We start from the raw sequence: 288,358 nt of genomic DNA on the forward strand, positions 1-288,358 counted from the left end.
TGTTCTGGATAGTTGAAGTTGGCTTTCATTGAAGCGCGAACACATTTTAAGCCATGTAGAAGTGAAGTGAAGGAAGGAGCTCATTCTGGGTCTGTGACAGCCGTAGGATGACAGTAGGGATATGTTTGTGGTGAGACCTCTGTCAGAGGGAAGTAGACCCAGTCTGCTGGTGGATGAGGGGTACATGGTGGCCTGAGGCCCATGCTGCCTGCTCTGCAGCTTTTTGAGTGGAAGTTTGCTGTCGTAGTAAGTTGTTAAATACAGTGGTACTGACTTTGGAAGTCTTTCTAGAAATGGCTGTCTGAAGGACAATCTTGGGACTGTGTTTTCTTTGTTTATTCTGACAAGCTCCCTCAGGTGTTAGTATATAGAGTCATGTGCTCTTGTCATACCTTTGCAGATTTAGTCACATAAATTTCAAATACTTATAGATTATTCTTATAACTCTACAATAACCCTTCCTTGGTCAGACAGTACTGAATGCCCACAAAGTAAAACCATATATACATCTTTTGTTCTTAGCATTAGTGATTGTCCCATCCTTTAGGTGAAGGGACTGTAAGCATATACTTAAATCAGTGGTCCAACGACAGGCATCAGACCACCATTAGGCCACCCATGAACATGGGGAAACATTGTGAAGATGGCTGCATTTGTCTTTTTAAGATAAGGCAGTATACTCTCACTAGATTCTCAAAGGACCTTGTGTCTAATGAACGGAATGGTTCAGACTGAGAAAGTTACAATTTTTTCCTTTTGCCTTTAACAAGACATTGAGTACAAACTTCAGGAACAAATTGTTTTGGAATCATAATGAGCTGTTTTTTAATCTATCGGGCATAAACTGAGAAGCAGCTTTGTAGAAACTTAATATAGAAACATAAAATATAATTGCTAAGCAACCTTTGCATGAGGCATTTGTTTTTATGAATTTAGTCATTGCTATTAAAGTTAATCTTTTAACCCTCATTTTTGGGGCTATGTAAATTATGGCGTATATATTTTTTCAAGGAATTTTCTGTTTTTCAAAATCTAAAACACTGTATCATCTGGATGGGCTTTTATAGTATTGAAAATAATATCTAAACTCCGATGAAAAAGCAAGAGTACATTATCAAAAGAAAAATAATTCTCAAACTCAGTATTAGTTACCTAGTAAATTTCAACTGGATCTCAATGTTTAAATCAATGTTAAGTGTCCCTGATGTACAGTAAGATGCTAATAGTTCTCTTGAATTGCAATAGTAAAAATACTCAGGTCTTATGAAATTGTAATTGGGGCTTGCTTTACAGTTTCAGAGGTTTAGTCCACTATCATCCTGATGGGAAGCATGGCTGTGTGTAGGCAGACATAGTGCTGGAGAAGGAGCTGAGGGTCCTACATCTTGCTCCACAGGTATCAAAAGGGGACTGTCTTCCACAGGCATCCAGGAGAAGGCTTTGATTCCACACTACGCAAAGCTTGAGCACCAGAAGACCTCAAAGCCCACCCTCATAGCAGCACACTTTCTCCAACAAGGCCACACCCACTGCAACAAGGGCACACCTCCTAATAGTGCCACTCCCTATAGGCCAAGCATTCAAACTCATGAGCCTATGGAGGCCATACCTGTTCAAAAATACCACAGAAGAGGCATGTCACTTGGGGTGGGCTTTGAGATTTCAAAAATTGGTTGCCATTCTGAGTTAGATTTTTTTGGTTTGTTTGTTTGTTTGTTTATGTTTTTTGTGTTATAGTAGTGGATCAGACTTAAGCTCTCAGTAATTGCAATGCCTGCCTGTTTGCTGTTGCCCTCCTTGCTGGGCTGGTCATGGATTCTCACCCTCAGTAACCACAAGCCTCCAAATTAAATCGCCTTGGTCATGGTGTTTTGTCATGGCAATAGAAAAAGAAGCAAGACAGAAATTATTACTAACCATACTTTAGTAGGTAATGTAGATTTCGAACCTTGCAAATCTAGACCACATTAGGGATGTAGGAGTGGGAGCCTCATTCATTTTTATTAGGAGAAAACTTTCCTAAAATGGATGCAAGGAAAATTCTGAAAGAAGAGAGCATCTTAGAAATAAAAATGGGACTTAATCATTCCTATCACTGCAATTGATTTTTGTGTATTTGAGGGGGGGTTATATAGTTTTATATTAGGTCTGCAATAAAGTCAATTTCAAAGATGTATTCTTAACCTTTATCAAGAAGAAAAAGCTGGTTGCTTAGAGAGTTCATTCTCTGCAAGATCCTAAATCTATACTCCGAATTTTTAGTGAGCCACCAATATTACAAGTCAACACTGATACAAAGGAGGAGAAGGCTCTCTGTTTGCCCGGCATGGTCAAGAGGTTTGAAGCGCAGTCTGGACAATCAGGAGAGAGCCTGGGAGCACTGAGGGGAAGTAACAACAGAGGAAATGAACTGAGGACAAGAAGTGTTTAGTCCAATAGCTACTCTGAGAATGTGGCTCACTGTAACCCCCACTCCAGGGCAGTATGGAGAGATGGAGTTACTTTTCTCTTCTCTCATTATCACTTTATTTTCTTAGTATAGAGGAATAGATTTTAATTACAGGAATTTTGATGATACATAAAGAAAATTCTCCCATAACTATCTTGGTTTTGTATGTTTATGTTGCTATAACAAAACACTTGAATGTTGTTTCTTTATAAAGAATAAATTTTTCATAGTCCCAGAGTCTGGGAAGCCCACTATCAAGGTGACAGAAGGTTAGGAAGGTCTCCAAATGACATCTTGTTGATAGCACTAAACCAGTTGGAAAGGGACTCTGAGGTCTTACCTGGCAGAAGAGTTGAAGGTCAAAAGCAAGACAGTCAGTCCTTTCAGACTACACGACATGAGTCATATCCATGCAGCCTGTCCATCTTCTCCCATGGTCTAAACACCTCTCAAAACTATCACATTGAAGATTAAGCTTCCTTGTGAATTTTGGAGAGGACATAAATCTATCAACCGCAGAGTGTTCCAACTAGTAAGAAGAACGGCTGGCACGTGATATTCCGTTCCACGTTTTGTGGGACCGTAAAAGGCACCCTGGTTCTCTGTTGAGGAGGTTTGAGACCCCGGTGACCCTGAAAGGGACTGTAGGTGGTTCACCTGACTCTCAGGAAACCAGGCCAGTCACTGACCCACAGCCCTACATAGACTTGTGGCCCTCAGACACGTAAGGACAACGCCCCAAGCCCCTCCACAAGTCACCTGTAGGCTCAAGACAGGTTTCCATTGTACTGAGGTACCTAAAGGCCTGGATGGTTAGCCAATTACCTTTTCTTCCCAGACACTCCTCCCTGCAAAAGCTATTTAATCTCAGATCCACTCTGAGAAGTGGGGGCAGTTTTATTCATCCACTTTCTTCTATGACAATAAATGTCTCGAAATCATGGATTGCCTCTTTTCATGGGATCCGCTGTGGGGAGCCACAGAGAAGGCCTTTGGTAATCTCCCTGCACTCCCAGCCACCTCCACTACCAAGCTCAAGGTTACCTTCCTCAAGCCAAGGACTCTCTTCCCCTGGGACTAGCTGGAGGGCACCCCCCCTTTCCCCCTTGGCCCCAGGCTGGATCTAGCCCCGTGGACTCCCACTCTATTCTGAGCTCTTCATGGCATCCCAGCGGCGCCTGGATGCCCAAGAGCCTGAGAACCCGATGGCCCTGGCCTCCTTGCAGGCCCAGGGACCCCTGAGCCAGCTGGGTCCGGTGCCTCACCTCAGGCAGTGGCGTGGGGTAAGTGTAGTCAAACTTCCTGCATCCTGCCTCGGCTGGAGTGAACACAGGACCGCATTAATCCTACAGTGTTTGTCTTACAAAAACAGAACTGGGAAGATAGTACCCGTTCGGAAGGTAATCTGAAGGACGGAAGTCTCCTCTCAAGAGAGGGAAAGGAAGAGATTGAAGAAGAGAGATAGAGAGAAGCTTGAGACAGAAAGGACAAATTTGAAGCCTCTGAAGCTGCCTCTTCAGTCAAGCAGAACTACGTTGATGCTCTCCACAGAGATGTTTCCTTAGAGAGTGGTGCAAGCATCACCCCAGCTTGTCTGCTGATAGGGGTGTCCCTCAGCCAAGAGCAGGGGACGAGAAGAGCTGTTGTAGACTGCAGAGAACTGGGTCTGTGTTGGGGAATAAGAGTTCTCCAGCCTAAGACAGCACTTAGATAAAATTATGAATATAAATGATTTGGGGGAGATAAAGACATGGGGAATGGACAGCCCAGAGAGTCAACAGGATTTGGAATGCCTTTGAATCATTTGGTAACTGGCATCTGGCAATAGGCAGGCCCTTGGCAACTTTTGGCAGTAGGAATAAATGAACAAACAGCTTAAAACCCCCTTCTCTTGATGTGTGGGGGTGTGTTTTTGGTGTTTATGTGTGTGCTTGCGCGCGCGCGCGCGTGTGTGTGTGTGTGTGTATGTGTGTGATTGTCAGTGTTCCCCAAACAATATCAAATAGATTAGGTTTCCTGACTTTCCATTTGAACACAGGGAGCTCAAGAGGAAAATAAACAAATGTCAGACAAAGACTAAACAAATGTCAAAATAAGGACTTGGAAACTCAGCGTCTCCCCCAAGTGACCTGTCAGAACAGTCTAGAAAGGCAATCCTGTTAGGAATACAAGAGGGCTTAGTAAGGCTAGACGGTAAAACATAATAGGTTGTTTTGCAGTCAGCCACAGAAGTTTCCAGGAAAGAAAATGATTTGATTAAAAACGGTGTGGCTGATTTATGTAGGAAAGGGAGGGGAATCAACTCAAGTCAAGGAACTACATTAATGAGGAAGGGTATTAAGGCTTTATGAGTAAAGGCCCATTAAAATGATTTCAGCAGTTTCCCTTATTGTTTTATTAAAACACAAGTATGAGTCACACATTGGTTGAATGTTTATATCTTCTCCCCAAGTCATGTTGAAGTTTAATCCCCATACGTTGGTCTTGGGTGGTTGAGCCTAGTGGGTAGTGTTTAGATCGGCAGGTTTTGTGCTCAGGAACAGATTAACGCTTTTATAAAGGTTTTGGTGGAGAAGTTTGTATTTTCTCCCTGGTTCCCTTCACATAGCAGTGTGGTAGAATGTCCCTTGCCAGAAGCTGGTGCCCTGATCTCAAACTTTGTAGCCTCCATAATTATGATTAAACTTCTGCTCATAGAAGAAGTTGCTCAGTTTCATTGTGTGAATCAAATCCAGGTTTGAACCATGACAAGGAAAATGGCTGACGTCATTTTAATGGGCACTTGTTCACAAAGTCGTAGCAGAACAAAATTGACAACGATGACTTTAAACTTTAGGGCTCTGAATCATCTGCATCTTGTGAGGTTGTGTACGGTAGATAAAAGCAAAGCCCAGATCTAAGTGACCACCAATCCTCATAGTCATGATTATGACTTTTGACCAGTCGGGTCTCCAGAGACCCACTGGAGTGGTTGGTATACTAAACATCCCCCACAGTCTCAAACATTAGAACACTTGGTCCCCAGGTCTGAGTGCTGCTTGGAGAGGTGATGGGGAGGCGCAACCTTGACAGAAGTATATCACTAGAGGCTTTGAGAGTTTAATGCCTTGTCTACTCCCAGTTTTCTCTCTGCTTTTCAAAAGTAACATTTTTGATTTCTGAACTTTGATTATTTCCTACCCTAGGGAATGCTGAACCTAAAGCATTATAATGCTCTATTACAGAGCTATAGCTCAAGTCTTTTTTAAAAATAGAAAGCTCTCACTAGATTACCCAGGCTTGTCTTCAACTTATTCTATAGCCAAGCAGGCCTTGGGCTTAGAATCTTCCTGTTTAGCCCTCCTCATAGCTGAGATCATGGACCCAGGCGACCAGACCCTGCCTATCAGTTTTGAACAATAAGTTTCAAGGAAGTTGTTTGTCCAGCCACCATTGCCTCATGTTTTGTGGTCCAAAAGCAGAGTGCGCATGCTGCAGCGAATCGGGCCATCTCCCTTTTCATCTTTGAAAACCTCAGCTAGAAAAGCCAGTGGTCTACTTTGCAGCTGCCTTTCCTTTCTGCTTCACCTTAACTGCCTGAGACAGAGGATCTAGTGATTGAGGAAGAAGAAGCAGAGTGATATGGACCAGAGAAGCACAGTTTTTGGAAATATTCAATGCACTTATATAACCATCAATAACACAGAGGAGCCAGCCCCGACTTGGCTCTGGTTTTTTCTCTGTTAGGGAAGATTGCCAGTCCCAGAGAGGAACACCTAACATCAAGGCACATATGAGTTTTCCTATTTCCATAGTTTTGAAATGAATTTCCAGAAATAAAATTCTAATTTCCATCTTCGCAATTACATAGGAAATAAAGGCTCAACTCTAAATGACATCGCTTGGGTTTATTTGCCTTACCGCACACTGAGGCCTCAGCTGAGATTTCCTGTGCTCTTTTTAACTTAATGGCTTATCTTTTGACATATGGTTTTAAACAGTTTCCCAGGCTACCTTCAAATTCATGGGCTCAAGCAATTCTATTGCCTCGACCTCTAGAGCAGTTGGCACAACTATCATACACCACTGCATCTAATCTGCCCTTTCCTTCATTTATATTTTTGTAATCCTTTGATTTGTTAGAAAAATTATATCTGCTGTCTTAAGTGCCTTTTAATTATTTATATGCCAGCTAGGTCAAAAATGCCTTTTGGGAGAGAAAGGGAAAAAAAGGAATAGTTGGAAGATGCATTCTAGAGAGGTCACACTAACTGGCCTAAAAACCCCACAGTCATGAAGCCAGCACGTTCACAGCACAGGCTGTCAACTCTCTTGGACACCTGTTCTCTTTAATAGTAAGCCATTCCAGAGTCACAATCCTCTAGGAATTGAACTGCTAAGAACTGGAGGATTACCTTCAGAGACTCTGGCCTCCCCAAGAATCCTTCCGACTCATGTGATCTCTAGTACTACACTGTGCACTCCAGAGTTGATCAGGTGAAGGTCCCGAGAGTTATGTGTTACCAAGCATGAAGAAATATCTGCTATTGACATCTGGTGCTAAGCATGAAAGAATCTACAATTCTTCCTGGACACAATATTAGGAAATACCATGTTGTTAAAAAAGTGCTAAATCCACCAGAGAGTGAAAGAAACCCTACATGAGGCCCAGGGATCCATCCATCCAAGAGACAAGAGACAAGAGCATGTGGCAGGCAGAGGAGCAGTGTGAGTCAGAGGGGCAAGAAAATAAAAAGAGCAAGGTCAAAAATGTATGAGAAGAAGCAGAAGAATCCCACCCCAGAAACATTTACAGAAACATCTCAAGGGAGGCATGGGACAGCATGACCCAGTGGATACGTGAAGAGAACTCAATGATTTATGTCTACTAAAACCCAACTGCGTCTTCTCCATCCTGAAGCACTGTTTATCTATTATGTTTTGTCTTCTATAGGCTTCCTGAAGTAACTCTAGTTTTCTTTGTTTTTCTTCCTTACCTCTCCTCCCCTCCCCCTCCTTTCCTTTCTTTTTCCTTTTTTCTCATTTTCTCTTCTTTCCCCTCCCCTCCCTACACTTTCCCTCGATTCCCCTCCATACTCTCCTCTCCCCATAGATAAAATTGCATTATTTACCTATTTAAATTCTCCATTCATTTCTCACCATGATTATAATGGACACCCTTTCATTGGCTCAGCCTGGCTGCTCCTCTAATCGATCCCAATCATGCCCAGTTCATCTCTGCAACGAATTCCTTCCATGCTATGCCATGCCACCATGGGTCCAATAGACAAGGACTGAGACCTCAGAAATTGTGAGTAAAAATATTCCCCATCTTGAGGCAGTTTGTCACCACAGTGGGAAGCTACCAAATGCTATCTGTGGGAGCTATTTATGACAAGAATACAGTGGTTTACTACAATTCAAGAGCGTATGTCAGATGACCTTCACAGGTCTGAGAAGACCTGCCCCATGCATTTGCCACTCCTTAGATGTCTTCCTGCAGATGTTTGCTGGACCCTGCCTTATTCCATCCACAGCCTGGCTTTTGTATTACCCCTCACTCCAAGGTCATTCCTTGCCTAACCCATTATCCAACTGTCTTTTACTTCACAGCACCTATCACTTGCAGATGTTGTATTATATAAGCACTCACCTCTGAGGTCTGGGCCAGAAGAGCAGAGGTGATTGGCCTGGAACCTAGCAGCACAAATACATGAAATGTTGGATAAGGGAACAAAGAGCTATTGTAACAGGCTATGTTTTTTTTCTGGTTTTCCCACAGATGCTTTGGCAAACCTCACCAACAGAATATTAGAGGTGGAAAAGAAACTCTCCAGCAATGAATACACTATAGAAGTGGATACCTTTGTTGAAGAAAAGTGTTAGATCTAACAAAATCCTGGCACAAACCATAGACAAAATCTGGGACTCTATAAAAAGACCAAATCTAAGAATAATAGAGGAAAATAAATCCAGGTCAAAGGCCCAGAAAATATTTTCACAAAATCATAGAAGAAAAATTTCTAAACTTTAAGAAAGAGGTGCCTTTCAAGGTACAAGAAGCATACAGAACAACAAATAAATAAAGTGGACCAGAAAAGAAATTCCCTTTACACAAAAGAATCAAAACACTAAATTTACAGACCAAAGAATGATTATTAAAAGCTACAAGAGGAAAAGACAAAATAACAAATAAAGGCAGGCTATTAGAATAACACCTGAATTCTCGGTGGAGACTCTAAAAGCAAGAAGGACTAAACAAATGTTCTACAGACTCTAATAGTCCACAGATTCCAGCTCAGACTGCTACACCCAGCAAATTTTCTGTCACAAAAGATGAAGAAAATAAGATATTCCACAATTAAACCAAAATTTAGGAGTATTTATCTACAAACCTACAGAAGGCCATAGAAGGAAAACATGAGGTATATGTGTACTCACACACACACACACACACACACACACACACACACACACACACACACATCACCCCCACCCCCACCCCCACCACCACCACAACAACAATGACAACAACAAAACAGGAACTAACAAACACTGTTCATTGATAGTCCCCAAGATCAACAGTCTCAATTTCCTAATAAAAAACAAAATGGGTGTTAAAAAAAACCAGGAGCCATCCTTGCTGCTTCTAAGAAATACACCACCTTAACATCATCACCACAGGGTAAAAGAATGGATAAAGACACTCCAAGCGAATAAACATAAGAAGCAAGCTGGTATACCAATTTTAATATCTGACAAAAAAAGACTTCAAACCAAACTAAATCAGAAGAGATAGGTAAGGGCACTATCAAAGGAAAAATCCACCAGGAGAACATTATAATTCTTAACACACATGCCACAAACACAAGAACACAAATAATAGTTCATAAAAACAAAATACTACTACCACTTAAATCACATATTGACCCTTACACATTATAATGCAAGATCTCAATACCCTATTCTCACCAATAAAAAGGTCATCCAGACAAAAACTAAACAAAGGAATGATGGAACTAACTGACTTTATGAGCCAAATGGACCTAACAGATATTAACAGAACATTTCAACCAAACACGAAAGAATGTATCTTCTCAGCAGGTCATGGAACTTTCTCCAAAATACACATATGCAGACACAAAAAAATCTAAATAGATACCAGAAAATTGAAACAAAATGTTATTATATCCTGTCTGACCACCACAGATAGATATCAACAACAAAAACAAAAGACAAATTATAAATTCATGGAAACTGAACAACTCTTTTCTGAATGAAAACTGGTTCAAGAGAGAAATTAAGAAAGAAATTAAAGATCTCAAGAATTGAATGAAAATTAATACATAGTATTCCTAAGCTTATGGGACACAAAGAATTGGTTCTGAGAGGCAAGTTCAAAGTTCTAACTGCCTATATTAAAACAAAACAAAACCTGGAGAGATCCCATATTAGTAATGTAACAGCACATCTAGAAGATCTAGAATAAAAACAAGAAATAACACACAAAAGTAGTAGCAGAAATAGTCACACTCGAGATTGAAATCAATAAAATAAAATAAATACAAAAAATAAATGAAACAAAAAGCTGGTTCTTTGAGAAAATCAATGATTGGCAAACCCTTACCAAGTTAGATAAGAGTAAGAATGCAAGATTCAGATTACAAAATTATAGATGAACGGTTGGGCATAATTACCACAGGAACCCAGAGAATCATAAGAACATACTTTAAAAATTCCTCCCCCAAATTGGAAAATTGCAAAGAAATTGATAGTTTCTCAATAATGCACTTAGCAACATTAAGTCAAAAATCAGATTTAAACAGAACTCTAATCCTAAGTGAATAGAAAACCAGACGGTTTTAACATGAATTCTATCAGACTTTCAAAGAAGAGTTAACGCCAATACTTCTCAAATTATTCCACAAAATAGAAACAGAAAGAATATTATCCAATTTTATAATGCCACAGTTACCCTGACAGACAAACCACATAAAAACCCAACAAATAAAGAGAATTACAGACCAATTTTTCATATGAACACATATGCCAAAATTTTCATAAAACACTTGCAAACCAAATCCAAGAACCCATCAAAAAAATCATCCACTACAACCAAGTACGCTTCATTGCAGAGATGTTCAACGTGCAAAAATCAAAAATGTAACCCATCATATAAACAGACTGAAAGAGAAAGCTATATAATCATCTCATTAGATGCAGAAAAGCCTTTGAAAAAGTCCAGCAGCCCTTTGTGAGAAGTCCTGAAGAGAATGGTGATACAAGGAACATACCTCAACACTATGAAGGCAGTTTTAAGCAAGCCCATAGCCCACATAAACTTAAATGGAAAGAAACTCAAAGCAATTCCACTAAAGTCAGGAACAAGAAATGATTGTCCACTCCCTCCATACTTATATAGTACTTGAAGTCTTAGACATAAGACGTAAGACAACTGAAGGAGATCCAAAAAAATGGGAATGTGGAAGTCAAAGTATCTTAATTTGCAGATGGTATGGTAGTATTCATAAGTGAATACTTTCAGCAAAGTATCTGGATATAGAATTAAGTCACAAAGTTCAGTGGTCCTCCTATATACAAATGACAAGTGGACTAAGAGAGAAACAGGAGAGCAGCACTTTTTACAATAGATACAAGTAATATAAAACTATTTTGTGCTAACTCTAATTGAGCAAGTGAAAAACTAGTGTGATAAAAACTTTAAGACACTGAAGAAAGAAATTGAAGAAGATATCAGAAGATGGAAAGATTTCCTATGCTCTTGGATCAGCTGGATTAATATAATAAAAATGGACATCCTACTAGAAACAATCTACAGATTCCATGTAATCCTCATCAAAATCCCAACACAATCCACAAATTTTGAAAGGACGACTTTCAGCTTTATAGAGGAACAAAACATTGAGTTAGCCCAAACAGTTCTAAATAATAAAAGAACTGCTGGAGATACCATTATCCCCAATTTCAAGTCATATTACACAACTATAGTAATAAAACCAGCATGGTACTGGAATGAAAAACAGACATGTTGAACAATGGAATTTAATCGAAAACATAAATGTACACACCTACAGAAATCTGTTTCTTTGTAAAGAAGTCAGAAATACACATTGGAAGAAAGTCAGCATTATCAAAAGTGCATTTGGCCAAACTGGATATCTATATGTAGAAGAATCCAATAGATCCAAACTTGTGACCTGCACAAACCTCAACACCAAACAGATCTAAGAACTCAAAATAAAACGAGATACATTGAACGTGACTGAGTAGAAAGTGTGTAATGCTCATTAACTCTTTAACTCATCGGCATAGGAAAAAACTTTCTGAACGTACCACTGAACATTCTGAACTTTCTGAACATAGCACAAGCATTAAGGTAACAAAATTAATAAATAGGACCTCATGAAACCCAGAAGTTTCTGAAGAAGAAAAAAAAACAAAAAAAAAAAAAACCAAACCAAAAACTCCATCATTCATATAAAGCAGCAGCCTACAGAATGGAAAAGGACTTTTTAGCAACAACTCATCTGATAAGGGACTAATGTCCAAAATACATAAAGAACTAAAAAGAGAAATAGATATCAAGTAAACAACCCAATTTAAAAATTGGGTGCAGATTTCAACAGAGAATTCTCAAAAGATGAAACTCAAATAGCTGAGAAACATTTAAAGCAATGTCCAATATCTTCCGGCATCAGGGACATGCAAATTAAAATTACTTTGAGTTTTCATCTTACAACTGTCAGACTGGCTAAGATCAATATTATCTTGGCAAGGATGTGGATTAAGGAGAACACTCATCCATTGCTGGTGGGGTGCAAATTTGTACAACCAGTGTGAACATCACTGTGGTGGTTCCTCAGGAAGGTAGGAATTAATCTACATGAAAATCCAGCTATATCACTTTGGGACATATACCCAAAGATATGTCATCTTATCACAGAGATGCTTGTTCAACCATGTTCATTGCCGCTCTATAGATTTATTGCTGCCAGAAATTGGAAACAACCTAGATCCCACTCAACTGATAAATGGACATAAAGAAAATGTATGTTTATAGAATGGAATGTTACTTAGCCATCAAAAATAAAGATTGGAAATTCACAAGTAAATGAATGAAACTAGGGGGTGGGAATCATCCTGAGTGAGGTAACCCAGACCTACAAAGACAAATAGGGTATGTATTCTCTTATTTGCAGATATTAGCTATTAAGTCAATGATAATCAAGCTACAATCTGTTGAAGCACAGAGGGTAGGTGTAGAGTAAGTGACAAGGGGGTAGAGGACAGATAGATCTCCCTAGGAAAGGGAGCTCTGGGTAGGAAGGGAAATTGGAAAAGGAGAATCAAGTGAAGAGAATGGAGAAGGAAAGAGAGGACAAGGGAGCAAATGGAGGAGAGATAGCTAACATTAAAGAACATATACATATATGAAAACAATCTAAACAAAATTGCCAAATAATGATGGAGACAGAATCCCCATTGACCATCCATCACTAAATGACGTTTCCAAGACCAGAAATAAGTTGTTGTCCAAAGGGGTCCCATGGGAACCCCCAAGCAACCCAGACTGTCGCTCCCCACAAGCTCACAGTAAGATCCTGTTGCTGAAGACAACACCTACACAACCCACTGAAAGCTGAGAATTCAAGCTGGTGCCTACACAGAGTCTTCACCCCCACATTCTAGCATCTCTGTCACAGTAAGGCCCTCTGCATGCTAGCGAAGGAAAAATGTAAACACTAACCAAGGTACAGGCCCTGTGATCGGCAATGTTGTCCTGCCTGTAAGATGTGCAAGAGCAATGGTGGCACAAAGGTTGTGGCAGTAACCAACTAATGCCTGATTTGAGTTAAGGCTCGCTCCATGATGTGTAACCCATACCTGACACTAATTGGGTGATCAAGATCCTGAGACTACATGACCCAGGGACCTAGGGTAAAACAAAATGCTACTGCTCTACTAAAAGATGTAGCAATAAAATGACTCCTAATGACATTCTGCTACGCTCATATGTCAGGGTCATGTTCAGCAATCATCAAAGAAGCTTCCTCCTGGAGCAAATGGGAACAAGTACAGGGACTCGCAGCCAGACATTATGCAGAGAGTGAGAGATCTTGGAATCTCAACGTTAAATGGGAGGTCTCCATCAAATCCCTCCTCTCAGGCTCAGGGAATCCTGTGGGAAAAGAGGCAGAGAGAGCGTTAGAGCCAGAGGAGATGGAGGCTCTCTAGACAGGATCAATGCTCATATGAACTCACACAGACTGAGGAGCACATAGCCCTGTGTGTGGGTCCTTTTGGTATATATTTTGGGTTCCAGCTTACTGTTCTATCATGGCTTTTCATGGGTTTCTGTCTCTCTCTGTTTCTTGTGGCTTTTCTGGGCTCTTTTCCCTCTGTTTTTTCCTACTTCAATATTTATTATAATATCAGATTGTATTATAGTATAATATTTTTTATTATACTTTAGAAGCCTGTTTGTTTTCTAGTGAGAGACAAAGGGGGGAGGGTGGAGACAGACGGGAAGGGAGATCAGGAGAATCTGACAGGAGTAGAGGAAGAGGAGCCCACGATCAGGATATAGTATATGAAAAACAATCTATTTTCAGTCAAGGCAGGAAACGAAACAAGGAAACAAGGAAACTGTCAATTATTAGCATTTTTCCAGAAATTTTTTTAAAAGACGTTCATATGTAGAAATGGGAGAAATTTTAGGAAGGCTTCAATTTAACCTACAGATCTCAGCAAGAATTCAATTTTCTCTCTTAGTTGATGAATCATAGGTGAACTTGTACATTCACGCCAGGCTTGCAAAGTGTTCTGAAAGATTGGAAGTAAGCTTCTGGTTTCGTTCCTGTTTGAGTTTGAGACAGGGTCTCACTAAGCAGGTTAAGCCAGATGAGGAGGATTGGATTGTGTTAAAGTTTTCCCGGCATCCATAGCCAAGAGTCATGTGCTGTGCTCTGCTTCTGTAAGTCACCTTTCTTCTTGTTTCTGCTAAAAACCTCTTCTTATTTTCACAGCCATTCTAAATGTATCTGCTCCACGTCTGTCAATAGGCTATGCTCGCTACTGAAATTTTCTTTGCATGGTCCTAGTTTCATAGGCTAAAGTTCAAACCCACAAAATAACACAGACAATGGGAGAGATAACCTCCAGACTACATTAGAAACTATGGGTCTGAGAGCAGCTTCACAGATCATGTGTTTGCACAAGTCTATAGCTACAATGAACCCCCATTGTCCGTGGCCATAATGAACCTCATTCTCCAATTCTGAGTGCTGCTTAATTTCCCAAAGGCCAGATTTCTGCAATCAACTCAGACTGGCACTGAACTCATTGTAATCCCCCTGCCTCTGCAGCTCAAGTGCTAAAATAACAGGCATAGCTGCTATGCCTAGCTTAGAGGTCAACATTTAAAACTCACCATTTATTACTAAACCCATTCCATTTGCTGCACTGTTGACAGGAGAAAGAAGACTCATGCTGGTCATTACTTTTAGTTGTTAATTATAAAAGTAATTGAATGTCAGTATAAAACTGGTAAGAAAAACGTGTGAAATAAAAGCTAGGAACTGAGGTGATAACTCAGTCAGTAAAATGCTTTTATGCAAGACAAGAGACTGAGTTTCATCCTCAGATTCCACATCAAAAAGTATGAGGGAAGCAGACATAGACTCACTAGGGCTGCCACTAGCTGGCCAGCCTACCCTAATGGATAAGGCTCATACAGGGAGACCCTGCCTCAAAACACAAGGTAGGTGCAGTAAAAGAATGACACTTGACGTTGTCCTCTGCCCTCCACTGCACACATATGTGCACCTTCACATCCCACACACATGAACACACACAGAGAAGAATCTCCCTACCCTCCAATTTATTTCCTGATCATAGCCTCCTGTGATCATTTTATGTTTCTTGATGTACCTTACATACATACATACATACATACACACACACACACACACACACACACACACACACACACACGGACGTGCACACATGCATACACATACACAAATGCATGCATGTACTTAAAAAGATGGAGTCACACCATACAAAATGGTCTATAACATTTTTCCATTAAGTTTTCTTCTTTGATACCTTTCCATTAGAAATTTACTATGGTATTTTTGTTAATGCAGCCAACACTAAAATCCATTGTTTTGTATGTATGTATCTAAGCTTTTTGCTCCTAAATGGATGAGCATTTATGAAAACACAAAATGAAACTTCGGGTGAGAATAGGCTAATGAACACGCTCTCTTTTCCGCCCTCCATCTCATTTCTCCTTGTCCTTCTTTGCTCCATCCATTCCTTCCTTTGTTCCTCCTTCCTTCCTTCCTTCCTCCCTTCCTTCCTTCCTTCCTTCCTCTTTCAATGCTGGATATCAAACCTAGGATCTTCATCCTGCTAGGCAACTCTATCCCAGATCATTCTTCAGGTCCATTTAGCAGATGTGGAATGATTGAGGAAGCAGTTCATTTGTCTGTCCATCAAACACCAGTGCTGGAAACTCTAGACAAAAATATAGCTCTCTACACGGCAATGTGTCAGTCAGTGACTTACTGCATGTGAGATAGCACCCCATGGGATTATAACACAGCTGAAAATCCCTAGCTCCCTAGTGATCCCATAGATGAAGGACAGACAAGAGGGAAGGGACTGTAGACCAAGGGAGAATGCACTAAGAAAATGCACAGTCAAAGGCCTAGCAGAAGCTTATATGGGATGCACCAGTTCTTTTAAAAATCTGACTACATCTGGGCTGTCAACATGGACTGACAGAGTAAAGGTTGAAAGGAGACAACCAACTCCTTCAAGTTGTCTTCTGACACACACACACACACACACACACACAGCCATACACACATGTCAACGAGGGTGCAGAGGGTACCTGGAAGAGAATGGGGGACAAGAGAAATGCGAAGAAGGACACCAAGACAAGAGTCTGATCAAGGCAACAATTTTATTTTTCCCAAGGCTGAATTTATACCATAACAGGGGTAACAGAGAGTGGGGGAAGTGGGAAACATTTACGCAGGACACAGTACTCGTGAGGTCAGCTGATGTCAACAGGATGCTGGTTTCTCAGAAAGGTTACAGGTCATATCATTGGGCATCCTGATGTCAGATGTATTTCTCAGCAAGGTCACAACTTTGTCATATGATTATTCATCCTGACCACCAGATTTGTATTAGTCTTCTGCAGCCGTCTGGGGATTTTCCATGAACCCAGTAGTACTTAACTCTAACTATACCACTAACATCAATAATGGAGGGTTTTAAGGGCATTGTTCCCAACATGTACACACATTCACACTATGGGGGAGGAGGAAGGGAAGGAGTGGGAGGGAGAGAGAAACCTATACACAGAGGTACACTAACAATCACAAATTAAAAGGAGTCACTTTGAACCTCAATGTTGGAAGAGTTTTATTAATGAATACCTGCTTGCAGGAAAATTGGTAATGAAGAAAAACAAACACAACAACATGAGACAGTTCTGAAAAGAGAGATACTTCGAGGAGAGCCCTGGGCAGGTCCCGCAGGAGGAATCAGAGGAATCAGAGGAATCAGAGCTAAGCAGGTGATAGCTCCATGTGGGATGACTGCTCCTGAAGTCTTTCAGTGAGACAGGCTGTGGGGATGAAGGACAGCAATAGGATCCTTAGACACATGGAAGCCTGGGCCACAAGTATGTCTGCCTTGGTTCTTAGCCCAGCCAGTTCAAAACTAAAATTAAAAAAATTTAAAACTGGCATGAGTGGAAGACCTAAGGAGGACATTTTTTATTACTTCTGCAGTGCACCTGTATTTCAAGCTGTTCCAAAGGAGCCCAGAAGTTGGAAATGGTAATTTTATGGAAAAACTGCCGTAAGTTACCATTCGTGTACTAGTCAAAGAAGAACTTCTATTGATGAAGTCAGTGTAGTCTGGGTGTGTGTTGACAGCAGCTACAATGCCCATTCAGCCCTACATCTTCACCTATGTCCTGTCGAGGGGCTGATTTATCCAGAGCCACTCTTCTCCTGAAAATGCACTCATGTTAGGTGCTCTAGAACAAGAGAGTCATCAGATACCTTTTGTGCTGTACTCTTAGCATGCTTTTCCTATGTTTACATAGGTTTAGGTGCACAAGTGTTTTATCACTGCTTTATAATGGTCTAGGGTCTGCAGGATAGTGGCATTTCTGTAGAGGCAGGCAGTCTAGGGAGAACAGGTGTGCCCACATATCGTAGGTGTGTGCTGTCAGCTAGACCATATGAGTTTGTTTAAAGGCACTTAGTAATGATCACACAACAGCACTGCCTATACAATGCCCCTTTGAAGAGCACATGCTCCTTGGTAAGCATTGCCTGACTCTCCTCATTTTCTATGTCTATCCTTTGTACATGCCACTGTATTTCCCCCCAAGTGATTCATTTTACTGCAATTAAAAGTTTTAAAATTAAAATATAATCACATCATTTCCTCTTATTCTCCCTCCATCTGTTCCCATATCCCTATAGCCCTTATATCCCCCCTCACTCTTTCTTAAACTTATAATATTTTAAAATTATTATCGCTACAAATACATAAGTGGATACATATATAAATACAACCTGTTGAGTCTATATAATATGGTTTGTGTATATATGATTCCAGGACAGATCACTTTGTATTAGATAACTAATTAGGGAATTCATCTCTAGAAGAGAATAATTCTTTCTTTATCAACAGTCATTGGTTGCTTACAGTTCTTGAGAGTGAAAATCTGTAACATTTCCCCCTTCCACATTAGCATATCTATTAATTTTACCATCTTTTTGTCTTATTTAGTATTTCAGGTCTTATATATTATTGAGGAACATGGATGAAGTGCCCCTTCCATTTCTAGGAGACACAATATCACAGCTGACTTCCTGGTCCTGTGACTCTTAGAATCTTTCTGCCCCCTCTCCAAAATGTTACCTGAGGTGCAGGATCTGTGTTGTACATACACCCAGTTGGCCTCCAAGTGGCCCATGTGTATCCAATGGGTTGGCTGCATTATGACTTGCTGTGGTTTTTTCTATTGTTTTAAATTTGCTGTGAAGAAAAGCCTCTTTGACCAGTGGTGAGAGTTACAATTATTTTCAGGTATGAGGATTAACTTTTATAATTCAGTTAGGAACCATGTGGTTTTAGTAAAGAGACAGTAGTCGATTCTCTTCTGAGATAGGTGACCTTTCTAGCCCCTGATAGTTAGCTAGGTTTCTAGTACAAGACAGATGCACTCCTGTTGTGTGGGCCTTAAGTCCAATTGGAAAGCTGTTGGTTACTGCCAAGACAGGAGTGCCACTATTGTACCTTTAGGACTATCTTTCTATTCTGGCCATCGTTATAGCTCATTAAAATCAAATAAACCTATTGCTTGCTTCCCTCTCTTGGTAGATTGCATATTACTTTTTGGTACTATGAAAGCTAGGCCACAGGAAGTAGACTTTTGGATTAATCCATATTACTCGTTAGGCTTTTTAAAAAAGTTATACAAAATCTTCTTTATATAAATTAAGTATAAAAATCTTGGAAAATTTCCTAAGGTCATCTCTAAGTAAACATAGATAGATAGCAGTTACTTGACCAACCATATAGTCATTTAGTGGGTTTGAAAATACTGGATTGTACAAACTCAGGATTTGGTTGAAGTAGCCTATCATGGAAAAGTACATTTTGCTTAGTTTAAATAGCAACTCTCTGCATCCCACTTTCATCTTTGTTAACACACACACACACACACACACACACACACACACTTTTTAAAATACAATTAAAATATGACACTTCCAGCACTCCTAGATGGGTGATGGTGGTGTGTGCCTTTAATCCCAGCACTTGGGAGGCAGAGGCAGGCAGATCTCTGTGAGTCCAAGGTCAACCTGGTCTATAGAGAAAGTTCCAGGATAGCCAGAGCTACACAGAGAAACCCTGTCTCAAAAGAAACACAAACACAAACCAAACCAACCCAAAAGCTCCATGACACGTCTTTCCTTAACTTTTCTTCACCAAAGAGATTTTACTAGATGAGATCATGACTTCAGGCAAAAGATAAATCCTACATGTAACTTTTAGCTATGGCCGAAATAGACCTGGTGATTACCTCCCAATAGAAAACAATGGAAGGCAACTCCTCAAAGTCAGTTGGATGTGACAGCATCATACACACATAAACCCGACAATGGAAAGGTATCAAGTTCTTCAAAGGCAGTGATGAGCATCTTGGAAGGTGGCCAGCACTGAGACTTGGACGAGTAAAGAACGTCGAGCTTGGAAACCTTCAATTACAAGTTTTATACCACCAATTACACATGATCCATTTTAACACAAAGATAACAATTGTAACACACACACTGCCTGCGAAACTCCTGTACAGAAAGCTTCATGGTTTGGAATGATTCTTCTGACATTATGTAGCATTGGTTAAGGAATAGTAAAAATTAATAATAATTCAAGATATTAATGTAAAACATGGATTCCAGCCCATTTTCCCTACTTAGTGAATACTTACTTTTCCTCATCTGTACCTTCTCTCTCTATTCCTGTCTTCAAATCCCTAAGTTGAGTTGCCATCTTCCTTTAGAAGAATGCAAGATTTCTTCTGCTTCTGAGGTCTTTGCCCTTCCATCCTTCCTCTCCATTGCTATGGAAGTTCATTGTGATGGTTCCTGATTCCTCCATAAACCCTCCCACTCCTCAGCCTGGAAGACAAGGCTCTCTGTGGGCAAGTTCCCACCTGCCTTCCTACTCTCCCTTTTGTACAATCACTCCTGGCTTGAATTCTCCCTCTTCAGCCATTGCCATCAGCCCTTTGAACATGCCCCCACTGGTTTTTCCTCCGGGTTGCCTGCACACTTTTTTATACCTCCTTATATTCAAAGTCAGTCTTGTATCTTTATGTCTTTGGAACTGGAATTCCTCAGTGTTAGCCCTTTCTTTTGCCATTGTAACCCAATACCAGGCCAGAAGTAACTTTAGGGGAGCCTAATTTGGATCATGGTTTAAGGCTATCTCAGGAAGCCACAGTGGCAGGAGAATGAGGCCACTGGTTACCTGACTTGTTACATTCATAGTCAGAAAGCTGAGAGAAGAGATGGGAATGCTGGCACTTAGCAAACATCTTCCTTCCTTTTTATTCAGTTTAGGTCACAAGCCCCTGAGACAGTGCTACATCTACAGTGGATGTTTTTATTCCTTCATTAAGCCTCTCTAGAAGCTAAATCACTCACACACCAGAAGTGTTTTTTATTAATTATTAATCCAATAAAATAGACACCGAAGATTCCAGTGCCCCTTACCTTATATCACCATTATGTGTACTTCTTGAGTCAGACTTCACAATGTAATGACTTGTTTATGGAGAGATCCAACTCGTACAACATACATGGGGAAATGTTGGGAGCAATGCCCTTGAAGCCCTCCATTATTGATGTTATTATTATGGTTAGAATTAAGTATGACTGGGTTCATGGAAAATCCCCAGCCAGCTGCAAAGACTAATACAAATCTGTTGGTCAGGATGAATAATGATATGATAAAGTTCTGACCTTGCTGAGAAATACATCTGACGTCAAGATACCCAATGTGATGACCTGTAACCTTTCTGAAAAATCAACATCCTGCTGACCAATAGACATGACAAACCTGTGATCTTTCTGACATCCTGTCAACATCAGCCAATTCCCTGACCACACAAATACTGTGTCCTTGGCCTACATAAATGTTTTATACTTCCCCCTCCCTCTGTTACCCCTGTTATGGCATAAACTCAGCCTTGGGAAAAATAAAATTGTTGCCTTGATCAGACTCTTGTCTTGGTGTCCTTCGTCGCGTCTCTTGTCCCCCGTTCTCTCCCAGGTACCCTCAGCGCCCTCGTTGGCAGGAAAAATCCAGATATTTCATATAAATGCTCTCCGATTAATGGATGAATAACGTAGAACCGAAACTCTACATTCCTTTATAAGCGTGTTTCCTTTGGAGGAGAGGTTAGACTGGAGGAATGCTTAGCCTTTTGTATATTCACATTTTTTTTTGCTATCTGGGCTTTAAAGAAATTGACACTCTGAGTGTCGAATAATCTCTGAACACTGAAGAAGGAGACTTGGGTTCCAGCCAGGGCCCAGCATTGTTATGTGATGTTGAATTGGGAATTTGCTTGATTCATAAAAAAAAAAATCACTTGAAGGGACAAGACAGAGCTCACATAGATATTCTACAAGTATTTGCCAGTAGCCTTAAAGTTCAAATAGTGCCCAAAATAATATCTGGCTTACTCAAGTTCACATTAACTCTAGTTTTCATCCCAAAAATAATTGTCCCCAGACTACTGGTTATACAGTGATGAGTGACTTCCAATAACAAAGGGCATGAAATGGCTATATTGTAATGGAGCATATCATTGAGTTTAAAGTTTGTTTTGAAAATGGGTGTGTCAATATTTCCTCATGTTTCCAGAGAGATGTGTAAAGGGGTATTCCTAGAGATTTTTAATGGTGTGACTTAAACTGGCACTCTATTTTACCAACATTGTGGCCTAATTAGTGTAACTGGTTGCTCATTTACAAAGTCAGCAGTATGTGTGTACCGATTTCTGTTAGCTGCAGAATTAAGACAGCCAGATATGTATAAGCCTTTGTGAATTCAAACCACCAAGTCATCTTTATCATCATTTTATTTAATAAAACAGACCTAATGTAATTATCACCAATGATCTCATCTTTCTTATTCTAAATCATAAGTACATGTGGAAAAAAACCCCAGTGGAATAAAAATCGGATAGGACTTAAAGTTTAGTTGTATAAACTAATTGGAAATGACTGTATTTGACTGAGTAGAAATTGAAGCCTGAATTGTTTTCACAGTAAATTTTCACCTTGCCTGTGTATCTTACTGTAAGCTTGTCCTACCTCCATTCAGGAGATGGTGCTCACATGTGACCAAGAGATTTGTTGCACGTCTGGTACACGGAAGACTGAGAGATCTAAAACTGCTATAAGTTATCAAAGTCGGGTGACAAAAACTTACAATGACTATTAGAACTTTATGGATGAGGCTAAAAATACTCAGGATAGTCAGTACAAGTTGGGATCGCAACCTAGTTGTTTGACACAAGATGGATGAACTGTGTCCTAATGCAGAACTTCCAAATTACAAAGGGCACACCAAACTAAAACTACTGAGAATTACTGCCTTGCAAAATGTGGTTCGAGAGGGTTGTGCTAGGCATCATAGGATCTCAGCTATTCTCTATCCAATGATGTCAAGGATAGATAGATCACACTAAGCAGCCAGGCACCAACCATCAAGGCCTGGTTCAGGACCAAGGACAGCAGAACAAGTGGCTCATCATTGCTGCTGTGTTACCCACTTTTGTGTCAGTTCTCTATTTTATGAGAACAGAATCTAATCACAACACACATTATGAGTGTGTGTGTGTGTGTGTGTGTGTGTGTGTGTGTACAACTATGTGTGTTGTTGCTGACCATGTGGCAGTTGTCCAGTTCACAAGTACATATCTGTCTAGAGAACAGAACTGGGACCTAATAAAGGAAAATGTGTCCCCTTAGAAATCTTGTGTCCCTCAGACATAAAAATCTGATCAGCTTGTTTCTATCACAGAACTAATGCTGAACTTACAATGTGCCTAACTACGAGCTTGGTGTTGCATCTACCTGAGGAGAGTAGCACCCTTGATTGCATGCTTGTTTACATCTGCTGCTGCTGTTGCTGCTGCTGCTGCTGCCGCCGCCGCCGCTGCCGCTGCCACCTCCTCCACCAAATCCTCTAAAGAGTGATAGTCAGTGTGGCATGGTGAAACAACCTGAGGAAATGCTGTTTGGAATCAAGTGAGTATAGTCTGTTAAGATCCATATGCCCCCTCCCCTGCCCCCCACTTCCCTTGCATTTCTTCTGTTTACATCTGTATTTCAAGGATAAAGTCAGAAAGGGCATTTTCTCATTTGACTTTTTCTTAGCCCCTGCTTTGAAGTGTAACAGGGCTGCCAGAGATGTAGCACGGGGGCTTTCAGATTATCCATTTCACAGCATAGTCAAAGTAATTCAGGCCAAAGATTAGCAGGGAATCTCCTCTTCATTTCTGCTTTCATGTTCATGCTAGGGTCTTTCTTCTGAGGTCTGAGGACAGTATAGTCTGTATTTGTGACAGAAGTGGGTTAATGTCACCCAAACTGTCTAACAGTTTCTATCATATCCTTATACCTGAACTGCTTAAAAATATCCATGAAGGGCTGGGGAGATTGTTAAGAGCACTTGGCGCTTTTCCAGGAGACTCAAGTTCAGTTTCCAGTACTTCTGTTGGGCATCTTATAACTATATGCAATTCTAGCTTCTGCAACCTGGCCTCCTCTTCCTGCTTCCATGAACACCTGTACACAAATGACTCAGGCTCACAACATCCATAAATTATTTTTAATTTTAAAATCCCAATTATCATACTTTCTCGTTCCAATGTATGTTCGCTTAACCCATTAAAATTCCTCATCACTCATCAGGCTTTGAATATTTGTATTTATATCCTAGTTATATTCTATTTATATCATATTTATGCCATACTGAGTGAAATGTTGACCTTCATGGAAATATTTTCTCATTACTTCTTTATATCTTTTATTCCCATAGCGTTAAGCAAGTGTGGTGAGTGGATATGTGCTCAATTAAATGTCCTGAATATATATAGCAAACCAGAAGAATCTCATATATATTATTTTAACTTTTAATGACATTAGGTATTTTTTCTGCTTAAGAAGCAAGAGAATTTATACTCAAAAATCAGGCTTCAATTAGAGAGAAGAGTGCTTTCTCTTTACTCTGTACTCATGTAATCCTTTAGAATGGACTTGTTCTAATGGAAACTTTACACATCTCAAAACAACACACTCACAAAATAATTATGTGTGAAACATGGGTAGCTTTTCCCCCAAAACATAGGGAATATTTGATTCCCATTCATTATATCAAAGTGGATATGAAGCTGCTAATTTCAAAATCCATTACTGACATGAGACACTCACTGGGCTCTTTGCAGATGGAAAATATTGGCCATTAGCAAAGATTAAATAATTTACCTGAGCTTGCCTGGGGCACTAAGAGCCAGAGGGGATCTGGTGAATAGGTTCTTGGGAGTTGCTTAGACTACAGAATGGCAGACAACCCTCGATTTACAAGGCTGTTTACTACTGATTTTTTTCTGACTACTAGTTATTATTTTAAAAACAAAAATACCCACCATCCTCCTTCATCTTCTGAATACAATTTCAGATTGGTAATTATAATCAATGGTGATAAGAATGAGTCTAGATCTTTTTCCACAGTCGTTCCTCATCAGCCTCTCTTTAAGAAGGACTGCCTGGCCATTTGATGCCTAGAATGTCTGAATTGCCACTATACATGTTTCCTTATACATTTTGATAGTGTACTACATTAAAAGTGCTGGAGAGGAGGAACCCGTTACTCATCCCTTGACAAGTGAGGAAGGCTTACTGGGAAGTGTCTACTCTTGGGAGCTTTGAAGAGAAAGAAAGATTCAGGGCATTCTTTTACAATGAGTAAAACCTTAGTAGGATCACGGGCTTAATAGGGTTCCTTGACAAATGTGTTAGAAAACCTAAGAGAACTGAGGAAATGGCGTTGGGCCAAGAGAACTAACCACATGAGGTGAAAGAAAAAGAAAAGCGCAGATGGTTTACAAGGTGACTCATTTCTCCTACCCGCATTTCATCTCCTTTAATTTTTCTTAAGGCATTTGGTCATGGAATTTCACAAAAAGTATTTAACCTCCATATTGAAGCAAGGTTTTGTTTGTTTGTTTGTTTTGTTTTGTTTTGTTTTGTTTTTTTTAAACCTCGAACGCCCATTTTTTACAGCCTTTCCTTGTGGCCACAGTGTCATCTTAATGACCTCTCCGGCCTCTACAAGCTGCCTTAAATTCTTTGAGTCTAGATTTTTTTTTTCCTTTGCATAGAATCCAGTAGCTGACACATTGAGCTAGATACATACCACAACAGAATATTTGTCTCTTGCCTATGAGTTAAAAACAAACAAAAAAACATTCCAAGGAACTCGCGGATTTGTAAAACCATAGCTCAGCTAGGGTTGCTGGGCACTGTATGCTCCAATGCAGTAATTTGCATACGAAACTTTATTTACTGACTTGATCTTCAGCCAGAGTCCGCACTTGGTTTCTAGCAGAATTGCAGGTAACTATTATTTCCTTGTATGGACAGGACACGGTTTTGACTCACTGATATTTTTGGTAACTTGAAGCCTTCATTGAATTTGATAGCTGGAGCTGAGTCTCAGACTGATCATTAGAAGTCTTAGGATGCAATTAGCCCCGTCACCCACAACCCAATGCCCAGAACCCTCCCCAACCCGTCTGCTCTACCGGAGCTAACTTCCCAGGACCCTAAAGCAGCTTAACCCTCTCAGGGCTCAGGGCGTGCAGTATCTCTTGGGGGTTCAGGTCTGACTCTGTTAGCACAGCATCCGTGCAGCCGCCAGGGGGACCCCGACCCACCCAGGCTGCATCTGATAAGAAAGCAGCCGAGGGGCGTGGAACCGAGGGGCCTATGTCTCCTGCTTCCAGAAAACAGAGTCCGCCGGGGACCCCCAGTTCTTATTAGGACAGGAGGGGCAGGGATCTCCCGTTCTGGAACCCGGGTCCAGCCGTGATGAGAAGCGAGTGGGTGTGTCCGCTTCCGCCCGCTGGCCTTCAGACGAAGCAGAGCGCCTGGAAGCGGTACTTTGTTCCCGAAATGGGTTTTGTATGCGCGCCATCCCGGCGCTAGAAGTACAACTTTGCAGCCAGGGCGCCGGGCAGCTGGGTTGGGGTCCGGGGGGAAGGGCGGGTCCTGCCCGCAGCTCTCCGCAAAGCTAGGCGGCGGGGCCGGCGGAGTTCCCACGGGTCGTGGGCGGCGGTGAGATTAGCACCGTCTGGGTCCCCGGCTGGCGGCGACGCTCCGGGAAGCCCGTCCCGCCCTCGCTCCCGATCCTCCTCTTGGCGGCTTCGGGGGCTAGAATTCGTCAGGAACCAAGCCCAAAACTTTCCCTCGAGCCCCGTGTTCCTTTTGTCTTCCTTGGCGGCGGCGGAGACGCCTTAGCTGCGATCCCTTGTCCTGGCCTCGCTCACCGAGTCTCACCGGTACCCTAGAAGCACAGGGGTGCTGGGGTTCCGCGCGTCCGATGGCGGCGGCCGCGTCCCCCAGATGTGCGAGTCAGAGCGCCTGCACCCCGGCCTGACTCATCCTCCCGCGGTGACCCCACCGCGTCCTCAGCCGGAGCCCCACGGGGATGGGGAGTGAGACCGCGGCTGCCGGCGGCTGCCCAGATTCCTCCTGACGCCCCCGACCCCGCCGCCTCTCCCGCTGGTCCCCGGAGACGTACGCCTTCGCGACAGCTAGGAGAGCGAAGAGCCCCGAGAGGCCACCGGAACCCCGAGACCCGGCGCTCAGGACAGGTGAGGGGACCACCGGGGCGCTGCGGGGTGGGTGCAGAGGTGGGTGGGCGAGCCCTGCAGCCGTACCCCGGGTTTCTGCAACCCCCTCTCCTCCCCTCCGCTTGAGCTCGCAGAGTTAGGGGAAACACTGACTCCTAAAGTTTGGGGGAAATGAACCAAGTCCTCCATCAGTTCCAGACTTCTTGGTCTCCAGAGTACAGGAGAGGTGGTGCAGGGCAGCCAGTGAGCAGTCGGCTTCGGCTTCTCAGCTTCGGTGAGCGCCTGGCTTCGCATCTTGGAGCTACACCCTCCTTTGTCTAGGTTCCAGAGTCAGCAATCTTTGTGAGGGTCGACAGTGTCAATCTATGGTAGACCGAAGTGTGAACAGGGGTTCCTAGAACAGCATTTCGGTGTGAACCTCCCTACATAAGCAAAACGAAGTAGGGGGATAATTATCTGTAGGTTTCAGCATGACTCTCCTCCCTACACTCTGCCTTAAGTGAAAGGACTCGTAAGATTTGCTTATTAATTGTTTCGCAATAACTGACTGTTCACGCCAACACTGTGTGTTATGAAGACTTCGGCATTCCACGTTTGCTGCTTCTTATTATTTTGAACTGTGTGTGTGTGTGCATGTGTATGTTTGTGTGCGTGTGTGCGTGTGTGCGTGTGTGTGTGTGTGTGTGTGTGTGTGTGTGTGTGTGTGTGTGTGTAATCGAAACAATTCATTGTTCACCCTAGGCATCGATAACGTCAGAAGAGAAAGCACATACGTAGATATTAGAAGGAACTAGAATCGTTCCCTATTTGTTAACTGAAATGCAGATATAATTGAGTTAAAGGGTTCAGTCTGGTGGTTTTCAAAACTAAGTAACCTGGCTTACCTGGTCTTTTCTTCTGAAAACCTTCAATGGTGGATGGCAGAAATCATTTCAGGAATCCATAAATGTAAGTTACATTAACTGTTTCCTTTTTGAGGTCAAACCAAGTTTGAGAGCGTTTTATGTATAGATGGTACCAGTGGGTGCAAATGCTCTTTCCTTTATCCGGGTCCCATTCGCTGCATGATAAAAACATGAAATGGCCTTTGGTTTCTTATTTGACTCTTGGTACCAGGACATCTTACTTTGGCTATAGGCTGCATCTTGAAACTTTTAAAGACTCACTTTATTTCTATGCTGCTGTTTCCCCACGCCGAAGCATCTGCTGGTAGTTTTCTGCCTTTCTTGGCTCTTCTAAAAGGAAAACAGTGCTTCTGTGAAGTGGAAACTGACCCTTAATGCTTTGTGCAATTTAATGTTGCATTTAAAATTTGAATTTAAAAAAATATGCTGAGGTGTTAATAACTTTTCTTTAACATTTCTACTAGATACCTCATAATTATGAGATACTTTGTAACCAGGGCTATAATTATCTTTGTATCCAGGCTGGGAAAGCCTTAAGGAAGGAGAGAGCTGCTGTGTAGGAAGGTTCTGGATGTTAGTTCCAGGGGATTGGCACAGAGTGACTTAACCTGTTGCTTCCTAGGCTGGTCTAGGTAAAAACAAAGTGTCCATATGACATTTGGAATCAAGAAGAGTTGAACCCTCAGGACTGTCACTGTGAGGATGGTTGCCCTTGTCATTTTAAGGCAGTAGAATTTTCAGAGATGCTTTTGAATGTGCCAAGAGCTGGATTGCTACATTTGGACTTTTATAGTTTCCAGACTTTGACAGTCGCTTCTTGGATATAAAGAGAACTTCTGACACCTGGAGCAGCAAACCTGAACTGAAGCGTTAACCTCATTCTCACCAGGACCCAATAAAGAATGCATAAAGAAATCCATGTGTTACCTATGGAAATAAGAACAAGGACAAGCACATGTCACCTGTTACATTTCCTAAGAAAATGGGATTTAAAGATGTATTCACAGGCAGCCAAATGTCCTTACCTTGTTTATCAAACAGAATGTAGAATTTAAAAGATGAGGCAGTTTAAAAATAAAGTTTATGAAGTGTTTCTCTCTCTAAATAGGAGACAGCACGGACAGTGGTTATGAAGCGGAGAATATTTAGAAAAAGAACTTGTGTAAGGGGCAGAAAAACGAATCTGAGAGGAGATGAATTCTTCAAGTTTTCCAGGACTATGAGAGCGTAGTTTTATCAAGTATATCTGTTTGTCTCTGCACTGATGGTGGGCTTCGTCTGCTAGTGTCTGATACATGCCAAAACACTCAGAACATGATGATGAACACTCGCTGAGATGTCCCGAGATAGTGGACATCCTGTAGGAGCTAGACTGGTGAGGAGGAGTCTGGTAAACACAGACCAGACTGTGAAGTCTGTGGAGTGTCTGTGAACACCAGGAAACAGGTGCAGACTCGACACCAGTAACAGCAGATCCCAACTGGGCACTGCTTCGAGGGTTGTCACCTTGACTTAGCTATGGATTATGTAGCCTTGGATAAAGTCAGTTGACCTTTCTGGTGCCTGATGTCCTCGTCTGAAGAGCAACTTTGGATGGAAGACCTTTATGGTCTCTTAAAATGCTATGTCAGGAGTTCTGGTGACATTAAGGAGAAGGAAAAAATCTGAATGTAGGCTGTGTGTGGCTTGGGAGCATTAGGGCTGGAGGGAGGCAGGATGTAAGATTGCTGGCTGTGGAGAAAGGATAACACCTGAGAGCTAGAAAGGAAAACAATCTAGCCTGGGGCATGTGGTCCGTCTAGGTGATCCCACTTGACAGGAAAATCAAATAACAAATACCAACTTTCACTCGGTGCCTGGTGATTTTTCCATGGGTTTTCACAAATAATAGCGATTGATTTTCCTCACAATCTCCAGAGGTAATTAGAGCGGAAAGGTGCTGAAAGCCAGGCTGGTGCTACAAAACTCCTTAGCAGAGTCTACTCCATTGCCTCGCTACAGCACTGATGGAGATAGAAAAGAGGCTAAGCATGCCTTGGAAACCCTGCATGGGAAGACAGGACAGGAGAGGAGGAAAGGCGAGGGGAGAAGGGGTGAGGGGAGAGGAGGGGAGGAGAGTGGAGAAAGGGGGAGGAGAGTGGAGGAAGGGGGAGGGGAGGGGAGGACAGGAGAGGAAAGGAGAGGACAAAGAAGGAAGCTTGATGTCTGATTTTAGTGGAGGGTTGAATTTTTTTAGTGAAAACTGTATACATTCTAGAAGACAAAAAGGTATAAATACGCAGTTGAGAACCTCTGAGATGGCTTGGATTCGGACCATTGGGTGGAGTCTGTTGGCTCCTGTTTCAGGCTTTCTCTTCAACTTAACACCCTTTCTCTTTCAGGAGTGGGAATTTACATATCACTGAGTCCTTGACAAGACTACTCTAAAAACCTGGAATGCCCCGGCCCTTTAAAAAAAAAAAAAAAAAGAATGGCCACAAACTACAGAGAGGAGAGGATCTTTGGGCCAAGGCACCGTTGGTAGGAAATATAGGAGCAAGTTATTCTTTGGGAACTTTGTAACCAGAGGGGAAAGTACGAAGAAAAGCCAGGAGCGTAGCAGAATAGAAAGTGAGGGAGCTTAAATACCTTCCTACAGTACCACAGCTACCCCTGTTCTGAACGTCACGTGTGCAGAGGATGCCCCATCCCTCTGCCTTCATTTCCCTTAGGGTCCTTGTCCATTGGTCAAGGATGCACTTAATTATGTGTACTTGCAACCGGATCAGGCAATGAAGGACTTGCTGGCTGACGTGACTGGAAGGTCTTTAGGTCCACCCTTAGGTTGATCTACTTCAGTTGCTGGAGGAAGCAACTTTTTATCTTTTTCTCTCCTGCTTTCTCAGCTCCATTTCTCTCTGGATCAGATTTATCCTGAGGTCCTTCTATGTGAAGGGAATGATCGCTGTCAATAGGTCCAAACCTAATATGGGATCCATAAGAAAAAGAGATCCTATTCTTTCCAGGTCCCATTTATACTTTTTTTTTTTTTTGGGTGAAAGATTCTGTGGTTGCTGGGCTTTAACGGCCACAGCATCAGTTCCTATGTGTGGTAGTGCTCTGTGGCAGCCTGGGATAGGATCTGTGCCCAACTTTTCCTTGTGAGGTTTTTGGTAGCAGTCTGATGGGGAGGAGGTTGGCTCAGGATGGACAGACAGGTCTAGGAAGATCACCGAGAAATGGTACAAGTAAGTCAATGGTGCTACAAGTAAGAACAATGCACTTGTTACTGTGTATCATGGCTTTCGCCTACACAGAGATGTGTACTTTGCATTTAGGCAAATCTGGTGCCCAAAGCCATGGGAATTCTAGAAGGCAGAACCTTCTACTAAGGGGAAGCCCAGTGGTAAAAAGTTTTCCTGTCTAGACTTTATTAAAAGGAATGAGATTTCCAGAGTATTACTGAATGGGGAACCTATCATTTGTATACTTGAAGCCATGCACTTTAGACAAATATCTGCATGCCTTGTTTCCAACAGACGGATTTCATTTTCAGAAATCCATCCAGACGTACTGAGATTAGAAGAAACTGTCTTTGGAAATGGTAGAGCCAGTGAAGTTTGGACAGAGAAGTGAGAGCCACTATTTACACAACATTAGGATGGTTCCTGGAAATGGGCCGGGACAAGCAGTAGACTCGGGTTCTAAATTAGAATTTGGGGGTGAGTGGAGCTGCAGAAGTCTGAGTTTGTGTGTCAGGAATAAAGCATATTTGTACTCTGTCTTAGTCAGGGCTTCTATTCCTGCACAAACATTATGGCCAAGAAGCAAGTTGGGGAGGAAAGGGTTTATTCAGCTTACACTTCCACATTGCTGCTCATCACCAAAGGAAGTCAGGACTGGAACTCAGGCAGGTCAGGAAGCAGGAGCTGATGCAGAGGCCATGGAGGGATGTTTCTTACTGGCTTGCTTCTCCTGGCTTGCTCAGCTTGTTTTCTTATAGAACCCAAGACCACCAGCCCAGGGACAGCATCAACCGCAATGGTCTGGGTCCCCCCCACCTTGACCACTAGTTGAGAAAAATGCCTTACAGCTGGGTCTCATGAAGGCATTTCCACAACTGAGGCTCCTTTTCTGTGAGAACTCCAGCTTGTGTCAAGTTGACACACAAAGCTAGCCAGTACACACTCCTAGATATGTTTATGGAATTGAATGAATCTGGAAGGCTCACACATGGAAGGGAGGTGGTACATGGTCAGGGAGAGGTTAATGCCAACTGACTTGCATAAAAATAGAGCCTGTGGTCATCAAGCACCCTAGAGGTGTGTCAATGTGCGTGTGTGCATGTGTGTGTGTGTGTGTGTGTGTGTGTGTGTGTGTGTGTGTGTGTGGTGTAAGTGTGTGGAAGCCAGTGGTGGGTCTTGGGCTTTCTTCCTCGGTTACCTTCTCCAGCTTAATACTTTAGACCCAGTGTCTCTCTGTATCTGGGTTTTGCAAATTGCCTAGATTTGCTAGCCTGGGAGTTTCAAGAATCTGCCTCTTTCTGCTCCCTCTCCTGACCCCAATGCTAGACTTATAGCTCCATGCTGCTACAATCCAGCTTTGTACAGGGGTGCTGGAGTTCCAAACTCTAGTCCTTATAAATGCACAGCAAGTGCTTTCCTAATGAAGCCATCTCCCTAGCCTCTAAACTGAGGTCTGTTGGTCAACTCTTGCTCTGACAGGTCCCATGAGCAGGCTGTAAGTCATTATAAGTGCTCAAACTTCTCAAGAGCTTTCTAACGTGAGAAAAAAAACAAAAGTTGGAGGAGATAAATAAGTTAAGATTTTGTGAACAGTAAGTGGTAAAGCTGGGATTCCAACTCTCAACCCAATCACCATAGCCTGTGAAGAAAGCAAGGTGCAATATTACTTATCAAGGCCAATGTCAGAATATATTGTATCAGGCCAAACTGGATGGCAGGCTCAGTAGACCTTCTAATATGCAACCTGAGTGCCAGGCATCAGTGTCATTCAGAGGGCAACATGGCAGAGATTATTCATACACAGCTGTCAAACATGCATGCTCGCAGACTCGTCAGACAAGGTGCCAAGGTGAGGCTCCAGCAAAGGGTGCACATGCACAGATTCTTGGTATGGAACTTGGCAGAAGAGCGAGAGCCAGGGCTGGAGGCCAGACAGGAAAGATGAACAGGTGGGCGGATCAATAGAACAGCTACAGTTTGATTGTTGCTCTGAAAACAGGAACTTGACCATATGGCTCCACTTGATGCATCTTCCTGAGGTAAATCAATAGAATATGGAATGGGCTTGTCCCCAGAGGGAGAGGGGATTCTATTAGTAGCAGGCACTATGTACTAAGAGGAGCTCATGTCCGCAGTGTATTTTCCATGCACCTTAGACGTATATAAGATCTCCCTACATCTTCATTACAGTCCTGGAAGATTAGTATAGTATACATCCCCTGTTGAGCTAAGGGAGGCGGTCCAGAGAGGTTAATACTGTTCGCCAGAACTCCGGGGGTCAGACAAGACTATGCAGGAGCTGGCACTGACTCCTAGATCTGTCAGAATCTGGAACTCATCCTGGATTTTTAGGGAGTCACCCTGGTCCTAGCAGGGCAAGGTCACCTGCAAGTCTGAGTGAGAAGGAGGGAGCGCTACAGGTCTCTGGTTATGAAAGAAGACAGTGAGCTGACTTTTAAGGCTCGTGAGTATGAGTTCAGAGTAGACCATGGAAAGAGTTGTACGGCGAGATTATGCTTGGCTTTGTCAAAGTGCAATTACCTAATAGGGCCCTTCCCTCTGGAGAGTTCCTATCACCAGGCAGAGTGAATACACTGGCAAGTCGGACATTTGAAAGGTTAACTTTAGTGACTGCTTTTACAGGGAAGGAAACCTCTGCCAACGGCCACCAAAGAGAAGCTAAGTGTAGAAGAAATACGGAACATTCTGGTTATATAGTATCATCCTAAGGTCCTACTTGAAGTGCTATTCTATGAATATGAATGATATAGTGCCATTCTGTAGCAAACGCAAAAGAAAAGTATCTAGAGATAAATAGCTAGATGTGTGTGCTATTTCTCTCTCTCTCTCTCTCTCTCTCTCTCTCTCTTTCTGTGTGTGTGTGTGTGTCTGTGTCTGTGTGTACCTGTGTGTAAGGTGTGTAAGAAGAGTAATGAGATGTATTACTCTTATTTGTAAAAGTCTCGTAGTCTGTTTCAGAAAGTAAGGCTCAAGGAATGTTTCAGAGTAATGGAGAGCACACAGCTAGTTAGTGTTATGAAAGGCAGCCGCAACGGCAGAGCATAAAAGGTGTGGTGACAGGAAAGAATGGGACATCAGAAATGCAGGTCACCCTCCAGAGGCTTCCAGCGGAAGGGAAATGCAATGAGTATGGGCAGAGAAGAGAAAAGATCAGCAGGAGAGGAACGAGGGAGCACATTCGGTGCCCTCCAGCCCCAAATCACCAGGAACTTCCCTGGGGTTCAACAAATTATTCATTGCTCATTAAACGGAAGGAGAATGTACACAGGGGAATGGTGGTGTCTCATACGAGAGAGCTGGGCATTACTAATAGGATTTGGGCTGGTAGTCAGCGACAGGGGACTGGGGATGCAGTGGGGTAAAGCCATGCCTCTGCATCATCATAAAGCGTATCTAGACAGCCGTGGGGCTAGAGAAGGGAACACTGTAGCTGATAGAGAATCAGCGGTTGGTGCTTGGAGAGGTAGCTCAGTCAGTGCAGTGTGATTCACAAGTCTGGGGACTTTAGCTTGTATCCCCAACATTCATGTAAAACGGCGTGTCTCAGAGACTGTTCCTACGGTCTCAGCCCAAGGACAGAAGGGTCCTCAAGGATTGCTGTTGCCAGCCAGTGGGACCCAGTTGACCAGTTCTGGGTTTGTGAGAGACCCTGCTTCAAAACATAGGTGGAAGACAATTGAGGACAATTCACACACACACACACACACACACACACACACACACACACACACACACACACTAACAATCACTCAATCAGATTCTGGGAATATTTTGTCATTATTTGGGGAAGAGCTCCTTGAGGCAAGGGATTGAGTCTCACAACTTAGTGAGAGAGCCACATGTAAACAAACAATTGCAGCACATTGAACTAAAGCTGGGAGTGAGACGAATATTGAAATTTTTATAAAACCAAGATAATACAAGCTTTATGTTTTTTTTGAAGAGTGAACTAATTCCAGAGGTGTTGAGAAGAAAATATTTTCTCTTTCAAAAATCAGCATCTTTAGGCTGAGATGTGGAGTGAATTAAAAAGTCCTCAGTATTCTGTCTGTGCAGATGTTTGTGTCAGAGAAACACATTTTTGCCTTTCTTGGTAATGGGAGTCAGATGGGCCCAGAAAACACATACATGTGCACACATTTATAACTCAATGATTACACAGTACTTCTGAAGAATTGTTTTTGCTTCTAATTGCAAAGCAAACCATACTCTCAATTAAAACGTTGGAAAATACATTAAGAATTAAAAATCTTGGGAGAGATTTTATAATCTGATGACCCAAAGGCACCCATAACATTTGGCATTTTCTTCTCCTCATTTTTAATGAGTTTCTCTTTTTTTCCATACTTAATATTACAACCTGTTCTGTTTGCTTAACCTTATGTGTTAAATACTTTCCAAATTCTAGGCAACTTTAATAATGTCTGTGTAATATTGGGTTACACGGTATGTCATAGTTTAATACCCTTACACTTGGACCTCAAGGCTATTTCCAAACATTCAGTTTTATAAATAGTACTTTGATGAAACCTTTGTGCAAATAGGAGAATGTTTTTTCTTTTTGAGACAGGGTCTAAACTGTATAGCCCTGGCTGGCCTGGAACTCACTACATAGACGAAATGTCTACCTGCCTCTGCCCTCAAGTTCTGGAATTGAAGGTGTGTGTCATCAGACTTGGCTATTTCTTTTGTTTTAAAGAAATTTTATACATTAATTTGCATTCCATTGGGTGGGTGTGTGTGTGTGTGTGTGTGTGTGTGTGTATCCTCAAACTTAAGCACAAGTACTTCTATTCACTAAGCCACCTTCTTGGCACACAAACAAACATGCAGACACACAGTCACAAAATTAATAAATCTAAAAGATATTTTAGCAGATTATTTTTAAGTAAAAAAATGCAGTGGGATAGTTTCAAATTTTCAAAAAGGCTATAAATGTGTAAGACACTTCATATTTAATACTTAGCTGATTATCACAGAATGTGAAGATGTAATTAATGACAAAGCTTTTCCTCATGTTCTCTCTACAGTGATTTCTTTGAGTTTTATACATATATGCATACACATGCATGTGCGTGCACATACACACACATATATATGTATATATATATGTACATATATATATATTTGCCTGCTTGTTGCTTGTATGTTTATGTACCACATGTATGCAGTGCCTGAGGAGGACAGAAGAGGGCATGGGATTGGATCCCCTGGAACTGGAGTTACCATGTGGGTACCATACACTGAACCTGAGTCCTCTGAAAGAGCAACAATTACTCATAACCACTGAGCCTTTTATCAAGCCACTTGTTTGTTGTTTTTAACAAAAATGATTACCAAATACTCTCTTCTAGAATATAGATTAATAAAATACTATAGTAAGAGATACTCATTGCCCATAAAATGTTGCAAGTGTTCCCGATCAAGAAGATAGGAACCCACTACTGAGAGAAAACTAGGGAGGAGGCATGGACTTTTGAAAGTGAATAATGTCACTTTCTTAGTGATAAGGGAATGGAGTGTGAGAGCCACTTCCCAGGACCCACACTCTGTAGATTTGATGGTGTGTCCAGGGCAATGGGCTGTTCGGACCATGCATTGTGTGCTACTTTCCTCTCTGTTGCTGTGATAAAACACCCTGACTAAAGGCAGCTTAAAGGAGGAAAGGGTCTATTTCAGCTTCTAGACTACATAGAATCCATCACTGAGGGACAGGACATCAGGGTAGGAATGCAAGCAGGAACTTGGAACCAAACCTGTTTCCTATTCTACCCAGCATTACCTCTGGCCAATGAATTTACAGCTGAAAAGGCACATCAGAAACCATGATAGATGTTGCTTGCTAACTGGTTTGCCTGGGCTTGTGCTTAGCTGGTTTTCTTATATAGCCCAGGACCACCTGCCTAAGGAATGATGGTGCCCACAGTGAGGTTGACTCATTGTTGATGGCTACAGTGAGCTTTGCCCTTACACCTCAATTTCCAATCAAAGTAAACTCCCAAAGACATGCCCACAGACCAGTCTGACTCTAGATAATTCATCAATTGAAGCTCTCAGATAACTCCAGGCTGTGTCAAGTTGACACGATTAAAGCTAATCAGGCAACTTTGCATTGTGATCATGACCACACACAGTTTCACAAATCTGTAACCAAGAATGGGCAGGCCCAAGTTTTTTATTCTTGCCTGAATCCCCTGTAAATGGCTGGGGCAAGCAGAGTGTTAGAAACACCCAAGATTTCCTTGATGACTGCCTATTTCTATTTGCTGATTTCCCCCCACCCAGAAAAAACAAACAGTGAATCTGAGTTTTGGAGGTACTGATTTGCTGCCCATGCCCTGGACCACTCACTGTCCAACCCCACTTGCCCTTGGGGGTTGGAGGTGAGGGGGTGTGGAATCAGCGGCACAGACTCCAGGAGCAGGTGAGAACATAGCATCAAGTCCATCTGAACGCTGCTGCAAGCTCCTTTAATACCTTCCACCTGTGCTCCATTGGTCTCAAGAAAGCGTCTCTTCTAAACAGGAGTTCCCATTTGGCTGTCATTGTCTACATCAGCAATCCTTAGTCTCTCAGTCAGTCCTTAATTAAGTCCTCCTGCAGGGGTTGCCTTTGCAGCTGCATACCCTGGGCATTTATGCAAAGAAGGTCACCACATTCCTCCTACATCTCCACCCTTTTGCTTTTAGATTTTTGACAGCCTAGTGGGAGCAGGGCGCCATTGCCTTGACATTGTTGACCCTAGCTCAGAGAATTTCCTGTATACTAGACTGTGCCTGTCTTAGGTTGCCCTGTCTTCCAGGATCTTACCTGTCATTGACTACCAGCTCTCAAAGAAACATTACTCTGGAGTCATGTTACACTAGAGGGAAATGAGGAACAGCCTATATGGTGGTCTCAAGATCTCTGCCATCCAGGCTTTGATGACTTCCTTAGTTGGGGCCACAATCAGGATTTTCAAGAGCCATCAGCACCTGGAGTGTCGCCTTATTCATGGAACACTCCGGAGATATGCTGTGTAAGACACTTAAACAAAATATTAGTATGACAATTCCTCCCATTATAGCATAAATGGCTATCCACAGGGGGTCAAACAGCCTCTTAATATTGTTCCACACTTTTCCCAAGAATCCGGCATCTAGGGAGAGCGCAGATACCCTGGTGACATTGAGGTTGGCTATGTTCTCCCTTAACAGCACAGAATAGTTAAGGAATTTGTCTGTCCAGGTACCTTCAAGATATTGAGCCAACTGTTATCACGCTCAGTGGCGTTACGTACTGGGTTAGGCAGATTGAGTGAAACCTGGGGTTGCCTACCCATAGAGACATATCCCTAACAAGGGCCAACTCTTCTGCCAGTAAGTCAATCTGTTGTTGTAAAATGTGGATGACTTGACAAAGATGTTGATTTAGTACCTCCTGTACCTGCAGCATTTCTGATTTAGAGATTACAACATTGACAGTCTTCATTGTAGTGGCTATCTGGGTCAAGGCAACCACAGCTGTTGACACCCCAGCAATGCCTGCAATGATGGCAGCCATAATACCAAAATCCCTCTTTACCCAGTGTAGGGGTTGTACATGAATCTGGGTCATCATAGTGATGGCATGAAAGTGAGCGTTATTTACCACAGGCATCCAAATGGTAGCTGGTTCTCTCATCAGGATAGCTGTTGTTGAATATCCCATCCAGCAGACATTTTTCATTAAAGCAGTTAAGGCTATCTTAATGTCACAATGTAAGTATTGGTGACCAGAAAGAAAAGGGTGATCATACACAGACTGGGGTGGCTTTCCAGCCAACCTACCTGCCAACAGTCACATTTACGGGGTTGCCCCAGTTCACATTTTCATCAACTGGTTTATATGGAAATAAAAGTTCCATTAAAGAGTTGACCACCTTTTAGGACAGTAAGTGGGTCTAAATCAAAGCAATTAGAGGGTCCACATAAATCCCAATTGCTCAGAGTGGACTCATGTAGGAATTGAATGGGATCCCTGTTATCATAGGGAGTAATATTGGACAAATCATGTGAGGTAAACCTCCACATACCAAGTGTGAGGTTAGATGACACTATTGGGTGGTCTCCAGGGAATCTTACACGTAGTGCAGGCTGGCAGTGCTCCCAAGGGAAAAGAAGTCCCATAAAAGTGCGCACTTGAGGGACCCTTGGACAGCAAGGCAGGGGTAGATGTGATATGCTTGGGGGATACTTAAGGGATTTGTAATCAGTACGGGGAACATAAAGTTCCATGCTTAACATGCTACCATAGGTTAGATTACCATTAAAGTCCCCCATGGTCATATTTTGTTGTTAGCTACAAGGGTCAATAGATGAGACATTGCTGGTAAAGCAGAGAATGTCCTCTGTGGCCCAAGTGCCTTTTAATTGTCATGTAGTATTGACTAAGTCCATGAAGGGCCAGTCCAAACACAAAATGGAAGAGAAAAGAACAGGGTAGGCTGGGGAGTTAACTGCCACAGGCAAAAGAAAGTGGGGCAGGAGCACCAAAGCCCAGAGCTCATCAGTCCTTCCAGACTGAAGAAAAATTAATAAACACAGTATGTACATTATGTTTCCTAGTCCTGGTCCTTTCCAGGTTCCTTCATTGTCCCCTGGTCTGTGCCTGAGCAAACATCTCTCCAGGGCACCCCTATTGGTGCAGTTGCATCCTGGGAGAAAACACAAACATAACTTTGCTCTCATGTCAGAAGTGGAGCAGGTGGTTGCCACTGAGAGGTTATTGGGTCTCTCCAACTAACCAATGGAAGGGGAGTGTCCCTCAGCAAAAACGTCCAATGTTTGTAAACATTCATTGAAGGAGAAAAAGTTCACATGAAGTAGGACTTCTACCAGTCTTAGGTGTGGATCTCTTTAGGATTCTAGGAAGGTGACCTGAGCAAGGGCTTCCTTCAAGGAGCAACCGCTCTTTCTATGTTTGCTTGGCCTTGAGGATTATAGGGTATCCCAAAGGAGTGACTGATCCTCCATGAGGGGAAGAAGGTGCTGAACTGCTGAGATGAGTATGCAGGCCCATTGTCAGTCTTAAGTGCACAAGGGACTCTCGTTCTCAGCATTGCTGATTTCATGACCTTAATAGCTTGAGAGGCCTTTTCACCTGCCATGGTCACTGCAAAGGCTGAGCAAGTATCTACCACAAATGTACGTATCTAAGATTACCAAAGGCTGGAATGGGTGACAGCCATTTGCCAAATTGCACTGGGGAGTAGACCTTTAGGGTTAATTCCTGATCTGCCAAAGGACCCTGATGGTGCAAGAGGTGTGCACATTTTACAGGATCTTGCAAGATGTTTACATTGTGATGTTTACATAGGCAATTTAGGCAAGAGCTTCTGTAAGTTCCAAGTGGAAAGGTGAAGTTGCTAGTGTGACATTCTGGCTTTTTCTGGCAACCCTGTGCCTACAGTCATAATCAGGGCATCAGTTCTCTCATTTCCTTCTGCTAGTATGCCAGGCAGTTTAGGATCTTATGTGTGAGATGAACCAGGGATGTGCCCCATTCTCAAGAGCCTTTTGGATGAATCCCATGCAGACATGTTTTGGGCTGTTTTGTTCTTTAGTATAGGAGAAGGACAGGGTACAGACAGCCTGTACTGCATATTGGCTGTCTGAGAAAATATTGATTGGCTCCTGTTGGCAACACTCACAAATTTTCAGGAGGCCAAATAATTCACCCAGTTGCACTGAGTCAGAATTCGAGTTAGGGAGAATGCGAGTTGTGTCCTCCCCTCCCCCACTTTGGATAAGAACCCCACACCTGGCTTTATTAGCATCAGAAAGGGCCATAGTTGCCCTGGGAATGGGACTAGAGCTAGATATTCTATGGTGTTTAACTGTAATTGGCAGCTGGGACAAAGCAATAAGATACTCCGATTATCACAAGCCTGTGATCCCTGCCACCATTCCATGAAAGCTGATGGAATCTGTTCGTAATGGTTGAGAATATCATAGGAAAAATGGTAGAATTATTTTGTCTGGTTCCCTGTTATAAGTTCTCCTTGCTAAGCCTTTCACCTTAAGGGCAAGGCAGAAGGCAATCTCAAACTTTGAGGTAACCTTTACTAAATAAGAGTTGGCTTGGTGCAACCACATGAGGGGCCTATTCTGCCACAACACTCCTAGGATCCCTTCAAGTGACCACAGAATTATGGCCAGAAAGGGTTTCCCTAGATCATGCCATTCAAGAGTTGATATAGACAGGAGGACTATAACTTTCTGTATTACCCTCAGATTTTAGTTTAACCCTGGTGGAGGGGCTGTTAGGCCCCTCCAAGAGAGGAAAGAGGTGCCTCATCTCCTAGTCTGGAATAGACAGGAAAGGTTTGAGCCAGTTAACAGTTCCGCAGAATTGTTGTAGTCATGAGGGAGTAGGACTTTTGCCATGATGGAGAAAGCCCGGGGTTTAATCTTGTCAGAAATAGAAAAGCCCAGGAAGGCATATAAGGGAACTCTTTAAATCTTTTTGGGAGCAACCTTCAAGTTGAGCTTTTCTAAGTTAACCAGTGATTGAGAGGGACTCTCTTTCAAGATCTGGCAGGCTAGGGTGTACAAACATATGTAATGGCCTACAAGGACGTTCCTGGGGACTTCCTGTATGGCTTCTGTAACATATAACTGACAAATGGTCAGGCTATTTTTCATGCCCTGAGGCAGGACTGTCTACTAATATCTTTCAGCTGGTTTATTCGTATTAGGCTCCCATACTGTGAGGGCAAAATGGCATCTATCCTGAGGAGTCAAAGGGTTCTGGAAAAAGCAATTCTTAGTACCTAGGATCATCCATTGCATGGTACTTGGGCAGGATAGCACTAGGATGAGGCAGTCCTGCTTGAGTGGTCCTCATTTTTATCATGTGTTCATTAATGGCTCTGATATCCTGTAGAAGACTGTATTTCCCTGACTTCTTAATGACAAAAATGGGAATGTTATATCTGCTGGTCAAAGGTTCCAAAGCTAATTTTTCCAAGACCAGTTCCTTGAGAATAGAAAACTTAGGTTCCAAAATGGGCCACTGGTCCACCCAGATATCAACTTCAGACAGCCAGGCCAAAGGTATAGGGTCAGGTACCTTGATGCCAATTGGTGCTGGGTGGGCAGTGGCCATTAGAATTGGGAAGTAATATTTGTCTTTGTGACCTGTGCACTCCAGTTGGTCATGTTGCATTATGTCATCAAAAAAAGTGCCATTGTCCATAGTAAGGATGGAACCCATTTCTTCCAGAATATCTGTACCCTAAAGACTGTGGGGAAACATCAGCCACAACAGATGTAAAAGATCCCAATCACCATCCAAGTCCTGCCAATGGATAGATCAGGTCGTCATTTTGGTGGCCTTTTGGCCTCCAACTCCCATAATGGAGAGACCAGACCAGACTCTCCAATGGGGGAACCTCAATGATTCATTTTTTTGTGATTATAGTGATATCTGCCCCTGTTGTCAACCAACTCTTTAATGAGTATACCATCTAAATGTACTGTCATCATTGGGGAATGAGGAAATAGGCAGTTACAAAAGACTTCCTGACCGAGCAGGGGTTTTGAGGGGTGCCTCTTTTGGAGTTTAAATTGTCATCCTGCTTTTGAAAACAACATCTTTATTCCAGTGGAAACCTTTGTTACACCAAGGATATCTGGTTTTGGGCCTATCTGAAGGACAGTTCTGTCTGAGAAGACCAGGTTTGCTGCAGTCCCAATGGGTTCAATCAGGGGGCTCTTCAGGAGGACCAATGTGTCAATGGAGGCACTAGGGCCCAAATCATGAGTGGCAACAAACCATTTATGGATATTATCATTCCTTACGGCGGTCATAGCATTGCCATCCAAGCTGTTAATGAGCATGTCACTGGTTAGGCTAGCATCAACCTGCCTCTCCACAGCCTCAGTTACATGGGAGATGAAGTTCATGAAGGACTCCCAGACTGCTAGACAAAATTATGAAAGTAAGAAGAGGGATCATGAGGAGTTGCAGGCCTTAAGGACCTTATAGGCAAGATTAACCACCAGGTTAAAGTAAGCATGCAGTCTGATACTGGCCTGAGTGACAGGGTTAATGTTGCCCTGTGGCCAGTTAGCATATCAAAGGCAATGTTAAGGTTATATTCCAGGTTAATCCTATCCTGATTCTCACCTAAGTCATGATTTGCAGACCTCCAATTAAGAACCACAGAGGGATCGAGTACCACCTTAAGATTATACCAATTGTAATAGGTCTAAAGGGACACGGCCCATTGCTTCAGTACTTGTTCAAAGTGAGGGGAATCTGGGCCAGAATTGTTGGCAGATTTTCTGATTAGTGCCAAATCTGCCAAAGGAGTAAGAATCCAAGGCCTACTCACAGCATCAGGGCCAAGATTGACAGGAAAAGCCTCATGATATGCCCCTGGGGAAGAGGCGGTCTAGCACAAGGGACAGGGATCACAAGAGTGACCACTGCAAGACTGACCGCCAAAAAGCAAAGTCCCCTTAAATTACGCCAGGGCTAAGCTGGGGGTACCTCCAATGGGGCAGGAGCAGAAGGGCTTGTGAGTGAAAGACCTGGGACAGCAGGGCTAGAGAATGGTTTAGAGCCTGATGGCTGGAGGCTAGAGCAAAGGCTCCCACATCTTCATTGCTGAGATTGTCCTGTTTGCCCAGAGGAAGTGTGCCAGGGTCAGTAATGGAAAGGTATTAGCCTGATCCTGGCAGTATTTGTTATGAGCGGCCATCACTTCCTCTGGGGAAGAATTCTTAAGACTGGCCATGATTGCAAGGAGGATGGGGACAAAGAACAAGGGAGATGTGATCCCAGACTATACCTTGAGTTTTCGGGCAAGGAAGAGAACATGCATCCAGAGGTCAGGGTCCCACATGTTCTCTGGTAATATCCAGGGATCCAGAATAGTGACCTCCTCCCAAAATTGGTCCAGGTTGTGAGTTTTAACCTTGATACCACAAGTAACAGAAGGGTTTTCAGTGCCCTCATCTGGGATTCCCTGATGGTAGAGGGGAGGGAACCCATGATGATGAGCACAAAGGAAACAAACAATGAACAGACAGATATGACAGAGGAAGTGTCGAAAGTTTCTTAATAAGCAGGGAACTCCCTTGAGTGTAGCTCAAAGGCAAAGCCATATGCCTGCATGTTCTTCCCAGGATGGAAAAGGCGGGAGCTGATCCCAGGTACAAGCCCCTGTGTGAGGGGATGAATCCAAACTGAAAGTGAAAGTGAGTAGCTTGTAGAGACTAGCAGACAAAGACAAAGAGAAAAAACAACCACACACTCACCCTTGAACTGAAACTGAAAGTGAAACTATGTTGGTTGCCAGACAGACAAAGAAGAACAGAGAGCTCTCACCCTGGAACCAAAACCAAAAAATATGTCCATCACTGGGATGAACTGACAAACATAAAAGACAAAGAAGACAGAAATGAGGTCCCCATGCTCACATTCTCAGGACCCACAACATAAAACACTAAGGGGCCAACTTACAAACAAGCAACTGAAGGGAGCACTACAGCAGCGTGCCTGTGCAGATCAGGTCAACCCTTGAGCACAGTCCTTACGACAGGCCAAAGGGGGAAAAAAAGCCTCCAGAAAAGATGGTTCACAAGCAGCCGCAAAAAGAGGATAATGTAGCCTGTAGACCCTCATTGGGCGCCAGATGCTGCTTGTGCCCTGGACCTCCTGCTGCATGACCCTACTTGCCCTTGGGAGTTGGAGGTAAGGTGGTGCAGAGTCAATGGCACTGACTCTGGATAGGTGAGAACACAGCTGCAAGCTCCTTTAATACCTTCCACCTGTTCCCCATTAGTCCCAAGAAAGCATCTCTTTCAAACAGCAGTTCCTGGTTGGCTGGCATTGTCTGCATCAGCAATCCTCGGTCTCTCAGGCAGTCCTCAATTAGCTTCCTCTGCAGCAGTTGCCTTTGTGGGTGGGTGTGCCATTCCTCCAACACTGATTCTATAGGATTCTAAAGAAAAACTAAACAGTGTAGTATTGAGCTTTCAGACATGAACTTTGGTTTCTATCATAAGAAGGTGTGATACGTAATATTCTCACATCTTTACAGACATTTTTATTCTCTTGATGCACTGAGATTATACATAGTAACTATTAAACTTTCTGTACCCATCACTACGGGGTGGGTTTTAAATGCCAACTTCATCTTGTCAACAGCTACTATTTCTCCATAAAAATAATCTGCAACTGAAATAAAAATTATTTTGATTTTCTTACAAAGGAAAATATCATAACTGTCAATCAACTTTAGACAAAATCATTTGTTGACTTGGGAGAAACAATTATCTAAAAATAATTCAGCACCTGCCATTTTGTCCAATGCGAATCCTATCACTGTGCTTTTATGTGTCCATACGTTCACATGGTCTATAACATACCTGTGGAAGCCAGAAATCAATGTTAGGTGTCTTCCTCAGTCATTATCCATCTTCTATTTTGAGACAAGGTCTCTCACTGAATCTACTGGTATAGCTAGGCTTCATGGCCAGTCAGGAAGAGGATCTACCTGCATCCACCTCTCTAGCAATGACATTATAAGCAAGCACCACTGTGCCAAGTTTTGGGTGTTTTGTTTTGTTTTGTTTTGTTTTGTTTTGTTTTGTTTTGTTTTATGTGGGTTCTGGGAATGGATCTCATACCTTCCTTGGATAGCAAGTTCTTTACCAAGTAACCCATCTCCTAGCTTGAGATTCTTTTTATGGAGTGTTGATGTAGAAAAGCCTGTCCTACATATTTATTATTCTCTTAATGATGAGACGCAAAGGGTTCTGATAGCATACATAGAACGGTAAATTTGAACTCAACAGGAAGTTCATCAATTAATAAGCGAGTCAATAAATAGTGTATGCTAGCAACTGGAGATGGGTAAGAGAGCAAAACAAAGCAGTGACTGAACTCTATAGACACGGAGAAAGCAGTGGTCATAAATAAGCAGAGCAATTTCAGGTAGAGGAAGGATCTAAAGTCATAGACTGGCAGCCAGGGCAGACTGCTGGAGCACCTGAGCTAAGAACTGTGAGACAAGAAAGGGCTGGCCTCTTGCATCTAAGAAGGGAGTAGGGTGGCTTTTAGAAAGGAGCACGGGGAAACCAGTGTAAGGTTGTGCTTCGGGTCTAGACGGTGGAGCAATTAGAAACAGGAATTGAAGGGAAGAGGAGTACAAAATGATACCTCATTGTGATCATGAATATCAGGATAGGAACAAAAGCAACACCCATTTAGGAGATTTTTTTTAATAATCGTTAGTTATGCTTAAGATGAGCCATGTGTCACTGGCTGGCTGCAGACATTACATATGCAGTGTTCACCTTCTAAGTTAAATAAGAACAGAATGTGTTGATTAGCATAAGTGAATAGATATACATATTTAATATGTATGCAAGTAAAGTTTCAGGAGAATGTACACAGTATTGAAGTCTACCACAAAGCTTCTAATAATGGGAAACATATTTTTTAACCTTGCTTAGCATAATGTCTGCTTGTTATAACCATTCTGTAAATGTTTTATATTGAAAAAAGTCATAATGGCATATAAAATCACATTTAAGATACAGTGTTTCACTCCTTTGAAAATTTTATATCCATTGTACTCTGAATTCAATAGTAACACAAAAGCATAATTGAAATGTTAAAAATTAAAATATTTAAAATAAAAACCTAACACACTGATACAATCACCTTTCCACATACCTTTCTTCCTCTCTATATGACTAGGGATCCTGGGGAATTCTACACTTATTAAGAGGTTTTAGGGGCCAGTGTAGTGGTATATGTCTTTAATTCCAACACTAGAGAGGGAGAAACAAGTGAATCTCTGGGAATTCAGGCCCAGCCTGTTCTACACAATGAGCTTTGGAACAGCCTTGCCTGCACACAGAAAACCTGTTTCAAAAAAGACAACTAAATAAAAATAAAACATAAAAAATGGTTTCATTGCCATCATGTGGTCCTGCCACTTGACATGTGGAAATTATTTATTTTCTAAGTGTCCCAATCCTAGAATTGAGCTTTCATTTAAATGTCTCTTCTCACACCTGCAAGCCCAAATATGAAATGATGGTACAGCATAATCAGTGATATTTGCTAATGAATATTTAGTTCACTGTCTTTCAGAAGATCTGTTTTTAAAATAGACTTATGTAGTGCCCGCTACTTATTGAGAGACTGCCAAGTATCTCCCACTGTGCTTTGTGCTAGAAGATTAAGCTTGTATCAAAGGAACTCAGGGTTTATAGTGCCATCAGCCGAGACTGTGTTAAGACTCCACCTAGCACTCCTTGAGTGTAAGTTTAAAAGGGAGGCACAGTAAGGAGAACATGTGACTTCATTCACAGCTGCTTCAATTTGAAATTCAGTTAAATGAATTAAGCAGAATCTCACAGAAGTCAGGTGTAAAGGGTCATGCATGGCAACCATCCCCATGTGACGCACGACACCACCTGAGTCCTGCAGATCCTCAGTTCTACAGGTAACACCCTGGGGATCTCCAGCTCACCTGCTCCAGCTGCCAGAGGCTGATCTGCTCATCTGATAGGAGAGTCAGCAGCTGGCATGCTCGGCAAGCCCAGAGGCTCATGCCACCCACAAGCCTGCAAGCCTAGCACTTCAGCTTCTTGCTTCAGTCTGTTCCCTTGACTTCCTGTGTTTAGGGACAGGAAGCTAGCACATCCTTGAAGCACTCAAAGCACACTTGTAACTTTGAATCCAGGTTTCAACACTGCTTGGTTGTCCATTTCTCTCAGAGGACCACTCACTCATTCCTTTACCTGCTTATTCTGAAGACTTACCCATCTATTCTCCTCAGCCCTGGAAATGCTATAGGAAACAAAGTTGGCCGTTCTAATCTAACTGGAAGAAACAGCACATATATAATTTCATATAATTAGAGAAGTGAGATAAGGTAGAGTCTAGGGACAGAAAGCACTGGAATGGGTATAGAGTCTGGAGACCATTCTGAGGTTTGACACACAACAGAGACCTGAATGGACAGAGGAAAAAAACATTAGGATATGTTGTGGAGGAATATTCCAGACCTAACAGTGAGGCAGGGAGTTCAGAGGCCTCAAGGACATAGTGTGATGGGAAGTTGGCTCAGAATGTTGCAGTCCCAGGAGGCTGTTGCAGCAGAGTAATGTGGGAGCTCACAGGGGCCACGGTGGCCAGACGGGAACCACAGGCTTTATCCTGAGGAGCGAAGTTGGAATCTTCACCTAGAGCAGAAACTCCTCTGTGCTTCATCCTCAGAGCTGGTACTTCAGAAGGATCCAAACAGTGTGAGAAGTCCTTGTCTGCCTGTAGCTTTTTGTCTGTCCTGCCAGATGATTTGATCTCTAACCCAAGGTTCTTAGACAAAATGTCAGGGTAAGACAGAATGATAAAGATTGTGAAACAGGGAGAGCTCAGAGAAGTTGAATTGAAGACTTTTTTGTGTGAGCCAAGTTTTGTTCTGGGTTGTTAAGAGTACCTTCACAGGCTGAGAGTCGGAGAGCTGTGCAGCATATAAAAGCTAAAGTCAGGGGCTGCCGTTGACTTTTCCAAAGGTTATATCCCAAGCTAAGTGCAGAAACATGCTACCAGGCCTCTCTCCTCCTAATCATAGTCTTTCGGCAAAGTGGGTGACAAGCATGAATTAAGAGAGGAAAATACTGTGACGTTTGGACTGAAGTTAATGACCCTTCAGAACTGAGAGACTGAAACCCTAGGGAAGGCCCAGAAAACTCACCTTAGATCGGTATTCATCTGACAACGGAGACTCATACAGAGCTCCTGAGTTTCAGACATGACCGTGAGAGATACTTGATAAATCTGGTGTGCAGGGAACACAGAGCCCAGTAGTAAGAGCAAGAAACACAACCATCGATAATGATGCGCTAAGTATGATTCCTGCTATGAGAAACTGGGGACCTTGTCTAGCGAAGTTCAGAGCCAGGGTGGTTAGAGTGGCGATCTGTACAGGAAGGCTGAGAAAGAAGGGTGGTGTTTTATGAGCAAAGCCCTGGGTCAGAATGAACAGAAGAGGGACATGTAAAGAAGACAAGGAAGGTCCCATCTGGAGTCCTGTGAGGGCAGTGGTGACATCTGATACGTGGTCCTAAGACCAGCACAAGGCTTTTATAAGCAGAAATGGCATGCCTTGATGAAAAGTGCATGTAATGTTGAATCTTGATTAATGGCTTGAGAGTATCAAAAAAAATCACCTTGCTCCAGGACAGCCAGGGCTACAAAGAAAAATGCTGTCATGAAAACCAACCAACTAACCAACCAACCAACCAACCAACCAACCAATCACCCAACCAATCAACCAACCAACCAACCAATCAACCAACCAACCAACCAACCAATCAACCAACCAACCAACCAGCCAGCCAACCAACCAACCAACCAATCAACCAACCAACCAACCAATCAACCAACCAACCAACCAACCAACCAACCAACCAATCAACCAAGAAAAATCCCCTTGCAAACAAACCTCCAGGACTATCTGTGAGAGAGTTTCTGAGATAGGACAACTTACCCTAAATGCAGATCACACCATTCTGTGAGCAGAGTTCCTGGACTTTATAAAAGGAGAAATTCACCTATACCCACACTACCAGGGTTAGCTCTCCAATGCTGCCCTGGCTAGCTCACTTAGTGCTGCAGTTGGCAAAAAACAGGATCAACTCTCCTGCTCTCATGCCCTCAAGGCCAGCTCATCCACTCCATCCTTCACCACCAGGGTCAGCGCTACTGTGTTGCCCAGCTGAGGTTCAGAGCCTGCTCTCCCAAGTGCATGAGCCAGTGAAGGGCAGGGCCAGCATCCCTCTCTCATGACCCATCAGCTACAGATGGAGAAGGGCGGAGGTGGGAGAAGCTCTCCCTTACCTACACCACCATCCCACTGCAAATGAGGCACAGGCCAGCTCTCCCAAGCTCATGCCCTCACCTCAAGCCAACTCACCCACACCCCAGCCACCAGGGTTAGCTCTGCTATGCTGAGACTCAGCTAACTCTCAGGCTCAGATCTAGGACATTGAGTTGGCTCACCCTAATGATCTTCTGGAGCTCATGAAAGGGTTGGTTCTCTAGATGCAGTGCTGTAGGATTTCCATGACACAGGACAGCAAGAAGATATCTGAGAGGATATCTCCCTGAGGAACCAGTATAGACAGTGTAGCAGAAGTCAGGGACCCTGAAACATTGGTCAATGAGTCATTGCAATGAGCATTTGCAACATGTGTGGACAAAAAGCTATGACACACTACAGCTTCTACAACAAGTTTGTGTGTGTGTGTGTGTGTGTGTGTGTGTGTGTGTGTGTGTGTGTGTGTCTTCTTTTCTTTTCTTTTTGAGAGGAGGTTGCAAGGGCAGAGGATAGATAGGAAGGGATGGGGAGATGAGTGGAGTTGGGGTGCATGATGTGAAATTCATGAAATTCAATAAAGTGGGATTTTGTTTTGTTTTGTTTTGTTTTGTTTTAAGAAGGAGCTCCCAGGAACTAAGCCACCAACCAAAGAACATACATGGGCCAGGTCCTGGTCTCCAGTACATATGTAGCAGAGGACTGGGCTCGGTGGAAGGGGATGAGCTTGGTCCTGTGGAAACTAGATGCCCCAGAGAAAGGGGAAGTTAGAGAGTTGAGGTGGGAGTGGGTGTATAGGTGGGGGAGAACCCTCTTAGAGGCGAAGGGAAGGGGAGATGGGATAGGAGGGCTTGTGGGGGGGTACCAGGAAGGGGGATAACATTTGAAATATAAATAAGTAATATAATTAATAAAAATAAATAAAAAGAAATTAATTGTTCTCTGCTTCCTGATTGCAAATACAGTATTAGCAGCATCCAGTACCAACCTGCTGCTATGGCTTCCCTGCCTTTATCCACTGTCTTCAAACTGTGAGCTAAAGCTCTCCCAGAAGTTGCTTTGGTTAAGTATTGTCAAGGAAATGAGAAAGTAATTCCTACACACATTCTGGAAGGAACAGAAGGAAAAGAATGCACAGGGTGGGTGCAGCTCCTCCCATGGGTGGGTGTCGGCAGTGGCATTGGAGAGAAGTGGGTAGAAGGAATGGGCTTTGGAGGCATTGCCAGCAAGGAACAACACAGTCCAGGAGACTCCATGCTTGGTACACGTAGATATACATGAAGATGATACATGCCAAAGATGAGGAAGATGGAGCTTCTTAATTCCATACATGGGTTCATTTTGGGATGTACTATATTAAAGATGCCAATGAAACAGCACTGAGGAGGAGGAGATAGATGTTTGGACAGATGAGTCTGGAGCACAGATGAGAAGTTCATCATGGAGACATAAAATTGAGTCATCAGTAGGCTACTGATTTTAGGTTAATTAGTATTCTAATGCTATAAATCTTGGAAAAATGAAAGGACTGTATTAGACTACTAGAGCAAATGTAGAATAGATATAGTTAATCAGTAGTTATCAATAAAGCCACAGAATAAGGCTAAGCCTGAGAGTATGCTTTGGAGTACATCTTAGGGTGCATAAGTAAAAGAAAAGCTGGGTGCAATGTCATCAGGAAACGAGCCATGACAGCTGCAATAAAACTTTGTTTATATGTGGTCTTTTGTAATGATGAGGGTCCATTTCCATCTCCAATTAAATCTACTACTATAAGTCATAGTATAACCTTCAATGGTTTGAATAAAATGTGAGTGGAAATTACTGAAAAAATTTTTTGGGTTTTTGTTTGTTTCGGTTTGGTTCAGGTGATAGTTATGACACTGAGCAGACTAGGCCACAATGACAAAATAGCACATCTGAAGGTCAATTTCACACTTGTGCTGATGATTGATTCACTCCTACTGTCAACTCTCTCACTTCTTTCCAATGTGGTGGACTGTACTTTCTAAAGCATTTGAATACTTACTAGTAGCTCCCGCATTGTTTTCATAACATGTGGGGTCTTTTTTAACCCAATAGTATCTTAAGCTTTTCTAAGTAGAATATTGATTTTTCTGGGACACTCCAAAGAGTATATGGTTTCAATGAGAAAGCATATACTGCGTAGCTAGCAGAAAACATATTATGAATGCATTTGAGCTCATTGAAATGGAGAAAGAACCTGTCATTGAAGTTTGGGCTTAGCATCTCCATTTGGGAGCTTGGCTTTGTCTACTGTATGGATGGTGGACCCTAAGGGAGCATGACATCCATGTTCTCACTGCAGAAAAAGGCACAGTGAGGAAGAACATAGACCTAGTGTACAGCCAGTATAAGCACATAGAACTAACACGCTTAAATTGAACATCAGCCACGTGTGAGCACTGCCAATTAGAGGTGATTAACTGCATTTATTTTACATTTGCTCTAATAATCAAAGATAGTCTTTTCATTTTTTTCAAAAATTTATAGCATTAAAACATTGAGATTCATAAATTAACCTAATTTATACAATGAAGTTATCAAAGCACCTAATAGGGCTTACTTATTCTGTTCCTAGTGCACTCGGAAGTTCTGATTTAAAAGCATGACGTGAAGCTGGGGAGATAGCTCCATCCGTGAGGTCTGCTGCTGCAAACATGGGGACTGAATTTGGATCCCTATATACACTGAACTTGGCTCTTTGTGTTTGCTCCCTGGGCTCCGGGAGGTTGGATCCCTGAAGCTTACTGGCTGACCCACCTAGCTGATTCTATGAGCTCCAGGTTCAGTGAGAGACTGCCTCAAAAAGAAGGAAAGCTGTCAAGGAAGTCAGTCAATGACAACCTGTGGTCAAAACACAAACTTTCTTGTGAGAGAGTACACAGAGAGGTGAGGGAGGCAGGTAAGGAGGGAGGGGGAGAAAAAGTAAGTGTGTCAAAGCCTCTCTTGCACCTTGAGCCTGTGGAAATTAACTGTTCTAGGTCTCCTATTGCTATATTAGTCTTCAATGGAACTATTAGTACTTTTCTTGTCTTACTTGGGTACTTGGAAGTGAAGCTGACCAGTGGTCTTGACTGTCCTGCACAAGTGCCCACCAGTTATGGAAAGACTCACATCAGAAGTACTTTAAGTATCAATAGACATGCATGCTGCATGGCCAATCCCTCTTTCGTTTGACCCCAACCTCTCCAAATTACTGCTTTCCCTGGGAACACAGTCCTTGTATGTTAACTACCCCTGAAGATGAATCTTGAAGCAAGGAACAGAGCTCTTTCCCAGAAGAGAGAGGACTTGTGTGTCTGTAGAAGCTAGTTTTCTTTTAGAAATGTATCCCCACTGCTACAGATAGGTTTAGATAGCCATCAGTCAGCCTTGGGCTGCTGTCAAGAGATGACTAACTTTCTCCAAACACAGTGGTCACGAGGATATGAGAACTATCTTCTGTGTCAACATCCAGGGACAGTCCTTGAATTGCCCTGCTTTGTGCCAGACAATCACAAGGACTTGATATTATACCTGGAAAGTGGAAACCAATCTTTCCTTGCTTTCTGTTGAGATGCACAAATAAAGTTTATGGTAAAAAAATATCATTTTAAAGTTTTGAAGTAGAAGGACCAGGAAGGCTCCTTTGTGTTTCATCACTGAACTCTAGACTCTGATGGTAATAGAATTTGAGGAATGGCTAATTGCAGCTCAATATAGTGAGGCTACTTAGCCAATCTCTGATTGTGTCAGAATGGGAGGCCATCTCTTGTCTTTCCTCTTTCAGAATTGACTGCTACCTGGTTGCACTAAGGCACTCCTTCAAAGATAATTTTTAAAAATACAGAGTCCACTCTTGCCTTACCTCATTTGAACTAAGAGAGTCCATTGCCAGGGATAATCTGAAAGTCACCAAGGAATTTTGAGCATGATCACCAAAGAAGCAAATGACTTTGGAAGGACTGTCAAGGTAGAGTTATAAAGGGTCATGTAAACAAAGGGTTCCTTCTGGCTCTAATTTATGAATCCTTTTCCTTTAATGATATCAGGAGCCACTAGTGTTACTAAGTAGAAACCACCTCCACTCTTCTCAAATTGAAATGAGTGATTGAGTTTTGGAACAAGTGATGGTCCCCACCCCAAACCTTCAGGAACTTCTCTGTCTTCTTAGGGAAATGGTAAGATAGCTGGCCCTAGAAAGAGCTTTGGTAGCATCATTAAGTCATACCTTTATGACCAGATTTCCCTAGACCTCTACCCTGCCCACCTAGTGACTAGATCAGGAGGCAAGTCACTAGAGGAAATATTGTGCTCCTCAAAGCTAGGTGTGGCACATAGTTGTGCACATGACCCTTGTGGCCCCCAGACACTGCCTCAGGGGATATTGAATTTGTCAGATTATATTTCATTAGCAGGATTCATTAGGTACCTGTAGCTACAGAGAAGGCCATGTCATTTCAAGATGCAGGTCCTGTCAATCAAGAACACTAAGAGTACAGAGGAAGACCACAGAAGGTTGAGCGATTTGTGATTGGTCAGAAGTCAGCAGTACCAGCCCACCTGGATAAGAGAGGAGGTCTGTGGGAAGTAAGCCCAAGGATATTAGCAAGAGGAGGGCTGGTAACAGTAGACAGCCAGCCCCTTAGGAGAGCCAGCCACAATGGATAGCCCAGCTCTCTTTTTGACTTGTGGGATTTTGCAAGAGTCTTGCCTCGTGACAGCAGAGGATCTGGCTAGCTGAGCTCCAACACAGCTGAGGGCCCGACTCTCCTTCCTAAGTCCCTTTGAAAATACAGCTCAATAAACTGTGATCTGCCATACTTGCGGTCGTAGGCTTCTTTCTTCTGTATTTCTATTTTTTTGTATTTTTAGCGGTGGTTATCACAGACCAGAGTGAAGTGAATCAGGAAGTGCTGAGTACCATCTACACTGCAAAAAGAGGAGGTTATTTTTTTCTGTACTTTTAAAAAATAAGTCTCAAAAAGAGATCCATGGGAATGATTTACTCAAATAATGTGAGTAAAGAAGAAATGCTTAAGCACTTTTTCTACATATAAATTGGCTTGGATCAGCTTTTATAAGAAATTTATCCTTTGTGAATACTATTTTTAGTAGATTGTAAGCATTTGCCACGTTAGAAAGATTTTTTTTTTAACATTGTGGGAGTTTTTAAAGTAAGCTTCTCTAAAGATTAGATAATATTATCCCACCTGCTGTTTTAGTTAATAAAAAGAAACATTAATTCTTGTGACAATTAAAATTTGCATCATAATTTTTTTATTCGGGCAGGAGCAGCATGCTTCCTAGATGCAGGGATAAATGTGTGTGCTCTCTGTAAAATCAAGTATAACCTTTGACGTGAGGGTCAGCCTGTATTTCTGTGAGTTTGGCGTTAACACGGAACTGTTCTTCACCGTTTCCTGATGGAATATCTAACATAGTTTTTCTTGTTGTTTGCTTGTTTCTTTTCAAAAGCTTCAAAGTGTTGCATTACTGTTTTCTGAAAGCCTTTTTATCTCTACCACGCCATCTTGTCTACTTGTAAGAACTCAAGAAGACAACTCAGGGATATTGGATATATGTGTGGAAGACAGTGTGAAAGCACAGCCAGGGCACCTCTAGAGAGAGGCTCACTTTTTTAACATCATGCTTCCTGCCTGTGCATGTGGAAGACTCACAAGACCACATAATAAACACTCTCAGTAGGTCAGCCTGAGAGACACTGTAGCCTCTGTGTTGGAAGCAAAGGTGTCAGGGGTTATTTATTGCACACCGTGATCCAGAGCTGAGTGACAGGGCCCCCAGAGACTCCGAAATAACCAGATGGTGGCTTTTTATAACCATTTTTGAAAATCTTAACCATTTCTCTCTTTTCTCTTAATTCCTATTGCTGCATGTATACATACATACAACTGTATTTATATAATAGACAAATGTAACCTGCTGAGGTCATTCAGTGTTGCTCCTATGTATGCTTTTAGGGCTGACCATCTGGGGTTTGGACCACTGGGACTAGTTTAGGGGTCACCCCTGAGGAGGACTGACTCTCCCTCTCATGAGCAATCATTAATCACCTGTGGTTCTTCATCTAGGGGTGGAGCCTTGTGAGATCCCTCCCACCCACACTGGAATGTCAACTGGTGTCAGTGTTCAGGTCTGTTTTAGGCAGCCATATTGTTGCAATTTCATGGAGGCAGCTTTCCTCTTCTGTATAGAAGACACAATCTGACACCTGGTTCCCTGGCTCTTAATGATCTTACTGCTCTCTTTATAAGGTTTATTCTGTTGCTGATGTGTCAGAGTTCATTTGAATTCTAAGTGGAGTTTATTGTTGGTAATTTACAAGAGGCTTCTTTCATAAATTGGGTAAATGAAAAAGTTGTCTGGATTTGCCATTCGGAGTGGAGTTCCTTGCAAGGAACACTGTTAACCTGAAGTCAAGCCTGGTAACCTGTGCTATAGAATGGACACTGTAAGTCACCTTGGCAGGTCTCTGTACCCAAAGGATGCCAACATGATTGAGCACTGCATCTCTAGTCCGCCTCCTCTATCTACAGCCCCAAGGACAAGACCCTTATGGAAAAGCTCACAGTCTAAAGGAAAAAACAATTTTCCTTGCTATTCTAACTCAAACTGTCTGAAATACAAGGAAGTTTTTGACCTTGTAATCTGGGATCCCTCATTGCACTTTCCCTTTTATAAACCTGTTCTAAGAGTCTCAGCCCTGACCAACACAGAATGCTGTGTCGTTTCTCACATCACACCATTATAAGTGAGCTGGAAGGATTTCCAGGAGAGGTTTTTGAATCTGCCAGTGGGCTTTTTTGCTATGCTTTGAAATGCAAAATAGGCAGTTGAGACATTATCCCTTGTTGAGATAGAAAAATCCCATTTTTCTGAAACCGTGTTGTTATTCTGAAGACAATTATTTTTGCACTTGAAGTGTCTAGATTTTTGTTCTTTATTTCTTCTGTGGCATGTATTAAGTTAGAAGACAACCGACATTTCTTTCAAGACAGAAAAAAAGCTATCTATGGTATTGAAAAAGATTTGTGGACCTTGAATTCAGAGGGAGACACAGCCCTCTGTGTGAAAGATAAATGATTTCTCAACCAGACTATCTCAGGGACTAGTGTCATTGCTGTCAACCGAGAGAGAGGATGGGGCCACCAGGAAAGCCATTAGGCAACACCTGCCTGCTTTGATGTCCTCTTTGATAAAAGGGGTTGCTTAGGTTGTCTTGAAGGAGACTAAAACCTGCCTAGGTTCAAGATTCTGCAGTCCTAGTAAGAGACAATTGCCCTGAAGGAGTACCTTTTATAAGCTAATGGTACAGTTGCTAAAGACATCTATTTTATTGTCAGACATAACAGTGAGAATTAGGAGCTCTCTAGATCAGTAGTAAACATCAAGGAGTCCTTCAATCAGTTCACCTTCTGTTTTCCTTGAAGGAATGAAAAGTTACCCCATTGTTTATCTTATGCCTTCCAAATACCATACTCACTGTAGATAAGAACCAGAGGTCTTGAAGAATGAATATTCATGTGTGTTTAAGGGTGCGTGTGATATTAGCATTACATTTTTTTCATTCTAAACAAAAAGAAAAATCCTTATGAGCCACATAAAATTAGATAATAGATGTGAATTTGAAAACTCTTCAAGAATCAAAATTTCTTTTAATAATAAATGGGTTTCATTTTGTTGTATTTTTAATTTGCTCAAAGGCCGTAGTCCCTGTTCTTCACCAGTAGCTTCTGCAAGCCAGGTCCTCTAGGTCTCCAGTCCTGTCCCCAGCCACCCAGTCCTAGAGAACTTTGCTAACTCTGAAGCTTTTTGGCGGTAGGGGAATTTGCTCATTGGCCAATGTCCATTAGCACTTTTGGAGAGAGGAGAGAGAAAATGGCCATTTCCTCTGTTAACAGTTCCAAGGGAGCTGACCTCTAAAATTCCTTCCAACTCTTACCACTGTGTGACGACACGCCTTTCTTACAACAAGAAGGTGGATCAAGACACTAAGAAAGAGTAGCGAGCTGCCTGCCAGCTCTCTGGGTTTATGGGGAAAAGTATAAGAACATTATAAGCCTTTATAAAAAGCCATATAATTCTTTTGGAGCAGAATAGACAAAGTCCCCAAACCCAGCATCTGTCTTTTCAGTTTGATCATTGTACTTGGCCACATGACTTCTCAAGCATCTGCAGATATTAGATGAGCCCTCAGGACTCCAATCTTCAGAAAATTTCTAGACCAAAAATGTGTGTGACACAGTTTCCATCCAGGTGTGTGTTTCCTGCAAGCTGAGTCAATCATGGAACTCTATGGGAGCTGTAATTGGGAACACTTAAGTTTCAGCTCCCTGTCTAGAGCAGTTTAGATCTCTGTCAGGTTCTGGAAGTGAGGGGTTCCCCTTGGGAAGATTTTGGAATTCTGTTGGCTTTTGTGGAGGTAGGAAAGAACACAGGAATGTCTTAGGGAATTGAAAATGTACAGGTAAATTTCTGATTCTTATAGTTTTCCTTTCCTAGGTGAAAAATTTCAGATTATATATGAGAGCTGAGCAGAGAGTGGCGCTTACTACTTACAAAGAGGGAGATAACATGTTAGAATTCACTGCTTTTTGATGAATTGTGTACTAGTGGAGATCCACTGAGCATTATAATCCTTTGGACCCAGTTCAATAATCTAAAACAAATCAAAACAAAAATAAAATATCCCCCAAATGAAAAACAGAATATCAACAAAACCCCGAGTGAAATAGTTGAGGGCTTTGGCCATGCAGTAGGTCTGATACATGCTACAGGTTGAATATGAAGTGCACGCTGTCAGCTTACATTTAAAATTTTTCCTCTGCAGTCAGTGGCGCTATTTTAGAAGGCTATAGAAGCAAGGAGGTGAAGCTTTCCTAGAAGAATTAGGTCACTTGAGGATGCATACTTGAGAGTCCATGGTCACTTCCTGTCTTGTCCTTCACTTTCTGGTTAGCCATGAAGTAGACAACTGTCTTCTGTCATATGCCTCTGTTGACATCATAATGTCTTTGATGTCCTGTCCGAATTCCTGGGGGCAAGTGAGAATATTCTTGAACCTCTGAAACTGTAAGCCAAAATTACTCCTGACCTAAGTCATTTTGTAATTCATTTTGGTCACAGCAGTATAATAACTACTTAGTACTAAAGTACTAAGTACAAGAAACTGGCAGATGGGAAAGTAGTTGGTATTATTTCCAGAACAGGGACATCTATTATTTGTTTTCAAACATGGGACCCAAAATCTCCCTCCTTAGGAGAAAAAATCAACTGAAAAGGTAATAGGCTTTAACTACAAATCCAGGGCAATGACTGCATAAATGTTTTCTAAATTGATAGGCTCAGAATGAATCCCATAGTATGATGTTATTCCTGTCTTTAGTTCAAGACCATGAGGCCTGTCTTCATTATATGACAGTTTTGTTGCTTATTCACTTTATTTCTACTGATCGCTATGTGTTCTACTGCTCATGTGTGTTTTTATTCATACATAGCTTATGTCATATGTTCCTTTTTTCTTTTTCTGACAAAATGATTATTTTGATGAGGGGTATAGTTTGATGATCATGCTTTCTTAATCTTGTAACTAAAGATACTGACTGTAAACTACATTTATAATATGTTTGTAACCCTATGAGTTAAACAACTCTTGAATCATTCAGTTGTAAACAAGCACTCAAATTAGAAAGACTGAAAACGGACAGCTTTAAGATTCTCTTATAGAAATGTGTGATTCCTGCAATTCATGGGAATCACATAAGCCAATGTAAAGTGCGAGCTTACAATACCATGTGATTTGTGATGTCTGCTACACCACTACATAGCAGTAATTTAAGCACCAGCTGTAACTAACTAAGGAAGAAAGTAAACAGACTCAGAGAAGTTTTTCTTACTATTTCTGGAATAATTCTTTCATAAATAAAAGATAAAAAGATACATAAAATACAAAATAAGTGGAACACGAGGATACAGCCTGTCCCATAGTAACCCCGGTGCTACTGTCTTTAAATTACTTTGGTTCCACTGGATTCAATAACCCTGAAGCTCTTTTTTTTTCATATATAAAGTATACAATATTTAATATATATTTGCAAAAATATACATTTGTAGGGTTGAATCTTCTTTTTTTTTTTACTTTTTTTTCTATATTTTTTTTTTATTAACTTGAGTATTATATACATTTCGAGTGTTATTCCCTTTCCCGGTTTCCGGGCAAACATCCCCCTCCCCCCTCCCCTTCCTTATGGGTGTTCCCCTCCCAACCCTCCCCCCATTGCCGCCCTCCCCCCACCAGTCTAGTTCACTGGAACCCTGAAGCTCTTGTAATAGAGGCCCCCCAATTTTATAAAAGGAAAGAAAGATTTAGAATTCATACTCAGTCACACAGCAAGGTGTCCATGGGGCAGATGCAGATGATGGAGGCAGACTTTAGCCCAGGGCATGTTCTTCTGTAACACCTTACCAGAGTCCCCTGTGTGGATTTTGGTCATGTCCTGGTGAATGCTGTGAAGACAAGGGTAGGGATTAATGACGAGATACTTCACACTGCTTGCTCCATTAGGTAAGGAGAAGAAGCTGCCCACAGCACTTCCGAGAAATACAGAGGAGAGGACACACGCTGTCGTTCAGCAAGCCAGTTATACTATATGCTAATAGCCACTTTGAGCTGTGTATAGTAAGTATTATTTTAGAACTCAGGTTGTCTTTCTCAGTAAAAGAAGATGGCTGACACTGGGCAATGTACAGTCTTCGTGCTTTGCTATGGACTTATGTGACTCCATGCCATTTTCAGTGTACTACATGAAGTAACACTTCCTGTAAGTATTCTGTAAACATGAGGTTGCTTCCCATGTAATGTGTATGTATACCCCCCCCTCCCGAGCTTTTGCTCCATGGACACTGTAGCCCCTTCCCTCAACCCATGACTGTATCACCACCACATTATAAGAAACAATTTAAGAGTACAAGGTGTTGTAAACTCAAAAGTTTTATAAAGTTAAGGTGAATTCAGGATATACCATCCCTCCCCCCAAAAATGGCTAAGAGATTAAAATAAAAGTGAATAGAACACTTTATAATTTTTTAGAAATTATTACTTTTAAATGCAGAAATTCAGTGCCTAGCTTTTTAAACACACCAGCAGTTGAATCTGAGAGATTCGTTCAGTTAACAACTTTCTCAGAGTTCTGAGCAGCTCTTGGAACTTGAGATTATTTTTCAGAAATGTCAATATGCTTTGGTGACATTTCCAGGTGACTTAGGTTAAGTGGAGGGCTTGGTTTACAATTTTATGAGCTCGTTTCACAAAATGAATGTTCAGAATTATATCATCCTAGAACTTTGTATAGTTCTTAGGTAAAGTTAAGAAGATGCTGGTGACTTAGGGCCACCCGTTTCAAAGTGTTACCTCATACATGATGACCTGACATTCCCAGGGCCCATGATTTTTAGAAAGCTGAACTTTCTGCATGTTTTTGACTCCAGTGCTGGGGAGGCAGAGACAGGAGATCCAGGGATCTCAGCCAGCCAACCACACTCATACTATAGACCAATAATGAACACTACCACAAAATTAAATGATAGAGAGATGGAATATATATAATATATATATATATATAGTATATATATCCCCATAGGTAGATGATAGATGGTAGATGATAGATGGTAGATGATAGATAGATAGATAGATAGATAGATAGATAGATAGATAGATAGATAGATAGATAGATAGAACGAACCTAAGGAATGACACCCAAACACCCAAGGTTATCCTGTGGCTTTAATATACATGAACACATATATGCACAAAAACAACACATTCACAAAGACATATTTAAGAAGATTGAGCCATCTGTAACTGCTGTCTTGATACCAAGAATTGTAATAAAATTATAAAACTATTATACAAATATGTTATATAAGTAAAATTGTATAAAATTAACAGACGTTCTTTTTGCCTATGTGCCGATGAAATGTAAGAACGGTTAGATGTGTGTCTCTGTTTCTGGGGTGTTCTGGTGCAGTGAAGACTACCATCAGTGCTTTCCTTATGAGCTTCCACAAAGGCATAGAAAGTGAAATGGGCCATCCTGAGGCTGGCTGCAATGGGAACGTCCCTCGATATAAACCCCAAGGCCTGACAGAAGTATTCGTCATATGTGTTTGTTTCTCTGTGTTGTTTGGATCCTGCACACATCCAATCTCATCCTCCCCTCCCAGCTGCTGAGTTTCAGCCAAGCCTTCTGTAAGTTATAACTCTACTTACACAAAATTTAAATGTGTCACACTTTGACCAAAGGGTCATTGCCTTCTCCTGTTTCAGATATAGATAGATATACATAGATACATAGATATAGATACATAGACAGATACATAAATACATACACAGATACATAGATATAGATACATAGACACATAGGTACATGCATAGATACATAGATATAGATACATACACAGATACATAGATACATACATAGATAAATATAGATACATACACAGATATATAGATACATACACAGATACATAGATATAGATACATACACAGATACACAGATACATACATAGATAAATATAGATACATACACAGATACATAGATACATACACAGATACATAGATATAGATACATACATAGACACATAGATACATACACAGATACATAGATATAGATACATACATAGACACATAGATATAGATACATACACAGATACACAGATACATACACAGATAGATACATAATTCTGTGACTGGCATGGTGTAGGATGCTGTTATGCACAGAGCAGAAGTGATAGAGTGACATGGATTCAGAGTCACACCATGTGGTCTGAAAAACCAAATGCCACATAATCTCAAGGGAGATTTCTGAATTTACAAAGCACAACCCATGCACTCGCACCTCCTAGAAGGGCTGGAGTCTAACAAAGTAGGTGTAAAGGCTTGGCCAGCACTGCTGTTCTTGATATTCCTAGAGGGGCAAGCTCTGTCCTTTTCACAAAGATTTCTCTTCTGTAGCAAAGAGGGATTTGTTTTGCGTACAGTGGTATTTATGTTTAATAAACACCGATAATAGATTTGGACTATAAAAAATACTGTCCTTAATAGGAGCAGATGTCCCTTAAAACCAGATATCCACCCATTAGCCTGGCAAATTGCTTCCTGTAGAGTCTGCTCTATTGTTTGTGAGCCTGTTCTGATCTCCCTAGGTGACGTTTTATTCCCTCCTTTTTTGTTCTCTGTCAGCTTACCCTCATTAAAGGTCTCTCTGAGCCACCACACTATTGATGGTTTGTACCCAGTAAGTCTTTGTTGTAGGGACCTGTTCTCTGTATCACAAGGCTAAGATCACTGCTTGCTGCCGGCAGTCACTGCTTCGTGATGTGAAAATCTGGGTTTGCCTAGTTCCCCTTCCTACCGAACGGCCAGACATCAGAGTAGCATTGGGTCTTTCTGGAGTCACAGCCACTGCTCCTGAATAGCACAAATGCAAAGAATATGGAAAGAGAAAGCCAGGCATAGTGGGCCATAACTATTGAATTCAAGGCTAGCCGGGGTTACATGGTGAGACTGACATGTTGGGACAGGGAGGTAACTGAGCTGCTAAAGTGCTCTCACTGCAAGCAGAAGACCTGTATTTGATTCTTAGAACCCAAATTGAAGGACAAGTGGAAGAGGAAGAAAGGAAGAAAGAGCGAGCCAGGCATGGTGGTGTCCACTTGTAATCCAGAGACAGGCAGATCCCTGGAGCTCCTGGGCTGTCCACCTTTGCTTAATAGGGATCTCCAGGCCAACGAGGGACTCTGTCTCACCAGAACAAGATGAGCACCTCCTGAGCAACAAATCCCAAATTTGATTTTTGGCCTCTACATGTATACAACCATGCATGCATCCTCATGTGCATAAAAATGCATTCAGGCACAACACACACACACACACACACACACACAGGGAAAGGATGAGTACTTCAGGAATGAATTGGCTATGGAAATTATACTGGTTCATTCTATGCATTCTTGTTTTCTTCAGAGCCAGGTATTAATCATAAGCTCAGGTGTCCACCCTGAAGCCATGACTGCTACCATCTTCTCCGATCAGATTCTCTCACCCCCTTGTCCCATTAGTGAACGGTTATACCCTGCATCCTCTTAAAGTCGAAGGTAATCTGAGTCCAAATGCCTGAGATGTTAGCCTTCAAGGCTGAGATTATTAGTTTAAGCTACTTTCCACTCAGGGGTTACAGCAGCCACCTAGAACCACAGCGTCCTCTGATATACATCCCCAGCTTAGATGTTCGTGTTACTGCCAGAATTATTTCTTGTCTGTTAGAGAGCTCTTCAGAACTTCATATGCCCAATGCACATAAATAAACCACCGTCTTCTTCAGGGTTCTTTCTGGCTGGGGATGGTGTGGGATGCTTCTTTGCCACTCGTGATAACCCCACAACTCAGCCACTCTTTTGCTTCGTTTTCCTTATCAGACAAGTGGATACTGATCTGCCTGGACTGTTGTGAAGATTAAATCAGGCAAAACAAGTTACAAATATGAGGTAATGTATGTATGTGACTCACTTAGAAGACTGTCTGGCCTGCATCTTAAGTGGTGGACACAATTATTATCTAAACTTATGCTTTAATAACTTACCCAAGAGCCATTTCTTAACCCCACCCTCACGGTCTTCCTTTATATTTTTAAAATAAAGAATCCCTGTAGTTCTGAACACATTATCTGTGATTTTTACACAAAATAGCCAACCCTTAATCATCTCAGCTGCCACGGCTTTATGTTGTCCATGCCATGGCCAACGTTATCACAGTAGCTGATTAGCCTGTCTTTTGTCTCTTGGAACCCATTCTACCCATCTTTCATCTTGGCTGCCTTGAGGTATTTTTTCAGTATCTCCCAATGGTTTCTAGTGATGCTGAATGCAGCCTTCCTTCCTTACCTGTGTCCTGCTCACCTTTTGGTCGCACGGTTATTAATATCCCAGCATGCCTTAATGACTCAAAATCTCAGCATGCTCCATCCCCTCCCTTATATCACTCATCCCGTCCTACTCATTCTTCTTCCCTACATTGGCTCACATCTGCCCATCTTTGAGGCAGAGCGCCACCATCTCCTCATCCTAGAAGCAACACCCACCCACATCGCGCTAATCTCATCATTCCAGGGTGCGTCAGACCCCCTCACGATGCCAACCCATCAACAAGTGTTTTCTAACACTCCCCCGGACAGAACTCATCTTTCTTGACTGGGCTTGTCTAACTAAGCTCTGGGTTATGGACACCCCATTCAGTTTGGTCCCCACAGCTGGTGTTGCATAACTAATTACAGTTGAATGAAGCTTGGATTCTGTAGGACGGAACTAGGCTATATGACCAAGAAGTAGGAAGGAAAGAAGATTAGAACAAGCAGATGGAACTAGTCAGCAGAAGTACACCTTGCAATGGCAAGGCAAACATTTGTCTTGGAGACAACCGGGGAATCCACAGATTTATAGACAGATGTGTGGGGCTAAGATCCAGTGAGATCAGATATAGTAAGAAGTGAAGGGCAGTCAAGGTAAGGGTTACCTAATAAGTCCTCTTATTCTCTTTTATTGTATCTTGGTTTAAAAAAAAAACTTGAAGAGAGAAACATCCAAAGGGGGGGAATCAATTCCAGCGATGGAGTGCTATTTTGAAAGGTGTGTACCTAGTGTCAGTGGAATTGAGAGTAAATAGTTTTCCAACAGTGGATGCCGTGGTTTGTAGTTAGAAATGACCAGTAAGTAGAGAAGCAGTGTGTGCTGGGCAGGGGGGGGGGGTTTCATACCAGTCTTTGGGCCTCCAGTGCCAGTGCACCTGGATGGAAGGACCCAGGGATCAGGTTCGGCAGATGGCACTGCCTCGCATCACATGGCCTCAGAAGGCCGTTCTTTGTCATTTTCTAAACACACACAGTGTTTAGACAGGGCTGCTGCTCAGAACAATGGCCTTGATGCTCTCAAAGAACAACAGTTCTTTCCTCAGGTGGGTTATTTTTCAGACTTGTCACGTAAAGCGGGGAAACAGTTGCCAGCTTTAAAAACAAAAAACAAAAACAAAAACAAAACAAAACAAAACAAAAAGGAAAACAACCTGAAATGACTAGAACATCTCTAGATGAAACTCTAGCTTTTTTATTTATTTAATTTTTTTTATGACTTCTTCCAAGAGCTATGTGGGTTTCGGACCAGGGGAATGTGTTTCACTTTGTCCAAATGTGCGAATACATTTTTAAAATTATACTTGAGAGCCCTGGGTTGTCCTCACTTGCTTAGAGCTTGCCTAACAAGCTTGTCTTGTCTGGCGTGCATGAAGTCTAGTGCTCCATCCACAACATCCACGCACCTGTAATCCCAGCACTCTGGTGGGGAAAGTTCAAGAAGGTCACCTTTGCCTCACATGTGGAAGCCATCCTGGGCTATTTGAAACACACTCTCTCTCTCTCTCTCTCTCTCTCTCTCTCTCTCTCTCTCTCTCTCTCTCTCTCTCTCTGTCCCCCTCCCTTCCTTCCTCCTTCCCTCCCTCCCTCCCCCTCCTCCTCTCCCTCTCCCTCTCTCTTTCTCTATCCCTCTCTCTTTCTCCCTCTCCCCTCCCTCTCCCCCTCCCCTTCCTCCTCTCTTCCTCCCCCCTCTTCCTCCCCCTCTCTCCTCCCCCTTACCCCCCTCTCCACTAACATCTCCATGCACCAATTATCTATGAGATTCCCATCTGTCCTTCTGAGTGAGGACTTTTCTCCCTGTGTTGATCTGACAGGCTAGTACTGCACATAGATCTTCATTAGATTAGAATAGCAGGCGGGTTTCAATCCCCAGTGTTTATACACTGCTTTGCTATTGGTGTAAAATAGCAGCCATGCAGAGCACCATTTATAATTAGTGATTCAATTAACTGTACTTGAATCTGTGTTCTGCTAACCACCATTAAGGTTTAAAACGGATGTTCGTTCACTTCTCTGAAGTCTTTTAACAGCCTAAAAGATTCAGATTCTGCCACCCCTAACCGGTATCCTGCCACTGACGCCGAAAGCTGGAGACCATAGGAACCTTGCTCAAGGACTGATCAGAGCTGGGAGTTTCACAACTGTCATATTGAAATCCCCTTCTGCTCCCACAGAAGGCAACACTAACTAACTTCTGCCAGCAGGATCCTGCCTGCCGGGAACTGGAAGGCAGCCTTGGATATGCTCCGCACATCAAGGATGAGGAGCTTTCTCCTCTTTACTTCTGCTCTGGCAGAGGCTTGGGTAATGGCAGGGGCACCCGCCTCCACACAGGCTGCTCCAGGAGGTGGGGGGGGGGATTCCTCCTCTACCTTCCAATTACCAGCCCTTTCCTATGTGGGAGGATGTTTTTTGGCCAAGGATTCTCCTCTGGTCTTCATGCCTGGCTGACAGTGCCCTTGCTAATTTACTTTTTTGGCAGCCGGCTTGTGTTTGTTAAGATGTGCAAAGGTGCATGCAAAGCTCTGACATGAAGATTGGCTTCTGGGATTTAGGAACAGAGGTTACTGTAGAAGGGGAAGAAGGGGTGGTGCCTAGGCTGCACCTGCCTTCTCCCAGGCCCTGCACTGAACCATAGCATACTAAACTGCAATGAGGATAAACTTTCAGAGGTCATGTGACGCACTGCCTTTGTTTCCCAGCTGTGGGAATTGAGGAGAAAAGCTTGAATGATTTGCCCAAGACCACAGAGCCGGCCGAGGCCAGAATTCTGGTCTACTCTGTGTAACATTCATATCTCTAAACACTTTGAAAGTAGTAGATACTTGAGTATGTGTATGTGTGTTATATATAATATATATATTCACACACATATATGCTACATATCATATATCACTTTTATTTGACATATATGATCTATATCATACACACATATATGTATTATATATAGTGTATATGTATATATGGTATATTCACTATCTTTCTTCCTGCATATAGGATGCAGAAACTCTCCTTTCATGTACAATAAAAGAAATACAGATTAAACTATAGAGCCAAGCTGGCTGGACTTGTTCCGAATATTGCAGCTAGGTTGAGTTGCCCAGAAAAGGGTCATTTGAGAAGCTTCCACCTTTCCCTAGTGAATAGAACCCTTAGTTGAAATGTCAGCCAGCTAAAGCATGTCAAAATCAGTCTGTAATTTCGAAGGCTGTGGAAAAGCAGTTCTAATCGCCTGCCGCGGACAGCCTGTTCCGTTATACAATCTGAAACATTAATAGCAGATCTGCAAAGGCTCAGGAAGAACAGATCTCACTATGGTTTCTTCAGAGAGAAAGATAATACAAACGATCGATTTGAATGTAAGAGGCGCTAAAACTATGCCATGTCCTGCTTGAGAATATTCCGTACTCAAGTCGTTTTTAAAAATTCTTATTAAGCCTACTATTAGAATGTGTTTGTTTTTTTAAAAAAAAATAAATGAAATGTAAAAAAAAATGAAATTTCTACTGATAGCAATTGCTTTTGGTTGGCTGGTTAGATTGCAGAGGTGAAGAGGGTAGGATAGGTTCTGCCCATCTCCCTCTCTTGATTGCACCCAGGAAGGTAACAAGAGCAGGATGGAACCCTGATCTAATCAAAGGCAGATATTACATTTAATGACAGTTTGAAGCACTGAGACAGTAGCACTTGGCTTCCTTAAGACAATCATGGCATGACAGTGGTTCGAAAGAGGACAGAGACAGACATCCACCTTGTCAGGAAGACGTTAATGGCTAAGGCTCAGCACTCACATTGCCAGCTTTAAGTCTTGAGTAAATACGAAGATAATGAGAAAGCACGTTTGATGTTGAAATCATTTTAAAGAAAGGTTAGTTGTGAACCTCTCTCTCTCTCTCTCTCTCTCTCTCTCTCTCTCTCTCTCTCTCCCTCCCTCTCTCCCTCCCTCCCTACCTCCCTCCCTCCCTTTTTCCATCCCTCCCTACACCCCCCTTGCTTAGAAGTATCAACTAAAACTTAAACATTTTCTTTCTGACTCTTCATTTATTAAATTGATACTCCCTACTTTTATGGATATGAGTTGAGTTGTACCCTGCAGGTAGTGGAGTTTCTGAAATGTTGGTAATGGTTCAAGAAATAAGATGATTTCAAAAACCCCTATGGCAGCAATGTATAGACTTTTGTTTGCTGATATTTTAGTAGAGCTTTAAGAATCTTATGCTTATTTTGGATTCCAACCAAGTTCTCAAGCTAAGAATATTCCAAATTGATGAGATAGAGTCAAGTGAAAAAACTTATGAAAATAATATCCGTTCTTTAAAAATTGCATCAACTAATCTAGAGACATAGATAGACTGGAAGTCAGTGGTCCTCTCTAGATGCCAGCTCTTCATACAGTGAGCACAGCTTCATTTTTCCTTGGATTAATTACTTAGCACTAACAGAGAATGAACACAGGACTTCCTGGAGGCCGGTTAAGTGTTTTTCCACTGAGCTATATCCTCCAGTGGTTGTATATCTTTCCTGTTATTAAATACACAAAACTAGCTATATAAAGTCGTATATATGCATGTAATATTTACAAATTCAGGATTATTGTAGTCTGATGAGACACAGTTCCTTTTGTAACATTTAACAAGAGTGGGATTTCTATATGTTTTCCAATCTATTAACATCTACTTGGATAGTGGAAACTTCCAGTTGGACAAAAATAAGTCGATTTGGAAGCACTCAGATTTAATATTTTCATATCTTCTTTAAATAAAAACATACTATTCTAGGTCCTTCCTCTCACACTGTGATTCACCTTCCCTCCTCAGACATAACTGGTACGTTTTTCTTGATATGTCTGCAGATAATGTTATTATGAGAATTGTTCTGCATAATTTAAAATTTACATGAATATATTTCTATTCCATATTCTCCTGTCTTGCTTTTTCACAAAATGTTATTTCTTGTAAATTAATGAGACAGACTCCTGCATCCCTGGGTGACTAGACTGCTGAATGGGATTAGGCAATTACATCACTCAACCTGATTATCTTGGATAGTGTCAACTGTCAACTTGACTTACAGCTAATAGTTACCTACAAGGGGAGTCTCAGTTGAAGTTGGTCCATGGGCGTCACCATTGGGGGATCGTCTTAGTTTGCATTGATGTAGGCGAGCACAGCCCACCATAGGCAGCCATGTCTATAGGCAAGTGGTCATGAGTTGTATAAAAAAGTCAAGAGTGAGCCTGAGTGAGCCAGCAAGCAGCATCCAGTTTCTACTTCAGTCCCTGCTTAAGTTCCTATCCTGACCTTCTTCAGTGACCGTCCTTGGCCTGGAAGTGTAAGCCAAACAAACCCTCTTCTTCCCTAGGATAATTTCAGCCTGAGTGCTTTATCACAACAGAAACACAACGAGAACACTAATAACTTTAAATTCTCTGCACCAAAATTGTAGTGCAATAGACCATGTCTTCTCACACGCACATAGAAACTTCCTGTCGTTTCCATCTCCAAGTAGAGTGGTGATTACGCCACACTTACTAATTATTGCAAATATGGAACTTACACTCCCGGGAGAAAGGATCAAACTTTGTTCTACAGCTCGTTGCTGCTTTCTGCATTGTGAGCCTCTTGTATTGGTTGAACACAGGTTTTTTTTCCCTGTGTTATACTACAGTGTTAAATTGTCGCTGTTTTATAATTACCCTTTCAACCTTAATAATGTCTTCATTCCTTAAGTTTATTTTGTATAAAGCTAATACAAAACTTTAGATTTTTTCCCATTTCTCGTTTTATATTAATCATGTTTTAAGTTTGTGCTTTTGGAAACTCTGACTAAATGCAACCTCTTTGGCTAGTAAGGATTACTGATACATTGATTTGTTTCTACCATCATTTTTCTTTTCTTTTTTCTTTTTACTGGCCCTTTTGTATGCTGACACCACTTTGGCAACTTCTTGGTTTTTAAGCTTTTCCTTCTAATGCTTTGAAAATTACATATTTTCATTATGATATAACTTAAAACATTATTGTGTTTCTATTTGAGTGGTTATCTTTAAACATATATCATAAACTAAGCATCCTAACAGTAAGAGCATTTGATGGTGCCATTAACTAATATTTTATTTAAATAATACAAAAGGATCTTATAGAAATTTAATTCCACAGCAAACACAGAGGCGTATGCCAGCAGCAAACCACTGAATTGAGAATAGGACCCCCGTTGAAGGAATCAGAGAAAGAACTGGAAGAGCTTGAAGGGGCTCGAAACCCCCTATGTACAACAATGCCAAGCAACCAGAGCTTCCAGGGACTAAGCCACTACCTAAAGACTATACATGGACTGACCCTGGACTCTGACCTCATAGGTAGCAATGAATATCCTAGTAAGAGCACCAGTGGAAGGGGAAGCCCTGGGTCCTGCTAAGACTGAACCCCCAGTGAACTAGACTGTTGGGGGGAGGGCGGCAATGGGGGGAGGGTTGGGAGGGGAACACCCATAAGGAAGGGGAGGGGAAGGGGTATGTTTGCCCGGAAACCGGGAAAGGGAATAACACTCGAAATATATATAAGAAATACTCAAGTTAATAAAAAAAAAGAAATTTAATTCCATTTATCCCACTCTTTTCTTTCATTATTATTGCCTAGCATGTTCCTGCCCTCTTTCATTTTCTTTAGAACTTCACCATCAATCACATCTCCTACTTTAATAAACCATTTCTATTGCTAGTGACTTGTTATCATGTCAGCTTCTTCTTGCTTCATATAGCTCTCTCTTTTCTTTCCTGACTCAGTTTCCTTCTTAGTGCCTTATATTCTTTTGTAGTTGTCTTATTGAGGAGGTGTGAGGCAAATGCCATTTCCCTTGCCCCCAACCCTCAAATGAGTAGGCTATACTTAATTATTTAGTATTTCCTACCCTTTCATGGAGACCTTGCTCCCTTTACTTCTGTCTTTGTTTATTTTAAGAAGTCTATTCTCAAACTTGTTTGCTGGGCAGTGGTTGCATACACATTCACTTGGGAGGCAGAGGCAGGTGGATCTTAGAGTAAAGGCCAGAGAAACCCTGCTTGAATCACAAACAAAGCCCACCACCACCACCACCACCAACAACAACAACAACAACAACAACAACAATAAACGTGTCCCCTGGTCTTTAGCTTTCCTATTCCTGCCTATTCTCCTTGTGCTTTTGGCTTCACTATATGGTGTGAAAGAATAGTTCTTCTATTCTTTCCCCTTTCTCTCTGTCATCTTCCTCAGTCCCCTCCCATTTCCTCTTCCCTCTCTTTCTTATCTGTACTTGGGACATAGTTTACCTTACCGACTTGATTGATTCTTTTTCACCAGCTGTGGAAGTTCCAGGCACAATTCCTCTGAATTCACTCTCTCCAAATTTGTCAATAGTTTCTTCTAGAAGGAGGCTATCTAGAGAGGTCATTTGGGTCCTTTAGCCCTATGCAACATGCCCTTTCTCATTGCCAATGCTTGGCTCTTCATATGTCACTCAGAAATATCTTCCAGTCACACTTATCTCCAGCAGTGAAGACTCTGAAGTTCCACCAAGCCACACACATTACAGTCTACTGCTCTCATTTCCTTCTGCAAGGTCTCTTTCAATAGCCCCCTTCTTTTTGCAAGCATCCCATCGTATGTTTTCTTCTTCTTCTTCTTCTTCTTCTTCTTCTTCTTCTTCTTCTTCTTCTTCTTCTTCTTCTTCTTCTTCTTCTTCTTTCTTCCTCCTCCTCTTCCTCTTCCTCCTCCTCCTCCTTCTCTTCTTCTTCCTCCTCCTCTTCTTCCTCCTCCTCTTCTTCTTCTTCCTCCTCCTCCTCCTTCCTCCTCCTCCTCTTCTTCCTCTTCATCATCATCATCATCATCAATGCATTTACTTGCTTTACACCCTGACTGATGACTCCCCCCAATCATTTTTCCCTCACCTACCCTCCCCACCCTACCCCTACCCATTCCTCCTCCCTTACTCTTCAGAAAAGGGGAGGCCGTCCACGTGTATCATATCATCCTTGGCATATCAAGTTGTAATAAAATTAGGTACATCTCCTATTGAGAGTAGATGAGGCACCCCAGTTAGAGGAAAGGATATCAAAGCCAGGCATTTGAGTCAGAGACAGCCCCTGCTCCCAATGTTAAGAGTCTTAGAAGAAAACCAAACTGCACAACTGTTACATTCCTGGAGAGGTCATAGGTCAGTCCCACACATGCTCTCTGGTTGGTGGTTTGTCTATGTGGGCCCCTATAAACCCAGGTTAGTTGATCCTTTGGGTTTCCTTGTGGTATCCTTGACCTCTCTGATTCTTACAGTCCTTCCTCTCTCTCTTCAGCAGGATTCCCTAAGCTCTTCCTAATGTTTGGTCTCTGTATCTGTTTCCATCCATTGCTGGGTGAAACCTTTCCGATGATGGTTGTGCTAGGCTCCTGTCTGCAAGTACAGCAGACTATCATTAATAGTGAGGGGCAGCCTCCCTCACACAGCAGTTCTTCTTGAACTTCTTTGTTAATTCATCATTTGTTTTCAAAGTTACCTTCCTACTGGTTTTTCCTCAGTCCTTGGGTTGTGAGTCCTACTATTTGGGGATTCTTCTGACTGTCATAGTGACTATTTAGTGATGATGCTTCTTTTTCTTACTAACCAGGAGCTCCTCTTTGGCAGATCTTGTCTTCTGTAAACCCTGAGTTACATCAGTTTCTACAGGTATTTGTGGGTGCCCTGTGTTTCTACAGATTTCATTAGATAAGGAGACATATTTTTATTTTACTTTCCTATGACATTTAGACTTATAGAACATTTAATGTGGCTTTTCTCTGCACAAGATCTTCAAACTCCTCACAAAGATCAGCTTCTTTGTCATGGTACTGAGACAATGACCAAAGCTTTCTTGCTACCTCTTGGCAAGATTAGCCTTCTCCTTTATATCAGGTTGGGGATTGAACCCAAGGTCTCACACATACTAAGCAAGCCCTCTTCCACTGATCTGGTTCCTAGCTGGCTATATGGCTAATCTCTTGGAGCCTAAACTCTATATAAAGTTCCAACCCCAGGTCTCTGCCCTGTGTATTTGTATGGTTTTCCCATCACCCATCTCCACACAGATACCACAGAACACAAAGCAAATCATAATAATCAGTTGGATATGGTTGGTAGCTTATGCATGTATTCTTAGCAAGAGACTGAGACAGGAGGATCACTCTGGGTTTCAGGCCATACTCAGCTACATAGGCAATTAAAAATATAGGTACCTAGTCCAATTCAAATTACGAAAGCATTAAGGTGAAAGAAACAACAACTTTCACGGAGCAAAAGTTGAACCACCGTGCATCGGAGGGAGAGACTTCAGGATCGTGCTGGAAGTGGAGCCTCAGTTGAGAATGAAACGGACAGGTAAACCTTCTTTAGATAAACCTACATGGGAACTTTTTAAAGATCATCATTATAAGACATCCATGGGTGGGTGCTCTTTCCAACCTTACTGAGTCTTAATTGTTGAGTTCACTGTTCAGTGAGAGTGCTGTGATTATTTGCTGTGTTTCTAACCCATAGATGATGATTTTTGACCTATTAGATCTATCCATGTGAAATATCTGCTGTCTGACCACTTTCCATATGAAGTATCGGCAATTTAACCTACTGCAGACTATGAACAGCGTAGCTAATTCCTTCTCTCTGCTTCTGTGCACACCAGCTAAGCTTTCAGGAGAGCCCAAGGCTCATTGGTGGACCTTGACATTCTATAATTGGAAATAATGATTTATATAATCACAGTATCACCCAAGGAAGCAAGATATCTGTTTAAAACTACAGAATTGGGATAAAATATCATCCTTGAGAGCATGTATTTTAAAGCAGAAAGGCAGCGATGTATGTGTGGGATTTTATTGGATCATTACTTCAGAAGTGTGCAGGGACTGCTCTTCTTATGTCTCCTAAAACAGCTCTGCTTTGCCCTCTCCTTGAGTTCATTTTTACAAGAAGTATTCGAAGAGAGGATGGGAAATCCCACGTATTCACGTGTTTGGTCTTAGTCACTTAGCTCTCCAGATGAACCTGGGCTACTTGGGCTGCAGAAGAAAACAGTGGGACGTCATGGACTCCTGCCATAATACACAGTTGGGAGCCAGTGTGTGCTTTCTGTTGTAGCCTCCACCGTGACCTGGGTCCAATGTTGTCCCTAGGTGCCCTAGCTCACTACCATGCTCAGCCCAGATGACAGATGCCCTTATGCACCATTTACCCCTCACTGGGTGGTGGCTTCTCCATGCATTCCATTCACAATAAGCATTGTTCTAGGCTGGTTTTGCTTAGAGCAAAACATTTGCTTAGAGCCTCCAGAAACATTATTTACATTAAACCAACATGAACTCTTCTTTATCTTTGCTCATTCAGTAACTTCTAGGAAAACATGGTCATTTTTTCAAAGTAAGTTTATACTGGAGGAGGCCATTAATAGTCCCAGGACAGGCTCCATCAGAACCACATGCTTTCAAATCTTCTGTGTCTAACATTTCCCTTTGGCACCTTTCCATGGCATAGCATAGCCAAGGCTGTCTGTCTTGTTTAGATTTGATTTTTTAAAAAAAAATACACAGATTGTACTATAAATATACAGAAGGAATGTAAACTGTATTGAAGTCTATGTTGATCACTAATCCACTGAAAACCAGACCCTCGCCATGATTTTGAAGCCTTTGTGTGTATCTCCTCTCTGCTTTCAGTCCTGATCCTTGCTTGTGTGTGCAGTGTAACACACACGTCGAGAAGCATTTGCTGGTCTCACATGGGTTTCCAGTGTATGTGCTAAATGCAGCCTTGGAAAGTCATTTATTACCCATAGGTCATTGAAACAACAAACAGTGCAAGCTCACTGACCAGCGAACTCAGCCGTTAGGATTCCTTAGGGTTGAAAAGATCATTCAAGCATCTCTTATACATATAATCTTTAAAAAGTTCCTGTAGGTTTAAGTACTTAAGAATTCTGAGAGATGTTTAGATAGACTAATGGATTGTAGGTTTTATATACCATTTTTATTTAGATATGCTGAATAAGAGAATACTTTTATCACTATATGTCGTCACTGTTATTTATTTATTTATTTATTTATTTATTTATTTATTTATTTATTTATTTCTGAACTGGAGATTAAATCCCGAACCATGAACACTCTGGGCAAGCAGTCTACTGCTAAGCTAGCCCTAAGTTTTACTTTTAATTTGAGGCCTTAAACTTGAGATTATCCTTTCTATGTCACCAATTCTACCTTAGTCTCTGTCTTGTTCCTTTTCCAGGCTCAAAGTTGTAATCTCTACAACTGTGTATAATGTCTTTAATTACGAACAAAACTTTGCATTCATTTGATTTTACTTTTCCGGCTTTATTGCTTAAACCTAAATTTTTGCTTAAACATACAAACTCCTCTTTTTCAGCGAGTATTTAGCTCAACTAACGATCTTTCTTCTTACCCTTAAGATTAAAATCTTAGAAAGAATACTTCGCCATGACTATCCCTGTGTCTTAGCTCATGAAAGGCTATTTTTCATATTTGGCTCTCTATTAAGTGTTAAAATAAGCCATAAAGAGTTTGGAGCCTGGTACTCAGTCTTGAGCACAGCATCCTTGATTTTGATAAAGCATCTGTCTCCCCCCCTTCCCTTTTATCTTACAGAGAGAGTGAAAACTTCATTGCATAGTGGGATGGCCTTTAGAATTATTGTGGTCTACAAGTCTCAAAGTTCCGTATAAATCAGTGTGGATGATCTCATGGGGGTGGGGGGCTACTTGACTTTGGATCTGAAAACACCTAAATCTGTTTGTAGTAGTTTCTGAAACATAGCAGTAGAAGCAACACCAGGAGGAAGAAGTCCAACCCTCTGACTCCGTCCATCCAGAACTATGGTTCACATTGTAGTCAAGAAGCTAGATTGTGAAACGTCACACTTGCTGGCCAGTAGGGCTAGTAAACAGCTTGTGCTTTGGACAAGGATCTTGCTACAGCAAGATGGTTGATGGTTGGGGGCTGTATTTCGTCTACATTGTGCAAGTTTAAAAGAGGGAATTAAGATGATAACCAGCGTGATTCAAAGAGTTTGTTGTCTCAATAAACTCTCTTGGGAGTAATTATCTTAGTACTTTAGCACCCCTTACTCAAGTCCCTTCACATCTGTGCTCATGCAAAGACACTTGATTGTCAGAGCCATAAACCTCCTGCACTTAAATCACAGACAGGTGCCACAATACATTCACAGATGAACAGTAGGATGTGGCCTTCAAGTTGTCCCCAATCTAAAGGGAGATCAACCAAGTAGAAAACTAATTTGTCTCCCAAGCAAGATGACAAGTAACATGTGAGAAACAGATAGGGCACAGGAAGGGTCACATGTGGGGAGCTCAACTCAGCAGCCTGGAAATCTATTCTCTGAAACAGATTTAAGAGGCTGCATCTGGCCTTACTGCTCCTGGTTTCCCACCCTCAGCCCTGTTTGCTTTTGTAGAACTAAGTTGTTAGCTCATCTCTGTGTTAACTCTTTTGCTGGAGACCCAACTCAAAACATTCTATGGGACCTGCTGGTCGTCAGCCTGTAGGTACCACATCATGTGATCCACCAGCATGTTCTCATGGGCCACATTGTCCCTGAAATGCTTCCAGATAGTGACAGTGCATGGTGTGGCCTGACAGTTGTCCCTCGGGCTGACTTTTCTAGTTGGCCAGCTGACCACTGGTGTTTCCCTCCATAATAATAATCCTCCATTTCTAATTCTGTCTTGACATCTGCTCCCCATAAGCCATAAACTGACACCCTCAAAGTTTATTTTTGAATTTTAGTACTTAGGTTTAAGTGGTTGTTTGCATTTCACTCTCTGAACTAGCAGGCTCCCTTGGCACATGAGAATGTTCAATGTTTGGTTTTTGTTCTTATGAAGGCAGACATGTTTTCACAATGTGATTTCAGAATAGATTAGAGAACTCGGCCCTGCCCAACTTTGCAAAGGCTTACCTGGGATCAGACTGGCTTCTGGGGGGTCCAGTATAGGGGTGCTGTCTTCTCTCAGTTCTCTTTAGTAATATATTTCCCTCTTCTCCATGGCAGAGTTGGCTGAAGTTCAAAGACTTAATGAACAAGTTCTTCAGACAGATTGGATTTTTTTCCCCCCTGTCATTCCTTTAATACAAAGTATTTTTATAGCTCTTGACTAGCAGGTGGCTTGACTTAAAAAAAAACTAAGCCGGTGGTCTAGCATTTAAGAAGCCAGAATTAATTTCAGAGAATGTGTGTGATCTATGAGACCGTTTTCTTTATGGTAAGTTCCCCTCCTCCCTCCTCCTTTCCCTCTCTCTTTCCTCTCCATAACAGCTATAGGAATAATTCAGTCTTGAAGAGAAAACAGCACCTCATGTTCTAAAAGTTGGTTGTAACTTCCAAAGACCAGGAATGTATAGAATTCATTTTTAATTGTTAGAGATTCTCTTCCACTGGTTGCAGTGTAGACAATAACTGTAATAGCAGAATTTGCACATTGCATTTTCTTAAAATGCTAGCTTGAAAATCATGTATTTTAAAACAAAACTAATTATGTTCTGGTGAAGTTGTGAGGTTGAACTTCATCTTATCTCCTGGGAGGACACTTCTGTGTTTTTGTCTTCAGAGTCTCGGTGATCTCCATGAGAGTGGGAATCCAGACAATAGAGAGAGGGATGGGGAGAGAGGGGCAGGAGGCTCGGTACAGGCTTCACTGCTTTGTTCTCACCTTACAGATGTGAAACTTTGCAGGAAGACTGTGCTAAAAGGCCATCAGAAGCTCCAACAGATTTTGAAAATCTGGGGAACAATATGCCATTAACTTTTCCATTTTATGTGTGTGCATATATGCATACATTTGCATGTGGTATATGCATATATATGTGTGTGTGTTCGTGTGTATACATGCATATGTGCACAAGTATACAGAGGTTCATATGTGTGTATGATGTACACATATGTGTGGAAGGTGGAGGTCATATCAGGTGCTTTTAAACACTATCTTAATTGTTCGTTTATTGTGTGTGCATATATACCTGTGTATGTGCATGTGTGCATGTGTATCTGTGCATGCATGTGTGCACGTTTGTGTGCCTGTGTTTGTGTTTGTGTGTGTGTGTGTGTGTGTGTGTGTGTGTGTGTGTGTGTTGGCACTCATAGCAACCAGAAGAAGAAATTATGGAGCTGGAGTTAGAAGTGATTGCCAGCTACCCAAACTGGGTGCTGAGAACCAAACTGGCATCTTCCGGAAGAGCGTCAAGCATTCTTAACTGCTGAGCCATTTCTCCAGCCCTAGGAATACTTTGCTCTTTGTAAGATGAATTTCATTTCTATGTACTAGTGACTGAACACAGGTCCTCATGCAGAACAAGCAAGGACTCTACCGCCAAGCTATCCCACCCTCACCCCCATGTTATCCTTTAAGACTGGATTTCTCACTAATACTGGAGCCTGCTGATTCAGATAGGCCAAGCTGTTTCAGAGATATTCTGTCTGCATTTCCAGTGCTGGGGTTATAGAGAATCAAGATGGCATCTGACACTGGGAGTTTGTTCAGAATCAGTAGTTGCCACATAGGGATGAATAGATGGGTGTAATTCTTGGCATTTATCTAAACTGGTATTTTTAAGTCATACTTCCACACACTTTGCAAATATGGTGAAAAGATGTTTTCCTAAACAAGAGCTTTCTCTTGAAACTTGAAAGCAGCTTGCCCTTGTAGAGAAAGGTTTCCTGCAGAGAAATTTTCTACTGAACTAAAATATAACCGTCAGATTTAAAACACTCACATTGGGGCTTTGGTATCATGTAATCCTCGATTCGACTTGAGTTTTACTGGTTGTCCCACTAAAAAGTCATTTGTAATGAAAATATCCAGCCTAGGGCCATTTAATGGTCACTTCACTGTCCCTTCACTGTCACTTCAATGTCTGAAACATTTTGTCCACCTTGACCTCTCAAACTCAAATGACTTCTTTATAGAATGTATCTTGGGGTGAGCATTTCTGATGTCAGGTTAATCTCAGATTCACGCTGGCCAAACCTTCACCAGTGGGGTGCTGTGTCCTCAGGTTGTTCTGTGAATAATTAATTTACCAGGACACTCTCTATGACCTTGGCTAAAAAGAGCCTGTCCCTGTAAAAGTTCCTACCGCTTTGAATTTACATTGCATTTACATTGAAGTCATGTAAATGCTTCCTTCCTCCCTTTCCTTTTCCTTTTATTATTGCATGTGTGGGAGACAGTGCATATAGCACAGTGTACATTTCAGAAATAATGGACCATCTTGTGAAGCCAGGGTTCTCCTTCCACATTCACATCAGGTCAGAGACTCAAGCTCCAGTTACTGGACTTGTATAGCAAGCACATTTACCTGCTAAGCTATCCTGCAAGCCCTTGTCTCCTTGTCTTTCTCCTCTTCCTCTTCTCGTTTTTCTTCTTGTTATCATGGGCCTCCCTACTTTATACATGAAATATATACTTGTGATCTGGAATGTATATTCTTGTCCGAATCTTGGCCCTGGAATTGTCTTTAAGTTACTCATTTAGTATTGGTTACCCCTTTGTCTCAATTGTGTTAAAAAAAAATATATGTGTATAACTATCAAGAAGCCTGAGTGAGAGCCTTTAGACTACAGAAGCCAAGTGGTGCCCTCTGGGCTTCGTGCTTTGCATCCAGTGTCCACATGACTTTTTTGAGTTGACATCTAATTAGCATCTCAAATTCAGCAAGGTCGCACCTAAATTTCCCTAGCACCATGTCTTCTTATTGTCCTCCCCAACACAAATAGGCTTGTTTTGGCATCCCTTGTTTTGGCATCCCTGATTAATGTCATGACTGCTCCTAACCAAGGCTGTGTGTGTGTGTGCATGTGTGTGTGTGTATGTGTATTTGCACATACAGAGTCACATCTGTGTGTGCACATGCATGTGAACATGCATAAGCCTGATGTTGAGATCAAGAACCATTCTCATCGCTTGTTCCCGAGTCTCCTTTTGTGTCCATCCGTAGACTATTTCACTGCTTCATGTAGCTCATTTGTTCTTTTCACCATCCTCTCTCACAGTCCTATATAAATCATTATCTCTCACTATTTTTATTTTATTTTATATAGTTTTGATATATATTTTTTTTCCTGGAGGTGAGTGTAAATATCTGTGTGTGCAGGTGTGTGTGTGTGTGTGTGTGTGTGTGTGTGTGTGTGTACCAACTGTAGACATAGTGAATGTCTTCTCAATGGCTCTCCAGGTCCACCCACTGAATCTCAGGTTCACAAACTGGCTGGAGTAGAAGGCCAATGAGCTACAAACCCCTGTGCCTCACATTCCTCAGTACTGATGTTACAGGCAGATGCTTTGGTACCTGGCCTTTACATGGGTGCTGGCATCCAAACTAGGCTTCTCAGGCTTCTACTTTACCAATGAAGCATCTCCCCAGCCTATGTACTGAACTTCTAAAGAAACCACTACACATGAGCTATAAAAGATTCAGAGATTAGTAAATTCAGTCATTAATTGAAGTCATAAGGAAAGACTATTATTTCGTAGACAATCTGATAGAACTGAGAGCTCATCTGCTCTACACATTCCAAATATATTTCAAAGGAGCCAAGTGTCAGCAAGTTAGCACTAGATGGGTGGGAGGAACAGAGCCAGGGAGTTAGGCACCAGGGCGGAGGGTAGAAAGAGGAGAGCTCTGCCCTGAAGGGACAAGACTGTTCTGCTGCTAAGGCTAAGGCTGTAATGAAGTGCGAAGGCTGGAGGTGTTGAGATGAGTGGAGGGAACATGGCCACTTTTCTTTGTGCCTTGTCAAGACAAAAAGATCTAGTTTAACCTGAAGGGATGAACCATCTGACAAGTTCTCCTCCGCCTTGTGTGCTTGACCTGCCAGCAGATAGATTCTTTCTTCATGAACATCATTCGTTGGTGGAGAATGTTCTCTAGGGTGAAATAAGACTGTGTATCAGTAGAGAGGTTTTGGGTGGGGAGAGCCAGAGTCTCTGTAACAAGACAGCTCTTAAGTTTTGAAAGACTATGGGGGCCCATAGTCTTAATTTTTACACTTTATGAGAAAATTTCCCACCTCTTCTCTGCTCATGACTAACCTTTCCTTTATCTAGGTGTCACAAATCCCTTTCTTGTTTTTCTGCTACCCATAACATAAATCCCGGAGGATTTCTGAGGTTGTGCCCATATTTAGGAGTATTTTGATCTAGATACGGTGGGCCAGTACGCTGTGTGTGTATATATATGGAAATAGGAATCATTATTGAACCTTCCTCATTGTCACAGGGGCGAGTCACTTGAAAACTAAACTTAAAAGAATTGGTAACACTGAGGGGTGAGAATTTTGGTTTTTTGGTTTTTGGTTTTTTTGTTTTGTTTTGTTTTGTTTTGTTTTGTTTTGTTTTTGACACAAGATCTTGTCATCTAGCCCAGGCTAGCTTCCAAATTGAGATCTTCATGTCCAGACACCCCAGGGCTAGGATAACAAGTATGAATCAACAAGCCTGGTCAGAATAATTCTTCTCCTTTTGCATATAAGCTCTTTTCTTCCTTTTGCATTTTTAATGTTATTCATGATCACGGTGATATTTACCTAAGACTTTTGTTTTGGAAGCAGTCTTTTTCATTGTTGCTTTGCTTTGCTTTTCTTTGCTTGAGACAGGGTCTCATTGTGTTCTCTTGATTGGCCTACAGCTTGGCCAGTCTGGCCTTGAATTCATAGTTCATAGAGAACCTCCTCCTGCCTCTCCTGAGATCAAAGGAATATGCTACCATACCCAGCTAGAAACAGTCTTTTTGTTACTGATATTGTCTTAATAGAGTAACAATTATTACATGTTAGGCAACGCATCCAATCCCAGTTCAAGTGAAGCTACAAGTAAATGACCACAAGTTTGAGACTAGCAAGCCAGGCCAGCTACATAGTGAGATCCTGTCAGAAAAATCTAAGCCAGCAAGGATTCCATACCAATTATCACCACAGTGCTCCTTCAAGTTACAAAACAAAGGGTGCCATAAGGCAACATGCATTATTTCCCAAGTCATATTCATCAGTCCAGTGTATAGAATCAATCTGTAAAGACTGTATTTTATGGAGAAAATCATCTTTATTTTGGTTCTCAATCAAGGAACACATTTTCTTACCAGTACATTACATGTTTATCTTTAAATAGTTTGCTCCAAGTGTCTATGCATATAGTCAATTAACAGAAAATCTCCAATAATATGAAGACCAATAGCTCTCACAACTAAGTTTCTCCAGTTGCTTATTTTTGTTCATATTTCAATTACCAGGCCCTTACCCATCCAGTTACTAAAGCCTTGGCATTATCTTGACCACTTCCCCTATCTGAGCACTTGTATTTAATGTCAAGGTCTTATTTTGTCTTCTAAATAGCTCTGTGTTCTTTCCATTCTCTTTCCCTCATGACTACCTACCTGACTCATCCCTCATGCCTGGATTACTGGAGGCGCTTAGGAATTTTCCTTTTAAGAGTCCATCCTGAAAAAAGGGCTTCTGTCGTGAGTGGCACACGCAGGGCAACTCGATTGCTCTGCGTGCGGAATCGACATCAAGAGATTTCGGAAGCATAATTTTTTGATACTTGGGCAGCTGGTGATCATTGGTCCCGGCGCCTGCAAAAAAAAAAAAAAAAAAAAAAAAAAAAAAAAAAAGAGTCCATCCTGTTGCCTCTCCATCCCATACAGAATTCTCCTCCTCCTCCTCCTCCTCCTCCTCCTCCTCCTCCTCCTCCTCCTCCTCCTCCTCCTCCTCCATTCTTTTCTTCCTGCCCCCCTCCTCTTCCTCTTCCTCTTCCTCTCCCTCCCCCTCTTCTTACTTCTCCTCTTCTGTTTGGTTTTTCAAGACAGGGTTTCTCAGTGTAGCCTTGGCTGACCTGAGACTTACTCTGTGAACGAGGCTACTCTCAAACACAGAGATCTGCTTGCCTCTGTTTCCTGAGTGCTGGAATTAGAGTGTACCACATACACATTCTCCCTCCCTCTCTCCCCTTCTCAAATAGAAATATTTCCAAAGCTGTCAACTCTACCTTGCTTGCTCTAAGTTGCCACATGGGATTGTAGTAGTTTCTTTACCTGTTTCAGTGATTAAAATATTCTGACAGAAGCAACTTAAGGAGCAAAGGTTTGCTCTGACTCACAGTTCAAGGATATATCAGTCTATCATGGCAAGGAGTGAAGGCAGCAAGAGCTTGAAGTAGGTGGTTAAATTCCATCTACAGTGAGAAACAGAGAGAGGTGAATGGAACTCGACTGTTCGGATCCTTTTCTCTGCTTACACAGACCAGGGTCCCAGCCAGAGAATAAGTGCACTCATTTAGGCAGATCTTCCGGTCTTAGCTATTGGAATTATGATAGATTTTAAGGAAAATCTAGATCCAGCAATTAATACTAACAATGGTAGCATCATTATTTGGTTATTACATGTCCAGAGCACAGTGTATCAGCACCCCCAAGTGAGAACTTACCAGTGAAAGGCAGCTGCAGCCAGCACCAGGGGTACTGTTGATCTGATGAACTCAGTCTCTCTTTCTCTTGACACCTGTGACATTTATTTGCATGGATAAATAGACCACCTTGGTGCAGCCCTGCCTACTGGGGTGTGTGTGTGTGTGTGTGTGTGTGTGTGTGTGTGTGTGTGTGTGTGTCTTTCTGTTTGTTTTTCTCTGTCTCTCTCATTGTCTGTGTGTCTGTGTCTGTATGTGTGTGTGTGTGTGTGTGTGTGTGTATGTGTATGTGTGTGTGTGTAGATGAGTGCACATGTGCTGGGGCTGAAGACTGAACCCAGAGTCTCACTCATGCTTAACCCATTCTCTATTTCTAAGCTACCAGTTCCTCTTTCCAGATACAAACTCATTCTGGAATCTTGGCTTTTCACCCACTTCTTAGGGTACAGCAGACATCCATGTCATAGCTGATATACAGATCAAAACAGAGCAAAACAGCTCTGAGTCATGAAGAGAAAATTAAATTATTGTTTAGTACTGTTTAAGGAGCCTAGAACAATGAATTCCATTGCAAATATCATATTTAGAAACCTTTCCATCTATCCCAGATAACCAAAGGAAAGAGGTTCTTTCCTAAGAAAAGGGTGAATATAAATTTATTATAATCCACACCTCCACACCCACCACCCTAGCTGAAGTTACTGATTCTACGAATGGCTTATTGCAGATCCTTTATGATCAGCACAACTCTGAGAAACCTGTGAGGAAGAGAGGGCCAAGATCCACACTTTACAAATCAATTCCTGAAGCCATAGGCCAGTTATCTCCCCAGAAAGTCACAACTTCTGAGAGTTAGGACTAGAACCTCTAGTCAATTAAGTGTTAATGGTGGTGTGAGAAATCACAGGCATGGGCAGGATTCAGGCTCATGCTCTACTTTTGGTCATATATTGAGCCACAATGGGTTTAGACTCTTTAAATGAGGACAATCTCTAATCAGGTGATTTTTATTACACACCAGTGTGGAAAGTATAGAGTAAGCCACAGAAGGCAATCTTTGTGGGTTCATGAACTGAATTTCCTTTATTTCTTTAAGCCGCAGGATCAAACATTAATCCCAGTGACACCACTTGTCTTCGTCAAATCTTGCTGCTATAACAAAATACACAAACTAAGTAACTTATAAACAATGGGACTGTATTTCTCACATTCCAGAGGCTAGCCAGGATCAAGATGAAGGTGATGGGAGTTTTGTGCCTGGCAAGGCTGTTCTGAATTGTCAAGGTACTCACACGTCAGAGAACAAAAGACAGAAGGGACAAGTGCTATATGATATGTCTTTTGTTAGAATACCAATCCTACCGAAGAGCATGGTGCCCTGCTGACAGTCATGTCCCAAAAGTCCCATTCTTAAAGTGATCACATTGACGGTTAAGTTTTAACAAACATTTTGGGGACGAATATTCGGACTGTAGCCCTACCTCCCTATTTTACCAACGTTTTAAATTTTCTGTTTCATTTCTTTATAAATGATACTAAAATAATACTATCCTCACTTGTATCAGAATTGCAGTAACAAAGAACCCCCAACTCTCAGTGATCTTAAATAGCCCAAATGTTCTCACTTATCCATGACCATTTTGGTTTGGCCAGTAGCCTCTCTGTGCTGTCCTAACACAAGAACCAGGGATGGGTGGCGTTTGGCGGTGTAGTGTTCTTAGTCACCATGGCAGCAGGAAAGGGATGGTGAGAAACCACTTCTTTATTCTTAGAAGTGTTTTCCAAGAAAGGTGGAGTCTCTTCCATGAGCTTACTGCCTACAGCAAGCCAACCCTCTCTGCCTGATTTCTAGGAGACTATAATCAAATGAATGACCCATGGGCTAGAATAGACATAGCCAAAACAAGACCGCTGACTGACTAATAATTGATTGGTTACATTTCCCCACAAGAATTTTCCCACACACACATAACATACACACACACACACACACACACACACACACACACACACACACACACACACACACACGGGGACATGGCAAGAAGTCCCCTTAACTATTGAGCCTATCTTATTAGCTTTTTTTCAAATTTTAAATTCATTATTTTCTTTCCTTTAGGGAGAGGGAGCTCCCAGGCTCTCTCAATGCCTTCATCTTGACTCATATTTTGGGAAGTGTTATTTATTTCCACTTTTCTCTGATCCCTTCCTCTTCTGTCTCAAGGTTTCCTGTTAATTTTTCTCAGGTCCCGGTTTTGCTTAGCTTTTTGGTTTTCTAATTGAAATTGTGTGTATAGCCATGTGCCAAGTGATGACATTTTAGCCCCACAATAGGACTGCACATGTGACAGTGCTTTCCTACTGTTACAGAGGAGTGAAATCTCCTGTTAGTGGTGGCATTTTAGTGCCACGTCAAGTCATGGTGCAACAGAACACTTGTACGTTTGTGGCAATGTCGGTGTAAAGAAGGCGAAAACACTGCAGTAGTACAAAAGGGCATGCACGTGTGCACTGTGAACAAAGCTTGATAGCAATGACTGAGTATGTTGCCAGTTCATTATGCTATACCCTTATCATTTCAGAGTGTATACGATCTTCTTGTAGATAAAGGAAGTGCATGGTTTGTTGTGTTGCGATGACACTTGTCTCCCACAGCATGGTAATCTTCTCCTACTGCTCATCATGAAGCCAGGAGCTGCAGAATCCTATATAATATATAACATGTATATACTATATGCATGACTTTAGACATTCTGCATGTATCAGGTACACGTATACTATATTTCGGGTATGCCGGTAGGTTGTGCCATCCCCATATTGAAAACTATCCTCTTTGACTCTCATCTCCCATTTCTCCACCACCATTCTACTTTCTGCAATAAATTCAATTCTTTTAGCCTAGATATATGTGAGATTATGCAGTTTCTTCTTTCTATGTCCTTTCACCCAACATAAAGTTCCTCAGGCTCACCCATTTGTTCATGAATGAAGGTCTTGCCTTCTGGACTGGGGTGTGTGTGTGTGTGTGTGTGTGTGTGTGTGTGTGTGTGTGTGTGTGTTGAATTTTCTTCATTCTTCACTGGTACTTTAGGAGGTATTTAAATGGATTCCATACCTTGATTATTGTGGATGATGGTGCAAGGAACGTGGGTGTGATGACCTGCCAACTTCATTTTCTTTGCATGCATTTTCAAGAGTTACAGCTGGATCATGTGCTGCTGTTGCTGTTGCTGTTGCTGCTGCTGCTTTTTTCTCCTCCTCCTCCTCTTCTTCCTCCTCCTCCTCTTCCTACTCCTCCTTCTCTTCCTCCTCCTCATCCTCTTCCTCTTCCTGCTCTTCCTTCTCTTCCTCTTTCTCCTCCTCCTCATCCGCCTCCTCTTCCTCCTCCTCTCCCTCTTCCTCCTCTTCCTCCTCCCTTCTCCTCGTCTCCCTCCTCCTCCTCCTCCTCTTCCTCTTCCTCCTATTTCTCCTTCTCCTTCTCATTCCAGACTTTCTATATGACATCATCGGTGGCTATAGCAATTTATATTTTTGCCAACAGAGTACAAAGCTTCCCTTCCCTTCACATCCTTGCCAATGCTTGTCTTTTTAATCTCTGGCAGCTGTGATGTGAAATCTCAGTGCATTTTCAGTTTTCAGTATTTTGGATGGTTAGAATGACCTGAGTTTCTCCATGTGGTGTGGTAAGGCCATTGTTTTGCATCTGAGTGAATGTTGTGCTGGTTCTTGAGGAAAGAGAATTCCTGAGAGTAGAATCACCTTACTCTAGAAGGAGAGACAGAAAGGAAGCCAAGGGGGTCACATCTTTAAGGTCTGTGCTTGGACAAAATAGTGAAGAATTGTCTCCTTTGAAGCAAAGGCATCTGCATTCATTCAGCCAGCTATTTGGAAACATGCACATGACTGTGTTTTTTACACTCCTGGTTTCTAAGTAGTCAGTTTGCTTTTTTGGAAATTGCTGAAGAAGAGTTGCTTAAGTCGTAAAGTATCTAATTTATACAAGGAACTATGTCATTTGGCTGCTTGGTTCAAGCTGAAAACTCATTTTACATTTAGGCTGTAGCTCTTAAATTGATTTTTATCTAACAACAGAGTAATTTGACTCTGAGGGGAAAGCTACACATAAACTAGAAAGGTTATGTTCCAAGTGATCTATTTGGGACTTTAAAAAAGAGATCATCAAGATTAAAATCATATTTCATTAGCTTTTAAAAAGAACACATTTCCAATGGACTTATCTGGATATTTTTTCCATAACAATACCCCTGGTTGTCAGTAGTTACATAGGGACATTTGTGTGGCTGAATCAATGTTAGGACTTAAACACCTGGGCACATTCTAGTTTGTGTTCTTTCAGATGTATGTGTGCATGTTTGTGTGTCTGAAAACTTCAAATAAACAAGAAAGCTCACCACAGTCTTCACTATGCAATCAATGTATTTCTTGGACACTTCTTCCTGTCTTCTAACTTCCTACTTTTAAAAAAATTGCTTATGTAATATTCCTTTATCTGGATGTGCCTTAGTTGACAAATTATTGTATTGAAATAATCAAAGGGAGTGTATTACTAAATTAGAAAAAAAGAAAACTTTTCTGTAAGCAGTTCTAACAAGTGACACTGTGTATTCTTATGCTGGACTTGTCATATGAGAGCGAATAATAAAAATATTGATAATAAAGTCTTGGTAAGGCACTTGTTGCCAGGCCTGGCTCTGGGACTTCAATCTCCAGGGCCACATGGTAGAAAAAGCAAAAGGATTTCTTGCAAGTTCTCCTCTATGTATTTGCCCTGGTATGGGGACACTAAATAAATAAGATATTTTTTTCTTAAATTACAATCTCTATGTTGTTTGGGTGTGAACATAACTGGGCTTTAGGCAATAGGAGCTTCAATATCCTCAGCTTTAGAGACAGATGTCCAAAGTAAAGCCGTAAGGAGATCAGCTCTTAGAAACTGTGCCCCCTGTGCCTCAACATGCCAAGATGCATAAGAGGTCCATGGAGTCACCACCACATGGTTCTCTATGGTATCATCCTCCAGCCTCACACTGATCATCTGTGCATTTGCTTTTGGAAGATGTTTTATAATCTATCACACGCCGATCTGATAATTTTATAGACATGAAATAAGGGTCAGAAGCTGAACTTATCCTGTCCTCTTCAGCAGCTGTTGCAACTCTGAGGGCATGGCACTGAGCGGAGCAATGCAGAGACATTTAGAGCTGCTTTCTTTAAGTGATGCTTACTTCTCTCCTTAAATACCCGACTTCTCCTTACTGAATTCTACACTCATAGCCGTAAGCCCCTCTTTTGTGTTGGCCCACTCATTTGTGGTTTTTCAATGTTTGCTTTCAACTTTGTGTCGTTTCCCAACCCTGTCCCTGCTAATGTACTATACAATGAAAAAGAAATTGCAGCACACCTTTTAAGAAAATGGATCTGGATTTGGAACCTCACTCTTCCATTACATGTCTCTGTGACATTGAGTAAGTCATGGAGCACCTCCGAGTTAATCAAAGGGGGCAGGTTTTCCTTCCTTTTCCCAAAGCCTCTAGACCAGCATTTCTCAACCTGTGGATTAGGACCCCATTGTGGGGAGGACTGTTGAATAGGGGTCACCTAAGACCATCTGCAAGCCCTAGTTAAATTCTTTCTTTGGTAAGAGTTGCTATGGTCACAGTGTCGCTTCATAGCAATAGAACAGTGACTAAGACTGTTGTTCTTCATGGAATCAACCCATAAGACCACATCTAACCCAATCAACTCCTCAGATGCTCACCATTAACATTGGCCCTTGGGGAGCAAGTTCCCAATGTCAGAGCTGTGAGGGGACATACTCAAACCACAGCATCATATAAAAGAGACCCTGAGGACGCACACATTCTGCCGTGTGAACGTCTAATGGGATAGTTTATGAACTAGACAGTGGTAGGTCCTTGTTAGCTACTCAGTCTGCCTGTGCTTCCATATTGGACTTCCCACATTCTGTAACCATGAGGAGAACTTCTGCTGTGTGTCAGTCACCTCCTCTATAACACTGCAGTTACAAAGGCCCCAGTGAACCAAGGCGTTGTCATGGTAATTAAAAGCCTAGCAGTGTAGTGAAGACACTGTCTTCCTGTTCTTTGCTTTCCTGGTGTTCCTGATTGCTCTAACTCCTTCAGGGGAAAGAGGAAAGGTGTCCTCATGGACTTTTAAATGGATTTATGCAACTCTGTGTGCATTGAGGAATCTGGCTCTCTACTGGTGACCTGTCTAATAAATGTTATCTGTACATTTTAAAATGATAGCCTCTACCATACAGGAAGTTTTAGTTATCTGTAAAAGATTTCAGTCTACTTTTGTTTATTGGAGGCTGTGTGCAGACATCGGGAAGAACTTCACTCTAAGATTACAGATGCACACTTCTCCAGGGTTGCCTTTGATGATGTTATGGCCTGATGTTTTCCCTTTCTTTCTTTCCTTCTTTCTTTCTTTCTTTCTCTCTTTTTTTTGTCTAAGATTCAAAATAGATGGGTTAGGAAAATGGATTAGTGTTGTTGTAAAAATAAAAAATAAAAAAAGTAAGGTTGTCTTTTACCTCACTAGGTCCACACCGCAGTGCCCCAAGATATCTACTAGATATCTTGGAGGAAACCCATCCCAACTCGACGGCGGCCCAGTGTCTCCTGCAACTGCACATTTTTCTACACTCAAACCGTCACATAAAAGAATACACAACACAATAACCTCAGATCCAATTGTAAGATATAATTGCCCACCTAAACATACAAAGCCCGGTACCATCCATCCCTTAAGAACATTAATAACAACCTGTAAATACACAGAGCAGAATCTTAACATCACCTGTCATGGCTTCTCTCCCTCTCCCTCCTGTCTCTTCTCCCTCTTCTGTTCCAGTCTCCTCCTCTTCCCTCAAACTTCTCTCCCTCCCACCTTCCTTCTCCTCCAGTGACAGGCCTCCTTCTATCCTGTACCTGCCCCTCACCTGTATTTTACAAATTCAATGCGGAGAAGGTTCTGGTGAAGTCACCTGAGTCCTGAGTAAGTGACCAGGCAGCTGTCCTTGGGGCAGTGGAATTAGCATCAAAATACAGATAACTCCAGGGCAAACCACAGCAGATTAGTGGTTAGAGCACTGGCTTCTCTTGAAGAGGACTCTGGTTCAATTCTAAGAACCTACATAGTGGCACAAATCATCTGCAACCCCAGTCCAAGGATATCTAATTTCTTCTCCTGATCTCTAAGGGCACCAGGTATGCACATACAAGGTACACATGAATACATGTAAGCAAAACATCCATACATATAACAACTAAAATACATCTAAAATTTTTAAAGACTCAAAATAGAGTATAACTTTTGTTTTTAAGAAATCAACTATACTTCTGTTGGTTTGGAATTACATGGTAATTTTATGTACTTGTCCTATATAGCAAACCCCACGTGCATGGGTCAGGATTAAGATTCAGTATTCTGCTCTATTAAATTTCTTTTTGTCTGACACAATTGACACAATTTCCAGTATCATAACATATATCTGATTTTTTAAAAAAAAAGTCTATGCTTATTTTTCTTTGCCAAAAGTGTTTACCTGTTCTTACTCTTTATGTGTCAAATGGGCTTTATTGATTGGATTACTAATTTTTATTGACCCATACCAAATCTATACATAAATGTAGGGAGATGAGACTTTAGTATGTTGCTGTAACATTTCATCTAAAAGAAAACATTTTATATCATAGTTTTGAAACAGAAACCTTTCTTTTCTCTTGCCTTTCAGGTCCTGTCTTCTGTAGTAGAGTGTTCTCTTTACTGTCAGTCTATGGTCAAGGCGTTTATATGCAGAAGTCTACTGACTTTATATGTTAATTTTGAACTAAGTCACTTCACTCAACTTCCTTAATGTTTTAAAATTTTTTAGTTGTTTTCTTAGCTGTTCTAGAAATGCTCGATGTTTTTGCCTCCCTTTCCCAGTTTCAAACCTATGGCTGCAATTTCCAAGCATCCCACTTAATGCATCCCCCAGAAAGGGAAACGGGGTGGGAAGGGAGGGGGGTTGACCAGAAGTGTCCTGGCTCACCCGTACAATGATGCCAAACTCACTGCCTCATTTTCTAAAGAGGTGTCAGTTGGTACTTGTTTGGGGAAGAGTTTCTAGGGTTGGGGAGATGACACTGTGGGCAAAGGATTTGTGGCAAGAGCACTGAGTACCTGAGTTTAGATCCTGAGTGCTCACATTTGGGAAACGAAACAAGCAAATAAAAAGTCTGGCTTGGCAGGGACACTTGAAATCCTAGTGCCTAAATACAGAGACAGGAGGATTACAGGAGTTTAACTCTCCAGCAAGATCCAGGTTCAGTAAGAAACCCTGTCAAAAGAGTAAGGTGGAGAGGGACGGGGGGGGGGGGGGGGGATGGGCGTGACCATTAGCAAGTACACACATAGACACAGCACAGAGTAAAAGGGAGGGAGGGAGAGAAGGAGGGAGAGAGGGAAGGAAGGAAGGACACAATTGATGGACTTAGAGTTGCCCCTGGAGAAATAAAAAGAGGGAGTGGAAGGAGGTAGGAAGGCCTTTGAGAGAAGAGCAGCCAGCCAAGAGCCAGGTCGAGAAGAAAGCCTAGGAAGCAGAGAAAGTTGTGGACCTTTGGTAATCCATGGCAACAATAACTATCTGAAAGTATTTTAAGGTCCATTGCTGGAACGCACAAGGTGCAAGGCAAGAACTGACTATTGCAAATTGTCCACTGATGTCACCTTCTAATGTGCCCTGTGGCATGTGTGCACCCCACGCTGACACATAATCACATAAAATAAATACACATAAGAAAGACTTAAACATGTATATACAAAAGCACATGTGAGGACATCCGCAGTGGTTCTGTAGTAATGACAATCTAGGATAAAGAAAGGACCGAGCAGCAGAAGAGTGGTCAAATCAGTCATGCTATTCCTGAGTGGTAGCCTATTATATATTAAAAGGAGAGATGTGGACTAATGAGAAAAAGACTCATATCCTAGTGCTTGAGATATGAAAACAGATAGGAAGGGTAAGATCCTGTGCTGAGAACTATATAGAATGTGTAGGTAATATGTTGACGTGATTTGGAAGGCAGCACCACTGTGTTAATGGTGCTTATGTTTCAGGTGGGACTGCCAATTAGGTGAACACATTTTCCAGTGTACAACTGTGTCATCAACATATTCGCAAGGGACATGGATGGCTTTTATTTCTTTCCATTTGAGAATTACAGTTACATAAGGAAGAAAGGGAACGCTGAAACCTGAACAATATCAGTAAGATTAATCAACCTTGTCTCCCCTTGCAGAATTAGGTATGTCTGCTAATTTAAGAACAAGTACCGTCCAGGGTTGAGGCCAAGATCTAAGACCAGAGGAAACATTAAAAGGGCTAAAAATCACTAAGCAAACAAGGTTTAAGTAGAGGTGCACAGAAACAATTCTACCCACGTGAACGATGCCTGCATTTGTGGTAGTAAAGAAACACAGGATGCCTTAGAGACATTTCTGGCATGCTTGACCCTTACTATAGATACAGGTCTATAATCCCAGATACTAGGGAGGCTGAGACAGGAGGATCATGAGATTGAGGCCTGCTGTAACAGTTCAAGGCTGTACTAGGCAACTTATACCCTGTCTTAGAAATAAAGAAGAACTGGGTGTGGCTCAGTGGTAGAGCACTGACCTGCAGTGCAGGAGGCCAGGGGTTCAGTTTCCAGTGGGTTGGTTTCTTCCATGAAGAAGATGATACTAGGGAGTGTGTCTGAGCCTAAGAGTATTTGTTGTAAGCATGTAAGAGGAAGCCACCCTTGAAGGAGGCCAGTTGGCCTCCTCGGCTTTCTGTCATTAGACTCGTGGGCTCTCTGTCATTCTCCAAAGGCCATGAAGCTTCCCCAGCTCACCCCTCAGTATCATGTCCACCTTTCAGCCAGTCCATCTGTCCCACTGCATTCATTTGACACTTGCTCTGTAGACCCAGCTGGTGTTGAACTTAGAGATCTATCAGCCTCTGCCAACCAAGTGCTAGGATCTAATGTGTGCTTGCTATGTCCAATTTTAAACAACTTTTTGAAAAATTACCAAGAGTTTAGATAATTTGACTAGGGTCATGCAAAGCTTATACTTTCATGCACTGGGGACCAGCCTTCCAGATTTACTTTCGTGTGAAAATATTTTCCCCTATTTTTTTCCTTACCCTGATTTTGGATTTCAGGTTTTAAAGGATGTTGTTTTCTCATAACTATGACTGCGGAGCAAATCACTATGCTTCTCAAATTACAGCCTGAGAGAAGCTCTAGAGATTGCATAAGACTGGTGGTGTGGCTGTGGATATGCATCAGTCCCTTGCGCTCATCTAGATTCCCTTCAGAATCTAGACATAGCCTCAACAGACCACTCCCTCTTTCCCTTTTTATTCTAATCCTTGATTGTCAGAGCCACTCTGGGACTCATTTCCTCCATGATGATTAGTATTGTCAGAGTATCAAGATCTATTCCAGAATCACCTAGGAGGCTAAACTCTGGCCATGTTTCTGAGACAGTTAGCTGAGGTAGAAGGACCTATCCAAATGGTGTGTAGTGCTGTTTCATGGGCTGGATCCAAGAACTGAATAAAGAGGAGAGAGCCAGCTGAGAGCAGCATTCACTGGCCTCTGCTTCTGGGCAACGGCTGTGTTGGGAACAGCTGTCTCCTCTCCTGCCACCAGGACGGACTTTGCCCTTGACTCTGAGTCAAAATAAACCTTCTTGATCCTACCTTTTCTTGGGTATTTTGTCAAAGTGACAAGACAAAAACAACAACAAAACAAACAACAGCAACAACAAAAACATCATCAAAGATCCAAATAGAGACTATTTCCTGTCAATTCTTTGGCCTTAGAGTGTAGCTTCCAAAACTTAGTTGTTCTTTCTAGTTTATATACACTTGCAAATATTGTAAATGGAACTACCAAAGGCTGGAACACAGGGAAGCAGAAGGCTGTATAGAGCAAAGCCTTGTGCTATTCTACTGGGGAGCTCCTGGTCTAGCTATTCCTGACACGCTCCACAGAAATGCATGCCCTGGCACTGAGGTTGTAAATGCATTCAAAAGAGAGAGGTTGCCTGGAAATATTGTATGCATGGATTATTCTGGTGATAACCAGAATTTACAAAGTAGCATAGACCAGGTTATGGTTACCTATGGGTCATTCATTTCTCCCTTCCTAGTGCTCATAAACTAGTCACAATGTTTTTAGCAACAGGCATCAATATAATCAAGGTGAGCCTTACAAAATGTACTCCCATCTCACTATGCAGCTCGGACAATAATGGGCCATCTCCACGGCTTCACCACCTTACAAGAGACTGGCATTCACTACAGATATCAGACCATACCACTGAAACACAATCTAATTTGCTCCTTTTCTTACCAGGGAGACAGATGGACTCCTGCTCTTATTCAAGCCCTTGTATTTTCTGATCTCTTATCTTGGTCTTGCTTTCCCCTGAGCCTGGTTCATTCTTCTGTTCCCAGGCAGAAGCTCATTCTGCCTCCGTTGAGATTTCTGTGTTATGTTCCATGGGCAACCGCAAAGAAGCCACCTAATCTTTGTGCATATCTTCTGCTCTTGTCTAACATTTTAAAAGCCTTGTTGTTATTCTTCACTCCCTTTCCCGGCCTTTTTTACAGGCCGAGCACGTTCTGGAATATGCTTTCAGAGCGCTAATCCACACCAGTGTTCAGAATTCTCATGCCGCTGGACATCTGTTTCTTCCTATTGTGGTTCTTTCCTGATTGATCTACCATCCCGAGCAGACCTCACATGAATTTATACCTCACATGTGCTTCTGCAAGCATGAACACACATTAGACTCAGTCACGACCGACCAGACTTCCAGAATTGAGAGACTTTAGACGTTTATCAAACCAAATATTCTTTTTAATGAGCCTGGTGGTGCAGCGTTTTATTTCTTGCCTTTCTTTCTTGTGGTTTCCCATGCTAGCAGAGGGCCTCGGAGAGAGGAGGGAACTGATCCAGTGACTCACATGAATGAAATACGGGTAACAACAGGAGCACAAAGTTAGTACAGTGCAGCCCCCCATGGAGAGATAGAAGTCTGGGAAAGGAGTCAAATTAAATGTTTAAACTGAAGTGTTCTAAGATGGCAACATTGTAGAGTGCTCTTCCCCAGCCTCTGAAGAAATCAGGGAAGGCTTTTAGGGTGTGGCGGCAGTTAACGGAGGATTGACACATCAGCAAGAGCTTTCTATGTGCACAGAATCTGATTCATCCTTCCCTGCAGCCCTTACCATAAGGCTTTCTCATCTTCTCACTTGAAGTATGCCTATTATTTCGATATAATTGACACTGTTCTATTCATATATTTGGATTTTTATCCTTGTTTAGGGCTTAAAAACTGTCAGATTGCAAGATTATCTGCCCAAGGGAAGTAAAAATTAATCTATGCCTTCAGGACCAAACAAAGCATTACATAAAACCCCATGTGGTATTCACAAATGTGACAGATGGAAATATTTTCTGTTCAAGCTACAACAGTTTTAGGACTTTCTTCCCAGTAGAGACATTTAAAACTTTGAGGTTTTTTATTTTTATTTTTAAATTTATATCATTATCAGATCAAAAGAGAAAGTTCCTAGGGGTACCTAGCAGTTCAGTCAAACTAAGTAGAAAACATAAGAGAACAGAATGGAAGGCCTCTTTCCACGTGTGTTAGTGGGTTTGCATGTGGATGTTGGAGGAAGAGACTGAGTGGCTCGTGTCCTTCCTGTATCACTTGATAGCCACGAGCATCCTCAGCACCTACATGCTAGAACTTACTCCTGCAAGTCACCTTCTGATATGTACATACACACTGTAATATTATGTGCACACACATGCACACACACACACACACACACGCATGCATGCACCTATGTATGCATGCAGCCATGCACGCATGTACACATACACTATAAGTAAATCAATATATAGTTTGGTTAATTGTTCAAGTGTGATTATTGGTGGTCTGTAAGGAGTCAAGAAGCCTGGGGTCATCTGCCTCAAGAAATATGAACCCACTTGTTGCAAGGAAGAGATGAGTTTGTATGAGAGCTCGCTTCTCTTTTTAACTCTGTTTCTTCAGATTTAGAGAATTATATTAAATCTATAATGTGAGGAATGATAAGGTGGGAAAGCCCAGCGTGTTGACATGGTAGATGCAGTTGGACAGTTCTGTAGGCACCGCCATGCTGCCACTGGAATACTAGGGTGAAAACAGACAGGGATGAGGACAAAGGAGCTGGAGGACACTAGACTTAACGATGATATAATATGAAAATCTGCAAAATGTTAATTCTGCACCAACAGGTTTTCATATTCTGGAGACCTCTGCTGGTCTTATTACTCGATATAGGGTAACGCTCTATAGTCAAATGAAACAGTGAACCACGAACAGAGCAGTCTTTAATGAATTGCCAGACCGACTCTCAAGTCACTAGATGTAAAATGTAACCCATTGTGACCAGGCACACCTTGGGCTCACAGACAATGCAGCATAGAGAGAATGTGCTGGAAAAATCTATACAGGTTGTGTGTCAGCAATGTTTCTACAAACCCACTAGCCTGACAAACGACCATGCAGGCCTGAGCTGTGGAACAATGGCCTGGAACAAATACTCTCCAAGGACTAAACGCCATGATGCCCTGGAACACAGAAATCTCCAGAAGGCCTCGTAGCAGATCCATAATGAGCTCAGAAAACACCCTGCCGGGACCCAGTGGGAGACATATTCTTCAGGAACAGAAGGCATTAGAAGCCTGTCTTCCCCAAAGTAGAAATATGTTCCCACCACACATCCCAGCTCTTCAAATCTGGATGTTCTCAACAATAACGGTCACACTCTCCACTTGCTATGTCTCCTGACAGGAAGGTGACTTCAACTGTTAAAACAAAGCCATTGCTACCGAAGTCACTAATTTCCCAGCATGCAGGTTGTCAGCAGAGATGTCCCCCCTTCAGAGTTGAACTACTTATGACCACAGACTGCTTTCCACCCCTCACCACAGAACACTTACTGAGGCTCCCCTGAGCAGCATGGCTACCATGGTTTGTGGAGCAACATTGGAAAGAGAGACGCTTGTGACAATCAGGATCATTTTCACTGGTATTAGGCCTGGGAAATCCAGAACGTATTGGTGACAGTCCCGAAGGTCTGGAAGAAAGGCCAGAGAGCAATGGTCCTTTGAATTCAAATATCTTCAGTTACCGTCACGAAGCTTGGAGAAGACTCAAATCCACAAGCCCCACAGGTGCATCCATCCTGCCAAGGCCATCGAGGGCTCCACAGTCACCTATCTACTGAAATAAGCCATCTTTCCTAGAGTGAATTCACCATCCGCATTAGCACCAAAATGTGCCACGCTACAGTTGCCTATTAAGCCTCTTGTGAAATTCCCTAACCTATGGCATTTTTAGAGCATCATTTTGGCTGGTGAATTTTACTCTCCCAAGCCATGAGTAAAAAAGGTCAATCAGGATTTCTCTGAGAAATGAAATGGTAAGGTATGGAGAAGGGCTTTGTCGAGGAATGACAAGACAGGACTCCCTACCACTCATAAAAAGAGTCTCCGATCTTGAAAACACAAACTCCTTTAGCACTGAGGGACACAGTTCAGGAGTCTGTTAGAGGAACTGCGCAGGCAATGTCTACATGGTAAGCATACTAAAAGCCAGGATGGGGAAGCTATGGTGACATAGGAGACTAGTTCTGATTTCTTCATGCCCTCTGTCCTTTTCTAATAAGGAGTTAGTGACAGCAACTCCACGAATTGAGAGAACATAGACTTTTAATTCCCAGTTTTCACAATGAATCTCAATCAGTTTTTCTCATCTGAATTCTCCGTCTATGAACTACTTAACTGAAGATTCGTTTGACTGTCAAAATCATATATTAATCAAATATTCATCCCAAGGAAGGAGAACCTTAGGGAGGACATTAAATCATCAGGATGGATCGACCACTCTTAGCTGGAATTCGTGCCCTTCTGTCTAAGCCTCTTTGGTATTATTCCAGTAACGAGTCTGGATAATTTATAGAGAGAATGAGTTGCTTACATTTCTAGAGCTGAGACGTTCAAGGTAAAGGGCTGTGTCTGTTAAAGCCATGTGGGGGAAAAGCAAGATGGTACCGGCGTAGTCTTTGGCAGCTGCTTTGAATAGGAATAGCTCCCATTGGCTGAAATATTTGAATGCTCAGTCATTACTGAGTGGCACTATTTGAGATTAGGAGGTGTGGCTTTGTTGGAGTGGGTGTGGCCTTGATGGAGATAAAGTGGGATTTCAGAAACCCAAGTCAGGTCAAGTGGCTTTTCTCTTCCTGCTGCTTGCAGATCTGAACTGGGCTACTTACCTTGCACTATGTCTGCCTTCCTGCTGCTCTGTTTCCCACCAAGATGATAATGGGCTAAATCTCTGAGTCGCTAAATCTTAAGCACGGCACTAGGAAGGTGGAGAAAGTAAAGGCCATGCTCCTGTTCTGCTGGCTTCCTCTCCACCTCTTCTGAAGTGATGTTAACCTGATTTCTCGCTATGATAAATGTGAAAAAAAAATGCTGTCTCTTGTATGCACCCCGGAGCAAGGCTCTTCCTGATTGAAACTTCTGGAATGACCTCCAGCTGGTTCCTGCTTGGGCTATTAGCTCTTCCATTAGGTTTCAAGCTCCAGGAAGCAGTGACTGAATTTACTTTTTTGCTTTTCCCTTGGGCTCTAGTTTGGATCTCGGAGTGGTGATACAGAGTCGGACAGTGTGGGATTGCTTTGAATCAAGTTAAGGGGGAAAACTGTCACCAAACCTTGCTTTGCTGGTTCTAGGGCTTGGCAGGTTGACTTTGGATTGACTTTGGTTTTCATAAAATCCCTACCACAATCAACAAGTCTCTGTCTCTCTGTCTCTGTCCCTCTCTGTCTGTCTCTGTCTCTGTCTCTCTCTCTCCCTCTCCCTCTTCTCTCTGAACTTGGCTTTCTATGCAATGGCTCCTCTCTCTACCTCCGAGCCTAGCATGCTTAACTTGCTTGCTCACATGGAAGCCCAGTTCTTCCTCCTCCCCCACAGTTTTCTGTGGTCATATCTCTTTCTTAAATACTTTTCTCTCTTCCAGTGCCATTTCCCAGCCAACCTCAGGAAGTAAAAAAAAAAAAAAAAAATACTTTAACACGTCGTAAAGGCCCCGACATCTGTTTGAAACGTGGCTCACTATGGTTGCTTTAAAATCAAAGGAAAACCGCAGGCCCTTGTTTCTGTTTCATTCTCAAATCCACCTATTCCAAAAGATTTCTGTCTCTTTCCTTAGCTTACCCTATGGGAAGAGCTAGGCTAGACACCTGCGGGGTAAACTGTTTCCTTCGAACATTTGGAACTACGCTTCATTTTACCCAAGGTTTGAGACAGGTTCTAAGCTGAGTAATATACTTTGATGACTCTCGTGATTAGTCTCTCAATATTAAGCTACCTTTACGCTAGTCTAGAATTCCATAGCAAGAAGGGTCTCCTTGCCAGCTCACTAAAATGGTCCACACAGTCCTCAACCCTGTTATTTTAAGATCAATTCAGAAGTCATAAGCAGGAATTCAAAAGGAGATCTATCTCTCTCCCTCCCCCCACCCCCAGGATGGAATTGGCAACCTTTCAGAAACTTCTCAAAGACCCTAGAGAATCTTAAAATATCCGTTGTTTCTCTACCAACTAAAGTTGACCATTTGAGTGTTGTTCATTATAAAATGAGGCAGAAATGTTCCCAACTTACAGTGTTACTTTTGGCTTCCATGTACTTTTTTTTTTTTTTTTTTGCTTACGTGTTTAACATGAAAATTGGTGTAGTAGTCATAAACCAGTTAGTGAATCCTGGGGAAAGGCTCACTCTTTAGTCATCATTTCAGTGTGCAAGGTACTACGGTGAATAAGGAAAGTGTTGATTAAAATTTGACCATGAGGCATGACTCTCTCTCTCTCTCTCTCTCTCTCTCTCTCTCTCTCTCTCTCTCTCTCTGTGTGTGTGTGTGTGTGTGTGTATGTGTGTGTGTGTGTGTGTGTGTGTGTGTGTCCAGTGCCCTAGAAAGTTTGTTCAAATGTTCTGAAGAATGAGGCTTCTGTGAATGTGAGAGCTGAGTCAGTTAGAGAAGGACTTTATAAACTATGTGGAACAAGAACTTTGATGATTAGCCAGAAGTCAGCATGAGAAGGCAGGTGCTGACAAGAGTTAGGAGAACTGGACAGTGCAGCTGAAACATTATTATGCTGTTATTTTTCAAGACAGGGTCTCTGTGTCTAGTCCGATCTGTCCTGGAACTCATTCTATAGACCAGTTTGGCCATGAACACAGAGTTTTGCCTACCTCTGTCTCCTGAGCAATCAGGTCAAAAGTGTGCACCACCACCATCGCTTCTCGGCCTTTTGGCTAAGATCAAGTGTAAAAGTGTGCACCACCACCCACCTAGCTGAAACATTTCTAATGCTCTCAGAAACAGCATGGCATAGGCTATAAATGAGAAATGGGAAATTTTGGGCACCTTAAAGGGATCAGAGAGATTAAAGCCATAGGATCCGAAATTCCAGATTAATCTGCAGGCATTGAGGTCTGTTTTATCTGCTATTATGCTCCTTCAGAGGTATGTCACAGAATCATCTGACATCTCCATGTATACTGGTTGGTACAGAAAGAGGACCCCAAATGCTGGAGAGAAGTTGGAAGGTCACTCAGCAGTAGTTCCTAAGTGCTGCACATATCTGGGAAGAATAGGGCTGTAATAGGTGGAACTGAGACCCCATGTGTCATGACATTTCTATGATTTAGAACATTGTCGAAAGGGAGTGTAGACCTCGGGCAGTGGGAGCGTGGGGTGGTGGCAGGTGGATCACTACATAGGCCCAAGCCTGAGGGACTGGCTCTACTAAAAAGCCAGGTGTGACCCTGAGAACAGTAGTGCCTGGAGATGGGGACCAACTTTGCCAGCTGTGTGCTGTTGTGTGTGGGCTCCCTGTGAGGCAGTGTGTGAAACTCAGGGTGTGATCAAATGCAGCCTGAGGACTCATCAGCCAAAAAGGCCACTGTGGAAGATGTGGGAATAGATATGGATGCCAAGGGAGAGTCAAGACAAGCATCCAAGGAAGGGACGCTAGGGACCAACAATTTACTTTGAGCTGAAGGAAGAAGAGCCAAAATTGAAAATAGGGAGGTCATGTAGAAGCAGGAAGAATTAAAAAGGGAAGCAGCCGGTGGTGTCCAGAGAACCAGACAAGTAAGGAGGAAAACTTAGAGAGCAACTTAATGTGACAAGAATTGTTCCTACCCGGGAACCTAAGGTAACTTTCACCATGGACGCTGGAATACATTCTTTTGGTAAGTCTGCAGAGTTTCTTTGGCCTGTTTAGTATTCTGTGTTTTGTGTGTGTGTGTGTGTGTGTGTGTGTGTGTGTGTGTGTGTGTGTGTGTGTGTGTGTGTGTGTCTATGTATGGTGTGTGTGTGTCTCTGTGTGTGTCTGTCTATGTGTGTGGTGTGTATGTGTGTGTCTCTGTGTCTGTCTATGTGTGTGGTGTGTGTGTGTGTGTGTCTCTGTGTGTGTCTGTCTATGTGTGTGGTGTGTGTGTGTATGTGTGTGTGTTTGTGTATGTGTATGTGTATGTGTGTATGTGTGGCCAGAGGTCAAAATCTAGTGTTGTTTCTTAGGATGCCATCCTTGTTCTTCAGGATCCCATCCACCTTGCTTTTGTCTATCGCTAGCCTGGAACTGGTAGGTTCCACTAGGCTGGGAGTTCTGGGAGCCCAACAAATCCATCCTCCTGTCTCTGCCTTCCCAGTGCCCACCACACACACAGATCTAAAGGAATATTGAACTTAGCTCTTCACACTTGTGAGGGAGACACTACCAACTGACCACCTTTCTCCCTACCCAAGTCCCCATTTCTTTAAAATAACATTAACAATGATGAAAATTGTATGTCTAGGGAGTGAGTGGGGTGGGTGCTTGTGACCAAGGGACAGCTTAATATCTAGGTGTCAAGATTATTTAACCAAAAATCGCATTTCATTAATACTGAGAGACAGAGACGAGAGAGAGAGAGAGAGAGAGAGAGAGAGAGAGAGAGAGAGAGAGAGAGAGAACACTCCAGAAATTCACATTAGTCAATGAACATAACCTCTTCCCAAACAGTAAGAGTTTAAAGTTATTCTTCTGCTTACGTGGAACAATAGCAGCCAAACCCCTGTGTGAGGCAGTCCTCAGACTGAATTGCTCAGTCTCCTTGGGCTCACCTGTGGACCATCTGTTTCCTTTCTTTTCAGAGCCCAAGAGGAAGCTATGATAGCCACTGGTGGGGTCATCACCGGCCTGGCGGCCCTGAAGCGGCAGGACTCTGCCAGGTCCCAGCAACACATCAACCTCAGCCCGCTGCCTGCTACCCAGGACCAGAAACCTGTCAGACGGCGCCCGCGAGCTGACGTCGTGGTGGTCCGTGGGAAAATCCGACTTTATTCTCCATCTGGATTTTTCCTCATTCTGGGAGTACTGGTGTCCATCGTAGGAATCGCCATGGCAGTCCTTGGATATTGGCCCCAGAAGGAGCATTTCATCGACGCAGAGACCACTCTGTCCACCAATGAGACTCAGGTGGTTCGGAACCAGGGCGGTGTGGTGGTGCGATTCTTCGAGCAGCATCTACACTCCGATAAAATGAAGATGCTTGGCCCGTTCACCATGGGTATCGGCATCTTTATTTTCATCTGTGCCAATGCCATTCTTCATGAGAACCGCGACAAAGAAACCAAAATCATCCACATGAGGGATATCTATTCCACAGTCATCGACATCCACACGCTGAGACTCAAGGAGCAGAAGCAAGCGAACGGCCTGTACGCAGGTTTGCTGGGAGATGCCGAGGTGAAGCAGAACGGAAGCCCCTGCGCATCCAGGCTGGCTGCCACCACCCTGGCCTCCTTCTCAGGGATGCGGAACAGCTTTCGTGTGGACAGCTCTGTGGAGGAGGATGAGCTGATGTTGACTGAAAGTAAGAGCCCGAGGCACCTCATGCCCCCATTGCTTTCTGACAGTGCAGTCTCTGTCTTTGGCCTTTATCCACCTCCAGCCAAGACCACCGATGACAAGACCAGCAGCTCCAAGAAGTGTGACACCAAATCGATCGTGTCGTCATCCATCAGTGCTTTTACGCTCCCTGTGATCAAGCTTAACAACTGTGTCATTGATGAGCCCAGTATAGACAGCATCACCGAGGTCGCAGACAACCTCAAAAGTAGGTCCAGGAATCTTTCAATGGATTCCCTTGTGGTCCCACTGCCAAGCTCTGGCGAGCCCGCCAGCACATTACTCCCAAGGAACAATTCCGTTGGAGAGTCCCTATCGAGTCAGTACAAGTCCTCTGTACCCGGGACTGGACAGCTCTTGTCTCCTGGGGCTGCGAGAAGACAGTTTGGATCCAACACATCCTTACATTTGCTCTCTTCTCATTCCAAATCCCTAGACTTAGACCGAGGTCCTTCCACACTCACGGTGCAGGCAGAACAAAGGAAGCACCCGAGTTGGCCCCGATTGGATCGGAGTAACAGCAAAGGCTATATGAGACTAGAGAACAAAGAGGACCCAATGGATCGACTGCTCGTTCCTCAAACAGCAATCAAAAAAGACTTTACGAATAAAGAGAAACTCCTTATGATCTCAAGATCCCATAACAACTTGAGTTTTGAACATGATGAGTTTTTGAGTAACAACTTGAAGCGAGGAACTTCAGAGACAAGGTTTTAGTGTTTAAAAAAATAGACCGTGTTCCGTGGAGGTATATGCTACTTTAGCCAGTGTGCTCCTCCCTTTTAAAGCATTGGTCGGAAGCCTTTCAAAATCAAATTTCGGTGTGTTAGAAATAGCTGGTTAATTCTGTAATGAAGATGGCTGTATGTGTGGGTTCTTTTTCCCTACAAAACTGTAGATTATCACGTGAGATTTTTTTGTTTTCTCACTCTCTGAGAGCATGGTTTCTTTTGTTAACGTAGATGCAAAATACCTGCATTCATATTAAGAACTTGGCTTTACTTTCAAATTCTATCACCGATTATCATCTTCATAGAGTGACCAGTGGCCAGTACAGAAAGCGCAGAGTACCAAAGTGGGCAAGGAACGTTAAATTCAGGTCCAATACTCAATAGACATATTTATAAACGACGGTGAGTGCAGTCTTAAGATGCGATTTTCTCAATCGTTTTATACAGGATTGCTCACATTACTTAACAGGAGAACTCATTGCTGTTCTATCTGTCATGACTCATACTCTGAACTCTTTATGGGCAGTACATATATATGTATATTACACATCAGTTCTGCTAGGGTGATATTTTAATGAAAAAAAAAAAACCTGGTGGAGAAGTCCATGTTTTAGAGATAAATAGCAAAAGCTACTAGTTGTAACTTTAGAGCCTCAGAGCCAAACATTTTCTCTGCAACGTGGTGTGAAAAATTAGTGGGCCAACGTAGTTTGTAGGATTTCTGTCCTGACACGAGCAGAGAGAACACCGCCTAAGGAGAAAAGATAGTGTTATTTACATCTTACATCTAGCTACCTGCAGTTGTCCAGAATTCACTCACCCCATGTCCTTATTTTCTTCCAAAAATTTTTATTGTTATTACCTGGAAAATAATCAGCTAACCTCAGCACTTCTTCATATTTCCACAAACCACCAGCTTGGTGGTGAAAGAGAGTTTAGCACCTGACAAGCTGCCTTGTGATTTACCCCGTGCTGGAAAGCCTTCTGCTAACTCCAAAGACTCTCTCCTGCTTGGACAAGTTTTGAGGGTTGTGGTTCTCAAAAAAATTAAGTTGTCGAAGATATTAAATACTAAAGTGAATGTTTCCATTAGACATCTCTCTCATTTCCGTGAAGGTAGCATGGTTTTAAGAACCATTTAATGGGGTCCTAGAAGAGTGTCCCCACAGTGAAGAGCATTTGTGCTCTTGGAGTGAACCCTGATTTTGTTCTAGCACCCACATGGTGGCTCACACCATGTGACTGTAACTCCAGTTTCAGAGGCTCTAACACTCTATCTGGCCTCTGAGCACCAGGCATGCAGATGGTGCATTATAGGAACTTATACACATAAAATAAAATCTTTATTTACAAAAGTCTAATGGAATACTCAGGAAATTTTGCTGGTTTTTTCCCAAAGCCTAAATAATTGTGAACATTCCTATTGCGGTCACTAGAAAGAGCAGAAAAGACACACTGGTAAGAGAAAGCATCCCCGAATCCCAAACCTGTGTTTACACAGACATCTTCCTTCTGGAGAGGCACCCTGCCTCCTAGAAGCTTAAGCCCGTGTGTTATAATAGACTGAGCTCAATATTTTACTATAAAAAACATTTAGTAAATGTCTGTTACTCATAGAAATGTGTGTTCTTCATACCTTTGCTATCATTTTTTAAAATAAAATATACATTTCTGTTTAAAATACTGATTTGCCAACTTTCTGCCATACCCTACTCTACTGATGGCATTTAATACCATGGTGCCCTGGCTTTTTAGTATTGCTTTTGTGGGTTTAAAGAGACACCCAGCCACTCTTCTTAGTAGGTCATTTCCATACTTCGTTATCTTGAGATGGTTTTCTTTGACTTCCAAGGAAAACAATCAACCCCCACGTACAGCACAGAAAATTTAACAGCACTCCAGTTCTCAACATACCTGGAATGACACACAACTTACAAGTCTCCTCCCACAAAGTGGTCCAGAAATATGTAGAGGATTGAGCAGTGTGGCTCTCAGAAGATCTAAATAAAACAACTGGGAGCTAAAAGCAGCAGTTTGTACCCAACTATTTCTTCATTACCAAACTAATCAACTTTATTAAGTGATAAATAGTCTTCACATTTAAATTAATCAGACTCATATGTCACTATCAGTGTGAGAAAGCTTGCCTACCATATTAATTTGGCATCATTCTAACCTGGAAGACTACTCACTTCATATTTTGAATGTGAAGTTTATGTGTGTGAAGCTCTTATGAATGCTGAAAATTATTTAGAGCTGTAATCTGTCCCTAGGAGAAACCCCAGGAATGTGGACCATGCTTAGCTGCTTCCAGCCTAGGTAGTTTCTAATGCCTGTAGCTTAACTGTCTAGTTGAAACAATAGAAATTTATTTTCTTGACATTTCAGAAGTTAGTAGGCCAAGAACAAGGTTAGGTTAGAATAAGTTCTGTCCACTTGTGTTATTGGGCTATTTTCATATTTTCTCAACTCAAGATCATTTTTCATGTTGAATTTCATTGACTCTTCAGGATTGGTTTCTCCTGGGACCTGTCAGCCAAGGCTTGTGAATGGTGACCTTACCACCATGTCCTTATATGTCCTTTTCTCTGCATATACGTATCCCTGTTGACTCTTTTTTATAGGACACCAGCTAAGTTGGCTGAGAGCTCTACCCCACAGGCCTCATTTAACTTCAATTCTTTCTTTAAATAGTCTCTCTGCAAATATAGTTATCTGAGCTGCAAGGTATTGGAGATGCAGTTCAGCCATAACATGCTGTGTAGAATGTTAACTGAATGGCCTTAGCCTAAAGTAGATGAGAAACACAGGATATGCCCTCAGTAGCTTTGGTACCCTGGATGGATAGCCTTGACAGTGATACTTCTCACAATGTCAGTTGATGTAAGGTGAGTCAGAACATAAACTATCAGGTTCTTTCTAATTTAAAGGTTTCGGGCGCTCTTGGACGAGGATCAAATTGTGTTTATGTATGTAGCACTTTGCTCATCAAATCAGGAAGGACAGATGGACACTGTGGTAGAGCTAAGTAGCCACAGGTTGCAGCCAGGCTTCGAGAGCATAACCTTGGCAAGGTCATGTTCTTACTGGGAATGGGGAGTGGTCTGTCAGACACGCTGATGTGAACTCATCAGTCTGGGCCAGATGCTAGTCCTGTTCCCAGGATTCTGTAATTTATGTGAGATGACCTTTCTAGAGAGTCCAGAGTGGTGTCGTGACAAACACATAGTAAGAATTAATATCTAAATGTTGTCACCACACAGAAGTGTTATTGGAAAGCATTTCCATCCTTCATTCCCTTCCTGTCTATCATCCACTCTCGGATGAATAAGCATGCCCCAGGCAAGTCCGTGCCCCAACCCTAGAACAGATCAATGTTAACTTACTTGGCAAAATGGGCAGGCGGTATTGATGAGATTAGAGATCTTGCAATGGGGAGATCATCTTGGATCACTCAGGGAAATAACAAAGGTTCTTGTAAGAGAGAAACTGTAAGAAAATCACAAAGAAGGTAGTGATGTGGGCAAAGCCATTAAGGCTCCCGCTTTGAGGGTGGAAAGGGAGGCCATGTGCTAAGAACTGCAAGCTTTGGAGGCCATTAAGCTCAGGAAATAAGGACCTCAAAGGTTGCAGGAAGTCTCTGAAACTGACCGGACATATTAGGCTCCTCCCTTCCCCAAGCAAATATAAACTGTAAGGTCTGTGCAGAGACTCTCAGACCAGCTGAGCTACCTCCAAATGAAAGATTAGCCCTGTTGTTTTGAAAAGGCAGAGACTAGCAAACTCCCTAGAAGGAACAGAGACCCGCTGAGCTGCCTGACAGGGGCTCGGGCCAACTGAGCTACCTGTAGTGGACAGCCTGTGGAGCTGCCTGCGGATTGTGTAGTATGCTCTGCTTTTCCGGTTTTGTGAGCCATCACCCATGGTCTGGTGGGCTGTGGTGATGCAGGTGTCTTTGAATCATTTCTGCTCCTGTAAGTAGCCCTCCCCTGTATTCTTCAAAGCAGCCCGAGTGAAACTCATCGGTTCACCAAACTGGATTTTGGTGGTGTCCTTATTTCGGTCTGTGTCTCTTCCCTATATGAGATAAATAGACATTTATTTACTCATCAAACAAAACAAAACAAAACAAAATAAAAATGGATTCTGCCCTTAGTTGCTAGAGGAAGAAACTCGGTTGGTGTTTAACCTGATGAAAATGGTGTGGAGTTTGGATTTCTAGTGTTGAACAAGATCATGACTTTCAAATTTATTGTAGTTTGTTACAGCAGCCAGATAGATACAATAAATCCCCAACCAGAGGGGTTTCTTCAGCAGCTTTCAAAATCACCTATAATGAGATCTGTTCTATGACACTGCTTCTGGGGAGAAGTAAAAAAAAAAAAATACAGTTTGGTAAACCAATGAGTTTCACTCCAATTCCTTTTGAGAGTATGGGTGAGGGCTTACTCACAGGAGCAGAAATTGTTCAAAGACAGCTGCATCACCACAGCCTGCCTCAGCATGGGTGACAGCTCACAAAACAACCCGCAGGCAGCTCAACAGGTTGGAGGCTGTCCATTGCAGGTAGCCCTTCATCAAATAAGAATGTAAGGTCTGCTCAGAAACTCTCAAACCAGCCCCTTCCAGGCAGCTCGGCAGGTCTTTGTTTCTTCTATGCAGTTTGGCTGGTCTCTGCTTTTTGAAGATAGCTTGGAGGACCTCTCACTTTGAGGCAGCTCAGCTGGTCCAAGAATCTCTGGGTAGACCTTACAGTTTATGTATGCTTGGCCAGAGAGGAGCCCAATATGTCTGGTCAGTTTCAGGGACTTCCTGCAACCTTTGAGGTCATTTTTTCCCTGGGTTTAATGAGCTTCCCTGCAGAACGAAGTATTTCATCTTCCCTTAGTGAATTCTGTTGTCTAACCTTTCTAGCATCCCATGTCCTAAAGAGTATCCTTCCAAGATGGATGATTTAATCTTGGAGGAAATTGCTATAGAACAAGGTCTCAAATAGAATATCTGACCAAAATTTATTTTCATACTGATAATCTCTTTTTATATATTTAGCACTATAGTTTTAATGTAACTATGATTATTTCTAGAAAGAAGCAGAGCTTCTCTAAGACATGTAGTTTTGCTTTTTTGAGATAACAAATCATATAATCCAGTACAACCATGAGTTTGAAAAGCTTTCAAGCTCAAATATATGAAATATATCAAATTTTAAGTGTTTGGAGAAACAAAGCTAATTTTATCCGAAAAGAAAATTTTCATACAAATTGACTTAACACAAACCTAAGTTACTTGCTTTAGCAATTCAAATTTAACATTTATATACACCACAGAAACATGCCATGGATGGCTAAGAAAAAATACATTTGAAAAAGAAAAACACCTACCTGCCTACTAATACTTTGCTACAATACATTAAATGCTAGTGACTTTGCCAGCCCAGAGCTACATGTCAACTGACTACAATATCCAATTGCTGTAAGAAATAAGTCTCTTATCCTCTAGGGACTGGGTATAAAATGTAAGGTTACCCTGACTCTTACAGTGAGCCACTCTGCCATCGCTCCCTTCCCCTCACTCTAACACCATATTTCATACCTCTTAGCAAGGTTTCTGAGCACATAAGTGTGATATTGAATTATTAAAGAACCTTGCCTCTAATCTTCCATTAGATTAAAGCTCTTTGTTATTTGCATTCAAACTAAAATAAGTCATTGATTTCCCTCTCTCTACTATCTCTCCCAACAAGAAGCACAGGACAGAAACTTTACCTCCCGAGAGGGCCTGCAATTATTATGGTCTTAAGAGACTGTATGAGTTTCTAGACCTGCTATAACAAAATAGACCTCTATCAGAGACCAAGAGGCCTGTATACTCACAGCTTTGGAGGGCAGAAGCCTGAGGCCACATGTCAATCACTCTGTTTCTCTTCTTTTTTTTTTAATATACATTATTTTATTACAAATTTAAAAAAAAAACAAAAATGCAACATCCTAAAAAAAAATTCTTTTACTGGTAATACAAATTCCTATGAAGTTTTTTTTTTTTTTGCTATCATAAGAAATTAAAGAAACCATTAAATATTTAGAAACATTCAACATCAAAAGCTTTAAATCTAACTGTACGTTGTAGCCCCTGAAAAAGCTACAAACTCTTTTTAAAAAGTATTTTCTCTACAAAGAATCTCATCAGCTATACAAAAATCTGTACAGTTTTTATACTGAAGCTAATGTTGAGCTGCACTTGAATTTCACATTCTTAGCAAAATAATTGCCTGAGCACATATACTCCACACTTTAGGAGAGATACTTATTCTTCATCCTCATCTTCCTCCTCTTCATCTTCATCATCTTCTTCCTCCTCCTCTTCCTCATCTTCTGGTTCATTCTTCTTCTTTGAGCCTGTTGGCCTACCAGGACCCTTCTTTCCTACTTCACTTTTGCCCTTGGCACGGTACGCAGCAATATCCTTTTCATACTCCTCCTTTAGTTTAGCTGCTTTCTGCTCATACGGTTGTTTATCTTTGGCAGATTGCTCAGACCACATCTCCCCCAGTTTCTTTGCAGTATCTCCAATAGACAGGCCGGGGTGTTCACTTTTGATCTTTGGGCGATGTTCAGAGCAAAACAGGAAGAAGGCAGACGGTGGTCTCTTGGGAGCATTTGGATCTTTTTTCTTTCCTTTCTTATCACCTTTGGGAGGAACATAGTTCTTCATCTCCCTGTCATAACGAGCTTTGTCGCTCTTGGCCAAATCCTCAAACTTCGACTTTTCCTTGGCAGACATGGTCTTCCATCTCTCCGAACATTTCTTCGAGAACTCGGCGAAGTTGACCGACGAGTCGGGATGCTTATTCTTGTGCTCCTCCCGGCAGGTCTGCACGAAGAAGGCATACGAGGACATCTTGCCCCGCGGCTTGTTGGGGTCCCCCTTGCCCATGATGACGGCGCAGCGTCTACCTGGTGCGAGCTCTTCCCTCAGACCTCCACAGAGAGACTTCCTTCCCCAAGCTCCGGCGAGAACTGGCTTCTCTGTTTCTCTTCTTAAAGCATCTCTTCCTGGCTTTCAGACGGCTGCCTTCTAGTGAGAATTCACGTTGTCCTCACAGGTCTTGTACATTCTTAGTGTCACTGTATACATCCAAATTTTCTTTTTCTAAGAACAACAGTCAGGGATGCATTAGGGCCCACCTCCCAAGATCCTCGTCCCAATGCAACCAAGTCATTAACTAACAGAACTCTCTCTAAATACAGCTGTATTCTTTGGTGGGAGGGGGTGAGTGGGTGGAGGGAACTGAGGTCTCAGCCCAGGAACTGGAGGTCAAAGCATGATTCAGTCCATAATGCTGTGTTCGAGAACAGCCCTTAAAATGACAGAACTAGGTCAACCCACCTTTAAATGGCAGGAGGGCAGATGCTCCTCATGCTTCAAACCAGGTAAGCTAATTTGCATTTGTCTATAAGCATTTACTCACTGTGTAAGGTGATAAAATAAAGAGATGACTGTAGGAAGTCTCTATAGACAGGAGCTTATTGTTCTTATACCTCTAACGTGCTTTACAGAAAGCTGCAAACTGCTGCACCATCTTTAGCTTGGAATATTTTTTTCTCTTCTCATTGGTCCACTGCAGAATTGTTTTACTGCAGAATTGGCTGGTTCTTTTTTTTTTTTTTAATCTTACCTTAATTGTGTTTAATAGTTTTGAAATGTATAATCTTTTAGGGCTTTCTCATTACCAGTACATATTTTATCCCTAGGTTCATGATGCATGTATAAAATACTAATTCATCAAACTTGTTTGCAGAACACTTGTCCATTTTACTTAACTGTAGTCAAAGCTATAGCATTTCTAGTACAATATACAGAATAATTTGCTACTGAAAGCATCTGAAATTCAGAAGCAATAAGATGCTTGAGTCAACACTCAGGGGAATATATAAGTTTATAGAAATATCAGGACCTATATCCATGACTTCTTATTCTTAATAGTAAAGGTTTATTTGATTTTTGCAGAACTCAGGACAGAGAAAAACATCTAAAATATTGGGAGGAAAGTAACATATCTTAGATAATAAGGGGTGCAGTAGAGACTGATCTTAGAGAAAGCACATAACTTGCAATTGAAAATTCTAGTATTTGTATTATCCTTTGATTTTCTGTATCTTAACATATTAGCTCCCTAACACTGCCATGAGGGTTATGCCCATAAGCTCTCTAAGACCATGACACTCTTTCAATGTGAAAGTTTTACAGAACTAAAAAACATTTCTATCCACATTAAACAAACCTCACGTGTAAAAGGAGGCAGGGTAAGGACTGTGCAGTCTGGAGATGGGAGAGAAGGAGAGAACACCATATGTTCTCCTTGCTTACTGAAAACCTATGTGAGACAAAAAGGCATTCCAACTATACTTTATTTTGGAATAAAACCAAGATCATAATTTTTTAATTATTGAGGTGTGAAAAAATATTTTTAGTTGGTTTAAAAGCACATTTTATCAGTGTTTCTTAGCCAGCTCACTGAGTCAGTCCTCCTAAGGGCTAAAGACTTGATCATTCATTTGAAATCGTCCAGGAACAAACCATCAATAACTGAATGCTGTTTGGAAAATTTTATAACAATAATAAAATCACTTCTTTTTATGAACTTAGATATTTTCTGTGGTGATTAGGAGTATTTTCCCTAAAGCTTTTTCAAATTCTAAAATATGTTTCCTTATGATATCATTTACTCTGTTAATAATCTGGAAAGCCAAATTAACTTTTCTCTCAATTCTTGACAAGTCAAGGGAATCTTTTAAAAATATGCTTGCATTTTATTTTTAGTTTGTTAGAGAAAATCAAGAATGTTGAATAAAACATATATGAGCAAAAAATATGGAGGACATTGAAATCTAAGATCAGGTTCAGCTTAAGTTATAGTTAATCCAAGATCATATTCAATATAGTCTATAGTTTTCCCTTTTTGTATAGTATGTCCATTATCATCTTAAAAACATGACCACATTCTCTTATGAATTATATGCTCTTTGGCATATAAATACTGCATGTTGTTTTATGTTTCCCAGAAAGATGTTTAGCAACTTACAAAGCAAATTTAATATAAGCCACATTCTTTTTCTTACTGTACACTTCTACTGGAAAAGATATACACTCAGAAATTATGATACAAGATGCTTAAAAAAACAGTCAAAATGGTCTGGTCCAGTTCTAAAAATACTGCCTGGTCTCAAACACGTCATGGTTAGTGCTTCATCTATGAGTCATCAGAAATCTTCTCTTATTTATAGATTTGCTTCTATGAAGCCAGTTTAATGTCAATGCTTGCTTACTAGCAAGTAGAGAGAGAGATAAAATTCTGTATTGGTCATTTTACAATAAAATAGTGACACATGAAATTACAAGGAAGGCAAGAGAAGACACCTGAAAGAAAATAGGCGAATCTTTTCCATCCTTGATATGTGCTACCTTTGGTCTCTCCTACCAAAAGTTGACTCAATGGTCGGAATGAGAGTCATTGTCAATCCCTCCGTGTCACTGAATTATTTATATACTGAGAAATCACAAAAAAAAATTCTGAATTGGTTCTAGTGTATCAGGGTCTTACACAGTGCTGATAATACTGTTTCAGTGAATAGTGATGGAACCTTAGTCTATGGTGAGAAACACTAGCTAAATTTAATTACCACACACTTATGAGTCAGTTTAGCACAGACCATCTGACAAATAAAACAAAAAGCATGGGTGGCCGGTTATAAAATCTCTGTTAGGGCTGGGCTAACAGTCTTTCACTAGAGTGAGAATCAGTTACAGGGATTTATAGGAGAGACCAACCCAACCCAGTGGCCTTCCTGTTCACTCCAGTCTGTAACCAAAGAGGGAACGAATGTCAGAAGCTGTAAATATCATTTTCAAAACAAGATATAAAAAATCTTTCTGGAATGAAAAGGAATTTTATTATGTAAAGAATGGACAAGAGTTGTTGAAATTTTATATTACCTTATATAGCCCCATATAGTTTTACTTTAATCTTCGGGCCTCCTCTCTCTGAGATAAGAAGAGAGGTTTTCCTTTCATTGGTTGGTGTTTACAGAGCTTCAGGTTATCTTCCCTTTCCAAGGCCCTGAGATTGGTAGGACACAGTTCCTCATTATCTAGTCTCACGGGAATTCTAGTATTACCTGTTCATGCAAATTACCTAAAATAAAAATTTGGTCTTAATTAAACTTTTACACATTGAAGCGAACCTCAGATACCATAAAAGTAAGAAAAATGAAATTTCAAAGGCAAACACTTACTCTCGTCAATAGAGTAGGAAAAAGTATCTGACTTTATTAAACTTAGTCTAAACAAATAATTTATAAAAAGACTCTGAGCTCCTTGTGCGCAGTCATGCGATTTTGGTTTATTATACTCAAACTGACCGTGAGATCTGCATTACCCTTGACACCCTGAAGGAATATTAAAAAGGAAGAATGCTCTCTGGTGGAACAACTTGAGGTAGCCCTTGAGGACTTAAGGGAATTAAGGAAATGATTCAAAGACAATCTCATACAGAGAAAATGCAGCCAAGATCTAGACGTAGTCTAGAAGCACACATCTCAGGCTAGATATGTGACCAGAACTTCAAGTCTGAACTGGACAAGAACAGAAGATGAGATGGTATGTAGACCAGTAATGACTCAAAGCTGGGCCAAGGAAAGTACGTGCACACGCGCGCGCGCACACACACACACACACACATACACACACACACACATACACATACACACACACACACACACACACACACACACACACACACACACACACTAGCCCAGAGGAAGAGTTCTTGCTTTGCTGAGGTCTCCCTAACCTACAAGACACCATCTTGTTGCTCTTGTTGTTGTTCTTGTTATTTTTGTAGCTGTTATTCGTTTTCTGTTTTGTTTTTTGGGGTTTGTTTGTTTGTTTGTTTTTTCCTTTTCTCCACTACCACTTAACATTGGACTGGTCTAGAGCTCGGTCCTTTGGTTTTGCTTCTCAAGTTACCAGTTGTAACTGTAATATGTTAGCTTTAACAAATATCTTATGCCCAGGACTTTCAAACTCTGTCCACCCTTTTCTTGGTACTGGGAATAGAATCCAGAGCCTTCGATGAGCTAGACAAGGTTTTCCCACATCTCACCCTATTCTCTGCTTTATCAAGACTCTTGTCTTTCCCACTTAGATGTCTGATTGAAATAAAAACTTTAACATTGAACTCTAGAAGATCCCCTGTAAATTTGGCCCCCTGTGTATTCTGGATCTTCTCATTCTTGGCAGCTCTGCTGTTTAAACTCTGACTATTTATTGTCAGGGGTCAATCTTTTCATTGAGTGTGCTGACTCTTTCAACTCTGTCTCAAGTTCCCTTTTATATCATAAGCTATATTACTTTAGCGTTACTTTCAAGATTTTCTTTAGTTTTTTCTTTTTTCTTTTTCTTTCTTTTTTTTTTTTCAGAGCTGGGGACCAAACCCAGGGCTTTGCACTTGCTAGGCAAGCGCTCTACCACTGAGCTAAATCCCCAACCCCTTTTCTTTAGTTTTTATAGATACCGTTAAAGGTACACCTGGATATGGTAATGAACACTTCCCAGCACCCAGGAGAAGTGGAGACAAAAGCATCCCTATTCTTGGCTATATTACAATATTCTGGCTTACCAAAAATTATATATGTACATAGACATATTACACAATGTATATGTGTATATACATATATAATATGTATTCCTAATAAATGTGTATATTATATACGTAAGTGATTTACATACAATATAATACATACTATATTATATATGCAAGTGATAAACAGTCTGAAAAAGAAGTTAGGTAAATGGTATTCTTTACAATAGCCACAAATAGCATAAAATACCTTGCTGTAAGTCTAATCAAGCAAGTGAAAGACCTATATGATAAGAACTTCAAGTTCCTGGAGAAAGGAACCAAGAAAGAAATCAGAAGATGGAAAGATCTCCCTTGCTCACGGATCCGTAGGATTAACATAGTGAAATGGCCATCTTACCAAAAGTAATCTACAGACTCAATGCAATCCCCATTAAAGTTCCAACACAATTCTTCACGGATCCTGAAATAGCCAAAAAAGAAAGAAAGAAAAAAAGAAAGAAAGGAAGGAAGGAAGGAAGGAAGGAAGGAAGGAAGGAGAAAAGAAAAAGAAAATCCTAAACAGTAAGAGAACTTCTGGAGACCTAAAGCTGTACTACAGAGCAATAATAGTAAAAACTGCCTGGGATTGTTATAGATGGACCATGGTGGATCAATGGAATCGAATCAAAGACCCAGAGATACACCCACACACCTACAGATACTTGATTTTTCACAAAGAAGCCATACAATGGAACAGGGAGAGCATCTTCAACAATTGGTGCTGGTCTAACTGGATGTCTGTCTGGAGAAGAATGCAAACAGATCCATATTTATCACCCCACACAAAACTTGAGTCCAAATCAAAGATCTCGATGTAAAACCAGACAGACAATCTAATAGAAGAGAAAGTGGGAAACAGGCTTGGATGCATTGGTACATCAGACAATTTCCTGAACAGAACACCAATGGTTCAGACACTAAGGTCAAAAATTAATAAATGGGACCTTGTGAAACTGCAATGCTTCTGTAAGGCAAAGGACACTGTCAATAGGACAAAATGATAGCCTACAGATTGGGAAAAGATCTTCACTAATACTTCATCCGACAGAGGACTAATATCCAAAATATATAAAGAACTCAAGAAGTTCGACTCCAAAAAACCAAATAACTGAATCAAAAAATGGGGTACAGAACTAAACTGAGAGTTCCAAACAGAAGAATCTCAGATGGCTGAGAAGCACTTAAAGAAATGTTCAACATCCTTAGTCACCAAGGAAATGCAAATCAAATTGACACTGAGATTCCAGCTTATACCGATCAGAAAGGCTAAGATCAAAACCTCAAGCAACAGCACATGCTGACAAGGATGTAAAGAAAGAGGAACATTCCTCTATCGCTGGTGGGATTGCAAACTAGTACATCCTCTCTGGAAATAATCTGATAGTTTCTCAGAAAATTGGAAATAGTTCTACCTGAAGACCCAGCTATACTACTCCTGGGCATATACTCAAAAGACGCTCCAACATATAACAAGGACACATGCTCCACTATGTTCATAGCAGTCTATTCCTAATAGCCAGAAACTGGAAACAACCCAGATGTCCCTCAACTGAAGAATGGATACAGAAAATGTGGTGCATTTACACAATGGAATACTATGCAGTTATTTTAAAAAAAAAAAAAAGGACATCATGAATTTTTCAGGCAAATGGACAGAACTAGAAAATATCCTGAGTGAAGTAACCAAGACCCCAAAGGATATGCATGGTATATACTCACTGATAAGTGAATATTGGCCAACATTTCAGAATACCTATTATAGACCTCACAGACTCAGAGAAGTTAAACAAGAAAGCCCAAGTAAGGATGCTTCAATCCCAATTCCACTTAGACGGGAGAACAAAATAGTCATGGAGGCAAAGGGAGGGAGGAACCTGGGACCTGGGTAGGTGAGGGGAGAGACAGGGGAATGGGGGACAGGATCAGGCATAGGGAGAGACAAGAGAGAGGCCCAGAGGACTAGGAGAATGAATAGAAATATGTAAGCAGCTGCCAGGGGTCAGGGATGGGGGATTCTCTAAGAAGTCCCAGAGGTCTGGGATACGGTAGGCTCTCAGGAGTCAATGCAGGTGACCTTAACAGGAATGCCCAACAGTTGGGATATGGAACCTGAAAAGACCACCTCTAGTAGCCAAACAGGACCTCCAGTAGCAGTATGCAGACACTAACCCACTTACAAAACCTTTGGCCAAAAACTGTTCCTGTCTAAAAGAAATACAAGAGCCAAGATGGAGCAGAGACAGAAGTAATGGCTGGACAGTGACTGGCCCATTTTGAGACCAAGCCCAGGGGCAGGCATCAATCCCTCATACTATCAATGATGCTATGCTGTGCTTGCCTAGCATAGCCGTCCTCGGTTGGGAAGCTCTAAACAACAGCTTCCTGACAAAGTTCCAGATACCCACAGACAAACATTGGACGGAGGTTGGGGACCCCATTGGAAGAGTTAGGGTAAGGATTGAAGACCAGCAAGGAGATAGTAACTGCACAGGAAGACCAACGGTGACAACTACCTGTACACCTGCATGCTCCCAGATACCGAGCCACCAACCAAAGAGCATACATGGTCTGGTCTTAGTAAGAGAGGATGTGCTTATCCTGCAGAGACTTGATGCACCATGGTGGGGGATACCAAGGCGGATATGGGGCTGCCCTCTCAGAGGCAAAAGGGAGGGGAGGAACTGCACAAGGAGGGACCAAGGGTAGCAACATTTGGGATATAAATAAGTAAATAATTAAAAATAAATAAAATGCACACGTTAAATATACATATATATTACACAATGTATATAATATGTATATATAATTTATATCATCTTACTAGTTACAGAAACATAATATGTAGCTTTTTATAAAATTCACTAAAATTTAATTTTATTTTAATACATTAAAAATAAGTTTAACAAATTAAAAATGAATTAAAATAGAAAATGGACACCCACACTCATTAAAGAAACTTTAGTAAAGCTGATAGCATACATTGTACCACACACAGTAATAGTGGGAGACTTCAACACCCCACTTTGGGCAATAAGCAAATCATGGAAACAGAAACTAAACAGAGACACCGAGAAACTAACAGAAGTTATGAACCAAATGGATTTAACAGAAAACTATAGAACATTTCATCCTAAAAGAAAAGAATATACCTTCTTCTCAGCACCTCATGATACCTTCTCCAAAACTGACCATATAATAGGTCACAAAACAGGCCTCAACAGATTCAAGATCAAAATAATCCCATGCATCCTATCAGATCACCATGAACTGAGGCTGGTCTTCAATAACAATAAAACCAACAAAAAGCCCACATACACATGGAAACTGAACAACACTCTACTCGTAGATAACTTGGTCAAGGAAGACAAAAAGACATTAAAGACTTTTTAGAATTTAATGAAAATGAAGGCACAACATACCCAAACTTATGAGACACAATGAAAGCAGTGCTAAGAGGAAAACTCATACCTCAAAAAAACAAACAAACAAACAAACAAAAAACCTGAGAGAGCATATATCAGCAGCTTGACAGCACACCTGAAAGCTCTAGAACAAAAGGAAGCAAATACACCCAAGAGGAGTACACAGCAGAAAATACCAAACTCAGGACTGAAATAAACCAAGTAGAAGCAAAAGGAACTATACAAAAAAAAAAAAATCAACAAAACCAGGAGCTGGTTCTTTGAGAAAATCAATAAGATAGATTAAACCCTCAGCCAGACTAACCAGAGGGCACAAAGACAATATCCAAATTAACAAAATTAGAAATGAAAAGGGAGACATAACAGCAGAAACTGAGCAAATTAAATAAAATCATCAGATCCTACTGCAAAAGCCATACTCCACAACACTGGAAATTCTGGATGAAATGCAAAATTTTCTAGACAGATACCAGGTACCAAAGTTAAATCAGGATCAGATAAACCATCTAAACAGTATCAAAACCACTAAAGGAATAGAAGTAGTTGTGAAAAGTCTCCCAACCAATAAAGGCCCAGGACCAGATGGGTTTAGTGCAGAATTCTATCAGACCTTCAAAGAAGACTTAATACCAATACCCTTTCAAACTATTCCACAAAATTGGAACACTACCCAATTCATTCTTTGAAGCCACAATTACACTTTTACCTAAACCACACAAAGACCCAACAAAGAAAGAGAACTACAGACCAATTTCCCTCATGAATTTTGATGCAAAAATACTCAATAAAATTCTCGAAAACTGAATCTAAGAATACATCAAAACAATCATTCACCATAATCAAGCAGGCTTCATCCTAGGGATGCAGGGATAGTTCAATATATAGAAATCCATCAATGTAATCCACTATATTAACAAGCTCAAAGAAAACCCACATGAGCATCTCATTAGATGCTGAGAAAGCATTTGACAAAATTCAACACCCCTTCATGATAAAAGTCTTGGAAAGTGCTGAGAGATTTCTGAGTGGCTAAGAGCGCTGACTGTTCTTCCAGAGGTCCTAAGTTCAAATCCCTGCAACCACATGGTGGCTCACAATCATCTGTAATGGGATATGATGTCCTCTTCTGGTGTGTCTAAGCTACAGTGTACTCATATACTTCAAATAAATAAATCTTTTAAAAAAATGTCTTGGAACGAGGAATTCAAGGCCCATACCTAAACATAGTAAAAGCCATATACAGCAAACCAGTAGCCAACATTAAACTAAATGAAGAGAAACTTGAAGCAATCCCACTAAAATCAGGGACTAGACTAGAATGTCCACTTTCTCCCTACCTAATCAATATAGTATTTGAAGTCCTAGCCACAGCAATTAGACAACAAGAAGAGGTCAAAGGATACACATTGGAAAAGAAGAAGTCAAAATATCACTATTTCAGATGATATGATAGAATATTTAAGTAACCCCCAAAATTCCTTGATGATAATGGACTGAACCTCTGAACCTGTAAGCCAGCCCCAATTAAATATCATCTTATAAAAGTTGCCTTCTCATAGTGTCTGTTCACAACTGTAAAATCCTAAGACAGAACCTTAGCCCAGGTGACCGTGCTTTGCTTGGGTTTATTGAGCCCTGGTACAGAGCTCAGGCTGAACCAACAGCCTCCTGTACATTTTGTTTTATACATTTAAGTTAACATTACCTAGTAACAAGACACAAGCTAATTACACCTGCTCTGCCTGTAACTATTAGTGTTTGAATCAACCAATGAATAACTCCATTGGTATACAAGAACAGGTAAGCTTAACTCAGTTTATGCCAATAATGGAAACCGTAAGCCTGTGCTCCTGTGCTCAGGAGAGCTAGAAGGCAACTGAGGCCAAGAGCCAAGGGCCCAGAAGAGATAGTGGAATCCAAGGAAAGTGAACTGGTTTGCAGAGAACAGAAGTGGTCTGAATCTTGGGCTCCCATTTCCAACAGTTCCTAAAAACAGTTCTTTGGCTGCTGTCCATGGGAAACCTACTTTCTAGTTTGAAGAAAGTAGGGCCCTGAGGGGAAGCAGGGCCAACAGGGTACAGACCACTTCTCTGGCATCTCAAACATCTTGGGGTCTCCAAGGCAACTTCAATGTTACAGCTTCTTGTTTCAGTGTCTGGGATCCACACGTGATCTTCTAGGTTACTCCAAATGGCTTGGGCCATATCTCCAGTTCTGCCCTCTATAGCAATCTAAGCTCAGGTTGATCCACTCCACGGCTGCTGTTCTTGATGATCTTCTCAGGGTACTGGCATCTGCAATACGCTGGGGTCTTCTGCTGTACCTAGGTTTCACCAATTGTCTCTCGTAGGCTCTTTTCATGGTGCCAAGTCTCAGCTCCTTTGCATGACCCCTTCAGTCCTGGCCTGCAAACTGCAACTGAGGCTGCACCTTCACCAGTGGTCTTCCATGGCCTCTCACAGTGCCAAACCACAGCTGCTCTTCGTGACCCCTTCATGTCCTCAAACCCAGTACCATTTGGGTGACTCCCACACATTACCAAGTATAGCTACAGCACAAGGTGCAATCTTGGCTATCTCTGGAACACAGCTTCTTTGTGCTCTCAGAAAACACTTTCCAGAAGATTTCACCTCAGTGATGCTGGTCTCTTTTTTATCACCACTAATTTCTTAGCTCCAGCTAACCAGCGCCAATTGTCCCAGTAGTCCCTTCTATTCTGGACTCTAAAATCCAGAGCCACTTGGCCAAAACTGCCACGTGCTGCTGCTTGCTGAAGTTGGAACACACACACCCGCCCCTTATTCTTTTACCAGCTTTCGGTTTTCTAGCTCCCTCACTGACTAAGTTTGGTTATCCTGGAACTTGCTCTCAGAGAGCTGCATGGCTCTATCTTCTGTGATTAAAGGTATGTACCACCAGGCCTGAATTTAAACATTTCTTTACCTAGAACTTGCTCTGTCCCAGGCTGGCCTTGGACTCAGAGATCTACTTTGTCTCTTGGGATCAAAGGTGTATAGCACCAGGCCTGCACCTAAATTTAGCTAGGTGGGATCTTACCCCAAAGTTACCACTCCCTTAATTCAATTTAATATCCTTGAACACAGGATTCAACTCCATTTCACTTCCTGGTGCCCCTTTAATACTAAAATCATGTATTTTATATTTTCCCTTTCTAAGCTTGCTATGCTTATTCAAAACATTCTTCCTGGAACTGAACCAGAGAACAAAGTCTATGATGGGCATTTCTGAGACTTCCTTTGTCAATGCAATTAATCTGAGTTTCTTCACCTTAGCTTCAGGCAGACTCTTTGGGCAAGGGCAAAAAGCAGCCACATTCTTCACCAAAATACTACAAAAACAGTCTCTGGGCCACATACTGAAGTTCTTTTCCACTGCATGCTCTTGGGCCAGGTCTACACAGTTCAAACCACTCACAACAACAATGTCTTCCATATTCCTACTAGGATATCACATTAAGCCCCACTTAAAACATTCAATAGCTTTCCAAATCCAAAGTCCCCAAATCCACATTATTCCAAACAAAAGCATGGTCAGGCCTATCACAGCAATACTCCAGTCCCTGGTACCAACTTCTATCTTAGTTAGGGTTTTACTGCTCTGAATGGACACCATAACCAAGGCAACTCTTAGAAGGACAACATTTCACTGGAGCTGGCTTACAGGTTCAGAGGTTCAGTCCATTATCATCAAGGTGGGAGCAGGGCAGAATCTAGGCAGGCATGGTGCAGGAGGAGCTGAGAGTTCTACCTCTTTATATGAAGGCAAACAGGAGAAGACTGGCTTTCAGGCAGCTACTTTGAGGGTCTTAAAGCCCATACCCACGGTAACACACCTCCTCCAACAGGGCCACACCTTCAAGTAGTATAACTCCCTAGGCCAAGCATATACAAGTCATGACAGGTTCCATACCAGCAAACTGGAGCTGAGTTGTTTGGCTTTCTGAGAAATAAGAGAACAGAGAGAGCTAAGTCCTCTAGGGGCCAGGGATAGTACAATTCAGGCAATCTCTCCATTTTAACCCTATGTCAAAATGACCAATCCGCCTTTATTATCTGTTCTGATTTCTTTGGCCTTTTGCCTGCAAAAACACCCTCCCCACTCTTATGAAAGAACTTTCTAAGCTTCATATGAGATGTTGCCTTTACTCACAAGTGTCTCAGATAAAAAGCTGGCTTATTTAAATTTGGTCTTCTGGTATTATGTAGACCGTATATAATGAAGCCAAGGTTTTTGCTTTAGAACCTTATAGCAATGTGGACATGTTATTAGCATTAGACAAGCTGGAAATAAGTAAATTAAGCCCTTTGCTGTGTATGCTCAATAAAATCCAAATTTTCTAAAATTCGTGTGCTCCTGTAATATTTTGCATAGCAGTGCCACTCAAAGCCAACACGACAACAAAAACAATAAGAGTTTCCAAGTTATTAGTCCCAGGAACATTATATATTCTTACTAAATGTACTAAAGACTAAAAAGATATAAGTTTATGTTTTCTGTCTACAGGCATATAATGTATTAGAAAATAAAATCGAGAACTTAAATGGGGGTTGGGGGAGCACAAAATAATTTTCCAAGCCACTGACCTCCAGCAGTCAGTGGAATGGCTTCTGGAAACCCCTCTGTTTCCTCAAGGCAGCAGAGGACCATAATAGCCATAGTATCGTGAGGAAAATGAATGTAGCCTCCTCCCTGTCCAGCCCTGACACCTCTGGCTTATTCTTGGAGAGTGACTAATATGCTGTCAGGATTCTGTTAGGTTATTTGCATATGAACCAAGGGCACCAGGATCCTCTAGGCCAATATATCTAAGTGTAGAGAGTTCAGAATAAAACCCCAGGTACTGTTCCCCATGTAAAAGATAAAATCAAAGGGGCTCTTGCACACACAGGCCTGCTCATGCAAATGGAGACTTAGAGCCACAAGAGTCTGGAGGATCTATTTCTCCTAAATGCCAGGGTTTCACCAGCACATATTTCTCTCATGTCCAGCTCACTTTTAGAAAAAAAAAATTAACTTTTTAATTGTAAATATTGAATATTACTTCCAATGTCATCCTTTATAATTGACAAGGTCTCTTCTGTTGATTTTACAAAGCCAAGGAATTTCCTTCACCGTGACTGTACACATTGTCTTCATTGGTAGATAAACTCAGCATTTATCCTTTGAGAAGTCTCCTTTCATTATTTTTTATTCATAAAAAATATCTTTTAATTACATCTATTTATTCGGAGAACTCAGGCTACGATATATGAGGGGATCAGATGACCACTTTGAGTTCTTTCCTTATACCTAACTCTGGTCTCAGGTATTGAACTTGGGTCCTTAGGCTTGTCAGCAATACTTTTACTCAACGAGCCATCTCATAGGCTCCTTCTATTACTTATTTATTTGGGTACTTTTCTCACCACAAACTTAGTATCGACTCTTTACTATTATCAAGTATTACTCAGTGTGTTTGCAGTTGTCTCATAATTTGCCCCGGCCAGCGGGGGTTCAGAGTGGACCTGGGAGGGGGCGAAAGAATAGGGAACAGGAGGCACAAAGAAGGAAAGTAAGTCTGTGTTCTGATCAAGCTCTCAAAGTTTATTTCAAAAAACAGCGGCTTATAAAGACAAGCAGGTAGGAAGGTTACCCAGGACAATCCATCACTGCCACCACCCTTCTTATAGCCCTAAACCATAAATCGCAGGTATACACTGATAAGAACAGACAACTGGCTAGGTGTCCCAAGGCTGGAGGCTGTAACTGGCTTAATTTTCCTGGAGATAGGGGCCATACAATGAGCAGAACATTCCTGAGAAGAATTCCTGAGACTGAGTGTGCTTGGCTCCCGGTAACAATTCCTCTTATTTCTGTTGACTTCCCTGTATCAAAGTCCAAGTAAGGGTCTCGTTTGACAGCTGGTTACTGTCTCCTCTGCATCTCTTCGGGTCTTCCTTTTCCTTCTGTGTCCTCTTTGATTTCATTGTTGGAGGAACTGTGTCATTTGTCTAGTATCGATTTTCACATTTTGCATATAAATGGTTGCATCCCCTGCTGAACATGCCCTCTTCTTCCCTATGTCCTGAATGCGGTCATTTGATCTGCTAAGCTACTGGGCATGAACAAGTATTAAAAAGCAAAAACATTGAAACAACATTGAACATTATTCAACATGAATAGCATTTTCATATGCAGCTTTCTTTACATGAAAAAGCATATATACTTCTGTTTTTATCTCCTCTAAAATTAAAATTTGACATAAGTGTATTATTGGGACAGCCTCTTCGTTGATAATGATTTTTTTGTCCTTCGAGGACAGAACAGTCTAAACTTCATAACGCATGCCATGTAACAACAGCTACAAAAAAAAGTTATCCTTCCTAAATTCAGCAATGAAATCTTTTAAGTTGAATTCTGTTTTTTTGCCCAGTAACAAAGTTTCTTGTTAGCATTATAGTGTTATAATACAGTTTTAGCATTATAGTGTTAGCATTATAGCAAAGTTCTTTTAGACAACACCATTTTTCTAAACTCCACAGACATTTAAAATTTCAAATATGATAATTCAGAGTCAAAAGAGTCTCAATTACAAAGACTCACCATAGCGGGAAAATAACAGATCATGACCAGCGGTGCTTACAGACTGCCAAGGTTTGCTTTATCAGGACCTTTTCTACCATACCTAAAAGGAACCCAAACAACGGATCTAGCAAAACACTGATCAGTGAGTGGTTAGAAATGTAACCATTTACTAGCCAAGTCCCACATTCACAAAGAACCATTGTTATGATTCTAAATGGTCTCCCGAAAAAAAAAAAAACTTGTCTTTTATGCCTTATAAAAATGTTTGCGGCTCTTTGTTTGCTCATGATTGATTGCAGCCTTCATGGTTAGTCTTAGTGGCGTTAATCATCTCCAAGGTGATTTCTGTTTCCTTGGCAACTGTAATGTTTATTTTGTGAGACAGCACTGGCCTGCTCTCTGATAGTTAAGACGGGAAAGCCAGCCTACAATGTTAAGGTGCAGGCATAAATTTCCCCTATCACTGATTTTAGAATCGCATTTAATCAGTTCTAAGCGTGACAACCAACACACATTCTGATGTTCAGATTACAAGGTGTTCTCAGCCAACACTCCTCTCTGATTTCAAGAAATCATGCCTTAAATTCCAACAGACTTTCCCCTGCTAAAGAAACTCCTGGTGTTTTATGTAAGTTTTCCTAACTTTAAACTTTAAGCAAAATGCACCACTGTTGTGTTTACATGGAAATGGCCAGAGGAAATCAAGGTATAACTTCTCCAAGAAGAAGAAATAAATACTAAGTGAAAATCATACATTCTTTAAACCATATCAGTCAAGTGCTATTGACATCATTAAAATTAATAAAATTCGAGAGTGAATTGCAAATGAGAAAACATCTCTCAACTTTCCTGTCTTCATTGGAAGTAATAAGTGTCTCAGTGAGTATAAAAAAATGTTCCTAGACAATCTCTAGAATGATGGAGGGCACCTGGACTCATACCATAGTGGCTGGAGAAGCTAAAGGCATTTAGGTTACCTTGTTTCTATTCAATTATGTTTCTTCAAATCCTTTTCATCCTAAACTACTTAGGCCATTTAATTAAGTCAACAACAAAAACAACAACAGTGATGTCATTAGGTAGCAGAAATGAAAATATTCTAAAAAGACAGTCTTGTCTCAGTCTATCAACTACTGGAATCTTAGGCTGGGAAACAGAACTAGCACCAGCCAAGAAAGAGATTTGCACACAGCTGTAAAAACTTCTGTGAGCATCTTACTGGATGAGGCTGAGGTAATGATGGGTCGGGGGTAAGTGAAATCATACCTGGACCAGATGTTTAGATGTTATATCCTCTGCCCTCTACTTAAATTTAAATCTCACCCCAGGATCCTGAGAATGGAGTTGGGGAAGGGGTCATTGGACCTCTTTTCTCTCACATGGCAAAATAGAATAAATCGCTATTCCCTGCTTTCTACTACTAATTTGGGGAACTACTTTTAGTTTGCTTATTGAGAATGGGCAGTCAAAATTTAGCTTGGCACCAGCAGTGATGCCTAAATTTTGGCTGATGGAATTATTAAATGCTATTTCTCTGCAGGTTTTAAACAACCATGCCATGTAAGCATCTTTTGATTTGCCTATGTACATCCCCTGCCCCCAGCCAACAATTGGAATTATATTATAGAACAGCCCTTTAGTAGTAAGCAGAGAGAGTGGTGGTTGGGGGCGGGAGGTGATTAGGGGACAAGCAGGTGAAGTCACCAATGCCGGATTAGTCACTTTGTAGGGTCATAAGTTTTGGATATTATGTAAATTATAGGCAGTTATGAGCCACTATGTAGATTCTTGGACCCAAACTTGAGTCCTCTATGAGAATAGTATATAATCATAACCACTAAGACACCTCTCTGGGTCCTAGAGGATGGTTACACTATAGGAAGTACACACTATAAGAAGATGGGAGGAGAGAAATAAAAACTACATTTCCCTATTTCCAACAAGGGCATGATGTTTAAAACAGAGCACTTGCTTGCATTTCACACATCACAAATTTGAAATTTTTACCATATCCCTTCATTCAGAAGCAATGTGAAATTTTCATGATATGTGAAAATATTACTCAATAGGATGTTTCATGTTGAGGTCAAAGTATGTCCTACTTATCTATACGTTTGGTTTTCCAGGCCACAGATGGCTCTAGGAGACTCCATTTGAGAAGCAACCTATGATTCTATTTTGAGGAAGAAGGGTGACTGTATCCCCCTGAGCATGCCTAGACTCTGCACCATTTATCAGTTACCACAGACTGATTGCCGAGGGTGGAAAGTGAGCTACCTCACCAGTTTATTGTAGATAAGTGAGAGAACTTTGAGGGCATGCTGGTATATTACAGTCTTTTCAAAAAAAAAAAAAATCAGGCCTAAGAACTAAATGGGTATAGCAGATCTAGTAAAGAGTACATCTTCCTTATCTGGTCCCAAGAAAGTGATGGAGACCTAGCATTGCAATGACACGGACCCACAACAACCTATCACCTGATGTGTGTGTGTGTGTGTGTGTGTGTGTGTGTGTGTGTGTGTGTGTATGTGTGTGTGTCTGTGTGTGCATGTAGTACCAAGGACTCCCCAGCTTGGCTGAATTTCCTGTTATTGATATAACCGAGTTTACTGCCTGTCCCCTACCTGCCGTCTCCCTGTTCTGCTATCTGGGCCTAGACCTGATCCACTGAAAAGAAGTTACTGGTTGTGCCGTGTGATGCAAGCTCATATGGTGTTTTCCTGAAGCAAGTCCTGTGGGAGAACATGTGATGCTTGGAGAGAGTATAAATAGGACACAATGGACAGTGACAAAGTGTTGGCATAGCTAGCTGTGCAACTCTTCGATGGTCTCTGGGCATCACTGGTCTTCACTTTGTTAAGAGAGGCTTGGGCAGAGAACTCCTGGCATTCCAATTGGTTGAGTTGCTCCTGCCGACTTGCACTGATTCCTTAAAGGCCTGGCAGTTTCTGCTGGATCATGACACCGCTGCTGACAGGTATCTGGTATCCTGACGAAAAGATTGTAATTGTAATTGTTCCAAAGAACTACTTCTAAACAGATCCATATCCCCTTGTCTTATTTACCATTTTTTCTCTCTACCTTTGGACAATGGACAAGAAGGAGGGTCAAAGTGTTTGAGAATTCTTAACTAAAAGTAGGTTTTGAAAACTTTGAACCTACAACCCACCATTTATGAAACCTATTGAACTCTGCTGCAGTGTCTCTAACTTGTATTCCTTCTGTAACACACACACATACCACACACACACACACACACACACAGAGAGAGAAGAGAGAGAGAGAGAGAGACAGAGAGAGAGACAGAGAGACAGAGAGACAGAGAGAGAGATGATAGATAGAGATATAGAATTATTTATTGTGTGCTCTGTATAAAAGAGAATATTTGCAATTGAGTCATAAAGAACTACACTCACCTCCGAGCGAACAAGAAATGAAGATTTTTATGACAAATTGTTGTTATTGAACCAAGCAAACCTTAGGAAGTTATTGGAAAAGCACAAGCATATCTGTCTGTGCTGCTGGCCAGTGCACAGGACAGTTCTCTGCTACTTCCAGCAACATTCAGAAAGCCCCAGTGAAGTTATTCTGTTTTTCTTTGTCTTCTCAATGCTTCTAATATCAAGAGAGGGAAGGGGCAGCACTTGGCCTTGGGATAAGATTAGCTTCACTGCCTTGGTCTCAGGTTCCTATCTAGGAAAATTCCCAGAGCCTCATTGTAAAATCTCAAGCTGATTTCAAAGTCCGCTGTCATGGTGATAAAAGGGATCACCTGAATAAGACATGAATGTAATTAGCTGCATTCTCTCAAAGGGGGTGCTTTGTCTTGAAGGTGGCAGTTCAGAGAGTAGACAAGCCCGCAGGGAAGCCTTTAAAATAGACAGGAAGGATGTGATGTTTTAAGACCAAATTATTCTGTGGAAGGAAGCAGTGGAGTTCTTCCCAGTGGCTGTTATCAAGGTTTCCTTCATTTCAGTTCTGTCAGGGTTTTCTTTCTCTTTCCAGGAAATGTGAGGGAGTCCCCTTGGGGCAAACAAAGGGCTGCTCTCTTTGGCTGGTGGCTTTCCTTTCAACTTGGAGGTGTTTGGGGTTTTTTCTTTCTTTCTTTCTTCCTTTCTCTCTCTCTCTCTCTCTCTCTCTCTCTCTCTCTCTCTCTCTCTCTCTTTCTCTCTTTCTTTTTTTTTTTTTTGGGTTTGGTTGGGTTTTGTATGTATAGTAGATATCTCCTTTGCAAACACAGGCAGCTACCACAAAGACACTTAACCATTGTTAGAGGGGAGTGCTTTCAAAGTATGTGAAGTGGCCTTGAGCTGCATGAAATTCTTCTCACTGAACTGACTGACCCAGCCCCCTGAACCCCTGCACACTTGCACCAGTGTTAAGTGACTCACTTAGGGACCCAAATTGTACCCCAGGATGCCTGTGAGTGCTTCAACCTGAAAAGCAAGAGATGCTGAGGCAAACACAAGAAGGCCTCTCCCCAAGGTCTTTGCAGTGTGTTAGGTATGACCTTGTTCAGCTCCACACAAGGAAGGGCCCCCTGTGAGCACTGTGTTCTGAATTTCTGGGCTGTAGTCAGCATAAAGTTCTAGTTTGGCTCTCTGGGGAACGTAAAGGCTATCACACACTTTGAAAACTAGCTACAAGCGTAATTCTAGGTTCTGACAAAAATTTTCTGTGTCAATTATAGAACTTAACCTTTAAGAGACCTGAAAGTAAGCAGGGTGCCCAGTGAGACAGTTGGAGAGTTGGCTCTTAGATCTTGCCTGCCTCCCTCAAAGCTGTATTCTCCTGCCTAAGTGAGCCAGGGAAACAGAAACAAAGGGGGTGGGGGGACAGCGATCAAAGACAACAGAGTAAATTATGCGAGACAATTCTAATTTAATAAAATTCTTGGGCATTAAAATCACGTGGTCCAATCAGAGTACCTTGTGTTCTTTCTTTGCTGGACTTCTCTCCTTTTGTTCTTCCCTCCCTCCCTTCTTCTCTGTTTTCTTATTTAGTTTTAAACAGAGTCACCTTTGCTTCAGACCCTCAGCACTACCTCCCTTTCAGCCCAACCATCTCCCTTTGGTGACAAACTCCCCAGGGGGCTCCAGGACCCCAGAACTCAGGCCTTCTCTGAAGGATCCCAGAACAAGAACAATCTTTCTGAATGGTCTTCATGTTCCCCTTTATTTTTATATGAATGAATTCAAATGCAAGCAGATGTCTTGGAGGAGAAAAAGAAGGCAGAAAAAGTAATTTGCATGCAAAAGGCAGCATGCAGAAAGAAATCAAGGTGGCCAGGAACTGTTTAAAAGCTCCAGTCTCTTTTAGCAGTTAAGCTCTCTGTGTGATTGTCTAGACCCTGGGGGTTCAGACCCAAGTTCTCCTGCTGGACTTCTGGTAGGGGTTGGGGTGGTAGAGATTCAACTCAGGACCACCCTGCTAAATCATGGCAGTGGGACAGGGTGCTGATATGGAGAAGCCTGAATGATGAACTGAATCACAATCTATTTTCTCAGACTAGACTGACTGCCCTTTCTACAAAAGTCTGCTGGAAGCTTTGTCCCACTTCTGCTCACCCAGGGCTTTTCCTTGGGTATGTGAGCAAGGCCATGGTGTTTGGGAAGTAGAACTGCCTCCCATAATGCTCTTAATAAAAGCCAGGGTCTGAGGTAAAAGAACTACATTTTGTCTCTCTGGCAACTTCAGTCTTCCCAACTGAATGGAAAAAATAAATAAAATAAATAAATAAAAAAGGAAAGGACATGGCTGCCCCTAGGTATGTTGGAGGAGAAAGTTTATTGTAGATTCAAGGAGGGCATAGTCAGAGGCAGAGACATCTGAGAGAGTCCAGAGTGAGCATGATACTGAGTCAAGCTGTGTGACATGTGACAAGGGGGGTGGGGGGAAGGGAGAGGAGCCACTGACCTGGCGGTGTGGGGGTGGGGATGGGAGGAAGGACAGGCAGCCTTGGACAAGAGACTAGCAGAGCCAAAATGGTTGAATTATATAAGAACCACTGGAGCTGTGGGGAGGGAAGTGCCTGTGCTGGAGAAGTTTATGGTTTGTGGGGGGGCATGCCAACTGGACCCTGTAACAAGGAGGGACTGAGGGATGCAGGGAAAACTTGGTGTTCAGTGTCCCCTTTGATATGTTAATGAGGACCTCAATAAGACATTTGAGACACAACACCAACAGCCATAAGGACACCTTCCTTCTAATGTACTGAGAAGATAAGGTGAACATAGAGTAAAGATATCATAAACACAAACTATTGCTATTGGCAGAAGCAACCTTAAGATAAAAATTAAGGCTGACTCTGTTAAATCTTAGCGTCCTTTTGTTCTTCCAGTTTTTCACTTCTCCATGGAGTGCTTCCCACCCTCCAAGCCCCAAAGGTCCACATATATCCACTCCCTGCAGCCACTACTACCCAGCACTCTGATAGCACCAGAATCCATTCACAGAAGCATCTTAAGGAGCTGTCTAGCTAAGACAGGCAAATGAAAATAAACGTGTGCTGTATTGGAGACTCAAAATTCATTTCATCCTTCTTCCAAATTGAAATTTCTACTTAGCATCCTTCTATCATGCACTGCACTTGAATTCGAGGTACTGAGTTGTATCAGATTCCTCTACCAGGTAAGGTATTGCACAATAACGATGACTTTCCTTGAATGTCAACCTAAGGAATGACACTGGTAGGACCAGCAGGTTGGGCTGTCCATAAAGGGTGGAGGGAACATTGATCAGAGCAGGAAAACTGGTCTTTCTACCACCACTGACATGTTGACCACTTAACAACATTATCACATTATCAAACCCAAAGTTCTCTGACCCAACTACTAGGGAAGACCATGGACTTCAAATATGAATTTCTTATGTGGATAAGGTTATAGCTGAATGGCAGAATATATGTCTGACACATGTTGTAGCATGTAGTTTTAAAAAGCCATGCTATCACCTTTTTGGGGGCCATGCTCTCAGCTCGGCTCCAAAAACAAGCTGCCACTGGTTCCACTCCTGACATAGCTCTGCCAACAGCTAGCTTGTTCTCTGCACCCAGGGAGCTGCTGCTCCAGCCCCTCAGGCTAGCTCCACCAAACCTCAAAAGACTGCCTCAAGTCAGTGGCCTTTCTCATGCCTACCTGAGTCACCGTGGATGGAAAATACCAGACTTAATATTTTAAAACCAGCCAAATAACACAACTGCTGGGGGAAGAATCTCTGGTGCTAAACTCATCATCTATGTTAGAATTCTGCCAGTGGCAGAAGACACTACCGGTTCTAGTTGACCCCAGACCTTACATGGTTCCCTGTTCCTCTCTCCAAAGCCTGGCTGAAAAGGCCTGTTCTTTTCCCTCCTCTTTCTCCTGGGTCTTGGAATTCCCATCTCTTTACCTATGCCCAGCCATCGGCTACTGCTGTCTTTATTGACCTAATCAAGAAACAGTCGATTTCAGTATCAGCTTTCAGTATTAGTTCCAGATACTGAACCAGATTTCAGTATCAGCTCCTCCCCCTACAATGTGTGGAGCCCAGAACTGAGAAAATTATTCTACTGTACTCATTAAAATGTAAGTGATGGGAGCTCAATAATTTTGAGCTGGCCCTCAGGATTCAGCAGAGTTTTTTTCAGATAGTTTGTGAATATTTGAGAAAACCCACTATAAACACACTCTCTATAGCAGCTACTTCTCTGTAACTTTCAGTTAAGGATGAACCTCCCACAAGGAGACTCTCTCAGTTAAGGATGAACCTGTCACAAGGAGACTCTCTCAGTTAAGGATGAACCTGCCACAAGGGGAATCAGTCTATGTATGCAGATATTTTTCCTTGTCCTGAGTTAAGGAGACAGAGGGGCTGCAGCTGGCAGCTAATAAGAAGGCCAATTTCCGACAACACAGCTAATCCAAATGTGGCTAGTGCAGAGGTGGAGAAAGGCTCAGATGGCCACACTGTCCCAGTCAGACACAGTCCCTTAACTTAACACATTTTGACTTTGGTCTGTCGGTTCTCCATCATGTAGGCCTGAGGATGGTACCTATTGACCACTTACCAACTCCTCTTGGTTAGCCAGGAGTTGTTACAGAGCAAATCTTGGTTCAGAGATTTAGGCTGAAACGTCTTGTCTCATTTCTGGGCCTTGTGAGTGAATAACTAGGAGGGGGAGGGGTATGCCTTAGCTGCCTCTCTTCTGTCAAACAAATGGAAGTTGAAGAGGTGTCTCTGAACAAGGTCAGATTCTGCTAGTTGTCCTGAAATAGTGGAGTTGGAATCATAGCTGAGAAGAAATCATAGATAATCTGGAAAGCTCTGGAGGCCTTGCTGACCAGTTATGTCTGTCTGACTTCCACTCTCAACAAGCAGTTCTGTGCCAGATGGAGAAGAAGGTGATGGGAATGAATTGACATTGGTCAAAACAGTCCAGAATTTGAAACTGGACAATCCAGTTCTCAAGGAGGCAAACCAGCTCTCCCGTTCCCTGCTGCCTGCTGCCTGCTGCCTGCTGCCTGCTGCCTGCTGCCTGCTGCCTGCTGCCTGCTGCCTGCTGCCTGCTGCCTGCTGCCTGCTGCCTGCTGCCTGCTGCCTGCTGCCTGCTGCCTGCTGCCTGCTGCCTGCTGCCTGCTGCCTGCTGCCTGCTGCCTGCTGCCTGCTGCCTGCCCATCCCCACCCCACCCCTATGTCCTTCCTTCTGAATTACTTCTAGTGACTTGCTGCTTAAAACCTGCAGGTCTAAAAAGACCCAGAGGCCTATTTAAGAGCTCCATTGAATTCAGCAGAGCAATGTCTTCTTTATGGGAGATTCTGGTAACTTATCATTAACAAAGTAACAGGGTAATAAAGTAACCAAGTGACTTCTCCAGGGCCGCGGATTACTGCAAGAATTGTCCCCGTTAATGACTCTTAATGACTCTAATTTTACAGAATGTGCCCAGTGACAGACGAGTTTACTCTGGTAGTTTGGGCATGAACACACAACTCATTTATTAAAATTGCAAGACAAAAAAATAAAATCACCTCAGAAAGAACAGCCACGCCTTCTGGCCCACTCTGCAGGAGTTACTGCCTATAGGCAGAGACCACCCAAGTGGCCTCTGCTGCTGGGAGACACTGGATTAGGCTAAAACTTTATAGAAACTTTAGAAAGGTTTTCATGAAAATAAATTGTTCAATAAAACCAAATCACCTGCCTTTCATTCACACCATTATTGCTCTTACCATTTTTTCTCCTTACATTGTCTTTACAAATAACCTCATCTATTGGTTCTAAATTGAGGGTAAGATCAACAATATTAAACACAGTGAAGAGAAGAGCATCCAGGAAGCTTTAAAAGTGGACAATGTCAAATTTTAAAATTGTATGGTGACCCTATGGGTGTTTGATGTATTATGATTCATTAACCTTTAAGTATGGGCTACCCACAATCTGTGCACTGTATAAAATGTTTCAGAAAAAAAATGGAGAGTGAATAGGGAAGGGAGAAGGAAGCACCATTAGAAGGCAAGGATGGGATTGGAAAAAGTTCAAGGGCAGCCAAGGTTACATAGCAAGGACTCTTTTCAAACAAAATGAAACTACCATAAACTAACTGAATGGATGGATGGATAGATAGATAGATAGATAGATAGATAGATAGATAGATAGATAGATAGATAGATAGAGGTGATAGATAGATGATAGATAGATAGATAGATAGATAGATAGAGGTGATAGATAGATGATAGATAGATAGATAGATAGATAGATAGATAGATAGATAGAGGTGATAGATAGATGATAGGTAGATAGATAGATGATAAGTAATAGATAGATAGATAGATAGATAGATAGATAGATAGATAGATAGATAAAAAGAAAACAAACAGGAAGAAATGGGAAATTCCCCCAGGTAGTTCCCATGCTCAGGCAGGTTGAAGGAATTGGTTCCCTTCAGTATTCTTCTGGCTATTCCATATTTTTCTTCTTATTCACTCTCTCTCTCTCTCTCTCTCTCTCTCTCTCTCTCTCTCTCTCTCTCTCATTCTCTCCCACCTGCCACTTTCCTCCCACTGCCTCCCTTTCCCTTCTGGCTCAGTGTCCCATTTCTATAAAGCTGCCCACTTCTCCCTCCTACAGCCTGGGCATCTGTGTGGAGGGAGACGCTGGCATGAGCAGGCAATCGGGTTCATTCTAGACCCCACTTTCACTTTAAGATTGTCTACATGGTTTTTAAAGCCTCAACTGTTTTTCAAACCCATTCTTTAAAAGGGTCTGCCACTTCACTGACTGAACTGACTGCCTGCTCTAACTTCTGCTTCTTGTCTGAGTTTTTCCAACTTTCACATCCGGCTGTACAACAAGTGCTTCAAACGCATCCTGAGCTCATTGGTCATGAATGCACAGAGTTCACTGCCAGCCTCAGTCACTCACTTCAGTGGCTGAAAGTGTTCGGATTCTCTAGTTGACTGGTCATGAATTCCCTTCCTCCCTCTGTCATTTGACAACGCCTTTGTCCTCTCCACCACTGTGAGAGAGAGGGTCAACTCCTATAAGATATCCATCTAGTCAAGATCTCAGTGGCTCAGCATTCTGAGCTAAGGGGGGTGATCTCAGTGTTCAGGAGCAACGAGACAATTTCAGGAAGTCCTTGTCTTTGAAGCATCCACTGTAAGCCCCTTACAGATAACTCTGCTCACCATATTGTACAGATGATGAAACTGAAGGGTGGTCCCCTACAGTTAGCATCAGAGCACTTGATTCGGACACTGTGGGTTGGCTGTCCTAAGGTCACTCAGTAATGCTAGCAGGCCTGGGGACAGGATCCAACTTACTGACTTGCATGATCTTCAGTGTTTCATTTAACAATGGCTACAGCCTTACTATAAATCATTGAGCTAATAAAATATGTCAAAGCCGTAATTAGTACTTTGACCTTGCTTGCAGCTAGTCTTAAAAGATCGAGAACTGTTATGATTATTTTGCCTAACGTCTGACATAAAGTGAGGTGTGATATCAAGTAGGTTCTTAATTTTACTTTGTTAAAAAATAGTGAAAGTAATTCAAATTAAAAATTCTCAAAGCATTAAAGGGACTCAAAGTCAATTCTGGATCTGAAGTTGCTATGGTAATATTACTACCAATGCTGTGTTGTTAATCATGTGGTTCACTGAAAATACCAGCATCTTTGATATTTAAAAATAAACACTAGTTTGAAGATGTTCCTATTTATATTTCTAACAAGGAGATATGCAGATGATAGAGTATATTACAGTTGTCATTAAGACAGGCAGGCAAACACTGGAATTTCCTCACTTCTAGCTTAGAAAAGCTTCCTTCTTAAATCAAATTTGCATTTATAAAAATATAAATAGAATCTGTGTTGATCTAAACAGCAGCCATTGCCTGAAATTATTTTCTGGGTGTGAAAGAAAAGGAAGACCTGAGATTATGCAGAGTCCTGTACACATAGCTCCTGAGCAGAGGACCCAGCGAGCTTGATACCAGTCCTTGGGACTGGCCCAGGGTGGCTCGTGGTGTGGATACCTACTCTGCCATTCCTTACTGCAATCCTGAGTAAACTGTGTATCTCCTCCTCAGGTTCATTCCATCATCTGCAAGAACAAATCTGGGAATCTGAAACATAGGTCTGTTCTTAAATCCCACTCGTTTTTCTAACACTATAATGCAAAACAAGCAAGCCTTTAAGCACAATACTTGAGAGACTAAGGCTGAGGGATCCCAAGTTTGACAATAGCCTGGGCTACATCTCCTTGTCTTATTTTTTTTGTGATTCATTTGTTTTTATTTTATGCGAGTGTTTCCTCTGTATGTATGAATGTATGCCTGTGTATATATTCAGTGCCCACAGAGGTCAGAAGAAGGTGTTGGATCCCCTTGGATCTGAAGTTAAAAGCAATTGTGGGGCTAGGCAGGTCCTCTGTAAGAACTCTTTGGTACCTATCCATAAAGGCCCGAAGAGGGCATTGGATCCCCTGAACTGGAGTTATAGACAGTAGCTAACCTCTTTGTAGGTACTGGGAATCCTCTGGCTGAACAGTCACTGCTCCTAACAGCTGAGTCATATCTCAAGCCCCTATGTCCTTCTCTTGAAAGAAACAAACAAACAAGCAAGAATGGTATAAGTGAAATTCTGATAAAGATATCTCACTAGGACACACAGCTCTATACTCTCCAGATCAGTAGGTTATATTCCTCAACATTTTCTAGCTACTGTGGCAACCTTGGGCAAACTTCACTTTGAATGAGCCTACGGTGTAGGTACGACTCACCTTGAGGGAATCTTTTGGCTCTTCAGAATTTGATCAGCTCATGTGCAGGAGGTCCCTGAATACTCATCCTGGAGCACAATGGAACAGGCATCATGGCCAAGATATCCAGAGTGAATCACAACCCATTTTCATAGAGAGAAGCTTTGGAAGCTCGTCGAAAGGGCAGCACAAAAGTTGAGATCCCCTCTGTCTTTGGCTCCTCTGCCCTCCGTATGAGTCATAACTCATAACCCTGGGAGCCCTACACTGGTACCCCTGACACCAGAAGGACAGGAAAATACACCAAGGACAGGGAGAAATTGGGAGACTCTGGGCCCTGATAGCATCTCCAATTCCTTGTCCAGTTAAACATGACTTAGCTGCTATAGAGAAGGAAAAACACTGGTTTAAGCTTTTCAGCTTCTAGTGTCGTTAGCCAAACTCAGTCTAAACTCATACATATGGATGCTGTGAGCAGTGTTAAAATAGAGACCTTACTTGTGTGGCTTAAAGTAGGAATGGGGACAAATAAAGTTATTTCCTATGCCTCGGTGTAAGGATGCTTGTGTATATGCAGCAAGCACGGTAGAAGAATGGCATTGCTTCCTTGGGAAGCAATGTCCAAATCCAGAGAGAGAAGAAGGTGGGGAAACAGTGAAGTTAGACACCCACTTCCCTTCTGTGGGGACTGTACTGGCAATGCAGGGCAACGAGAGGGTGTGTGGTGTGTAAATAGCTGGCTAAAATAAATACAAGGGCTTGGAGAGATGGCTCAGTGGTTAAGATCTCAGACTGTTCTTGCAAGGGATCTGAGTTCATTCCTTCATTCCTAGCACGCATGTAGGGCCTTTAACTCCAGCTATAGGGAAATGTTATCCTCCATCATGGTTTCCCCTCCGAAAAGCCCCTATCCCACCCCCTTACCCCTGCTTCTATGAGGGTGCTCCCCACACCTACCCACCCACTCTTGTCTCACTGTCCTAGCATTCCCCTAAGCTGGGGCATCAAGCTTTCACTGGACCAAGGGCTTCCCCTTTCAGTGATGCCAGATAATGTCATTCTCTGCTACATATGCAGCTGGAGCCATGGGTCCCTCCACGTGTACTCTTTGGTTGGTGGTTTAGTCCCTGGGAGCTGTGGGAGGTCTGGTTGGTTCATATTGTTGTTCTTCCTATGGGGTTGCAAACTCCTTCAGCTCCTTCAGTCCTTTCTCTAACTCCTCCATTGCAGTCCCTGTGCTCAGTCCAATGGTTGGCTGCAAGCATCTGCATCTGTATCAGTAAGGCTCTGCCAGAGCCTCTCAGGAGACATCCATATCAGGTTCCTCTCAGCAAGCACTTCTTGGCATCAGCAATAGTGTCTGGGGTTTGGTGTCTATATATGGGATGGATCCTCAGGTCGGGCAGTCTCTGGATGGCCTTCCTCTGCTCCTCTCTTTGTCCCTGTATTTCCTTTAGGAATATATTCCTAAATATTCCTGTATTTAGAATAATTCTGGGTTAAAATTTTGAGAAGGGTGTGTGGCCCTATCCCTCAACCCGGAGGCCACGCCTAACCTCTCCAAATGGTTTCTACAGGTTCTCCCTCCTGTTTGTTGGGTATTTCAACTAATGTCATCTCCATTGGGTCCTGGGAGTGTCTTGCTTTCCTGGTGTCTGGGACTTTCTGTTGACTATTCCTAGTTCCCCATCCCCCATTGAACACACCTCTGCTCAATTTCCTGACCCTCTGTACATCTCCCCTGTTTCCTTCCATACTGGATCCTTCCCTCCTTTATTCTCCTCCCCCTTCTCTCTTCCTCCTAAGTCCCTCCCACCTTCTACCTCCAGTGATTATTTTGTTCCTCTTTCTAAGTAGGACTGAAGCATCCATACTTTGGTCTCTCTTCCTCTTGAGCTTCATATGGTCCGTAAGTTATATCATGGGTATTCCCAGCTTTTTTCCTGATATCCACTTATCAGTGAGCGCATACCATGTGTGTTCTTTTGTAACTGAGCTACCTCACTGGGGATGATATGTTCTCTCTTAATCCCCTACATGCTCTGCATCCTCTCTACTGTGTCTACTCATTAGTGACACAGACAATTCTCATTTCACCACATTCCGAACAGCACAGTGTCCAGTTTTCACTGCCGATTTCATTACTGTGGGTTGAATAATGGCCCCTAGAGATGCCCACAGCTTAATCCTCAGAATTAGGGAATATGATCCCTTGCAGACTTAAGTGGGATGCTACAGAAGGCAAGATGGAGACCATGACAGGATGGTAACAAGCAGCTCTGTTGAGGGATACCTCGGGGATAGAGCCACTTCAAAGGTCGAGCCAGGCAGGCTCCACAGCATCCTTCTCTTCACCCTCACAAGGCATTTAGGACCAGGTGCCCCAGAGCACCACCAATTCATACCCCCACCCATTCTGTCAGTCATTCATGCCCAGACCTCTCACTGTCCCACTGCTGATAACCGGCTCTGTCCTATTTCCTATGAAGTATGGGCTGCTCCTTGTACACTCCAGTTTGTAAATGACCTTGTCAATAAAAAGAAATGGTCAGGGATGCAGGATTTGGAACTGGACTGCCAGGAAGGACTCAGCTACTTACTATCCTGTACTGGCCTTATGCAAACCAACTTAGTTTCCTCGTTTTAAATATAGGGATGACTTCAGATAGCTATTTCCTGGATGCTACATCATCCAGTCATCTGGAGCGCGCGCGCGCACACACACACACCCGCCAGAGACTTTCACTTTAACATGTATTAGTTCAGGGAACAATAGGGTGAGAAAGACATTCTTTGACCCATCATATCACAAAGCAGCCATTGGGCAGGGGAAGGCAGTGGGCAGGTGATGTGTCTACATTCAGAGGATGATGAGAGAAGACTTGTGTGTGTGTGTGTGTGTGTGTGTGTGTGTGTTAGAGAGAGAGAGAGAGAGAGAGAGAGAGAGAGAGAGAGAGAGAGAGAGAAAGAGAGACGTGAGTATACGGGTATGATATGGGGATACGGGTATGATATGGGGAGGTGATGTCAGGGGTAGGTGACAACACATGAATGAGGAAAGGCTTCTGCATCACAGACCATCTCTGCCCTTCCTTCAGAGTCAGCCTGTTAGGTATTCACCTAACAGGTAGCACCTGGAGTGAAGTTGAACATTCACCGGAGTGGTTGTGGGCAGACAGCTCAAGCTGTAATAAGACTCCTGAGAACAAATTCTTTTACCTGGGGAACTAGAGAGTAAGTGCCCAATTGGCTCTGTTTTGTACCAAATCAACCTTATCTTCTACCTAGTGTGCAAGCAGGAGAATCTATTTCAGATGCTTGGAATCAGCCACTGGCCACAGAAGGAAATAGATTTCTGAAGTCCATGTTATAATTATCTATGCTCCTAATCTGTGACACTCCTCCCAAGATTAAGATGGTTTTCAAATACCAAATGCCCTAAATTTAGTCTAAGCAATTTAATTGGCAATGGGGGGGGGTAGGTATGGAGCTGAATTTAGGCCTAAGAAAATTAAAAATAGGACTGTTCTCACTGACAGCAAACAAGAATGACGAACAGGTAATTAAGGCTTGCGTGTTTCCAATTAAAACTCTAATGGCATCAAGCTATTCTGACCCAAATAGCAAGCCACAGTTCCTACTGCTTAATGAAAGCTGAACTGTTCCAATCCATGTTCACCTGAAATGCTCATTCGTTTCTATAAAGGTCAATTGCCCCATCATATCCACGGCTGATTGCCACCCACGGCAAATGGGTGGGAGGACAAAAATGCAGCACTGTGGGTTCCTGGCTTTTAAGTGCCCCTGCCAAAAGATGCGCAGACCACTCAGTCTTGATTGCTGCTTGCTTGTCTGTAATAGATTGGAAAGCCTTGTCTTTCAGATATGACAATACTGTATTGGCCTGTGCCTACAGGACAGCCAGTCCTGTTTGTTGTCTTTACTATCATGGTTAGTCATGGAATACAGAAGCACGAGGCCTTCTCAGTTTCTTAAAATGCTCTGTTACTCATTGGAACAGCGTTATCAGGCACAAGTCTATCCCCACCTGTCAAATGTTCAGTCCTGCTTTTAAACAGTGATGGAGAAAGATAACATACCATAGACCAAATGAGAAGGAGAAAATGATCTCAAAGGAATGCACAGCCAAATCACAGGGCAAATGTTCCTTTCAGATGCTGATCTGACTGTGTGCTTGTCTAAAAGATAGGAGTCTTCCTGTCTTTTCTGCCTCTTAGTTGCCCGTGAATTTAGAAGCAAACCCCCAAACTCCAGACAGGTAATGGCAATCTTGTAGCACAAAATAAAATAACTATGGTTTTGGGTTTGTTTGTTTGTTTTGTTAAATCGGTGAACCAAAAGTTGCAAGGACAAATTTAGTCACGAGCTGGGATATTTGTTTTCCAAGACAGGTTCCAAACATCAGAAGAGAGTGTTTGAGGCCAGAGGGGAAGCTGGGTAGATGAGGGTGGGGGACTCTTCAGACAAGAGCAGAAGGAGCAATGTTTGGTGCGTAGGGAATGGCTTCAGAAGCTTTTCGAAATCATGAGCATCACTGGTTTGGGCTGAGAAGTCACTAACTGTGGAACACCAGGCTTTCGACACAGCAGGAAGCAGACTGATTCTCTTGGGACCCTGTTTTCCTGTCCTTGCTTGGGTTCACGGGAAAGCTGCTCACACTTAACGCCTCTGAGGTCCTAGTCCTTGTTCGTGACCTCACAGATCACTCAGGACTTCCTTACCTAAGGCGCAGGTCCATTTCACTCCTCTCGGCTGATGCTCTTACACCCTGACCTGAGCCTGTTACATCTGATGCACGTATGGTTACTCTGCTGTCATTCTGTGACTCCTCAACCCTGACCCCCTTGATCTCAACTCATTCTCATGACCACATCATTTACCCCATGATAAAACTCCCATTCCCATGACAAGACTCTGCCCCATTACTGTAACCCTCACCCCGCTTTCCCCACCCTCATCTCTATCATCACAACCTGTAAGTCCCCATGACTCCAGCATTCACCCCCTTACTCTGCTTGCATGACCCTCCGTGATGTTGAAAAGGAGATTTTTTGAGATAATATCCTGTGTCTTTGGCATATATTGATTTGCAGAATAAGAGGTTTAATTATAATATTTTCATACATTGTATAACATGACTAACCCCATTACCCTCTCTAATCCTTACCTACCTGTCCTGTGTGTTTCCTTCTTATAGCTAAACAGTCTTATAATTCTGCTACTCTTCCCCAATAGCCCCACTTCTACTCCCATTTTTTTAAAGTCTAGATTACAAATATGAAAGGAAAATATGAGTTTTGACTTTCTGAGTCTGGCTTATTTCGCTTAGCACAGTGATCTTTGGTTCTGCCTCCTTTCCTACAAAGGACCTGCATACAGGAGGTACCAATACTAAGGTCTGGTTGCTTAATTGGTTCTTGAATTGAGCCATTTGCGGGGCGAAAGGTACATGAGGAAAGGGAGATGCGGGAAAGGGGAGAGGGGCTTTTTCTGCCATGCTTTGGAACGAGAGGCACACAGCAATCATGTAAGATTTCAGGGCAGCCAGGGCCTCTGGCTCCTCTGAGTAGGTTGCCAGAGATGTTTGGCAGGGCTGATTGGAACAGCCACTGAGTTTGGGGTGGAAGGAGAAACGGAGAAGGCGATTTGGTAAAGGCACACATTTCCAGGCGGGAGATATCTGTGCCCAGCAATTATGCCACAAAAGGTAATCTATAAAGTGACAAGCCAAGTGTATGCCCTTTATCAGCAGATTCAAAGACCCCGGAAGTGGTTGGGTAACGCCGATGGCGATGGCGGGTAGGAAAGAGAAGCCGAATCAGTGCAGCAGTGCTGATCCAGCTAAGCCAGGCAGAACAAAAGGGAGCAAGGAGAGGCTGGTAGCAAGGCAGTAGCATGCTTTTAAAACTACATGCAACAGACATGATTTAGCCCTGTGACTGAATAAAGCTGCATTGTCTATATAGATCACATTTTATTTATTTATCAAAACAACACATATGTACATAAATACATAAATACACACACATATACATGCATACATATGCAATACACATGCACACATATATACGTATACATACAACATATGTATATATATATATATATATATATATATATATATATATATATACGGTTCCCTTCCTTCCTCTCCTCCCAGTACCTCCTTCCCTGTCTCTCCTCTTCCTACCCTACCCTTCATCTACTCCTCCTTTTCTCTTTAGAAAGGGGCAGGCTTTCCATGGATATCAACCAGCTATGGAACCTCCTCTCCTAGCAAAGGTAAATGGGGCAATCCAATAGAAGGAAAAGGGTCCCAAAAGCAAGCAACAGAGTCAGAGACAGCCCCTGCTCCCACTGTTAGGAGTCCCACAGGAAGACAAGTTTATCAACTGTAACATATGGACAGAAGGCCTAGGTCAGTCCCATGCATGCTCCTTGGCTGTCTGTTTAGTCTCCGTGAGCCCCTATGGGCCCAGGTTAGTTGGTTCTGTGGGTATAGGTTTCTTGGTAAACAGACACAGCTGCTCTATAAACAGTGGTCTCAGGTGAGATTATTGAAATGATTTCGCATACCCCACCCATACCCTTACCCATTCTCCTCCCACAATTACAGGTGGCCTCTGTGGCTGAGGTGGTCACAACACACCTTGTGCTGTAGGGTCATTGAGGAAGACCTTAGACTATAGGAGCACTCACAGGCTAACTGCTGCTGGACTCCATTTCCAAATTTCTGCTCAGATCTTCAGCCTCCTTAGCATGTGTTTAACTGAGATCAATTTTCTTTCATGTCCCTTTATATAATTTTAAAGACAGTTTTGCTCCTTGTAAAAGACAGAATGATCTCTCAAAGATGCAAATCCGATCAGACCATCGTGTAGCTTAAACACTTCAATGCCTTCCCGTTCTCTTTTAGCAGAGGCCCAAATCTTTGATGCAATGTGGGAGTCTCTGCCTGAGTTGGCCCCATCTGTCTCCTGGCCTCCTCCTCTGCTTCCTGCTCCTACTGTCTTCTTCCTGTCTCTGCTCTTGTTAGAGCAACAGACACTGTATTCAAGGTTCTTGTACTGGATGTGGAACTACCACAGCAGGGGGTGGTGGAACTCCATTCTAAATACTTTGAGGACAATGAGGACTTAGAGCCTAGAAGCAAAGTGAGGGCCAATGGATTGGAAGTACTAGAAACAGGCACTAAGGACAGGGGTTCTTGCTCATGGCAGGGCAGGGTGGTGGGGTACCAAAGGTAGGGATTCTTTCAAAAGAGACTTAGAAGGACGCTTGCTAAGACAAGGCCAGGCAGGTCAACAAGACAAGGGGCCCCAGTGTGATGCTTCACCAAAAGCCTGACTACAATTATATCATGAAACAATCTTTGCCACTCTCTAATCTCCAAGCCATCCTCCATTCAGGTCCCCGTATCCCTTCTTCTACCGGTCAGAGTCCACATTCCTCATCACACATTACTACAGTGTCTCTTACCACTTGGCTGCCAGCTCACAGGAAACACACATACTCACCCATGCACACGCACACATAGGCACACACCCATGAAGCCCTCCTCAACCCCACAGACATCAGGCAAAATATTCCCAACTGTCTTCTCTCCCAGCACAACCAAGGACAGAAGCAGTTTATCACACATTCAAGCTTTATCAAACACTACAATAATTTAGGAGTAAAATTATTTAATATAGAATTCATTCTCTCTCTCTATCTCTCTCTCTCTCCCTCTCTCTCTCTCCCCCCAACCCCCGTGTGGCCCAGACATACACGTGTCATTACGCACAGTCAAGTGTTCAGCTTTTTTTTTATTATTATCTTTACAAGATTCAATGTACCACAATGTTGATGGGTTTAATTGAACTTCAAGTTCTTTTTCATTTATTTCTTTAATTTAAATTTTGCTAGTTAGGATTGAATGGGACTTAATGCATGCTAGCCAAGTGCTCTATTGGTAAATTGCCAACACAACCCTTAAGTTCATTACCCGAACCCTATCCAGGCCAAGTCCGTGTACTTTCACCCTATCTGTGGATGGTTTCCCTCATTTCATGTAGAAGGTAATTTTTAACTTAAAACACAACAAAACAAAACAAACGACAACAACAACTAAGCTAATTTTGAAGGACACTGTAACCTTTTCTGGAAGTCTGATAGTGTCCCATTGACCTTTAGGGATGAGCTCTGTCTTTACACCCCTTAAGCCACACCGCAAGGAAATGTTCATCGCTGTTTCTAAACCATAGGGAATTCAGTGCAGTATCCACCTTTACATTTTTATAGTGCCCCAGTTTCTAAGCCTGATTAATAATTAGGAATGAAGACTTCAGGAAAGTCTTGTTTGGGGGTAACTTTAGGATCGTAAAGTACACGTTTGGCACCACCAGTAACCGCCTTGTAAGAGCGACTGCTTTAGAACCATGGGTCTGTGCTCTCTTGTGTGTGTTCAGTGGGTTTCTTGAACCATGAGCTTGTTCATGTAGGCATGGGGTGACCCATTGGTGATTGTGGCGAAGCAGCTTCGAATGATGACATGGCTATTTATCTGATTTATTGAACAGGTACTAAAGGGTCATGTCTGTCTCCTTCAGTGGGACAATTAAGACCACGTTGTCCAGAAACGCCCAGGGTTAGCTGAGTCAATCCTTGGTTACCTGCTGCTAGGGCTAAAATAGACGATACCCCAAAATTGTAATTTTTGGGTCCAGGGGTGAGGTTTGTTCCATATTATTGCATTAAAAGGAACAAAAAGAACTTAGAAACTGCCTCAGAGCCACGTCATTTCTAATCTCAGTTTTCTTCGTCCTACTCAGGTTCAGGAAGAGGCTCTCTGGGGTGCCGCTCCATGGCAGAGTATGTAGGAAGCAGCTAGGAGGACTGAGAGGCCCATCCAGCATTGCAAATGGAAAGAAAGAAAAGCAGTTGCCCTAAAGCTCCTCTTGACACCCGGAAGAACCACCTTAGATTCCCAGGAAGAAGTAACCTGCAGGAGAGAGAAACCTTGTTGGTACTTCCTTCTGAAGGCCAGCTCTAGAGACTCCCTGTGCAGGCAGCCCAGCCTCCTGCCTTCCCATGGCCTGAACGCAGGCTTCCCTACATCTATGCCAATGTGTTTACTAAGAAAGCCACTTAGACACCATTGCTTGTCCTTTGGAACTATCCAATTTCTGATAAATCTCATTACGAGCTCCAGTTCACCCACGAACCCCTCACTTCCTTCCCTGGGAGGCAGAGCATCACTGGATCTGTCCTCATTGAATTAATTGTTATTCATCTTTTCTGATGCCCAGGGCACATTCATAGCACTGAATTCCTTCCTCCTGTTGGGCTGCTAACTGTCCTACCACCCAGTGCTTACTGCCTTGCACTATTTCTCTCGGCCTCTGTCCTACATTAAGCTTATAAACTGTTACTGAAACAGTGACGTGTAATGTTACTGTGGGTTATCATTATGGAGAAGACGCTGTTGTAAACTTGCCTTGAGGTAAAACTGTGCTATTGACTGGCCCAACCAGTTGTGAGTATTGTAACCAGTGGTGGACCGTTCTGCTACAGAAAGCTATCGTAATTACGAAGAGCTAACATTTAGTGATCACTTCCTGTAGCAGGCGCTGTGCTTTAGCACAATCATCATACTTATTTTTGAATGCAGTCTACCATGGTGGTAATTATCAGTGAGAGGGAAGATTCTTTTGAACCATTACAGCTTTTAAAATGACAATTAATATCATCATTACCCTGACTTTTTTTTTATTAGTCATGATAAGGACATAAATATTCAGGAATATGTATGGATTCTCCCCCCCAAAAGCATTTTTTAAAGGAATTGAAAAAGCAGCATCCTGAGAGGGGGAAACCCACAAGTACACACATAGCTGTAATACAAGGACTAATAAGGTACATGCCACAGGTCTCAGCTGACTTGAGAAGGACAGGGTGGTGGTTAGGGGAAAACAATCTTAGGAAGAGGAGACCATGGAAGGAGGCTTCTTGCAGTGGAGGCAACAGCACACATAGAGGACGAGAAGAAGTGTGGGACCCACATGGGGGACAGGCTGGTGATATGGAGGAGAGGTGAAGGAGGAATAGAAGGTCTCTGAAGGTGTAGACCCAGGTTTTCAGAGCAGCACATGGAACAGCTGAGAAGTGCCTCGATGGAGAACGTGAGCAGTTGAGCTTCTGAGGCTTAGCAGGTTAAACGCTAAGGAATGGGAACTTGCAGAGGCTTTGGAAGGCCCAGATACATGAAAGTGCTATGAATAAAAGCAGTTAGGTAGGTTATTAGGATGAGGGCTAGAGCGAGGTGGTAGCCTTGGCAACCAGAAGCTTGGAGAGAATAAGATACCCACGCCGAAGAGCCTAGTCTTGGGTCACATTATCAACCCTTCAGTTGTCAGATATACAGTATGGAGAGTTCTGGAAAGCTGTGGAAATATCTCCAAGTACCTGTTTAACTCATCTTGTCCTCCTCCTCTCCCCCAGCTTTCAGTCTAGGGAAACACTTCTCTTCCTTGCTTCCTTGTGAAGGAAGTCAGGGTAGTTTTCTTCAGAACAATCTAATAGGAATTTGACTTTGAAGAAAAAAATCACAGAGAGGATTTTAATTTATTTCACTGAGGATTAGGAGATTGGACCAAGTGTGTGAAGTCCAAGTTCAAATGAATGCTGCGGCTACAAGAGGCTTTTAAGTGGCACATATGTGTGGCATAGAGACCAGAGAGCTGAGCTATATTTAACTTTCAAAAGAAAACCATATGTAAGAGGTGACAATCCTGGCAAGATGGCCCCTCTGTTGACATGTTATAATTGCCTTTGAGGTAGCAAAGTGCACAGAGGAAGAAACCCAAAGTTTCTGATGACGCCCACGACAGCAGGACTCACCAGCACAACCAATTCATTATAATTGTGCTTTAATTAACTTATACTCACTTCCCATTCTAAACCCTCAAAATGCATTAAAAAACTTCACGCTTTGTGGGGATCAACTATTGACACTGAAAACTTTCTTGTGAGCCCTGCATCAGCCACCTGAGCAGTGATTATTATAGTCACTCTCACTCTCTATGTATCTGTCTCTCTGTCTGTCTGTCTTTCTGTGTGTCTGCCTCTGTGTGTGTGTGAGCCTGTCTCTCTCTTTCTACGCCCCCCCCATCATAAACTAAGTGGACAGTAAGACCTGTCTTCAGAATGGAAGCCTCATTCCATTCTGTGTGTCAGTCTGCATCCCACCTCAGGTCCAGCACCATGTTCTTAGTTTTTGTCCAGCAGTAGAAGCTTTGGAATTGTCTAGAAACACTCTCTTTCTTTTTCCACAGACTCCAGCCTCAGAATCCACCCTACTTTTATAATCTAGATGTTGCTGGACTGTATGATTTTTTTTTTACTATTTTCTGGTGTTTGTTTTCATGGTTCACGCTCATTTTATTCTTGGCTTATGAAAACATTTCACTCTTTTTTCTCTTTTTCAGAAATGCAACTAATATACACACCTGAACTCCTTATGAAAGCCGTTTGATGACCGAAGGAAAGGCTCTCCTGCATATGTGTGTGAGTTCTAGGGACCCTCTATGGTCTCCACCTTGTGCATTACACTCTAGCATCCTGGGTATGCTGTTGGGCTCCATAGTCAAAAGAGAGAGTCAAGGAACAAAGATTCCCTGGAAGCCTGGCATAGAACAGTGAACCCAAAACTTTTTTTCAAGCAAAGTAGAAGATGAAGAGTGATGCCCATGGCTGTCCTCTGGTAGCCACACACCCATTATGGTATGTGCATGCCTGAGCTCATTCACGTCTTCAATATACACACAGAGGCAGAGGGAATGGGGGTGGGGGGAGGAGACTGGGAGATAGAGGGGGAGAAGGAGAAAAAGATAGGGAAAGGGGAGGGGGAGAGGTAGGGAGAGAAGAAGATGGGAAAGAGAGAGGGATGGGGAAGAGGAAGAGAGGAATGGAAGGAGGGAGGGAGGGATAGAAGGAGACAGAAGGAAAGGAAGGAGAGTAGAAGAGGAAGAGGGCAGGAGGGAAAGAGGGAAATGGGGGTGGGACAGAGAGAGAAGGAGGGAGGGAAAGAAGGTAGGAGGAAAGGGAGGGGGAAAGGGAGGGGAGGGGAGAAAAAGGAGGAGAGGGAAGGATGGAAAAAGGAAGGGAGGAAAGGGGGATAGAGGAGGGAGAGGGAAAGAGGGAAGGAGGGGAAGAGGACAGGAGACAGGAGGAGAAGAGGCGGGAGGGGAAACATGGGAAGAGGGAGGGAGAGAGGGAGACAAGGCAGAGGGAGAGGAACAGAGGGAGGGAGGAAAGAAGAGATTTTAAACAACTCTCATGGCCCATCTTAGTGTGAATCCAACAGAGGATTATGGAAATACTGTTCTCAGCTAAGCTGAAAGGACATCTTGAAACAAATCTCAGGGTACATGCAGTTTACATTTCAAGAAATGTCTGCAACGTGCATTGCGAACCACCCCCTAGATTCCAAGTCTGAAACCAGCTGCAGAGAAGTGACACCTGTCTCTGTGAGCTTGAGGCAGCAGTGATATGCCCGGCCCTATCCATCCTGTCTGTTGTGCTTCAAATATCTTGCTGTGCTGCAGACATTCGTGAGGTATACAAGTGTCTTGCTTATTTTAGAACCATTGTTGCTGGCAGCAAAAACCCACGTTAAATAAGCCAACGCCTACAGCCTGTGGTAAAGACTGCTAAACAGAGTGCGCTGCATTCTGAACAGAGCAGAGAGGTACAAACTGGACCGTGACCAGATGGCTTTCCCAGGAAATATGGTTCAATGCAGATTGGATCTGTTTCTTGTTCAAAGTTTTTACATCTGGCTCTCCCGAGGGACTCTCCCCCTTGTTTTATTGTTGAACAGAATGTGTTTGTAAAGTGACCCTTTGGATTTTTTTTTTCTTTGTGAAGAGCATTTTTTTCAGTGAGTGGTTAAAAGGGGAGCCTGTTTAAGGGGCATCCATCCACACCTCAAGATCCTGTTTCTAGTGAGCACAGAACAGGCTCGAATGCTGTCTGCTTTGTTTGTTGCTCACCACCCTGGCTTTCAAACCTCCCTTCACTAAATCATCATGGCTGTGCAGCTGAGACTAAGGATCTTCCTTCTCTGTCCCGCAGAGTATGTGTATATCTTAGCTAAGACTAATGGGGCCTGGAGGTGAAGTCAGCTGAATTCGTAGAGCAGATATCAAATGCCCTTATTTATTTTTATGCCTGTCTCATCACAGGTGGGACAGAGACAGGGGCAGGGAAGAGGGGAGAATATGGTCAAGCCAGACCTGAGCCTTTAGGGGGCCCAGAAGAATAGCTTAGTGATGGGCATCTAGGAACCAAGAGGAAGAACTCACTTCACAGTTCAGGAGGTCAGGAGTCTCAAAGCTGCCCAGGCTGATTCCTCTAGCAAGGAAGAATCTCAGGTCCAAAGTTGGCCCCAGCCCTCACTCCTCAGAGGAGAGGAACAGAGCTTCCCAGTGACTCGAATGGAAGACGGACGAAAACGGTGTATCCCTGTCATTGGCACAATCCTAGAGTTACACACTGTCTTCATGAAAACAACCAATCAGGCCTTGCAATAACTGTGTTCTTTGTTTGTTTTGAGGCAGGGTCTCACTGGACAGCCCTGGCTGACCTGAGCTTCACAGACCAGACTGACCTAAAACACACAGAGGTCCACCCACTTCTGTCTCCAGGTTCTTCAAATAAAGGTATGAGTCATTAGGTTTGTCCCCGCCCCCTTGAAATCATTCATCGAACAAAGGCCCTTCTCACAGAAGAACATTTTATTTCCACTTACTCAAAAGAAAAGAAAAGTCTGAAAATATTTAGAGCCAAGGTCATGGATATCATTAAAATGAGGCTTAAAAAATAAAACCCAGAACCCTTATGTTTAGTCAAGCATAGTTAGCTTATGCCAGAAATCCCAGCACTTCCTAGGCTGAGGCAGGAGAAGAGCTGAGACCACTGTGTTGCATAATTACTTCCGGGCCAGTCTAAGCTTCAGAATGAGACCCTGTCTCAAAAAATAAAATCAAACACCCAAATCAATCAAACCAAACCAAACAAATAAACAAAAGCAGTAACAATAAAGACTTAGATATTCCAGCTATGAGCATGTTACGTTTGTGCCAAATAGTTGGCTTTTACAAGGCTAACGAATGGGGGTTGGGGATTTAGCTCAGTGGTAGAGTGCTTGCCTAGGAAGCACAAGGCCCTGGGTTCGGTCCCCAGCTCCGGAAAAAAAAATACCTATATTTAAAAAAATACCTACAAGGCTAATGAATCTCAGAAATCTGTGACATTGAGAATGCAAGCCTCACGCAACAGTTCATGCTGTATGACTGCCAGGGAGCGCCATAGAAGGACAGCAAGGCTGTGTTGGGGAGTAGAAGTCAGGAGACTGGGAACCTGCAGGCCTCCACTGAGGAGTAAAGTAATGTGTGTTGGAAGTGGGGCACTGTCTGGAACTTTATACACAACCAGTCTTTACCCTCATATACACACTGTAATAAATGTGCTTCAATTATCCTCTGTTTATAGAATAAAGAATATGAAACACAAGGGCAGTACGCGGTCACTCATCTAGGAAGAGCCATGGTTGGCTTACAGCTCCCATCTTCCTCAAAACTACATCTTGCCCTCTGCTCCTCTGCCTAGAGTCATGGTTTAGCCTTAAATCATTAACAGAAGAGCCAAGATCAGACTCGTCCTCTCTAGAAGTCTGAAACATTGATGAGCATGCACAGAAACCACACACAGCAATCAGCTTGGAATAAAATCTGCTTTCAGTCAGATTGCATTTCTCTGAAAGTCATTTAACCACTACCAGCAGGGGACTTCCTTTGTAAGAAAAGCTTTAAAATAGGATTTTAGTGGGGACTGGATCGTCATAGGACATGAGGTGCGTGCATGTGTGTGTGTGTGTGTGTGTGTGTGTGTGTGTGTGTGTGTGTATGTGTGTGTGTATGAGATGTAAATGTGTGGGGGCATGAGTGTGTGTATGAGTGTATGAATATAAGAGTGTGCTTGTGTGTGTGAGTGTGGATTTGTGTGCATGTGTGTGGTATGAGCATATGAGTGTTGAGTGTGCATGCATGTGTTAATGTGAGATGTGAGTGTGTGAATGTGTGAGTGTGTGTATGAGTATGTGAATATATGTGTATGAGTGTATGTGAGTGTGTATGTGTGAGTGTGTGAATATATGTGTATGAGTGTGTGTGTGAGTGTGTATGTGTGAGTGTGTGAATATATGTGTATGAGTGTGTGTGTGTGAGTGTGTATGTGTGAGTGTGTGAGTTTGTGTGGTATGTGTGTGAGTTTGTGTGGTGTGTGTGTGTGTGTGTGTGGCATGTGAATGTGTATGTATGAGTGGATATATGAGTGTGTATGTGTATGTGAGTGTGTGCGAGTGTATGAGTACATGTATGTGTGAGTTTGTGTGAGTGTGTGAGTTTGTGTGGTGTCAGTGTGAGTGTGCGTGTGTGAATGTGAGACGTGAGTGTGGTGTGTGTGTGTGTGTCATATGAATGTGTGTGTATGAGTGAATATGTGAGTGTGTATATGGAAGTGTGTGAGTGTGTGTGAGTGTGTGCGGTTGGGAGTGTGTGTGGTGTGTGAATGTGTGCGTAGAGGTGAATATATGAGTATGTGTGACTGTGTGAGTGTGTGTGTGTGTGTGTGTGTGTGGTGTGTGAACGTATATATAGCAAAAGAGTCACACTGAAAGCACTACCCAGAAAAGGCATGTGCTCTGTCACTAAGCTACATCCTCAGCCCTAGGATAAATTCTTATGATCACACTTAATTTTAAGCAGTCCTCTTCCAGGAATTTGGTGGCCTCTATGTTAAGAGATACTACAGCAATCATTGCCGCCCATCCACAGTGACAAAGACGATCTGAATGGCCTTTGGCAGGGCCTTATCATATAAGGGCATTCTGGCCCTTTGTTCCTGGTTTATACCCACTAAGGGCTATTATAAACATCATTTGCTTTCTAAGTGCTCCTTGTACTCAGTGAGAAAATGCAGCTTCACTGCTCTATCGTCTCCCTTGTCAATTTGACTTCTCATTCTGTATTATAAATTAGAACTCAGTGAGTCAACCTCCTGTGAGTTTTAGAGTGAACCTGTCTGTAAAGGTCTTTCCAATTCTTGATGCACTGACAAAAATGACCTTCTGGTTCTACAAAGATGTGGGAAGGACAGTTTCATGGGAAGACAGAGGTATGTTTATTCCTTAACTCTAAATGACAATGTGTGAGCTTAAGCAGGTGACATTTTTTTCCCCCTGAGTCAGTTTCTTGGTTTCCTGTCATGAAAATGTGAGCAGTATGGAGATTGGAGCTGCTTCAGGTCCACATGCTGGCCGACAACCCCTCCAGTATTCCCACAGAAAATACTGTTCTATAGATCTCAAGTTGGGATGAGTTGGTGTTACAGCAGTCTGTACGCTTTGGGTTTCAGCCCGAGCTTGACCCTATTAGGATATCAGGAGCCTCCTTCAGCCTGCAGCCAAGTTGCCTGCCTTCTGCCCGTTGGTTTTCTTCCCCCACACAGGGACTGTGGCAGTCTCTTTGCCCTCAGATGATTGTGGACTTCGGGGTGTTGCCCAGCTGTGGGAACTCTAGCACCTGTCCCCAACCGTAACATCCTTTTTTATTTCCTGCCTTTTCTCTGACTGGAGATCCTAGATATATTAAAGTTGGTGCCACAAGAGTTATGTCATCTATATGTGGACAGACACAATTCAGTTTACTTTTTGATACATCCAGTGGCCAGAAAAGTCATATCATTCGTGTTAGACCACCCTGAGATTCTGAGATTTATTTCAGTAGCAGAGGAAAATGGATTGGTATGTATGCACAGGACGACTCAAACGTGAGGAATACATTTTAAGCCCCACATTATTAGATAATTGTATGACAAGCAACACGTTATAAACTATTTAGAACATTAGAGTGTTGTTTTTAACAAAACCTCTAATGTTTGATTTTACCGATAAAGATTGGGGTGAAAGCCTGCTGGTTCAGAGAGGCAGAGAGAGCACCCACTCAGCTGATGCCCCAGGAGGAAGCTCTTCTCCATGCTGTCTTAAAAACTCTTCAAACTGAGTGTTCCCCCTCTCACTTCCTGTGTGTATCTCTCTTCTTCCTCCTGACTTCCTCTTACTCTCTATGTTCACTCCCTGTTAACTGGCCGTTCACTCTGTCTCAACCTATGTTTGACTGTATTTAATCTTGTTTGCCATAAACAGAAAAGTCTCGGATTAAAGGTGTGTGCTGGGGGCTGAGACTCACCATAACTAGAAACAGGTTTTCCCAGTAAATAACATAATCTCAGGGTTCACGGTGTGATCAAATATCCTGTAACATTAGAGCCCTTAAACACACACTAAATATATGTTTTTAAAAACAATTTAATTAGTATGATTTAGCAACCTTAAGCAAAAAGTACATGTTGTCAATCATAATTCCAGTCAAAGCAAACTTTACGTTATAACATTTTAGGCCTACATTTGTTGTGCTGATATCAGACACAACTCTATACTTTCTCTAAACCCGGTTGAACACAACTATAGTTACTCACATGGACAAAACCTTTACCAAAAACAATAATAAATAACCTGCACCCAAAAGATAAATACTTTTTAAGTGGCATAGAGTTAAAAAGCGAGTTTGTTTCTGATCCAATCAGCTCAATCAACCAAATCCTAAAGTATTTGTCAGTTACCAAGACCAGACTTTGTAAAATCAAGTTATTTGAGACGAAGACCCCATCAAATATGATGCATGTATTTTAAGTATACAGTGTTGACACTTACAGCGTGCAAATTGTGAGCCCAATCCCATGATCCTAACGCACAGTTCTGCTCTCTCCACTGCCTGTTGCTCTAATGATGTCTATGATGTGAAACTTCCCACACTCTACCTTTTCGCACTATTCTTTTACTTATTTATTTAGCCTGCATTCTTGTGTGGGTCCATGCACGCCATGGTGCAGGTCAGTGAACAAGTTGTGGGGATCAATTTTATCCTTCTGTCATGCCCATTCCGGGGATAGAAATCATCAGGCTTAGTGGTAGACCCCTACAACCTCTGAGCCACCTTGCTGGGCCTGTTCACCAATGTACCCCAGAGAGCCAGACCTTCCACTTCTATGACCACATGTTACATCTGTCTTTTCTCAATTTTGCTACAAATGAAATCATGTAATGTGTACCTTTTGGTGCTTGGCTTTTTGTAAATCACACGGCATAATGCCTTAGTGCATATTGTTCATTTACGTGTGGTGGTGTTGGTTACGATGTCTTTTCTTGTTGAGTGGCACCATGTTCCATTGCATGTATATATCAAGATTCTACCTTTGCCCTGCTGGACCACTGCTCATGCACAAATATTGATCTTCATGCTCGTGTATATTTTATTCCTTTGGGGTAAATAGCTTGAAGTATGTGGTCACACAGTGAATGCATACGTATTGCATCTACAATCTTGTTTTTTAAAGTGTTCATTTATGCCTCTGAGTACTTCTTCAAGTATCTGGTGTTTCTAACTCCACGAGATCACTGGCAAAGCTCGACTTCAGACACTCTTTTGAGGGCTTGGGACTATCTTGTGATAGTTTTCCTGACCAATAGTGATACTGCATGTCCTTTCCTGAGAGATTTATTTACCTATCAAGAAATAGGTATTGTGGTGTTCTCCCCAAAGTCTGTGGAATATCTATATATTTTCTCAATGTTGCTTTTAGCAGAGGAGTGGTTTTCATTTGGGTAAAGGTCTGATTTATTACTTTTGTTATTTTACATTGTGATTTTGTGCACGTGTCTGTCCCATTTTAGAAAGATCTGTCTAGCTCAAGGCTGTAAACATTTTCTCTAGTTTTCCTCTGGAGGTTTTATAGTTCAGGGGTTTTGTTTAATTGCTTTTTGTTTTGCTTTGTTTTTTAATGTTTAACTCAGCATTACATTTAAAGTAATTTTGCATATAGTGAATAATTTACTTTCATGTGGATATCCAGTTGTAATGGCATCATTGGTTGAAAAACTATTTTCCCTTCGGAGTTATGTTAGCACTTGATATTATTTGAAATCGGATAACACGGGCCCTGCAACTTTGTTCCTCATTTAAAAATTTATCTTAGCTAATGTAGGCTTTTTGCTTTTCTGTGCAAATTTCAAAATCACTCACTAGTTTCTACAAAAAATTTTTAAAGTCCGGTTATAAATTTTTATATTTATATTAATATAATGTTTATATTAAAGACATCAGTTGAAGACAACTGACAACTTAAATATGGAGTCATTGAATCCACAGACACTGTGTGTATCTCAGCCAATCTGCATCCGATGAGGATTTTCTCTGCAACATTTCGTTGTTTGGATTTCACATTTGATGTGCTTCATTAAGTTTTATTTCTAATAATTTTATAGCTGAATGCTATTAAAGGAATACTGTAGGGGCTGAAGCCGTCTGTCAGTCAGAAGGGTGTTTGTAGGCACGGAAGCACAGTTTAATTCCCAGCATCATTAGATGCTAGGTGAGGTATCACAGGCCTGCCATCTGAGAGCTCAGAGGTAGAGGCAGAAGGAACTCATGGCTAATCTGGGCTACATGAGAATCTGTCGCAAAAAATTTTTTAGAATACCAAGTTTTGCTTATTGCTTGTACATATGATTACAGTCAATTTCTACAACATGTCCCGTGATTGCTTGGATTCATTTCTGGGTTTCAGTTTCATGCATTCATGAAGATTTTCTGTAATGTGATCATGAGGTCTGGGGCTCACATGTCTTGGATTCTCTTCTTTGCCATAACAAAGTCACTGGGATTATAATATCAAAGATGGTTGGTAAGATTGAGTCTTAATCCCGATATCACAGAAAAAGCATTGAGTTTTTCACTGTGAAGTATGATGTTAGTTGTAGGTTTTTCAAAGTAACTATTAAACCAGAAAAATTCCCTTTTGTTCCCAGATGACAAGAGAAACTTATCTTAAATGGGTGTTGAATTTTGTCAAGTGCTTTTGAGAATACAATACAGCATGTTTTCTTCCATTTTGCCAATAAGTTGACAATGATTGATTACAGTGCTAAACTAACCTCATATCTCAGGCCTTGAAAGCCCACTTTGTCCTATTGTATTGTCTTCAAAGCTTTCTAACTCAATTTGTTAAGCAATTTGTTATGGGTTTTGAACAAGGTTAACAAGTAATTTTGATCTGCAGTTTTCTCTTGTTATAACACCTTTATCTTATCTAGGTATAAGGATAAACTGCCCTAATCCTTAATTAAATATATAGAAATAAATATCAATATTTTATATTTACAGATATGTTACATTATATAATATATATACTGTATATTATATCTTTGACTCTAGGTGGTAAAGATGCTTCTCTAAGTTTGTGGATCTGGATATAATTTTAACTATCTTAGTCTTTTATTTCTGTATACATTTTTATATAAATATATAATATATAGATATATGAAGTTATTTATCTATAATAACTAGATTCATATTATTTAATCAATCTTGAAATGTATTGTTGATTTTTCTGTTAAGTCTGTCAATGTCCTATTTTTGCAAAGCCTGGGAACTAATGAGAGCTTTCAGGTTTTTATAGTCTTAAAAATGAAAAGAGGGGGAGGCATAGGACACCAGAGGCTCAACACCTAAGTCTCCTGATATTATCCCACATTAGTCACCCTTTCCCATCTTACTGTCGCATATGGCCTAAGCCACACAGTAAGTTGACATTACTTTTAGTTCCCCACTCCCCGTTATTATTATTATTATTTTTGGAAGAACGTTCCTAAGCGAACCAATGTCTTTCTCTGACATTGCCCTTATCACACCACTTTAAAGGACTGCTTTTTCCAGAGCAGATTTCTATCTGGATCATTTTCTTCCCTCTTAAATAACTTTTCTTATTGTATGGGTCTGTTACCAGACACAACCTTCTATGTCTGTGGTTCATAAAGCCAGAGTCTCCTTCCAATTCCCATTTGTATACTTTCTATATAAATATCATCTGTCTAAATGTAAAAGTGTATACATTTCAATACCTACTTATGTTTATAACAAACTCTGGCCCATTTTATCTGGCAGAAATACAACTCTCAGGCCCCACTCACCTCTGGAATCAGACACCAGAAGCCAAATTGCTCCAACCCCATTTGATATGTTTGTCTCTGAGTGGCAAAGATGATCCTCTAAGTTTGTGGATCTGGTTGTAATTTTAACTATCTTATTTTCTGTCTTATCTGCCAATGCTATGACCTTGAAACAGAAGCTAAATGTAGAAACTCAGCTGGTTTCTTCCCCTAAAGCACAACCATGGGAACAGTCTACGTGAAGTGATATTACTATGAATTGATCTGATTAAACAGATAAGTAGGCAATAAATAAGTGAAAGAGGGTACAATTCATTTTATAATGTGCTAAGAACATTGTATCAAATCTTTAGTTTTAATATTTCAGTTAATTATAAAAAACTTTCTAGTAATAAGTAAATATGCAACGTAAAACTAATTTTATGTGCATTAAAGATTCCTCTATAACTGTGTTCTAACAAAGATATTTTAAAGAATATCCCCTTTTTAAAAACATGTAAAATGTGTAATAAGGTATAAAGTAGCCATGTGATTAATGTACCCTACCTCGCCAAAGTACTCATAACTATCTGCTTACAAAGGATTCCATTTTTCCTCCCCACAGTAAAGTTGTGAATTAGGGTTACTGAATGACAATAAACATCCAAAGGGAAGGCATTAATAGAAACTAGCCCACCCTGTTCATGTAAACAAGCAGTACAGGCTGTCAGGCTGCAGCAGGGAAAGTCATTGCTCCAACAACTCCACACCACTTTCACCCCACCCCATTACAAAGAGGAATTGTGCTGGAATCGCACAGGAGGAAATTATCTGCCTGGGTTGCAAGACATCACTCTCTACACACCCATGAAGTGACAGATAGAGCATTCTGCCATGATGCCTTTTTATTTTCCTTATTTGAAACTGTATTCTGAGCTGGGAACAATACCATCCTTAGTGATTATCTTTCCTTCTTACTCTGATGGATTGCACAGTGCAGCTCATGGTTGTGTAGCTTGGAGATAGTTGGCTCTCTTTCCATTTCCATAACAAGAGTGGACAGTCAGCCCAGATAATTCAGGACGAATGTTCCACGGGGGCCCTGAAGCATCTTGCTTGTTATCCCTGTTAATCACATTAACTACATAATGGCCAAATTATATTTGGTCCTTTGTGATATGCAGGCAATCTTGGTTTTATTATTATACTTTGTCATTTATTTTTACCTAGTTAGCCTGCACACCAAAACACAAGGGAAGAGCCTCTACCTCACAGGAGTGATACACAGACACACAGACACATACACGCACACACACACACACACACACACACACACACACACACACACACAAAGATAATCAAAAAGAACACTAGCACACTTGTAATCCCTAAAGCGGGGTTCATGAGATCAGCCCCAGCCAATTTCTCAAGACTTTTTTTAATAGGCAAAACCCATAAGTGGGGGGGGGGGGTTGCACATAAACATGGTCACAAAAGTGAGAACATGCAGTGAAGGAACGTGGGTCATTGAACAATGGGTATTAGAACATTTCTGAGGATAGATAGGTCTGGGAAAGGGACGTTAAAGTATAGCCATTCTGTGGTTACTTGGGTAGGACACAGCCTAGTTCTGAGAAACAGAAGCTCAAGTATTAATAGTAAACAAAAATTTAGCTTGACTACAGACTCAAAATGGCATCCAGAAACAAAATGGAGTGAGGCTGGTTCTTTTCTAACACTGCGGAAGCAGAGACAGGAAGACCTTCAGGCTTGCTAGCCATCCAGCCACACCAGATTGGCGAGTTCTAGGTTCCAGAGTGGCTCAGTCTCAAAAATAAAATGGGTGGGCCCTGAGGAGCACTGAGGCCTCCACTCCAATATAAGTGCAACAACACATGTGCAGCTGCACACATGAGAACTCCCACCCATACACACACAAACATACATGCACATAAAACTAATTATTGAAGGATTCTACAGGCTGCAGAATATCCTCTATGGAAGTGAATCAAGGCCACGCCTACTGAGAACCAGTCACTGAGTTTGTAATTCTGTTTCAAGATGTTGAAATGTTTTTCAACCTCCAGTTCCTTTAATCATCGTGATAGACAAAATTTGCTTATTTGTCTAAGCAGACCCAGTCTGTATGAGTCTTATTTTTTTGTTCTATGCTGAAATAATACTTATCATGAGATATTAACTAGATTCGTAGTCTCTTTACCCATGTTATCAATCAATCACTGTCAGTCAGTGATACCCTCAGACAGGAAGCTAAGAAACAGAGAGACAGTCCAATATTCAGCAAAGACAGCAAAAGCTATTCTCTTCAGATGATGGCTCTCTGTGGTGGGTCTAGAAACACGCTGAGATTGCCACCTAAACCTTCTTAATGACTAGAATTTCATTGATACTGTGTTTGAAATAACCAATATGCATTCTCCAATCAGTTTCTTCAACACATTCATATTTCAAGAGCCTTTTGATGTCTATAAAACCTTGGCATTACTAGTGATTAAATGCATAACTTTTTCATCTCGAGCTCTATGCTCATTCTTTACAAACTAAATATTACACACATGTTTCGGATATGAATTTAATAATTTAAGCATGAATGCAATGTTTTTCATCCTTTTAATAGGAATTGACTTAATTTCTAAAAGTAAGTTAATTGCTGTGGCTGTCACATAAGTCTAAATGCTGTTCCTGTATTGTCTATTTTTAAAGCTTCCTTTCAAAAATGTTGATTATAATTTCATTTAATGTGGTTTTTTTTTTTTACATTTCTTCTTAGATTATCTTGGTAACTCTCAAGTCAGAAATAACTTTCTGATGTATACAGGATACATACAAGCACAATCTATAAGGGCTGAGTTTGTGAAAGTATCTAAGTTTATCTATGAATAACCAAGTGAGCTGGTAACCCAAACACAGAGTTCAATCTAAGAAAAATGAAAGGTAGACCTGTGGGTTGGTGCTTATACCACAAGATGTTAAGATGATTGTCTAGAGCTCTGAAAGGAACATAAGCTGTTAGACTGATAGATATGTAACAGCTTGTATAAATGGATAATCACACCCTCTCTCTATTTAGAGTTACCTGCAAGCAAAATACTAAAGGCAGGAAGTATGATGAATACATAAGTCATTATTTTGGTTTAGTCATTCTGTCCTTTGATTATTGTCATTTGAAGAAAAGAAGTATGTAGAAAACCTTGCAAAGAAACATAATGAGTCTACACACCATGAAAGATACACAGCCCAGCTGGCATTCAATCATTTGAAGATTAAACCAAGGTTGGTTTTGTTGGTAGTTAGTGTTTGTTTTGTGTCTATATTAAGGTAGATGAATGTATTTCACTTGTAATTCAAAAAACAATGATGACATTTTCTCCTAGATTTTATACATCTTTAAGGTACTATTCTTTTTAGCAAGCAAATGGGTGTTGTTTGTAGAGCAACATAGTATACTCACACTGTTTCCAAATAGATGTATAATTTAATTTGACATTTTAGTGTAGTAAAATCTACCTTAGAAAACTCATTTCTAAAATTAAGACTTCTGAGTCAGAGTCTTATCTTAATATTTACAAGGCTGTAGCAATTTATTTGTCCCCAACCAATTCTAGAAAACTATAAGATGAAACCAATATGAGAGAAGTATATGATTGATAATATAGCTCATTGTTACTTTTCAAGAAATGATCTATTTAAAGTTAACTTTTCCATGATGATGAAACATTTATGGAAATTACAAACAACTAATACAACAAAATACAATCTAATATGTGTTCATAAAATGTATTAAATTCAATATTGAGACTAAAGGAGAGGATTAAAAAGTGAAAGAAAGGGGTTGGGGATTTAGCTCAGTGGTAGAGTGCTTGCCTAGCAAGTGCAAGGCCCTGGGTTCAGTCCTCAGCTCCGGAAAAAAAAAGTGAAATAAATAAAAAATAAAAAGTGAAATGCTAGCACAGCAAAGATCTGTGTCTTCTCAATGGTTCCTGCAGTATTACCGGTGATGGGAGACAGGCAGAAACCAGAAAGATGTCAGCTTCTGGCATCCAAGGAACTAGTTCAACTAAAACTAGCTACTATACTTTCACTGTGCTGAGAATGTCAAGACTAAGAAAGCGACAGGTGGATGACCAACTTCCCATTAGGATATAGCATGATTCAGCAAAGCAAAGGACCCACATTTTCAATAGAATCTCCATTAGATTCAGTGTTTCATCTCCATTTTGATCAGTCTCAATACAAAGGATGATTTAATATTTACAAGCAACAGCACTCATGGAAGAATATAAATGCGTGTCATAGTATAGAGGGAAGATGTCTGGGTACAAGTTCCATCTTCTGCCAGCCTTTGTAAAAGTGGTTTATAAAACTACAAATGATAAAATATGAAGGGAATGGGAAAGGATGAGACAGCTTGGGAAGCTTGGAGAATTCTACAAAGGTTAAAACAAACAAACAAAACCCTATGCAGCCACTTACTATGACTACTACAGTTGGATTTTTGAAATTTAAATTTACTGTCTTATTGGTGTGTGTGTGTGTGTGTGTGTGTGTGTGTGTGTGTGTGTGTGTGTGTGTGTGCTGTGTCACTCTCTTTCTTTGCCTGTCTGTCTGTCAGCCACAATGTGCTGTGGAGGTCAAAGTGTAATATGGGGATTGGTCCTCTTCTTCCACTCCGAGTTTCTCGAGTTCCATAGTTGTCAGGATTGTACTGCAAATGCTTTTATCAGCTAAGCCATCTTCCTGACCCCATATTCAGAATTTTATGGCAAGAGGAGAAACAAACACAAGGATGAGAACAAATAAGAATGAAGTTAGCAAAATATAATCTTACTAAGTTGAAGTCTGTCAGACTATTTAAAAGTAAGAACTACTGCCAGGCAAGGGAAGACAGGGTCACCTTTTAAGGTATGTGATAAAATTTTATCATTTGATAGCCAGAAAATAGCATCTCTCAATTCTTTTGTATTTCTTTTATGTCTCTGCTTAGGCTTTCTCTATTGAGAAGACTAGTTCTTACCTAAGTACAGTACACATGCCTATAATGCCAGGACTGGAGAGTCTAAAGCAGGAAGATCACAAACCCAAGGCCAGCCTGGTCTACATAATGAGGCCCCATCCTAAATAATAATAATGATAATAATAACAAAGTATTGATGTTAATGCCTTTAAAACTAATGTCAATAAGGGAAACATATGAGGAAATAAAGTCCAAAATTGAATAAGAGAAGAAGTTAGCAAGGTTGTAAGAATATTTTCCTGTGGTCCACAGATCAGGGACACAAAGTCTCCTAGAACAGTAGTTCTCGACCTGTGGCTCATGACTCCTTTGTGATCACATATCAAATATCCTGCATATCAGATACTTATATTACAATTTATAACAGTAGCAAAATTACAATTAAGAAGTAGTGACAAAATAATTTTATGGTTGGGGTCATCACAACATGAGAAAGTGTATTAAAGGGTTGCAGCCTTAGGAAGGTTGAGAGCCAGTGTGAGGTGAGGCTTGACTAAAACACAAGTCTCAGGGGAGGCCCTGGAATTCTTAATAGGACCTGAGTCTAGCAAAATGCCCACATGACTTATATATTTTGAAGCATTAGGCTAAATTGAGTTTTTTGAACTGTAGTGTTAAACTTAAACTTAGGGGTGTTGAAATAATATGAGCTTCCTGAAGAACAATGTAGCAGTAGGTGTGTCTTCCAGTAGACCAGTAGTCTAGTTGCTGTACTATTACACTAGCAATTCAACTCCAGACAGCTATACTGAAAAAAATAAATATGAATTGAAAAGAAAACTAATAAAAGTCCTTTATGTTCAATGATACTTATTGCACACGCCTAAAAATCATGAATTTAAAATGACCTGAAATATCTACAAATAGAGAAGTGATTTAGTAAAAAGCAGCATGCATATTTATTAAAAGATTTTTTTATTTTCTGGAAAATATACTTGAATGTACATATTAGGATGTCAAACTAATAAAACAGAGAATAAAATAATAGACCTTGAGAAATTGATAATTATTTCTTCTTTATATTTTATAATATTTCAAAAGAATATATTATCCTAATCAGAGAAAGCAAATATCATTTTAATATTCATATAAAATACATGTCTTAAAAATATATCAAAATATCACCAGAGTTGTAGTAAGATGATGGGGTTTTTAAATATCTCTATACTTTGCATATATTCATAAAACAACAAGTCTTAAAAATAAAGAATTCAGAAGCACAAACATATTTTATCAGGTGGCATAAATTATGTATTTTCTGTATATAAATTATCACATTTCTATAAATATTTTTTGAGATTATAAAAACAATTATATCATTCCTCCTTCCCTTTCCTCACTTCAAACCTCCCTATATACTACCCCCACTCTTTCAGATTTATTATCCCCTGTTCTTTAATTGTTGCTACATATATATTTCTAAATTTATAAGTGAAATCTGCTCTATCTATGTTGTGTAACTTGTGTGCGTGTTTTCAGGGCTCACCATTTGGTGTTGGGTGACCAGTTGGTGTGTTCTTTTCTGGGAAAGACTATTTCTCCCAGGCTCAAGATTGCATAATTGCCTTCACTTCTTGGTCTAGGGCTGAGACCTCCTGGGTTTTCTCCTTTCCATGTTGGTGTGTCTATTGGTATTGGCCTTGGTCCAGTTATGTTTTGGCAGCTATGCTGCTGAGACTTCGTGAGTGTGGTTTCTGACATTTCTATGAGACTCAATCTCACAGTAAACTCCCTGATGCTCTGTTTCTTGTAAACATTCCTTCTTCTCTTTTGAAATCTCTGAGCCCTGGATGTGGGAGTTGTGTTATAGCTGTATTTGTTGTATCCAAATTTTTAAAAATTATACTTAAATATTTATGTGTGCATGTGTGGTGGTATCATTTGGGTTTAGTTTAGAAGGTATGGCCTTGCTGGAAGAAATATGTCACAAAGGGCAAGCTTTGAGAGTACAAAGATCCCCACAACTCTCAGTTTGTTCTCTGTTTTCTATTTGTGGATTAAGATGTGAGCGCTCAGCTCATTTCTCCAGTAACCATGCCTGTTTGCTGCTGTGCTTTCCCACTGTTGTTGGATGGATTTTTATTCCCCGAAACCTGTAAGCACAAATAAACCCTTCCTCCTATAAGCTGAGGTGGTAACATTGCTTTATCACAGGAAAAGAAAAGTTACTGAAACAGTGGGTGCTAATTCTAAGATCGGCACTTGAGGACACAGTCTATATTTTTGCTCTAAGTAAGTAGAATGTTTACTTACAAAGGAAAGGGGTGCATTTAGCATATAGTATTGGAGGCTGGAAACACAAACATCATGGCAATAGTCGTCCCATGGCTGGTTGAAGGCCTCAGGGCAGAAAGCATTAGAAGCTATTAGAAGAAGGAAGAATGCAAGAGGGAGAAATCACACAGTAAGACAAAGTTAGACTGAGGGGAGCCTAGGGATAACCTCCCACCAAGCCCCACCTCTTAAAGGGATCACACTGGGAGCCACGCCTCCAACTTAGTGGCCCTTAGTAGACAAACAGACTGCATTCAGCCTGTAGTGCATAGAACTCGCTAATTAGAGAGCATTCTCATTTTGCCACACCGTCTAGCACAGCAACCACTTGCAAAAAAAAAAAAAAAAAAAAAAAAAGAGTGTTTATTTAGAGTTGCTACAGTCAGAGAAAGACACAGAGGATCATCTAAGTGATTAAAGAGATTTACCCAAAGAGCATTGGTAAATGAATCTCGTCCCTGTGAAAGGACAGGCCTGATGTGATGTCACACAGCTTTGCCAGGTAAGAAGATCGATTCACGTAGAAGATGACAGAAGATATGTTTAGTTTCTCTCATTAGAAAAAATCAGCAAGAGGTTCTGTGACTGAGGCAAGGTGACTTGAAAAAGGTTTCAAGTCAATAAAATACAAGTGAAATGGAAAATAAATGAATATAAAAATTATGAATATATTGAGATGCTTAAAATATTCACAGAGAAACATTAACAGATATATGTTCTTAGAAACTAAAAGGCTTGATGTCAAAAACTACCATAGGCCTAAAAAATAAAAGTGGGTATGAGTGACGATGTACCCAAGGTGAGATGGGTACAAATCATTATTGTGCCAAGAATTCTATTAACAACAGCACATAGAAAGTTATATTACATTCTATTATTAAAAAGAAACTGTAAAATATTAAGTTTTTAATTCTGGAAAAGATAATGTAAAAGTACCAACGGCAACAGAAACCCCTAGGAAATATGGCATAAAGGTTGACAGGGCTCAAAGTTTCTACGAAACAATGTATCTATCTTATAAATTATGGGCATATTTGACCCAGTAATTCTACTGCCTGAAATATTTCCTAAGAAATAAGCAGATATTCAAATCTGTGCTCTTAAAGGGATGACAACCCAGAAAGGAGAATAGCTTTGCATGTTATGGTACATGAAAACCATTCTCACACATGACATTTAATACATAAATGCACTTTCTCCTTACTTAAGATAATAAAACAAGACAACATTCTGCATCTATTTTTTTTTTTTGCAATAATGAATGCACTAAATGTGCTACCCACCCCCTCCTAAATTCTTGCACTGGAGGAATCCTAACCCCAATCTGATGGCATTTACCTCCCTTCTAGCCCACCAACTAAAGGTAGGCGATAAAAGTGCTAATAGGAATCAGGGGATGCAGACCTGATTAGAAATAGTTCTCAGGGGCAATTCCAAACATGAATCAGTAGCAGTAGCTTGATGCAAAAGAAACCGGGAGGCTCTGCAGAATTGTCACTAGTCAGAGGAAGGTGTACAAGAAGCAGACAGAATGCCACAGTAAGTTCTCTGGTACATTTCTCTCTATGAAGTCACAACAAGAGAAGATCAACAAAGACCAGCAAAGTGTTGCAGGGCCAACCAATGCAAGAGTGCCTTCTCCCTGGAGGGTTAAATTTATATTCTTTCTAAACATCACATAAAAGCAAAATTTTCTGCATTATGAGGTCTATTTTCTTCTTGGAGGATATCTATATTTTTTCAATTAAAACAATCTCCTAGGATCAGGGTGACTTCAAGTTAGCATAACACACATGATAACTGAACTCTTAATTAATATTATTTACCATTTGCTACCTTCCAGGGGTTGTGCTGCCCAAGTTGAGTTTCATTTTGCTGTTACAACCTGTTGTGCTTCGCTGTCTGTTGCTGTGGTAAACAGCATGACCAAAAGCAACTTGGGAAAGAAAGGGAAGTTGGGTCAGAGCCACAAGCAGAAACCATGGAGGATGTTGCTTGCTGGATGGTTCTTGGGCACACCTCGCTAGCTTTCTTACACAGCGCTCACCCACATTCCCAGAGATGGACAATTCTTCAATCGAGGTGCCCTTTTCCCGTGTGACTCTAGGTTGTGTCAAGTTGACAATAAAAACCAACTTCAATTCTAAATATTACAATGATTACTCTACAGATTCCTAATTACTCTCCTATAATTGTTTTATGAAATAATATTTATTCTCAAAAATATTTGCTTTAATATCCAGAGTAAGGCTGAACAACAACAACAATGTGTACCGAATTTATAAGTCAACCAAATACAAAATTCCTTAAAGCGGCACATCTGACTTCCTAGTTACAAGAAAATTGACAGAAAGACAGAGCAGGGAGGCCTGCTCCAGCAATGCTTATGTACCCGATTAGCCTCGGATGCCTGGGCAGGCACGAGATTCCCTGCATTTGGATTCGTTCTTTGATCACCTGACAGGCAAGCTAAGGAGATAAATTTTCCTTGGAATGGAAACTATGATTAGTGTTCCTCCATTTGCTTCTAAGTTTGAAATTGTTCTAAAAACTCTTTAAAACTGTAATAGAGAACTCACTTATTATCTGAAGTTTCGAATTGCAAAAAAAATCACTGCTCACTTCAGAGCCAGGCACTTTTTAACCCCATTTTGAATTTTCCCATTAAAGGAAGGCTCGCTTAGAAGCAGACTGGGACATCTTTATTTTTTATTTTTTTTCAGGGACAAGAAAGACAAAAGCCACTTCCTGGCTGAATATCACATCTAGTCTTAAGCTTTATCTGTCAAAAGGAGGGACGATGCTTTCAGTACAAGAAAGGAATTAATTCTCTGCTGTATCTTCTGACACACAAAGAACACGCCAGTCATAAATCTCAAGCCTAGGAGTACAAGAAGCAGCCCTTCACTTTCTCTGCTTTTCAACAATTAATTTCGGGTGGGATTCAAGCCTACATACACTTCAGGTGGGCAGAATGTGGATGTTTTTTGTCAAGCATCCTTTTGTAACTTTCATCTCGCCCCCATCAGCTGTGTGTGTCTTTGTGTATGTGTGTGTGCATGCACCCATTCCTGTGAGTGTGCATTTATGGTTCTAGATGGTTAGCATGCAAACCAGGACCAGTCTGTCTCTGATTGTATGCCCCGCCCCCTCTGGGGCACCTGTGCTGTGCTTCCCACAAGGGCGTGGTAACCAGGATGCTAGACCTCCAGGTCCCAGTTGGTCCCCTCAGTAGCACGCACTGCTTAGTTAGCTGCTTGCTGTGTCCACTCTCGTCTCAGCATGGACCAGCTTGCACCAATGTGGAGTCTCTCTCTCTCTGCCTCTTCCTCTCTGCCTCTGCCCCTGCCCCTGCCCCTGCCCCTGCCCCTGCCCCTGCCCCTGCCCCTGCCCCTGCCCCTGCCTCTGCCCCTGCCCCTGCCCCTGCCTCTGCCTCTGCCTCATTACCTCAATTTTTATCTATCTCATTTCTTTTCCAGGTGAAGTTATTCTCTGCTGCCATGTAGACTTAAGTGGTGTTACGTTCTCTCTACTGTTTCCTCCAATCTACTTACTGCTTTTTACAGACTTTCCTGGGTTACAGGAGACCATGTCTCCGAAAAACAAAACAAAAAAAAAAAAAGGAAAACTCAGTTCCTCTTCATTTCAATGCAACCAGAGACGCTTACACTAACAGACATTGTTCAATGTTCAGATATAGTCACTTTTACTTCATCTTGTTCCTTCCAACAGAGGATTACAGAATGTAACATGTTTTAAATATTTATAACCTAGTGGGTATTTTACCCTCATAAGCAGTGTGTCATTAGATATTTTTGTAGGCATACTATTACATACTCATGCTCTTATTTCTTATTATATAGACTTATTTCTAGAAGATATTAGAATTTACTCATATTTCAATTTTATTTTTTTTAATTTATTTTATTTATTTTTTTATTAACTTGAGTATTTCTTATATACATTTCGAGTGTTATTCCCTTTCCCGGTTTCCGGGCAAATATCCCCCTCCCCCCTCCCCTTCCTTATGGGTGTTCCCCTCCCAACACTCCCCCCATTGCCGCCCTCCCCCCATAGACTAGTTCACTGGGGGTTCAGTCTTAGCAGGACCCAGGGCTTCCCCTTCCACTGGTGCTCTTACTAGGATATTCATTGCTACCTATGGGGTCAGAGTCCAGGGTCAGTCCATGTATAGTCTTTAGGTAGTGGCTTAGTCCCTGGAAGCTCTGGTTGCTTGGCATTGTTGTACTTTTGGGGTCTCGAGCCCCTTCAAGCTCTTTCAGTTCTTTCTCTGATTCCTTCAATAGGGGACCTATTCTCAGTTCAGTGGTTTGCTGCTGGCATTCGCCTCTGTATTTGCTGTATTCTGGCTGTGTCTCTCAGGAGCGATCTACATCCGGCTCCTGTCGGTCTGCACTTCTTTGCTTCATCCATCTTGTCTAATTGGGTGGCTGTATATGTATGGGCCACATGTGGGGCAGGCTCTGAATGGGTGTTCCTTCAGTCTCTGTTTTAATCTTTGCCTCTCCCTTCCCTGCCAAGGGTATTCTTTTTCCTCATTTAAAGAAGGAGTGAAGCATTCACATTTTGATCATCCGTCTTGAGTTTCGTTTGTTCTAGGGAACTAGGGTAATTCAAGCATTTGGGCTAATAGCCACTTATCAATGAGTGCATACCATGTATGTCTTTCTGTGATTGGGTTAGCTCACTCAGGATGATATTTTCCAGTTCCAACCATTTGCCTACGAATTTCATAGACTCGTTGTTTTTGATAGCTGAGTAATATTCCATTGTGTAGATGTACCACATTTTCTGTATCCATTCCTCTGTTGAAGGGCATCTGGGTTCTTTCCATTTTCTGGCTATTATAAATAAGGCTGCGATGAATATAGTGGAGCACGTGTCTCTTTTATATGTTGAGGCATCTTTTGGGTATATGCCCAAGAGAGGTATAGCTGGATCCTCAGGCAGTTCAATGTCCAATTTTCTGAGGAACCTCCAGACTGATTTCCAGAATGGTTTTACCAGTCTGCAATCCCACCAACAATGGAGGAGTGTTCCTCTTTCTCCACATCCTCACCAGCGTCTGCTGTCACCTGAGTTTTTGATCTTAGCCAATCGCACTGGTGTGAGGTGAAATCTCAGGGTTGTTTTGATTTGCATTTCCCTTATGACTAAAGATGTTGAACATTTCTTTAGGTGTTTCTCAGCCATTCGGCATTCCTCAGCTGTGAATTCTTTGTTTAGCTCTGAACCCCTTTTTTTAATAGGGGTATTTGTTTCCCTGCGGTCTAACTTCTTGAGTTCTTTGTATATTTTGGATATAAGGCCTCTATCTGTTGTAGGATTGGTAAAGATCTTTTCCCAATCTGTTGGTTGCCGTTTTGTCCTAACCACAGTGTCCTTTGCCTTACAGAAGCTTTGCAGTTTTATGAGATCCCATTTGTCGATTCTTGATCTTAGAGCATAAGCCATTGGTGTTTTGTTCAAGAAATTTTTTCCAGTGCCCATGTGTTCCAGATGCTTCCCTAGTTTTTCTTCTATTAGTTTGAGTGTGTCTGGTTTGATGTGGAGGTCCTTGATCCACTTGGACTTAAGCTTTGTACAGGGTGATAAGCATGGATCGATCTGCATTCTTCTACATGTTGCCCTCCAGTTGAACCAGCACCATTTGCTGAAAATGCTATCTTTTTTCCATTGGATGGTTTTGGCTCCGTTGTCAAAAATCAAGTGACCATAGGTGTGTGGGTTCATTTCTGGGTCTTCAATTCTATTCCATTGGTCTATCTGTCTGTCTCTGTACCAATACCATGCAGTTTTTATCACTATTGCTCTGTAATACTGCTTGAGTTCAGGGATAGTGATTCCCCCTGAAGTCCTCTTATTGTTGAGGATAGCTTTAGCTATCCTGGGTTTTTTGTTATTCCAGATGAATTTGCAAATTGTTCTGTCTAACTCTTTGAAGAATTGGATTGGTATTTTGATGGGGATTGCATTGAATCTGTAGATTGCTTTTGGTAAAATGGCCATTTTTACTATATTAATCCTGCCAATCCATGAGCATGGGAGATCTTTCCATCGTCTGAGGTCTTCTTCAATTTCTTTCCTCAGTGTCTTGAAGTTCTTATTGTACAGATCTTTTACTTGCTTGGTTAAAGTCACACCGAGGTACTTTATATTATTTGGGTCTATTATGAAGGGTGTCGTTTCCCTAATTTCTTTCTCGGCTTGTTTCTCTTTTGTATAGAGGAAGGCAACTGATTTATTTGAGTTAATTTTATACCCAGCCACTTTGCTGAAGTTGTTTATCAGCTTTAGTAGTTCTCTGGTGGAACTTTTGGGATCACTTAAATATACTATCATGTCATCTGCAAATAGTGATATTTTGACCTCTTCTTTTCCGATCTGTATCCCTTTGATCTCCTTTTGTTGTCTGATTGCTCTGGCTAGAACTTCAAGAACTATATTGAATAAGTAGGGAGAGAGTGGGCAGCCTTGTCTAGTCCCTGATTTTAGTGGGATTGCTTCAAGTTTCTCTCCATTTAGTTTAATGTTAGCAACTGGTTTGCTGTATATGGCTTTTACTATGTTTAGGTATGGGCCTTGAATTCCTATTCTTTCCAGGACTTTTATCATGAAGGGGTGTTGAATTATGTCAAATGCTTTCTCAGCATCTAATGAAATGATCATGTGGTTTTGTTCTTTCAGTTTGTTTATATAATGGATCACGTTGATGGTTTTCCGTATATTAAACCATCCCTGCATGCCTGCGATGAAGCCTACTTGATCATGGTGGATGATTGTTTTGATGTGCTCTTGAATTCGGTTTGCCAGAATTTTATTGAGAATTTTTGCGTCGATATTCATAAGGGAAATTGGTCTGAAGTTCTCTTTCTTTGTTGTGTCTTTGTGTGGTTTAGGTATAAGAGTAATTGTGGCTTCGTAGAAGGAATTCGGTAGTGCTCCATCTGTTTCAATTTTGTGGAATAGTTTGGATAATATTGGTATGAGGTCTTCTATGAAGGTTTGATAGAATTCTGCACTAAACCCGTCTGGACCTGGGCTCTTTTTGGTTGGGAGACCTTTAATGACTGCTTCTATTTCCTTAGGAGTTATGGGGTTGTTTAACTGGTTTATCTGTTCCTGATTTAACTTCGATACCTGGTATCTGTCTAGGAAATTGTCCATTTCCTGAAGATTTTCAAATTTTGTTGAATATAGGTTTTTATAGTAAGATCTGATGATTTTTTGAATTTCCTCTGAATCTGTAGTTATGTCTCCCTTTTCATTTCTGATTTTTTTAATTTGGACACACTCTCTGTGTCCTCTCGTTAGTCTGGCTAAGGGTTTATCTATCTTGTTGATTTTCTCAAAGAACCAACTTTTGGTTCTGTTGATTCTTTCTATGGTCCTTTTTGTTTCTACTTGGTTGATTTCAGCTCTGAGTTTGATTATTTCCTGCCTTCTACTCCTCCTGGGTGTATTTGCTTCTTTTTGTTCTAGACCTTTTAGGTGTGCTGTCAAGCTGCTGACATATGCTCTTTCCTGTTTCTTTCTGCAGGCACTCAGCGCTATGAGTTTTCCTCTTAGCACAGCTTTCATTGTGTCCCATAAGTTTGAGTATGTTGTATCTTCATTTTCATTAAATTCTAAAAAGTTTTTAATTTCTTTCTTTATTTCTTCCTTGACCAGGTTATCATTGAGTAGAGCATTGTTCAATTTCCACGTATATGTGGGGATTCTTCCCTTATTGTTATTGAAGACCAGTTTTAGGCCGTGGTGGTCCGATAGCAGGCATGGGATTATTTCTATCTTTCTGTACCTGTTGAGGCCCGTTTTTTGACCAATTATATGGTCAATTTTGGAGAAAGTACCATGAGGAGCTGAGAAGAAGGTATATCCTTTTGCTTTAGGATAGAATGTTCTAAAAATATCCGTTAAGTCCATTTGGCTCATGACTTCTCTTAGTCTGTCGACATCACTGTTTAATTTCTGTTTCCATGATCTGTCCATTGATGAGAGTGGGGTGTTGAAATCTCCCACTATTATTGTGTGAGGTGCAATGTGTGTTTTGAGCTTTAGTAAGGTTTCTTTTACGTATGTAGGTGCCCTTGTATTTGGGGCATAGATATTTAGGATTGAGAGTTCATCTTGGTGGATTTTTCCTTTGATGAATATGAAGTGTCCTTCCTTATCTTTTTTGATGACTTTTAGTTGAAAATTGATTTTATTTGATATTAGAATGGCTACTCCAGCTTGCTTCTTCTGACCATTTGCTTGGAAAGTTGTTTTCCAGCCTTTCACTCTGAGGTAGTGTCTGTCTTTGTCTCTGAGGTGTGTTTCCTGTAGGCAGCAGAATGCAGGGTCCTCGTTGCGTATCCAGTTTGTTAATCTATGTCTTTTTATTGGGGAGTTGAGGCCATTGATGTTGAGAGATATTAAGGAATAGTGATTATTGCTTCCCGTTATATTCATATTTGGAAGTGAGGTTATGTTTGTGTGCTTTCATTCTCTTTGTTTTGTTGCCAAGACGATTAGTTTCTTGCTTCTTCTAGGGTATAGCTTGCCTCCTTATGTTGGGATTTACCATTTATTATCCTTTGTAGTGCTGGATTTGTAGAAAGATATTGTGTAAATTTGGTTTTGTCATGGAATATCTTGGTTTCTCCATCAATGTTAATTGAGAGTTTTGCTGGATACAGTAACCTGGGCTGGCATTTGTGTTCTCTTAGGGTCTGTATAACATCAGTCCAGGATCTTCTGGCCTTCATAGTTTCTGGCGAGAAGTCTGGTGTGATTCTGATAGGTCTCCCTTTATATGTTACTTGACCTTTTTCCCTTACTGCTTTTAATATTCTTTCTTTATTTTGTGCGTTTGGTGTTTTGACAATTATGTGACGGGAGGTGTTTCTTTTCTGGTCCAATCTATTTGGAGTTCTGTAGGCTTCTTGTATGTCTATGGGTATCTCTTTTTTTAGGTTAGGGAAGTTTTCTTCTATGATTTTGTTGAAGATATTTACTGGTCCTTTGAGCTGGGAGTCTTCACTCTCTTCTATACCTATTATCCTTAGGTTTGATCTTCTCATTGAGTCCTGGATTTCCTGTATGTTTTGGACCAGTAGCTTTTTCTGCTTTACATTATCTTTGACAGTTGAGTCAATGATTTCTATGGAATCTTCTGCTCCTGAGATTCTCTCTTCCATCTCTTGTATTCTGTTGGTGAAGCTTGTATCTACAGCTCCTTGTCTCTTCTTTTGGTTTTCTATATCCAGGGTTGTTTCCATGTGTTCTTTCTTGATTGCTTCTATTTCCATTTTTAATTCCTTCAACTGTTTGATTGTGTTTTCCTGGAATTCTTTCAGGGATTTTTGCGATTCCTCTCTGTAGGCTTCTACTTGTTTATTAATGTTTTCCTGTGTTTCCCTAAGTGTGTTCATGTCTTTCTTGAAGTCCTCCAGCATCATGATCAAATATGATTTTGAAAATAGATCTTGCTTTTCTGGTGTGTTTGAATATTCCATGTTTGTTTTGGTGGGAGAATTGGGCTCCGATGATGGCATGTAGTCTTGGTTTCTGTTGCTTGGGTTCCTGCGCTTGCCTCTCGCCATCAGATTATCTCTAGTGTTACTTTGTTCTGCTATTTCTGACAGTGGCTAGACTGTCCTATAAGCCTGTGTGTCAGGAGTGCTGTAGACCTGTTTTCCTCTCTTTCAGTCAGTTATGGGGACAGAGTGTTCTGCTTTCGGGCATGTAGTTTTTCCTCTCTACAGGTCTTCAGCTGTTCCTGTGGGCCTGTGTCTTGAGTTCACCAGGCAGCTTTCTTGCAGCAGAAAATTTGGTCTTACCTGTGGTCCCAAGGCTCAGGTTCGCTCGTGGGGTGCTGCCCAGGGGCTCTCTGCAGCGGCAGCAACCAGGAAGACCTGTGCCGCCCCTTCTGGGAGCTTCAGTGCACCAGGGTTCCAGATGGTCTTTGGCTTTTTCCTCTGGCGTCCGAGATGTGTGTGCAGGGAGCAGTCTCTTCTGGTTTCCCAGGCTTGTCTGCCTCTCTGAAGGTTTAGCTCTCCCTCCCACAGGATTTGGGTGCAGAGAACTATTTATCCAGTCTGTTTCTTTGAGGTTCCGGCGGTGTCTCAGGCAGGTGTCCTGCCGCTCCTGGGCCCTCCCCCACGGGAGCCCAGAGGCCTTATACAGTTTCCCCTTGGGCCAGGGATGTGGGCAGGGGTGAGCAGTGTTGGTGGTCTCTTCCGCTCTGCAACCTCAGGAGTGCCCACCTGACCAGGCGGTTGGGTCTCTCTCTCACCGAGTCTGGGAGCAGAGAGCTGCTGAGGGCTGGGATCTGCGGGTGTGGGACTTCCGGTAAACACAGAACGTGCCCGGTCCTAGAGAAATTCTGCTTCCGTGTGTCCCAAGCTCACCAGGCAGCTTTCTTGCAGCAGAAAATTTGGTCTTACCTGTGGTCCCGAGGCTCAGGTTCGCTCGTGGGGTGCTGCCCAGGGGCTCTCTGCAGCGGCAGCAACCAGGAAGACCTGTGCCGCCCCTTCCGGGAGCTTCAGTGCACCAGGGTTCCAGATGGTCTTTGGCTTTTTCCTCTGGCGTCCGAGATGTGTGTGCAGGGAGCAGTCTCTTCTGGTTTCCCAGGCTTGTCTGCCTCTCTGAAGGTTTAGCTCTCCCTCCCACGGGATTTGGGTGCAGAGAACTGTTTATCCGGTCTGTTTCCTTCAGGGTCCGGAGGTGTCTCTGGCAGGGGTCTTGCCGCTCCTGGGCCCTCCCCCACGGGATATATTTCAATTTTAATAAAATGCATAAAACCTTCATGAAACTGCTATTATAAATGAACAATTTCATAAAACTTCATAAACTACTCATTTTCCCAATAGCTGTCAGTATTATATACTATCATTCTTCTTAATTGTGTCAATATGATGGATTAATAATACATTTTAAAATTATACTAATGAGACAAACATCATTAACTGATTTGTTTTATATTTTCAGTTATTTTTCATGAATTGTTTTATCTTTGTTCTTTAACTATATTTTGCTTTTTTTTCATTTTTAGTTCTTTTAATCTTAGAAAGAAATGCTTCTTCTCAGGCAGTTTAAATTTCACTTTAGTGAAGTTTCAAGCTATAAATCTATATGACAATTTCGATGTAATTTGTAACTTTCTATGCTGAGGAACTGTCTCTGGGTGTATCTCTTAGTGAGTGAGTTAGCTGTGTAGAAAACCATGTTAGTATGGGGTGGCAAAGAGTCTCAAGTCAACCTTCTCAGTGCTTCTCCATCGATCACTACCTCTTTAGGTTTTAATCCACAGAGAAACTCCTTGAAACAGGGAGGGAAGCACAGCTCCAGCTTTGTTCTCTCTCACATTATTTTGGTAGTATTTATTACCTAAGTCATTCCTTTCTACTGACTTCTTTTTATTCTCCATTTATATTTAGTAAAAGTATCAGAAACTGACCAATAATAAACCCGTGTCTGAGTGTCTACTTTTCTATTATTTCTTTTCCTCCTTTGTTAATTATTTTAGCTTACATTTTGAATTACTCTAGCCTGGCCTACCTCCTCTGATTACCCAGGGTTCTCTATGAACTTGCAGTTCACACTGTCACCTAAGTGTGACTGCAGAGGGTTTGAGCAAATACACTAAGAAAAACCATGCCTTTCAGAAGGCATTAGGTCTTCCTCCTCCTCCTCCTCCTCCTCTTTCTCCTCCCTTCTTCTTCTTCTTCTTCTTCTTCTTCTTCTTCTTCTTCTTCTTCTTCTTCTTCTTCCTCTTCCTCTTCCTCTTCCTCTTCCTCTTCCTCTTCCTCTTCCTCTTCCTCTTCCTCTTCCTCTTCCTCTTCTTCTTCTTCTTCTTCTTCTTCTTCTTCTTCTTCTTCTTCCTCCTCTTCTTCTTCCAAGATTTACTTCTTTATTTTATGTATGTGAGTACGCTGTCACCAGAAGAGGGTGTTTGGGAGCCACCATGTGGTTGCTGGAAATTGAACTCAGGACATCTGGAATGCGTTCTTAGGGCTTTACATTCCACAGGGAAATATACACATTATGTTTATAGAAACATTTACAAACAAATCAATTGAACACTAACTCATGAAGTGCAAGATCTTACCAGAACATTCCATCATGAAATATTTATTTAAAAAGACTACAAACATAGAAATGAGGAATCTTTTTATAATTAAGTAATTTGTAGGAGAAAAGAGAGGAAGGCCAACCCAAATTACCTTACAAGGGAAAAGGCAAAACTTCTAATGAAGAGCATCATCGGAATGAGACACGAAAGCATTAAACATGGTTGTTTCTCCTTCTCTCTCCCAAAATTCTGTAAGCAGTTACTAAAACCTGTGCTCTCATGTGTATGAGTCATTTAATACTTAAGGCCTTTAACTATATCTAGGTTTACATTAATATTACTGCTTTCTCTTAGTTTGGTTTTCTTATTCCTGATTTTAAGGCCTATTTCCTCATTTAAGTATACCCTTATTATTTAATGTTAAATATTAATTTCTAATATTAAAATAAATTTATAATTACTTTCCTAACTTGTTTTGTTTAATGAAAAACATTGGTGGTGGTGGTGGAGGTTTGTGTGTGTGTGCCCCCATACACGCACATGTGCATCCATATAGGTGATGGAGGAAGATTAGAAGAGAATATTGGATCCCCTAAAGCTGGAATTACAGGTGGCTGTGACTTCTAGGATGTGGCTGCTGGCCACCAATCTCTGGTGCTCTGCAAGAGCAGCAAGGGTTTTCAACAGCTCAGCCACCTCGCCAGCCTAGGTGAAACTTTTTGATGAGATCCAAGAGGAGACAATGCTTCCCACTCTATGAAGACATGGTGCTCGGCAAGTGGTTCTTTCTTACATTAGTTCTTTGTTTATCTTTTCAAATTCCATCAAGCAGACTGGACTGAAATTTAGTAAGGGAATTATAATTTACTAAGTTTCACTCCAACTAGACTATAACACGGTAGTAGCTGTTTCTGTGGCATACCAGACATCTAACCGAAGAGCCATTTGAGCAAGAATATGCCCGTAGTTTTCCCTTGGTGAACAGAAAAGGGTTTTGTCTCCGAGTAATTAGTAAGACTCTGACAGACAGATGTTTCCCTCATGAAAGTTTCTGCAGAAGAACACATCTGCATGCCTCACAAACATGTCACAGAATTAGACTGCACTAAAAGGGGCAGAGGTTGAGAGATACAACAGAAAATAGCTTTGGGGAGAGATTGGTTGACTCTTTTAAAGAATATTATAGAGTGCTTTCTTGCTTTGTGGAGGTATGGTCATGTTAATAGAGTCCTTTCAATTTCATTTCCATTTAAAGTAGATAGGCAAGTCATTGTAAGTCTCTAAGTACAGCCCCAGCTAATTCACTTTTACAGTCCAATAATACAGAGCAACAAAGGGTCCTGACAGGACAAAATCTATCTAATTATAATCGTGGGAGTTTGCAGACGAATGGATTTTTTGTTCTACTTAGACTCTCTTCTCTCTCTCTCTCTCTCTCTCTCTCTCTCTCTCTCTCTCTCTCTCCCTCTCTCTCTCTCTCTCTCTCTCTCTCTCTCTCACACACACACACACACACACACACACACACACACACACACACACACACTTCAGCCAGCATAGTTCATCAGTTAAGTCTCTCCTTTGCTTTTTCCAATAACCAGCTACCTCCAAGTCATTACTTCCATATGACAATTTCCCACGAGTTAGTTCATCTTTTGTTTGGTTTCTGAAATAAAACACTTCTGGGAGACAAACAGTAGTTGTTAAGATCAATAATGTAACTCACAAAACAGTCATAAAAGGAGCCCATATGCATATTTAACTTAATGTTGTAAATTAGAAAGCAGAGACCCAGAAAGTTTATGTGACGCGTTCTGTCAATGCCTCAGGCTAGACCAGAAGTAACGAGCCTGGTTGCCTGCTACATTAGTATTTTATCCTAATGCTGCTGGTGCAGATGCATTACAGGATGTAAATAAAGTGCCTTCTTTGTGATTGATGTTTGGGCTAGCTTGAGGATGAAATGAATATTACAGCTAAACAGCACATTATCTGGTATTTATAATGCTCTCTGTAAAAGTTATCCATATTCATGTGCCTTTCCTCTAATTAGCAAAGCCATCATGATGGAATCCAGACAGGCTTATAATTCTGTTTAAGAAATAAAATACTGCCAGCTATGGTAGTGCATGCCTTTAACCACAGCACTTAGGATGTAGAGATAAGAAAAGTTCTGTGAGTTCAAGGCCAGCCTGATCTACATAGTGAGACCCTGTCTCAATAAACAAGTAAGCAAACAAAAAAACAAAAACAAAAAGAAAGTTAATTAATATGGCAAAGACCATATACCATGTTCTAAGGTTCTTTCCATTTCCCACTAAGCTAATACTGATTTGGATATTTAGCATTTCAGCTTTACTTAATAATTTTATCACTTAATGATAATATATACAAAACATTATACTGTGCCACTCACAACTTTTAAACCCTGTACATGCTGTCATACCAGGGGAATTTGCCAACTGATATTTTTTACCTAACATTATATTTATGGTTTGTCTTTAAAGTGTTTATGTCATCTTTACTAGTAAATTATCAACATTGTCTTCATCATCATCATCATCATCAATTTCTGTTTTTTGGTTTTTTTGCAATAGGGTCTGTACATAGTCCTGACTGTTCTAGAACTCACTATGTAGACTAGGCTAGCCTTGAATTCACAGGAATATTTGCTGTGTTCAAAGGCAGGTGTGCACCACAATATTTGGCCTCTGGATAAATGTTGAATTATAATGTTCGACTTTATTCTTCTCTGTTCGTGGATTTTTTAAAAAATCCCTTTTGCAGAGCCAGGTCACAGAGACATTCTCTAACACCTATAAATTTAATTTTCTTGTCACTTTTCACTTTGAGTATTTCATTCTCTTAGAATGCACTCGTGTACCATGTTTGAAATAGAGATCCAAGCTCACACTGAGCTGGTCAAATTCATTTGCATACTTGTCCATCGCTGAGTTAATACTACTGATTTCTATCATTCAATAACCAACATCCTGATTTCTGGTAGGACTGGTCACTCTTAAGTTTGTAATTTTTTTTCTTTTTTCTTTTTTTTTTTTCCAGAACTGAGGACTGAACCCAGGGTCTTGTGCTTGCTAGGCAAGCGATCTACCACTGAGCTAAATCCCCAACCCCAAGACTGGTCACTCTTTATTGACAATTCTAGTATCACTTTCTAGAGGAAACAACTGACTGTTGCAAAACTTCCAGGAAGGTTTTGGACTTCCTGAGAGCTTTCAAGTTAATGAGTTAAGTGGTATGGTACAGAAGATGCCAACCGGTTCACTGGGGCTAGAAATCACAAACTCTGAGGTTGAGTTTCCTCATTAGTGACATGAAATGATTCACTAGTTTGTAAAAAATACTATTTTGAAGTAGGAAAGGTAGCAAGGTGTTGTGGTTTGCCCTGAAGTTACTGTATTTTGATGCTAATTCCACTGCCCCAAGGACAGCTGCCTAGTCAAGGACTCAGAACTCAGGTGACTTCACCAGAACCACCTCTCCACTGAATTTGTAAAGTACTGGTGAGGGGCAGGTACAGGATAGAAGGAGGCCTGTCATTGGAGGAGAAGGAAGGATGGGCGGGAGAGAAGTTTGAAGGAAGAGGAGGAGACTAAGGGAGAGAGGAAGAGACAGGAGGGGAAGGGCAGAGGAGCTGTGGCAGGACAAGATGGCAGGTGATGTTAAGATTCTGCTCTGTGTATTTACAGGTTGTTATCAATGTTCTTAAGGGATGGATGGTACTGGGCTTTGTATGTTTAAGTGGCAATTATATCTTACCAATTGGATCTAAGATTATTGTGTTGTGTGTTCTTTTATGTGGGGGTTTGAGTGTAGGAAAGTGCGCGGCTGGGATGTGTTTCCACCAAGATATCTAGCAGATACCTTAGGCACCAAGGTGCGGACCTAGCGGGGTAAAAGACAACTATACTTTTTTATTTTTATATTTTTACAACAACAGCAAGGATCTGTGAAAGGAGAATGGCTTTTTGCCGTGTACTTCATTTTGAGCAACATTAGGGGTAGGGCAGCACCAGGGGGTGGATGAAATGTGGGAGGCAAGAGGAGTCTGCAGGAAAGCATTCCCAAGGGAGCTGTGGGCATCTCACCTGTAGTGTACCGCATGCTTTGGAAGGGCCTATCACACTGGATCAGATACTTGCCCATCTCTCTGTTTGTTCAATTGGTCTTTGAAATTTCCTTTCTCTAGAAAAATCATAACCACTGTACTTTACGCAGCTCACAAAATGTTTGTCATCCAAAATCCCAGAATAAGAAGACACGCATACAATCCAGAAAGCAAGCTGACCTGTAACATCTAGAGAGGGAAGGGTTACTAACATCAAATGTATCCTCTTGTTTGGTTCTCGGCCATACTATCTGGATAATTATCTTTTTTATTTTCAATTTAGAGTCATAGACCTCAGACCAATGTCAGTATTGTTGACATTACTATTCAATACCCAACCCTGTCTCAACTCAGGGTTCCTGCAGGTAATTAGAGGAATAGTCTAGAATTGACAGCAGTGTGTATTCAAGACAGCTGAAATCTAAATTTAAGCCACTTGTGTCCCTTTTCTGAGAGCCAACAAAGGTGCTGGACTCTTGTAAGTTAGAAAAAAATAAAATATGTAAATAACCATAAACCACCAAGCTCTCCTCAGATTACCCAAAGCTCCCAGCAAACCATTAGGTGGGAAATTCTTTGAGAATTTTGTACCATGTGATCTGACCATATCACTACTCCTTAACTCCTCGTAGATCCACCTCTTAACTTTGATACTCCCCAGATTCATGCTACTGGGCTTTATACACAATAAACACTGAAGAAATGTTTGCAGACTGAACAAATGAAGCACATTTCCATCATGAATTCTTTTGAGATTCTCCATTGTACTTACAGTTGAAAGTCACTAAAGTCCACCTGCCAAAGCCCCATACTCATTGTGTGGCAGACACGGAAACTCGGGTATCCAGGTCTGTACCTGTTGCCTTTTTCAACATGCATAAATTCAAGTCTTTGAATAAGAAAAGGAGAGAACCTGCCTATAGAGCGAACAATTCCAGTTACATTTTGTTACCTAGCGACATCTCGAGAAGAGTTTCTCTTTCAGTCACATCTCCCGTAAAAACAAAGGACACAATTGTTAATATCTGGTTCACATCACTGCTAGGACAAAAAAAAAAGGTATCTTGGCACCTGAGGAAGACAAGCAGCACTCCCATTATAAAGCAACTAACGGGGCCATTTGTTCAAATAGCATTCACTGAACGCCAAAATCTGACAAACAAGCTGATATGTTTGAAGGCTCACTCAAGGGGGAAAAACTCTTAACAGAAATAGAAATGGGTCTATCTTAGGTATTTGTAACATATAAAGTTCTTCCAAAGCAAGCCCTGTGGCACATGATGAAATAGAAGTTCCCATCCTACCTCTCCTGTTGGGGAATGTGGTCATGAAGGTGCCGGTGGGTAAGATGTCTTTGCTTGGAAGGATCCACTGACCCTCAAGTAACAAAACATGACCAGCAATGTCTTCAAAGGAACTATGAGGAACTTTCACTTATTTTCTATCATTTTGAAAGCAAAATTTACTCTTCAAAGTCACGGAGTAACTACATCATCAATAGTTATATTGGAAAGGGAAGCAGTAGATGAAGGAGCTTTCTGAAGGGGGCAATCAATCTTTCCTATCATATTCAATGTATTGAGAAATCTCCGGCTCTACTTTCTCTCTCTCTTCTGACACACCCAGATGTTCTCCTTTCATTCCTATACCTATAGAGCCCTACTTTCAGGAGCACTAGGTTTCCCACTATGCATATTTAATACTGACCTTGAGGCCGAACTCAGCCACTCTAGTGGTATTGGCCTTTACCTCTTCCCTTTCATAACTCTGCATTCATGAAGACTAAACTTGAAAATGCCTTGTTCAGTCCTGTGATTGAGATCCCACTCAAAGTGCTTAAGAGGTGTGCACCACCATACTACTGACGGTATAGCACAGAGAGGGTCTTAGATAAAATCTGCAGGCACCTCTTTTCAACAAGCTCTAAATTATAGTTAAATTATATTACAAATTATAATTAAATTATAGTTTGGAAGATCATGTGTAATCATATTGTCCAATACAAGTCTGCAAGGTGTGAGCACAGTAGAGATCTCCCAGACACACCGTGGGAAAGACGCACACATCTATGCCAGCGACCACTCGCCTTTTTGCCACAAGTTACCATTTTCTGCATAACAAATATTTCTTTGTACGCACAATCAAGACAGCCCCATTTCTAGGCTTTCTCTTTTCCTCCTCCCGTGTACTTGGAAATCACTTGAAATGGATATAAGAGAGCAAAGACCTTCAGCTTATCACAAGGTGACCTTGAAAAAACAACATGACCTTGGTGGGTAGAAGCCCCCATTTTCAAGTCTTAGTGTGGATTCAAATTGAGATGGTAAGCCCACTACGGTGTGAAAAGGCTCTTTGGGTCTATTATAATGAGAAGTAAGCTCCAGATCTCTGACCAACAGATTGAAACACCGAAGATAAAGTCAGTAACGCGTGCGAACCACTGAGGAGTTGCAAAGCAGGACACTGGGCATAACAATGGTCACCCAGAGAGATAAGTGATCTTATAACTGGAAGCTAAACTCTGCAAAACTTTGCAGAGCAACTAAGTCTTCCACACAGGTGAGAGTAACAGTACTTTTACATACATGAGAATGCTTAATCCTTACACTGACATTAAAATATGCATAGAGTTTTTAAAAGAGGAAACTCTTCCCAAGAATTTAATCTCCCTGAGATAGCTCAGCTCGTTCCAAGGCATTAGCTGGGGTCATCTGACTCATTTTCTATTCCCAACACTCTGTCTCAAGGAGAGTATTGCAGGGGAAAACATTGCATTAAAGGCATGACATTTACTACTTTGTTATTCGTATGAGACAAAAACACCCTGCAGACACATAATCCTTTCATAAAACCAAATGATCCTTGAAAATTATTAAAAGATTTTATTCAGATCCATTTATGTGGTTTGCTGATTAATATTTCCCACAGTAATTATTAGCTACTCGAAAGCATTTTTGCCTTTCTGTTAGTTAAATAGGCTTCCTTTGCAGAAACAAAAATAATATGTGGAATTAAATGGCATCTTTAATGATTACAATTAAATCCAAATGTGGAGACGTAAATAAATTATATGTAAATGAAATCTTTTTTTTTTTCCAGACAAGTTGTGTGGCACACCAGGTGCCTTTCAAAAATAATGGGTTTCCTTGATGATTTGTTGATTCTTATATATATATATAAGCCTATTAAGAGTTTCATTATTGATGGATAAGAAAATAGTATAAACTGTGTATGTATTAGAAAAGTACCTTGCAATGTTTTGTTTTTTTTTTTTGTATGACATTTTGATTAGCAAACATCTGTTTTAAATGACTTAGAGCCGGGCTTAGAAATTTGTTTTGATCACCACGTTACACGGATTATTCATCCAGGCCCTACCCTCAAAGACAGTGAAATGTATGTGGGAGTCACTTCAGCAGTGGACCTTTCAGAGGTCTGGTAGCAGAAATAGCAGAGCAAACATTCCCATGCCCGCCTACTAGGCCACAGAACTGTGGCTCTAACAGGATCGCCCTGACGCGGCAAGTAACTGATTGCTCTTCGTCCTCCTCATATTCACAAATTAGATTAGAGAATCAGCAGTCAGTAAATCTGAGGCTCCTTCCTTGGCCAGCTGACAGCGTATTCACTGATTTAGAGAAGAGCTCAGCAAGAGAACAAGCAGGGCTCTCTGCCATCTTCCCTAAGCTGCCCAGAACAGTGACTTTTCTTTCTTTGAGCAAATAGCATGTTTCCCTGTGCTGGCTACCTTTTTCACTTGCTGCATTTTTGTGACACTTTGACACCTTAGAGGGTTATGGTAATATGACAATACAACTGTGCCCCCAGAATTCCCCCCCAGAACCATATAAGAACAAACTAATCCAGGCTGCCTCCACATCACCCTTAGCTTACACAACAAACCTTGTCTCCCAGGCCTGAACCCTCCCAGAGTGAGAGTATCGGACAACTAAAGATTATGTCCATGTCCTAGACACCATGAAATGACCTAAGATATTCATCCTTGACCACTTACTCCATTCTGTCTTGTTTTTCATTGAAACTCATGATAGAGACTTCTAGTTGCTTTCTCTCTACCATCTGCCTCTAGCGTGTGGCTCGAATCCTTCTTCTGAATCTCTGTGTAAGCTGACTGGAATAGCTCCTTTATCAGCTGTCTCATACCTACCCTTTTATCTAAAAGAAAACCCCACATCTCAAACCTTGGAGCACTCATACAAATGTTCTGTTGACATGCTGGAAGAGGAAAAAGAATTTGTCCTCAGTTCTTTTCCTGACTGTGATAAACCACTCTGACAATAGCAACTTAAGGGAGAAAAGGTTTATTTCTGCTCACAGTTCTGGGTTACAGTCCACCACAACAGAGAAGTCATGATGGCAGAGAGTTGATGGCCCAGTCACACTGTACCAGTCAAAGAGCAGGAGACAACAAATGTCTGCATCTACCCAGTTTCCCTCTCTACTTACACCATCCAGGAACCCAAGAAGGGAATGACTCTGCCCACAATGGGCAGGCCTTTCCAGCTCAGTTAGTGTAATTCAGATAATCCTAACAGGTACCTCCAGAATTCCATCTCCTAGAACATTTTTGGTTCTGTCAAGCTGATAATTAAAAGTAAGTATTACAGAAATTAAGATCCAGCTTTTAATTCCAACATTTTTTTTTACAGAGTACATGGCCTTAAGAAAATCTCCAATATCCAGAAATATCAATAGTATAGTGAATAAGTTACTTATGAATACATGGATGAAACTAAAGAACATCTACAGTCTAATATATATATATAGGGGGTCAATTCCATAGTTGTGTGTGTGTGTGTGTGTGTGTGTGTTATGATATTATATATGTGGTATACAAAAAAATCTTAACAATACTTATAATCTTTTATTTGTTTATGTGTTGTGTGAATTTTCATTGTACGTGTATGTAAATTTATATGTGAATTTTTGTATATATACATGTGTGTATAGGCCAGAGATTGATGTCAGGTTTATTCTGTAATGTCTCCCATTTTATTTTTTAAGACAGGTCTCTCATCAATTCAGTTAGACTGACTTGTCAGTGAGCTGGATCCTGTCTTCTCCCAGCACTGTGGTCTTAGGCTTACAGATGTCTGCCATCATACCAGGCTTTTTAGAGGATACCAGTATCCAAACTCAGGTCCTCATCCTTGTTTGGAGAATACTTTTTAACTAACTGAACCATCACCCTGTCCCCTCATGTATTTTAATGTAAGAAGTAGTTGGTGGAGAGATGGCTCCAAAGCATCGGCCTGCTCTGCCAGAGCACAGGAGGTCAATTCCCAGCACCCACATGTTAGCTTACAGCTGCCTATGCTTCTAGTCCCAGCTGATCCAATCGAATACAGTCTTCTGGCCTCTGTGGATATTGCATGTGTGAGGCTTACAGGCATATGTACAAAAAATGAAAAAAAAGCACACACACACACATACTCACATGCATTAATGAAAAAAGGACTTGCTGAGTTCACTACTAACAGTGACTTCTTCTGCAGTGGTTCTTAAGTTTAAGAGGAATAGTCTAAAGTCACAGAGTCAGGGCCTTCCCCCACAGCCAACTCAGTGGGCTCTGAAACAACTGGTTATAATAAAATGTCTATTCTTTTTCTTTCTCGCAAGTGCTACCACTTTCACAATGCTTCCGACACCACTGCATTTCCCAGCCACCACAGAATCTGGGATTCACCACAAGAGAGTTGCATCTTTATGAGGATGACAGTTACATTTCACTGTTACAAGTATAACAATAGCTAGCAGTGGTGGCGCTCACCTTTAATCCCAGTACTTGGGAGGCAGAGGCAGGCAGATCTCTGTGAGTTTGAGGCCAACCAGGTCTACAGAGTGAGCGCTAGGACAGCGAGTACTATGCAAAGAAACCCTGCCTCAAAAAAAAAAAAAACAAAACAAAACAAGACAAAAATAACAACATCAACAAGAAACCAAAGCCAAACAAAAAAGTAGCACTAACAGCCTCTGGCCTCTGAGCTCTGGGGCTCCTGATCATTGAAGAATTTTTCAGAAGATCAGAGAACAGGTGACACAAGCCAAGTTCTCTTGACTTCAAGTCTGGTGTCATATTTACTCTGTCATTGAGCCTTTCATCACTTGAACTAGTCAGTGCTTAGATTACTGAACCAACCATTCATTGTGTCCAAGGCTCTATCTTCTCAGATGTACGTTATGACTAATGCAGTTCTACATCTTGACCATACATATGCTTGGCACCATAGAGAGCATTTAACAAGAATTAACTCTGTCACCTCGGACTAAACCTATACACAGGTAGTAATGGTTTCCAGTTTTACATATGAAATAACCAAGCTCCATGGTGAGCAAGCTTTCCCAGGTTTACACAGCTAGTCAATGACAGGATTAAAGAGTCCTGGTGGGTCAGCTCCTAAACCCAAGCTCCTGGAACACTAAGAAATTCTGCACGAAGTGATAGCATTGGTAAATACAATGTAATCAAGCCCCTAGCATGTATTAAAAGGTCTCATTTAATCTTTCTTAGGAAATAGGTTCTGGTGCTTGGGTCATTTTCTTACTGTCAGGTGGGATAATAAATAAATTGAACAGTATATAAATTCAGATTCTTTTGCACTCAAGTAGCAGTCCAATAGCAATGGACTGAAAGAAAAAGAGGGTATCGTTGACTCAAGTAACTGGAAAGCCCAGGGGAACCACTAGTTCAGGTAAAGCTGAGTCAAGGCTCCAAAGTCCTAACACTTGACTTTGTTTGTGTCGACTTCAGATAACTGGGCATTGATTCCACTCTGTCCCCACAAGAAGCCTCACAGGAACAGAAAGCAAACAGCTTTTCCAAAAGCTAAGATGCAGACGTTTTCATCCTGAGACTGTGTGTCTACTGCTGAAGCAATTGTGTAGGGTTTGTAAAATACTGACTGGCTTAGCTGAGAATCAAAACTAACAGATGTCCACTGCAGAACAAGCGCTGGCCCAGCATGCCTCCCGATAAATAACACTATTTGTGAGAGCATAGGTGTTCTTTCGGTTTAAGAGCTCTGCAGTGCTTTGTGTGTTTGTGTGTGTGTGTGTGTGTGTGTGTGTGTGTGTGTGTGTGTGTGTGTACCCCCAGGGTTAAAAGCTTCCCACTAGAATCTGGGGAGAAAAAACATAGTGTTTTTCACTAATGTTACAACTGAAGTCTCTTGTCCTATCTACTTGCCTCTTTAGTTCCCTGCTCTCTCTCCTCTGTGAAGACTCTGCTGGCTCTTAAGGACATTCAGGAGTCTGTCAGTCACCCCTCTCTTTTCTCTGAACATCGTCATCTTCTGTGTTCTCTGCTCAAGGAGCAGAGCACCAGCCCCCTTCTCCACTGTGATCCTAGGATCATTTTTTTCTTTTATTGAACTTTTTAAATTTACATGTTAAATGTTATCGCCTTTCCCAGTTTCCCCTCCAGAAACCTGCTATCCCCTCCCTCCCCCTGCTTCTATGAGAGTGCTCCCTCACCCACCCACCTACTCCCTCCTATCTCCCTGCCCTGCCATTCCCCTACACTGGGGCATCGAGCCTTGACAGGACCAAGAGCCTCTCCTCCCATTGGTGCTGAACAAAGCCATCCTCTACTCCATATGCAGATGGAGCCATAGGTCTATCCCTGTGTTCCCTTGGGATGGTGGTTTAGTCCCTGGGAGCTTTGGGGAGTCTGGTTGGTTGATATTGTTGTTGCTCTTATGGGGTTGCAAACACCTTCTAACTCCTCCATTGGGAACCCCATTCTCAGTTCAACGGTTGGCTGTGAGCATCCTCCTCTGTATTTGTCAAGCTTTGGCAGAGCCTCTCAAGAGACAGCTATATCAGGCTCCTGTCAGCATGCACTTCTTGGCATCCACATATTGTCTTGGTTTGATGTCTGTATATGGGATGGATCCCCCAGGTGAGGCAGTCTTTTGGATGGCCTTCCCTTCAGTCTCTGATTTTGGCATCACTGAAAGACTTAAATCACAAGGTTGCAGGGTCTGCAGTCAAGGGCAGTAATCCTTCTACTCCTATCTCTTCTAGTCCTTTGCTGAAGAGTTTTTTTCCCCAGGTATCAGAATTTGAGGAGAAGATTGGCAAGAAATCTCTCCCCTCCTCAAACTTCTCTCAGGCATTTTGACTCATCTACCCATTCCTCAAAGACCTACATTTTTTTTTCAAAAGTAAAAACCAAAGAGAAACTCAAGGCTATTCCCATACACCACCACATTCCTAGGATTAAAGAGAAAACAGAAGAAAGGAAAGAACCATATGAAACCAAAGGTCAGAAACATTTCTCATTCCTCTCCCATCTCATTAAATTCTTAGTGTGCCTGGATATAGATGGAGCACTTGGCTGTCTCTTACTTTTTACAGTTGACTACAGTGCCACCACCATACAATGAAGGAAAGCCAGTATCAGCAAGGTAGGGACCTGGCCCTCTGCCATGGGGGCAGGCTCGGGATTACTAGCCTTCAAATCTATTTCTGAAGGAAATCAGATGCCCTTCTGCGGTGGCCACTCCAGCTGATTGACAGCTGATTAGGCCAATAGGAGACACAGATGGGACACTGTAGGGAAGGATTGAAGAAAAAATTCAAAGTACCTCTCCTTCCACTTAGTTTTAAAATCATAAGTAACTGTATGGTTTATTCTTGAGGAGAATATCCAACTGAGTGCTGCACCTACAATAGATGGGAAAACTAACAAGAAGAAATTATAGTCTGGTTTCCTGTCAGCTACCATGGTCTACAGAGGTGGCTGTGTTCAACATGTGTTCCAATTTAAGAATAACTAGCTGACAGTTGGGATATTCTAACCCATGCCACCTGCCACTGTGGCAAGTCCACAAATGTCTAAACAAACCTCTATAAATAGGAACGCTTACAGAGGTAAAGTCTTTTACGGTGTTTTTTATAGTGCAGCCTATTCCTTATGAATTAAATGACATTATTGCTGTTTCCCCTTGATTTCTTCACAGTATGACTTACTGATGTTGCGTGAGTGACAAGTACCACACCCACAGCCCCACGTACTATGCCAAGCAAGGCCATCAGCAGGGGACCGTAAATGTCAGAAAGTTCCTCTATTTAGAAAAAGAATGTCATCTGTGCGTTGGCCTCCACAAAGGGACAGAACAGAACAGATGGCAGGTCAAGAAAGCCAGTCCAAAAGCCTTCAACTTGAAGAGTGTAGCAGATTTCATTAGCACTGTTAATGAACTTCTCGGAGGGCATTTCTCTTCCAAGTTCTGCTTCCCTCCCAATAAGCATTTCATTCTTAGTTTTCCATGTCAGAGCTTCTCCCAAATGCTCAAACTCTCTTCACAGCAATTCTGGACATATTTGGAGACACACACTGGACTCTCAAAGTTAAAAATAAACTCCTGCTCTGTTAGTTTCTTGTTCACAGGACATTGTTAGTCAGTAGTTCTTTCACATATCCCGCAAAGATTCATCCTCACTTAATATAGGCTCTGCCAGAACACCGGGCAAGCTTCGTGGAGCTGGTTTTTTCCTCTGGGAGGCGGTCCCATTGAGGTAAAGCTGTGAATCTGAGCTCCAAATGGTCCCATTGTCTCATCAGACCACATCTTTCAGGTGCGTGCATCAGGAAGCTCATGCAGCTGAAAACCCTTTAAGATTGGCAATCCCTTTAGCCAAAGAAGCAAAATCCCACACAGTTGAACCTTGTTAGAGAGCAAACTGCCTGGGAACCATCTCTCCCCTTGGAAGGAATGGCAGCAACCATGGGCTAGTGTCCTGTTGGTGACAACCAGGCCAAGAAGTAGCTTCTGCACTTCTCCATGTGAAAGATTATTGAACTGATGATGGCTTCGTGTCTCTCTTCCCCACTGACTTCTTCGCTGCGCACAGATCTGTGACAGCTGTTGATTCTTCTCTGTACCTGCAGTTCCCGTTAGAAGCCGCCATGTTGCCGGGCCCTATGATCCTGGTTCCGAGTACCTCTGTCCTAATGGAGGGTAATAATAATCAACTGCCTGTGTTTGTCATGAAAACAAAGGCTTTACTGGAATGCAGCAATTCCTAGGCTAGAACAGGAAAACTCCTGGATTAAGTGGCCTCCAGTCTGGTAAAAAGCTCTTATCACGGTGGACTGCCTGATGGTTTTAGCTAGGGCCGTGCCACAGATGACCCCTGAGGCTCTAACTGCGACTGCTGTGTCTTCTCAGCCTCCGTTAAGTTTGACCCATTCTCCTCTTTAAATTCCTTCTCTGTAAATGTCTGAGACCTCTCCTGTTTACCAGGTAGAATAGATTTTTACACCAGCATCTTGGCTTTCTCTGTGCTTCCAACTTCAGAGGGGAGTGAGGCAGGAAACAGTTTGTGTCAGCTAGTGAGCAGCAAAGGTGATTTTTTTTTAAAGACTATGCTCTTCCCACTCCAGCTATTCCATCAGAAAAAAACAGTGCCCCGCAGGGAGGGCAAAGCTGTTGTTCCACACCTGCCTGCCCCTGACTGTCATCTTCACCCACAGCAAGGGCGATTTTATTTTCCCTGCTTCTTGAAGGAGGTAATGGTAACGCAACTTACAAATGAGTTATTTTTAGCTTGAGCAAGTAAAACAGGGCTCCTGTCTGCCTCCTGTGAGGTAGAGTGGGAAGAGGAGTGGGGAGGGGTTTGTATCTCCTGCCTGGTGGAGTTTGCAGGGGAAACAAAAATTTCTCTTCACAAGTAAACGATTGATTATACCTTTGGGGTATGGTACGGGTCAAGGAGGCCAGTATGGGGAGTCCCAGTAGGGGTACTGAGTACATATTTCTCCACACCTCCCACGAGAAAGCGCATCTGTGTAATTCGCCTTACCGCGGAAGCCACTGTTGTAGTTAACAACCAACTGAGCTCTCAAGCTCTTTTCCTTTTTACATTCTTATCCGGGAGAGGCAAATGAAAACATGCGCTCTGTGTCTGAAATGATTCAAAAGCAAGGAATGGGGTCTCAGATGTTTAGGCGGGCTGACCTTTGAGGAAAGCTAAGTGTCCTGCTTGTGTCTTGTCCATATTGTAAAGCAAAGAGTATTCAAAAGATGGCAATCTGCTTCTCATTTATATTTAATTGTCTTGCAAATGCCAAAACAGAATAGTTCATGCTGAGAAATAAGCTACCAAGTTGAATCTAACAGCAACTGCAAGCTTTGGTCTGAGTTAGTCAACATCACAGTAACTGTTGGCTGTGCTTCCCTTATAGCCAAATCTTCAAATAACCTGAACTCTGTAGACCAAGACAATAAATTGGGTCCTGCAGGACCCAATCACCAGCTGTTCTCATGTTTAGAACTGGAACACAAGCACTGTTTGAACAATTGCTCTTGACATTCAGTGATGGCGACTAATGAAACTCCTTTTTTTTTTCTTTTCTCCATCTTTATTAAATTGGTTATTTCTTATTTACATGTCTTTTTTTTTTTCTCCATCTTTATTAACTTGGGTATTTCTTATTTACATTTCGAATGTTATTCCCTTTCCCGGTTTCCAGGCCAACATCCCCCTACCCCTCTCAATCCCCTTCTCTATGGGTGTTCCCCTCCCCATCCTCCCCCCATTACTGTCCTCCCCCCAACAATCACGTTCACTGGAGGTTCAGTCTTGGCAGGACTAAGGGCTTCCCCTTCCACTGGTGATCTTACTAGGTTATTCATTGCTACCTATGAGGTCAGAGTCCAGGGTCAGTCCATGTATAGTCTTTGGGTAGTGGCTTAGTCCCTGGAAGCTCTGGTTGCTTGGCATTGTTGTTCATATGGGGTCTCTTTAATATAAGGATCACGAGACCATTTCCTTCAAACTCTGAGGTATGTACATTTGAAAATATTGGCACAACAAACAACCTGGGAATGCTTCGTATATTAAAACTAGTAAGGAAGCATACAGGAAACAGCAAATTGATTTTGTAGGGAGGCCTTCTTTTCCCGTGTTTACCCATTGCTTGGCCCTCCAGTGGAGGAGTCATAGCTTCTTTTTTGACTGTGCCATGGCTTCTGCTTTTTAGCTCCCTCATTTTTACTTGTATGGTTTTTTTCTTCTACCATATCACAATTTGAGTTTCTTTGTCTTACTCTTAACCGTGGCTCGGTTTCTTTGCTGTTTACTCACACATTCATATCAAGATAAATATGCAAGGCAAGAGTTTCCCTTTGAGCTCTCATTGAGAAATCCCTATACCACAGATTCCTGTTTGCCTGCTGTAATCTATCGCTTGTGAGGCTGGGGCAGGAGCACAAGTCTGAGGCCAAACCAGGCTGAAGGGCAAGATCTGGTCACATGAAGTAGTAAACAAACAAACAAACAAACAAACAAAACCCTGAGGTCTGTATATGCAGGTTGTGTTACAGGATTGTATCTTATACCCTGCTAATCTTGATTTCTAAGCTGGAAAGGCCTTTGAGCTGATTTTTCTATTAATTTGGTGTTTACTATGCTCTGCTAAAAAAAAATGTCTATTCCTACTTTTTGGCAGTTTATCTATTTTTATAATAATCTCATATGGCTTAATCTGTGACTCTCTATCAAGGCTATTTGAGAAACATGATACTAATTTTGAATGTATCCCAAAGGTCCACCTATTAGCGTTATGACCTGGTAATTAAATATCAATATTAATACATTATTGCTACTTACATTAGTAGCTCTTTCCTGTACTTGGTTTTATTTGCCTGTTCTGTCACAGACTAAGAGAGGTGAGGTCTCCAGAGCACAGGACCTTTCATTCTTATCCCCTTGGAATTTATAAACACTGCTGTGCTTTTAGCCTAACTGCCAAGTGTACATTTCGGCACTGGATTGCTGAGTGCTCTTTGACCTGATTTTTATATTGTCTATTGCTAAGACTGTGACCTCATGTCTCTCCCTCCTCCCTAGTCAGTCACTCGTATCATCTTGCTTAAGGTTAAATCCCTGGCAGTTCTAATCCTTGGTTTGGGATTTGGGCCTGCATTTTCTTCGTGTACATTTTGTCCATATTAAATCTTTTCATCTTTTTTAGTCAATCCATTTGACATTTCTTTCTTACATAGAACACCGAGGTAAATACTACTTGGGTTCACTATGAAATCTACTTCCTTTAATAAGAAAAAGAGGCCTCATTTTTACACATAGATAAGTTAGTTAATACTACTACCTTAGGTATTCTGTTAATACAATTTTATTAGTCTTAAACTGTGTTGTTTATTGGCTTGGCTTTTTTTTTTTAATGCAATATCAATGTACAGAAAGTCGTATATATAATGATTCTATCTATCATTTTTATATTACTCACGGGTTCTTTTCTTTTTCCTCTCCCTTCTTGACAACCTCTTCAATTCTATTTTGATTAACTGTCTTCCCTTACTTAACATTTACATCTGTGCTATTACATACAGACATTCACGATTTTACTTGACAACCTTAAAAGACATGTCTTGACAAAGAACCGGTCACTTGGGTACTTTAAAATCTTTCTGGGTTTCAGGTTAGGACACTTGTCAAGCATGTGTGATGCCTTAGGTCAGAGCCTCAGAATGTAAACACAAAAATTGACAAGAAAACATTTTTTTAAATCCCTTTAACATATTTCCTCTATGTTTTAGTTAGGGTTTCATTGCTTTGAAGGATACCATGACCAAGGCAACTCCTATAAAGAAAAACATTCAATTGGGTCTGGCTTACAGTTTCAGAGGTTCAGTCCATTATCTTCATGGCAGGAAGCATGGCAGCATCCAGGCAGACATGGTACTGGAGAAGGAGCCGAGACTTCTACATCTTGATCTGCAGCTCATGATATGAGTTGAGCCTCTGAGGCCTCAAGGCCCACCTCCAACAGTGACACACTTTCTACAAAAAGCCACACCTACTTCAACTAGGCCACACCTACACCAACTAGGGCAGGCCTCCTAATAGTGTCACATTCCTTATGGGCCAAGCCCTCAAACACATGAGTCTATGGGGGACATTGCTATTCAAACCACCACACACTATTTATCAGTAGCATGGAAAAAATAAAGGGAGCAATGAATGCCCAGTAGAGAAATATGACATCTCAACAGGATGCTAGAAGTTACCATTAGCTATGAGTGCTTCAAGAGCTTCATATACTCCAAGGATGAAGTCCTGAAGAAGGACTCAAACCCATTTATGTAACTTTTTTCTGGCTAGAAGTGCAGCTTGGATCCAGTTATGAGGAAACTTTGGACAAGCACATATAAGGCATATTCTATTAAAAATACAAATGAGATGTTTGTGAGTGACAGTGGTCATCCAGACTGACAACATAACAGAGTTGATGGCAGGTCATTGATCCAGAGACCTTGTCTCCCTGCTTTTCTTCTCTTTTCCACTTTATCCCAGAGATGAGTGAGGGGTTCACATCCCACTTCACATCTGATACTCACATTTACTTTAGACTCAGATGGCAGCCAAGTATTCTGCCCTTGCTGTTGTTGGTCCCTTGCCGTGCCTTCCCAGTTATTTCGTGGTTGGATGAAGGTTCCTTTAAGTAGATTTAAGAAAAAGCTCAGGGGAATGATACCCTCTAAGCACTTGCATTGAAAGCTATTTTTTCCCCTCTGTCCTTTCTACTTGAAGGATAAGTTGCCCAAAGATAAAGTTCTTGATGTGCACTCGGTAGAAGGGTTTCCATTGTCTCCCGGAAGTAAATTTAACCAAGGAAACATACAGTTTCTTTAGCCCTAAACAATAAGCTATTGTTTTTTTTTTTCCTGTTGACTACAGGCTTTTTGTTACCGTTGTAAAGCCCAGTTACTTTAATTAGATTTGTCTTTGCCTTGACAGATCTAGGCTTACTTTCTTCAGAACACACTACACCATTTCAACAGATACATTTAAGACTCTTTCTTAGAAGAATTCTCTTGCATTATTTCTGTTAATGTTTACTGCATTCCATGTTTTCAAGATGGGTTTTCTTAAAGAGCACCATATACTTGCATGGCTTTTGTCTTTTCTCTGGAGTTATTGTGGGCTGGAAGGGACAGACTTATTCCCTGAGTTTTCTGTCACTGGTTTTTAATTCTGAATACCTGTTGAGTGGAAGTTAATTGAATCATACCCGTTAAATGAACAAATTACTTATCACGGCATCCTTTTAGGACCGGATGTCCATTTTCTAACATTGCGTATGGTTCCTTTTCCCCCCACCATGAGCAGGGCTCCTCACTATCACTGGAAAGAAGACTGCCTAAGAAGTTGGGGCTCTCTTTTCATTGCCTCACTATTTTCCTACATGTTAACATAGTAACATGATCCTATGAGACTTACAAGCACAATTTTATGATTAGTATTTGTTGGAAAGTGTTGGTTTTAGTTTGAGTTTGTTGGTGTGTGTGTGTGTGTGTGTGTGTGTGTGTGTGTGTGTGTGTACACGCACGAACATGTGCATATGCTCATGCATGTACGTGTATGTTCTACTCACTTTCAATGTGGGGTAAACCAGAAGTTAAGACACCTCTTTCTCCTTTTCAGTCTCACTATCAGCAAAGCAAGCTCAACGTGTTGTGCCTCTTAGGATTCTTACAAGAATTAAAAGGCATATGAGCTCCTTCTGTGGCCTAAGTTTACCTGTTGGCCTTTATAATCTTATGCCTTTGCTTCACCCCTTTATGTTCAAAGGAAAACAACATCAATACAAATCAAAAGCTATTTTTGGAACTTCAGCATGTCCTGCATGTGATAGAATTATGGAAATAAGGAGGCAAGCATGGAGAACAGTTGAATAACCTGGGGTTCAGTTTGGTTTGGGTTATACCTAACTCCAAACATCGTACCTCGTAACCTCCGACCTCCACCTGCATCAGGGTTCATGAACACTCTTCTCTGAAGGATACATTTCTCTTTTCCTTAATGATCATCAAACTTGGGCAGTTTCTATTTAAAAATATTTCCACTATATATCCTGGTCAGAAAGTGAGAGGTCTGATCAGGACTGGTTTGTTTGCATGAGAAGCAAAGCAAACTGCATCCTCAGATGAACTCCATCCCTACTCAGCATCTGATTTCTGTTCATTATTGGATATGCATATGATTAAAACCAGATGGTAAGGAGCATTCACAGCAGAAAAAACGGTTATATGACCTGACCTATTAATCAACAAAGAGAAACTCTCGCTGAGCCCTTCAGGATCAAACTCCTCCTTCTCTTGAAACTCTGGGAATGACGTCCCAGGCAATAATTAGGCTCTTTGAGTAATTTTACTCTAAACCCACTATCTTGAAGTGTACTCTCACCTGTTCTTTAACTTTGCTTTGAATAGAATTCCCTTGATATTTTGCAATCACCATAAGCTTCCATTTCAATTCCTTGAGTAAGAGGTCAAGAACCTAGATACAGCTGACCCTGACCCAGACTAACAGGAACTGTTTAAAACTGTTTAATCCCCCATTAGATTTTGGCTCTGTTTAGAAGGCTTGATGCCCCAGTGTAGGGGAATTCCAGAGTGGGGAGGCAGGAAGGAGTGGGTGGTTGGATGGGAGAGCACCCTCATAAAAGCAGGGGTGGGGGATGGGATAGGGAGTTTCCAGAGGAGAAACCCGGAAAGGGGATAACATTTGAAATGCAAATAAAGAAAATATCCAAGAAAAGAAAAGAAAAAAATAAAAATCTAAATTAAAAAGAAGAAAATAGGTCTTATACATGCTGACTTCCAATTTTAAACAATATTTTAAGTATCAGAATAGGAAAAATACCTTTTGTTGTAATGGTAGTAAAACATTAATCTGTTCAAGAAAAATATGTTTAAAAGGCAGATTTGAAAAGTCATTTTAATGTTAGACCAAGAGATCTAAGAGGTCACAATGAAAATATTACAGGTTTTGAAGTCAGCAATGTTAATCCGTGTGACTTTGGGTTAACTTGGACAACTCTTTTGGGCTTCAGGCTTCTCATATGCAAAATAACACTCTCTTTGGATAGGCTATTTGGATTAAATGAAATCAGAGATAGGAAGAGAGTATATAAATTTAGTTATTACTCTGTGTCCCAGAGTACTAGGATTATAATCAAATAATTAAACTAGTCTACTTATGGTTGTAAGTGTGTCCCTCTAGGCTCAGGGTAAGAGCTACTGAGAGTTGTGAAGATTACCACTGCCTGGCTGTTGCCTGAGGGAACCAGGGAAGCTCTCCTGGCAGCATGCTTGCTATATTTTACTTTGCATGAAGAGTGTCAGCCTCTGGCTAGAGCAAGCAAGCAACCCCTGATCAGGACAGCTGCCACCAAGACCCATTATTAAAGAAATAAACTAATACGGGGGTGGGGGGAGGGAGCAAGACTCTGATGCTAACTTTAGGACAGTCAACTGGGTCTTTGCTGTTACAGTTGGGAAATTCTGTCATTTTCCCTGGCCTTCTCATAGCTATTCCTATGTGGTTCCCACATTGAGTTAGTGGCCTGCCATTCCAAAGCACACTGAGAAGGGGCCCAATATTACTGTGAGTGTGAAACTTTTAAAACAGCTGTAAGATCGTGCCTCGGAGGAGTAGTGGAATATGTATACTCCTTTTCTAATGATGCAATTATCAAGCTAACCCTTTACTGCATATACACATACACCTTCTTCAAACATTGTTCATAGGAACCCCAGACCCCTAACTGCACTGAGCTGCACATAGGCTTAGAGCAATGATCTCCGAGTGTGGCCATCAGCAGATGACAGATTCATAACAAGACTTCAGGGAGTGGAGCTTATTTTCCGTATATACCAAAGAACAGGTGAGATCAATGATGTGACCAATTTCTGTCATTATGTATGACTTGAAGACACAACCCATGGCTGCTTCTTAGAGCTCCCGCCCCAAATGAGATAAGCTCATTGTGACGAAGTTATTTTTAACTAAAGTCATCGCTTTGCTCTTCACCATCTGCCAGGTTTACTTTACCGTATTAACCCTTCTTAAGGCAACTTTTTTTGAGTGTCTACAACTCACGCTAGAAGGGGGAAAAAAAAAAACGAAGTTGAAATCACCTTTCTAAAAACGTTTTCTAGAATAAAGTATTATAGTGGGATTACCTCAGATGGCTTGCGGTTTAAATATTGACACAGACTTACTAATATTTTTAAGCTTAGGTGTTTTAGCTGGGCAGACTCTTAGCTAGCTCGTCTAACTTAACCTGGCTTTGAGTGGGGGCTGGTTGGTGCTTGGAATGACTACATCCTGAGCTCCTGCTGCCGGGCATGCATACAACAGTTGACAGTGTTGGAGCGCCAATCAGCAATGCTCTGTCTAGTGAATCTAAGGCGGATCTTGCCAACAACCAACACAGGCAAGTACCCTCTGCACAACGGGGCTATAGTTAAACAGGAAAGGCTTTACTGTTTTCCGGGCATCAAGGAAGCACATTCCCAACTCTCTTCTCGCCATAATTTTTATTATTATAATTTGAATTAGTCATGTGGTGTATAGCATTTGCCTCCTATGGTTATGAAAGAATTATGAAATACAGGATATTAAAAAAGAATAAAAAATAACGGCACATATGTCAGAATTTTTCCACTCAGAAGGATTGTCCTAAGCTACTGAGAATACACATGTGTATGAAAGATTATCCAAGTGCTTACTTTGGAAGCATGGTCAGCTGCCAATAACAAATGTGCCATCATGATAAATAACCAGAGCTTCCATCAAAACAAAGGCCGATGTACAGAGTGCCAAGGCAGGGATCACATGATGCACAAAAGTCGCTTAGCTTTGGGTGGTCAGGAAGAAGCAGGTGGGTGAGGGAAAGAGGAAGGAGCTTGTGTCCCAATATTTCCTTGAAAAACCTTCAAGGGAGGATGTAACTTCCTCTCAAGAGGTCTTGCCTTTTAAGGCTCTACCAGCTCTGGTAGAACCCTGAGGCAGTGATAAACCAGCAACAGCACAAAACCTTCGGGGGGAGCATTTAATATCGAAACCACACAACTACAACAAATGTAAATGTACATAGTTTTAAACATTTTATGTTTAATAAATTAACATTAATTAAATGACTTAATCATACATATACCATACTAATACTGATGTATGGTACATGGGTGCGTGCATACATGCAGACGTGTATGCCCTATGTACAAACAGAAGCCAGAGAAGAAGTCAGGTGTCCCACTTTTTCAGTCTCCATGTTATTCTCTTGAAGGGTCCTGGCTGGCAGTCAGAAGGCCCCGGGCTCCTCTAGTTTCCACCCCTTCTCAGCCTGAAGAGGTAGATGCTGTGGCCATGTCTTTGTTCTTACATGGATTTTGGGCATTGAACTCGGGTCTTCATGCTTGACCAGCAAGCACTCTTACCTGGGAAGATGAAGATCTTCCTAGCCTCAATGCTGATTTTGTATGGGGGGGTCAGATTTCTCCTTCCACCATGTGGATCTAAGGAATCAAATTCACGCAAGTCATCAGACCTGGCTGCAACTGCCTTTACGTCTAATCTCATGTCACCATCCCAAGTCCTGTTTTGCAGTTGGCTCTACCAGAGTTCTTGTTTTGATATGGAGGCATTTCAAGTGGGGAACACTCAGTGTGCGCCTGTTTCACAGTCCTGAGGAATGCAATCTACACTGAGAAAAGTGTTTTCAGATTGCTTCTGATGTTTCACCATTACAAAGAATGCTGTGCATTTGTGTGCATATGAATGCTTTTCCATGTGTGGAAAAAAAAATCTGTCAGGGTTATATCCCCGAAGCAGAACATGTAGATAGACTTGACATTTTGTTGGCTTTTGGAAAATTCCTTTTAAAAATCATTATATCAGGGCTGGAGAGCTGGCTCTGTAGTTCAGAGCACTGGCTGCTCTTCCAGATGACCTGGGTTCAATTCCCAGCACCCACATGACAGATCACAACTTTCTATAATTCTAGTTCCAGGGGACTCAGACACACTCACACAGACTTACATGCAGGTCAAAACATTAATGCACATAATAAAAAAGTAAATCACATTGGGTTTCATTCTTATCAGTTTATAGCTGTTCCTGTTCCCTCAAGTCCTTATAAATATTTAATATTAATATTTAAATTTTGTCACCTTGGTGAGTGAAAAATAATACATGGGTTAACTTTTCACGATGTATCTCAGGTGGGAACATTTTCTCTTATAGTCTGCAAACATTTTCTTCCTGGATATCTCTTAGCTTTTAGCTTTTGAATGAAGGCATTGTTAGCATAGCAGATACTCTGGCGTTTCTTACTTGTTTTAGTCTCCTGAGAATACTTTCCCCATTGATTGTGAGTTTAATTTTGATTGCATTTGCATCTGTCCTGGAGTTGCATTTTCCTTCCTGATTGGGGCTGGCTTTGAGGGCAGGTTAAACAGTCCTTAGGGAATTATCTGCTGAGCAAGGGTCAAGCTTTCTTTCCTCTTCTCCTTCTGTCAAGTTTCTGCAATTAACTCCATGCCCTCCCGGGCTGTCTTTGGTGCTTTCATCTGTGTGTCTGTCCCTTCCTCAACAGCACGTTATCTGCCCACCTTTCTAATAAGTTTTGCTCTCAACTGGGCAAGTTTAGCTCATTTACAGCTTTTCAAAGCTGTTTCAATTACCTGTACGTATTCATAGTTCAGGCCGACTTTAGATTGTTGTTCAGCTTCTGTGATGGGGTATTGATTGGCATTGTGTTTGCTTCATGTTCTCGTGTGCGAATGAGCAAGGTCTTTTTGGTAGGGAATCTCGCCATTTGTTGGAGTATTATATAACGCCCTTCTATAACATTGCACACTTCCTGTCTGTGGGTACTGTACTTTCTCACTGAGCATTCTTACCATTATTTCATGGTGTCCATTGCTATAATAAATGGAATTTGCTAAATGGCACCTGCAGGAAGGTACAACAGCAGCCACTGATTCTGTATGTTCATGGCCCTGTAATAACATGCCATTCACTATCTAGGTTCTAGGTAAAAACAAACAAACAAACAAAAAAACCACCATGAATCGGTTCATGTTTCTATTCTTTTCTAAATACACGTTTTGTTTCTCTTGTCTTCGAGCCCAATCGGAATATCATCCCTAAGTGCAGCACCCATGCCTTAGTCCTGCAGTAACTGACTGTATGCCTACTCTTTCACCTGCGAGTATAACCTTTGCTAGGTATTCTCAGGAAATGACTTCCAGCAGGCTAAGGGAAGTTTCTCCTACTTCACTACTGTGCGTGCACTTTAACCATGCATAAGTATTGAAAATTTAATTTTTAATTAGTTCTAACTGCTTGTAATTTAATTTCTGGGTGCAATACTTTTGCTCATCTACCCAGTAATGGATGGCTTGAGCTTCATTTTAAGCATCCAGTTCCAGCAGTATTAACTCTGCCTTTCAGACCGTGTTCTATGTCATCCATTCTCCCCCCCGCCCCCCCCCCCAGTTGGCTCGCTTTCATTCTTGTGTTGAACTTATCTCTCCTACTGTGATTTACATAGACAGGTAGCTGCCTCTGTATAGGAAACTTGCCTAAAGGGAAAAGCAGGGGACTTGGACTCCATAGTCTCTCTAATTGAGCTTAGTGGGAGGAAAAATGAGCAAACTGGTACACAGTAATCATATGCAATTGTTTATCTAGAAAGTTCATGCTAATGAATTGGCACCTGGTTTTCTGGGTTTAGCTCTTTGTCCCAACAACTAGATATTTGCTGAGACATAGGGGCATACACACACATACAGGAAGGGGTTATGTTTCTCTCTCTCTCTCTCTCTCTCTCTCTCTCTCTCTCTCTCACACACACACACACACACACACACACACAGGAAGGGGGTCTCTTACAAACAGACATACATACACACACACACATATACACAGAAAGAGGTCTGGAACAGACAAATAAACACACACACACACACACACACACACACACACACACACACAGGGGGGCGGTGGTATTCCAGCTATGTATGTTTTTCTGCAAGACTAAACTCCTCCCATGTCCTCCTCTGGCCTCTGATGTCCACAGCTCCTCGGCTTGAAGCAAAGCTCATACTGTCCCCAATTTCTTTGCTGTTACTCTCCCTGGCCTTCTGAGTATGTATGGAATTGCAATACACCTTATTAAACCAGGATGCCATCTGTTGTCATTTAGGGCTGTATCACCATTTAAAAAATGTTTCCATATTCAAGGAATATGGCTACTCACTTGTATATAGGCACACACAAATACACGTAAAGGCAAACTTTACCATAAAGACTCTAGCTAGGGTCTCCTGGAATCCAATGCGTTCCCCCTTACCTTTGCTGAAATCAAAGCATCTTCTCTATATATCTAATGGGTTTGGCTACTGCGAAGTCTTTTATTTCTGAGCATCAATTGTAGGCAGAATCAAATGACTTAATCAAATGTATATCAAACAATTTGATCAAATGTTCTTTGATCTTAATCTAAATGCAGGATTGGAGCTGATCCGCTCGCATATGACTTTTGGATTGCTGTGTCTGGGTCTCACTGACTCTGTAGATTAATCTCCTAACTTTGTTTTTGAGGCAGGATCTCCTTGTAGAACATGGCTGGCCTAGAACCCACAGAGATCTGCCTGCCTTGGCCTTCCAAGTGCTGGTATTAGACATGGGCTCTTCCGCACATGGCTCTTTGTGACCTTGAATACATTATTTTATAGCTTAACCTTCTGTTGGTCAGAGTGAAAGGAAAAAGAATATGCATGCAGTGTGCTCGCTTCGGCAGCACATATACTAAGAATATGCATGCAGATAAGCCATTATCAGCTGACGTAATGTGTGGAAATGATCACTGCTGTCATTACATCACTACAAAGACTGTTACATCGGCAACATCAAGTTGTTCATGAGTTGTCAAATACACGTTGCCTCCTGCATTAGCTTTCTGCCACTGAGGGAACTACCAGAGGCAATTAACTTACACATAGAAATGGTTTACTTTGGCTCGTGCTTCTCAAGTTTCCAATGCAAGATTTGTTTGTACTTCTGGCAGAAGAAAACAGAAATTATTTATTTCTTTAGCTGGAAAGCTACAGAGCAAGAGAAAGTCACGGAAGCTTCAAGATTCCCTTCAAGGGTATATAGTGACCTACAGTTCTTTTAATAGGTCCCACCTTTTAAAGGTTCCAGCAATTCTGCATGGGTGATTAACATTTTACCACATGTCTTAGTTGGGGTTTCTATTGCTGTGAAAAGACAACCTGACCACAGGAACTCTCACAAAGTAAAACATTTAATTGGGGCATTTAATTTAATAGTTTCAGGACTTTAGTCCATTATCATCATGGCCAGAAGCATGGCAGCATGCAGGCAGGCATGGTGCTGGAAAGGAAGCTGAGAGTTCTATATCTTGATCTGCAAACAATAGGAGACTGTGTTTCACTGGGTGTAGCCTGAGCAGAGGAGACCTCAAACCCCACCTCCATAGTGACACAGTTCCTCCAGCAAGGCCACACCTCTTAGTAATGCTACTCCCTATGGGCCAAGCATTCAACCAATGAGTCTGTGGGGGCCATTCCTATTCAAACCACCACTTTTACATGAACCTTTTCTCTTGTTCATTCCAGTCTCACCGCTGGCTTATACTGGTGTACTCCTGGTGGCAGTGTTTCCACTGTTTTAGAAAGCCAACCATACCTTATTTAGATACAGAAATCATGTGGGTTGAAAAAAATGGAGGGCTGTGGGTTTTAGAATGCATTTTAGAGACAAGCAGATGTGGGCTCTAATCCCTACTTGCTTACTCTGTAAAATCCTTGAGACAATCAGAGCTCCTGGGTACTTACATATAACACATGACACCATTATTCCTACAATAACTTGAGCTGACTTGAAGGATTAGGAGACCATTCTGCATCACATTAAATTCCTGCCTTGAGCAGAATGGTGCAGGTGATTAAGAATGTCTCCAAGAAGATTACTGCAGTAGCCCGACAAGGAGATTTCCCTAGATTCTTGCTGTTCAGCACACAAATCATTTATTAAGCCTGTCACTCAATCTTACTAAATTGCTAGTGTGTCTTCATTCACATCTGCCTCTCTAGATCTGCCAAGGACTTATCAGAATTGAAAAGCATGTATCTTCCAAGCCTGTTCTATGTGCACTGATTCCTTTCTCATGGTTACTTTGGGTTAGTCTTTACTGAAAACCATGGAACCCTTGTCCCTGCAGAGGTCAAGTGTCCTACAGATAGTGAAGAGCACATGGTAACATCATATTCATTAACCACAAAGGTCCTTTCTAGAATGAGGAGGTCGCAGATATGTATGCCGTGTATACAAATATGTCTCTTTCAGTTTTGAACATTTGGAGTTTTGCTTGCTTGTGTATTGTCCTGATTTGAGTACTTAAAAAAATATAGTTACATTTCACTAGAAATTCCCAACTCTTTCCTGAATTAATATAAACCTTACACAGTGGGCTACCTGACACTGCTCAGCAGTAACGCCTTGGATGGCATTTCCCTTGATATTTCATGGGCTCGAAGACAACAAATTTCAGAGATGATTCGATTTGTAGTTCTTTTAGTTAAATAAAAATCAGCTAAACGAGAAAGTTCTGCTTTTTATCCTCTTTTCAGTTTTGAATGAAGTGACTTTGAATTTTTTCAAAAGGTATTTCATTGTCCTCATATATGAAGGTCATTTTCTTAAGACTATGAATTGTTTTAAGACTATTAATTGTCTTAAGACTATTTTCTTAAGACTATTAATTGTAGTTTTTAAAGGTGTTCTCACATAGAAATCTAGAGTATCAAATAGTTCTAGTATTTACTCTACATGACCAGAGGCTGACTTTTGACATCCAGAGTTTAGTAATGGGACTTGTCATTTATAGAGAATACAAGCATTCTATTATTAATCCCAGGGCACCTTGGGTCTCCAGATCTAGATAATTGAATTAGGATAATTGAAGTAATTATATAATGACCCACGCATTTGAACTGGGACTTTAATAATCTTCATTGTCACCAGAGAATTGTAGACCTTCAAGGCAGCAAAGAGTGGAGTGTGGGCTTAAGGTGACTGTGCTATCCTCTAGCTGTGGAAGGGCACCAAGGAAAGTTGTCTAAACCTGTCAACCAAAGTGCTTCATGTACCATTTGACAAACAGATGTAATGACTTAAGATTGCCTTGTATTTACCTTTAAAGCAATTCAGAAAGTGTATTCCTTGCCATTTCAGAGCAGATGGTATAAATCTCTTTGTGAACTGAGATGTTTGCTTTACCATAAACACTTATAATTTGGGTGCTAGAAATATATTTGTATAACAAAGGCCCTTGAAATAATGTGTTTTTTCTTTCTAAAAATGGATTTGCTTATAAAAAAATTCTCTGCCTCATCTCTGAATCTCACTTTATCCATTTACGTGCATCACTCAATGAGTATTCATTTCTTTTCATCTTCTCAGTTGTCAGACATACACTTCCTGCATTCTAGCTTTCAGTCAGGCGCTATGCAAAGTATGAGCAGTCCAGTCCTACAGGAATGATCCTTTGTCTTCAGAGAACTTGCTTCTGTGCTTGTGACACTGTTTTGTGGTTTTCATTTTCTAGCGAGAAGAAAGAAGTTGAAGACCAAAGATAGATGAACAGGTAGACTATCTCTCTGTTATCTGGGAACTGGAAGAATCCAGGTATGCATGCGGCTTTGTCCCTCCACAAAACATTCCAGTTTTCCTCCTTCCCCATGGAGGCAGATTCTTTTCCTACATTGTTTCTATGAAAACTGTCACTCATGACCACTTTCCCCATCCTCTATTTCTTACTTAGAAATTAATATGAGCATGGTCCTGCCCTATTGTGGTGGTTCAAATGGCCCCATAGGATCATATATTTTAATGCATAGGCTGCAACTGGTTTGGGAAGGATTGGAAGGTATGGCCTTGTGTTAGGAGGTATGTCATTGGGGTTTCAAAAGTCTATGACATTCCTTAATAGTGTCTCTCTGTCTCTGTCTCTGTCTCTCTCCCTTCCTCCCTCTCTCTGTCTTTCTCTCTCTGTCTTTCTCTCTCTCTCTCTCTCTCTCTCTCTCTCTCTCTCTCTCTCTCTCTCTCTCTCTCTCTCTCTCCCCTTGAGCTAGTAGATCAGATATAAGCCCTTAGCTATTACTCTGGCACTGTGCCAGTCTTTCGGCTGCCCTGATTTCCTCCACAATGATCATGAACTCTAACTCTCTCAAACTACATGACTTCCAATTAACTGCCTTTCTTTTTATGTTGCCTTGGTCATTTTGTCTCTTCATACCATTAGATAAGTGTAGCTAAGATACTTGTGCCTCCTCTCAACTTCCAATCCCACTCCTATTCCAACAACCATCTTTTAACTGACAAATCACCAAGAAAAACGGTGTGCTTGATGCTTCATTTTTTCAAAACCAGAAGCCATCTCCTCAATATAAAGTTCCAGCCTTGAATATACATGCAGGAGAAAACTCAAGTCCTGGTGGTGCTGTAATGTTGCCTTATTTCCTTCCCTGCCATTAGCTGAGCTACCTTCCATATAGCTTGCATATTTGTTTATAAAGACATCTAATGCAAGAGGGCAGCATGTATCATCTCAGATTAAATATCTAAGTCCTTTGACATTTCACAAGTCCAGGAACAACCAATTAATGGGAAGTGCTGCATTCAGAGGGATCATGGTTTGTATGTGAGGGAAAGCACAGGCAAGTACTCCAGACACCACTGCAAAATATGGGCTTTTATTCGCAATGAACTTTGAACCTGAATCTAGGACCTTCCCATTCAGAGTATGTCATATTCAGCAAGTGATTATTTTGTACCTGGCTTTCTCCATGCAATGAGCACAGGTTCATTTGAATTTTCCTATTAATAAGAACTTGAAATAAACCTGCATACATTAATAGGAGCTGGACATAGGAAAAGACAAAGCTTTGATAATAGAAATCCCACTATGGGCTCCATGGGACTGGAACTCAAAACCTACTAAGTAATCAAGCCTTCTTTGGGCCCAGGCAAATTCGTTTCTTCTATAATTGCTTCAATGCCTGGGTCCTATTCCATGCACTGCCTTTGATAGAAACATTGCTTGCTGTGTGCTTCCCTTTTTCCTGCAGTTCATTTCCTCTCCTTCAACTCCCATGTGTCTCATTCACACCTCCACGATGGTTTCCATCTGAAGTCACTCCACCATTCCACATAAAGCTTATGGGTAAGTTGCCCTGAAATGGAATATCCAGTACCTAGGTATGGGGAAGAATGGAGGTGGCAACACTGCTGTCCAATCCAAAACCATGGCTGCTTTACTTGGCATGCAAAAGAACATAGCCATGGCCATTAGAAATTGCCATGTTTGTTGGACCAGGCCATTGTATCATCATCACGTTTCTGGAACATAACAATGGTCAGTAGTCCCTGGTTTGGCTTTTTCCTTTTTGCAGCACTCCTGCATTCAAATTCAAGCCCAAAATCATCACTTTAATGTATACATCTGCATCCACAGGATGCCACATCAACTGATCTGAAGATACTTCTCAGATCATATCTCCTCCCAGTTTTCTTTCTCAGTCCAGACACTCCAGTCCAGTGGTAGGTGATTAATGGCACTCAAATTGTCTGGGTGGTAGAAGTGCAAGTTCACTGCTACAAGCCCCAATATTCTGGATTCCCAAATGAAAGACACACACAGGCAGACTTATACTTAATATTAATCAGTTCAATGACTGGGCCACTCCTGTCTTAGTCAGGGTTCCTATTCCCACACAAACATCATGACCAAGAAGTAAGTTGGGGAGGAAAGGGTTTATTCAGCTTACACTTCCACATCGCTGTTCATCACCAAAGGAAGTCAGGACTGGAACTCAAGCAGGTCGGGAAACAGGAGCTGATGCAGAGGCCATGGAGGGATGTTACTTACTGTCTTGCTTTCCCTGGCTTATTCACCTTGCTTTCTTATAGAACCCAAGACCACCAACCAAGGGAGGGCACCACCCACAATGGTCTGGGTCCTCCCACCTTGACCACTAGTTGAGAAAATGCTTTGCAGCTGGGTCTCCTGAAGGCATTTCCACAACTGAAGCTCCTTTTCTGTGATAACTCCAGCTTGTGTCAAGTTGACACACAAAACTAGCCAGTACACACTCCCAAACATCCATGTGGCTAACACCTCCCCACCCCAATATTCCTAAGTTATTACTTACTAAAATCAATATCCCATCATTGTTGCCCTAGACCTAGTCTAGGGCTTCCCTTCTCCAGCTTTTACATGACTACTATGCTTTTCTCTTCCACACCCCTCAGGCCTAGTCCTTTTCCTTTCCCAGCATGGCAATAACAAATCCTTCTTCCTCTCTCATTCTCTTGTCTGCTAATCCTAAAGTCCCTGCCTCTGTCTCCCTGCCCAGTCATTGGCAACTTTATTTACCAATCAGAACCAACTGAGGGCAGAGACCCTCAGCATCTTACATTAGGATTCTTGTGCAATTCTGGGAATCCAATTAACATAATTCAAGCATTAAACCAAATCCACAGCACTTCCCCCTTTTCATCCTTTAAAAGGTCTTTTCTCTAAGATATACATTGAACATAGTTATAACAGTTATGTAAACTATAAGGTATAATATACCCTAATAACATCTAGTCTATCAATTTTGTCAGTTTAGATACATTACTCTAACATCTATCCTAACTTAAAGAGTTTGTAATTTTATATTTGAAGCATGTTTTGATTTTAACTTGTGTTGTCATCTGAAAACCATCCTTTCAGATCTACATTTCCTCAATGTTGAATAATTTAACTAATCTTCAACCGCATCAGAGATCCAAGAGTGAATTAAATAGTACCCTATATAAAGGAAGCACAAAAACATAGCTTCATAAACTGAAACAATTTGCAGAGATGGTGGACTACCTGGACAGTCCTCCATTCCTCAAAGAGTTGGAACATCTGTCTTTAGCCCTCTGGCCCAGAACCATCTGAGAAACTGAAAATGAAGCAGGAATTATGAATGACTAACTTACCCTTTCTTGGCAATATCTTGCATCACTTGTCCTTTTCTGAACAGTACTTTTTCTCTGTACATGAATTAAGCAATTCTTGCCCAGTAGGTACCTTGCCTACTCAACTCAATATGAAGGATATGATGCTCAGTATCTTTTTTGAACCATGAAGGGGATACTTTCAGGAGCAAACATGTCTCCTAGTCAAAAATTTATTAATAGTGAAAAAATTTAAAATATAATATTCTATGGATTTCTGGTGCTTTTGAAGACTATCTTATAAAGTATATCTGAACTGCTAAACCTTGACTACTGTTAGCAATATTTTTTCATCTTATATATATGAGTTGCTACATTTTATGTATGTCTGCTGCTATCTTCAGACACACCAGAAGAGGGGATCAGATTCCATTACAGATGGTTGTGAGCCACCATGTGGTTGCTGGGAATTGAACCCAGGACCTCTGGAAGAGCAGTCAGTGCTCTTAACCACTGAGTCATCTCTCCAGCACCATCTGTTAGCTATTTTTAACTGAATGATATTAAACACACTTCACTATAATTAATCAAATTCTAAATAACTATGATTTCACTGTCTGGCCCTTGCATTATTTAATCATCCTAAATAGTTTGTAACAGCAACTATTAGAAATACTGGGTCTGACCCTTGTATTTGTAAATGAGTTGCATAGGCACAATGTCTATCTAAGAGTAATAATATTAATTTCAAATTTTGTATCAACAAAAACAATTTATACCTATGAAAATCTTAAACCTGTTTTAATAAAAATTCTGTACATATGTAAGAAATTATACCTTCAATTTTGCATCAATTATAAAGATTTCTACCAATGTAAGATTATGTCCAGATAATGTTTTGTTTAAGAATAAGTTTAGTAATCTATCCCATAAATCTAACTTCTTATAATATTACTCTACCCCTTTTTCCTCCTTCAACTCCCAATTCATTTCCCCATGTTCAAAATTATGATCATTTCCTAGTTATCTCTTAAAATAACAACCCATCTATAAATTATAAAATAACCATAATCAGTCACCCCAAACCCAAGGGATTGGGATCACAACTCTCCACAATTTCTGCCTGCTGAATTGGGGCAATGAAAAAACTTGTAAGTGGTGGGGAGGGGTAGAAAAATTAGAAAAATTGGTTAGACTTAAGAAAGCTAGCTTTGGCAGCTGTTATCTAGTCTCTGTATGCTTAGAAGGTTCAAGGCTTGACTGAAGTTCTGACTGAATTCATCTGAAAGGCTGGATGAACCGAGGTCATTGGGAACCACCAGCTATTCCTGAAGCTGTTCTGGAAATAAGTCTCTGCAAACAGCACCAGGAGGCAGGGAGCTGGAACAGCTGTAATTTTAGTGTCCCCAAAAATGAATCTTGTCAGAGCTTCATATTCTTTTTGTAATATATGAATCTTAAAACTTTTAGTACTGTTAAGATATTTGTATGGATTGTACAAGGTTTACAGATCAGTTAAAGATGAAATTTTTGATCCTTGTTTGAGCAGGTGAAAGACAGCTGTCTTTGTATATCATTTTTATATCTTTTTAAATTTTGATCAATAACCAATTATAGTCTTCATCCATGCCTTGAAGGATGGTATGATGAATCTTAAGGATTCCATAATCAATAAGAATTATTGTCTAATTTTAGCTGACATTTTGGCTAGAGACATTTTTATGTCTAATCCAGTTATAGGGATGTTCCCATGTGCAGGACATCAGCAAATCATGTTACCTCTCTTGTTTGATATTCTGAAATTTTTCTTTGTGTAGCCAAGATCTTCAGGGGTCTTCCCCTATCATATCTGAGATAGCAATCCTTCACTATCCTATGCCTTGTCCTTACAAATTAATTTTTAATAGTGAGATCAAGGCATAAATTTCTACTATCTGTCTGAAATAAGGTTTATCTTCATATCCCCTGCCCTGACCTACAAGAGATCAAAAGACCTCAATTTATTTATTTATCTATGCAAACTTAAATTCTCTCTTTGTGGAGATTAATGTCTCTTTTTCTTTATAAGAGTTAAATTAATATCTTTTTAAATTTAATTTCAATTACATTTCCTTCTACTTATTGCATAAGAAGTCTATTTCCAGGCTATTAATATGTCAAACCAGGCTAAGCAATCCCTGAATTCTTATGGTGTCCACATTCAAAGAGACCAGCTGTCTGTCCTGACATAGACTTAAAAAAACTAAAGCATTTTTCCTTTCTATCTTTAAAAACAAATCAAATTTTATGTATTCTCCCTTCTGTCTTTAAAACAATCCCTATCTGTGTCTCTCTGCTTTCTGAGCAGCTTGTCTCTGTGTATAGCAGGGGCTCTCAGCACCTCTGAGCTCAAACTCTCCGAGGCAGTTTAGAAGCAGTTCTTTTGTCTTACTACCTAACCCATGTGGCTTAGGAAAAACCTGAAGCTCTGCTAAGAAACCAATTCTCCCACCTCCTAATCTTAAGACGTGGCAGGTGTTTTCCATTTGAGAATCTCTAACTAATTTTTAATAGCGAGTTTCAATCCCACCTTGGGCGCCTTCATTTGTGGAAGGCAACTAATCCCACACGAATCATACTGGCGGTGGAGGTGCGAATTCCTTGCTATGTGCCCCAATTTTCTGGATTCCCAAATGAAAGACACACACATTCAGCCTTATATTTAATATGTCTTAATCAGTTCCATGACTGGGCCACTCCCAAACATCCACTTGCCTAACACCCTCCTCCCCCTAATATTCCTGAGTTATTACTTAGTAAAATCCCATTATTGTTGCCCTAGACCCAGTCAGGGAGTGCCCTGGGGCTTCTCTTCTCCTGCACTTACATAGTTACTATGCTTTCTCTTCTACACCCCTCAGGCCTGCGCCTTTTCTTTTCCCAACATAGTGATTCTAAATCCTTTTTCCTCACTCAGTCCCCTGGTCCACAAATTCTAAAGTCCTACCTCTGTCTCCCTGTCCACCCATTGGCAGTCAAAACAAACTGAGAGTAGGTACCCTCAGCATCTTACATTAGAATTCTCATACAATTTGGGGAATTCAATTAACATAATACAAACATTAAACCAATTCTTTACAATACTTACTTTATTGGTCCTCAGTGTACCCAGATGACTCTTTAGGCCCTGTCACAGAATTTTTCTCTCTCAAGACATCCATAGACTTTCTGCTTAATACACACACACACACACACACACACACACACACACACACTCCCTCATTCTGACTTATAAATTATTCCCTCAACCCATTTTATTGCTTTGATTTTCTTATATCACACTTCTATTCCTATGCTTATTGGCTCCTCTTTTGACCTGAATTCAAATTCCAGAATGGCAAAGAATTCATTGTTTTGCATTTACTCATGTCCAATAATGACAATAATACTTGACACAAAGCACATGGCAATAAATATTTGTCAAATTAATGTCCAAGGGAGGGGATTGAAAGGTGCCTTATCATGAAAATACTGTGACTCAGCATGTGCAAAACAAGACCCCTGTGTGAGAAGGATGAGTAATCTTAAAGGGCGTGAGAAGGTTTTTTTCCCCCCTTTTGCGCCAAACCTGGGGCGTCCTAAGAAAGCATTCACAGCCTAGAGCTATAGACTCCTGAGATCTCAAATATGTATAGCATGGTTATACTATGTACCTAGACAATTAAGAAAAGTTTGACTCTTTTGAGCTTTTAAGGCTACAGAGAAGATATTCATATTGTCTTAGTGTGCATGGACCAGAAGGGAAGAGAAAACTTGCAACTTTGGTAACTTCCTTTCATGCCTGATGTCTTCAGGTTCAAATAGCAGAGAACTCAGACACCAGGGGCTTTGACAATAAGAAATGATCCTGTTCATCTAGAAGGAAGCCTGAGAGTCAGACATCCAGAGCAGCATATCAACCTTAATAGTACTCTCCCAATGGTCTCCAAGCTTTGCCTGCTCTACAAGCTTTGCCCACTTCTGCCTCCCAGATTCATTGTCATACTTGTAGCAAGATGGCTGAAGCAGATACCAAGACTGGGCACACCAATGTTCAGAGCAGAAAGATTATGTTTCCCCCTGCCTACAGTTCTTAGACAAACATCTAGAGCACTACCTACACAATTCCTCTTATATCTCATTGGCAAAAACTGGGTCATTCTCCTTTTCTGGGCAAATTACCAATTGTTGTAGCCAGCATTGACAAGTTACCTGCATGGATGATCTGTGAGGAGCCAGTCACCATCATGACTGAAGTCTGAGGAAAGGGAGTTGGGCTGGGGAATACTTGAGAGGTTTGAAGCTTAAAGGACAAGTCAGGGAAATGTGTGTGTGTGTGTGTGTGTGTGTGTGTGTGTGTGTGTGTGTGTGTTTGGGGGGGTCAGCTTTGTTTACTCAACAGACATCTCAATAAATAGACTGCCTGCTCTTAGCCATTTTGCCTTTTTTAATGTTTAATGTTTTACTATTAACTCATTAATTATGTGGATTGATAGGCTTCTTTAAATATTTTCCATGAATATATGATACCACCTCAAAATTTTCTCCACCTAATACCACCTCTTCTTATCTTACTTCTGCCCCAGACCCATGTCCTAGACTCATTCTAAACATCATTGTGATATATAACCTTTGAAGTTCAGATCTTATCACTTTTTCTTTTTGCTTAGGTTCCACATATGAGAGAAAACATGAAATTATTTCAAGTAATATTATCGTCTCTAGTTCCATCCATTTTCTTCAAATGGCATGAATTCATTCTTTATGGCTGAATAATTCTTTATTGTATACATAGTCCACTCAGAGACATGTATATACATACCACTGAACCTTCCTTAGCCTGGTGGTTGGACACCTAGACTGTTTATATAACTGGGATATTGTTTTTTATTTTGAGTTTTGTTAGTTTGTCTCACTATACATCTCTGGCTGGCCTGGAACTCACTATGTCAAACCTTGAACTAACAGAGATACTTCTCCTTCTACAGGAGTTCTTCTCCCCGAACTGGGCTATTGTGAATGTTGCCACAATAAACTTGAATGTGCCGGTTTATCTTCTATATGTTGACTTCACTTGCTTTAGGCATATACCTATGAGAAGTATACCTGGGTAATATGGAGTTCCACTTTCCCCCCACATGCTGGGTGTTTTTATATATCACAAATAAGTCACAGATCTATTATACACATACATATATATTATAGGTCCACATATAATAGCTCTCTAATATTTGTTACATGAAAGAATGAAATAAGTTAATGGACTTGACAACAGTTATAAACTATCCTTTTTATATCAATAAATGCCAATATTTCTTTTTTATTTATTCTTCTCTCATACAATATATCCCAACAGCAGCCTCCTCTCCATCTACTCTTCCCAGTACCGTTCACCTCCCCTCTCCCTGAGATTCACTATGCCTCCATTTTCCTTCAGAAATGAGCAGACCTCTGAGGGATATTGCTAAACATGGCAATAAGGGATATTGCTAAACAAAATGCAGTGAGACTAGACATAAGACCTCATATCATTGCCGAACTAGGCACTGTTTCCAGTAGGAGGAAAAGGGCCTCAAGAGCAGACAAAAGAATCAGAGAAAATCCCACTCCCACTGTTAGGTGTCCCACAAAAACCCCAAGCTAAATAACCACAGCGTGTATGCAGAGGGCCTAGGTCAGACCCATTCAGCCTCCATGAATGCCACTTCAGTCTCTATGAGCCCCTGTGAGCCATGCTTAGTTGACTCCGTGAGCCATGTTCTGGTGTCGTTGACCTCTCTGGCTCCTACAATCCTTCCCTGTCTTAACAGGGCTCCTAAGCTCTGCCTAAGGTCTGCTCCCATCAGCTGCCAGAGGAAGTCTCTCTGATGATAACTGAGCTGGGTGCAGATCTATGAGTATAGGAGAATATCCTTAGAAATCATTTAATTGCCTTTTTAATAATATTTTTTTCTAGTCCCATTTGGTCCTGGATAGTGTCTGGGACATCCAGCTTCCAGTTCCTAGCCATTCTGACAACATAGGGCTCCCTCTCAGTGGGACTCAAGTTAGATCAGTCATTGGAAGATCCTTTCCATAAGCTCTGAACCACCATTGCCCTAGAACATTCTGCAGGCAGGCCATATTGTAGGTGAACGGTTTTGTGACTGGGTCGGTGTCCCAGTTCCAACACTGGAAGCTTTGCCTGGTTACAGAAAATAGCTGGTTCAGGCTTCATATCCTCTATCACTAGGAGTCTTTGTTAGGGTCACCTTCATAGCATCCAGGAAGTTTCCACTGTACTAGATTTTTACATCACTCCGCCAAGTGCCCCCCAATTCTCGTCATCTTTCTTCATAGTCTTTCCCACCATTCCTCCCTTCCCTACTCCATGCCCCCTGTTCCCATTGTCCCATTTTTTTTAGAACTTCTATACTGATTTCCATGGTGACTATGCTATGCAAATAAGCCTTTAATACCATGTTACAGACTTTGATTCAACCTTGAAGCATACAGATTGTAGTTCTGGCTTCTAAGACTATAAAGGTCACAAGCTGCATTGCATTAAATGGATGGAAGAAGAAAAGATAAAGAGCGGAGGACTCATTGGGATCATTGCAGTAAAGCAAGGGCAAACCTCGAAGCATAAGCTGGGAAAGTTGAGGTGCTAGAATGTCTGGTCCTTTGAGGAGATTTCGATGAATAAATGCACATGGTGTCTAAAGCAGAGGACGATTTAAGAATAGCTCAAAGTCTTCAGCCTGGCTATTTGCATAGAGGGTCAACTAATAATGCAGAATGATGAGAAGTGAGAAAAGGTTCGATGTTGCACACCATTGCTGGTTACTCATTGATGCTCTCAGGTAGATACATGAAGAGTAACTGAAGATCATCTTTTAGCATTCGGGAGAAAACATGCCCTCATTTCCTGAGTGCAAGCTAGGAAGCTGGGTGCGCTGGGTGTGTAGTGATATGATGCATCGGGAGAGGTCCCAGCCCTCAAGGCCCCTATGCCTTAGTTGGCTACTTTAGAAAATAATTTTCTAAATTCCATCAGAGTGCGCAGAGAACTTGAAGGAAGAAAAAAAATCACTTGAGTTGGGGTAGCCAGCTGATTTATGCAGGGAGGGCCAATGCATGGAGTTTAGATTAGGACAAAAGAAAAAGCCCACTAAACAAGGAAAAGCAGGACCACCAGCACCCACAGAGAACAGGTCTGATGGATGCCCATGATACTTTGATAAGAGAATCAACACATGTTTATGATTAATTGGTTATTAAATAAGAGGGAGGACCTTATTTTTTTTTGAAGGACTGAAAGAACAAAGACGGTAATGATGAGAAGGGCTGACAGTTAGTGTTAGCCATGTTGCTTTTGAGTGGATGAAGCATTCAGTGGACAGTCTGGACATGCAAGAGAAAAGCCAGAAGCAAACAGTGGCCACCCGGATCCTGTATACAATGGGCTATGAGTTAAAGACCACAATGGTGTCTCCTGAAATCATACCCATTTAAAACATTCAGCTTTTCTTAGCTGGATCTGAACAAAGGGTCAGTTACATAAAAATCTACCTACACCAAATATCATTTGAATTAAAAAGCAAAACAGTTTATATTTTATCCAACTACTTGTGAATTTATAGACTCCAAGGAAAGGAAGAAACAAGAAAAGATAGTATAAAAAGAGAAGAATGAGGAAAGATTTACAATCATGTGCAAATCATGTGCAAAGATTTACAAGTTGTCATTTATTATGTCAACCTTCCATCGAATAAAAAAAAATCAAACACCTAGAATTATAGCCTGTGAGTGTAGGAATCTTCTCCAGCAAGAAAATATGCAGCAGGCTCGTGTGTATGTGTGTATGTGTATGCATGTGTATATGTATGTGAGTGAGTGTGTGAGTGTGTATGAGTGTGTATGTGTGTGCATGTGTAAGTGTGTGTGCATGTATGTAGCTCTTACCATGTACCAGATCACAGTGCCTTATTCAGTTATGTGTTTAATAAAAGCTGCTTTTAAGGCAGCACTCACAAGCAGGTGTTATGCCTGTTCAGCCCACCTAGTCCAGAGCAAGGAGACAGTATAATGAGATTTAATGAGGAGGAAAAGAATGAGGAAGTGAGGGGAGAAACAGGCACACTTTAGATAATGAGGATTCTCCAAGTCACTATGGCCTTATGAGTCTGATGGCACACATGTGACTGTCCATGCATGCACAGATCACACACATAACGACCGTCCGTTGTGATTTACTCTAATTGCTCAGTGGTTAGCTATGATTTATGATGTGGTAAATATGACCCATCACCCCTCAGAGAAAATTCCTCCACTAATGAGCAAAAGAAAATACCTTTTAACATAGCACAATTATAGCACTGGGGAATAAAACCTATTGGAGACTGACAAGAAGGCAGACTTGTAATCAATAATCCCTGTATTGGTGATCTGGAGACCTTTAGCATAAAACTGGAAACTTCTGTAGCATTCTGCATTCTGCTAGACAAATTTACTCTCTTTCTTTGTGTATGTTTGTGTGTGTGTATGTGTGCCACAAATGCAAACAAAGATGTGTTAGTATGTTACTGTACTATATAGTAAAGTAAAACATATTAATAAAAAGTAGCGCTTTTCATACTACAGTAATTAATTAGAGAAACTTTCATTATATAGACGTGTGTCCTCTGGGCTTGGGAGCTATGCAGCGAACCACTAGTGCATGTCAGTATTTGTTACAGCACAAGAGATTCAAGAAACACACAGACTGATTTAGTATCGATTGCACTGGGAACTATGCTGTTACCAAGCAGAATGTGGTTGTTTGAGGTTTCCTTTCAAAGTCGAATGTGAGAACAAAATGAACCAACGATCACATGGAGAAACTATTCCCACCCATTGGATGATCACTCACCATACTTTGTTTAAGAAGTTTAATTTAAAAGGCACATGAAGCATGAGAAGAGGGAGCAGTGTGGCATACAGTCAAAGCTATGTGTCCTGGCTGCCATATCTGTAGATTCAAACAACCATGGCTTAAAAATAATCAGGAGAAATGGCACCTGTATTTGAACTTGTGCAGAGAGACTGTTGTCTTATCATTTTCTTATCATTATATGAGAGTAGCTACTGACATTGCATCCCGTTGTATTCAGTGTTAAAAGTTGATTCAAACACAGGAGAAGGTTGTGCACATTATATGCATTTTTATAAGGGACTCTCAACTGTACAATCCACAGGGGCCACAGAGAAAGTTGCTGTCAGATACTAAATGAAAGCTACCTAGGCCCTGCTGGTTACTACGACCATCTAAGGGTCTTGAGGGACAATGTCAATCAAACAAGATGTCCTTACAGATGCCACATGCACCACCTTCATAGGCATAGCTTGTTATCAGCATCCATTCTGACTATTGAAAAGACACGTGATTTTACATCTGTTTCTTAGGGAAAAAAATGGCAAAATTAATTGCAGAAATTACTAAACTACTTTCAGATCAAAGTGGTGGGGTAAAGTCTAATGATCCCTGGTGGCTTCTCCAGAGAAGTACACAAACTTGTTAAATGCTGTGTAACATTTTGTAATTTTTCTGATTTTGCTTTCTGTGTTTCGTTTTCTGTGAGAAGCAGTAAGACGTCCGTATGCCTATTCGTCGTGTATGGAGGCCATGTAATAGAACAACGAACCATGAGCATAATTAAACTTGTGAGTGTATTGGCCAACGCATGCATATTTTGTGTTGAAAACTCACTTATCGGTTCTGAAGGGGTCAAGGTGAAAAGAGTTGGAGCCACGGATGAGGCCAGACTGCAGCAGCAGGCAGATTTATCACTTAGGCTGCAATTCAGATGTGCTGATGTACTTCCCACAGAGAGGAGGAGGGCAGGAGACAATGAATCATGTGAACCTGGCATAGGAAATGAAAATGTGTCAGAGAGGTGAGGGATGATGGGGAGCAGGGGGAGCCTGTCCTTCCCAGAGCAGTTTCCAGATGAAATTCTATAATCTCCAGCTGCCTCCAGTGACACATGACTCACGCACCAGACCCCCTAACAGACCATGGTGGAGAGATGTAAAACCTGCCATTGCTCCCTTTTCAGCAAGGCTGAGATTGCCTTCCTCCAGCCCACCATCTGGCTGTGTCCAGAAGGGCAGTGGCGCAGATTATGGAGGCCAAGAGCAAGTGTTGGAGAAGGGTTTAGTCCCCAGAGTTTCTTAAAGGGAGAGGCCATCAGTGGAGCCCTCCCTGGCAGCTACTCCTTTATCTTCTGTTCTCTTCTTCCAGCTTTAGACTCCCCCTGGTGTTCCCATGTTATTGCAAAATCGCTCTGACATTGACTCTGGGACTCAACTACACGTCTTAAGGAAGAAGCATTTAAGGAACCTTGCTCACATTTCTCAGAGTCATTACTCTAACTTTGAATTCTATTTGTTTTAATTTTCTTTCATCAATTGATTGATTGATTGATTGATTGATTGATTGATTGATTGGAGAGGTAGAATATATCACTTTACATGTGTGTCAGTTAGAAGATAAATCATGGGAGTCAGTTCTCTCCTTCCACCAGGTAGGACATTGGCATCAAACTCAGGTTATCAGGTTCTGTAGCAACACCTCTCCCCACTGGGCTATTTCACCAGCCTCCCAGATTCTCAAACATGATACCCGCTCCTCACTGTCTCCCTCCAGCTCACTTCAGGATACCCCATTTCAACTCCTTCCCAACTTCTTGACCTTCATTTGCTTGTTTGTTTGTTTATTTGCTTGCTTGCTAGTTTTTAAACCACTGAATTCTGGTACTGTTGCCCATATACACATGGCAGGGCCATCCCCTAGGAAGTGGGCAGTCTACCAGTGACCATACTCCTAAAGAAGATGTCTCTCCACCTTAACAGCCATCAGCAGCCAGTAGTTTCTCACCCAGTGCAGCCAAACATTTCTCAGTTGTTACTTCTGGGTGTGTAGCCATGTCTCAATCCTCTTCTCTAAAAACTACTCCTGCTTTAACTCCAGCAAGTAATAATTTTTTTTTCTCGGTGGCAGTGAAAGGATTTAACAAGAGATCATGTCTCCCTCCCTATTATGTTGCAATGTGAATGACATATCTAATTAGCTAGAAACTCAAAACTGGCATTTCTGTACATAAGTACTATGGCTACAACCGTCTAAGTAAAAAAAGCATCAAGACGGCTAGCTATCACAGCACCTCCATTCTTCTATCCTCCATTTCTTCATTAGATCTCATTTTTAATGTGACGTATGAAGAATCAGTTATACAACTGATCCACAGTGATGACTACCTTCACTGTGCCCAAATATTTATTTTTCCCTCTCATGTGCAATTTCTCTACTTCTCCTTTCTTCTCTGTGAAGGTAAAACCATTGCACAGGTGAAGACCCCGAGGCAGAAAGGGGTTAAAACATTGAGGTCGCACATTAAGTCAGTGAAAAGACAAAAATAGAAATGGGGGGTGGGTCTGAGTCATAGCCCAGTTTTTCAGCCAATGGCAGACACAGTGCTGATGTAGGAACTCATATTAGCTCACAAAATAACCAGGGGCACATTTCCTTGGAATCCAGGCCATGCGCTTGGTGCATGGCCTGATGCATGTGCAAATTAATTTTTGGCAGCAGGAGGCCCTGGTACACTTCACCTTCAATGTATGAGTGATTAAAACCTCCAGAGAAAAAGCCAGTGTTTCCCAAGTAGAAGACCCAAAGTTCTAGGCCAAGCCCTAAAAACTCACTGGGTGTTAGACTAATAAGTATTGAGGAAAAATAACTACATGAGAAAGAAAAAAAAACTCACTTCTAATGCCTTTTATTTTTTCTTAAAAAGTTTTCATTTCCAGCCTACTTGTCTGTGCACAGAGCAGGCTGAGTTGTTTAAACTTATTTAACACTGGGGACATTGTGTGGCAGGCTAACATCCATTACAAGCTCATGTCTTACCCCATATAAGAAATCTTAAGCTCTGGCTTGGTACCTTGACCCAGATGAATGGCTCATTCCCTACATAAAAAAGCTTAGGACCTTTGAGTCACAAGTAAAGATGCACATCAAATGATGTTTCTAATGTTTTATTTTTATAGGATGCTTATTTATTCTTTCTTGCAGACAGGTATTGCTCTAGAAGCTCAATATAACCATTCATACTGACTCAAAAGGTATAATTATTGCCTGAATAGACCAATGGGGAGATAAATTTAAATCCAAAGGTTAGGAATAACCTCTGTCTCCAGTTTTAAAGCCCAGTGAAATACTGCTTATCCCATGAATACTCAATTTTAGCAGAGAGTAGCAACAGCAATATTATGAACTCATTTATATATTAAATAAAAGATCACAGGAGTGAAGGAGCCTGTTCCATGATATAGGAAGAGTATCCATCTGTTGGGAATGAGCTGGAAAGAAAGATGGCAGCATAGTGGGCAGATGAGACCCTGTCAGACCACAGGATAAACAGTATGGCTTCTCTGAAGCCACAGTCTTAGCCAGGTGAGGTAGTGAAAGGAAAATTATACAGATTTAAGGTTTAAAAATATAAAATTAAAAGAGTAAGTTTCAAAATCCACAGACTCAGGGCTAAACTATAAGAAACAAGCCCAGACAAGTCCAGGCAGCCCTGCCGCTAAGACTAACAGACCATAAAGATAAAGAAAAGGAATGCAGGAACCAGTTATCAGGACTGACTCATAAACCATCTGGCAGAAGGGTACCTCCCCCAGCTTACTCAGAGTCACACCTTAACCAGATGTCCTTCAAACCCTGATAAGCCCCTAGCTTCTAAACTCCTTAACACCCCAGTCAGCACGTACTCTTCTGCTGTGTTGTCTATGTTTGAATGAGCCAATCATTTATAGCCGCGCCAGAAATTAGCCAATTGTGTGTAACCGCGCCAAACCCCCTAGCTTTCCCTATATAAACCCCTGACTTTTGAGTTTCAGGGTCGACACTTCTGTCTCCTGTGCGGGATACATGTCGGCCCGGAGATCTCCATAATAGATTTCCGTAATAAACCTCGCCTTTGCTTATTACATCCAAAATGGTCTCTCTGTGTCTGGGGTCCGTGATTCCCCAAGACTTGAATAAGGGTCTCTCTTCGGGGATCTTTCAGTAGAAGAGCTCATGTAACTTCCCAGTGATGGCTTTCTGCTGGAGATATAAGGGACACAAAATCCATAGGAAACTGAGGCTGTAGCAGATCCTAGTTTTGACCACCAGGGATCCTTTTGGTTAACGGTCTCTTTAAAACTTCATCTTTGGGGTTGGGGATTTAGCTCAGTGGTAGAGCACTTGCCTAGCTTGCCTAGCAAACGCAAGGCCCTGGGTTTGGTCCCCAGCTCCGAAAAAAAGAAAAAGAAAAAAAAAAGAAATATAAATAAAAATATCTAAATAAATAAATAAATGTGAGGCTAATTTAAAAAAAAATTCATCTTTTACTGGAACTTTAAAAACATAAAGTAAGCAATAGGTAGAATTCCCTGTATTCATTGCCCAGCTTCAATAACTAGAAAATTTTCTCTAATTTTCCTAGCCCCTTCTTTTTATCTAGTGGTTTTTAAACAAAATCTAAGCCATCATATCACTTGAAATGTTTCCATCTATATATAAAAGAGATGTTAAACCTATTAATAGAATTTTTCTTCATATATCACAATCAAAAATAAAATCCAAGTTTTAGTAAATACTCAAGTTTATATCACTGTTCAAAATTTTAGGCTAAATTCTAAAAATCAGGATCAAAATAATAAGGTCCACAAATTATTTTGGCTGTCATTCACCTAGATATATTTTAGGAGAGTAGGAAATATGTTAATGAATGAGTAATTCAAAAACAGGATTTATGGGGTCAAAAGAGAGTTACATTTTATAAGAGGAAAGAGAAGAGCAGAAAGTGATATTTGAAGTACATGTGAAAATGTGTTCCTTTTACCTCTGGAGAAGGGTGAAAGATGGTGGGGGCGGGGGCCAAGGAAACATTCTAGGCAGAAAGCACAGCACTCAAAAGTCAGGAGGCTTTTGAATTGAGACATAAAATGAGATTGATACACACAGGATGGGTTAGGTAGAGACAGAGAACGGTGAGGGCCTAAGCTAGACAAGATGGCACCTTGGATGGTGGTCTAGAAGGATGAAGTGAACTACTAGAAAAAAAAATTGCCATACTACTGAGATTTCCCAGCTGTCACTGTGTAGACAAAGGTCAAAACGAGCCTCTGTGACCACAGGAAACAGAGTAGGCAGTAGTTATGGAGAAGTAAAGGGAGGTGCAGACTGCCGAAAGATCATTAGCAGCTGACAGAAGAAGTTTCATGAAGTGCTCCAAGAGCTTCAAAGACATGGTGAGGTAGGACACTTAGTACATAACCAAGGGTGTGCTTGAGTCTCTGGCCTGGGCTACTCCAAGACAAGAGAAAACTTAGACATTTAAGCTTTAGAATTGGATAGACCTGAATTCAAATCAACCTTGACACTCATTTTACAAAATGTGTGATTTGGGGCAACTCTCCTTGGTAAGTCCCAACCTCCTACCTAAAATGAAGACTAAAGATGAAGGTCATATGAAATGACTTGAAACATAATCTAGTGTCCATAGGCAGGACACACTCAATATATATTATTTATTAGCATTATTCACTTCTTTTTTTATTGGATTTTTTATTTACATTTCAAAGTTATCCCCTTTCCCAGTTTCATGTCCATAAACCCCCTATCCTATCCTACCTTCCCCTTCTTCTATGAGGATGCTCCCTTAACCATCTACCCACCCCTTCCTGCTTCCCTGCCCTGACATTCCCCTACACTGAGAGGGTCCAGCCTTGGCAGGACTAAGGACTTCCCCTCCCATTGGTGCTCAACAAGGCCATCCTCTGCTACATATGCAGCTGGAGCCATGGGTCTGTCCATGTGTACTCTTTGGATGGTAGTTTAGTCCCTGGGAGCTCAGGTTGATATTGTTGTTCTTATGGGGTTGCAAAACCCTTCAGCTCCTTCAATCCTTTTTCTAACTCCTCCAATGGTTTGCTGCTAGCATTCGCCTCTGTATTTATCATGCTCTGGCAGAGCCTCTCAGAAGACAGCTATATCAGGCTCCTGTCAGCATGTACTTGGTATCAGCAATATTGTCTGGGATGGATGGCTGTGTGTATATGGGCTAGATCTTCAGGTGGGGCAGGCTCTGAATGGTCATTCCTTAAGTCTCTGCTCCAAACTTTGTCTCCATATCTCCTCCTATGAATATTTTTGTTCCCCTTTCTAAGAAGGACTGAAGCCTCTGCACTTTGCTTGTCCTTTTTTGGTACAGAGACAGGCAGGTAGATCAATGGAATAGAATTAATGACACCTATGGTCACTTGATCTTTGACAAAGGAGTTAAAACCATCTGGTGGAAAAAAGATAGCATTTTCAACAAATGGTGCTGGTTCAGCTGGAGGTCGCCATGTAGAAGAATGCAATTCGACCCATTCTTTTTGCCCTGTAGAAAGTTCAAGTCCAAGAGGATCAAGGACCTCCATATCAAACCAGATACACTCAAACTAATAGAAGAAAAAGTGGGGAAGAGCCTCAAACACATGGGCACTGGGGAAAATTTCCTGAACAGAACACCAATGGCTTATGCTCTAAGATCAAGAATCAACAAATGAGACCTCATAAAATTGCAAAGCTTCTGTAAGGCAAAGGACACTGTCGTTAGGACAAAATGGCAACCAACAGATTGGGAAAAGATCTTTACCAATCCTACATCTGGTAGAGAACTGATAGTCACTCTATACAAAGAACTCAAGAAGTTAGACTCCAGAGAATTTAATAACCCTATGAAAAAATAGGACACAGAGTTAAACAAAGAATTCTCAGCTGAGGAAATTGAATGGCTGAGAAGTGCCTAAAGAAATGTTCAACATCCTTAGTCATCAGGGAAATGCAAATCAAAACAACCCTGAGATTCTACCTCACACCAGTCAGAATGGCTAAGATTAAAAACTCAGATGACAACAGATGTTGGCGAGGATGTGGAGAAAGAGGAACACTCCTCCATTGTTCGTGGGATTGCAAGCTGGTACAACCACTCTGGAAATCAGTCTGGCATTTCCTCAGAAAGTTAGACATAGTATTACCTGAGGACCTAGCTATACCTCTCCTAGTCATAGACACAAAAGATGCTCTAACATACAACAAGGATACATGATCCACTATGTTCATAGCAGCCTTATTTATAATAGCCAAAAGCTGGAAAGAACCCAGATGCCCTTCAACAGAGGAATGGATACAGAAAATGTGGTACATTTACACAATGGAGTATTACTCAGCTATTAAAACAATGACTTCATGAAATATTTAGGCAAATGGATAGAACTGGAAAATATCATCCTGAGTGAGGTAACCAAATCTCTCTCTCTCTCTCTCTCTCTCTCTCTCTCTCTCTCTCTCTCTCTCTCTCTCATACACACACACACACACACACACACACACACACACACACACACACACATGGTATGTACTCACTGATAAGTGGATATTAGCCCAAAAACTCAGATTACTCAAGATAAAATCCACAGACCACATGAAGCTCAAGAAGGATGACCAAAGTACATTATTTACTTCTAAAATTCCAAGTTACTTTAGTTTAGTGTTTCTCAATCTGTGGGTCATGATCATTGCAAAACACATTTCTGATGGTCTTCGAAACTGAGATACTGCTCACTAGCAAAATTACAAGTAAGAAATAGCAACAGAAATAAATTTATGGTTGGGAGTTACTAAGATCATTGGAAATATGTGTTTTCTGATGGTCATGACCCACAGGTTGAGAACTTAAAGTCCTATGCAATAAGAATGAATGAATCCAAATTCTAAAGTCCTGTGATTTTCCAAGTGTCTCTTGATAATAGTGAGAGTCATGTCCATGTACCAGCTACGATGATGTTTTGCATGTTTTCTTATAAGTCACTAATAACATGTCTATGTGATAGACCCTATTATTAATCTCAATTTATTGTTGAAACCATGGGAATCATGGAGATTTTCACTGCTTTATTCAAGGCGATACATGTGATGAATGATAAACCAGTATCAAACCCCAAGAGGTCTGATTTTAAAACATACACTTTCAGCCACACTGCTAGGCTTCTGCACTAGTGGAAAATCCAAGTTTAAACATTAAGATCTGAGGTGGTGTGGGCTTATAGTCCTAAGTAAGAGATGCAAATATCAAGCTCAAGGCCTACCCAGGCTAGAGACGGATTAAAAACCATGCTAGGCAACTCAAAATAAAATGATTGGGGGGAAAATAATAACTCCTGGGATACAGCCTGTTGGTGAGTGGTTACAGAGCACACACAAAGCCCTCGTGTCATGGGTGTTGAGCTGAGTCCCAAGGGCACGTAACGAGACTTCTAAGCTTTTCTACAAAGAAGTTTACAAGGACACATGGGAAATAATAGCAATAGGGACAATTTGTTAAGGGACAGAAAGATGCTCTCAAGAACATAAGTAGGTCAGAGGGCTAGAACAAGACCAAGGCTTGTGATCTACAGGGTTACAACATCATAACTCTGTACCAGATATTTAGATAGGCCCATATTCCATATTCATACAGAAGCTCACCAGCTTTGTTTCGACATGTGTGGTTTATGGTGGGAGGGGCTTCCAGTATTCCTCAACTAACCAGCTTCTTTAAAAATTTATATTTATATAGCAATTTTATTTATTTACAGGGGCCATACATGCCATGGGGTATGTGTGGAGGTCAGAGGACACTTTGAGGCAGCTGGTTCTCTCCTCCCGCCATGTGGGTCCCTGGGGTGGGGTGGGGAGTGGGGAAGGAATTAGTTCTGGTTGTCAGGATTGCTGGCCTCCAACTTTACCTGCCGATGCTCCCTCAGCAGCCCAAATGGCTTCATTCACATGTTAATCTTGATTCTGCTTTAGACTCCTAGTTGGATTCCCTGTGTTCTTGGATGGTCAGTAGTTGGGAATGGACCCTGGCATTTCCAGGGTCTTGACATCTTATTTAAAAAAAGAAATAATAGCAGTCACAGACATAGATAACAAGAACAATTGCTTCAAAGCAGAATAATAGTACAGATCAAAAAGAAATACATGGTCACTCTTGGCAGTGAACCACATGGGCGAGGGTACTTAAGGGACCTGATTACTGTTTTAGTCTTTCTTTCATGGGGTTTAAGTGAAAGAGTTGGGTTACTAAAGAGACATTTTCAGTTTAATTGGTAGATTTAATTTACATAATTTTTTCTTTCCATAATACATTTGATTTTAATCATATGCTGTCTTAGTTATTGTTCTATTGCTGTGAGGAGACACCGTGACCAAGACAATTTTTAAAATAAAGTATTTAATTGGAGGCATGATTATGGTTTGAGAGGATTAGTCTATGATAATCACAGTAGGAAGTATAGTTGCATGCAGATGTGATGCTGGAGAGCTCATATCTGATCACAAAATTGCTGGCAGAGAGAGAGAGAGAGGGTGAGCAGAGAGACAGAGAGACAGAGACAGAGACAGAGAGACAGACAGACAGAGAGAGAGATGGAGAAATACAGAGAGGAGACTTTTGAATCCTTAAAGCCTACCCTAGGGACACATCTGCAAAGTGCCATGCCTCATCCAACAAGGCTTATTCCTTCCCAAAAAGTTCCACTGAGGATCAAGCATTTAAACATAAATCCATGGGTGCCATTCTCTTTCAAACTACCACATTTGTATAGGCACAAGACTACAAGGAAACAATTCTTCCTAATATTTCACTTGTAGGACACAGTTTCCTTTATTGCACATGTACACAAACATAGTGTAAGCCCGGATGCATTTGGGATGTGTTTGAAGGTAACAAGAGGATGTTAAGGGAGTATCTTGTTTCAAGCAGGTGTACATGCAGCCTCCTGTACATAAGGGTCCTAGGTTGTCAATGGGTTGCAAAGTGCATTGTTCAGAGATGGATGTATGCAGAGTCCAAGCCAAGTAGAGTCCCAGGTCACTAAGCTATGCCCTATGTTCTCCTGCCTCACTAGGATTTTTTAAAAAGATAAGATAAGATTCAGTGCTGGCCAGGAGTCATGGTACATGACTCAAATGCTATCATTCAATAGACAGAGACAAAAGGATTCAAAGTCCAGGGCCAGCCTGAACTACATAGTAAAGCCTGTCTCAAGAAAAAAAAATAATAATATAGAACATTTAATGTAGAATGTGGGACCATAACAAGGTCTGACACACATTATTTTGTTTTTGAAACAAAATTAAAGTGATGGTAAGAACATAAAACACCCAGGACAAAATGGGGAGTGATTCTAAAGTGGCAAAAGGGACTTGCATTCATTAGAAAAAGCTTCAATACAAAGTTACTCTGTCCTTACTGAAGTATTACTTTCTGCTCAGTATTCCGTCTGGTGAGATTCTGATTTTAGGCACTCACTGAATTAGCAATTCTATTGTTTTATCTAATTTTCAAATGTGATAGGTCCCCACTGTCTACCATATCTAAGTTTGATTCAAAGAAAGCAATGACTATAGTCACTGACCATTGAACTCAGTGACCCTCCTCTAGGCCAATCCTCAAAACTCCTCATCAGCTTAGATAGTATCATTTCAATAGGTAAGACAGTCTTAACAAAAGGAATATTCAATTTGCAACCCAAAAGCCTATAGGGTCTAGGTTCTAGGAACTGCACTAAAATCCAGGTGTACAAATGTAGCCTAGAAAATAGATCTGACCATTGCTAAAATGGCCTTTTATAAACATTACCATAAATGGCAAATGTGAAATGATAAGTTATGTGTGTGGCTCTAGGTAAAGAAACCCAGCCACCAACAATCAGGAGGCACAGCCTCTCTGTCTTTGTGGCTCTGAGACTTGCCCCAGTATCAGTCAATCACACCAATGTGGACATTTGAGGGGCCTCACAAGGGTCACAGCCGGCCAGTCAAGCCCAGGACATGTTTCGATTTCATCACACCTCTGAGACTCATGTTCCTCACCCTTACAGACCTCTCCCTTAAATGAGAAGTGGTCTACAACCTGAACTAGGGAACAATTGCCTCTAAACAGCCAAAATGGCATCATAGATCCCGAACAGACCAAAATTAAACCATAAGGATTCTACAAAGTACATCACCAGTAAGTAGAGTAACAGTCCATAAGGGAAGTCCAGGATCTATTCTGATCATAAGCAGCCTGCTGCTGATGTGAAAGGGGTTAAAAAGGTCATGTTCCTAACTAAACAGAAAAACTTCCCAGAATATAAAAGAAAATCACCTGTCATGTCTGGAACCCAGAAAAATCGCCTCTTTGGTGAAAAAAAAAAAAAAAAAGCACCTAGAAGGATCAAGTGTGGAGATTGTCTGCCCGGGATCTTAAAGTAATCAACACAGAAATGCTTCAGGGTCAATTATAAATTCTCTTGAAATAATTAAGAAAAGAAATTGCAGCAAGGAGTAGGCGTGATAACAGAGGAGCAAATAGAAACTCCCAGAACTGAAAATTACAACAATCACTGTGCAACAGCAATGAAGAACCCACTGGGGGCTCAGTAGCCGGGTGGACACAGCAGAGCTTCAACACCATAAACCTGTTGGGAGAACAACGAATTGCCCCAGCCTGAAAACAAAATAAACAAACAAAAATGTAGCACTTCAGGCACTGGTAAGGTAATAACAGGATCTACACTGGTTCTATCTAGATTCTAGCAGAACAATAAGCTTAGCAGAAAAAGTGTTTAAGGAAATGATGGCTGAAAATTCCCTAAATTTGCCAAAAGTTACAAACCAATACACATTAGAAGTTAGATGAAACCCAATTACAATAATCAAAGAAACTCGAACTAACACACAGTCATTAAAACTGAAAGACAGAACTCTTGAAAGGCAATGTAATACTTAAGAGAAGAAAGAACTTGAATAATGGCTCACAGCTCATGGGAAATCCAAGAGACAGCAGAAGACATGGTATCTATCCATTCAGGACAGAAAGAATAGAATTGTCAACTGTGAAGTGCATGCCTTGTAAGAGCCTTTGGGAATGATGGAAAATAAAAATGTTCTTAGCTGAAGGAAAGCTAGAAGGATCATTTCTCATAGATATGCCCTTAAGGAGTCACTAAAGGATGCTCTTCAGACCGACAATCCAAAAAGAAGACATCTTTGAGCATCAAAAGGAGCAGAGAGGGAGGAAGCATGTGTACCCATAGAGAGCTGTCCTTTCCCTCATGAGTTTCATGAGCTCTGTTTGGCAATTGAAACAAAATACTAACACCATCTGATGCCTAGGGAAGTGATAGCCGAAAGTGGGAAAGAGAGGGAGACATAAATGGAAGGAAGAGTTTCACAGCATTCAATTCAGACAGCCTGTAGGGAACAAGAAAGTAGAAATAGGAGACAAGATGCAGAGGAACCAAACAAGCAGAATAAACCGGTGACAGGCTTTATTGCTTATCACTAATTGCTTTAAATGCAGTCTTTGTAACCAATCAACAGGGGTAGCAAGTGAGTGGCAGATGGGGATGCTTGCAGAAAAACAACAAAGGAAATCGATGCGCTGATGTTAGAACTGACCAGTCCCTGAGCCCACACAGGTAAAAGAACTGTAGAAATTTTCTACTTAAACAGAGGAATGCAAGCACGCCAAGGAAAGTCTCAATAACAGAGGCGACTACATGTGTGTCAACGCATTGACTACGGTTTCACACTACAACCTTCTAGAGTGCTTCCTTTGGAGGAACCTGGGAAAAAATGTAAAGGGTCTCATCATTGTTAAAATTACATTTGAGTCTATAAGTATCTCAATCAGAATGTCAATTGGAAAAGATATCTCTGGGGTTAGGGGATTTATCAGAGAGAGAGAGAGAGAGAGAGAGAGAGAGAGAGCCTTGAATGTGGAAAGCTCTGGGCTCTATTCCCAGCTCTGAGGGAAGAAAATCCATTTTAATTATAATTATTTCATCATTTTACCTATCCAATACTGGACTGTAAAATCTGGGTAGCTGCCTGTGTCCCATGAACTTGAAGACATGTACCAAATAATAGAAATGGAAAGAAAGCTGTATTTCTTGCCACGTAAATGAACAAACCGCTGAGATTTCTGCTTCTTGAAATGAGAAAAGCCAGCTGGGTTGTGCTGTTTTGTTTTGCTGTGTTTGAGGGTATTTGCTTCCTTATGGGTTATACTGTCTGCGTCAGCTTTGGGGAGCTATCAACACTCGAGATTGGTTATGGAAGCAAGAAGGAGCTATGGGAGGTGTGGGTGAGAACCAATGAGAATCATTAGTATTGTGACTGGCAACTTGCAGAAGGTCATGACCCTGCAGCCTTAGGTAATGCAGATTTGACTCTTCAGAAAGAAGTGAGGCAAATGCTGAAGCAGAGACATTGCCACCTCCTCCAGCAGTAAGAAAATAAGTCAGGATTGAAGAGCACAGGGTCCCCAGTATCATCACGGATCCTGCAACCCACTCCAACAGACACAACCCTATTCTTTCTCAACCTGTGACCACACTTAGCGGTAGGAGCCCCGGCAGGATGGAACCTCTCAAGATCCTACCAGTCACACAATAGAGCCTTGTCATTGTCTTTCATCCACTTCAGCCTGTGGCTAATAGAAAGGGTCTTCTCGCCAGGCACACTTAGAAGCTCTCTGGCAATAAGCACATCTGGGGTTGGGAATTCAACTCCCTGAGCTCATCTGTTTCGCTCATTGCTCTGACTAGGTGCACTGGAGATACACACCAGTGTTCCTAGATTCCTCAGTTTTCCACAGATTTTTCAAAGTGTCACTAACATCCTTAACTCTTTGTGTGTGAGTATGTTTGTGGGTGCCAGTGTATCTGTGCACGTGTGAGGGTATGTGTGTTTGTGTGAATACATATGTGAGTGTTTGAGGAATGTGTATGTACTTGTGTGGAGGTCAGAGGTCAGCCTCTAGTGCTATTCTTTAGGAGCTGTTGATCTTATTTTTTGAGACAGGACCTCTTCCTCATAGGACTTACTAAGTAGGCTGACCAATGAGGCCCAGGCACACAACTATCTCTGCCTTCCCAGCACTGGGATTATAAGCAGGCAAAAAACATACCAGACTGTTTTTACATGGCTTCTGGGGATCTACCTCAGGTCCTCATGCTTTCAAACAAAGCAGCTGAGCCATCGATTCAGCCTGCATTGCTTCTTCCTTCCTTCCTTCCTTCCTTCCTTCCTTCCTTCCTTCCTTCCTTTCCTCCTTTCTTCCTTCCTTTCTTGTTTCTGACGTGTGCCCCCATAGCTTTTGGGTGAGTGCACTTGTGTATGAAGAGGCCAGAGTGGGACATTGGATATCTTCCTCTAAAGCTGTCTTATTACCATTAGACAGGCCCCTCACTGAGCTGGAGCTCTGCCATCTGGGGAGTGCTGGCTGCTCAGTGGGCTCTAGGGATCATCCATCTAACTTATGCAATCCCGGGGTTCCAGACACAGCACACTCAACTATGCCAGCTTTTTACTTGAGTGCCAGGAATCTGACGCAGCTCCTTGGCTAATTCTCACACACTGAGAGCCTGGCTCTCTTCCTCACTTCTTTTCAGCAATAAATGGAGAGTCAACACATTTCCCCCATTCATGACTTTTTCATCACTGTGACCGAATACCTGTGAAAATCCACTTCAGAGAAGGGAGCTTTCTGGTGGTTTGTCAGCAGAGGTCATGGCTGTAGTTGGCTAGGTCCACTGTAATGAGGCAGAGCATCTGGTGAGGTGGAGCATCTGGTGAGGTAGAGCATCTGGTGAGGTGGAGCATCTGGTGAGGTGGAGCATCTGGTGAGGTAGAGCATCTGGTGAGGTGGAGCATCTGGTGAGGTGGAGCATCTGGTGAGGTGGAGCATCTGGTGAGGTGGAGTATCTCGTGAGGTGGAGCATCTGGTGAGGTGGAGCATCTGGTGAGGCGGAGTATCTGGTGAGGTGGAGCATCTGGTGAGGCGGAACATCTGGTCAGGTGGAGCATCTGGTGAGGTGGAGCATCTGGTGAGGTGGAGCATCTGGTGAGGCGGAGCATCTGGTGAGGCGGAGCATCTGGTGAGGCGGAGCATCTGGTGACGTGGAGCATCTGGTGAGGTGGAGTATCTTGGAGGAACAGGTTGAGTAGTGGGAGAGCTTTTCATCTCAAGGCATCTGAGAAGTAGCGAGGGTAATGAGTTCCAGGAAGGAGCCAGGGGCATGATATGTCCATCAAAGACATGCCCTCAGTGTCCCACTTCCTCCAGTTGGGCTTGCCTCCCACAATGTACCTCCTCTCAGAAATTCATTCATATTTTGATATACTGATTAATGTATTAACCCACTGACAAGTCCAAACCTTCATGGTCTCGGCTTCTCTGGAAACACTCTCAGACACCCTCAGAAGGGGCTTCAACGACCTCCTAGGTACCTCCTAATCCATGTAAGTGATTTGCATCATGGACCATGGGTACACACTCTACTTAGTGGCACTAAAAGCATCCTTATGCTTAATCAGAATCAGTTCCAGAACTTTAAGCCAAAGAGGGGACTTTATTTGAACGTTAAACTTCTATGCCCATAAAACTCACTCTTGGTATTAAAATCTGGATTAGGCACACTTCTGAGAAGCACTCTCCCTACCCTGTCCTCCCCTACTCTCTACGTATGTGTGTGTGTGTGTGTGTGTGTGTGTGTGTGTGTGTGTGTGTGTGTGTGTGTGTGTGAAGGAAACTGGCTCATGTAATCAATCACAAGAGGTTGAAAGGTTCCATCTGCAAGAAAATCAGGTAATAACTCACTTCAAGAAGCCTAAAACCTAAAAGCCAGAAGGCCCTAAATATGGACCTTGCATCAGATAAAGGTCTTGCCAGAGTCCAGCTCCAGCTGGGTTCGGGTCCCAAAGAGGAGGTGTGGAGTCGGTGATGGAAGGGGACTGACAGAATCTCAGGGTAAGTCATGATGGCTCATGTATTCATTGAAAAAGAGGCTACACCTTTTATATTTGATATTTGCACATAGTTAAGTCACAGGAAATGTCGAAACACTTAGTGATTCCAAGAGAGACATGAGTGTTGCACAGATTGTTTTCCCCTTTATATTTCCCCCTGTACACTCAGCCTTTGTGGGCAGGAGGTGCCAGACATTGAGTCCTGAAAAGCAAACCGTCAAGAGCAATTTTCATTTCTTAGGGGGCATGATACGGTGTTTGTATCATGGAGCGCAAGCATTGAGCTGTTTTCTAATTGTACTCCCATGTGCCTAAGTCTTACAATGTGGGCCTGTTCTCCTCATACACTCCCCAAGGGGAACTGATCTTTTTCCAATACACCACACCATTCTTCTTCCTTCAGGGTATGCTCCTGTATATGGAATCAAGCCATAACAGAATCTGTTCCTCATGGGGTATACCAGGTCCTGGCATTCATCCTGTATGTCACATACCAAGGGAATCAATCATGGGCACGATTATTCAGTTATTAACTGAACTCTTGCCCCTAACTGCCAAGGCCTTAGACTCTGGGTCTGGGCTCATTTTTTCTCTAGATTGTGTGTTTTTATCTTAGGACCAGGTATAAGTACCTCAGAGTTCTGAAACCATAAATCTTAAACTTCTCTATTATTGGTAGAAATGGGGGTGGGGTGAAGACTCTTGAGTGGGAGTAAGCAGAGTTATCAGGCTATATGGTTCCACTGTGGCAGAGATTTTTTTTTCCCAAAGAATTATTTTGTTTTCAGAAACTACCATTGTATACATTCACATCCTCTACCAAAACCCACCTAAAATTTCCCGAAGTAAGAAAACATTAGGAGACTCCTACAGCACATAGCCAGAATCATAAAGGATGGAGGTAAAAGGATGCTGGAGAATTGTGATCCTCAACCTTGGTATGCTGGAACTCTGTCAAGCAGTGGTAGCCTCCATGTAGTACATGCCGAGGCCTGTTGTCTTCTAGTGAATGCCAGTATAAGCCCAGAGCTTAAAGGTAAAAGTCCTAGGAATCTGCTGTGCTAGGGCAGCAGTGAGAGGAAATGCGCACCACTAAGGAAGAACCAAGGAAGAACCAGAGAGACTATCCCCACCTCCCTATGCTTCTGCTTTCCTTTTCCATCTGGAACCCTGGATGATTAGATGATTATCCTACCTCACATTGAGGATGAACCTATCCCACTTAATTCAATGACCCATCCACCAAGCTCCCCTGAAAACACCCTCCTATATATGCAGGAAAGCAAGGCCTTGTCAATACTCCGGGCGTCTTTCAATCCAGCCAACTTAACACTCACAGGGGATATGATCCCAGCCCGTCTGATTTTAAAAACCAGGCCTTCCATATAATTTGTTTCATTTTTTTTTCTATTAGTTGCAAATTAGATCCATGATGTTTGCTTTTCTAGTTGCTGTTTTCTCTACCTTTTGAGACATCTGTTTCTTAATCCACCACTTGGTGAACAGGATAAAGCTTCCCCCAGCTGTCCAGGGAGTTAGACTGTTCCAGGACTTCTGGAGTTTGCTTCTACAATTTAAACCCTAGATGTTCAGCATTCCTTGGAGCACGCTGGGAGCAAATGAGCAGTCAAAAGCCACTTTGCAAATTCAGCCTGAGTTGCTACAACGTGACTTCTATTCAATAAACATAAGAATGGACATTTTAACAGCATCAGTCAATCCAGAGTTAGAAATTACCTGCATAGCATGTACCAGCAAAGAAAAAATTTACTTGCAACAGTGATTTGTCTGTACAGCACACTGTAGGATGTCTCTCCATTAACTCTTTTTTCTCCCTTTTTAATAAGCAGATTCTCAGTGCTGTTTGTGGTAACAGTATGTGCAGAGTTTGAAATATATATATGTACATATATACATATATACATATATACATATATATATATACATATATACATATATACATATATATACATATATTTCAGCCCTCCTTAGAGCTGTATGATGGTATTGTATGAAACATAAGCAGAACTCAAGGGAACCCCCCAGAGGAGGCAGATTTGCTTAGCCTAAGATGTTGCATAATGTTGAGGTGGACCAGCCACTTGTCCCACAAGATGGGTCAAGAAAAGCTGCATATTCAAAGTGGCTGGAAGTTGAAAAAGCCTAAATTGCTGACAGCATTGTGTGAACAGTATGCTGCCCAATTGTTCACTTCTTTGTGCCTGAAACCTTTATTCATAAATCACATTTTTAGTTGGAAGTGGCCTATTGATTTCTGAGCAATACTTTTCAAGTTCTAGGTGTGGCTTTTTGTGTTACCAAAGTGGCAGACTCCTATAAACAGAATTATTCCATTTGTGTTAACCTCAACATCAGGGGTGCTTTTGAGCAGGGTATTTCAGAACCTTTCCCTACAAGTCTATGAGAATAGGGACTGTATTGTCTAGCTTACTGTTGAATACCAAGGCCTGTTTGAAACGCACTTAGGAAGCCAAATACTTCTTCAATAAATGAATGACTAGAAGACCAGATATGTTTACAGCCTCACCAGAGAGTTTAGCCAGGAGACAGATGGTTTCAGAGGGACTTGCATGTACCGAAGGACTTTGAGGGGACAATCTGTCCTCTTAGGTGTCCTAATTGTGCAGGGCTTCCTGAAGATTCCAGCCCACTGACAGTCAGCAAGGGAAAGGGGAAAGGGATAAATGTTCTCTCAGGCAAGAATGTATGGCATGACTAATAACTACACACTGTTCTGAAAGCTTTGGGGGAGAATACAAGACTAGCGGTGAGCCAGAGGCCAAAAGACAAACTAGTCATATCTGTGGTTATGCACACTTTTTTTTCTTTTCTTTTTTTTTTTTCGGAGCTGGGGACCGAACCCAGGGCCTTGCGCTTGCTAGGCAAGCGCTCTACCACTGAGCTAAATCCCCAACCCCCAAACTAATCATATCTGAAGGAGTCTGAGCGCTCCCTACCACAGAGGTACTCTGGGCTAATCCAGTTGTGTGCTATAAACTTACTGCAATATGCTCTCTGTGTCTCCTTCTGCAATCACAACGTAGGGCTTTATGTTTCATAGGTTTGAGGGACTTGATGAGACAATTATTTTTTAGTCATGATTCTATTACTTTGAGTGGTCTTGTGCCCATCTCATATACTTATATGAATCTATCATCTACGGTGAACGCATCTCCTGGTGGTTTTAGGACATAAGCAAAGATGTATTTGGAAGTCCTCCTTGCCTCAGTGCCTTAGGAGTTGCTAGAAATTTTCCTCCTTTAGAACCCCCTTTAAAAACCTTTTTCAGCAATAGCTATCCTGAGGTTTCTTGTTTTGGGACTAAGCACTCCCCTTTCTCCTTGTTTCAATAGGGCTTTGTAGTGCAGTATACCAAGTCCATATATGTACAGCTCATGCTTTGACCTCTTAGAACAGCAAAAATAGGAGCCAGCATGATGACGTTTGCCATGAATAGAGTAGAAGTCAAAATGGCAATTCACATAACTCTCCAACTTTGTCCTCATGCCCCTTGTAAATACATACTTTCATGGAGGTCAGAGAGCACAGTCCATGAATGAAGCCACCTGAAGGGAATTCTGAGAGCTTGTAGGAAAGCCCCAAGGAGACAAGACGAGAGTCTTGTGACCTCTGTTCCTCCAAAACATGAATTATTCCTGGAATATACTTTCATGCCCCTGCCAGGTTTAGTAAATCAGAGTGGGTTTGTTTCAGATTATACATTGTCTGGGGTTGGGGATTTAGCTCAGTGGTAGAGCGCTTGCCTAGCAATCGCAAGGCCCTGGGTTCGGTCCCCAGCTCCGGGAAAAAAAAAAAAAAAAAAAAAAAAAAGAACACTGAGCCACAGACTCCCGTTGGAATTTAAGGACAGATTATACATTGTCTTACCATGCAGGTGATGCTTCTGAGTTGTCCTCGAGACTGGATATAGTCTAAATTTATATGAATTTTGCTCATGTGACCTTCCTTAAACCTCTAAATATCCTCTGAATATAAATAGTCTGATGCTCTGAATTAAGTTGGTTATTGCATGAGACTTTAGTCCACCTCATTTTTAGGCTCTGCTTTCCCAGGTTCCTGCCAACGACAATACTAATACATACCTGATTATAACATACTACACTTGTCTATCCTATCAGATGTGAGAGCTGGTCCCTTTCATAAAATAAATTCTCACTCAGCACCCGGTCTGAATGGTAAGAGAAAGGAGACGTTTTTACATTTCTGTTTAGTGCTGTCGTGGAACTTTAAATCAATTTTAATTCCTATAAAAGTGTATGATTTTCTCAAAGATGAATGCCAGTGTCAATGTTTCTGATCTCACTGTATATCTCCCATCTCATCTTCTAAGGATGGAAAAGAATAGGGAAGAGAGCCATTGCATGTCCATATGGAATTAGCTATGTCTAAGATTAAGCAAATTCTCATCCACTTAACTGGTAACACACTCAACAACTCAGTCCTCTACAAAATAGGAAATTCGCCAGGGGGACACATGTTGCTTTGTTTGTACAGTAGTGGGTTTTGGTAATAAATTGTTATTTGACCCAATGTTTACCCATCTGATTACATTGTTTTGACGGTCTTCTATTTAAACATTTAATATTCAAAAATTCAGGCAGTTACTATTTGTCTTAAATATAATAATTTATAAGTGTGGAACATATTCATATTTTTGTGCCTCAGCACTTTTTTGGGCTGGTTGGTTTCTGTCTGTTATTCTACTCCTCAGCATCAGATTTAACAATTCACACAAGGACGTTTTTATATTTTCTGTTGCCAACAAGCACAGAGCCCAGCAGGCTTTGCTCCATGCTGTTAATATGCATTATTTAGAAAGTGATGATCAGATCGATGTGGCTCCATTCCTGCAGGAAGTGGCATTTATGTATAACCCATGGGTCGCTTTTCTGAAAATGTGAAATGATGAACTTCAAAACAAATGAAAGTAGGAGCTAGTCTCCCAGCTACAGTTTATGCTTTATCTTCAAAAGTATCAAATGCTATATCTTCTCATTAGCTAAACACCAGGCATAAGATATCCCAATAACACACTGGTACCCCCTTAGAAATATTACATTTATTTCCCTAAGTCCTTCTCTCTTCCTGACCCTCAACATTCACAGACTCATAGTTTCAACAACTCTATATTCAACTCACAGACAGTCCTCTGAGCCATAATTCCTCCATGTTTGACCTGTTTATGCCTCACTGCTTTGCAGTCACATCTGGCAAGGTTGGCCACTATGGAGGAAACCATTTCAAGACTAGCTTGAAGTCCATCATGATTATTCAGACAGACTTCTTCAACTTGTATATTGACATAGGAGACACCTATTAACCCATTCCCACAACAGTTACTAGGGACAAACATTCAATGTTTTCACTTAATAGCTACTTAACCCTCAAATGAACCACTTTTCAAAATTGACATCTCCTTTCTCATGGAGAATGCCTTCCTCATCTGCCACTCAGTTTGCTTGACCTCTTCTTTGACAAGCTGAGCCCTTTTCTTTTCAGCTCTGTGAGGTTCGCAATTTTGTTCCTTCGAAATTAGGCAATCTTTACCCTTGTGCTTCCCAACTCTTTTTCTTATTGCCTTGATGTTTATTCTGATATTTCCTTCAGTGTTATTTTGGGATTAAAGAGGTCATCAGGCCCATAACAAGGGCTCAGCACTGAGTAGCTACCTGGTGCTAGAAATTCTGTAGAAGGGAAGGACGGCTTTGTTATTGTTAAGTTGCCACTTGGAACAAATGCTTTTGTATCATGCCCTTCCGATGTTATGGGTTAATTGACTTCAGGAGAACCGTGTCAATCTGGTTTCTTATTCCTAAACTGTAGTTAAGTGTTCGTACAACAATAAAACCTTGTAGATAGTAATGAGTTAAATTTCATTTGGCAACACTGCCAATATTCTCCAGAAAAAAATAGCAATTAACCCATAAGCCATGATACAGGACCACTATTGGCACGAAATAGGGGAAAAGGAATGGATTGTCTAGCTCAAATCCATGAGCGAAAGCCTATCAGTACTACAGGATGAAATGAATGGTTATCTGAGGAAGGAGGTATCTTGGGATCCTGTCTCTCTGTGTTAATATGTCTTTGGAAGAGATACAGGATGAATACAGGAAGGGTTAAATATACTAACATATTGTTATTTTGAGAAATTTGGATATATTCAAGTTTACAAAAATAAATATTGCTTTTCCACAGTTTAGGTTAGAATACAAATTACTCAGTTTCCTTACAGCATCTTTGCCATCATATGCATCATTGTATATTTTTTCATTTGTTTTCCTCCCTCACAATTTCCCAGATTGTCCTCTTTCCTCCTGTCTTACTTTGATTTACTGCAGTGATAAAGTATTCTAACCAAAAGCAAAGAGAGATGCACTGGTTTACTTCATTTTACAAGTTTCAGATCATGGTCATTAAGGGAAGTCAGGGCAGGAACCTGGAGGCAGGAACTGGAACAAAGGCCTTGAAGAACAGTCTTTGAGGGAACTCACTTTGCTTTCCTATATACCCCAGAGCTACCTGCTAGGGGATGTCAAGATCCACACTGGGCTGGACCCTTCCACATCAATCACCAATCAAGTAAATGCATCACAGACTTGCCAACATGATGGGTACATTTTCTCAATTGAGGTTTCTTCTTCTCAGATTACTCTAGTTTGTGTCAAGTTGACAAAAAAAAGGAATAAGAACTTCGGAGAACAGATGAAGTTCTGTATAAATGTGTACTGCTGACATTACCATGGCCATGTTGAAGCCCACAATACTTCAGACTCACGAGAATGAATGGCAAGGCCTTCCCTGGGTTTGGCTTCGGTGGTTGGGTAAGGCTCGGGTGAATGACGTGATCTTCCAGTGATCTAATTGTTGACAGTGTGTGCAGAAAGAATCACACACACTGAAGGATCATAGCCTAAGACTTCTCCCCTCCTCGTTCAGTTGTATACAAACACACTGGGTTTCAAAGCTGCTGGTACAGCTCCATCAGACCCATCGCACCCCATCCCAGACTTTCTGTTCATGTGTCTATTTCTTTATCCCCTGTAGCCTCAGTCAAGCCTGTGGGGAGCATATGAATTTCTGAGGAAATATGCTTTGTTGACATATGCATGGCTGTGTTAAAGACCTCAATGCCTCAGACTGAGGGAATACCAAAGCTCTTGCAGGTGGCAACATGGGACATCTCTTTATTTGGTTCTGTTCCTTTTCCTAGTTAGCCTCCAAGTCTCCTTCCTTACACTAATATTCTCATTTCTCTTCCCAGCTTGCTTGAGAGCTCTTCTTTCACATCCATGACCTTCCTAGTTTTGTGACAGAAACATATAATAACATATATGTATATTGTTTATATCCACATATAAGCATCTTATCTATAATAAGAGAAAACATGCATTTGTCTTTCTAAGTTTGGCTTATTCTATTCAACACAACTTCAAGTTACATCCACTTTCCTACAAATGTCATGATTTCATTTTTCTGTATGACTTCATCAAATTCCATTATACATACATACCAGGTTTCCTGTATTCATCTGTCAATGGACATGTAGGCACGCTCCATTTCCTGGCTGTTGTGAATGCTAAGTCTCTAAACAGGTGCAAATAGTTCTGCATATGTTGATATAGATCCCTTCAGGTATGCGCCCAAGTGGCAGAGGCAGACATGTGGCAGTTCTAATTTTAGTTCTTTGAGGAACCGCCATGCTGATTTCTACAGTGGCTGTGCATGTCTCTATTCCAACCTCAGTAAACAAGTTTTCCTTTGATATCCTCACCAAATTCACTGTCCTGTGTTTTCTTGATGACAGTTATTCTGACTAGCAAGATGGAATCTATCAAGCAGTTAAAATTCGCTCCTCCTTGATGGCTAAGGATGCTAAACACTTTTTCAAGTATTCTTGGCAATTTGTCTCTCTTCTTTTGAGAACTATGTATTCAATTTGCTGGACTATTTTTAAATTGCATGGTTTGGCTTTTTTGCATTTAATTTTTGCAGTTCTTTATATAACTACACATAAATCACCTGTCTGATGTGTATTTTAGGAAGGTATTTTTGTCCATGCTGTAGGTTATTTTCAAGCTGCAGGATTGGTTTTTGTTTTTGTTTTGGGGACTTATATTGTCGTCGTTGTCTTCTTCTTCTTCTTCTTCTTCTTCTTCTTCTTCTTCTTCTTCTTCTTCTTCTTCTTCTTCTTCTCCTCCTCCTCCTCCTCCTCCTCCTCCTCCTCCTCCTCCTCCTCCTCCTTCTCCTCCTCCTCCTCCTCCTTCTTCTTCATCCCTTTGCAGAAGGATTTTAATTTCATGAAGAGCCATTTGTCAATTCTGTAAATTATTTCTTGAGCAACTAGAATCTTTTTGAGAAAAAAAATACCTATAACTATATAATGAAATATTTTTGCGGGCTGGAGAGATGGCTCAGTGGTTAAGAGCACTGACTGCTCTTCCAGAGGTCCTGAGTTCAAATCCCAGCAACCACATGGTGGCTCACAACCATCTGTAATGAGATCTGATGCCCTCTTCTGGTGTGTCTGAAGACAGCTACAGTGTACTCATATGCATAAAATAAATAAATCTTTAAAAAAAAAAGAAATATTTTTGCTATGCTTCCTCTAACAGTTTCAAGGTTTCATATCTTACTGTCCCCATCTAGCTTCAAATGAATGAGACTCAAACTATCACTTATTAGACTCTACATAATTACTAGGGGATTACCCCTAATCTAGTTCTTTAAGGCTAGACTGTCTATTTGCCTAACTGTGCTCCCCAAATAGTTGCTGTTTGAATCTACCTAAGTTATTTCTGTCCCAGCAGTTTAGTGTCCTGGGGAGGCATTTCACTGGGGGCACATGCTGCTGGCCCATCATGGCTAATGGAGACCTCCTGTTCTCTGTCTTCACCTCCTTTACACACACTCTCTCTCTCTCTCTCTCTCTCTCTCTCTCTCTCTCTCTCTCTCTCTCTCCTTCCTTCTCCCCCCCTCTCTCTCCTCTTTCTTCCTTTTTGTCTCTACCTGAGAACCCCTAGCCCAGCAACTCCAACTCCACCTCTCTCTATCTACCCCCCCACCACCAAGTGATTGGCTGTTGCCAGTTTTATTTAAGCAATGTTTTTTTAACTGGGGAGAAAGACTTGCACAACAATGGCTGGTATACATGGGCATTTTCTGGCAACCAGATCTTGGGGTACAGAATTTAGCATATGAATACAAGCAGCACTAGATCAACCCCCAACATCTTACATTGAAGTATTGATCCATTTTGAATAGATATTTCCTCATGGTGAGAAATGCAAATTGAGTTTCACTCTTCTACATATGTAAATCCAGTTTCCTCAGCTCTATTAAAGAGGCTGTCATTTCATTAATGGAAATCTTTTACATGTACTGGTGTCAAAAATCAGGTGGCTATATAGGTTAATTTCTGAGTTCTATCCTATCCATTGGTTTACATTTTCATTTTTGTGCTACTGACTGGTTATTTCATTGTTGTAACTCTATACTATAACTCGATATTATTTATGGTCAAACCTTTATTGTTACACTTTCTGATAAAAATTGATTTGAATATTCAAGGTATTTTAGATTTCCATATGAATTCATGTGTTAACCCTTATAATTCTGTGAAAGTTGAAGCTTTGTTGGCAATTATAGTGAATCTGTAAGTCATATTTGGTAGTATATAGTCATTTTCCTGTCAACCAAAGAGCATGGAAGGTCATCCCATCTTCTAGTATCTTCTTCAATTTCTTTCTTCAGTTCTTAAGAGGTTTTTGTTGTTGGGCTCTCCATGGTAAGGTTTAATTCTAAGCATTTAATTTAATGTTTTAGGTTATTGTGAATGAAATTTCTTACCTAATTTCTTTCTTGGTAAATTCATTATTGGTAAATAGGAACACTTGTTTGCTGACTTAATATTCTGTTATTTGAGAAAGAGAGAGAGAGAGAGAGAGATAGAGAGAGAGAGAGAGAGAGAGAGAGAGAGAGAGAGAGAGAGAACTACTAGAAAATGGGCTACAGAGCTAAATAAACAATTCTCAACTAAGGAATATCAAATGTCCAAGAAGCACCTAAAGAAATGTTCAACATCTTTAGTCATCAGGGAAATGCAAATCAAAACAACCCTGAGATTCCACCTCACACCAATCAGAATGGCTAAGATCAAAAACTCAGGTGACAGCAAATGCTGGCGAGGATGTGGAGAAAGAGGAACACTCCTCCATTGCTGGTGCGACTGCAGACTGGTACAACCACTCTCAAAATCAGTCTGGAGGTTCCTCAGAAAATTGGATATTGTAATACCTGAAGACCCAGTTATACATCTCTTGGGCATATACCTAAAAGATGCTCCAACATATAACAAGGACACATGCTCCACTATGTTCATAGCAGCCTTATTTATAAGAGCCAGAAGCTGGAAATAACCCAGATGCCCTTCAACAGAGGAATGGATACAGAAAATGTGGTACATTTACACAATGGAGTGCTACTCAACTATTCAAAACAATGACTACATGAAATTCATAAGCAAATGGATAGATCTAGAAAATATCATCCTGAGTGAGGTAACCCAGTCACAAAAGAACACACATGGTATGTACTCACTGATAAGTAGATATTAGCCCAAAAGCTTGGAATGCCCAAGATACTAAAGGACCCTGGGGCTTTCGCCAGCCTTACACCCACCACCTCAGGTCAAGACTAGGCCAAGTACCAGCTTCCCACCTCAGGTCAAGGCTAGGCCAAGTTCCATTCTCTACCCACAGTTCTCAGGAGGGGCAGGAACATTCTTGAAAAATCAAAGAACAGACTGACTGATAGTCACCCAACCCTGTGGTCCCAAATAGAGTTCGAATGCATGTCATATGCTTGCTAAACAATAGTTCAAAGGTCAATATGCTTATCCAATAAGTTTAAACTGTAACCTTACTGATATAATCTGTATCCATAAAATGTATAAAAACTGCTTGTTTTATACTTTATATATAAAGTGGGAAGCTGTTACTTGACCTAGTCTTGACCTGAGGCGGTGGGTATAAGGCTGGTGAAAGCCCCTAGGATCCTTCAGTAACTTGGGTATTCCGAGCTTTGGGGCTAATATCTACTTCTTATTGAGTACATACCATTCAGGGTCGCCTTCTAGTCTCTTGCCGTGAGGGGGCTGATTGAGGTTGGACTCTGATGCTCAAGGAAGAATAAACCTCTTGTGTTTGCATCAAACTCCAGTCTCGTGTCAGAGGGGAAGAGGGCTTACTTGGGGGCTATCCCAGTAGTTAAGACTCACTCCAAGCTTTACAATTCACAGACCACATGAAGCTCAAGAAGAAAAAAGACCAAAATTTGGATTATCAGTCCTTCTTAGAAGAGGGGAACAAAATACCCACAGGAAGAAAGCAGAGACAAAGGTGGAGCAGAGACTGAAGGAAAGGCCATCCAGAGACTGCTCAACCTGGGGATCCATCCCATATACAGCCACCAAACCCAGTCACTATTTCTGATGCTAAAAAATGCTTGCTGATAGGAGCCTGATATAGATGTCTCCTAAGAGGCTCTGCCAGAGCTTTATTGATACAAATTAAGATGCTTGCAGCTAACCATCAGACTGAGTATGGGGACTCCAATGGAGGAGTTAGAGAAAGGAATGAAAGATCTGAAAGGGTTTGCATCTCCATAGGAAGAACAACAATATCAACCAACCAGACCCCCAGAGCTCCCAGAGACTAAACCACCCACCAAAGAGTACACATGGAGGAGGGGACGGACTCATGGCTCCAGCTGCATACGTAGCAGAGGATGGCATTGTCTGGCATCAATAGCAGAAGAAGCCCTTGATCCTGTGAAGTTCCTTTTCCCCAGTATAGGGGAATGCCAGGATGTTGAGGTGGGAGTGGATAGGTGGGAGGGGGAACATCCTCACAGAAGCAGGGGAAGGGGAGATGGGAGAGGGGGAACTGGGAAAGGGGATAACAGTTGAAATGCAAATACATAATGTTGGGGTAAATATCTCTACCTGCATCCAGACAGAACACACAAAGCAAACATGGTTCCATGTCGAAAGGTTTAATTTGAGAAGAAGAGTAGAAGGTTAGAGGAAAGGGTGGCCATGAGCATGTGGAGGGAAAGAGGGAGTGAGGAGAGAAGGAACAGAGGGGAAGAGGGCAAGAGAGTGAGGAGGGGCCAAGCAGCCCCTTATATAGTGTCAGGTACAGCTGGCTTGTTGCCCGGCAACTGTGGGGTGGAACATACCTGGCTGTTGCCAGGTAGCTGTGGGGGTGGAGCTTAGACAGAATGCCAACATTCCCCAGTTTTTTGTTTAATTAAAAAAGAAAAATTAGAGGCGATGGTTAGCAGGAATAGGGTTGTCATGATCTCTAACTACTTTCTACTTTCTTTGGAGCAATGTATCTCTAGGGAACCTTGAAAAATGGGTATGGGGATGTTTGTCCAGTCCTAGAGTTTGCTCTTTCCTTGTTGTCCAGGGTCTGTGGAACTGAAGATAGGTCAGAAGGAACAGTTCCAATAAAAGTGTCTGTGTCTGTGAAAGGAGATTGGAACATCTGGAGGTCACTTCTCTGAAGCTGTCCTGGGTATAGTAAGTGCCTGAACTTGACAAGATGCTAGAACATACATATATATTTATTATAGGCAGAGAATAAGATTAAGCATGTTTGGGAGAAAAGGAAAAACTTTTTTCTTAGATGTTCATTTGAAACCCAGTGGAATACCCTTTGGAATAGGTAGTAAGTGGGAACTTTAGGCACATATATTTATCTGGGTGGAGTCTATTTGGTCCATGAGAAGTAGGTCTGAGTGAGTTTCCTGTAGTTTATAAGTTTACAAAAGAGATAACAACATGAGTTAACAACATGAACATTCTTTACAATAAGCTTTCTGTGGAGCAGAAGGAAGAATTTGTCCTACAGAATATGTCCTGGATATCTTAAAACAGTTTGCCATGACAAAAAGACAGATAGAGAAAGCAGTTTCCAGATCCTATTTGGAAAGACTGTTTAGCAATGGAGGGGTTCTGGAACTCCCAGACCTGGGGGTCTACCTGAGAAGCTGGTAAAGGAAGCAGCATGTCCATGTTAGTAGGTTGGCTGACTAAAAGGAGCAGAAGGGCTGCAGGCGAGCTTGAGTTTGGGCAAATGGGTGGAGCAAAATAGAGGTTCTAACAACTTAGCTAGAGGATCCCTTCCCAATAAGGGGACAGGGCTTGTTGGCACTACCAAAAAAAGAATAGGTGAGAGGTACACCCCTAAAAATGTAACTGGTTTGATGAGGAAGGTAAAGTTGCTCCATACCCCGACAATGGGAAAATGGGAGAGAGAAATGGGTCCCCAAAACTCTGTTAGGACCGAGTAAGTGGCCCCAGTATCTAAAAGGAAGGAGATGGGCTGCCCACATACCATGATGGTTACCCAGGGCTCTACTGATGATGGCAGTGGTCAGGCCCAGGGAACTCAGACCCCTTCAGTCATCCATAGCTAAGCCTAGAAGATCCACTGGAGGATTATCTGGATGTGATGTCCCTCTGTCCTGTGCAACATTGAGGGCAATCAGTGTCCCTTTTGATGGCACCTAGAACATAGCCCCTTGTTTTATAGAAGTTAGGGCAAGCCCTTGCCCAATGACCTTGTTGACCACATTTGTAACAGGAGCCTGGTGGTCCCTTAGCCATAGAAGGCCAGGATTCTGGGCTAATAGCTGGGGCTGCCAAAACTTCTGCCTGTGGAGTTAGGGGCCCCATCTCTAGCTTTCTAGGTTGTCTTTTAGGTCAGGGTAGCTCTGGGAAAAGAAATAGGTCATCAGAAGTTGCTTACCTTCTGAGTTTTCAGGGTCTAGATTAGTGTATTGCAATAAAGCCTTTGTAAGGCATTCTAAAAATTGGGATGGGTTTTCCTGTTTTTCCTGGATGACCTCTTGCAGTTTTTCAAAATTCACTGGTTTTAAGGCTGCCATGTAGAGATCGGCCAGGAGACAGGTTATAAATCTATCTCTGGCTATAATTCTATGGGGAATTATAATTCCATCAGGGATCCTGGTCAGTTACTGTCTCAGATCCAACTGAGTATGTTTCATCTGTTTGATATATCTCCTCTGCATGAATTTTTCACCTGCTCCCAAACTCACCGGCATTCCTCTGGAAGTAAGTTATTAGTAAGGATCCTATGTACATCATGGAAAATCAAGCTTTAAGACTGAGTCATGGAACTCTTTAATAAAGGTGGATGAGTTAAAGGCATAGGAACCCAGTCTGCTTTCTATTTGAGAAAGCTCATTCAGTGAGAAAGGGACATGTACCTGACCAGCACATCTATACCAGCTACCTCTCTTAACGAAAGGAACGTTGCTGGGTCAGGCATCTCTGGCAATGAGGGGTTTAGGGGTTTGACAATGGTCTTGAAGCAGGTGGCAGGAGGAGAAAAGTAGGTGCCAGTGCAGGGAGATTTGAGCATCCTGCAGCTGGCATAGGAGGGGAGGGGTCTGGAGAGGTTGATGGAGGAGGCTCTGGGGTAACCTGGTGAGAAGGAGAAGCTGAGATGGTGGCCTGGGTTTTTGGAAGTGTAGAAGCAGGCTTGCCATGAAGAGGAGGTGGTTCGTTAGCTGGGTTAAGGGCTGTACTGTCATTTGGTAACTGTCTCATAGCTAGGAGGAGTTGTGTGGGGCTACAAGAGGAACACAGAGAGGGGTTAGATTGAAGGTATATGAATGCTTGGACATAAAGAATCTCTTTCCATTTACCAGACTGCTGGCAGTAATTGTGAAGATCCCATAAAATTGAGGAATTTAATGTGCCGTTATGTGGCCATTTTGAACCATTATCTAAAGATATTGGGTCCAAACACTACTGCATAGGTGTATCAGTTTTGATGTCCTCAGGTGAGGCCTTGGTTTTAAAGTTTTGAAATTCTCCAAAGACATCCTAATGGTGAATTTGGGGGTACGTTTGGGGGAAGTCACCAATTAATTTTCACCAGTGTCCCAGGAGGAATTAATTGTAATGGTAGTACAATTAGACTGACTCCTCACTTAGACTCCTGGAGGCCATAAACGATGGGTCCCCAACCTGCCAGAAAATGTTCCTACCCAGGCCTGGGATTTCTTCGTGATCGGCTGTGAGAGCCCAGAGTGGGAGGGGAGCAAGGAAATGCTTTCGAGGGAAACTCTGCCTAATGGTCAAGGTCCTAGCTCATATGTTAGCTAGGGGATTCCCGTAATTTCAGAAAAGCTGGCCAGGCCTTATCTGGGAAATTGGGGTCCTTCTTACCAACCGGAATAGACCTACCAATCTGTTGGTGTTTGTGTGGGAACTGGAGCTGCAGTCTAGTAGCAGGAAAAGTGGAACCGTGTAGTTGGTGAGGGCCTGTCTAAGCGGCAAGAGCAGGCACCACATGGTGAACCACAGAGGGCAGTGCCTCAGGCAGAAGTCTGTACACGGGCCAGCTGCAGCAATAAATCATGTGGTGGAAGCCCTGAGTCTCACAGCAGCCAGCAGGTGTGGTGTCCAATGGCGCAGCGAACAAGGTAGAGGTGCATGTCTCATTCCTCCTCGCCACACCCCACTCAAGCGCGAGGCCCATAGCAAGTGACCATGACTGCTGCAGGTCAGCTGTTGTTGCAGTTGGTGCACAGTGGGCCAGCTGAGGGGTACCAGGCCACGTAGTCACTTGAAGATCAATCACTATGTACGGGTCACCAATGTTGGGGTTTAAATCGTGGCCCATGTCCAGATAGAACACACAAAGCCAACATGATTTCATATGGAAAAGTTTAATGAAAGAAGAAGAGTAGAAGAAGAGAGGAAACGAGGCCGGCCATGGGCACATGGAGGGAAGAGAGGGGTGGGGAGAGAAGGGACAGAAGGGAAGAGAGCAAGAGAAAAGCAAAGAGACAGCAAGAGAGCGAGGAGGGGCCAAGCAGTCCCTTATATAGTGTCAGGCACAGCTGGCTGTTGCCAGGCAACTGAGAGGCGGAGCATACCTGGCTGTTGCCAGGTAGCTGTGGGGGTGGAGCTTAGACAGAATACCAACACATAAACTATCCAACAAAAAAAGAGAGTTTATTAAGTCTGGAAGCTTTCTAGCTCAGGTCTTTCAATTGTAAGATTCTGTTGTTTAGAGACTGTAAGGGTCTGTTGTTCACCAAAGAGTGATGTCCCAGACTCAACTAGTATGCAAAACTAAAGAGTGTTTTATTCTGCAGAAGTCCAGCACGCTGGGGTTTCTCATTCCAAGATGGAGACAACCAAGTGAGCTTGCAGGCCCAATTTAAAGCACATTAAGGGAACTCTGGGGTAGGTGACCTTTATCTTGCTCCATCTCTAGGGACATTTCAAATTAATGGGGCCCGGGGGCTGGAAACTGTTGCTGGCCTTTGCTTCAGGCCACCTGACAGGGCAGTTTCTGACTAGCTGCCTGAAACCTGGGATTTTTTTTTCTAGTAACTGATTTGCCTGGACTTGCCCAGTTCTTAGGCTCAGTCTCCTGACTACCAATTTGAAGCCTGTCATGGAGTCAGCCTGTCTCAGGACAATTTAACTTCTTTTTCTATTTTTGCCAATTGTTACTTTCTATTATTTTATTGTTTTAGCCAAATATGTTGAAGTAGTTTGAAATATATTGAATAAAAGTAGAGATATAGAAAATATATACAATGTCAGTTACAGCCTGCTAATATATCATCTGCTATCATTAAACCACTGATCAACAACTGAAGGTGCTGTGGGGGACAAATATCCTTTCACATAAATGTAAGGATAGTAGATGGATGAGATACAAAAAAGAAACAAGGAAGGTAGAGGAAAAGAGGAGAAGTGAGGCTTAATGAAAAGAAGAAACAAATGGAATGATGTCAAGGGGAAAAAACAAGAGCAATAATTTCAATAATAAAATTAGATAAATGTACATCTATGAAAGAAATGGAGAAACATTGTTACAAATCAATATAGGACAGTCAGAATACTGCTGAATGTATAAGGGAGGAGGAGAAACACAGAAAAGTTAAAAGCTAATAAAGTTAAAGAAAAAATTCTGCTCCAGAATCAGGGGGATGGTGTGGGAGAAAGTAAAGAAAGGAAAGAGTAAAATTAGAAAATTAAATGAGTATGTAATCAGGAATAGCAAATTAATGTTGAAAAATGAAAATTTAATAAAAATTCTTCTTTCAAAAAGTAAAGGAGTCACAAAGGCTAAAAAGAAAGAAGGAAAATAAAGATGAAATATCAGAACAGCTTCTTTCTGGGTCTTCAAATATTGGAGACTGCTAGTTCCATGCACAGAAGTGGGAGAAGTCAGTTAAACTAAAAAAAAATCTCCTCTTTCCTGTTTGCTGAGTCTGAATGGGCAAGGGCTTGAGGTGGCCTCAGGGTGAGTGCTTGCCTTCTTATGTATCAGAGGTCTTTGGTGGCCACCCTTAGCTTGACATTCTATAGGATAAACAGGTTCTCTTACCCGCCCAAGGTTTGCCACATCATAGCCCCCGAGGTCCAAGATGGCTACATGGATGGGGTTTTCTTCTTGCTCTGAAAAGGTAAGGAACACTGAGATCCATGCAAGCAGAGAAACTATGGTACTACTTTCAAATGTTCCTATGTATCGATCTCTCTGCCAGGATGTCCCTGTGGGAATCCTGTACAAGTCAGCAACCTCATGCTCTACAGCAGTGAGTGATAGTGACTGCTGCATTAATTAGCCAAGGTGAACTTGAGGACATCAAGGATAGAGAGTTAAAATGGTCTGAAAAAGAAAAGACATGGATAGGAAAAGAAGGATAAAATGCAAGTGAATGAGAGATGGGTTTATTTTCTAGGAGAAAGGCATGCATATGATCTAGAAATAAATAGTATTAGAAAGAAAAAGAATGAGAGGAGAGAAAGTAAAAGAATGAACTGGAGAAGGAAGAAAGGAGAAGAAGGAAGAATGATTAGAATCCTCAGACAAAGAGAGAGCACTTGAACGGACAGCTTGCATCCACTACTGACTCTTCATTAGATTACTGCCGCTCCCATTCCTGCCTTTCTTAGGACTCTCCTCATGATGAGGTTGGATCTCAGATGCAATTACCTGTATTTTATTTTATTTTATTTTCGTTATCTTATTTTTCCTTAGGTCTAACTGAGGTTTAATTAACAAATCAAAATCACATAATCACAATATATAGGATTTATACATACACAGCATGATGTGTGTGTATGTGTGTGCATATGTTTTGCGTCTGTGTATATGCATGTGCACATAATCACTGAGTAAGCATTTTGAGACATCACAATTCAAAAAAAGAACATGATCAAAGACAATAAGCCTTATTATAAATGCATAATTTATATCATGGTGAATAAACTACCTTGCAATGAAATTATAAAATACAAATACCTCTTATTACAAAGTTAGATCAGTCCTTGACATCATTATGTAGACATAATTAAAGACAGCAATAACTAGTTAAAGGACACTTGCTTCTGGGTTCTTTTTGTTAGACAGACTTTGTATTGGACCCTCCTGGGTCCCCTACAGTGTTTGACCCCAGCTGAAGCCCTACTGATGCATGTAGAAGCCTTTGGTTCCTAACAAAGGAACACCCTGGCCCAGTAGCAACACACCTGGGTGGTATGCCTGGGTGATAATCCATTCCTGTCTTTTGTTCTCAGTCTTTTGTTCCTGAGGGCATAAGCCAGTTTTCCCACTGCGCTTCCTGGAATTTTCCACATTGTGAACTTAGGGTATATATTCAGTGAATAAAGCTAAAGATTTTTCATTCTCTTAACATGAATGACCTGAGTATGTGTGTTTTTTTAACCCTGCAGGCTTACAGCAGGCTCTCCATACATATCAACCACACTGACAGGAAAGATCTTGTTAGGTTCACAGTAGGTGCAAATGAAAGGTGCTAAAGAGAATTATTGTTCACATAAGAGTTTTATTAAAGAGGAACCCTCCTCCATTGTTGGTGGGATTGCACACTGGTACAACCATTCTGGAAATCACTCTGGAGGTTCCTCAGAAAATTGGACATTTAACTACCCAGCTATACCTCTCTTGGGCATATTCCCAAAAGATGCCCCAACATATAAAAAAGACACGTGCTCCACTATGTTCATAGTAGCCTTATTTATAATAGCCAGAAGCTGTAAAGAACCCAGATGCCCTTCAACAGAGGAATGGATACAGAAAATGTGGTACATCTACACAATGGCATATTACTCAGCTATCAAAAACAATGACTTTATGAAATTCATAGGCAAATGGATGGAACTGGAAAATATCATCCTGAGTGAGGTAACCCAATCACAGAAAAACACACATGGTATGCACTCATTGATAAGTGGCTATTAGCCCAAATGCTTGAATTACCCTAGATGCACAGAACACATGAAACTCAAGAAGGATGACCAAAATGTGAATGCTTCACTCCTTCTTTAAAAGGGGAACAAGAATACCCTTGGCAGGGAAGAGAGAGGCAAAGATTAAAACAGAGACTGAAGGAACACCCATTCAGAGCCTGCCCCACATGTGGCCCATACATATACAGCCACCAAACTAGATAAGACTGATGAAGTAAAGAAGTGCAGCCTGACAGGAACCAGATGTTACTCTCTCCTGAGAGACACAGCCAGAATACGGCAAATACAGAGGCGAGTGCCAGCAGCAAACCACTGAACTGAGAATGGGACCCCCGTTGAAGGAATCAGAGAAAGGACTGGAAGAGCTTGAAGGGGCTTGAGACCCCATATGTACAACAATGCCAAGCAACCAGAGCTTCCAGGGACTAAGCCATTACCCAAAGACCATACATGGACTGACCCTGGGCTCCAACTGCATAGGTAGCAATGAATAGCCTAGTGAGAGCACCAGTGCAAGGGGAAGCCCTTGGTCCTGCCAAGACTGAATCCCCAGTGAATGTGATTGTTGGGGGGAGGGTGGTAATGGGGGGAGGATGGGGAGGAGAACATCTATATAGAAGGGGAGGGGGAGGGGTTAGAAGGATGTTGGCCCAGAAACCAGGAAAGGGAATAACAATTGAAATGTAAATAAGACCCACACCCGCGGATCCCGGCCCGCAGCAGCTCTCTGCTCCCAGACCCGGTGAGAGAGAGACCCAACCACCTGGTCAGGTGTGCACTCCTGAGGCTGCAGAGCGGAAGAGACCACCAACTCTGCTCACCCCTGCCCACATCCCTGGCCCAAGAGGAAACTGTATAAGGCCTCTGGGCTCCCGTGGGGAAGGGCCCAGGAGCGGCAGGACCCCTGTGCCTGAGACACCGCCGGAACCTGAAAGAAACAGACCAGATAAACAGTTCTCTGCACCCAAATCCCGTGGGAGGGAGAGCTAAACCTTCAGAGAGGCAGACAAGCCTGGGAAACCAGAAGTGACTGCTCCCTGCACACACATCTCAGACACCAGAGGAAAAAGCCAAAGACCATCTGGAACCCTGGTGCACTGAAGTTCCCGGAAGGGGCGGCACAGGTCTTCCTGGTTGCTGCCGCTGCAGAGAGCCCGTGGGCAGCACCCCACGAGCGAACCTGAGCCTCGGGACCACAGGTAAGACCAAATTTTCTGCTGCAAGAAAGCTGCCTGGTGAACTCAAGACACAGGCCCACAGGAACAGCTGAAGACCTGTAGAGAGGAAAAACTACACGCCAGAAAGCAGAACACTCTGTCCCCATAACTGACTGAAAGAGAGGAAAACAGGTCTACAGCACTCCTGTCACACAGGCTTATAGGACAGTCTAGCCACTGTCAGAAATAGCAGAACAAAGTAACACTAGAGATAATCTGATGGCGAGAGGCAAGCGCAGGAACCCAAGCAACAGAAACCAAGACTACATGCCATCATCGGAGCCCAATTCTCCCACCAAAACAAACATGGAATATCCAAACACGCCAGAAAAGCAAGATCTAGTTACAAAATCATATTTGATCATGATGCTGGAGGACTTCAAGAAAGACATGAACACACTTAGGGAAGCACAGGAAAACATTAATAAACAAGTAAAAGCCTACAGAGAGGAATCGCAAAAATCCCTGAAAGAATTCCAGGAAAACACAATCAAACAGTTGAAGGAATTAAAAATGGAAATAGAAGCAATCAAGAAAGAACACATGGAAACAACCCTGGATATAGAAAACCAAAAGAAGAGACAAGGAGCTGTAGATACAAGCCTCACCAACAGAATACAAGAGATGGAAGAGAGAATCTCAGGAGCAGAAGATTCCATAGAAATCATTGACTCAACTGTCAAAGATAATGTAAAGCGGAAAAAGCTACTGGTCCAAAACATACAGGAAATCCAGGACTCAATGAGAAGATCAAACCTAAGGATAATAGGTATAGAAGAGAGTGAAGACTCCCAGCTCAAAGGACCAGTAAATATCTTCAACAAAATCATAGAAGAAAACTTCCCTAACCTAAAAAAAGAGATACCCATAGACATACAAGAAGCCTACAGAACTCCAAATAGATTGGACCAGAAAAGAAACACCTCCCGTCACATAATTGTCAAAACACCAAACGCACAAAATAAAGAAAGAATATTAAAAGCAGTAAGGGAAAAAGGTCAAGTAACATATAAAGGGAGACCTATCAGAATCACACCAGACTTCTCGCCAGAAACTATGAAGGCCAGAAGATCCTGGACTGATGTCATACAGACCCTAAGAGAACACAAATGCCAGCCCAGGTTACTGTATCCAGCAAAACTCTCAATTAACATTGATGGAGAAACCAAGATATTCCATGACAAAACCAAATTTACACAATATCTTTCTACAAATCCAGCACTACAAAGGATAATAAATGGTAAAGCCCAACATAAGGAGGCAAGCTATACCCTAGAAGAAGCAAGAAACTAATCGTCTTGGCAACAAAACAAAGAGAATGAAAGCACACAAACATAACCTCACATCCAAATATGAATATAAAGGGAAGCAATAATCACTATTCCTTAATATCTCTCAATATCAATGGCCTCAACTCCCCAATAAAAAGACATAGATTAACAAACTGGATACGCAATGAGGACCCTGCATTCTGCTGCCTACAGGAAACACACCTCAGAGACAAAGACAGACACTACCTCAGGGTGAAAGGCTGGAAAACAACTTTCCAAGCAAATGGTCAGAAGAAGCAAGCTGGAGTAGCCATTCTAATATCAAATAAAATCAATTTCCAACTAAAAGTCATCAAAAAAGATAAGGAAGGACACTTCATATTCATCAAAGGAAAAATCCACCAAGATGAACTCTCAATCCTAAATATCTATGCCCCAAATACAAGGGCACCTACATATGTAAAAGAAACCTTACTAAAGCTCAAAGCACACATTGCACCTCACACAATAATAGTGGGAGACTTCAACACCCCACTCTCATCAATGGACAGATCATGGAAACAGAAATTAAACAGTGATGTAGACAGACTAAGAGAAGTCATGAGCCAAATGGACTTAACGGATATTTATAGAACATTCTATCCTAAAGCAAAAGGATATACCTTCTTCTCAGCTCCTCATGGTACTTTCTCCAAAATTGACCATATAATTGGTCAAAAAACGGGCCTCAACAGGTACAGAAAGATAGAGATAATCCCATGCATGCTATCGGACCACCACGGCCTAAAACTGGTCTTCAATAACAATAAGGGAAGAATACCCACATATACGTGGAAATTGAACAATGCTCTACTCAATGATAACCTGGTCAAGGAAGAAATAAAGAAAGAAATTAAAAACTTTTTAGAATTTAATGAAAATGAAGATACAACATACCCAAACTTATGGGACACAATGAAAGCTGTGCTAAGAGGAAAACTCATAGCGCTGAGTGCCTGCAGAAAGAAACAGGAAAGAGCATATGTCAGCAGCTTGACAGCACACCTAAAAGCTCTAGAACAAAAAGAAGCAAATACACCCAGGAGGAGTAGAAGGCAGGAAATAATCAAACTCAGAGCTGAAATCAACCAAGTAGAAACAAAAAGGACCATAGAAAGAATCAACAGAACCAAAAGTTGGTTCTTTGAGAAAATCAACAAGATAGATAAACCCTTAGCCAGACTAACGAGAGGACACAGAGAGTGCGTCCAAATTAACAAAATTAGAAATGAAAAGGGAGACATAACTACAGATTCAGAGGAAATTCAAAAAATCATCAGATCTTACTATAAAAACCTATATTCAACAAAATTTGAAAATCTTCAGGAAATGGACAATTTCCTAGACAGATACCAGGTATCGAAGTTAAATCAGGAACAGATAAACCAGTTAAACAACCCCATAACTCCTAAGGAAATAGAAGCAGTCATTAAAGGTCTTCCAACCAAAAAGAGCCCAGGTCCAGACGGGTTTAGTGCAGAATTCTATCAAACCTTCATAGAAGACCTCATACCAATATTATCCAAACTATTCCACAAAATTGAAACAGATGGAGCACTACCGAATTCCTTCTACGAAGCCACAATTACTCTTATACCTAAACCACACAAAGACACAACAAAGAAAGAGAACTTCAGACCAATTTCCCTTATGAATATCGACGCAAAAATACTCAATAAAATTCTGGCAAACCGAATTCAAGAGCACATCAAAACAATCATCCACCATGATCAAGTAGGCTTCATCCCAGGCATGCAGGGATGGTTTAATATACGGAAAACCATCAACGTGATCCATCATATAAACAAACTGAAAGAACAAAACCACATGATCATTTCATTAGATGCTGAGAAAGCATTTGACAAAATTCAACACCCCTTCATGATAAAAGTCCTGGAAAGAATAGGAATTCAAGGCCCATACCTAAACATAGTAAAAGCCATATACAGCAAACCAGTTGCTAACATTAAACTAAATGGAGAGAAACTCGAAGCAATCCCACTAAAATCAGGGACTAGACAAGGCTGCCCACTCTCTCCCTACTTATTCAATATAGTTCTTGAAGTTCTAGCCAGAGCAATCAGACAACAAAAGGAGATCAAGGGGATACAGATCGGAAAAGAAGAAGTCAAAATATCACTATTTGCAGATGACATGATAGTATATTTAAGTGATCCCAAAAGTTCCACCAGAGAACTACTAAAGCTGATAAACAACTTCAGCAAAGTGGCTGGGTATAAAATTAACTCAAATAAATCAGTTGCCTTCCTCTATACAAAAGAGAAACAAGCCGAGAAAGAAATTAGGGAAACGACACCCTTCATAATAGACCCAAATAATATAAAGTACCTCGGTGTGACTTTAACCAAGCGAGTAAAAGATCTGTACAATAAGAACTTCAAGACACTGAGGAAAGAAATTGAAGAAGACCTCAGAAGATGGAAAGATCTCCCATGCTCATGGATTGGCAGGATTAATATAGTAAAAATGGCCATTTTACCAAAAGCAATCTACAGATTCAATGCAATCCCCATCAAAATACCAATCCAATTCTTCAAAGAGTTAGACAGAACAATTTGCAAATTCATCTGGAATAACAAAAAACCCAGGATAGCTAAAGCTATCCTCAACAATAAAAGGACTTCAGGGGGAATCACTATCCCTGAACTCAAGCAGTATTACAGAGCAATAGTGATAAAAACTGCATGGTATTGGTACAGAGACAGACAGATAGACCAATGGAATAGAATTGAAGACCCAGAAATGAACCCACACACCTATGGTCACTTGATTTTTGACAAAGGAGCCAAAACCATCCAATGGAAAAAAGATAGCATTTTCAGCAAATGGTGCTGGTTCAACTGGAGGGCAACATGTAGAAGAATGCAGATCGATCCATGCTTATCACCCTGTACAAAGCTTAAGTCCAAGTGGATCAAGGACCTCCACATCAAACCAGACACACTCAAACTAATAGAAGAAAAACTAGGGAAGCATCTGGAACACATGGGCACTGGAAAAAATTTCCTGAACAAAACACCAATGGCTTATGCTCTAAGATCAAGAATCGACAAATGGGATCTCATAAAACTGCAAAGCTTCTGTAAGGCAAAGGACACGGTGGTTAGGACAAAACGGCAACCAACAGATTGGGAAAAGATCTTTACCAATCCTACAACAGATAGAGGCCTTATATCCAAAATATACAAAGAACTCAAGAAGTTAGACCGCAGGGAAACAAATAACCCTATTAAAAAATGGGGTTCAGAGCTAAACAAAGAATTCACAGCTGAGGAATGCCGAATGGCTGAGAATAACCTAAAGAAATGTTCAACATCTTTAGTCATAAGGGAAATGCAAATCAAAACAACCCTGAGATTTCACCTCACACCAGTGAGAATGGCTAAGATCAAAAACTCAGGTGACAGCAGATGCTGGCGAGGATGTGGAGAAAGAGGAACACTCCTCCATTGTTGGTGGGATTGCAGACTGGTAAAACCATTCTGGAAATCAGTCTGGAGGTTCCTCAGAAAATTGGACATTGAACTGCCTGAGGATCCAGCTATACCTCTCTTGGGCATATACCCAAAAGATGCCTCAACATATAAAAGAGACACGTGCTCCACTATGTTCATCGCAGCCTTATTTATAATAGCCAGAAAATGGAAAGAACCGAGATGCCCTTCAACAGAGGAATGGATACAGAAAATGTGGTACATCTACACAATGGAATATTACTCAGCTATCAAAAACAACGAGTCTATGAAATTCGTAGGCAAATGGTTGGAACTGGAAAATATCATCCTGAGTGAGCTAACCCAATCACAGAAAGACATACATGGTATGCACTCATTGATAAGTGGCTATTAGCCCAAATGCTTGAATTACCCTAGATGCTTAGAACAAACGAAACTCAAGACGGATGATCAAAATGTGAATGCTTCACTCCTTCTTTAAATGAGGAAAAAGAATACCCTTGGCTGGGAAGGGAGAGGCAAAGATTAAAACAGAGACTGAAGGAACACCCATTCAGAGCCTGCCCCACAGGTGGCCCATACATATACAGCCACCCAATTGGACAAGATGGATGAAGCAAAGAAGTGCAGGCCGACAGGAGCCGGATGTAGATCGCTCCTGAGAGACACAGCCAGAATACAGCAAATACAGAGGCGAATGCCAGCAGCAAACCACTGAGCTGAGAATAGGTCCCCCGTTGAAGGAATCAGAGAAAGAACTGGAAGAGCTTGAAGGGGCTCGAGACCCCAAAAGTACAACAATGTCAAGCAACCAGAGCTTCCAGGGACTAAGCCACTACCTAAAGACTTTATATGGACTGACCCTGGACTCTGACCCCATAGGTAGCAATGAATATCCTAGTAAGAGCACCAGTGGAAGGGGAAGCCCTGGGTCCTGCTAAGACTGAACCCCCAGTGAACTAGACTATGGGGGGAGGGCGGCAATGGGGGGAGGGTTGGGAGGGGAACACCCATAAGGAAGGGGAGGGGGGAGGGGGATTTTGCCCAGAAACCGGGAAAGGGAATAACACTTGAAATGTATATAAGAAATACTCAAGTTAATAAAAAAAAAAAAAAAAGAAATGTAAATAAGAAATACCCAAGTTAATAAAGATGGAGGGAAAAAAAGAGTTTTATTAGAAGAATATGCTGGGGTCCTGAAGGGAGACATAGAGACCAAAATCATAGTTCTGGTGCACAGAGAAATGTCCTGTTCTTATAGGCTTCCAAGTGGGAGAAAGATTTATGCCCTGTGACTTAGTCTACATATTAGGAGTTACAGAGCTTCTGACTAGGAATGGGAGAGTCCAGAAGGCACTAATTAAGTTATAATTTAAGGTTGCCTCAGATCCAGGCAACTGGAAGCTGGTTCCTTTGAAGACAGAGTATCTATCTTAAAGTTGCAAAATCTAGTTTTTGAATAATCTACAATCTCCTTGCTGGATTGTTTTTTTTAATTGTATAGGATTACAGGAAATAGAAGTGGAGAAATGAAATTGATTAAGTGAGAATTTTATAGAAGAGAGTGTTGAGACTTTGGGCAGAAGGCCAAAGGAGACCTCTCTGGATAATCCGATTAACTGATACAGATTAAGTAGACAGAGCTCAGATTCCAGAGGAAAATGTCACCCATCTCCCACTGACAGCCAGAGGTGACAAGGCCAGTCGTCTCCCAGCTTTGTCTAGGTTTGGAGAGGGCCTCAAGTTTGAAAAGTGAAAACCAAAACAAATAGGGTTAAGATAATAGTTCAGAGAAAACAGTCCAAGGAGAGAGGAAACAATAATATAAAACCATATACAGTCATACAAAAAGAAAATGTCTGCCAAGAAAAAATTGTAATAAGAGTCTGTAGCCTCATTACATCATAGATACTTGCAACCATTAAATGTTGAATATTTCTCATCTATTCGTTTACACCCTCAGATGATGGGGTGGGTGCCAGAGAAATCCTTTCCCCTCAAAAGTCGTTCATATAGGGACTGAAGAGATGGCTCAGGGGTTAAAAACACTGGCTGCTTTTCCTAAAGAACCAGGATTCAATTCCCAGCACTTACATGTTAGTTCAAAATGATCTATAACTCCAGTTCCAGAAGATCGGATGCCCTTTTCTGACCTCCAGGCATAGACATGAGGCATGGACACACTGGCAGCCAAAACATCCATATACATAAAATAATAATTTTTAAAAGTAGTTCATATATAATTTCTAAAATATTTCTGTGGTGGTTGGGAATTATATCTAAGGAATCACATGTGCTCTACCCTGGAAATGCACTGCCTCCCTAAAAAAAAACTTTCCAATCATAGTCTCTAGAGTAGAGATTTGGAGACCAGTGGCTGAGTAGTTAAAAGATGTGAGGAGAACTAGGGTTGAAGATCAGAAAGGGTTAACACATCTTTCATGAGTATCTCCTTAATCTTAGTAGTGTTATACATTGGGAGATGGTTTAAAATAAATTAAATGAAAAACTGAGTAGTAACAAAAAAAAAAAGGTGAATTTGAAGAGCCAAGGCTATGATAAACAAGGGAAGTGCTTATTGAACCTATTCCCTTATACAGGTTAGTTTTGTAAGGAAATGGTCTTTATATCTGATGTTCTGCTGGGCACATATCTTTGAATGGTGTCATATAAGTAAACTCATGTAAACTGGAGGTAAGGGGAACATGGATGTCTCTGTCACTTCTTCTCTTTTAAATCAGGCTTAAACTAACTAATCTCCAGCATCCACAAACCTTAGTGTGTTAGTTACCTTTCAGTGATTATGGACCAAAGGCAACTTGTGGAAGAAATAATTTTTGTTAACTTACAGTTCCAGAGGGATGGCAGACCACATCTTCAACAAAAAGCACAGGAAATATAAATGGGATGAGTTAACAAGCTCTAAAGACCTTCCCCCAGTGCCATACATCTTCTCACAAGTCCCTACCTCCTAAAGGTTCCACAAACAGTCCCACCAATTGGGGACCATATATTCCAATATGGGAGTCAATGGGGAACACTTCTCATTCAGGGGTCTGTAATCACTGTAAATCAGAAACCACTGGCTTGGCCTAAGTCATCTACATTATTAGTGTAGACTTCAGTACCTGAAATAATGACCAGGCATAAAACCAATCAGTTAGTAAAGGAAGGGCAAAGGAAAGGGGGCTAGTATTTCCCAAGTGCAAGACAACATGGTAAGAGCTTTACATACTTTATCTCAACTAATCCTCATGGTAATACTACTGAGTGGATATAATTATCTTCACAATTAAGATGAAGCTGAGAAGTTACTTAATTGCCATCACTCAGTAAAGAAAGAAGCTATGCACAGCCGGGTTCTGTGTATCATCCTATGAAATTTGTGTTGATCTTGCAAGCTGTGCGTTATATTCACTGACGATTAAACACTATGGGTGTGAGCAAAAATGGAATGCTTAAGGTAATGTTTGAAGAAAAATTTTGAAGTGCAGTGTATCCTATTCATTTCCAATCATTTCTATTGCTAAGACAAAAACTCCAAGATTGCATACTTTGTAAAAAAGTTTACCTCCTTGTTCACAGGGATGAAAAATCAAATATGGTGGCTTCATTGATTTGGCTTCTAATGAGGGTCCACTCGACTGTGTCACATTATGGTGGTTAGCACGTAAAGAACATACAAAACTAAAAGAGATTATATCATGTTCTACTTGGCTTTTTATAATTATAATAAATGCCATAATGAAATACAAGTTAAAGAGGGATGGGTTTATCTCAGCTTACATTTCTAGGTCACAAGCCAAGGTTGAAAGAAATCAGGGCAGGAAATCAAGGCAAGAGCCATGAAAAGAAGCTGCTTACTGGCTTGGTCCACTGACCACAGTGCCATACCAGATCAGTCAATGGTCAATACAGTCCCTCAAAGATATGACCATAGGCCAATCTCATTTAGGAACCCTTCCAATTTGGATTCCCTCAGATAACTCTGGGCTATATTAAGGTGATGGCTGAAGCTTACTAGGATTTATGGTGAGATGGAAATCCAGAAAGTGGGGAAAAGCCAGTCTTCCTGTTTCATAACAACTCTCTAACAAGAACTGACCCAAGTTCACTTGAATACCTTCAGGGGCACATTGTCAATGGCCTAAAGCCATTACTAAACCCCACTCCACATTCTCCCAGCTACAACAAAGGCCGACTCAGACATATGAACCCACAGGAACAAAGTCAGAGCACACTGTGGTGGTTTGAATGATAAGTATGTCACCTATAATCTGGGCATTTGACTATTTGGTCCCCAACAGACAGTGCTATTTGAAAGTCTTAGGGGGTGTGGCCTCATTTGAGGATATATGTCATGGAGGCAAAGCTTTGAGAGTAAAAGGATCTGCACCATTTTCTTCTCTGCTTTGTGTCAGCAGTTCAAGACGTGAGTCTTCAGATCTCTATTGCTGCCACCATGGCTTTGCTCTGCCATCATGGACTCTAGCCTTTTGGAACCATAAGCACAAATAAACCCTTTCTTCTCTAAGTTGCTTTGGCCATGGTGTCTTATCGCAGCAATAGAAGAGAAACCAGAACATATACCCAAACTAGAGTGGTTAACTCGTTTCTTATGGAGGAATCCTCCTATAAAATTTAGTGAGAAAATACTGGGCACATGTGAAAATGTGGCCATCAGAAGCATATCATAATTAATAAATTGCGATCAACCTGTGCCAGAAACAGTCACAAACTCCAGAGTAAGTTTTCTATAGAGATGAAAGATCTGTGTGATGGGGAAGGCTTCGCTAACAGTAATTTCTGGGTAAACTAATCACAGCTAATCACCTGCTCTGACAGATTCTGGGTCCCTGTATGTGAAGGAAAACAATAAGGAATCTTTTCTGCAACACAAAGACATTTCATTCCAAGCTACAATCATATTGGAGAAAGGCAACCCTGCTCTGATATTTTGGTAACTGAAAGCAATGAAGCCATGTGCTATGTATGTTATTTGAAGCGCTAAGGGGAATGTGATTTGACTTTGGCTAGGGTAGCAAGAAAGGGAAGACGTCAGAGGTGATGCTAAAACTTTGGACTTCTAGCAATAATAGTGCCTCAAAATTGTAATGTTCATTGGAAGTCAGAAATAAGTAAGAAACACTATCACTCACACACATGGTCAACTCAGCATCTTCCAAGGATCAGACTGAAAAAATACACTCAGGTGTGGAAGGCACATTTCCTGTTGCCCTCCCCACATTTAGCCTCTTCACTATGTCACGCTTCAAATCGAATGACACAGAATTTCCTCTTTCACGCATCCGTGCTAGTCTCCATGCAGCCTCAACTTGCATTTCCTTGGTAGCAAGCAATTTTTAAAACCTTGTGTCCTACTTTGTCCCATGCTCAGATAGCTTTCTCTGCCAACTGTACTGTTAGTATTATTTGTTTAGCACTCATGTATTTCCAGTTTCATCTCTGTGGTCCAGGTACCATCTATACTGCAAGTATCTGAAGATGTTATACTACTTTCCTGCCATTTTGTATTATATTCACCTACAAGTGAGACCCACTAAGATATGTCACTATAGCATTGAAGAGGTGGCTTAGCAGACAGAGTCACTTGCTACCAAACCCAATGGCCTGAGTTCAGTCTCTGGGAGACACATGGTAGGAGAGAACCAACTCCTGTAAGTTGTCTTCTTATCTCTACGTGTTCTTTGTGACAACACATATACTAAACAACTATAAAAATATGTTTTGGGGTTGGGGATTTAGCTCAGTGGTAGAGCGCTTGCCTAGGAAGCGCAAGGCCCTGGGTTCGGTCCCCAGCTCCAAAAAAAAAAAAGAACAAAAACAACAAAAAACAAAAAAAATATGTTTTTAAAAGAAATATCAATATAAATCGGTTCTTGGATGAGTTATTTATACCATGACTTAAGGCATACAGGCAGTCTGAGTCTGTCTACATGTGTGTCATTATCTACACACATGGCATCAAAGACAAAAGCATTGCTCATTAAAAGTTGAAGCACATGGCCACCCCATAGGAAGAACAACAGTAATAACTAACCTGGACCCCTCAGAGATTTCAGAGACTAAATCACCATCCAAATAGCATACATGGGCTGGCCTGTGGACCCTGGCACATATGTAACAGAGAGCTACCCTGTCTGGCTTTTAACTTCCTTAGCCTTGGGCAGTTGACTATCTTTGCAGCAATAGTCACAATTTCTGCGTGGTGTCCAATTAGAGAGCTGTTGGTTACTTTCAAGTCATGTGTGCCACTACAGGGCTAGTGAAGTCATAGATATTTGAGAAGAGTCTACGACCTCCACTTTACTCAACCAGCATAATCCCTAACTACATTATAAATATTTGCCCTTCTGCCCACAGGTAAGGGCACTCCTTCTGCATCAAGGAGACTTCTCTTTGCAGCAGTTGGAGATCCTTAAAGAAAACCAAAACCAATCAAAATGCAGAGTCCTTGAGCCCAGTCTCACAGTACATCTACAAACAATTCCCCCACCTAAATCTCAGAGAGATTGTAGAGGAAGAGTCAGGAAGGTTCTAAGAGCCAAAGGATGGGGAGTTTATTGTGCTATTGTATCTCCTAGGAATGTCAGAAATTACACCCACAAAGTCTTACCAACATGACAAGCTAACACTCACCTGAACAAGGATGTCACCAACAGAAATAACAGGGAAAGCCCAGGGTGCCTCATCCCTACAACTACAGGCAACTCAGGGAGGCTGTGAGCAGGGACACGATCTTAAATAAAAAAGAGCACTCAAGCTGTCTGTCCAGTGCCAAACAGTCCCAAGAGCACACACACACAATTAACACTGTACAAAGAAGGTAATATTTAGAAATACATGTACACATATGTATGTATATATATATGCATTTAATAATAATGAAAAAGGCTGAATTTGAAGAGTACAAGGAGGGGTATCTAGGAAGGTTTGAAAAAAGGAAGGTAAAAATGATGGAATTATATAATAATCTCAAAAAGGAAAAGAAATAACTTTTTAAAAATTAAAATTCAAACTATACTCCTTTAAGACTAATTCAACCGGCACTGATGCTTGCTTGACAAGATGTCTACATATCTATAAAATCTTTAGATTCCTCCTACACAGTCTGATTTTGGACAAAAGCACCTGTTTGTCACTTTAAGGTTTTATCCCTAAGCTAAGTCTTTTCAACTTTTCAATCAGGTTTTCCTTCAGATAGTTTCCAATCCTGATTATCTAAATACATTTCTTTAGTTCTCTAGGTTAGAGTCAGGATAAGAAATAGATTATTCAGGGCCTTCAATGCTTGTCAACTAAGTCTAACAAGGATTGTGTGCATTCAAATTTCATGGGAAATTAGACCAAAATGTACACAGTAGGATCACTGCCTTGGTTATTTTGGTCATGAGGTGAAATTTTTAGTGAGGGAAAAAATCTGTGTAAGTAATTTTGGGATGCCCTCCTAGACAAGAATCATTATTTCCTGTTGGTTTTATCCATAGCAATCTCAGACAATTCAGGCCATTTCTGTTTGTATCAATCAGTCAGTTTACTTTATTATTATTTTAAAGACAGTGTTTTTCTAAACAACCCTAGCTAACTTGGAAATCTTCGTGTGGCCTAATGGCCTAGAACTTGCAGTAATCATACTGCCTCTGGCCCCCAAACAGGAAGATTCAAGGCACATGCCACCACATTTGATGCCAGACACTGGTTCATAGTGCAACTGTGACCCCTTCGCAGGGGAGTGAAGATTTCTCAGGGAGATAATAAAGTGAGAGCAGGGTGAGGAGCAGGGGATTCAATAGTGACGAATGCCCAGACTGAGAGTGGAAACCGGCTCTTGGCAAGAAAAGTCAGTGCAGAGATGCTGGGGTTGAGGCAAGAGCCCATGGTTGTAAAGTGGGCCATTAAGACACAGAGAAGAAAGGTTGAGCCACAGTGTGTGTGTTCTACGCTGGCCCCAGGTCAGTGGCTCAGCTTTTTCCAGAGAATTCACCCCTACACTCACACAGCGGAGGGAGCAGAGAATCTTCCCTCTGGCCTTTCAGAAACTAATTTAAGTCCCTTGAATAAAATATGTCTGCTATAATCTTCTAGCTAATGTAATCACCTGACCTTAGGTATTGAATTTTTGCACATGTTTGGAATGAAAGATCCAAGCAGAATCAGACCCACATCTAAGGACTGTACAGTTAATTCTGGTATCACAGTGCCTCTCTTTAAAAGTTTCACAATGATACCAAGGAAAACAATTGACTCTACTTTAGAAAGAGAAGCAGGGTCCAAGTAAGGTCTTGGAAAGATGAAAAAGAACTGGAAGTATTGGTATTCAGTAAAGAGGTCAACAGGAGGCAACTCATGACGTTGTTGATTCTTCCCCTGCCCCTAGATTGCTTTTTAGGGATTAATATCTCACCACAAGACACATTATACTGTGCACCACGCTATTATTTATTCATTTATTTATTGTGGATCTAGAAATGAAACTTAGAGCTTTGCACATGCTAGGAAGGATTCTAGTATTGAATACCCCACAACATTAGGAAGGATGAGAACCACTGATTTAAACCAATATGTCCAACCCCAAATATGTTGACAATGAGATGTAGAGAAGATTCAGAGACTAAACCTTCATGCCCAACCGTAGTTGTTGGGAACATGAAAACAAGTACAGCATGCTCACTGGATTCTAGAAATATTTTTGTCCAAAAGTCAAGGAGCTAGGAACTTTCCTGTCCTGAGACTGCACAAAGCATTTCCTCTAAGAACTATAAAGCCTGTGTGAAAAGAATGACTCAGCTGACCAGAGGCACAAGTTCTAATACCAGATGCCACAGCAAGGGAACTGCACAGATGGCCCTTGTGCTTAAGTAAAGACACCAAGCTGCCAAACATCGGACCAGCCAAATGGAAATGTGTGTCCATAATTTGGTCATCAGTGTGGAGGCCAAGAGTATAAGACATAATATTAAGGAAAATGCAGTTCTCAGAACCGGGAGCCCCCAGCTCCACAGATTTTCCATGAAGCCCACCCTAATGAGCACACTAGAATACCCCAGCTCTTCCCTGTACTTTTAAAGTACTCAATACACATGTTTTGGTGGTGGAGTGCTCATAATATTACAATGTGACCTGTGATTGCTTTAGGGGGTGATGTTCAGAAGCATTTGGAATACTTAAGAACTGAAGGTGGTTAAAAAAAAAGCATTAAGAGAGCTTGGCAAATGGTATTGGTGACTGGTGACTCACAGCTGGGGTGGGATGGGGATAGGAGTGGGGGAGAAACTATGACCCCCACCCCAGCCAAAATAACATCCTAGATAGAAAGCCATAAAAGAAACTCTTAAAAGTTGTGATAAGAATGCTGAAGTGTAGCTCTCCACAATTGATGGCTTCTGGGAGGGGTGCAGGTCAGGAAGAACTCAGTTTTCAGGGCTGGACACTGGGGAGTTTGACCATCCTCCAATGAGGATATGGCCAACACAAAGTATAGGTCACAAGTGGGGGTTAGGGAACAGACCTTGGAGGGCTGGGAAGTGAGTGTGCTTAGGGATAGGTGAGTAGGTAGGTGGATGGATGGATGGATGGATAGATGGATGGATGGATGGATGGATGGATGGATGGATGATGGATAGATAGATAGATAGATAGATAGATAGATAGATAGAGAGATAGATAGACAGACATTGGCAAAAGATGTCTTGCCAAGCCCAGAAATTGTAGGATAAATAAAGGCTCCATGAAGACTCTCCTGGTCCTTACTGTCCTCCCATGACACTCCTCAGCTCATAAACACACACCTTCTGGGGATAGAATGGGACTCAATAGTTTCTGTTAGTTTATCACCAAGAGAGAAATGTCTTAACATTTTATCTTAGTGCCACGAAATATATGGGATTAAATCCTCTTTCTTTTCATGTGTTAGTTTGGATAACTACCCTGGATAGTTTCTGAATCCAGAAATAATTCGAGTTGAAGCCATGGGAACCTGGGTTTTTCAAGGGCTCTTTCAAGCTGATTGGCTCACTTACACGCTAAGAGCATTCGCAGCCCTTCAGGAAGCAAGGAGCTTCTCCCCCTGAGACTCTCATGTGAACGTGTTTAAGTACATTGACATTTCTAGGTTATAATACCTTTGGTCCTAATGAAGAGAAATTAAATACTAATTGGCAAAAGAGCACCTTTGCTCATAACATCTGGTATTGAATCTATTCAGAAAGAATGCTGGTTCAGCTTTAGTCTAAATTTAACTAAAAAGTAATCAAATCATGCTTAAGCTGCCAGCTTTCAAATGAGTGATTTATCATTGCCCTATATATTTTGTAGGCAGGGAAGATTGTAGATGGAAAGGTTTGTGGTTGGGTTGGTGTTTATCTTTCTCCTTTGGTATCCTGCAGAGAACCTTTCTGTGTCACAGACACTAGACAATGGGGCGGGGGGACAGGAGGATGTTCTGAGGTACCAGCTCAACCCTTCCATTGTCAATGAGTTGTGTAGATGGTTGTCTTCACCAATGAGGCCCTGCCTTCAGTTTCTGGAGAGCAACCTACTGCCTTAGCAACAGCCTTGACCCATTGGGGATTTCCATGGGACTCTTTCAGGCAACCACCAAATTGGAAGACACCTGGTCACCACACTGGAAGCTTTGTTTGGTGACAAGAGATGAGCAGTTGGGATTCTATCTCTCTCATTGTGGAGACTTTATCAGGATTCCCTTCATATATTATAGGAAGTTTTTGCTGTACTAAGTTTCCATACACCTTTTCAGATACCCTCCAACTCTAACTGTCTCTCCTGGTGTTCCCTCTTTAATCCCTCCCTCCTCTCCCCTTCCCACTTGATCCAGTCCTCCTATAAAATCTACTCTATTGTTCCCTCCCAGAAAGATCCATTTGTCCCTAGTCCCTTCCTCTGTGCCTCACCTCTCTGGATGTACGGATTATAGCCTGGTTATCATTTGTTTAATGGGTAATATCCGGCTATAAGTAAGTACATACCATATTTATCTTTCTAGATCTATCCATTTTTCCCAACAAGTTCCATGACATCATTTAAGAGCTGAGTCATTGTGTAAATGTACCACATTTTCTTTATCCATTGTGTTGAGTGATTAGGGCAATGGTGGCAAAAACCTGGTAGAGTGACCAACTGATGTCTGCATTGACTTAAGGCCTACTCCATTAGATGGAACCCAAACCTGACAGAGAATAGATAGCCCAAAGACCTAGGGTCCTTAAAAAAAGATAACAATAAAACCATTCCTAATGTTATTCTGCTATACTCATAGACCAGTCTATTATTCAGTCATCATCCAAGAGACTACCTCCTGCAGCAGATGGGAACAAACACAGAGGCCCACAGCCAGACATTATGCAGAGAGTGAGAGACCTTAGAATACTCACTCAGCTCTTGACAAGATGTCTCCATCAAATTCCTCCCCTTAGGGTTTAGGAAACCCAGAGGAAGAGGAAGCTGGAAGAGGCTAAAAACCTGAGGGGATGAAGGATGGTAGGAGAAAAAGGCCCTCTAAAGCAAAGCTCATGTGAATTCAGAGACTGAAGTAGCATACACAGGACCTACATGGGTCTGCACCAGGTCCTCTATATTTATGTTGTAGCTTTCAGATTGGCGTTTTTATGGGATTCTTGAGTGTGTGGATTGAGTGGGTCTCTATTTCTGCTTTCTCCTGGGCTCTTTTCCTTCTGTTGCTTTTACCTTTGTCCAACTTCGATGTAATAGTTTTTGTTTTAATGTCTTATTAGATTTTATTTTGTTTTGTTGTTTTGTGGTTATCTCTTAGGAGTGTGTTCTTTTCTAAGAGTGACAGAAGGGGGATGGACCAGATAGAAGAAGAGGTGGGGAGGAACTGAGTGGAGCAGAGGGAGGGAAAACTATAATAAGTATATATATATTATAAGTATATATATATTATATCTATTATAAGTATATATATAAACTATAATAAGTATATATATATTATATAAGAGTATACTTTTAGTAAAAGGGATAAAAGACACATAAAATAAATCTTTAAAACACTTTTTAAAAATATAATTCCTATTTGAGGAATTTCTCCATAACATGATTAGAAATAACAGATGCTTTAAAAATTACCCTTTCAATAATGGAGAATTTTCTCAGTCCTGCACACACGCACACACACACACACACACACACATACACACACACACACACACACAAATGCTATCATATAGCCCAGACTGCCCTCCAACCTTGCATGCCCAATACTCCCACCTCTACCTCCTGCATGCTTGGACAACAGGCAGTGCTAGGGAATGGACCTAGGGCCTCTTCTGTGCTGGGCTACGACTCTACTACCTGATCTCTTTTTCCAGCTACCCAAGCCAAACTCTTTGTCAGCTTCCTTGTCTTGGCACTTTCCTTGGGACATTTCTCTTGCTCTATTTTGACACTTAGTGGTGACTTTGACACACAAAATTTCGATCTTTTCCTGCACAGATTTGATATCAGCAATGATGTCCAGTGTCATGTGGGGAAAAAATCTTTGTTCTATAATTTATGGATAAAAAGATTAATGTTGTTCTTTTCTTTTTTCTAGAGATATAAAATACTTACATGCAGTAAAGCTAAGTTATGATAAACTACTAAGATTCAGAATTTAAGTAAAGGACTTTCCCGTGCTGTGTATTATATCATTAGAATAGACCTTGAGAAATTCAAGAGTGTGTTAGTAAAATGAAATATAGCTTCCAGGTTACTTTACAATATATACACACACTGAGCTCATTTATAAATTCGCAATAGAGCAACAGGGGCTTTTACCGAAAGGAAATTGTTACTTCACAAGCAAGGCTGTGGAATCTTTCTTGATATGAGAACATCCTAAGAAAGGTTTGCACTTTTAATACACTAAGATTTTTCTCTTACTGCGTTTTAAGAAAGAGGTGGGGGCTGGGGCCAGAACTCAGGGGTTCAGCACTTGTCTTGTATGTTTGTGGGTGGTTCTGGGTTCCTTCCCAGCACCAAAAGCAAAGCAACCTACCCTAACAATCACCTAATCAATTCCTTTGTTTTCAGAGCACAGACATTGTCCCTAGAATCAATCAATATAACCTCAAAGCTTTCATTTGTCAAATAACTTTCTCCGTGTTCCTTTTTCCCCCTAATAAGAAAATCCTTCCTGTAGTCAATGACACCTTCCCCGTGGCTGTCATAATCTCATTTGTCAGAAGTCTCCAAATGCTGACTGCAATCATTTGGCTGTGTAGAGACCACAGTTACAGAAAAATGAGCCTCGAAAGTTGACGAAGTCTGAATCGGCTTTGGCACAATGGTGCTCGTCTGGTCAAATGAGAAAGGGGTGGAGGGACATAGGGAATGACAGAGAGGGCTTAGGAGGGGAATAAACACACATGAAGTTCTATAAAAATACCATATTTGTGAAACAGGTGACAATGAGGACACTGACTTACACGATTGTGTGAGTAAGGGTTTCCCTCTGTAGCCCTGGCTAAACATGAAACTCTTTTATAGACCATGCTGCTCTCAAACTTACAAAAATCCTGTCTCTGCCTTCTGAGTGCTGGGATTAAAGACATACACTGCTACACCCAGCCCAACTCACATGGTTATAGCAAGTTCTATATGTTGTTTTTTAGGAGTTTATATTCTATTATGAAAGCAAAAAGACATATTATAGGGTCTTAAGTAAAAAGTCAAAAATAAATAAACAAACAACAAAAACCCAACTTTTTTTAAAAAAATCACCTAAAAATCATTTTAAAAATGATCTAATGTCATAAAATGCAAAACATCAGTCTTACAAGCCTACACCAGTATCCTAGATGAGAACAAAGTGTTCAAGACTAATGCAGAATGGAGAGGTGTGATGGCTTCATGTAGTCGTAAAGAAGGTAAAATAGTAAATGTTCCATGCTCAGACAAATGTTCATCCATCAGTAAAAAGAGAAAAAGAAACCTGGGTCTGTAGTTGGAGCAACCAAAGAGACAAATCCCTGAAATCTGGGTCATGGCAAAGAACAGATATCAGAGAGGTGAGGAGGTAGGAGGTCAGCAGCAGCAGAGTTGCAGTAAAAGGCAAGGCAGTGAGAAGTCTAGCCCATGCTAGAGACCTCAAGGTCCATGATTCAGAGTCACAAGTATCAATGAATAGGGGATCATTGAAGCCTTGAAAGTAGCTGGAGGTGAAGAGAGGGCAGGACTCAACTTACCAGAATGTCACATAGAAGAGACAGGCAAAGGAAGTAGTGTCTTCAGACTGACAGAAATGGGAGGAAATGAGAAAGATGAGGTGTCACAGAGGTGAGAGGATACCGTGCAGATGTGGGTCTCCAGCAGTATCTGGTGCTCCAGATGGTCTGTAAAGACCCAGAGCTTCTCAAGTGTATAAGTGAACTTAATGACTTCCAGACATGGTGGGCCGAAAGGGTGAAATCAAGAAGCTGGTTTATCTACAAAGGTAAGAGAAAAAAATATAGCTTTATATATTTTAGTATAGAAGTCTGAGGTATTGAGAATGACAACCATTTTATAAAAATCCATATATAGTCCAATCATTGAGACATTAGAATATTATAAAAAATGGATAGAATTGAAAGTAATCTTAATTGCAAATTCTAGGGGTTGGAGAGATGGCCAAGTGGTTACAAATGAGTGTCGCTTTCAGAGGGGACCCACGTTTTGTTTCCAGGAACCACACTGGGCAACTCACAGCTGCCTATAACTTCAGTTGTAGGGAATTCACACCCATTTGGATCTATGGACATTTATATCCAGAAATTAATACATAATTAAAAATTAAAATAAATCTTCTAAAATTTGTACCATGTCCAGAAGTTGCTCTGGTAGGAAGGCACCTTCCTGTTTTTCTTGTTTCTTGAGACAAGGTCTCAGGCTGCGTAAAACTCAGCCCCACAGTCCCCAGTGCTGGGATTAGAGCTGTAAGCAACCCAGATTATTTGCAAGTTTCTTGTTCAAAGTGACACATATCCCTTGCTGAGATATAAAGGGCCTTCATGGAACGCCAGTTCTGTCCTCCATTGTCATATGTACATAGAACTGTGTCCTGTCTTGAACAGGATTTATGTGTCACAGAGGCAGATAGTCCAGTGTCTTCAAATGCATAGTTTATCATTCACACATAAAAAATGACTCGCGACAAAGCTAACGACCTAACAGTCTAGTTCCAATGACACCAGTCTTCAGAGGAGGCACTCACCCCTGAGCATTAAGGAGAGGTGGCACAGCAGGTCAAAGTTCAACTGCCAAGCACACAGCAAGCCAGCATGTCCAAATCCCCTGAGGAGGGAAGGGCAGTGAGTGGATGCTGGCTCTGGCTCCTTGAGAGAGATGTTTATTGAGAATGATGGGGGATTGCTGCTCCAGGCTGCAGATGTGCTTACCCAGGTCAACCAGGGTGTCAGTGTTGGACACTCAATGTTCGCCAAGAACTAAGTAAGAGGCAGGAGATGTTGGCAGGAGACACGGTCATAGGAAGGCTCTTCTGTTGGTATGGGGTATAAGGCCCATGTGTTGTGCTGTGGTACACTAGAGACCCAAACATTTCTTGAGCTACCTGGAGCCTGTTTTTTTTTTATGACCTTTCAAAGGATTATCTTGTCTGTGCAGACATTTTGGTTCCTATTCTGACTGCTCCCAGGTTGTTGCTGATTACATCCGGGTGCTGGATTCTGATGTCAGGATGTAGAGCAAGAGTGCCCCCATCTTTGTTTTCTTATTTTCTGTTCTGTGTTCGCCTCACATCCTCGGGGTTCCAGCCTGTCGTTCTGAGGAGATGCTCCTTTATGAATGTCCATCTTAAAGACTCTTGCACACAGTTACATAATTTAAAGTAACTTCCCGAATTTCACATTGTCAACACTGAATTCAGCCAGGATTTTACCATAACCTAGGATCTGGATTTCTGTAAATACAGCATGAACTTGTTATCAAATAACCAGGAGAAAAGAACTAGACCCTTGGCTCTGACAACAGGGAACACTCAAGTGTTCTAATGTGGAGAGATGCCTCTTGAGAGAGATGGTCGTCATCGGAATAACGAAGTGTGGTTGGCTTGTTTTGTTCACAAATTCAGCAGCAAGGCTAGCTTCCTACAGCATCCATATTAGGTCACTGAGAATTCAGCAAGGCTCTCAAGTTCAATTCCAAGAACTCAGCCTAACCCTGCTATTCATTCCTGCTGCCATGGCTCTGAGGTCAAGGAATGTGTCCTGAAAATGGCTCTCTTACTGTACGCTTTGTTAAGTGTTTTATCCTCTTTTCAAGCCAGAGGCCTTCTAAGGACGTGTGTGTTAACTTCTTTAAGTACCATTTTCCCAGGAAATCACAGTGACTTGTAACTGGAAGTGTCTCTAGTAAATGTAGAACATGGTATTTTTTTTCCCTACCATTCATATCTTTGCTATTTTCCCATTCAGAAAAATATGTAATGAGTTACTCCATGTTTTAGTCACTGTCAGATTTACAGGATAAGACAATCAATTAAACCTCCAAGATTCTTGTCTTAGAGAGACAGAGAGAGAAGGAGAAAGAGAGAGACAGAGAGAAGGAGAGAAAGACAGAGGGGGAGACAGAGACAGAAACAGAGACAGAGACAGACAGACACAAAGAGAGACAGAAACAAAGAGAAAGATGACACAGACACTGAGGAAGATGTGAGTTGTCCAAATAAGCCCACACAGCCATGGTGTGAGGGAGCTGAGGCGAGTCTGAGGACTGGTACAAACATGGAATTTTTAAAAGTTGATCTTGGATAGCATGAAGCTGAATTTAGTTTGAAGAATCAGAAAAACAAAATGGCATTAAGCTGAGACTGGAAGCATGAGTAGGTGTTTTAATTTTTGTTTGTTTCTGTTGACGTTCTTGGTTGTCTGTTTTCCTAGAGGGAAAGTGTGAAGTGTGACAGAAAGAACACAGAGTGGTTTATTCAGATTCTAGAGCCATTTTTAACCTTAGAACGGTTGTCTGTTTTGTCCCTATGGAATTGTCCTTTGAGAAGCTTCGTTTGATCTATACAAATAGAAGATGTGTTAAAAATCAGATAGCAAATAACTCTATTTTTTTTTAAAAATCTATTCTTTGGCATTTAAATAAACATAGCTTCCTCCATCACATGGGTGAGAACAGGGATACTTGTGACAATAGTGAACTTAGCTACTGTTAGAAATCTTCCTCATCTGAAGGGAAACTGGCATGATCTTTTGTTTATTATTATTAATTTAATTATTATTAATAAGTTTATTATAAAGCACTTTAAATAAATAATAGTGATTATTTAAAGTTTTGGGGTTTTTTTTTTTTTTTGCCAAAGAGCATGAAATACTTAGGAATGAAATCCGAACATTAGACTGTAGGTCATCTTTAAAGATGTCTTAGAAGTTAAAAGCAACCAAAACTGACGGAATACATTTCCTACCTGTATTGTCATTACCAATGTTATCTAAAAACACCATTTTCCTTTTATAACCTACTGCTCAGCCTTCTAGAGAGGAGTGGAGGGCCTTAGCTTTAGAAGGCATTCAAGTCAAAACCTGCATATCTTCAGACCTGACTTCAAGACAAAGCAACGTGAGTTAAAATCATCATATTAGGGTGACCCACATCCTAATGTGTTCATTGGGGGTTGGCTTCATGGAAAATCTGTGGAGTTGTGGGCTCCCAGTTCTGAGAAGGGCTCTGTATTTGACTTAATATTATGTCTTACACTCTGGGCCTCCACACTGATGACCGAATTACGGGCACACATTTCCACTTGGCTGGTCCGATGTTTGGCAGCTTGGTGTCTTTATTTAAGCACAAGGGCCATCTGTGCAGTTCCCTTGCTGTGGCATCTTGTATTAGAACTTGTGCCTCTGGTCAGCTGAGTCATTCTTTTCACACAGGCTTTATAGTTCTTAGAGGAAATGCTTTGTGCAGTCTCTGGACAGGAAAGTCCCTAGCTCCTTGACTTTGTGGACAAAAATATTTCTAGAATCCAGTGAGCATGCTGTACTTGTTTTCATGTTCCCAACAACTAAGGTTGGGCACGAAGGTTTAGTCTCTGAATCTCCTCTACATCTCATTGTCAACATATTTGGGGTTGGACTTAATTGGTTTAAATCAGTGGTTCTCATCCTTCCTAATGCTATGACCCTTTATTTCAGTTCCTCATGTTGTGATGACCCCCAATCATGAATATTTTTTTGCCACTTCATAACTTTGCTGCTATGAATTGTAATATAAATATCTTGCATGCGGGATACCTGACATACACTCTCAAAGGGATTACAGCCCACAGGTTGAGAATCACTGTTTTAAATGGTGCTGGATAAACACCTCCCTCACCTTCCTTTCCTCCCCTTTCCCCCTCCTCCTTCTTCATGAAATCAAATTTCACAGTGGTCTGAGAGTGAGCAACCATGATGCCATGTGAGAGATGGTAGCTTCCTTCATGGTCTGCACCAAGAGGAAGATCACATTTACATTTTCCACTCAGCCCCAAGCACCATGCAACTGACACTGTGTGAACATGAACATACTACTTATTGAGATTTTATCATGTATTAAGCACTGAACTGTTGGCCTTACATTATTTTATCTAATGCCCTTTACAATCCTGAAATGAATTAATTAATAACTCAACTTTACAGATGGAGAAATTGTGGTTTGAAAAGTTTGCATGAGGGGTTGGGGATTTAGCTCAGTGGTAGAGCACTTGCCTAGCAAGCGCACGGCCCTGGGTTTGGTCCCCAGCTCCGAAAAAAAGAAAAACAAAAAAAAAGAAAAGAAAAGAAAAGGTTGCATGATGTACTAAGATAGCTAACAGGGATAGAAGCTCAAATTAATAACTGCCTTGCCCAAGTCCCATGGGCCTTCTGTTCTGCTGCGGTGGTGAGGTTTATGGAATATCCAGAGGTCAGGAGAGCAGCTGTCAGGTTCTGTCTTAGGAAACAAATGGTTCTGCTGATCCCATGTGACCAACAGTGGTCAATTTCCTAGAGGACAACGCAGCAGAAAGTCATATTTAAATCACTGCTGCTTTACACAAGAACAAATCCAAAGAACAAAACCAAGGTAATGTTTATGTAGACTGTGAAGCTGGATCTAGAATCAGCTTGGAAACAAAGTAATGAAAGATATATCCTAACTGCTGGCCCAATGCAAAGGAAGGAATTAAGGGAGCATGATCCCTCATGGCTTTCAGCTTCCTGACTGTGGGTGTGATGTGACCAGCCAGCCTCCAGCTCCCCTGCCATGCCTTCTCTGCCATAATGAAATTATCCCCTCAAATCACAAGCCAGACAAACTTTCCCAAGGACCTACTTTTGATACTCTTTGAGATCATTGCTTTGTCCCAATGCTGCCTTCCATAGAGCAAGCATAGTTGAGCCTTCCTGGAGGCCTGAAGAAACTGACAGGAACTCAGTTTCCATTTTCCCCATTTAAAACTATTAATTTATTTTCAGTCTTCCTTGACAGCTGATTTGTAATAACTTGACAGCTGATTTGTAATATCTGTGGTTATATTGCAGGGTCTGACTGTGGTGGTTAGCATTGATTGTCAACGTGGCATGATCTGGAAGCCCCTAGGTGGCAAGCCTCCAGGTACCTCAGTGAAAGACCGCCTTGAGTTTCTTGAGTTGGGAAGACCCACTCTGAAAGTGAGTGGCACCATTCCCTGGGCCTGTGTCCTGGACTGACTTAAGATGGGAAATCTATTAGACTGTGTGTTATCTCCCTCTGATTCCTGACTGGGAAGTTGATGCGACTGCTTCAGGCTCCTACTGCCATAACCTCCTTGCCTTAGTGGACTATACCCTGGAATAGTGAGGCAAAATAAGTTCTCCCATTCTTAAGTTGCTTCTGTAAGAGTATTTTATTGCCAGCAGAACAAGGGGCTAATACACCACCTTAGACCTGAGCAACCAACCATAGCCATGAGTGTGTAAGCAGCACCAGTGAGTCTTCAGAACCCCCAAAGATCCTTAAGAGAGTTAGGTATGGTGACACACACTATAGTCCCAACCCATGGGAGGCTGATGTAGGATGACCATTTATTTGAGGCTAACAGATGTTATATAGTGAGACTCTGTCTAGAAGAGACAAAAGGATCCTTGAGAGAAAACCCAGTAGTATCCTAAATGACTCACATTTGATCATAAGTACTGTCTTAGTTAGAGTTTACTGCTATGAACAGACAACTGACCAAGGCAACACTTATAAGGACAACATTTAATTGGGGCTGGCTTAAAGGTTCAGAGGTTCAGTCCATTATCAAGGCAGGAACATGGCAGCGTCCAGGCAGGCATGGTGCAGGACACATTTCTGCCAACAAGGCCATACCCACTAATAGTGCCACTCCCTGGTCAGCATATTCAAACCACCACAAGTGGTTTACTACCTGCATCTAGGATGTTAGCCTGGGAGAGACAGGACTTTTTGGAAATTTGGGTAAATTGGTACTAAGTTTTAGCAGAGAATACAAAGATGAAGAAAAGTTCAGGGAGCTATGCTCAGTGGGATAAAGTAACTTAAAAGAATTATTTTCAAGGGATAATATAGATAAATGTAAAATATTTACCTATGAAGACCCCAGTACTGTGTTAGAAGCCTGGAAGAGGCAACACACACATACACACACACACACACACACACACACACACACACTTCTCTCTCTCTCTCTCTCTCTCTCTCTCTCACACACACACACACACACACCACAAAGACACACACACACTCAAACACACAAACCACACACACATAAACATATCCACATATGCACACTTACAAACGCATACACTCATACATACATACCATATACATAGTCTTAGTTATTTTATTATTGCTCTGACAAAACACCATGACTAACGCAACTTATAAAGTATTTAATTGAGCATATGGTTTCAGGGACTTAGAAGTTATGATGGCAGAGCAAAGGCATGGTGGTAGAAATAGCTGAAAATTCACATCCTCATCTACAAGCAAAAGTTACACTGGGAATGGCATGAATCTTTGATACCTCAAAGCCAACCTCTTCCAACAAAGTCATACTCCCTAATTCTTTCCAAACTGTTTCTCCAGCTGGGGACAAAGAATTGAAGTACATAAGCCTTATAGGAGTCATTCTCCTTGAGACCTCCAGATTTTATGATCAGCATCCCATAGGCTTATGGCCATGTCATAATGCAAAATGCATTTACTCCAACTTCAAGTCCCCAACACTCTTTCAGTCTCAACATTGTTTAAATTTCCAAAGTTCAAAGTCTCTTCTCTGACTCAAGGGAGTTTTTGGGTTGTAACCCATTGTAACCCCAAAACCAAATTACATACTTCCAATGTGTGTGAACAACAGAACAACGAAGGCATAGTAAAGAAACACTAGACCAAGTGTCTCAGCATTCTATTGCTGTGAACAAACACCATGACCACAACAATTCTAGTAAAGGAACGTATTTAATTGGGGCTTGCTTACCATTTCAGAGGTTTAGTCCATTATCAGCATGTCTGGAAGAATGGCAGCACGCAGGTAGACGTGTCACTGGAGAAAGATCTGAGAGTTCTATATCAGGATCCATAGGCATCAGGAAGAGACACACACACAGACTGGCTTGAGTTTCTGAAACCTCAAAGCCCACCCCACTGACACAGGTCCTCCAACAAGGCAATACCTACTCCAAGGCCACACCTCCCACCCCAAACCCCGGGCAGTCTCCCTGGTGACTAAGCATTCAAATACATGAGCCTATTGGAAATTCTTATCCAAACCACTATACAACATAAGACTAAAAGCCAGCATCATGGCAAACTCCAAATCCTGTAGCTCTGTGTCTGATCTGACTCTACTATATCCCACACACACCACACCACATATATACACTACACACAACATACATATATACTGCTTGTACACACCATACTACATGCATACCAGCATACCATACCACACACTATATAACATACACATATATCACACTATACACACACACACACACACACACACACACACACACACACACACACACCTCTACTCCATTCCACAAGTAATTATGTTTCATTGCCCTGAATCCTTTAGAGGGCTGTACTTGGTGACAGCAAGTCAGAAACATCTAAATTAAGATAATACAGTAGACATTTAGCCCAAAATTGGAAGATAGCTTTAGCCTATTTATTTCTGTATCTATACTCAAATAAGCCAATTATTTTCCATATGTAAATTGTAGTTAAGTTCTGGCTGAATCTGTGACCATAAAGCCAGTATATGTGCACACAAGGCTGAAGGCTGCTAGGCTTTGCTCCCTGTCCTCCCTGGGTTTGGAAGACTTCTTTGTATATTCATATATTACTCTAACAAAAGGCTATCAAGCAGCTGTCTTGTTCTTCCTGAATATGGAAAATGCTTACAATCTATCTTTTATGCCGAGAACATTCTGGATGGCACAGCCTGGGCCTATAAGGATGCAGCAGAGAACCAACCAAGGAAGAGTTTTGTGCAATGTCTCCCTTGGAGGTTCTGTAGAGACAGTCATTCTTTTTCTTAGCACATGTTCACAAAAACACAGATTAAAGTTCTGACCAGTCCATGTGGAATCAAGAAGTAGCTGAAAAGATAATTGATTACTGTCAAAATACTTGCAAAAATAAGACATTTTAATTGACTCACTGAGCTTAAGTGATAGTCTCCAGTAGATCGCTTTTCCTTAATGAAGAAGTAACAGAATGGACTTAGTTCCACATGACCTCAGGCTTCAGCTTCACCTCAAGAAAGGGCTGTCATCTTTCCCAAATTCAATCTTGTCTTTGTCTTCCCAAGGCACATATTAAGGCTTTGCTGCTGCTGCTGAGCTAAACTGGAGAAATTAGTAGCTAAGAGTCTAATTGAGACAGCACCAGTCTAAAAGAGATCCAAACACAGCTAGGTCCCAACCTGGGAGGTGACTCTATAGGGAGTATGCAAGGGCTAAGGAACATGACACCCACAGCAAGATGTGTGGCGTGAGGATTCCTATGCAGCAGACTACGAATGTCCAATTTGGAAGGCAGAAGTTGGCATCAGAATCCAGGCACAAGAAATTGGCACTGACTGGCAGGAATTCCAGATCAGCATGGTCACCAGGCAACAAGGTTGAAAATCTATCTCAAACAGCAAGCTAGAAGGCCAGATACTAGGAATCCAGAGAACCCGAATACTAAGGGGAATCAGCTTCCTCTATCAAAACATTAGTGACTGCATACTTTGCCCTCCTTTTAATGCAAGATGGCTATAGGAGATGTAAAACTAGTCCTGTACATGCAAAAATAGTCAATCCTCAAAGACCTTCGTATACATATACATACTATTCACATGAACCCTCACCACATGCACATCACATATACCACATATACCACACACACACACACACACACACACACACACATCCAAACACATGCAAACAGACACACACCATTGAAAAATGTAACATTCAACTTACTGTCTTTCCCTAGTTAGCTAATTATATGAATCAAACATTTAACTGGTATTCATGTGAACTTTCAAAAGGACAAAGAAATGTAACCCTTTATTTCAGCGAATAGCTATTCATATTCAGGAGTCATAGAAATGGACTCCTGTCTAGAAGGCTGTTTGCTTTCTCTGCAGAGATAAGTGTGACACCTCATGCCACACAGTTTTGCTATGGGATTTATGTCATCTGCCCTCCTGGTTGTCAGAATAAGATAGATCTCTAGAGACTCGACCCAGCAATGTAAGTTTCCAAATCCTGTGGTGTATAATGGGACACTTGGTGCTTCCTCTAGTGTTACTTTAGACTCCTGCTTCCCAATCACCCGAAACCCACTGACAGGTTTCAAATATACACCATGGAGAGCAATGGGCGGGATCAGAATAAAGGGAAAGATGTTCGCTGTAAATCCATAAAACCTGTCGTTCTAGCTGTCCCCTATAACACAAGTTCAAGATTTACCGTGTACACTCGTTTCCAAACTGGTAGGACAATTTCCAGATTTACTACTTTATCCAGGATATCTTTCCCTCTCAATAGATATGATACCCACAGCTTATAATCTGTGAAAAGTATAATTAAAATAATCCTATTCTTTAAAATCTACCCTATAACATCAGGCCTATAAGAATAACAAAACTGTTTTTATGGTTTTTGGGATATATATATATACATATATATATATATATATATATATATATATATATGTATTTCATATTTGTAAGCCAAAAGGAAAGCAAAGAACTAGGTGTGCTTGGTTATGGATGAATATTCCCCTGGCAGCTAAAAATAAAATACAACATACAAATTATTAGCATTAATCTAACTCCATTATCATTTCAGTGGTCACTTTGCCGTTGGTGACAACTGCTGAGAGGAGGGATGAGTGCCCACAAGAGCTGGTGGCAAAGCCTGATGCCAAAGGTCAATGTCTTTTCCCCACTTTGGAATACTACATTTTCCCCCCTAAATTGCACAAGTATATAAGTTAATTGTTGCTTACAAAAACAACATTGGATAAACCATTACCAAATAAACAAACAACAATAACAACATCCTAAGATAACCTACAAAGAGAAAAGTTTTCTTTTGGCTTATAGTTTTGGGGTTTCCAGTCCATAGTTAGATGGGCCCACTGCTTTGGGCCTCTGGTGGCTGTGACTGAGGAGAAGGGTATGGAACATGTGGTAGAATGAACTGTATACTTCATTGCCCGAAAGCAATCAAGGGATGATAGGTCAAAACCCTGCCATCCCCTTTAAGAACACACCTCAAAAGACCTAAAGTCTCTTACTATTCCGAGTCCAAGCTTCCACCACCTTCCAATAGCACCATAGAAGATAAGGCCTTTCATACATGAAACACAAATGTGGAGCATGGGGGAGTATCAGAACCCAACCACAGAGGTCCTCTAGAATGTGTCAGTGCAGCTGGAGAAAGTTATAATAAATGCTAGCATTCTGCATCCCTTTCTTTCATACTGTACTAAGGGTACTAAGATTCTGATTCCTAAACCCAAATCATGAGCTGGTTCAAGACCCATCCTCAAACCTGCAGAACCAGAACACTAGTGGGTCCAATACAGCTTCCAGTTTATCAAATGATTCTGATGAATTATTCATCTTGAAAGTACTGTCTGCACTCTGTGGATAGATTCCAAGTCTGTGTCTATTCCTGATGAGCAGAGAGAGGTAGGAAGCTGGCACAGCCAAAGTATGTTCTAAAAAGCAGAAAATTTCATTTCCTGGATATAACTAGTTCCCGTTTCCTTTGATTCATTTCATAGTTAATCAAATCGTCCTAGTCACCCAAAACATTTGGTGTCTGCTGTTGTATAACAAATTCTGAAAACTTAGAAGAAAAAAAAATCTCATGTCATTCCTGAGTGTTAGG

The 288,358-nt window shown here is 41.5% G+C and overlaps 1 protein-coding gene, 1 non-coding gene and 1 pseudogene across 10 annotated transcripts; 2 read left to right on the top strand and 1 right to left on the bottom strand.

Moving 5' to 3' along the window:
• Positions 1 to 25,193: 25,193 nt before the first annotated feature.
• Positions 25,194 to 124,716, top strand: Tmem200a (transmembrane protein 200A). 9 transcript variants are annotated; one of them, XR_010055953.1, is made up of 4 exons: positions 25,194 to 26,945; positions 64,442 to 64,510; positions 103,764 to 105,653; positions 112,120 to 124,716. XR_010055953.1 is itself a non-coding variant. In XM_063270487.1 (4 exons), the coding sequence occupies exons 3-4, from the start codon at positions 64,506 to 64,508 to the stop codon at positions 105,235 to 105,237; spliced, it is 1,479 nt and encodes a 492-aa protein (XP_063126557.1). In that variant the 5' UTR covers positions 25,194 to 26,945; positions 60,531 to 60,644; positions 64,442 to 64,505; the 3' UTR covers positions 105,238 to 106,934. The 9 variants fall into 9 exon arrangements, 8 of the variants coding, with proteins under 8 accessions (XP_063126557.1, XP_063126553.1, XP_063126560.1 ...); XM_063270487.1 differs by lacking the exon at positions 112,120 to 124,716 and adding an exon at positions 60,531 to 60,644 and having other exon boundaries at positions 103,764 to 106,934; XM_063270483.1 differs by lacking the exon at positions 112,120 to 124,716 and adding an exon at positions 60,682 to 60,786 and having other exon boundaries at positions 103,764 to 106,934.
• Positions 83,459 to 83,592, top strand: Rnu11-3 (RNA, U11 small nuclear 3). The gene has a single exon (XR_005500157.1). It is a non-coding gene; the product is annotated as a U11 spliceosomal RNA (small nuclear RNA).
• Positions 111,178 to 112,276, bottom strand: Hmgb2-ps6 (high mobility group box 2, pseudogene 6; annotated as a pseudogene).
• Positions 124,717 to 288,358: the final 163,642 nt, after the last annotated feature.

The sequence above is a fragment of the Rattus norvegicus genome, chromosome 1 (assembly GCF_036323735.1).
Source record: "Rattus norvegicus strain BN/NHsdMcwi chromosome 1, GRCr8, whole genome shotgun sequence".
In the NCBI taxonomy this organism is placed as follows: domain Eukaryota; kingdom Metazoa; phylum Chordata; class Mammalia; order Rodentia; family Muridae; genus Rattus; species Rattus norvegicus.